Source organism: Rhinolophus sinicus, chromosome 17 (assembly GCF_057876585.1).
Source record: "Rhinolophus sinicus isolate RSI-liver-muscle chromosome 17, RSI-T2T, whole genome shotgun sequence".
Lineage (NCBI taxonomy): Eukaryota > Metazoa > Chordata > Mammalia > Chiroptera > Rhinolophidae > Rhinolophus > Rhinolophus sinicus.
The window spans coordinates 180,966,797-181,255,154 of record NC_142517.1 but is presented as its reverse complement, the minus strand read 5'-3'; positions in this window follow the sequence as shown (position 1 = coordinate 181,255,154).

The window sequence follows — 288,358 nt, the reverse complement described above, 5'->3', positions numbered from 1 at the left end:
ATAAAGATTTGGTTATTACATTTTGTAGGGCAGAATGACATATCTTCCCGTTTCTAGCAGTGATGTTGACATACGTTTTCAAAAAGCTGCAGCTGCAGTCTTCCCTGGCCTTCCCTCCCCGCCCCCTCCGCCCCCTTTATTAACAATGCGTGTTGTTCTGAAATTTTCAATTCAGCTATAAACAATCTACTTTAGCAACAACATGCTTTTGCACTTTTTGAAATGGTGCTTTGAGGCAGATAAATGAAAATAAGTATGGCAGCGTGCCAATAAAAATTCTGCAAACTATCTTTGATAGAGTACAGACCAAGGCAGCACATTTTTATTTATTTACTCTTAATTCTGAAATTCATTTATATCCTCACAATAGCTTATTTATTTATTTATCTATTTATTTATTTATTTATTCATTTATTTATCTATTTGGCTGCTTGTTCTAATCTCAGCTGACACTTTTAGATAGTAATGGCTTGCACACTCTGAATCATACTTTAATCAATACTTAAAGAGATTTGGGGAGTAATTTGGCATCTTTTCAATTGCTATGTGTCCATAGGGTAAATAGAGATTGGATTGTGAAGTTTAGGACGTATGAAAAGTGCTGCTTATTGCCCAAAACTCAACCCATTAGAATGTATAAAGCCCCAGATTCGAAACTGAGGTCTTCAGCAATAAAATACCTTAATGTAAAGATTGGTATATATAAAACTAGTTACATATAATTAGTTCTGTGTGTGTGTGTGTGTGTGCGTGTGTGTACACTTAAATATTATATATATATATATATTTATTTATTTTCTTATTTTGTATTTTTAACTTCGTAGTTCTTTCAATAGCTTCGCTTTTTTACTTTTCTTCATGCTTTTAGGATTCTTCAGAAACTTTATTTTAAAAAGGTCTGCTAAATGGAATAACAGTAAAAAAATAAAAGCCATTTCGTGTTGTGAAAGAAAAGAGACTGTGAAATTGAATTTCTCAGCTTCAAGTTGGTTTGGATTATGAGAACTTCAAATTCCAGTTTAATTCTCTGTAAGTAAATTTTAATTTTATGCACACTAATTAAAGATTTGCTATTTGATATTAGTTTGGAAATACCCAATTACAAAGTACATTTGAACATCATGGACTTTCAATTCTAAAAGGAAGTCCTTGGAGATCCCTTCTAGGTAATTAATAATTTTATTGAGTTTGGGGTCAAATCAAATATGTCCATGATTCAGAGTTCTCCACAAACCTAGCAAAATTTTATTCATTCTTTTCAATGATAGTTAAAGTGACTTGTTTAAGAAGCTAAGAAGAAAAACTGAAATTGAGGCAGGTCATAAAGTTTTAACATTAAAATATAGATTTTAAATGGGGTCTGTATAAACACCTGCATATGATAAGAAATAAATAGCAGTGAATTATGTTTTATTCGTATTTGTCTTTAGGTTATATTGCATAAAATATGAAGAATGTTCATTCCAAAAGTCTTTATAAATTTAGCAGTCTGGTCATTTATTATTTTTCTACAAATCCAACTCCAAAATCATTTGATGTTTTATAGCATAGCCAAAGTTACTTGAAATCAAATACCATGAAAAGAAAGTCTTTAACATATTTTCCTTGTCTCTATCCATAATAAATAAGTGCTTTTCTTACCATGGAGAACTTCTGGAAATTAAAATATTCTTGAGTATTGATTTAATGGATGTGATAGTTTTATGTGGACTCCTTTAATATATGTTTTAAATTACAAATGTAGAAAATATTATAGATTGAAGTATATAGATTCTGGGAATTATATATTAATAAAGTTGATATATTAGCACATTTTACTTTAGGACCCACAAATTAGGCAATGGAAGCATACAATACTCCTTGTGGAAAAATGAATACCAGTAATGAATCATTCTAAGCAATATATTCACGACATTTCAAAAATAAAGTAAATTTGGACACATTGCTGTGACATCCACACTCCCATCATGCTTGGCTTCCAAATCAAAATTGGATTAGAGCCATTCTATTTTGTACTTGACTATAAGGAGGAAATAAGAGAATTCTAGGAAAGCACAAAGAAGGGCCTGAACTTTTCAACCACACTAGGAGTAGAATTAAGGTTCATTTCCACCCCCATAAACACACAACAAAATGATTAACTAAAGGAAATTTTTTTAAAACATTTTTTATGGATAACAAATGACAAGATTATCTACAGACTATTCTATAGCCCATCTCTGTTATCCCTTATTCTTTAGATTCACTCCATTCCTTGTCCTCACTACCTGGTACCCACCTCTGAAGCATTCACCAAGTACTTTTGTACCTGGTTTGTGTTTTTTTTCTTCTTCCCTGTCTGCTGGAACCACCACAGTTGACAATGTAACAAACATTACCAGTGTCAAAAGATTCTGTAGATTTTTAGAATGTAGATTATAGGCATGGGCTGATAGGACAAGAGTGTGTGACGTTCGCCATAAAACTTTGGGTACAAAAAATCCAACCACACAGCACTTCTCACCATTTCCTGAACATACTCTGACTGTCTCATGATTCTACCCCTTTGCATACATACTCTGCTCTGGTTATCTTGAATGACCTTCCCTTAAACTCAGTTTGGGTAAAATCTCTGCTTATTCAAGACTCAGATGCCTTCTCAGTAAAGCCTTTCCCAGCTCCAGGAGGCAGAACAACCGCACTCCACTCAGTTCTGTAATTATCTGTCTACATAGATAATTCCTCACTCAACTTTAAATGCTTTGAGGACAGGAACTATGCTTTATTCATCTTTCAGCAGTATGGTCTACTGAATATTGTTGAATAAGGAAAAGAACAAAAATGAGGATTTAATTACAATTTAGCAATGATCTATTGAACACACACACAACACAAAAAAGCCCTGTATTAGAGCTATGAGAGACATAAATTAAACAAGACATGGAACTAGTCCTCTATGAGTTCACAGGAAGAGTCAGGACAGATCATGATAAATTTTGGGACAGGTAATTGGATCCGCTGTGCTCTATGTGCAGAGTGATATAAATGATTTTATATCAGGCACAGAGAAAAGTACAAGTCGTCACCATCATCATCATCATCATCACTGATTTTTATTGAGAACTTACACTGTGCTAAGTAAATTAAAATTATTTCCTTTAATCATCGAAAAAACATTAGGATATAGGAAATATTTTTATCCCCATTGTCCAGATGAGGAAAATGGGATTTACAGGAGTTAAACTACTTGCCTATCCACATACTTTATAAATCACACACTCCAAGAATTAAACACAGACTCTGAATCTCATACACCCTTAATCTTTTTGAGGTCAAAGCACTTCACACAAAATACACTTTGCCTCAAAGATACTTCCAAATGTGTTTAGTAGGAAACTTTTCTGTATAATCTTTTATCTGAATAACATTCAATCCTTAAGATCCACTCTGAGCAGAGCAGGTTAATTAACAAATTCAATATGGCGACACCTCAGCACACATAGAGTTCATAGAGTGAATGTATTCCCTCTTCTAGGGTTGGACCACACTCTGTTTAACAACTTAACTAGCAATTTGAACATCTGGTGTGTTTATTTAATTTCTCAGCACTTTAGCATCAGATTCTAAAATAGGAAATTATCAGTTCCTACTTCCTCAATCTTATGCTTTTTAACTCTGAAAAACTGATGTGATATGCTGAAAAATATATTTTATAAGTACCCCAAAGTGGCTGCTTTGCTAGAAGTAGCAAGAGTAGTGGCACTATTATACAGATGTGCACATTTGTTAAACTTTTAGAAAAGATACTGCACAAATGGTTTAAACACAGGAACCTTTCAGGAAGGAAACACGAAGATGTACAATTGCATATGAAACTGGATTTTCTATTGTGTACACATGAGAAATATTATTTGAGGGATAAAAGATGGGCTAACAGAGCTATAAGCTGACAGGTAAATATAATTGATGGATGAACTATGCAATAAAAACAGTTCAAATATGTGAAATGTGACTTTGATAAAGTTGCCAAGATCAGAGATACCGAAAGAAGTATTGTCAGTAAGGGCTGGCTAGTGCTACAGGCAAGAATCACCCAGAGACGCTCAACAGGACCACACCCTTGCCCTGGGTTTGTTCTACATTCCAGTTTGGGTCTTTTCCCTCTTGCCCTATATGTCGACCTTTCTCTCTTCTATTATGCCCCATCTCTCTCCTAGACACAGAAAACACATAGGAGAAAGAGAAAAGAAAATCTGAACTTTGCAGCTTATAAATGAGTTCACTTCTGGGGGAGTTATTTAATGCAAATGACATATAACAAGCAAGGCCCAGGAAAGCTGAGCAGAGGTGAGCCTGAGAAGCCCCCTCTCTCTAGCTGCACGTGGCACACCCATAGGCACTAATAGGGCTTAAGCATTCATACTGAGGGGCTGCAAACCCCTGGGCAGAGACATGCTGTATACACATTAGATATGGAAAATGTATGAGGAAAAAAAGATTAACTGACAAAAAGTTAATTAAAACTGTTCTGATTATGAGGTAGAATTTAACAATTACTTTAAAAAATGCAGTGTGACACAGTGCAGCGCTGCAGCTGAATTAATCATGAATGAGGAGAGCGCTGTTTAATTTTTGTGTGCATGAGGAAAACACTCAACAGACTTGACAATTAGAGCAGGGTAACAGCATTGCATGGCACTATCTGAGGTGGGTTTTCCCAGTGGTTTTTGGGGAGGGAGCTAAGCAGATGTGCTCAAATATTTACAAATGCACAATATTCTCATGCTTTTCAGCTGCCTGCCCTGCTGATTTTGCAAGAAGTCGCCTTCAATCTGGAGGCTGCTGTGGGATCCATGCACGCTGTTTCTCCCAGCTCATAGAGCAGCTCAGCGAAGGTCCCCGATGCCTCCCAATCCGTGCACTCATTCAAAGAGAGCCAGTGGGTCACCTGGGCAGAGCTCTTTCAAACACTCAGGGGCCAGTATTTACTTTGCTCCATAAAGGGGACAATGCATGCAATCCTCATGGGTGAGGCTTAGTATCTGCTGTCAGTGAGCATTTCCAGCACCCAACACCAGCTCTGTTTCAGGAACTTCATGCCTCCAGCTGTGAGGTAGCCTTGAAGGACCACAAAACACGTGCCAGCAAGGTGCTGTCTGAATGCTTTACTTTCTGAATTCTGGGTTGTCAGCCTGGACAGTTATAAACAAGACGTCCTTCAATTACTTCTACTATTATTACTACTAGTATGGGTTTTTTGTTGTTGTTGTTTTTTTTTTTTGCAATTCTACTGAGATATGCTTCATATACCACGCAAATCGCCCCTGTGAAGTGTATAATTTAAGGGTTTTTAGTATGTTCACAGCACGGTGCAACCATCACCACAATTGATTTTAGAACATTATTTATCACCACAAAAATTTTAGAACAATTTGTACCACCTCGTGCCCTTTAGCTATCATCATTCAATTCTCCTGTGCCCCCCAGCCCAAGGCAACCACTAATCTACTTTCTGTTTCTATAGATTCACCTGTTATGCACATTTCATATAAATGGAATCATACAACATGTGGTCTTTTGTGTCTGGCTTCTTCCATTTGGCTCAAATGTTTTCAAGGTTTATCCATTTTCTTAGTCCGTTTGGGCTGCTTTAACAAAATACTACAGCCTGGGTAGCTTTAAACAACAGAAATTTATTCTCCCTGTTCTGGAGGCTGGAACTCTAAGAGCATGGTACCTGCAAGGTCGGGTGAGGGCCCTCTTCTGGGATGCAGACTTCTCCTTGTATCCTTACATGGTGGAAGAGGCCAAAGAGCGTGGTAGGATATCTTTTATAAGAACACAAATCCCATTCTTGAAGGCTCTACCCTCATGACCTAATCACTTCCCAAAGGGCCGCATATTAATACTGTCAGCTTTGGCATTTAGGATTTCAACATATGGATTTTGGGGAGATACAAACATTCATTCAGACCATAGCATCCACGTTGCATCATACATCAGTACTTTATCTCTTTTTATGGCTGAGTAATATTCCATTATATTGCTATACCACAATTTGTTGATCCATTCATCCATGTTGGATGTTGGGTTGTTTTCACCTTTTGGCTGTTATGAATAACGCTGCTATGAACATTCATGTACAAGTTTTCATGCGGACATGTTTTCACTTCTCTTAGGAGTATATCTAGGAGTAGAATTTCTGAATTAAATGGTAACTCTATGTTTAGCTTTTGAGGAAAGAAATAGAAGACAATTTGCCACAGCAGCTATACCATTTTACATTCCCACCAGCAGTGTTTGAGGTTCTTATTTCTCCACATCCTCACTAATACATACTATTAAAGCCATCTTAGCAGGAATAAAACGCTATTTCATTGTGGTATGTATTTGCATTCCCCTAATGAGTAACGCTGTTGAGCATTTTTCATGTGCTTATTGAGAATTTTTGTATCTTCTCTGGAGAAATATTCATTCATATCATTTTTCCACTTTGTAATTGTTATTTGTAATTTGTTATATGCCTTTTCATTATTGACTCATAAGAATTCTTTGTATAGTCCAGATACAAGTCGCTTATCAGATATATGATTTGCAAATATTTTCTCCCATTCTTTGGGTTGTCTTTTCATTTTTTAATAGAGTCCTTTGAAGCACAAAAGTTTTTAATATTGATAAAGTCTAATTTATCAATTTTCAGTTTTCAGTTGCTTGTATTTTTGATGTTCTATCTGAGAAACCATTGCCAAATTCAAGGTCACAAAGATTTTCTCCTATGTTTTCTTCTAAGAGCTTTGTAATTTTAGCACTTATATTTAGTATTTGGACCATTTTAAGTTAATTTTTTTATAGATGGTGTGAGGTAGGGGATTCAACTTTATTCTTTTACATGTGAATATTCAGTTGTCGCAGCAACATTTGTTAAAAAGGATAGATATTTAAAATTACCTCTAGTGCTTCCTTTAATTCAAGTCTTCATTACTTCATATCAGTCTTTTGTTTGGGGGGTTGGGGACACAGAAGGACCCTCAATGGTCTTCCAGTCATCAGTATGTGCCCACTCAATTTTAACCTGCTTATCTACGCCACATTCCACCTACCACATTCTTCCCATATATTCCATAATTCCCCAAAGCACAGGCTTTGGTTGATAGACTTGGGACTATTTTGAGTTGTTCCATTTATTAATCATGTCATCTAGAGAAAGTTATTTCACTTTCTAGCTTTTACTTACTTATCTGTTAAGTGAAGGTAGTGAACTAAGTGAACACCATTGGTGCTCTGCCAAATTCCCTCAGATTACTTTTATGGGGTACCATCCCTCAGCTCCTGAGTCTTTTGCTTGAAACAACCTGCGTCTGAAACTGTCTTTGGAAGGTTGCCCTTGAGCTAGTAGTACCATTCTGCTTATCTGGACAGAGAATTGGAAGTACCTGGGAGTTTACATAAGTCTGAGGGTAACCCTCACACTAGGAGTATGAAAGCATTTGCCTTAAAGGGGACAAGCGCCAAGCTGTAATCTGCCCTCCAAATTTCTCCTGAAGGATCAGTCTGGGGCTGGAACTTCACTTTAGGACCCTGCTTGGCTTCTTCCCTTCCCTTGCCCTGCTTCCACCACTCACTTACTGGCTTCCCATTAAACGGACAGTCTTAATGAAGTGCTTGCCCACAAATCCTCACCTCAGGGTTTGCTCTGGGGAACCCAGCATGAGACAGATATCTACCTCATACAACTACTCTTTGGATAAATGAGGTTATATATTCTACATAAACAAGAATGAAGTAAGGCCCTCACCTTATAAACAAAAATTAAATCAAAAGGGATCAAAGACCAAAATGTAGAGCTAAAACTATGCAGAACTAAAACTATAAAACTCTTAAAAGAAAACACGATAACATCATGTAGCATAACGTCTGGAAAATAGGAAGCACTCAATAAATGTCATTGTTGTTTTAATGGCTGCCTACCATCCAAAATTTCTAAGGTTGGCTACCAGGCACAGGCACTCAACAGCCAATCCACGAATGTTTTTGTATTGAATTTTAAAATTTTTGTTATTATCTCAATGTATGTTTCCCTGTCTTAAGGGGCCTTTTGTGAAGACTTTGAGGTTGAGGGCTCATTCTGTCTCTATATCATGCAATATGCTAAAATAAACCCAGTTTGAGTCAGCGGTTCTGATGATCTCCTACATAAACAAATATAAGCTGATTTTAATCAATTCATGTGTCTTACTAATGCCTGCTATTATCAAAATGTATCATAGAGGAGATGGTATATAATATATCTGAATGAATAACTGTATTTTCCCTTAGTTGAGAAAAGAACATTTTCATTGACTGGAATATATTTGGGTTTTATTTGTTGTTTTATTTCCAACAAGGTAATAAAAAATAAATTTTAATTCTATTATCTTTACAAAAACACAATTATTTGTGTGTTAAGCACAGGCTATGGGTTTCTCAAGGTCAAAAAAATGCATCGATTTCCTTGTTGAAATCCTTTTCATTAAATTGTATATAGTAAGGCTTTGTCTTTGTTTTACATTCACTCTGTTGACATTAGACTCTTTAAGACTTTCTGTTCATCTCATTAATTTTTTTCGCAGCTATATTGAAGTATAATTGACAAATAGAAATTGTACATATTTAGGGTATACAGCATGATGATTTAATATACATATACATTGTGAAATGATCACCACAATCAAGTTAACTAATAATTCATCACCTCGCATGATTATTTGTGTGTGTATGTATGTATGTGTGTGCTGAGAACACTTAAAATCCACTCTCCTAGCAAATTTCAGCTATACTCTAGAGTATTATTAACTATAGTAACCAAGTTGTACATTACATCTCCAGAATTCATTCATCTTATACTTGAAAGTTGTACCCTTTAAGACTTTCTGTTCATCTTCTTTCCAAAAACAAGTACAGTTGCAAAAGAATCTATGCACTTCATACTGTGCTTTGGCAAAATATTCATGGAAAGGGTACTTGTGTTATAATTCCCAAGAAGTGGGTTTACGTTCTATATATCACTCTCCCTGTCCAGCATCTGAAAGCAGAGGACTCTGAGATACCTGGGGATGCAGGGATCATAAGAGGAGAGAAACCTGAATCCTTGTATCCCTACAGAAAGTAAAACCACACACCATGTAGGACCATTCATACTGAAATGACCTCAGAACTCATGCTGTTAGGCAAATCTGCAGTGGTTCTCAAATGTCCTTGTGTGTGTAAGCACCAGGGGAGGATGTTACAAATGCAGATTCTGACTCTAATCCAGGGAGCACATTTCCACAGGTCAGTGTGAATTAGTATCGTGGGTTCTTCTATAGTGGGTATTATAGAAGTGGACACAGCTTCTCCAACTGCCTTCCCCACCCCACCCCACCGACAGAGTTAAGAAATGACTTGCCTCTCTTCTAGATCAATGTCTCACAAATTTCTCAATATTTAAAAAATTGTATTTCTTTATAAGTATATGTATTATGTAGAAAATGGAAACTAGGAGAAAAAAATCCCCAGCATCAGCTTTACAGACTCTGCAAGATTCAAACAAGGAGGGAGTATCTGACGGCTTTAACTGGGGTCATATGCCCAGGTTACACAGGACAGCATTTTGAGGAGGAGCGGTAATTAAAATTGAAGTCTGGAGACCATTCAAAAAGGGACATGGAAGTAAGAACACCAAAACATGCCAGAAATCCACTTTGCCATTCAATTACCAGAAATAATATAAGGCAAAGAAACTTTGTTTTTCAGAACTTAAATTAGCTAATCTTATTATTAAAATACTAGTCCAAAAGTTGAAACACATTTAACATTACGATGCAATTTATTAATACCTAATAATCCATATTTACTATTGCTGGCTCAAGGAAACACCAGGAATACTGACGTAATTCTGATTAGAACTTCGGAGAAATATCCAGAATCGGGAAATGATTGGTGATGTCAGTGATGTGAGTACACTGACAAACGGTTGCGTAGGACTCCAAAACATCATTGGTTTAAAGGGGAAATCTTCAACCTGCTTCTTTTTCTGCCAATGAACACATGGAAATCTGGAAGAATATACTGGAGACGTTGTTAATCGTCAGTACAGCCAGATCAATTTGTCTGCGGTACTGATTGGAAAAGAAGTCCAATTGCAGGTTGTTGTCAATATGCCCCAACCTAACAACTGTCAAAATCAATGGAATACACAAGACGTCTTCTGAAAATTTTCACCATTGCAGCATAGTGGATGCATCCGTAAGTTTCTTCCAGACTGTACTTTCATTTTAATACTGGTGAATCTTTATTGAGAATTATTGTGTTCTTATTTACTGCATGACTATATATATATAATTTTTAATTTATATTTTCAAATCTTAAACTCTGAATCTAGCTGTATCCTAATGAGCTGTTCCCGTTTCCTCCAAATATGTTGACTCTCTTTTAGACGTAAGATTAAGTAGCATATCACCATTATCAAGTTTATATATATTCTCAGCAGTCTGTCCTTTGATTTCATTTTGATTGGTCCATAAGTACTGTATGTGTTTATGAGTATGTGCAAATACGTGCATGTGTAAGTGTGCTGTTTGAGAATGTGTGTGAGGTTGTGTGTGTCAGTATGTATGAGTGATTGTGTGTAAATATATGTGTTTGCGTTTGTGCTCTTAAGAAATCAAAGAAAATTAAAATAGTTAAGGGTATAAAACAAATAAATATCAAGATAAATATTTTAATATTGAATGATGAATTTATAAACACGAAAGCGACTATTAGTTTTATGTGTACAACCTATTTCTTTAAAAGCATGTGTGTTACGTGCCATTGAGTCATCTCTGATTCCTGGCGACACTATGAATAAGTGATGTCCATAATGACCTGCCCTCAACAGCCCTGCTCAGCTCCTGGAGACGCATGCCTGAGGCTTCTCTCATGGAGTCAATGCATCTCATAGTTGATCTTCCCCCTTTCCTGCTGCCTTGTATTTTCCCAGCATTATTGTCTCTTCCAAAGAACCCTACCTTGTCATAATACACCTGAAATATGACGGCTTCAGTTTTGTCATTTTTGCCTCCAGCGATGTTTCAGGCTTAGTTTGCTTTAGGACCCATTTGTTCATCTTCCTGGCGGTCCAGGGTGTCCACAGAGCTCTTCTCCAACACCATATTTCAAATGAATCATTTTGTTTTTTTTCCTATCAGCCTTCTTCACCATCCAACTTTCACATCTATATGTAGTAACTGGGAATACAAGGGTGTGGGTGATCTTAGCCTTGGTCTCTAATGACACATCTTTGCTCTTGATCTTTCCTAATTCTTCAATTTCTGTCCTTTTGAGTCTCAGCCCTCTGGTCATTTCTTGGTTGCAACCTCTATTTGAATTGATGACTGAACCAGGGGAAGTAAAATCTTTAACAATTTCAATGTCTTCATTGTCTATGTTAAAGTTGTGTATTTCTTCTGCAGTCATGATGTTTGTCTCCTTAATATTCAAATGCAGTCCTGTTTTGGCACTGTCTTTGGTCATTTTCATTAAAAGTCATTTCAGATCATTGCTACTTTCTGCCCGTAAGATAGTATCATCTGCCTATCTTAAGTTATTGATATTACTTCCACCAGTTTTCACTCCTCCTTCCCTTGAGACTAGCCCAGTTATTCGTATGATATGTTCTGCGTACAGATTAAACAAAGATAGAGACAAAATGCACCCTTGTCTGACACCTTTGCCTATCTCTCCGTATTCTGTCCTGACAGTGGGTTCCTGCACAAGTTATGCATCAGAACAATCAAGTTCTGAGTCTGGCCCATTTCTTTCAGAGCAACCAATAAACTACTTGGAAAGAAGTTTAAAGTAATTTTTTTTGGTTTGAAATTAATTATAAATTAAGAACGTATTTACATTAGTAATGTGTTTTACCTTTATGACTGCAGCAAATATTCTTACATGAAAAATTGTGCCTTAAAGTGGATATGTAGAGCCAGAGAAAACACCTCTTTCTTTTGTCAGAATTTACAAATCTTTTCCTGTTTTCATGGTCACCATCATTGCAATGAGTGTTATATTACAGCAAAAGACTGAAATGTTCTAAGAAACTTAGCCGTTCTCACCTTTGATTTATTCTTTTTTGTTATGATATTTAAATTGTACAAATGCAACAGGTTGTCTTTAGTAGTGTTAGATAACAAAGTTCTTGAATTATACTTTTCCAAAATTTTGGCTAAAGATTAAATTAGTAGAAAAAATACTGTAATTTTCTTTTAAATCAGATACTTCCCTGACATATTGAGACCACTTTTCTCTTTAAACATATTTACATAATAGTAAGATTTTGTCCTTTTTCTTAAGCATATGCTCTCTTTTCAAAATGAAATATTGTGTACATCAAAATAAAAAAGGAAAATAAAACAAAAGTTCAGCAGTTATTGAGGAAAATAATAACTTTGCAAAAACTAGTAGGCTTTTTTAAAAATTAACTTTAGAATTTTGAAAGGACGAAAGGAGAGGAGGGTTTGAGCTACATCAAGCATCGCGTCATGATTCTACCATTAAATATGTAAGAAATAGCTGATAGTGACAACATTTCAAAATGAAAACAACAGTTTATGATAATTAATGTATTTTTAAAATAAAGAAAATGGTACATTTTAAAATATTAGAAATTAGAAATTAAAACACTAGGTTTGATACTTTACAAATGCATATTTATTTATAATTTTACTTGTTATTAAAGCATAATATAGGCATCTATTGGTGGCTTCAGTTAAATAGGTGATAATTTTACTTACTAGAAAAAATTATGTTTTAAATTGAGGCAGTGAAATATGGTTATTATTTTTGTTTTATGTTATAGGACAAATACATTATTACTTGTGTCCTTTAATATGCCCTAATCATCAATAATGAAATCATATCTATTCAAAAATTACAATTCAACGTTCCTTCTTGAATATATCTTGAATGCTTCTAAAGACACATGAAGAAAGTAAAATAATATGATTATTTGCCATTTTTAGAATTTTAATTCAACCCCTGGACAGATAATTTTCAATTCACCATCTTTTGTTTGTGTTGCAACATTCTGCATCTCTTGACACTTCTGCAGAATACCTGTTATAATGTTTGTCTCTTCACCTCTTCCATACCCTAGTGTTCACACCTCGAGGAATTATCATGTTACAAGTAAACAAATATGTTCTATCTACCAGTTTGCAAAAGTGGGCAAAACAAGTTTTTTTACCACTATTCAACATACACTGTAAATACATCTCATGCATGCTTATTAAGTTTTAATTGAAACATTAAATCTGAGGCTAAATTACTATTGAGTGATACGGACTCTGTTAATTCTTTCATATTTTGTTTGGTAAGCAAATCTACAATTGCTTTTTTTATATGACAGGCATTGATGGCTCAATAAAATGATCTAGACATTTTACCTGTCTAGAAAAAAAAAAAAAATAGGAGAAAAGTAAAATGTTTTTCATTTAAGACCAGATACAGGATAGTAAAAATATTTTTCCCAAAGGAATGCCTTCTTCTGAAGCATGATATTGTATTTCTTTTAAAAAAAGGCTACAGAATCTGCACTGGAATCAAATTCCACGTGTGGAATAATAACCAGATGTGATTCTCTCTCTTTGCTGGTATCTAATTCCAGAGAGCTGAGGAGAAGCCCAGCTAACCAAGGCTGTTCATCACTAACTTCCAATTTATTTTATGGGTTCTACATTTTCAAGGAAGGCCAAATGATTCATAAGAACCTGATTCAGGTAGTGAGTGCAATGAGATCAACTACTGCCAAAAAATCCACTGGGTGAGGGATTGCTGGGTCATATGGCAATTCTATTCGTAATTCTTTGAGAAACCTCCACACTGCCTTCCATAACGGCTGCACCAGTCTGCATTCCCACCAACAGTGTATGAGGGTTCCTTTTTCTCCACAGCCTCTCCAACATTTGTTATTGTTTGTCTTGTTGATGATAGCCATTCTGACTGGGGTGAGGTGATATCTCATTGTGGTTTTGATTTGCATTTCTCTGATGATTAGTGATGTTGAGCATTTTTTCATATGTCTATTTGCCATTTGTATGTCCTCTTTGGAGAAATGTCTCTTCAAGTCCTCTGCCCATTTTTCAATTGGGTTGTTTGTTTTTTTGTTGTTGAGTTGCATGAGTTCCTTGTATATTCTGGATACTAGTCCCTCTTCTGGGTATCTACCCAAAAAATCTGAAAACATTTAGAGATAAAGACACGTGTGCTCCAATGTTCATTGCAGCTTTGTTTACGGTGGCCAAGACATGGAAACAACCAAAATGTCCTTCGATAGATGAATGGATAAAGAAGTTGTGGTATATATACACAATGGAATACTATTCGGCAGTAAGAAAAGATGATATAGGAACATTTGTGACAACATGGATGGATCTTGAGAGAGTAATGCTGAGCGAAACAAGTCAGACAGAAAAAGCAGAGAACCATGTGATTTCACTGATATGTGGTATATAAACCAAGAACAACAAAAGAACAAGACAAACAAATGAGAAACAGAAACTCATAGACACAGACAATAGTTTAGTGGTTGCCAGAGGGTAACGGGGGCGGGGGGTGGGGGGTGGGAGATGAGGGTAAGGGGGATCGAATATATGGTGATGGAAAGAGAACTGACTCTGGGTGGTGAACACACAGTGGGATTTATAGATGATGTAATACAGAATTGTACACCTGAAATCTATGTAATTTTACTGACAATTGTCACCCCAATAAATTTAATTAAAAAAAAAAAAAAAAAAAAGGAAATACTTCAGCTACCTCTAGGAATAAAGTCACAAGCATTAGCTTCTGTTGTAACTTACCTGAACGGCTTTTATGCCAGATCTCCAAGAGTTTCTCCCAGAAATTTCTGGGGCTTGTGTCTGCGTTTGAAAGGCAGACTGTTTGTTACACTGAAGGTCCTTTCACAGTGCTTATTAAAATTCAACTATGAAATTAAAAAAAAAAAAAAAAAAAAAAAAAAAAAATCCACTGGGTGAAACAGAGCAATGAGATAAGCTAGAGCATATTTACCAAACAAAAATACATCCCTAAAATATGTTTCCAGGTTATTTAGAGATATTCATTTCCATAGAGCTATAATCATGAAGTGTTGTGGTATTTGTAACAAGTAATTCAATATTATGTTTCGACACCTCAAGGCAGTGAGAAGGATGTAGAAAATTGTGAATGGAAAACTTTACCATATAATGTCAGTGCATATCAAAAGTTACACCCCTGCTACCTCGGCTGTCTAAATTTCTTAATAATTATGTTAATCAAAGAAAAAGTACATGTGGATACTTTCTTTTCAAACTAATGTGCTATATAGGAATACCCATCATTGAATGTCATATGGGAGGTATTGTGTTAGGTTGTAACTTACTACATTTAAGATATAAATTTATATTTACATATAATAGGCTATACCTGCTAAATATAAATCTATTTGTGTGTGCATATATACCAGGGATGCCAAAAAAATGTATACAAGTGGACACTTTGATTACAGCGAACTACTGCTTGAACAACGTTGACCAAAGTGTCTGGATGCTGATGGTAACCACTTTGAACACCTCTAATAATTGCAGAAGTCAAATGGGACTTGTATGCATCTTCTGTTATTGATATATATTATTACAACTTTTATAGATTTTTCCCTTTTAAAACTGTCTATACATTTTTTTGGCACTGGGTGTGTGTGTGTGTGTGTGTGTGTGTGTGTGTGTGTGTGTGATATATAACAGGGGTGCCAAAAAATGTGTATACAGGACTTGTATTCATCTTTCATTATCTGTGTACATTTAATTTTACAATTTTAATAGATTTTTCTTTCTTAAAATGTGTTTACATGCACCTTCTGTATATACATATATATGAAAGAAAATGGGGGGGGGAAGTCTTCAGAATAGTGTTAAGTTTAAAGAGGAGCTATTCATGAACATTTTGACATGTAAAAATCTCCATTTGGGGATGTATCTTTTCTTAAAAGTAAATGGAATGTCAGAATTCAGTTACCTTAATTTTTCTCTCAGGGATATGAAACTTCAAAAAAAATGTTCAAAAAAGTTAAAGTAATGATGTTCATTTTTTTTTTCTGATGCTAGTATGTACATATCCTTATAAATTAATGGGAAATTGTGGTTGTGCATCTATTATTAATATTTGGTAGGATTTGAAATGTCCTAGGAGTATTTGGCACATTGGATATAGTGGGCAAAAAGTATCCAACTTCTTAAAGACTTAAATGCCAGTCCTGCAAGCATTTACTTTCAAGAAGAGCTGTTAAGTGGTCTTGTGAACTGCGTCTTATTTCCCAGAACACTGTATTTAGAAAGTCTTCAAGTTCCACTCAAGGACTGTTCTCTAGACTATCTAGTAAGAAGATGTTGGTGTGAAGGTCTTCCTAGGCAGCTAACATCTTGTGTCTGTCAGCCAAAGAAAGAATTCACAGAAAACAGGGTTTCCATGTCAGTTGGTGCTCTGCTAACTTAAAATTATAATCCCCATAATAGAGAATAACTTATAAAATAACTTATAAACAATAACTTATGAAAAATACATAATTTCCCATAGATGATTACGTCCTTGAGAAAGATGTTATATTATTGAAAAAGATCTTAATAACATTCCTTAAAAATGCTGATCACTCACTAGGTCCTTGTGAGAATAAAATTTCCATGAGTACTACCAATGCGCTGCACACAGACTACCCACCATGGAAAACACCAATTCCCTTTAAACTGCCAGCACCCTCTTCCTCCTCCCCGGAAGCCACAGTAGGCTCCCAGCCAATTAAAACATTCTTCAAGTGTGTGGTGAAGTATAACCAGACCCACCCAACCATGACAGAGGGGCCCATAAAACTAAGTGAAGTAGGAGGAAAGATAATTACCATCAATATGCCTCCCACATGGGAAACTGTTAAACTTATCATTCCTCTCAGTGGTGTGTTTGATGTAATATGTTCATTTTTGTACTTATTGTTATGTTTCAGGATGTTGTCTAGGAAAAGTTGTCTAGACAGAATGGAAAAGAGCCTTTTCAGTAAGCCTTGTAATGGTTGTAAAGTGAGTGACAAAATAACAAACAGATCTGGTCATTCAATGGTGGAAACTTCTAGAAGGATTGTTTTGTATAGTAGGGTATTTTGAACTTTTCTAAAATAGTTCTTGATACAGGGGACATTCCTGTGAAATCTGAGTCTCCCAAAATCTTTCAGCAAATCTACCCTTGCTGTACAAGACATAACTCTGACAGCTATCCTGGAAAAAAACAAAAAAACAAAAAAACAAACAAACAACACTCAAAAAATCAACCTTGATTTTAAGGAAACTGCATAATCACTAGCCCTCCAAAACATAAGAATATAGTCACTGAGCTCAGTGAGGGTTAATCATAACTGTGACACCACTGACCAGCGCTGCAGTATTGTGCTTTATATTAAACAATTCACTGCACACCTCTGGGTAACATGGAGCTGTTGTTACAAATAACAATAATAATGATAAGTGCCATTAATTGAAGATTTAGCATTTTATTCAACATGTCATATAAATTCTGTAAATTAATCATCCTTACAAACTTTGTAAGGATGAGAAAGTAATGCATATAAAGGTACAATCTGTAATTTATATGTCTACCATTTATTGGGTATCTAATATATGTCAGGTATTAAAATGTATTACCTAGTCTAACCTTTATATACTCATTAGAAAGGCATCATCATCACCATAGTTACAATTCAAGAGAATAAGGCTAAGAGATCTTAATGTAATTTGCCAAGTCACACAGAAGATACAGAATTCAAACTCATATTCCACTACCCAAATCAACATTCTTTCCAAGATACAAAAGATATTGTTTTCTGACTCACAGGGAATCTTTGATAGAGGCCCAACCTGTCTGAAGTGTTTTAGGCTTAGGTAATAGGCCCAGGCATTCAACTAATCTTTCTGGAATATCTGAAAGATTATTTTATTGTACGGTTTACATTACATAGTTTATAATTCAAAGCTTTAACTAGCACCTAGAATTGTCTATAGCTTATAATAAGAACTCAGCTCAAATGAACATAATATTGGATATCCTAGGTGGCTTTCGTATGTCACACTGGCAAATATAGATTCTTTTAAAGCAATTTCACAAATTAGTAGGCCACAGTCTGAGCCAGATTTGACCTATGGTTATGTTTCATTCAGCTAGCAACTATTTACAAATATTGAGCCAATATTTAAAAATCAGAAGATTTTATATAAGAATCTGGATTTCAAACTTCTTTTAAATATTCACAGGCTTTAACAACACTGAGCTCACATTCTCACAGGATCAACACTTGGTTGGACCTAATGTAGCAGCTGCCCCCATTAGATGGGGCCGATGTTCTATTTGCCATAATCTCCAACACTTCCTGATGCCTCCTCTATCCTAAAGCTGTAGGTTGCCTGCAAAAATCACCTGTATATTGTTGTCTCTGCTACTATGTCACCATTAACAATTATATAGTAAGAAATGACATTGGAGGACTATGTCTTCTATGAGCCAGGAAGAGAGTGTATTTCTTTGTGAAAATAAAGAACATGCCCACATATTTAATATAAAAGACATAGTTAGACTTACCAGAAAAGAAAAAGAGAGAGAACACTCAAATAAGTAAGTTAGGGAAGGGGACTAAGGGTTTGTCAATTTTGCCGATCCTTTTTTTTTTTTTTTAATAAAAACAGCTCTTAGTTTTAATTTTTTTCCTATTGCCTTTCTGTTCTCTATTTCTGCTTCAATATTTATTATTTCTTCCAGTCTGTTAACTTTCAGTTTACTTTGTTCTTCCTTTCTAGTTCCTTGAGGTGTGAAGGTGGAAGGTTGCTTGCTTGAGATTTTTCTTCTTTTGTAATCTAGTTGTCTATCACTATAAACTTCCCTCTTAGTACTGCTTTGGCAGTGTCCTGTAAGTTTCGATAGGCTGTGTGTTTGTTTTTATTTATCTTAAGATATTTTTTAATTCCTTTTTTATTTCCTCTTTGATCCAGTCGTTGTTTTAGTGTGTTATTTGGTTTCCACATAGTTGTAAATTTTCCTATTTTCTTGCTATTATTGATTTCTACTTTCATTCCATTGTGGTTGGAAAAGACACTTGGTATGATTTCAACCTTAAATTTTTCAGATATGTTTTGTGATTTAACAAGTGATCTAATCTGAAGGATGTTTCAGGATCTTGAGAAAAGTGCATATTCTTCTGTTAGGTAAGAAATTCTGCTTATGTCCATTAGTTCCATTTGTCTATAGTGTATTCAAATCCAGTTAGTTTATTGATTTTTTTTGTCTGAATGACTATTGAAAATGAGGTATTGAAGTCTATTATTGTTTGTAATGTCTGTTATTATATTCATGTCAATTTCTCCTTTCAAGTTTGTCAACATTTGTTTTATATACTTAGGTGTTCTGATGTTGGGTGTATATACATATTTACAATTGCTATATCTTCCTGATAAAGGGGCTCTTTTATCATTATGTAATGACCGTTTTTGTCTCTAGAGACCATTTTTAACTTAAAAATCTACTTTGATGCCACTCATGCTTTCCTTTCATTTGCTTTTTACATAAAATATCTTTTTCATCCCTTCCCTTTCAGTCTATTGTGTCCATGAATCTAAAGTGAGTTTCTTGTAGACAGCATACCATTAGATCTTGTTTTTATTCATTCAGCTACTTTGTCTTTTATTGGGGAATTTAGTCCCTTTACATTTAAAGCAAATACTGATAGAGACTTACTCTCCCAATTTTTTAACTGTTTTCTGTTTTTCTAGTAGTTATTTTGTCCTTTTTCTCTCAAGAGAGAAAAATTTATTTGGTTTTTTATTGATTGGTTTTTTATTGATTGCTTTCTTTTTGTGTGTATGCAGTACTTCTATAGGTATTTCCTTTGTGGTTACAAGGGGCTTACATAAAATATTTCAAATTGTAACAATTTACATTGATAACAACTAAACTTCACTTGCACACAAGAACCCTCTTTTATCTCACTCCCCCACATTATACACTATTGATATTGCAATTTGCATCTATTTATATTATGCGTCCATTCATATAATTTAGTTACAGTTTTTTTTAATACTTTGTCTTTTAACTTTTATAGTAAAATTAAAAGCAATTTACCCCCTACCACCATAGTAACACATCATTCTGTTTTCCCTTTTCTAACTTGGATGTCCCCTATAAGTGTTTCAGCTCGGCACCCTTGTTCACAAGCTATTTCAAATCATACTTTCCAACCATACTTCTATGCATATTTTCCAATCATACTTACATACATATTTTCCAGCCATACTTCTGAAATAGTACGAAGGGCTTCTGCAGCTAACAGTAGGTGACTGGGACACCACAGTAGCGAGACTTTGTCAGCCCTCCATTCTCATCATCTCTCACCTTTCCTGGAGAAGCTTCCTATTTTCATTCCCTAATTTGATTTGTTTATGTTTGCAGTCAATTTTTGTTTAAATACATGGGCTATGGTTAAAATCAGGTTTGGAAATTACCTTTACAATAATGAATATTAGAACATCTATATGTACTTTTACCCTGTTGTAAAAAATATGACTAGGCTGTGTAATACCAGCACCCCAAATTCCAGAGTACTTACACCCTTGAAGCTCCACAGATGAAGATTATTATGGTTAAATAATAGAAGGATAATTTGTAACACAGTTGGAAGTAACACCTAGAGAGCTCTGCTTTCACCCTTTCCCTGGGAGGTCTCATCCCGTGCACTTCACGTAATGTCTATGTGCTGATGCCTCTCAAATTGAATCACAGCTTCTTGTCATTAGAATTGGTCACAGGGGGTTAGGATTATGGGTTCTTGGGCCAGACCACACAAGTGTGACCCCAAGCTCTTCCATTTACTAGCTATGATTTTTTTTGTTCTTTATTTGTTTTTGTTTGTTTGTTTTTTGTAACCTCTCTGAGCCTCAATATCCTCATGGGACAAGGAAAATAGCAGAAGTCCCTACCTCTTACGGAAGTTTGAGGACTAATGAGTTATTACATATAAGATACTTAGAAGGGTTGATTAGCACAGTGACTTCTCCATAAATATTAGCTATTGCTGATTTTATTTCCTCTGGGATGGAATGGAGGCACTGGGATTCTCAGTTTTGAACTGATCCCTTGATTTTGCTGCAAATCTAGTCCTTCCCAGTCTTTCCCATCTCAGTGAATTGTACCATTATCTAGAATCGTGTTAGCCAGAAATCTGAATGCCAACGCGCCACTTTTTCATCCTTCATAAAAAGATAATCATTATTAATGTTTGCATTACTTCCCAAATCTTTCCTGATACAGCTTTTTCTTTCCTTTCACACTTTCATCTCTCCTCATACAAGACACCATTTATATCTTATTTGGTTTCCTGCAATAGCCTTCTTTCTGGTCCCCCAGATTTTACTCTTATCTCTTTCCAATCTGTTTTCCAGGCAGTACCAGAGTGCACATGGTAAAACAAAAACAAATACTTGGATGCTGTCATATCCCGTTTAACCCCTTCAATGACTTCTCACTGCACTTGGAATAAAGTCTAGGTTTCTTAACAAATTGAGCTGGTTCCCAACTCTAGCTTCATTTCTTATCACTTTCCCACTCTCATTAGTGGCTCCAGGCAACCTGGCCTCCCTTTAGTTACATAAACACAAGAAAGTCTTTCCTGCCTGTGACTTTCACACATACAATCCCTCAGCTTGGGCTGCCCATTCCTTTTCACATGGCTGGCTCCTCCTTCCCATGTTCTAGGTATTAACATAATATCAAGTATTCTAAGACTTGATTTTATTATTACTTGATCTGAGGAGATCTCCTTGCCTATAATTCCCTGTTACTATACCCTGATTGCCTCCTTCATGATTTGTAATTTGTGATTACACACAGAAATTACAAGAATAGATAAATGAATAAGAATGAAAAAAATGAAGATATGTATATGAACGCCACATAGTGTGTTTGTTTTCTCACTTCTGTGTTTTTCTTACTAGAGGATAAGCTCCACAAATGAAGGGAACATGTTTGTTTTATGTTCACCAAAATGTCCACAGAGCCAAAAGAACACTCCAATGAATATTTGTGGAGTAATGCATAAATAAGAAGTTTCTCAGACTTAAACTGTGAAAACATTCAAAAAGAATAAAGTGTTCAAGAAGAGTAGAAAATTGTAGATGATCAAAAGTCATTCCAAAACAACGTTTTGACTGCCTATGAGTCTAGCACTGTGTCACAGAGATGAAATGTGTTACCAAGGAAGCTGCATCACTACTCAGTGTTGATGACATTAAGGGAACCTCTGCTCTCCCACAAAATGTCTCATGACACCATGAGAGAATCATTGTACTGAATGTCACATTGGTCAGATCAACGTAACAATGATTAAATTATCACAAGAAAAATTATTAAATTGAGCAAAATCTCAACTCTTTCATAGTGTACAATATAAATCATAAAGTAACTCTAGGATTATTCTGGCTGTTTACCCCAAAGGATCAGTTAATCTGAGGGGAAATACAGCTTTCACTCTCAGCTCTCAGGTAAAGATATGATTACTTTGCTTCATTTTTACTGACTGCTAAAAAGTATAATATCATCTCCTACTCTGTAATACCCTCTAATGCTAATAATACTCTTACTCTCTACTAGAGCAGGGCATCATTAGAAACATAAGGAAAGAGAAATGAGTCATTTCTATGATTTGTCGACATAATTTGACAATGTACCATAATCTGAGAGGTAGCTATAAATATTACCTTTTTTGGATACTTTTTACCTCATGAAATAATAATATTCACTATCTAGAGGAACAGACTGTTCTACCGTTTCAAATAAGAGTTTATTAGTAAGGCACTAACTCCCACCATGTGTTCACATGGGTTGTCACACTGCTTATAAAAGTGCATACTTCTAAGCAGGATATGAGAAGAATTATATTAGGTTGGTGCAAAAGTAATTGCGTTTTTTGCAATTATTTTTAACCTTTTAAACCACAATCACATTTGCACAAACTTAATACCTGAGCACTGCCTTGAATAAAAACAGAGCATGCCTCTCATGAATCCACCTTCTGAGTTGAATATAATTACTTCAGTGAAAACCAATAAATTTAGTTCTTCTGAGGAAAGCTACCACACACTTCCCCCAGGGGCCCCTTCTGGCCACTCCATCTATGTGCTTCTTTAGGCAACTTACAAGTTTCCCCGGACACTGAGGCAATGCTCAGAAGTGGGCTTCACCAAGAACACAGAATCCAATGCGTCTCCAACATATATTTCCTAAGAAGACGCAATTTAATGTTTTAGGGCATAATATGAAGCAGATTTTCTCCTGAACAATCAAGGCCTGACAAGTGCCTCCTCTTAGCCCTGGCACCTAGTCCCTATATATGTTTGCTAGTTTTGCTGCACAAAGAAACACATTTTGGGGAGAAAAAAAAAAAAAGATAAATAGATTTTGCCAGGTTGGCTTTGAACCTATCTTTCACACCACTGTGAAGTGCACTGCCAGGATGTGCGATATGTAGTTAGAAGCAGCAGATGGAAGAGAATTTTTGAGGGGCTTTTTGATGGTTCTGAATCTATGCAGCATTTACACACCAAAGCATGCTTGTTCATCTGTTATATTTAGGGATATTTAAACTGTGAACATTTGTCTTCCTTAAAGACGACAAAAGTATCTGGAGACTGACTGACTTACTAAATAGACATAGTAAATTGATCAATAATTAGTTTGACATCCATTTTGTCCTAGCCCCCTCACTACCAAACAGCTGCCTCCCTGCCCCCCATTCTGTATTGCCTGGCAGTAGCTTTATGTGGAGCCTTGAGCATCCTCAGTGGTGGAAAATGTCACAGCACCCAAAGAAAAATACCCTCTGTGTGTGTGTGTGTGTGTGTGTGTGTGTGTGTGTGTGTGTGTGTGTCATAGGTTATTCATTTCTTTCTCAGTCGCATGTGTCTTACCCAGTAGAGACCAATGAGAATAAAACCAAATCCTTGAAATTTAACCCTGGTGCTATGGACTGAAAGTTTGTATCTCCCCAAAATTTATATGTTAAAGCCCTAATCCTGAAGGTGATGATAGTTGGAGGTGAAGGTCTTAAGAGGTTAAGTAGGTTTAGATGAAGACAGGAGGGTGGGAAGACAGGAGAGTCTCACAATGGGATTAGTGCCCTTATAAGAGGAGACTGGAGAGTTTGCTGCCCCTCCCCGTTAAACAGGACACAACAAGAAGTCCCTCTGCAAACCAAGATGAGGGCCGTTACCAGACAACAAATCTGTTGGCACCTTGATCTTGGACTTCTCATCACTCAGAACTAGCAGAAATAAATATCTATCGTTTAAGCCACCCAGACTATGATATTTGTTATAGCAGGCCGAGCTGACTAAGATACCTGGGATAAATTATAGTCACTTTACAGAGCTAGCACCTACATATGTGGGCCCTGAACCCATAGTATTCAAATGAAATGACCAGCATTTTCAAACAGCCTAGATTAGCCATACCTGCTTATTATGTGCCGTCCCATTTATCCCCTACCTTGGGTGCCCCAAACTGGCAATTTCAGAGGAAGACATCATGGAAAGAACAGATGAACAACTGTTTACGGTCAAGAAAGTCACTGTTATATTATCCAGTAGGAAGATAGAATTACTGACTCTGGATTGTCCTGTCAATTCTTAAACCCAAAGATTATTTAAGAACTTCCCAAAGCTATTTTCAGCTCTTCATCAGACACCAGACTCTGCTCACTATTATGTAAGTGCTATGGGGGGAGTGAAATAAAATAAGGAAGGACAGCAGAACTCCGAACACAAGCAAACCCAATTTCCATGAAAGTTGGCAAAGCATACCACAAGTTCTTTCTTTAAAAAAGTATCAATTTTTGACCTTCAAGGCAAAGTTTATTTTTTCACTATTTCAGTTATTGCTTGGGTTCACCATAATTAATATTCAGAGAGAAAGAATCAATAAACTACAGAATCAATTGAAATCCAAAGAGCTCCGATATTGTACCCTTTCAGTCTTAGAGGATTGGGAACACTGACCATCTACCTCACAGCCTAAATTCCAAAACTCCCTAAATTCATTAACATATGCAAAGTTCTGAGCTCCGCACAAGCCCCAGAAGAGGCAATCAATCCGCATCCTTTTGAATTCCTTTTACAGGGCTTGTTCTGAGCATTCATAAGTGAAGCAATATTTCCTAGCACATATTAGGGGCTCAATAAATGTTAATTTCCTTCCTTTTGTCCTTTTCCTTGTAGTTAAACAAAAACAAAAACCATGGAATTTTTAAAATGTGAAACTCTGATAAATTTGAAAGAACATTCTGTGGACCCAAGAATAAAAAAATATCTTCTAACTAAAAATAATGTTCGTGAAGCTGATTTGCATTTCAAATTTTGGCAGTACACCTATGAAGGGTGTCTCTGGCTCAGAATTCTGGCAAGAGGTGATGGGGACTTGAACTAAGGTGGTGGCAGGAGATTGGAGACAAACAGTTATACAAGGCAGGATAGCAGAATTGTGAGGACTTGAGTGCTGTCAGCAGAGAACCTGGGTTCCATCTCAGCATCAATCCTTACTATTTCAAGCACTTCTCTAACTTTCCAATCTATAAAATAAAGAGGAAAATAATCCTAACTTCACCGATGGGTGCAAGGATTAAATGAGACAGTGCGTGGAAAGCACTGAGCATGGTTCCTGACGGGTTTTAGCAATAAATTCTGGCCATTATTAATAGATGTCATTTATTACTATGTGCTTACTCACAATTAAAAATATGTGTTCTACTATTTAGTCCTCATTTGGCCCCTGTTCATATTAAGAGATCTTCACTGTAAAAGAAGGAGCCCTCCATGTGGAGATGGGACTATTTTTTTCTGTGGGAAAATAACACAAGTCAAAATCTTTAATTGTCACAATAGAATGTTAACTTATGACCTGAAAATCTGGCATTTGGTTTTTGAGTCCTACTTCAACCAACAACACAGAATTCCAGTGTTCTAGCTATTGGCCAAAAGGCTCAGACTTAAACTGAGTGCTGTTCAATTCCTGCCCACATTTAGTTGAAAAAAAAAAGAATTATTTCAGAAATAGAATCTAAAATAGAGTGTGCCCATTTATTCCCCAAAGTGCTCTAAGTGCTAATGTCTGATGCACCATAAAAGTAGTGGCCTAAGCTCAGATTAGTTAGCTTTCTATTGCAATATTTGGATAAATTTATCTTTTAATTCAGAGTCAATAAAAGACAGACACACACACACACACACACTCACACACACACACAGAAGATGCCACAAAAAATGTATACACATTTTAAGAAAGGAAAAAACTATTAAAATTGTAATAGTCAATATATACTGATAACAAAAGATGAATACAAGTCATGTGCATTATTGCCAGGAAAACTATATATATTACCCAGTAAGTTATTTAATTATCCATATATAAAACTCCACATAAAATATGTGTTAGATATTCATGTTGTGAAAAATTATTCCTGAAGAAATAATATATTTGTGTGTTTATTTTTGACTTTTAATCAATAATTATGGTTATATGATTAAATTTTGTGTTCAATATAATGCATTTTGTAATTAAAGTTAATAAAACTGGTGGAATTGCTTCCCAGTTTTTTCTACCATTATTTTTCCATCATTACGGAATGATGTAGCTAAAGGGCCTAGTGAGGAATTGGTAGATAATGGCCAACAAATACTAATTTCAGACCACCACCACATACTTTAATCTACCAATCAATTTTCGCTCTCTCTCAGATATATTTAACTGTTATACATGAGACTTTAGTAAAAGCTGTTTCAAATTTTTTTTCAAGTGCAATACAAACGCTTTATCAATAAATAATAGACCTCACCATATATATTTCTGGTTAAAGCATTAAATAAATAGTTATTGGATGCTTATTGTGTGCCAGCACAAAGCCATATGGTAATGGTGATGATAAATTAAATAAATTTAGTTCAGTAAATAAATCAAAACATTGGGAGCAGATCATACACTCCTTTGGCCTTCTAAAGGAAGTTTTACATTACACAAGCATGTAAAATCACTTTTAAAAATTTAAAAATAGAAATAATCAAAATAAAGAAATTAATATGAAACTCACTTGAAAGTCTATCAACCAAAGACATCTTTTATTAATATTTTGCTACATATCCACTCATACTATTTCCATGCAAATTCATTCATATTAATACATGTTTGTATTTCATTATAGAATCAACTCACTTATAGTTCAATTTATTATAAATGATATTTCATATCAGTTAGTATAAAGGGACCCTTCTTTGATGGTTGCATATTTCATTGCATACCTAATTAAGTAAACCAATCTCATAACGTTGGTCATATAATTGCTGGTAGTTTGAAAATAAATTGGTTCATCTCACTAAATTGTTTTAAGATCATATTTAAAGAATCATCAGATAGCAACCAATCTAAAAAGAGAAAACTTAAGCTGAACTACCTTAGACTAGTGATGCAAGTGTGAGCCTCTAGAAGGATAGGCAATGGGCACTCCCTTACCTACTGATGTATATGTGAACTGTTATAGCCATTTAGAAAAACAATTTACAAGATTTTTCAAAACGCTTAACAAGGTGCAGCTCCATTAAACTAGCAATTCTACTTCCAAAAGTTATCCTAAGAAAGTAACTGAATCGATGGCATATATATTTATACAAGTTAGTGCTTCTCAGCAGTGTCAGGCAAAACAACACTTAGAGAGTGTTTCCTTGTCTCTATATTTTCTTCCCAATACTTAAAATTTTTAATGTTCACATTTATAAAATGAATTCCTCTGAAATACATTTTGCTGTAATATGTAATGATCTAACTCGATTGTGTCTCCTGATTATTAGTCATGTGTCCCACACTCTTTACTGAATAATCTGTCTTATTCATAATGTCAGTAAAATCATAAACATTAAAAATTTTTCAAAAGCATATACGAGTACTTAGCTGAGTTTGAGTATTCTTTGTTTTGGCCCTTAGCTCTGCCTTCTATCCTGATGACAACATGAAACAGACTTTTTTTTTTATATTATAACTCAATAATTTAAAAAGTATTTATTTACCTACTCAACAAACACTTATTGCAGATCTATTATTTATAAGGTGTTATTAGTTGACACAATGAGCAAAAGAGACACAACTGTTGCCATTATGAGACTCATAGTTAATGGAGAAAATGGAAAATAATAAAATCATCTCACATGTACATTTCTGCTTACAAAACATGACTGAGTACTGAGAAGGGAAGGAACAGGGTACAATGAAGGTATACATTAACTCTGTAGCATAAAAAAGGCCTCATTCCTTCCAATTAATATATTCTTCCAGAATTTCCTTCTAGATTTATTCCACAAATGTCAGATATATTTTCAAATTTTTTATAAATTCCATTTGGTTTTCAATCAAAGTTGAACTAAATTTGTAGCTGACTTTAAGAAGATTTTATATGTTTACAATATTGAAATTTGATAGCAAAGAACAAGACAAGTTTTTATTTAACTATTTCTTGAAAAGCCCTTTAGTAAATTAAATTACAAGTCTTTAGAAAGACTTGGATACTTTAACAAATTTGTTACCAGATATTTTGTTCTTTTTGCTAAAACTTTTAATGGCATTTCTGTAATATTTTGTATAATTATAAGTTGTCTATTACCACTAATTTTATTCATTCTCTTGGTATGTCAAGTGGATCGTCAAATAACTTCCTTTTTCATTCCAATATTCATACCAATTGTTTAAATTTTGATTAATTTAATTGGCTCCTTATTTTTTAGCATTATTATATAAAAATGATGATAGCATTGTCTTTTCCTTGACTTTAAATGCAGTTCTTCTAGTGTTACACCAACACGCACAATTCTGATTGCTGGCTAGCTATAAAGTTTATTTATTTATCTTGTTGGAAAATATCTTCATGTTTCTAGTATATTAAAGGTGGTTTTTACTAACTATAAATATTCTTCAATATTATCAAATATACTGACAGCAATTAAGGAAATTATCATGTTCTTTTATCTTTTTCCTTTTCGTCATAGAGGTATGTTAACTTATATTAATACATTTCCTAATCTTGAGATATCCTTGAATGAACAGTTGAATTCTATCTCTGATAATTTACTAAAGAGTTTTGTACTGTATTTAAAGTGAGTTTAATACACACTTTTCTTAATTTTTCTTTTTTCTTATATATTTTATTGATCTTTATTACTAATAATAGGATTTCTGATATCAGAATTTCTAGACTTTCTTATAACTGAAAATCTTTCCATTTCTTTTATGCTATAAAAGATGTCAAATGGTTTAAGATTTTTTGTGTTTCTTGAGATTTTTTTGGAAAGAAGTTCTATAAGAAACTTTGTGAACCTAGCAACTTTTACAAAGACAATTTACTTTGATAATTTTCTTAGCATATTTATGGTTACTGATCTATTCGAGTTTTGGTTTTAGGGTGTTTTTTTTAATTAAAGTTTATTGGGGGTGACAATTGTTAGTAAAGTTACACAGGTTTCAGGTGTACAATTCTGTAATACATCATCTCTATATCACATTGTGTATTCACCACCCAGAGTTTTTAATGGTATTTGGTCATTTATACTTTTAATGTTGGTAAAAGTCATTAACATTTATCAAATTTTGTTAACTGTGCTCTTGAAATCAATTTTATCTTTTTCTAAATTTGTTATTAAATATTCTTCTCAAAATGAATTTGGAATATTTCTGTTTTCTTCCTATTTTTTTTTATTATCTACTATTTTATTCTAAGAACCAGTTCTCGAAATATTATCAGTTACTATTTGCTATTATCTAATTTGTTACTATGTTTTTATTTTACAGTAATTCCTTTTCCACTTTTCCAGCTCTTTTGTTTGCTTTTTTTTTTTTTTTTTTCAATTTCTCCAGGTAGTTTCAATTAATTTCATTTTTCTCCTTTGGTTTCTTGATTAACAAAGTTTCCTTTTGATTTCTGTTTAACAATGAAAACGCTTGAGGTAAAGAATCTTTCTTTAAGAATAGTTTTTGGTTATATCTCATGTGCTTTGATACACAAAGTTTAAATTATTTTTTATTTTCTACATAATCTATAATTGCACCTTTGATTTATTTTTGAATCAACACTTATGTGTATATATGTATATATAATTATATTTAATATATGTATGGAAATATATTTACATATATTTAATATCCAACTTAGGGTATTTATTAATATCAGTTATTAATTTCTAGTTTTATTTTATTGTGGTTAAACAGTGTGGCCTAATATTGGAACATGTTGAAGTTTTCAATTTTTTCAAATATTCAGTGAATGCTTGAAAAGAAGGTATATTTCCAATTTATTGAAAATCCCAAATTAGTGACCACTTACTAGCTGGTCAGTTTATTAGACTAAAACAATGAAACAAATAAATTGTTTCCTCCAACAACTGATTCTTTCATCTTTTGCTAAATTTATCAGTTCTCAATTCTCTTTAAGGCTTCTTCTCTCTAGACCAATCTATTCTAACCCGGCTTCCTTTATACATCTTACTTTTCCTACCTGGTTTGGCTTATATTATCCCTTGACTCTGTTTTATCTTTGATGTATCTCTACTGATCCATACTCAACATTTCATTTAAAACATTCTTCTTTCCACCCTTTGCCTCCTAGCAGCTTCACCTAACTCACCCATCATTTCTCTCTGCTGTGTTCCCTGAGGCCATGGATGGCAAATACCATTGGTTGCCTACGCAGTAGTGATTTTCCCATAATTTCTAACAGAATTCGGGTTTTGTTTATGATGAAAAGACGTCCAGTCCCAAAGCAATGGATCTTGAATAGGAAAGGCCAAACAAGGAGAGCCTAAAACCTACTTTTCCAGATTACCTTGCAGATAAGGGTGCCAATGCGACTCAGATAAAAATATTAGGTGGATTTTTAAAGCATTTGGAAAAGACTGCCAGAGAGAGTGCCTTCTGGAAAAGCTTTGTCATTTCTAAAGAGATCCACTGCCTTTCCTAATTTCTTCCTGACTTGAAGGGGAATGTGATGGCTTGCAACGAACAGTAAAATGGTGAGAGAGCTACAGAAACACTGGCACTAGTCAATATTCTAACACTAGCAACCTCATAGCCCAAATCTTTCTATAGGAGAAATGTAAATCCATGTTTTAAAAAAATAGCTGTAGTTGGGCTTCTTTGTTATTTGCAGCCAAATGCATTCCTAACTGATTTGCTATATCTATATATCCCCTTCTGTGTTGCTTTTTAGTTATCCTTCAATTGCTTTGCATAAATTTAATTGCCTTAATTTGCTTAAAACTAGTAATATTCAAGAAATTCCCTTATATAAGCTGAAGTCAGAACATAGCACATGGGTGGTATTTAATTATGCAATTAACTAGTACAGCTGAAAATTATTAACTACTTTCTATATACCATATGCGTACAATATTCTAGGTGCTTTACATGTGTTTATCATTTACGCCCAAAGCCACTGTACGAGTATTAGGCAACTACTATTATTGTATTCCCATTCTCAGAGATGAGAAAACTAAGACATAATGTCACACATCTTTAAGTAGCAAAGCCAAGATTTAAACTAAAAATCTAACCCCAAAGCCAGTATTCTTAATAACCATGCTATACACTATCTTTCATTTAATGAAGGATTTCAATTTTCCAGTTTAGCATAGATTTTTCACATACACATATACCTGGCAAAGATACATGCATGCCCTTCCCCACATTTTCAATACAAAGATATATAAAGATATATCTTTACTACACATGACAATCAATTTAACAAACTGTCGTTATTTTCCCAGCAAGTCCCTGTTTGGTAGCTATTGTAAATCATTGAGTCCCCCTCTCATTGAAAAGATTAATTTCAGCATTTCCTCTCAAAACCTAGCTAAAAGCAGAATCTACCGCAATGCTAACTTCGTATTTCAAAACGAAGGCAGTCATTTTATTTAAAATAAGATTTGACCTGAATCTTGACCCTTTATTGGACTGAGATCAAAACCACAAGTTTTCTGAAGCTCTGAGAATGAACTTTGGGTGGCTTCCTCTCCTTTGTTTTTATACACTTCTTCACTCTTTGGGTTTGTCCAGGATAAAAACCTGAATGACCAAAATACCAGAGGGAAGATGCTTTGGTCTCAGGAGAGTCAAGCGTAGTGGAAATCTAGGAAGGAAACCTGTTGTTGTTGTTGTTGTTGTTGTTTTTCTTTTTTAAAAATCATCTCATTTAGTGTCCTTTCTAAATCACTATTGTTTAAATAGAAAAATCAGATATTTATGTACCTAATAATACATAATGTTATTTTTTTAGAACAAAATAAAATTCTGAACTATTTCACTAATGGAGTTAGAATGATTAAAGCAGAATCCTTTCAAATACTACAAGCTTTGTGACCTTGGGCAAGGCATGTCCCCTCCTAGCCATCTATAATGAAATCAATAATGGGGCCTACAACGAGGGTTGACATGAGTGTCTAAGAGCTGATGCTTGTAAAAAGGAACAAATTGAAGCACAGTGACTACATAACTTGCCCAAATTCACTATTTATAAGTGATAGAGAGGTTTCAAACCCGGCAATCTGATCCCCACGCTCATGCTTTTAACCATTACACTGTATCATGCTTTCAGAAACAACTATTCTTGTTAAGCTTTGGAAAATAATAACATAAATAATTCTTCAAATTAATTAAAATATCAAGTTATATATATATGTATGTGTGTGTGTGTGTGTATATATATATATATATATATATATATATATATATATATATATATATATATATTCAATGTAATCTCTACACTGACAAGTGTTTGTATATTTAACTCAAAATTAATAATCCTAAAAGAATTAGGCATCTATATATATGAATGTAGATGTGCATATATTTCCAGGGGTTTTTACAAAAACAAAGTAACAAATCAATTTTCTGTTTTTATTAAACTTTCTATTTTGAGATAATTCTAGACTCCCATGCAGTTGTAAGAAATAACAGAGAGATCTCCTATACCCTTTGTTCTGTTTCACCCAAAGGTAACATCTTACAAAACTGAACTGCAGTATCACAACCAGGATATTTATTTATATTTAAGATACAGAACAGTTCCATCACCTCAGGGAGCCCTCATGTTGCCTTGTCATAGCTACACTCATTCCCCTTCTATGCCCCCTGCCCCTCCTAACTTCTAACTACTGATCTGTTCTCCACTTCTCAATGCTGTCATATGCAAATATCCATATTTCCTGAAATTTCCACAAATATAAAATAGCTGATTGATTTTATGGTGTTCTGAACATTTCTTGTGTTTGTGAAGTCCTTTGAGTTGCCTACTGGATTTCCTTGGGTCTAGAGAGAAGAGTGAGCACAAGTGTGAATAATGAGAAAAGTGATAGTATAAGGAACACATATACAGAAGGAGATCTTTCTTGTTCCTCTACACCAATATCCTTCCTCCTTGTCATTCCAGGTTTCAACAACAGTTTTGTGATTTATAAGTGAAACACAATTTTAGAAGATGTAATTTTCCAAGTTCTTACATTAATAAACTTTCATGGTGGTAACATCATGTATCTGCCTGTTGCCACTGTCTTTCACGAAACAAGGAAGCATAAAGCATTATCTGGAAATGTCAAAAAGAATGTATCTATCGAAAATGAAAGAAACCTAGATTAAGGAATTCTGCAGAGAAGGATCAAGATTTCATATAGTGCAAGCCACACATCCATCCACTCACAATGCACAGAAAATAGAAGTTAACAGAGATTATGCATAGGAATTGGAGCCATGGCTGGTTTATCCTTTTACCCTTTACTACCATTTCTGATACTTTTATAATTTGCATAAGAAGGCATTACCCTTACAATAGAAAACAATACTTTTAAACAGAATTATGATGAAGTTCTTTTCCCTTACTCTATGCCACAGGGACTGTTCTGGAGAAGAAAAAACCCAAGTGTACAGTGTCTCTGCACTTAGGTGTATGTATGTTTATCCTGATCTCTTTGTATACTATATTCTCCAAAATCACTCTGCAAATAATTACTAAGACCAAGTGATTATTTTATTTATTTTTCTAAATCAATAACATTCCTGATTTTATTCATAAGCCAGTAAAAATTAATGATCTTGCATATAGTGCTGCTTGAAAGTTGACTTTCACACATTGTAAAATGTTAATTCTCAAAGACTTTAATGGGTTAAAATATTATTGCCATTGCATGTTATACCATACAGGGAATTAGCAGAAAATACTTGACAAGAAAATGTAATCACTACATATTCAATGATAAACTATCCTTACTTTTTCTAGTCTCCATGCAAATTTGAACAACTCAAGTTTGCACTTTATTTTTCCTTAATCTTTTTTTCCCTAGATTTAGCTTTATGCTCTGAACTAGGTTGGTGAATAGTAAAAATAAGTGAATAATAGCATTTTTTATTTTCTACTCCCGCCCTCTATTTTGATCCTTCTTAACATCTTCATCCTTTGGTGTTTAGAAAGAGAGCTGTAATATCTATCTAGCTGCAAAGCATTCCTAAAATGATCTAATCAACCAAGCCTTCAAATCCTGAAAAATTCTAATCAACCAATTCCCACTTAGGGGCAAATATTGCAGTAGATAATGGGATATAATAATAAAAATTGAGAGTCCTTAACAAATATCTGATTTCTCTAACTGACCCATGCCCAAAGAGCTTTGGGAATACCAAACAAACTTACGTAACAGGCCCTCATAATGGCATGCAATTCCATCTTTTTTAATATCCTTCTGATGGCCAACATCCCACAGCCAGCCCTTTACACGCATAGCTCAGCCCACCTTCATGACAGCATTTGGCACATCTGTATAGCATTAGAGAGTATAGTAAATGCTTCCTCTTCTTTTCAAAGGCAGTTTGTTTTTCGTTTTTTAGGGCTAGATAATAAGAAAGCAGTCATTTGAAATGTATACAGCCGATTCTTGCTTAAATCTGGAAGTTGGCACATTGCAAGTTTGCTGATTTGTTAGCTCCCTTTTTTGCCTTGATATTTTGATAAGGATTTTTCTGGGCTCACAGAAAAAAGGAAAAGTCACTTTTCTTTTATCTAAGCTTTAGTTGCTACTAAGTAGATGATCAGAAACTCAAGTGTCAGTGATTTACTAGGCACTTTTGATTCAAGTTTCATTTAAGCCTTTGCCAATAAGTGCTCTGTGAAATGAAGCAAAAAGGAGAGCATCCATTTGCTGTGGGTCGACTCACTGGCCTCAGCAAAGAGAGGTGAAATCAGGTCTTATTAGGGATTATCGAACATAATTTTAACGCTCGCTTCAAATTACATAGTCATTCAGAACACAAGAAACATTAGGATTTATATAGTTTACAATCCTGGCAAATTGCATATACGTTTAACCTTGCTAACCTCCAAAATAATTTTTCCCAAAGGTGCTAAAGGTCAGACAGCAAATGGGTATAGTGTAAAAAATCAAATCTGTTTGCTTCAGAATCAAGTGCAAACAATGTTAATACAAACTGCTCAAGGTGATCTAATGGCCACTTTTGTCCCTCCTCTGAGGCCCCCTCCCGATCTCTGGCATCCCTGAGTTATTACCCTGCGTCTCTGCTTGTGGCAACATATCAGCCGCCCTGGCTCCTGTTCAGAGGCAACTTGAAGTTCTGTTAAAGTTAACTTAGGAAACAGAATATAAAGGAAGAGAAGCATGTGGGAGAGGGTGTGTGTGTGTGTGTGTGTGTGTGTGTATCTATTAAAACATATCTACTCATTCAAAAGTGTCCCACTGTAAGGAGGATGAATATGCAGGCAAATTCCCATATTTCTGTTCACTTGTTTAACTATTAAGCCACATAATACTTGCCTGTAGTGTAGCTCTGTGTATTATGAATGACATAATTACCATAATTCTCAGTTTTTAAAGCCCTCTGTCTGAGAGCTTTTTTTTATTTTCCTTTGTGAAAATTAAAACAGTTACTTCGCTACATGCTCTATTGGGATGACTGACAATTGATGAAAACATACAAAGCTCCCACAAATAATTTTAATTTTCATCCAAAATAAAAATGTGTTAACTCCTCATGCCTATAACAAAAATATTTTCATAATGAGACTGTTTACACAGATTTAATCAGTTGTGTCACTGGGGTACAGCAAACACAGCAGTGTGACCTGCTGAGACACAGCACCAGATTGCAATTTACAAGCAAGGCAGCAAGAGTCACCGAAGTGCATAGCTCTCGCCCCAATTACTAATCAGACCCAAAGAGGTCTCCATAAAAGACACAACATTCAGCTGTGCATCCCATAAATTTAAAGGGCTCTTCTATTTTTTAAGGGGGAAAGGTGACCTGAGGAGGCAGATCATTACATGGTATCTGTCTTGTACACAAGCTCATTGAATCCATTCCATTGGGGGCTTACGTGTCTATTCGCCACTCCCTTTTTAAATGTTCTGAATACAAAATTTCACACTATGGCAGTATCCCAACATCATTAAAATGTCAGTATGCTGATTTCTGTATAAAAACAAGTGACTGGTTTGCTTTTTTAGAGTTTCTGTATCTGTACAAGTCTTTTTTTTTTTCTTGTGCATCTAGTGTCTACAAAAATTAGGGGACCTCATAGGTATTTTAAGAATTTGTTAGGAATTACGGGGAATAGCAATCAGCGTAATTCAGTTTAGTCCAGCTTGTATGCAACTTCATCAAATGAAAAATATATTTGATCCCCTTCATATGAGTATCAGAGAATAGAAGTCTTACATACTACCCAGCTTTGACAAAAAATGTCCAACTGAGTAATTTCAAAGAAAACATGCATTGCCGACTTGTTTATTTTAACCATCTTTAAAATAACGAATTTGATTCTTGGTTTTCTTCCTTTCCTGGATACCTACACTTTGGAGAGCATTTCCTTTGAAGTAAACGGCCACCCTGCACCTAGAGGAGATCAGTAAGAGGAAGGAGCAAAATGAGAATCAGGCTGTGATTTTAGATTCTTGATGTAAAGCCTCGACGAATGAAAGCTAAAGTGATTCAAGTCATGTTGCATTAACCATGCACGGATCTCTCTGGGCCACCCTAACACACAGCATTAGACCTAAAGGAAGGCAGATGAATGTCCCTCTATGTGTGCAAGAACTATCAACGGCAGAAATGGAAACTATTTTTTCGGAGGCTTTGGTTATGCAGTTGTCCCTTTTCCTTGGAAGAGATTTCTGGAAACTGTCGTGAAACATGGTGTCATAAAGTAGATCGTGTTTTGCATAAAAAAGGTGCAATGACTAGAGTTTTGCATTATTCTGAACCAAGGGTCACATCACATAAATCGTTGCTGTGGCAAAAACAGGCTATCGAGTCAAACTAGCTATCAGCCACCATAAGAATTTAAAACCGTTTACTGAGCCTTCAGGTCCCAAATGCACGGCGCACACCAAGTAGACAGACCAGGGATCACAAGGTTCACGACCTGTTGTTTAAGTTTAGTCCTCCTCTGCCATGAAGGGGCTGTGTGATGTGGCTTAAGTCCCCTCCCCCCTCTCCTTCTCTATAGATGAAACACACTGAACTAGATTGATCTCTGAGACTCCTGATATTTCCAATACATTTCGGATCCACTAGGAGATTTTATAGGTATATAAAATGACCATCTACAGTATGTATCAATTTGCTATTTAATTACTAGTAATTGTGTTTATTTTCTTCGCACGTAGAAGAGACATGCATAAACCAGATCGCTTACAAAGTGGCCAAAGAAGTCTGAGCTGATGCTTTTTTTACTTTTGCTGACTTTCTCTTGAGTAAATGGATATGGAGGTTAAGGATGGTGGTGGTATTTCCACAATAATTACTTTTGCATTAAAAATGTGCCACATGTTGAGTACTCTGTTACCTGTCTTCTATACATTCGCATTATACACTCATGATTCCATAACGCTTCTATTATCACCCCCATTGTCGAGTGAGAAAATTGAGGCATAAGAGGTTGAATGACTCTCTCAGCTAGCATCTCCCTCTGTCCACCCAGGCTAGTGTGAGGATGAAAAAGGGCTGACTTGTTTTTAACCACGCTCTAAAGCAGAGCATATACTGCCGGGCAAAGAGGGTGTTTTAGGCATTTGACATACTTGTTGTTGTTGTTATTGTTGATTCTTATAAAAAACAAACAAAAAGACCCTCCTACCCTTTTCCACTCTCAAATGTCTTTGGTATATTCAAAGTTAGAAGAACCACTATTCAATTCAGACCAAGGCCCGGAGATATTTACAGAAAATAGGAAGAGTAGGTGAGCAATGCCCGCGTGACCTTTGTGATCACAGGATCTCTTAAATGTGTAAAGACATTACACACTTATGGCCATTTGTAAATGAGTTGCCCACTGAGTGTATAATAGCCCTGTCAGCATAACTGTTTTTGAGATGTTTAGGCCTTATCTCAGAAACTGCTACATTGCAGGGCTATGTACCTAACTTGCCAGGACCTTGTGCAAGTGGAAAATGCAGCACAGACACATGGGAAGTCAACTTCCCCTTCTACTAGCTGCTGCCCCAAACCACAACAGAAGGGAGACCCCCAAGGAACTGCCCTCTCTTTTAGAATGTGCTGGGCATCCAGGTATGAATAGCCAAGAGGCCCCCCATTAGGTCTCCTGCTGAAAGGGTCATGGTGCTGCCAGCTTGAAGCCTGAAAGCCAGGATACTGTGAGGCGTGTGCCGGACCCCACCCTGACCTGTGCACAGGAACCTCCAAAAGGTGGAGGCAGAGTGTGGATTCCTCCATCCCACCCCCACCTGTTGGGACCCATAGCCTTCTCTGGCTATTGTGGAGGGGAGATGGTGAGGGAGACATGGCAGGGCCTAAAACACCAGGGGTAGAGAGGGGGCAACTGAGAACAAGTTGGGGATGGGGCAGGGAGCGTGCACGTTGGTGGGTAGGGACAGCAGCTGAGCAGAGGCTCCAAGCTCCCAGCAGGGCTCCATCGTCCTGTTAGGGTCTTATAGAACATGAATTCCAAGACAGAATTATTAAGAGTTTCAAGTTGGCACCCACAGAGCATTCAACCTCAAGTGTAGGACCCCTGTGAGCATGGGTTTTGTGCTACTACATTGATCCCAAGTCCATGACCCGAACGTGCTAAATAGTTGCTCAAAACTATCCATTACGCTGCATGTGAATGAGTGAAGTTGGAAGTGCCAAAGGAAGAAATTGTCTTAATTTGCATTTAACATACTATTAAATGACTTCTATGGGACAACATGAGTCTGAATTGTGCTTTCCCACCTCTCACTCCTCCCTCTCCTCTCCAGCCTTCTTCTGAATCTTCTTTATAGTCTCCCCACTGAGATGAGTTCACTGGCCAGGCCACTTCCTCCCCAGAAATGCCTGTGTCCTAAGTAAAATTTATCCTAAGGAGGTCTTTCTCCTAAGGCATCCATCTTTAGTTTGGGGATGCCCGATGCAACGAACAATGAAATTTTATATGACTGATACTAAAGAATACCCATAGTCATCAAATGTGACAATTTTGTTTTCCTATATTTAGGAAGCTCACCTTTCTCTGAAAAAGTACATGCAGATATTAGAACATTTACAATATGTAAAGCATATTTTAATCGTAGGTTCTTAAAACCATATGCACTACCATAAACCATAATAAATCAGTTTACCATATTTTAGTTTCCTTTCTTTCTCAGAATTGAAGTGGGTATTTTGTTCTGTTTCTTACTACTTCTTGTGTGCAGTGTGGCAAACCATCTAATGTTTCTCTCCACTCCAGTGATTCATGACGATCATACTTCATACATACCAAGTGTGTTACAGTAAATAAAGCATATTTATATATAATTCAGTTATCTGATTGCAATAAATGCTATTATTTCCTTCTTACAGATGAGGATAAAGTTTCCAGAGCTCAGATGATATTTTTCAAAGTTAGAGAGTGAATGGCTGAGCTAAATGTAGCGCCCCGACTTCTGAGTGCTAGGCTGCTGCAGCTTAACCACTGGCCTCCCCTGGAATCGGAGGACACATAGCACCAAGGGGTGAGGGTGGGGTGGGGTGAAGCACATTCCTGGCACCAGTCATGGGGTCGGCACTTATCATGTGATCACACTGACTCCTCACACAACCCCTACAACACGCGAGGTTTTAGCTTCCATTCCTTAACACAATCTTCCTATGTCTCAAAGGGGTTACAATCAATGAAGACTGTGTAGATCAGGATGGAATATAAACTAAGCCACATGAAATAGAATGTAAGTCATGTATCTGACACAATGGACACATCAGCCATTTCTTGAAATATGAGAAAATGAGAATAACACCTGAGTTCCCTCATGTGGAAGTATCCCTAGATAGGAAAGGATGGACTCAAGGTGGGCAATCGCATCCTCTTCCTCTCTACTGGGTGACTAGCAGACCTCTGACCCACATGGGTTGTAGCTCTAGCAGAGACATGCCCGCTGTTCCACAGGAAGGGAGCCCAGCTTCTGCAGACACACTCAAGTCAGGTGCTGAACACAGCTTTGGTATAGACGGATTGAAGGTGAAAACAGAAACACGGTTTTCTCCACACCATCTATATTAAAATGTGTTTGGCGATCAACCAACACTTTTAATGAGGAAAACAGAGTTGCATGTCATTGTGAAGGCATCAAACCATTCTGAAGCACATTTCAGAAAACCAATTACTGACATGCTTCGTTTCCCTTTGCCCTCAACAACAGAAAGAGTTGGAAATGTTTTGAAACCTCACTTACCACAGTAAGATGACCATTTTAAAATAACACTTGATAAAGTACAATGCTTCAGCAATTTACATTTACAGCTTATTTTTCTGTTAGAAAATCTTTAAGGAATACAAAAATAAACTTCTACAGGATGAGGCAGTTGGGTTTTAGAAGTAGGAGGGAGGAGGAGAAGGCCCTATTCTGCACTCTTCTGGGACAGTATTTGATTACCTCACCACACACACACACACACACACACACACACACACACACACACACACACACACACAGATTTAAAGAAAGCCAAGCACATAATGTCGTGAAGCACAACAGGTATCCATCATGGTCTTTCCCCTTTGCACACATATTTCTGTGCTCCTTGCCTTTGGTTTCTTTAGAACTTTATTAAGGTAATCTAACAGACGCCCTTCTCATGTCCATCTTGCTTTCACTCACGAATTTCCCTAAACAATTTAAATTTCTCAAGATGCAGGTATGTATTCTGTGGCTCTGAACATGGAATCTACATCAGTTTCTCCATCTCCTGCCTTTGCATCAGTTTGACAATTGATGTTGCTCAGGTTGTTTTGTGCTGTGCCTAAGGTTTAAACTGTAAGTCTATGATTTTTAATAGAAAAATAATGCATGCTACAGTAGGAAACCACAGTGGCGTTGCAGCATTAGGAAGGAAAAAAAAAAAAAGAACAAAAATAATCTTTTGCTATTTTGAAAGATTAACCACGCACTTAAAGAGAATTTGATACTAATTCATATTTGTCAATCATATATAAAATCAAATATGAAGCTATTTCTATTTCTTATTTTATGAAATGCATGGCTATTCCCATAATATTGGCGGGGGTAGGGAGGAGAAGTCTTTAAACTCTTCCTACCCCTCAACAACATCACAGGGAACTGAAATGCACATCTGTAAATAAATGCATCATTAGATTCTCATCAATTTGTAAGCTTCGCTTGATGTATGGCTAAAATAATCCCACAAGGAAAACTAAAAAAAGTGTTTGGTTCTAAGCACATGCCAAATAGATGAAGGGAGATGGTTGGTGAGTGGGGACCAAATTATTTAAATGAATAATTTTGCAGATGCTAGAAATATCTTTCACACGAGTCCAGAATGACGAACTATTTTAAGTACACAGCTACCAATGTATTCATTAACAGAGGAGAGCTCTGGACATATTAAAGGAGCACAGTAAAACAACTAATGATGCACTTGAGCGGTAACAGGTTGTCATTAGACCAGCATCTGCTCTCATCAGAGTTAATTATTCAGTTGCTTTGTTTTCCAAGTAGGTGTCTGGTAAAATTTAGCAGAATCTTAATTAAAACACATTTTCAAACTCCTTGGATGCTCATCTCATCTAAAGAAATCAAGACAATTTCCACCATAAACATCAAGCTTCAGTTGAGCTATCAAATGCAAGAAGGAACTCGGCCAATATAAGTTGTTAGGTATTAACTATTGGGATGCCCAGAGCATGCAGATAATGAAAACTTACCTTGAGAAACAACCTATTTTTCCCACACCGCTGACTAGTCATAGCACACGATCAAATAACAATGATACCTAAAACAATTAATTGACTTTCACTATTAAATATAGAAACTAAAATGTAGTTTTAGAGCTTGGGACATCCAAAGACAATGTGCATTTCTGTATTTATCCTTGAATTTATTACTTAAGAATTTATTACTTAAATATATACATATAGATAATATATATCTACATATAGATATAATATTTTAACATATATTTTTAAATATTTGGAATGAATTTTCAAGAAAATGGAAATACTTCTCCAAATGACAACTGCTTACCATCAGCTACTTATATGGGGACACCAATAATGATCTTAATTAAAATTGCTGTAAAAAATATGAACACAACAAAATATGAAAATTTGAATAATGAGTCAAGAATGATCAACGCCTTTGACATACTTATTACTTAGTGTTACTTGGAAAACACTGCTGAAGTGAATGGAATCAAAAGTAAAGAAAACAAAAATAACCAGGAGACAAAAGTCTGGAAATATTATTACAGCAAAATTAAATAATTCCACCAGCTCCTGCCCTAGAATGTAAGGACTATGACTTTAGTCTGAATCCCCAATATTCATAACACTCTCTGGAGCATAAATGCTATGCATTCAATGAAAAGATTTTTATATGAAAAAAATAATGAATATTGAATGCATTCTGCAATCAAAATGAGAGTGGGGTTACCATATCACCCCAAATTCAAAGCGAGTCCTACCAGAAAAAAAATAAGCCAAATGCTGACCTCTTAGTGTCACCCATTCTGAATGCTAAAATATCAACTCCCCAAATCAGATGGGGTCTGCTTGAACAGGTATCTATATATTGCAATTCCCATGTAAGTTCTTTAACACATTTGCTGCGCCGTTTGACTACAGTTGAATGATATTTCCAAGCCACTGACTGTGTATTCGACTTTATCCCACGAGCTCAGTGTTCCAAAAGGAAGTTTAGGAAAGCAAATGTACATTTTCCTATATTTTTGCGTTTTTCAAAAATGAATAATAATGGGAAATGTTTATACTTTAAAGTAATAATTTATTTTAATAAAATGTGGTACCTTAACTGTATTTACTTAAAATATTAATTATTTTCTGTGGATTTTTTGACACATTTTGGAGAACAAACTTGAAATAAATTAATGCAATGAAAGGGTTAATGAATGAAGTCATGGAATCATGGAGATAACAATCAAGTTATTAAGAATGAGTAAATGCAAATGAGTGATAAAAATACATATAGTTATTTTATCCAATAAACTGTAAGGGAAATATAGGGATTTTAATTTGGCTTCCCCAGTTCCTCCTCACCAAGGAACACATGGTAACCCTCAACCAGTATGACTAAGGGACATTTTTTGCTCCATTTATATCTTTGTGTAATTCTTATTGCTTTAATTCTACATAATCTGGCTGCACTATCATGTCTGTTTTTAAGTTGAGGGTCTCGCTTATGTTTTGATCTGGCTCTTGCTTAATGCATAGTCTTTAGGAACTGTGTGCTTCACGAGGAACTGTTGCTTTGTACACACTAGCTATGGGAGGGCAGTTGGGTCACTGCCTCTCTCAAACATTATAAAAGTCTATAGCTGTGGTGACTGCACTCTCCTTCTGCTGGGAGACATACACCATTAATCAAGTTATAGGCTAAGCCTCTATAACAAATGGACCCCAAATGGTGAGTTGGGAAAGATGGGATTTTATTTCTCTCCCAAGTACCAGTCTAGAAGTACATGGGAAGTTCTGGTTAGTGATAGAGCTCTGCTCCAGGAAGCCATTCAGGTTTACTTGCATCTTACTACGTCTGAATCTCAAAGGGCAGTGTTGTCATCTGCTTGATTAAGCTGGATCATGGTCACATCTTTGTTGGGATGGAAGTAAAAAAAAAAAAAAAAAGGAAATGGAGTACAAGCGATTTCCTTTGAAATAAGTGATGCAGTAAAACACATCACAGTGTACTAGAACACATCACTTCACTGGACATTCCATTGACAAGAACTCAGTCTGATGTGCCCACCTAGTTACAACAGAACCAGGAAATACAGTATATAATACAGCCATCAATGCCCAGCCATGATATGTTAAAGAGAGACAGAGAGAGAGACAGAGAGAGACAGAGACAGAGAGATACAGAGAGAGACAGAGAGACAGAGAGACAGAGAGAGACAGAGAGAATGGATTTTGGTGGGCCACTTCCATACCCAGAGAGAAATAAACTGAAACAAATGAAGAAAATCAGGTAACGTTTACTAGCCTTTAGTTGAAATAGTTTCTGTTAATGGAACTCAAATAATGAATGGGAGTCTTCCACTTTAGCAACATCTGTATGTTACCATTAAGCAGTCCCATGTAACAATTTCTCCAGGCATTATTTAATCACATTACAATCAATATCAAGTGGAAATCCTTATGTTTCTATTGAAATTATCAATCAATTTTATCTATTATTCTAGTGCTTGGAAGTATGAAGTGACCCTGAGTGCAATTTGATCCTACACTTCCATTTCACAGATGAAAACCATAAGCTAAAAGAGGACAGTGACAAGAAATGGTGTCCTGTGATCCTTATGTCCAAGATTACTCACCTGGGTGTCTGGAGGTCTGAGTGCAGGCTTTGCTACTACTTCCTATTTCGTAGAATGAGTTACTAAGTCCTTGCATATGAACTGAAAAACTCCCTTTGGACTTGCAAAGGGAAAATCAAGTCCAACAAAAATTTAATGACTTACTAAAGCTAACACAGGTAAGATTTTTATTCCAGGACTTTTATTTTCTACTACAGCAACCTGGAATCATGGTCACAATAATAGGTCCTGGTTCATGCCTATTGTAATCCTGTCTGTTTGGTCATTGCTAATAGTGTCCCCCTTTACTCTCAAAATTGTCCCAGTTTGGACAAAAAGTTTTATGTTTTCTCCTTGCTGTTAAAAAAATAAACATACAAAAAAAAAAAAAAAAAAAAAAAAACTACTTCAACTAGTACTTAACACGAGTACTTGATTAGAGTTGAAACTTATGTAGGCTTAAATAAAGATCTATAGAACTGTCCAATCTAATTTAAAAGCTATGTCCAATGTAGCAAACACACATAAGTGTTAAAGTTAGTTCATTGTGTCACTAATTGCTACTAATCTCTGAACAGCTACCATTGCTTTTGAAGAAAATTGGAAGGCTCCATACTCCTATGTTGAGGGAGGGGGCAAAGGAGAACATTAAGTGTGAGGTGCCAAAGCCCATGAAATGTGCTTCTTGCCCTAAAAGAGTTTACGGTGTATTGAATAATGTAGCAAATATATTTGGGTCACATGACATCCAACTTCCAACAGATCAACAAAATAATATCTGTATAAGTCAAAATAAGGGTAAGGTAGATTTTGGGGGAGGAGTGAAAAGTCAAGTCTACCACAGAAGCCCACCTACAAGAAATGTTTTGATCTGGGCTACAGATGAGAGGGCAGACATGCCAACAAGGAGCCAGTGGAGGAAGGCATTGGGTAGGGTGGAAATAGTGTCATTCAAGTTCGGCCCAGATGAAGCAACTTGCAAATCGATGTTCAGGACCATGGATGAGTCCAGTGTGGAGTACAGCATGAAAATCCACCTCAGCTTCAACCAGAGCAAATAGGAATGTATCGGTTTTTCATTTCAGGTTTCTAAGAAGTATTTCATTAGAAAAAAATGACTTAACTAGTCAAAAATACTCTATCCTTTAATGGATGATCTCAAAAGTCTCTTTCTCCCATTCTTTCAGGATTTACATTGCATTATTTTAGTCCAGTAAAATGAGTAACACCAGGTTGTGGGGAAGGATGGGACTTGGATGCTAATCTGACTGTACATCAGATGAAAATAAGATTGAATGTAGAGGACGAAGCGGCCACACAATGGAACACCAGCGTGTTGGCCTTAATCTGTCTTTCCATGGTTACCATTATTCCCTTTCATATATTCTATATTCTCTACAGGACCTGTGATTTCTAGGTCTCGTGCCCATCTTGTGAGACAAAATGCAAATTAAGGCACTTGTCCCAGGGGAAATATTGTATTTATGTAGTTAATACTATACTTTTGCCTAAAGCATTATTCATCCCCAGTCTTACTGTGGACATGACATAGAATAGCTGTAGTTATAAGTTATTCAAAGACCATTTCAATGCTAAACTCAATGAAAGAACATCAAATCTGGAGGCCAATTCCATACTGTATCTAATATAATTTATAATAGTGTTGATATTTTGTTTTAAGAACATTTTCACTAATTTGTAGTTTTCTTTTTTTTTTTTTAATTAGGTAACAGTGTGTTTTTTCCAGGACCCATCAGCTCCAAGTCAAGTCATCCTTCACTCTGGTTGTGGAGGGCGCAGCTCAGCTCCAAGTCCACTTACCATTTTTCAACCTAGTTACAGGGGGCGCAGCCCACCATCCCATGTAGGAATTAAACCAACAACCTTGTTCTTAAGAGCATGCGCTCTAACCAAATGTAGAACCCGTGTTGTATACAGTTTTCCTTTATTCAGTACAATCTTTTCATTTTTTAATTCAAACTGTTTTGTTCAGAATGGGTTAAAGTGTTGAATTGCATTCTTGTGCAATATCCCCTTGCTCCTAACATCTGCATTCCCCTCATGTCTGATAAATTGTATTTTAAGTGATGTCATAGACAGGATTGTTTAAATTTAGTTAACTCTCCATGCTCTTCAGACTGTGATATTGTGTAAATGTCTGTTCTGCTCTGGTTTGTGTGAATTGGGATATTGGGGGTGTTTGTGGTTCTTACCTGGGGAAGTTCTTATGTTTATCTTGCTTTTCATGTGTCTTTCTTTAGACATATCTGAAGAGATGGATTAAGAAAAAAAACTACCGCCTCTGTAGTTTAGAGTTGGTATCTTAGAGCTTTTCACTTTCCAATGTAGATTTTCTTTTTTCCTTCTTCCTGTCCTCCTTTCCCTCTCCTTATTTCTTTCTCTTTCTTCCTTTGCCTCCCTTCCTTCTTTCTTTCCTCCCATCAACCCTTCTTTCTTTCCTTCCTTCCTTCCTTCCTTCTTTTCTTCCCTCCTTCTTTCCTTCCTTCCTTCCTTCCTTCCACAAATATATGAGCCTTTCTTTCTTCCACAAATATGGCATGAGTACTTGATATGTGCCAGGTATGCTGCTAGGCTAAAGTATGAATGAGACAGTATCTGTTTGCATTAAACAATGTATTAGAGAAAGCCGATTCTAACATAATTATTTCTCTTTTTGTATGGAGTACTCTCAGGATATGAGGATTTAAAATTTTTCTTTCATCTCTGAATTTTGGGGAAATATCTACGTTCTACCCAAAGAAATATTCTTCTTTCTAAATCAATTCTAGCTCAGCCAAAAGCCTTCTGAGATAAGGATTTAGAAATGTGCACAAAAAAGAAGTCCCTTCAAAAGTCACCCATCTGGTGGTCCACCCACAGCTTCCCTGTCTCCTAAAGTGCCCCATGGCCAGAGCAATAATGAGTTTCTTCAATAGACACTGAATTGACTGTTGGGCTCAATATGCAAATATGATTTTCCAGGTCTGGGCATACAGTGTGCCTCTCTACAAAGATTTGTGGACCTGTTACATTTTTATGAGTTAGTCAAGTTGAAATTCAAGAATGGAGTATAAAGCTGTCAATTTATACAACCAAAAAATAGACAGAGAGAGAGAGAGGAGCGATAGAGAGAAAGAGAGAGAAAAAGGTGCTACACAAGGGAACTGAAAAATCCCTCCATGACAGATGGCTTGTGCCATTTTGAATTTAGTCTCCCTAAGGAACAAACCCTTGTAAAAGCTATTAAAGCTTCTGTTTGCATGAAAAATGCTATTTCAATATTGATGGCTATATCTATGTGACCTCCATGGAAAAGAAAGTCAGAGATTTACCCGTAATTCAGGAAGAGTAAATCAATGAGGTTGGAAGACTAAAGTCACACAGTGTCACAAGCATCTTTGAGAACTGATTAAAGGGACAGCAGAGTTACAAAATTGCACCACTCGATACAAGAATTTGCCTTTAGGAATAAAAATAAAATAGGAACATTACTCCTCAAAGACACATTTTATTTAGTTGTTAAGAGTAGAGTGTTGGAATTTTTGAAGAACTGTTGCTATTTAATAGAGGTGAAAGTTTTAATGTGAATACTGCTTGTGTGAGCGCGTGTGTGTGCAAAGTTGGCGTGACACATTCTGCTCAAATTAGACTTCTAAATAACTAGTAACAGCTGTGGTGCTTAGAATTCAGTTTGATTTAAATGATGATGTCATGTGCTTATATAAGAAAAATAGGTGTAGTCATTGGAATGGGAGTATATAACTTGCTTTTTATCTAAAAGAGATAGTGTGCAGGTATCTTCATTTAGAGGCTATAAATATGTGCACTTAAAGCTAAATTATATTTTTCAACACCCTCAAAATTTTTATCATCATGTACCATTTAAAAACATGTATGTCCATATAGACAACAGAGATAAGAAAAGACATAAAATTACTTTGTGGCAGCTGTAAAAATTACCAATTAAAAAACTGTGAGATTTTCTTCACTTGTATTCCTTTATCTTGATTAAGATCCTTCATATTTAGATGACTTGGATCCTTTACTTATGGTAAGAAAAACAAGACCTCAGAAAACAGCCAAGTTCATAGAATTACATTTTTATTTTCTAAAGACACATGAACAACAGAAGCTAGTAAATAAAAATTACTTTGAGGAATGATGATAATTAATTTGCTAATTATCTTTTCTATCTGCAAACATTGGGCAGAGATTAATGTAAGGGGACATGTTTGCCTAAAATTTAGAAAAATGTAATACAATAAGTGCAGTGAATTATTTTCCAGACAATCTGTAATAACTTGAGAAAGTGATGTTATTTCGGTGGAGAAAAGGTAGCAAATTTAAAAAATTAAGGCTAGAGTGTAGGAAGAGTCTTCTCTATTACCAGAGGGCTGAAACCATAAGTCTGGATCTAGTCTCTTCACACTCACAAAACAGAGAGAAGGCAGTAAGAAGTACAATCTGTTTACCTTGATATTGTCTTATAAAAGACCAGATGTAATTATAAAACCATTATTCATTTGTGTGAAAAGATTTCACTCATGTTCTTTATTAAAGAAAATCTCAAAACAAATGAAGTATTTTTGTTTTGAAACTCAACATACAGCTCTTTTAAATATCTTTCCTTCCAAAGCCTTACAAAATAAAAGAACAGTTTCTCATTCAGAAATATAGAAGTGTTCTTCCAAGGAAACTCACAGTGTTCACTCCTTGTACCCCTCATTTCTGAATTTGGGGGAGTGATTCTGGTACTGTCGTACTTTATTTTATTTATTTTTTATTTTTTGAAAAATCACCAGCACCTCTCATTCCAGCAATTAAGTATTTAAGGGCAAGTAGTTGGAGAGTGTCTCTCTTCTGCTAAATGTGTGGGCTAAATTAAGCCCAAATTCTCAAAATGGTTTGTCACCTTAGAGAAAGAAGAAGTGTTTTAAGAGGACACTTAGAGGAAGAAGTGTTTCTAAAAGAAGTTATGGTGATACAATATGGTAAGAAAAAAAAAAATGTTTGCTATCTCCTCCCCTCGGCTGGAATATCTCCTGTATGGAGATATTTCACAAAGTGATTTCACAGGCAAATGGTTTAATGCATGGCCAGCCAAGTTAGCCTTTATTTTAAATATATTCTTTATGCATATAGATATTTTGAGATTGTGCCTTCTGGAATGATTACTAAAACCACATTGAAAAGTCATTATGCAGAAACATGGGTGTACAAATAGTTCATAGCTTAGGGGAACTATAAATAGAACTGACTGAATTTTGTTAAAGAGTTCATGTCCTGGTTATTTAAAAGAACTATTTTGGTGGCATCAATCAGTTATAACACTTCTAATATGTATTTCACTAAAAAAAAAAAAGTAAGAAAGACAATCACATTCGATTTTTGGAAAGGTATATGATGAAAAATACACTAAATTAGAAAATGAATTGTAGTCTAATTCCACCAAAAGAGCAAGTTTTCCTTTTCCATTATGTCATAATTCTTTAATTCTGAGGCAATATAGAATAAATACCTATAATTTTTAGGTCAACATATTCTAGAGACGAATGACAGTTTGGAAATTTAGAAATATCTCACTAGATTCCCAAGAATTTCACTGATAATTGTCTGAAATAAAGTAATTATTATCTTATAAATTATTCTAATATTATGTGACAATGTCAATTGCATGTGGTTATACTATACTAGTCACTATCAGCAGGGTAACAGAAAATATAATTTTAAAAGGTTTTTTAGGTATAGTCATAAATTGGATAAAATAAAACAGCATGCTAGATTTAATAAAATTCCAACATTCTCTTCTTAAGAAATAGAGCCTTTGAGAAGTGATATGCTCACTTTATTATCCCTTCTTTCAGAGAATCCTTAAGTGACTAACAAAGTCTTCATTTCAACATGCCCACCTGGTTTTTCACATTTAATGTCTAATTCATCATATTTCACTTTTAGGAGAAACAGACAATGTATTAATGCCTTTGGTGGACTATTAAACAGCACTGAGACATAGTTTACATTGAATACAGACATAGGTAGTTACGTGTGTGTGTGTGCATATATACATATATATGAAATATATATGAAATATATATGTCGTATATGTATGTGTGTGTACAAACTTATATCCTACTTCAGCATCTTACACAATCCTAACATCTATCCTATGTAAAAACTACCTTGTTTGGGATGAAGGTACACAATCTTATCCCTGAATGAGAAGTTTAATTAGAAATACTTCCATTCAGTAGCCATAAACAATTTAAGCTTGCATGTAGTATCTGGGCCTGGGAGACCTTTTTTTTTTTTTTTTTACAGCTTTCAATGTGGAAATATTTCTTTTATTTATTTATCTTGTAATTTTTTAAAAAATTTATTGGGGTGACAATTGTTAGTAAAATTACATAGATTTCAGGTGTACAATTCTGTATTACATCATCTATAAATCCCATTGTGTGTTCACCACCCAGAGTCAGTTCTCCCTCCATCACCATGTATTTGATCCCTCTTACCCTAATCTCCTACCCCCCGCCCCCCACCCCCCTTACCCTCTGGTAACCACTAAACTATTGTCTGTGTCTATGAGTTTTTGTTTCTCATCTGTTTGTCTTGTTCTTTTGTTCTTTTTGGTTTATATACCACATGTCAGTGAAATCATATGGTTCTCTGCTTTTTCTGTCTGACTTATTTCGCTTAGCATCACTCTCAAGATCCATCCATGTTGTCACAAATGTTCCTATATCATCTTTCCTTACCGCCGAATAGTATTCCATTGTGTATATATACCACAACTTCTTTATCTATTCATTTATCAAAGGACATTTTGGTTGTTTCCATGTCTTGATTTGCATATAGTCCTTTCCCTGAACATGTGGCTACTCCCTTCTCGAGATCGCTGTCTCTCTAACTGTGAACAAAAGTAATGACAACCTATTGAATAAAGCAACAATCCTTAAAATACTTTAAATGTACACACCTCATAAAAAGTGATGCAGCATGATGCTTTAAGAGTTCAAAGGAGGTTGTGTTATAGCATTTAAATCGGACTAGCTACTGAACTCTGCGTCCAGTGAAGCATGATGCACATACAGTGCTGAGGTATACGGTGGGAAAATTAGGCTCTTGAACAGCAGGAAAGATGTTTTTACAACATACATCAATGAAAGTTATTCGCCATCACTTAAGTGAACCCAAAAGATAGTATTTTGGATGTTTATCCAACAGGGAGAATTTGGTAGGGAATTGCCAAAAGTTCAAAATTAGGGAAAGTCACTCTGAATGCATTCTAAATTAAGCAGTTATGGTTTAATTTAGATCTGCCTCATTAATCCATATTAATGGATATTAATCACTTCAGCGATTGTTTCCATAAATTAAGAGGAGAATAGTTTTTCATAAAGTACACAATGAAATTGGATCCATGTGAGGAAACAGTAATTCAAAGAAAATGCTACTTCAAATGATACTTCATATGGACTTGGACAAGTCTCTCACTTCTTAAATCAATCAACAAATTATTCAATTAATTAGCAAATAATTATGAATGCCTACTATGCATTCATTATTCTCTAAACACCCAAGGGATACAACACAGTGATTATGTGTTCATTCCAGGTGACCTCATTTAAGAGAGAATCAGCAACCTTTGGGGCTCTAGTAGGGCCAGTAATAATAATCTACTGTCAGTGTTAATCGGTCCCAAGGCAAACACCTGACCCAAGATAGGTCAAGTGTACTTTTATGCTAAGGCACTAAAAAGGAGTTAAGGAATGAAAAGCAGTTCCTTTCTAGTGGTCAAGGTGTAATACTTGAGGCTTGGAAATTCAGTAGTCATGTTTCTTACTAAATGACCTGAAAGACTGAAGTTGGAGGTTAGAGATGAGAAGAGAGTGTCCCGGAGGAATTTAGTGCTGTGGTATCTATTAATCTTGAGGGCCTGTTGGACCCCTGTTCTTCTCAGAGTTGTATTAAATACTCCAGTGCCTTCAAATAACTCTTTTTCTGTCTGATAGAGTTCAAGTCATCTTTTAATCCTTGTATTCAAAAGAATTATGATTAATACATCAATGAAATAGTAAACATGTATGCTCACTCGATGGTCACCACTTTTGAAGACAGTTGGAAGAATCAATAGGTTTACAGTACACAAAGGTGCAACGTGAAACTCATCCAAACTACTGCAATCCAGAACGCATTAACTGAGTAGCTACTGTGTTCTGTAGTACTTGGCATAGAGGTGCCAAAGACACATTCTTTGGATAAAGGCCCCAAATTAGAATAAACAAATGGGACAAATATAAACACTGAAGACAAGAAAAACCCAGGTGTGTTAAAAATGATATACTGATCTTAAACTGTTTCCATTCCTTTCAGCTTTAACCTACTCTTACAAAAAAGTTAGCTTCCTATACACCCTGCCCTCAGGAGGAAAGTAGTTAAAAGCTGCCAACAAAGGAGTCCATTGAGATGAAGGAAATTTTAGTTTTTCTTTTTCCCCTCACAACACAGTACTGTAGTTTAAAAGCACACTTCTTTAAGGCTTTTGAACTTTCAGATCTAAGAAGCAAGAGCTCAAATGAGATAAAAGCCAGGGCATAGCCCAGGAAGGTCCAAGTGGCTTAGAGAAGCTCGACACCTCAGATGGTGGTGGAGGGTAGTATCTCTACCCAGGGACCTGAGAGCAGCCTGCCAGAGGCTCCACTGAGGCTGGGAGAGCGGAAAAGAATTCCTAAACTGCCCCAAGCCCTCCCCACTGCAATTCTCCCTCCCTCACACTCCTGCAGACAATTTTTAATAAGGCTGAAGAGACCGGAAGGCAGCTGAGGTGGGAATAAGGTGGACTAGAGTGGTTTATATTGTGACCAGGATCACTGCAAGGATCACGGACTTTGAACGCAGATGGACACATGGCATCCCCATGGACCAGACAGAAGAAGTAGAGGTCAACAAGGACCCAAGGTCCCCCCTCAAACCAGAAGCTCTCCTACTTCCCTCCAGGCTCCTGGTAAAGAATGATCTGTAAACTCAATCTCCACTCCCCCAACCTCTTCACACACCCCCCCCCCGCCCCCGCCACCATTACGGATTGTTCCAGGGGGAGAAAGAGCGGCGACAGGAGAATGTTCACTGGACTGGGTTTAAATTCTGAATTGATTACATTTAAAACAGATTGTGACTGAGACCTCTTGGGTGGGTAAGTATAAGTTTTTTATCCCAGGAGCAAATATAGGTACTCATGAGCTAGTTGAATTCAGTAGAAATAAATAAAAATATTTTAAATCTGTTACAATATGCAGACACGGAAAAAATCTGAAAAGGGATAATGTACTCATATGTATCATATAGCAAAACGCACCATTCATTAATTATGTACTTCTCAGGGAATGCGAAGTTTCTGAATATAGATATCACGTTCCAAAGGAAACATAATGGAAAGCTAACTTTCTTTAGAAAATAGGAGTTTTATTGTAAAGCTGACTTTTGATGGTGAGAAATGTGAATGTTCATTGAAGAAAAAATAATTAGAATATGGGACTTGCTATAAATTTAGAATATGTGAACTCTAGACTTGAACTTGGAATGTCTAGGACCCAGCTCTCTCATATGAGTGGGCTCTTGATTATGTCACTTAACAGATTTGAGCTACATTTCCTTAATTTGTAAAACAGAGAAAATAGACTCCTCTACCTAATTCATATGATTTTTTTGTGTGTGTGTGAAACCAAATGATAATATATGTGAAGGCACTTAAACTTCAAAGTTCTAAAAAGATATGAGTTTCATAACACTCAAATGGCAACTCTCATAAAAACTACTTACTATGTGGCCATGATTATTCATAAAATTACTTATGGGAGACTAGAATATGACATAGAAACGAAGCATCCCAAACTATTGGTAGCTAATAAAGTTACATTTCTTGCTCATGTTATATGTTCAATGAAGTTGGCAGGAGACACTGCTCCACATACTAACTTAGAATCCCAGGCCAACAAAATCTTCATCATTTTGTGATGCTGCTATATCAAGAAGCAGCATAAGAATTTGCTGTATCACTGGAAGAGAAAGTACTTGGGAAATATATACCCACTCTTAACTGCCTGAGATCAAAATGACACAGTTCACATGTGTTCACAGGCCACTGGCCAAAATTTTCTACATAATCCCAATCTAACTACAAGGGGAAAAGACTAGTTCTTGGGCATTTAGACACAGACTGGGACTTACCTTTGCAGATACCTAGTCCACAGTCACTTGGGTTTAAACAGGAAATATACCACCAGCTTTCAGGGGTCTACAGCTCACAGATGGCAGATCATGGGACTTTTTAGCCTCCATAGTCCCATGAACCAATCCCTCATAATAATTCTCTTCCTATATATCTGTATGTGGGTGTATATTCTTACTCTCCCCTTACCTCCAGTGCTTCAGTGACTCCAACTTACTGTTTGAAGTTGTTCAACAGCTCATTGATGTTATCTTCATTTTTAAATTATCTTTTTCCTATATTTATAATGTATAATTTTTAATACTGTTTATTCAAATTGACTAATGTTTATGCTGCTGTTTATCCCATCTAGTACAATTTTCACCTCAGACTCTGTACATTTCATCTCTAAAAGTTTTATTTAGAACTATTTTAAAATCTTCTATGGCTCTACTTAGCTTTTTGACCATGTGAAATATAATTATAATGATTTAATTTTCTTTTCTGCCAATTTTAACATCTGTATCAATTCTGGGTCCGTTTTTTGTTGTTGTTTTTTTACCACCCAGAGTCAGTTCTCCTTACATTATCATGTATTGGTGGGTCAGTTTCAACTCTTTTTTCTCCCCATTGTGGGTATCGTTTTCCTACATATTTGTTTGACTTTTAATTTTTGATTGGATGCCAGACATGAATTGTACCTTATTGAGTGGATATTTTCATATTTTTATAAATATTCTTGAGCTTTATTATGCAATTATTATTATTTATTGTACTGGCCATTTATGGATCCCATGTCCTCCAGTTCTGAGACACCTTACTCTTATTTCTTTGATAATATTTTTTCTGTTTTCTAATAACAGTGCCTACAACTCTAATTAGTCTGATGTTGGGCTTCCTAGACTAATTATCTATATAAAATATTTTTCTTACTCTCTGAATGTTATTTTTTATTGCATCCTGTTCTCTTTGAATGCAATATCTGCTGATTAGTTCTCTGGGTATATTAAATACAAATTAAAATTTTAGTTTGGTCTATTTCCTTTAGCCTTCTATACTCTTAAATTCTGTTTTCTCTGTGTTACTATTTTCCCTTTATATATTTTGATTTTTGCCATTTATGTTATGGGTTTTCCTCATATGTCAGTCAATCTTAACTCACCATTCATATTTTAAGGGTAAGTTGTCTAAAGTGCTGATTGAAAGCTTTAAGTGCATAAACGAGATTTTCAATTTTTAATGAGTGATTCCCAAATGCCAATATATGTAAATCTTTTGTCTTGCACTGGTCAGTCTTCCTAGAAAATATGTCAAACCCCTGCCTTGTGTTGCAAGCTTGGCCATCAGCTTTCTAGGGCTAAGCTGAAAAAGGAGGTTGAATCTCAAGATTCAGTGGGAAGAATTAATCTTCATATTTTCAGTCCAGTACCTCATCTTACCATCTACGGTGTTTGGGACTCCCACGGTCAGAGTTCATCTCTCTATAGACTACACATCCTATCTGTCTTTTGTAGAGACAAGAGAAGAAACATGAGTGGTCTAAGAAATCCTAATATAGACCAGAGGTTCTGGATAAAATAGCAGAGTAAACACAGCACTTGCCACCCCCCATGACTACATTAAAATTACAACTCAATTATAGAACAATCAACCTCGAGAATCATCTGAAGACTAGCTAAACAGAACTCCTATAACTAAGGACATAAAGAAGAGGCCTCGTCAAGACTGACAGGAAGGACGGAGACACAAAAGGGGCTGGCCCAATACCGACGTGCACTGGTTGAGCCTCAGAAAGGATATCATGGCTGTGGAGGTCCGCCCTGAGGCATGAGTGGTCCCAGCTCCACACGGGGCTCCCCAGGCTAGGGTTTCAGTGCTGGGAAGAAGAGAACCCACAACATCCATCTGTGAAAACCAATGAGGATTCTGCCTGTCCGGGTGAGATGGAAGTCTATTGGAAAGCCAGATGTTCTCTTAAAGGGCCCTTGCACAGACTCACTCATTCATAGGCACTCACCCTGGCTCCAGTGAAGGGGTAGCAAATCAAGAGGCACCAGTGACAAATGGAAAGACTGAGTTGTGTGGCTTCACTGCAAGGGCTAGAGGGATGGCCACAACAGAAAACTGTCCAATTAGCCCCACAAGCAGCACAACCAAGGGTGGTCTCAACAGGTACAGGAACTCACTGGAGCGACTCGCCCTCTGTGGGGTCAGACACCACACAGCAGCTCATATACTATCGGCATGGCCAATCCTGATAGCCATGCAGCCTGAGAGTCAATCTCAACCACTGACATGCCAAAGCAATCAAGGCTCAACTATAACAGGAGGGCACACACAACCCATACGAGGGAAACTCCTGGAGCATGCAGAGCAGGTAATCAGGGAGACTGTGCCACTGGATTGTACAGGACACCTACTACATAAGGTTACCTGGTAAAGACTAAGAGACATAGGGGATGTACTTAATACACAGAAATGAACAAAGACAGTCAGACAAAATGAGGAAACAAAGAAATATGTTCCAAATGAAAGAACAGGAGAAAATTCCAGAAAAATAACTAAATGAAATGGAGGCAAGCAACCTACTAGAGAAAGAGTTCAAAGCACTAGTTATAAGGATGCTCAAGGAATTTAGTAAGAACTTCAACAAAGAGATAGTAAGCATTGAAAAGGACATAGAAATCATTTAAAAAGAACCAGTCAAAAATAAAAAATACAATAATTGAAATGAAGAATACCCCAGAAGGAATCAGCAATGGATTAGATGAAGCAGAAGACTGAATCAGTGATTTGGAAGACAAAGTAGCAGAAAATACCCTATCTGAACAACAAAAAGAAAAGAATTTTTGTTTTAAAAAAATGAAGATAGGTTAAGGGACCTCTGCGACAACATCAAGCATAAAAACTTTTGCATCATAGGAGTACCAGAAGGAGAACAGAAAGAGCAGGGGATTGAGAATCTATTTGAAGAAATAATGACTGAAAACTTCCCTAACCTGGAAAAGGAAATAGACATATAAGTCCAGGAAGTGCAAGAGACCCACACCAAGACACATCATAATTAAAATGCCTAAGAGCAACAAGTGAAAGAAAACTAGTTATTTACAAGGGAGCTCCCATAAGACTGACAGTTGATTTCTCAACAGAAATTTCGCACACCAGAGGGGAGTGGCATGAAATATTTAAAATGATAAAAAGAAAGGAACTACACTCCAAAGTACTCCACCCAGCAAGGCTACCATTTAAAACTGAAAGAGAGATAAAGAGCTTCCCAGACAAGCAAAAGTTAAAGGAATTCACCACCAAGCCAGTATTAAAAGAAATGTTAAAAGGACTTATTTAAGAAGAAAGACAAAAAAAAGAACATAAATATGAATAATAAAATGGCAATAACTATGTACCTGTCAATAATCACTTTAAATGTAAATGGATTAGATGTTCCAATCAACAGATACAGAGTAGCTCAATGGATAAGAAAACAAGACCCATACATATTCTATCTACAAGAGACCCACCTCAAATTGAAAAACACATATAGGCTGAAAGTAAAGAAAAGGAAAAAGATATTTCACATAAATAGAAATGAAAACAAAACAAAACAAAAAGCTGGGGAAACGATAATTTTACCAGACAAAATAAACTTTAAAATTAAGACCATAATAAGAGACAAAGGAGGACATTGCCTAATAATAAAGGGATCAATGCAACAAGAGGACATAACACTAGTAAAAATCTATGCACCCAACATAGGAGCACCTAAATATATAAAACAAATCTTGACTGACATAAAAGGAGAGATTGACAGTAACACAATCATAGTAAGGAACTTTAACACCTCATTGATACCATAGAACAGATCTTCCAGACAGAAAAATCAATAAGGAAACAGTGGTTTTACATGATACACTAAAACAGATGGATTTAATTGATATTTTTAGAGCATTTCACCTCAAAGCAGCAGAATATATATTCTTTTCAAGTGCACATAGAACGTTTTCCAATATATACTACATATTAGTCCAAAAAATAAGAATCAACAAATTTAATAAGACTGAAATCATATCAAGCATCATCTCTGACCACAATGGTATGAAACTAGAATTACCAAAAAAAAAAAAAAATCCTGAAAAACACACAAATACATGGAGGCTAAATAGCATGCTACCAAACAATAAACAGGTTAACAATGAGATCAAGGAAGAAATCAAAAGATACCTTGAGACAAACGAAAATTTAAATACAACAACCCCAAATCTATGGGACAGAGTGAAAGCAGTCTTAAGAGGAAATTCATAGCAATTCAGGTCTACCCCAAAAAACAAGAAAGATCTCAAATAAACAATCTAAATTTACACTCAAGATAAAAAAAAAAAAAAAAAAAAAAAAAAGGAAAAAAGAAAAAAACTGCAAACAAAGCCCAAAGGGAGTAGACGGAAGGAAATAATAAAGATCAGAGCAGAAATAAATGAAACGGAGTCTAAAACAACAACACAAAAGTCAATGAAACCAAGAGCTGGTTCTTTGAAAAGATAAACTAAATTGATAAACCTTTAACCAGACTCATCAAGAAAAAAAGAGAGAGTTTCCAAATAAATAAAATCAGAAATGAAACAGGAGAATTGACAACTTACACCACAGAAATACAAAGGATTATAAGAAAATGTTATGAACAATTATAAGCAAACAAATTAGACAATCTGGAAGAAATGGATAAATTCCTAGAAACAATCTTTCAAGACTGAATCAAGAAGAAACAGAATATGTGAACAGACTAATTACTACTAACAAAATCAATTCAGCATTCAAAAAACTCCCAACAGTGTGGAGGTTCCTCAAAAAATTACGAATAGAATTGCCATATGACCCAGCAATCCCTCTCCTGGGTATCTACCCAAAAAATCTGAAAACATTTAGAGATAAAGACATGTGTGCTCCAATGTTCATTGCAGCTTTGTTTACGGTGGCCAAGACACGGAAACAACCAAAATGTCCTTCGATACATGAATGGATGAAGAAGTTGTGGTATATATACACAATGGAATACTATTCGGCGGTAAGAAAAGATGATATAGGAACATTTGTGACAACATGGATGGATCTTGAGAGTGTAATGCTGAGCGAAATAAGTCAGACAGAAAAAGCAGAGAATCATGTGATTTCACTGATATGTGGTATATAAACCAAAAGCAACAAAAGAACAAGACAAACAAATGAGAAACAGAAACTCATAGACACAGAAAATGGTTTGGTGGTTGCCAGAGGGTAAGGGGGGTGGGGGGTGGGGGGTGGGAGATGAGGGTAAGGGGGATCGAATATATGGTGATGGAAGGAGAACTGACTCTGGGTGATGAACACACAATGGGATTTATAGATGATGTAATACAGAATTGTACACCTGAAATCTATGTAATTTTACTAACAATTGTCACCCCAATAAATTTAATAAAATAAAAAAAACTCCCAACAAACAAGTGTCATGGACTGGATGGCTTCATAGGTGACTTTTACCAACTTATACTTCAACATAATAAAGGCCACATATGACAAACCCACAGCTAACATCATATTCAATGGTGAAAAGCTAAAAGTGTTTTTGTTTTTGTTTTTGTTTGGGGGGGGGTATTTTTTGTTTTTTTAGTTTTTTTGTTTTTGTTTAGATCAGGAACAAGATAAGATGTCCACTTTCACCACTTTTAATCAACCTAGTATTGAAAGTCCTAGCCACAGCAATCAGACATTTTATTTCTCTTGAAAGAAATAAAAGGCATTCAAATTGGAAAGGAAGTAATAAAACTGTCATATATGTAGATAACATGATACTATATATAGCAAACCTCAGAGATTCCACCAAAAAACTATTAAAACTGATAAATGAATTCAGTGAAATAGCAGGATACAAAATTAATAGTCAGAAATTGGTTGCATTTTTATACACCAATAACAAACCATCAGAAAGAGAAATTAAGAAAACAAGCTCATTTATAATTGCATCGCAAAAAAAAAAAAATAAATTTAACTAAGGAGGTAAAAGACCTGTACTCAAACAGTTATAAGACATTGAAGAAAGAAACTGAAAAAGATACAAACAAATGGAAGCATATACCATGCTCATGGATAGGAAAAATTATCATTAAAATGTCCATACTACCCAAAGCAATCTATCGATGTAATGCAATTCCTATCAAAATACAATAGCATTTTTTCATAAAACTAGGACAAATAATTCTAAAATGTCTATGGAACCATAATAGACTTCAAATAGCCAAAGCAATCTTGACAAAGAAGAAAGTTGGAGGTATCACGCTACCAGATATCAAACTATACTACAAGTCTATAGTAATCAAAACAGCATGGTACTCACTTAAAAACTGATGCACAGATCAATGGAACAGAATAGAGAGCCCCGAAATCAACCCATATCTATATGGTCAATTTATAACAAATGAGGCAAAAATATACAATGGGGTAAAGATTATATCTTCAATAAATGGTGTTGGGAAAACTGGACAGGTACATGCACACAAAAAAAGAAACTAGACCACCTTCTTACACTATATACAAGAATAAACTCATAATGGATTAAAGACTTAAATGTAAGACCCCAAACAATAAAATTCCTAGAAGAAAACATAGCAGTAAACTCTATGGCATTGCTCTCAGCAATATTTTTTTCTGGTATATCTCCTTGGGCAAGGGAAACAAAAGAAAAAATAAACAAACAGGATTATATCAAACTAAAAAGTTTTGCACAGCAAAGGAAACCATCAACAAAATGAAAAGACAGCCTACCTATTAGGAGAAGATATTGGCCAATGATACAACTGATAAGGATTAACATTCAAAATTTATAAAGAACTCATACAACTTAACATATATACACATGAAAAAAATCCAAAACAATCCAATTAAAAAGTGGGCAGAGGATCTGGACAATAAACATATGAAAAGATGCTCAACGTCACTAATCATCAGAGAAATGCAAATTAAAATCACGGTGAAATATCACCTCACACCTGTCAGAATGGCTGTCATCAATAAATCAACAAACAAGTGTTGGTGACGATGTGGAGAAAAAGGAAAAAGGAACACTCATTCACTGTTGGGATTGTAAATTGGTGCAGCCAATATAGAAAACAATCTGGAGGTTCTTCAAAAAATTAAAAATAGAACTACTTTATAACCCAGCAATTCCACTTCTGGGTATCTATCCAAAGAAATCCAAAACACTAATTTAAAAGATATATGTGCCTCTATATTCATTGCAGCATTATTTACAATAGCCAAGGTATGGAATTAACTTAAGTGCCCATCAAGAGACGATTGAATAAAGATGATTTGGTACATATATACTATGGACTATGACTCTGCCATAAAAATGAATGAATCTTACATTTTCCAACAACAGGGATGGAACTATAGGGTATTATACTAAGTGAAATAAGTTAGACAGAGAGAGACAAATACCATAGGATCTCACTTCTATGTGGAATCTAAAGAACAAAATAAACAACAGTAAGAACAGAAACACTCATTGGAAATACAGAAAACAAATTGATGGTTACCAGGGGTGTAGTGGGGTTGGATAAAAACAGTGAAGGGATTAAGAAGTACAAACTGGTAGTTACAAAACAGTCATGGGGATAAAAGGACAGCCAGAATATAGTCAGTAATATTGTAATAACTATATATAGTGCCAGGTGGGTAGTAGACTTATCTGGGTGGATATTCATAAATTACATAAATGTCTAACCACTATGCTGTAAACCTGAAACTAATATAAAATATTGAATGTCAACTGTAATTGAAAAATAAACAATAAAATAATTGATTAAATTAAAAATTTTTGAAAAGCAATCCTAATACAGACTTTCAATCAACTATCTTATTTGTAGCCCCACTTCACATTGAAGCTTTCCCATGTGGGAATCCTCATTTCCCAATTATTTCTGGATTTCTTCAACGCAAATTACCTTGTTTCCTATTGACTTCCCTCACTACAGAGTGTAAATTATTGGCTGTCTCCATTCTGCATGTCTATAAAATTTTCATCTTCCCAAATTTTGTTTGCATGTCTAGTCTTCAGTTGTTTCCACTCCTTATCTTTTTGTCCTTCTGCATTTATTACATTACTGTAATTTTAGTGCAGTTTGGGGAGAGAGCAGAGGTGTATTAAATTTAAGCTTTTATACTTAACTGCTAACTATCACTCTGAAGTTAAGAACGAGAACATTTCTTTGTTTACAAAAGTCCAATTATTAGCATAAAGGGTCAATGAATACACAGAGAATTCAGAAAAGGGAAAGAAACTAATGGGTATTTGGTATACTCGCATGTGTATGAGTATGTGTGCACACTTGCGTGTGAGAGAAAGAGATTATAATCAAGGAAAAAAATAAAGCTTTTTTCTGATTACAATTATATGTTGCCTCCTCTGGTTTACCACATCAATTCAGGGAGATAGGATTGTAATGGAGCTTGGCCCTCTTTCATGGTCTACATGCCTTTATTCGAGTCAGACCCTTTGTTATCTCAGGGAGTAGTAGACACTTGAGCATGGTGAAGAGCACCTTAAATTTCCCCAGTTACAGGGATTAGTTCAGGGAGGAGCATGTGACCTCTGCAGAACCAAAGAGATAGCAGGCAATTTTTGCTAAGGTTGTCAGAAGGCCAGGTATCCCTTCCCACTGGACTTGCGAGGACCTACATACTAGAGCTGCCACAGACTTTAATACACAGGAGGGCAAATATCTGCAAGGGGAGTAAATTTTAAAAGGTAACATCTATACAGGGAAATATGAACTAGGTCCTGCAAACAAGATCCCTATTGCTAATAATATCTGAGCCGTATTGTTGCTAGACTGTTCAGTTGTTTCCCTATATACTCCCTTGGACTGGATTTTCTGTTAATGGCATCCAAAAGAACTCTAATTCATAATGCTTTAACAATGAAGCTTCTAGTTTCTCAAAACAAAATTATTCTGAATGGAAAGGAAAGAAAGTAAATATTAAAGTATCACCAGACTGCACAGGGTATTAAAAAAACATAGGTAAGAGAATTTTGAAACCCAAGTCAGTGAGTTTATGGCAAGACCTACTTAAATATTCTCCAAGGCAGGTCTTCTGACCATGCCCAAGGGAGTGGAAATGCTGTAGGAAGAAATCATTAAACCACCAGCAATAGTTTTTTAGGACTGATGTTGACAGTGACTAGAAATGGGGAATGAAGAGAATGTTGTAGAGGAGTGTTAGTAAACTTGACTTAGGTTTGGACAAGAATCTAGAACAAATTATTAAAAGATTGTGAAAACTTAGAATGGAAAATGATGATCACTTGAAGCCAGAATAACATCAGGAGGACTAAATTAGGTCAGAATAAACCTAATTATTTTACATTTTTTTTATGGGCTAGATGGAGCTATGAGATCTGGGAAATAATATTATATGAGCATTTACATGATTGAATAATGTGGCCCAAGGAGTGCTTAATAAAAATTACTAAAACAAACAAACAAAACACCTCACTGCTTGACTAGAGATTGCCAGTAGTGTGTTTTAGGAGTAACACATTTTATGAATCCCTAAAAGAATATGAAGGTGGTTTACTTATAAAACTCTTCAATGAGATAGAAAATGCTATGAAAAATGGAGTTAGGGCAGTAAAAAGGACTACTCTTCACTGACCACTCACTATGTTCCAGAGGCTGTACCAAGTGCTTCACACACATCAACTCAGTAGGTGCTCACACAAAATATTAGGTGGATATTCCCATTTTACAGATGAGAGAATCCAATCTTTAACTAGAATTTAATAATGTTCCAAAGCCATTAAGTGTCAGAGTTGGAATTTAAACACAGGTCTGACAACAAAAATATTTGCTCTTAAACAAAAATTTGTGCTCCCCTTAAAATGGACATGGAGCATATAAACAAAATACCCACAGTTAAGTCTAAAAAGATAAAAGATAAGCAATATAAATATAAAAGGGGGGGCTTGATGTAGACAGTGATGAAAGGTAACATTGTGTTAAAAATATTTTGTGATTTTGGTTGATTTCAAGCTCATCCAAAATCAAGAGAATGATATAACTGGCAAAAAAATTAATATTACAACAAAACACACACACAATCCAATTAAAAAATGGGCAGAGGACATGAATAGACATTTCTCCAAAGAGGACATACAAATGGCCAACAGACATATGAAAAAATGTTTAACACCACTAATCATTAGAGAAATGCAAATAAAAATCACAATGAGATATCACCTCACACCAGTTTGTAGGGAGCGAGCTGTAAGCTGACAAGGGCCTTGCAGACGGCAAGGTCATTCCCATGGGAAGCCTCGCCTCAGCAATCTTCGATGTATGGAGCGGGCTGAGAGTGTAAGGGCCTTGTGCTCCCTACATCTCCTCCTTCTCTTTTCGCTTTAAGCCGCAGCCTATGAGTCTCATATATAAAACCAGAAAAATAGAATTAAACCAAATCACCCTAGTCTGACAAAAGAGTCATGAATGTAATAGTAATTGTTGTATGCACCTCTCCAGGGGACAAAACCTTATGTTGAAACTTATAATAGATGGAGAACTAATGTTAAACTCAAATCATTGAATATAGCCAAGTAGATGACCCCTATGCGACTGTGTCTGTCTTAGGTTGTTCCTTCCTTGAGGAATCTTACCCGTCATTGACTAGCCAGTCATCTTTTTGGGGTTGAGTCTTTTGGATGGCCCCTATGAGGCTGTGCCTGGCTTAGGTTATTTTTACCCGTCATTGACTAACCAGCCATCTTTTTGGGGTTGAGTTCTCTAGATGGCCCCTACGTGGCTGTGTCTGGCTTAGGTCATTCCTCCCTTGAGGAATCTTACCCGTCATTGACTAACCAGCCATCTTTTGGGGCCAAACAGGGAGCCACAAGGTGTAAGCACAAAGGTGAGGTAAAGTCCCAAAAAGGATCAGTCTCACAGACTCTTTTGTGTTATCTAAATTTTTGGGGGGTGAGATGTTGGGGCGAGGCCTCTTATGAATGACCTTGCAAACTGCAAGGCTCCTATCAGCCTACAACCCGCTCTCTACATCAGTTAGAATGGCTGTCATCAACAAGACAAATAACAAGTGTTGGAGAGGCTGTGGAGAAAAAGGAACCCTCATACACTGTTGGTGGGAATGCAGACTGGTGCAGCCGTTATGGAAGGCAGTGTGGAGGTTCCTCAAAAAATCACGAATAGAATTACCATATGACCCAGCAATCCCTCTCCTGGGTATCTACCCAAAAAATCTGCAAGCATTTATCTGTAAATATATATGTGCTCCAATGTTCATTGCAGCTTTATTTATAGTGGCCAAGACATAGAAACAACCAAAGTGTCCTTCAACAGATGAATGGATAAAGAAGTTGGGGTATATGTACACAATGGAATGCTATTCTGCCATAAGAAAAGATAAAATAGTACCATTTGTGATAGCATGGATGGATCTTGAGATTATTAAGCTGAGTGACGTAAGTCTGACAGAAAAGTAGAGAACCATATGATTTCACTGATATGTGGTATATAAAACGGAAAACAACAAAAAAACAAGACAAACAAAGAAACAAAAACTCATAGACACAGACAATAGTTTAGTGGTTACTAGAGGGTAAGGGGGAGGGGGTGGTAGATGAGGGTAAAGGGGATCAAATATATGGTGATGGGAAAAGAACTGACTCTGGATGATGAACACACAATGGGATATATAGATGATATATTACAGAACTGTAACCTGAAACCTATGTAACTTTACTAACAATTGTCACCCAATAAACTTTAATTAAAAAAAAATATATTGCTTTGCTAAATTGACCAGAACATACTTGCAACATCATGTGTGAAAAAAAAAATGAAAGAAGAGCAAATACAAGCTTAGAGGAGGAAGTATACAGGGTGGACACAAGTGCGTTCTCCAAATATGAGAAAGGCTATTAAGCAAAAGAGGGATTAAAGTCATTCTACGTTGATCCAGAATTATGATTACAATCTACTGATTTCAGTTCAAGGGACTGCAGATAGAATTTACTTTAACCTAATTATATAGGGGAAAATGTGGCTGCAGGAAATAAAGTGATTTGTTCACAGCAACATTAGGTGTTGACGAAGCTGAGACTAGGACCCATGTCTCAAGACTTTCCATAGTGGAAGGGTTTTTCCATTCCATTAGACTATGAAAAAGAAAAACAGACAGTTAACAACAGAATGCTTATCTGAAGCCACAACCTTTGAACTTTCTAGTCAATGGGCTCAGGGTTAAGAAAAGACAACATTTAAAATAATGAAAACGATGCTAATTAAGAGAGTTTATCTTTACGGTACATCACCAAATACCATATTTCTTTCATTGTTCCATTTTAAAAAAATAGAATTCTTAGCAGTGTATCTGAAATAGGGTTTCTCTGCAGATGCTAGCACTTGTTATTTTCTACTCCTGCCCCTGGACCTCTACATGCCCAAATCATTTTTCCCCCAGTACCTAAAGCTGCAGGACTGTCCTTCCTTTGAGGCAACTTCTAAGAAGTCAGCCTTCCGACCTGCTCCATAGCGTGGGCACAGGAGCAGCTGAAGGGGAAGCAGTGGTGCTGTGGTTCAGAACACACCCACTCAGAACACACCCCCTCAATTGCCTCCCTCCTTCTGAACATCAGCTGTTCAGCGGGGGAATGAAGCCAGGATTATCACCAGCTGTTTCCCAAGCTGTTTTGGCAGAGAGTCATCGAAGAAGAGACTTCCCCAGGCATATTCTTGAGTAATGTTAGTGGAACTGAAGATCTGTCTCCATCTCCACACACGTACAGTACAGAGAAGAAATAAATGGGCTTGATCTCTTTATCTTCCAATCTCAATATCATAAAGGCTTTGCAAGCCTTCCCTACAAGCTTATAATCTCTAGTATTTGCCATCGTCACCAACACTTTAATGACCCTTTAATCAAAATCTCCATGGATTTTGGTACTTTTTTTTTTTTTTTTTAACTAAAACCAACTAGAATTGGTTTTGACATGAGAAACTGTAAGAGAGAGAAAGAATCAAAGAATTGGAATCAAACCTGCTAGGTTTGTTTTTCCTTTGTATTTTTTTTTTTTCCTTCGGTGTACTATACATAAAATTACTTTGAATTTAACCAGAGAGAAGTTATCTCAAGCAGTAAGTAGTATGTCAGATTGTAAAATCATTTGCCAAAGTGGGCTCCATGTATGCACTCCTAACTTGAAGAAGATTGGAGGCCAAAATGCAGTATAGTTGCTGGCCTAAGTTTCTAATTGTAGTCAACCAAAACAAAAAATTGTTTCTTATGATGTTCTGACCAAATGTGTGCCTCAAACTACGTTGCTAGGCCTCCTGTGCCTCAGACTGCTTTTCCATCATTGGGCAAAAAGTTCCCCAACACCATGACAATCTCCCAAAGAAATACATCAAGTGATAAATTCATATGAAAATACAAATCACATGGTCTCTTACAACAAAGAACACTTAGAAAAAAAGAGCGTGTTTGTTGAAAGTTTATATAGAAAGGAAACTAATCAAGAAAAATGCAAATGAACCAAAAATTTATTGAGAAGTCAGAGCTAAGAGAAATGTTAGTCCTAAATTATTTTCTTTTGAGGGTTTTTTCCAAAAAGGATTTAAGATATCTCACATGTTTTAGTGCATGATTATTTTCTTGCCAAATCTAACTTGAAATATTATATTCTAAATATACATGTCACATAATCGTGAATATCCTTTCCCTTACTTGAATGAGGCCTGGCCAAACATTTTCCTGGCAGTTATTTTGTCTATAAGAATATACTAGAATATTATAGAGCTAGCCAAAAAAATTAGTAGCCTAACTGCCATATGAGAATATGAAAATACTTATTTGGTCAATATTAACAGGTTTTACAAACAGGCTTCATGACATAGACATTATTTGACATAGCCTTTCAAAATCATTTACTGTTAGAAGAAAAAAAAAGGTTTAATTTGGAAAAGTACCACTACGTAGTTCATTTACCTCTTTATCTCGTGAGGAAGAGGATATTTAAACATGCAAAACTGAAGAGGAAAACTACATTCATCTGCACTAAAAACACATTAACGTTTCATTAAACAAGAACACTTGCTATTCCTATGCTCATTTATTTAAGAATGTTGGTATTCTGCATCTGCGTACTTTTTATTTATTTTGACTTATAGCACTCACTAGGATCTTCAGTATCATGTTGAAAAGAAGTGGTAAGAGCATACATCTTTACTTTGTTCCAAATGGTAGGGGAAATATATTTAATCTGATTATGTGTGGTGTTTGCTGTAGGCCTTTTATAGATAGCATTTATCAGGTTGAAGAAATTCCCTCCTATTCAGAGTTTACTGAGTTTTTATTTTTATTTTTTTTATTATGAATGGATGTTGATATTTTTCAAATAATTTTCCTGCATCAATTGAAATGATCATATGGTTTTTTGCCTTTTAATCTATTAAACTAGTGAATCGCATTGATTGATTTTCAAATGTTAATCCAGACTTGTATTTCTTGGATAAACCCTACTTGATCAGGATGTATTGTTCTTTACATATGTTGTTGGATTTGATTTGCTAATATTTTGCATCTATATTCATGAGGAATGCCACCCTAGAATATTTTGTTTTTGTTTATTTTGCTGGTTGGTTGGTTGGTTTAAAGACTTTATTTTTAGAGTAGTTTTAGGTTTATAATAAAATTGAGGAAAAGACAGATTTCCATTCTGACTTCTGCTCCAACACATGTATAACCTTTCCTACTATTAACATCACTCACCACAATGATACATTTGATACCAAGGATGAACCTACATTGACATATCATACCGTGTTTTCCCGAAAATAAGACCTAGCCAGACAATCAGCTCTAATGTGTCTTTTGGAGCAAAAACTAATATAAGACCCGGTATTATATTATATTATTATATTATATTATATTATATTATATTATATTATATTATATTATATTATATATTATATCATATTATATCATATTATATTATATAAGACTGGGTCTTATATTATAGTAAAATAAGACCAGGTCTTATATAAATTTTTGCTCCAAAAGACACATTAGAGCTGATTGTCTGGCTAGGTCTTATTTTTGAGGAAACACGGTAATCACCCAAAGTCCATAACTTATCTAAGGGTTCACTGTTGGTGCTCACATTATAGATTTGCCCGATGGGTTGAGACAAAATATATAAAGATATATATCCATTTCTCTACACACACTCACACACACACACCTGACCAACATTGATCTCTAGTGTCTCCATAGTTTTCCCTTTTCCAGAATGTTATGTGGTTGGAATTATACAGTATGTAGCCTTCTCAGATTGACTTCTTTCACTCAGTAATATACATTTAAGGTTCCTCTTTGTCTTTTCATGACTTGATAGCTCATTTCATTTTAGTGCTGAACAGTATTAAATTGTATGGATGTTTATCCATTCACTTACTGAAGGACATCTTGATTGTTTCCAAGTTTTGGCAATTAAGAATAAAGCTGCTATAAACATTATGTGCAGGTTTTTATGGGGACATGTTTTCAACTCCTTTGAATAAATATCAAGGAGTGTGATTTCTAGATCATATAGTAAGAATATGTTTAGTTTTGTAAGAAACTACCAAACTGTCTTCCAAAGTGACTACTTTTTGTATTCTCACCAGCAATGTATGAAAGTTTCTGTTGCTCCATATTCTTGTCAGCATTTGGTGTTGTCAGTGTTCAAGATTTTGGCCACTCAGTAGTTATGTAGCAGTGTCTCATTCCTGTTTTAAATTGTATTTCCCTGATGACACTCGATGTAAAACACCTTTTCTATCTGTGTGTGTATGTGTGTGTATACATATATATCACATTTGCTATCTGTATATCTTCTTTGATGTGGTATCTCTTAAACCCTTTGGCCCATTTAACTGGGTTTCTTTATTCTTGATTTTTAACAGTTCTTTGTTTATGTTGGATAACAGTCTTTATCAGATGTGTCTTTTGCAAATATTTTCTCCCACTCTGTGATTGTTCTCTAATTCTATTGATACTGTCTTTCACAGAGCAGAATTTTAATCAAGTCCAGATTATCAATTATTTCTTTCATGTATCAAGACTTTGGTGTTGCATCTACAAGGGCATCACCATACCCAAGGTCATAACATTTCCTGTTATATTCTAGGAGTTTTGTAGTTTTGAGTTTTATATATAGTTTATGATCCATTTGAGTTAATTTTTTAAGGTTTTAAGTCTGTGTCTAGATTAATTTATTTTTGCATGTGGATGTCCAGCAACATTTGTTGAAGACTATTTTTGTTCCGTTGTATTGTCTTTGCTCCTTTGTCAAAGATCAGTTGACTATATTTATGTGGGTTTGTCTTGTGACTCTATTCTGTTCCACTAATCTATTTGTGTGTTCTTTTGTCAATGCCACACTGTCCTGATTACTATAGCTTTGTAGTCAGTCTTGAAGACAGGTAGTGCCCGTCCTCCAATTCAGTTCTCTTTCAATATTGTATTGACTATTCTGAGTCTTTTGCCTCTTAATATGAACTTTAGAATGTGTTAATATCTACAAAATAATTGGGATTTTGATTGGGATTGCAATGACTCTTTAGAGTAAATTGGGAAGAACTGACATCTTAACAATATTGAGTCTTCCTATCCATGAACATAGAATATCTCTCCATTTCTCTAGTTCTTTTATTTTGTTTATCAGAGTTTTATAGTTTTGTGTGTACATATTTTGTTAGATTTATACTATTTAAGCATTTAATTTTGGGAGAGTACTAATGTAAATGGTATTGTGTTTTTAATTTCAAATTCCACTTGTTTGTTGCTGGTATATAGGAAAGCAATTGACTTTTATATATTAAACTTATATCTTGTCAGCAGAATATACTTATTAGTTTCCAGAGGTTTTTGTTGCTTTTTATTTGATTATTTTTTATTGTTGTTGATTCCTTCAGATTTTCTACATAGGCAATTATATCATCTGTTAACAAAGACAATTTTATGTCTTCCTTCCCCAACTGAATGCCTTTTATTTCCTTTTCTTGCTTTACTGATTAGCAGGCACTTTCAGCATAGTGAAAAGGAGTGGTAAGAAGGGACATCCTTGTCTTGTACCTGGTCTTAGTTGAAAAGCTTTGTTTCTCACCATTAAATCTGATGTTAGACATAAGCTTTTTGTAAATAGTCTTTATCAAATTTAGAGTTCACCTCTATTCTTAGTTTACTGAGTTTTATGATGAATGGGGTATGGATTTTGTGAAATGCTTTTCTGCATCTGATATAATTACATGATTTTTATTTTTTAATATTGATGGGATAGATTACATTAATTGATTTTAGAATGTTAAACCAGCTTGACTACCTGGGATAAATCATTTAATCATGATGTAGAATTCTTTTCAGATGGGTACTAGTCTTATACTTTTTTTGATTCAATTTCCTAATATTCTGTTGAGGATTTTTGTATCTAGTTCATGAGAGACAGTGGTCTGTAATTTCCTTTTCTTGTAATGTTTTGTCTGGTTTTGGTATTAGGGTAATGCCGACACCATAGAATGTGTCGAAACTATAGAATAGTTAGAAATTATTCCCTCTGTTTAAAACTGCTGAACGAGACTGAAGAGAATCGATATAATTTCTTCTTAAGTGTTTGGTAGAATTTACCAGTGAACACTTCGAGGCCTGGTGCTTCCTGTTTTGGAAAATTATTAATTATTGACTTAATTTCTTTAGTAAATATAGGCCTATTCTGATGTTTGTTCTTTACTCGTAATGTTTTTCTCTAGTTTTGGTATCAGGATAATGCTGACCCCATAGAATAAGCTGGGAGGCCTTTGCCCTTTTTATTAGTTATCTATTGCTGCATAACAAGTTTCATAAACTTAGCAAATGAAACAAGCATAATTTATCTGGGTCCTCTGCTTAGGGTCTCTCTAGGCTGCAAACAAGTTGTGAGACAGTCTTTTTCTTCTTCGCTATCTTCTCCTTCTTCACCAACTCCTTCTCCTCTGCCTCCTCTTCCTCCTCCTCTTTTTCTCCTTCTTTTACAATCCTTCAATAATGTAAAAATTGTTCTTAGCTACAGTGCTATATGAAAACAGACCACAGGCTGGATTTGACGTGAGGACTATAGTTTGTCAACCCCTAGTCTAGGACTAATTATGATCTACAAGTAAGGCAATACTCTGCTCAGGACCCTACTCCTGTGTTAGGAGTTCTTTTCATTTTGGCTATGGCAACACAAACTATTCCCAGCCACATACGAACTCCAAGGATGGCTGATCCATCCTTTCTGGGCCTTTTCCTAGTCTCATATAGTTTCTTCACATACATGTTGATCAACACTCAGCTGAAAACTGCACCTCTTTTCTCTCTCTCTCTTTCTCTTTCATATATATACACGCGCGCGCGCGCGCGCGCGCGCACACACACACACACACACACACACACACACACACACACACACACTGTGCAGCTCTCCTTTCTACCATTATGCTGAAAGTCTAGCCACTTCACCATTCCAAATGCTATCTCTTCACCTTGTAAAGACCACTGGGATAATTTGAGGCTCTCCCTCCGTACTCATATAGTGAGCTAGGACACTTTCTCTCAGGAGCCACTTTCCTGAGTTGCCTGCTGTCCAATATCTAAATCCATTATTTTCTTATATTTTGTCTGTTTTTCTTCTTTTTAATTGTTTAAGGTAGGAATTGTTCTAGTTACTCCCTGCCTCCAAGATTCTTAACAGTTTTTGAAATATTTAGCAGAGTCCCCTAATAAGAAAGCCAAAGTTATAGCGTCAAAAAGGAATATAAAAAATTTGGTAGCTTTATTTATTTAAAATTTTACTCTATAAAAGTATGTTCTTAAAAATTATTCTTTAGACCATTAATTCACAAAATAAACTTTACCTAATTTATCTTTATATTTTTTTAAGTCATGGCTCAGGAGCACTTTTAAATATATTTCCCCCTTCAAAGAAAACACAAAAGAATATCTTGAAAATCCAGCAGCCCAGTAGTATAGGACTTATAAAAAATAAATTATCCTTAAAATTTCTAAAAATCTTTGAAACTTTGCTCAATCACATAACTGTTGATATGAAACTGATATTATACCAGTCTATGCCAAGCTTGATTCAAAGCTAATTGTGGTATTTGCAATACAGTATTATGAGAAATTGTACATAGCTGTGAATGTGTAGAAGCCAATTATCAGAGAGTAATAACTATACTCTTTTTCCTAAGAAAAATATTAGTTTTAATAATCATCTTTCCTATAAATTTAAATGAGAAGTGGACATAACAAAGGTCTTTGAGTATATTAACATTTACAAGAAGCTTAAATGTCCAGTTTTTAATGTTGAACAGGTTTTATAAATAATGAGATGCAAGAATCTTTTAGTTACCAATTAAAAATTATTTACACTATTTTAGACAATAAATTAAGTAATTAAATGATTAATTTAGTTTTAATTCTGTGCTTTTCCAAATATAAATTCTAAAATAGCTAAGCTACAGGTGGTCGCAGTTTAAAATGCACTGTCTTTTTATATGATAGATAGATACAGAGATACACAGACAGGTCGATATGAATCTGTAACCCACCTTCAATGAAACAGGTATTAAGAACAGTGTTTCCAAAAGCACTGAAAAATTACAAGTATTTTTCCAAGCTTTCTAAACCCTACACTGATGTGTGAATCAGGACAAACATATTTCTGATTAATGTTGCAAGGTATAGTAGTAGAAGAGAAAGAAATTATAACACTGAAAATTCGTACTCATTTGCTCTAATATCTCAAGCAGCTTAGAAAAGAAATCCAGCCCTTCCTGGTACTGGGAGGAAAAGTCTGTCTGAAAATGGGCTAAAATTTATCTTTGGAAGATACAGTTAGAAAGAGCTCAACAAGTCCTTTTTGTGGTATGGAAGAAATGGTATTTATGACATAGGAAATATTTAATTATATTCTAAATTGCCATCATTTCATAAGAGTTAAGCATTAAATATATTAACATAACAATAACTGAATGTTTTTCGGTTCAATCAAATTTGTTACATCTGCCTTTCAGGAAAAGAATTGTTTAGGCTTTTATCCTCTAATAAAAAGTCCTTTACATCTTTTATTATAATTGGGCTGTTTTAAGAGTACTATCACTTGGCTAATTCCCTGTCACTTACTGAGTTTAAAAGTGTCTCCCATAATATGAAGCTAATTTAACCTAAAACTCATTCATTAACCTGTAAATACCCCAGGCACACTTTCCATCTGGAAAAGATATGATTAGAATTTTTTTGGCGAGCGTATATGATAAAAGTACTCTGATTCATACTTCAGTCCATGGCTTCAACGGGAAGCAAGTTGAATTTTCTAGGGAAACATATGCTCAAGCACCCCATTTACAGCATGCACCCTGGGGCCTAAATATGTTTTCTGCTTGATTGTAAGCAAAAGAAACATTAAATATTATTGATGGTAATGGAGTAGTCAAGAATAACTTTTACCACAATGTTTTGCATTTTTCTTACATAATTCACTCTCTAATAATTACTGAATAAAATCCCACCTTTGACTTTTTTTTAATTCACCTGCTACATGGAACACCTGTGCATTCCTTCAAATCCTCTGGAGCTCAATATTCTTTTCCCAGCCACTCCTGTGATGATCACTTCTCTATTGACTTTGACTCCTTTTACTTAGATTCGACCTGACAGCACCTGATCAGCTTCCTCTTGCTGCTTTTCCGAGGGTTTTACTGTTGCCCTTATGAAGAAGCAGAGTATTCCTATAACCCCAAGAAGTTTCCTCACATCCTTTCCAGCCATACCCTATGCTCATGTTCAAAGCCACCATCATTCTAATCTTTTTTTCACTTAAGATTAGTTTTGCCTATTTTAGGATTTCATATAAATAATACAATATATACTATTTTCTGAGAAGACTGAGAGTAAAGTTATTGAGATTCATCTACATTGTTACATATATCAGTAGCTTTTTTTTTCCTTTTTAATGCTAAATAATATTCCCTTATATAAATATACTATAGTTTGTTAATATATGATCTCATTGATAGACAACTGGGTAGTTTATAGTTTGGGAATATTATGAGTAAAACAGTATGAACAGTTTACGCAGGTGTTTTTGTGAAAATAATTTTCATTTCTCTTTGGTAAACACATAAGAGTGAAACTACTAGCTCAAAGGATTAGTGTAGGCTTGGTTTTATAACTGCCAGATATATTTCTCAAAGTGTCTCTACCATTTTACATTCCTACCGTGTTTCCCCAAAAATAAGACCTAGCCAGACAATCAGCTCTAATGCGTCTTTTGGAGCAAAAATTAATAGAAGACCTGGTCTTATTTTACTATAAGACCGGGTATAATATAATGTAATATAATATAATATAATATAATATAATATAATATAATATAATATAATATATAATATAATAATATAGTACCAGGTCTTACATTAATTTTTACCCCAAAAGACACATTAGAGCTGATTGTCCGGCTAGGTCTTATTTTGGGGGAAACAGGACTACTAACAATATATGAGAATTCCAGTTGTTCTCAATCCTTGCCAATGTTTGTTGTTATCAGTCTTTTTAATTTTAGCTATGTAGATGGGTCCATAGTAGCATCTCAGTTTGTTTTAAGGAGCATTTCCCTACATTTATTTTCAAGGTAATTTTTCTTTATTAATTCTTCCCAGAGCATTGCAGAGTATAGCTCTCTCTCTCTCTCTCTTTCTACTTATATTTGTTAGCATTTAAGGAATGTACTTCATCTGGTCACTTCTCATCTACTACCTCATATTGATATTTAATTCTTGCATGATAACAGTTCTTGTTTCTGCATTGAGATTATATTCTTCCTGTGTGCCTCATAATACTTACGACAACAATGGGCTCAGAGTAGCCATTTCATAAATGTCGGTGGATGGGACACAACTGAAAATCAAGCCTTGTGAATAAAACAAACTGTAGTATATCCATACAATAGAATTCTACTCAGAAATAAAAAATGAATGAGCCAGCAAGCCACGCAAAGACATGAATGAATCTTAAATTTATACTGCTAAGTGAAATATGCCACACACTCTATTATTCCATTTATATGACATTGTGGGAAAAGCAAAATTATAGATACAATGCACAGATAACTAACTAGTTTCCAGGGATTCAACGAGGAGGGGAGTAGATGAGAATAGATGAAGTACAACGTATCTTTTAGGGAGGTGGAACTATTATGTATGATACTAAAACAGGATATATGACACTATGCACTTGTCAAAACCATAATATTTTACAACAGATACATTGAACCTTAATGCTTGCAATTTTTTTTTCCAAATCATTTAGGAAGTTAGGGTAAAATACAGACTATGACAAAAGAACATAACTGCGTTGGAAACCTCACATAAGTGGGTAGAGGAAAATAACTTCAGAAATGGATGGGTTCTATAAGACTAGGGCAAAAGGGAGTGCACATAGCATTGTGTCCAACCTGATAGAATTGTTTCTCATTGGGGGTACAGGTTAATAATTCTCAAGCTACTGTATATATAGTGGACTCGGACTCGAACAATTAGTGAATTGGATGATGAATGGTGGAAGTGAGGTTTCTCAGTGTTGGAGAAGGTTACAGACAAGCAAGAAATGTGGGGAGGCTATAATAAACCATATCATAATGGATTAGAGTTAGAGTCATATGTATGAACTCATGTTTAGCTTCATATAAATACAGCTAGTTACATACAGAAATATTTGTAGATATGCATATAGCACATTCATATACACACATGTATTTCCTTGCTGTATTAACTAAAAGGGCCTAGAAGCAAGAAAAATCTAATAACAATGAGCATACTTGGAACCTAGATCTCGGTTTCTAAAATGAACCAGAGATCCCTGGGAAAATGACTGATTCTAGGAAATACACAAGATGAGCCTGAAGCCCAAAGTAAAAAAGTGCTTACAGAGAGAGAGAGAGAGAGAGAGAGAGAGAGAGAGAGAGAGAGAGAGAGAGAGAGAGAGAGAGAGAGAGAGAGAGGAGGATATGTGCAAAGTGTATAGAAGTCAACTAAAAAAACTCTCAACGGGTCAAAGCTAGAACAATCTCAACAATAAAAACAAAGTAGCACTGAATTATAATCCAAAATATAAAATAATTATTCTTGGGTCCATATTCATGAAAGGAAATAATTGGATAAATCAGTAAATGGGGAGAATAGACAATCTCTGATGCAGAAGAATTTAAAAGATCTATGAAGATATTTTGCCTTCAAGGAGGTAGACATAACTCTCTCCTCCTAAAGTATTGCCTGCCCATAGTGATTTCCCTCCAAAGAGTACAGTGTTGGAAAGGGTGGGGGAGGAATTTACAGTAGAGACACCTGACAGACAGCACCTCAGCCAGGTGATCAAGATTAACACCAGCAGTGTAAGTCTCATTGATGGCATGTACCCCTTGGTATGACATGAGGAGAATGACACTTAGATTCTGTGGTCTTTCTCCCCAAAACCATACCTGCCATATAACCAGGAGAAAAACATCAGGTAACTCCCAACAGAGGGTTATTCTACAAAATATCTGACAATTATTTTTCAAAAATGTCAAGGTTATCAAATCCAAGGAAAGTCTGAGAAACTGTCACAGATTAAATAAACCTAAGGAAACATGATGACTAAATGTCATGTGGTGTCCTGGATAGAATCCTGGAACAGAAAAGTGATATAAGTAAAAACTAAGGAAATATGAGTAAAATATAGGCTTTAGTTAATAATAATATACCAATATTTGTTCATTGATTGTGACAAATGTACCATACTAATGTAAGATGTTAATAGAAGCGACTGAGTATGACATATATGAAAGCTCTGTACTATCTCTGCAACACGTTTGTAAATATAAAACTATTATAAAATAAAAAATTTGTTTAAAAATGAGTGGACTAAAGTTACATGCACCCATAAGGATGAATCCCACAAATGCAATATTGAAAGAAAAGAAGTTAAAGATAAAAGCAGGAATAATGTACAATACTAATTATCTAAATTATGAAAATTAATTTATACACGGCATTAGAAATCAAGCGAGTGGCTGCCTCTGGGAACACAAATAGTCTTAGAGGACATGATTGCTAATTCTAAAGTACTAGTGATACTGCGTGTCTTGATCTGGGTGTTAGTTACACTAGTATCACTTCGTGTTAATTATTGAGCAGCATACTCAAGAAATGTTCACTTTTTTGTATGTATATATATTTAACATGTGAATAAAATTTTAATTAAAATTTTATGCATGTTCTGGTATATTCAGGATTCCCACATCGAGTTATACTGTAAATTTTTTTTAAAAGTGTGATTGCTGACTTTAGGAAAAATGTTTTTTATGCCTATTAATATCTCCTTAGCTATCTCTGGAACATTCCATTTTAAAAAGATGAAAGTTGTCTTTAAATTAGAAAATAAGAATTGTCTCATTTTCACAGGAAATAACCACAACTTGTAGGTCAGAATAGACCACTAAAAGGTTACTTACTTATAAGGTTATGAAATTATAAATCTTCAATGTGATAAAATTTCTGAAAAATTACATCTAGTGCAATCAAAGTATTAGATAATATGCAAATATGATTTCCAATGACCAAATTGAAATGCAGGTAACGTTTGGCTAATGAGGAGCTGTGAGAACATAATAATTTCTTACATATTTCCAATGATTTCCTATTATTTAAAGCTTTAGCCATTGTTTCTCTACCATGTTTCCCCGAAAATAAGACCTAACTAGAAAATAAACCCTAGCATGATTTTTTTCAAGAGGACATCCCTGAACATAAGCCCTAACGTGTCTTTTAGAGCAAACATTAATATAAGACCCGGTCTTACTTTCGGGGAAAAATGGTAGTATAGTTTCATAATGACTGACAGAATGTTGATGTTTAGTCAAGAAAGTTATGTATAAATAACAAGAATGATAGATATGTAAAGTGAATTCTATATCAACACTTGTGAGAAACATATAAGTAAAACCACTAATGGAAAACACTGGGTTATTGGCAGGAAAACCATGCATGCTACTTGTATGTACATATTTGCCTTGTTAATCAGCAGTTTGCTCTTCTGATAGTGGTGAAGAAAGGAAGTTTCAGTGGCCAATACAGTTAAAAATACTCCTATCACATAGATATTTAACCTTTGCCTAGACTTTTTGACGTCAATAAACATGTCATTTGACAATGCCTCAGTTTTCCTGGCATGTCATCAATTGATGTCTGAGAAACATATTCAATTATACTATTTCACTGTTTATCCTCTATCCTCCTTCTGCCCAACCATTAACAAAGGAGTGGTTTGCATTGTTTAGTTTCGCATTGAGATGCGATGCAAAACCTGAAGCCTCAGGGCAAGTTTTCTCCAATGCACTCGTTTAGCCTTCTGGTGAAATTACAGTATGTGGTTCAAAAACATCTTTGAATGTTCATCTTTATGCGAAGATATATATATATATATATATATATATCTTCAGCCAGAGAGGATTTGGGGAAGTGTATTAAAAAGAAAGTTCTCAACTTTTTCATGAAGAAAAAAGTAATCAAATGTTTAGAATTCAGTACATTTTTTTTCAAATTGAATTGTTTTTGACTGGTTGCCTAATATGAATAACTGTTTACTGACCAAAGAACAAGAAAATTGATTTAAGGTAATTTCATACATAAGGAAAGTGGACAGCAAATTAATAATTTAAATGATTCTACCCTAACTGCAGACACACAGCCAACAGGATTGGGATTTAAAATTACACTGTAGGTCAGAAAACATTTTAATGTCATTTCCCATAATTTTGGTTACAAGTAGCATATCATTTGAAATCCTTCACCAAAAACTTTCTCCTTAGATTCCAAAGAATACCAACATTTTGTTCGCTTCCCAACCAGTCATTAGAGTTCCTTCTTTAGACCCTTCTTCAAGTACATTGGACTCGCCCTTCAAAGTAAAAATAAAGTGCGCATCTTTTTATCTCCCCAAAATATGCAGACAAAACCAAGTTATTAAATATAAGAAGAGTCAGAGTTTCTTAGTTCTTTGAAGTATTAAGTAACTGTTTCTCATGGAATACACACACACACACACACACACCCCTTTAGTTTTCTTGTAATAAAGTTGAATTAGTAGATCATGATAACATGTCTCTCAACTATACTGTCCATTGGGAATAAAGCATGCTTAAAGTTAAGTAATTTCTTCTGAGCAGAAGAAAAGTAATTGATATCCCATTGAAGGTGGTTTTCCTTTTACAAAAGACTCTGTGTCCCAATTATCGCCTACACAGGACTATCAGTCACAACAGCTACAGTGATATAAGCACCACTCCTGTAGATTTAAAGGGTGTTTTCCAAATTGTGTGTTGCTGCAGACTAAACTCTTGAAATTGGAAAAAAAAAAGTTTCCAGGGTCAAAAAAATTTGGGAAATACTACATATTATTTTTAATTATTGGGGAATTAAAATGCACATTAATATGAGCTTTAAGAAATATTTTAAAAGTGAAATCTGTTTAATTTTGTTTAAATCAATGTTTCCCCAATGTAGCGTGTGTGCGAGTATGCCTGTGGGTGTGTGTCTATGTTTTGGTGCATCTGTGTGAAAGACTTAATTAACATTCCATGGAAATGGGTGCTTCTGGGGACACAGAAGGAGAAACAGCTTAAGTCATTAACCTCCAGAAAGACATCTTTATATCCTTAACAGGTGGAGCCAGCATGGAAGCCCAGACAAAGGTCCTCAGATAGCCACGAGGAAGCACTAAAACAATGGGCGTCTCATGTGGGCAGGAGTTTCATAAGTTGTGCACCCCTTAGAAAGAAGTCCAACAGGGGGTTTTCAAAGGAAATGGTCAGCAAGTTTACTATCTTTCCCAGAAATAACCTGATTGCTTATACATAATGAACATTCATTCGCCTTTGAAAGAAAACCTTTCATCAGAAGTGGAGAATATATATTTTAGATTAGAAAGCTTTCATTAAATTATTTTTAAAGATTGGATTCTGAAGGTGTTTCATTTGAAGCTCCTGGTACCCTATAAAGATACTACCATGTGAAAGCAAACTCTTATGAAAGAATTATTCAATACCAGAAATTTAAGCAGTTTACAAATCCAGGCAGAATGACTATAGTGTAGACTACCTAGTTTTTCATTTTCCCTTCCCTCCTAGGCATATAATTAGACAACATTTTCCAGCCTCCCTTGTAAGTAGGTGACGATGTGAGTTTGTGTTCTGACCAATGGAATGTAGCTAGAAGTGATAGACACCATTTGTAGGCTTGGTCTATAAATTTTTTCCCCTAAGATTGACCACTCCCGCTCTTCACCCTTTTCATGGTTGGAGGTAAAGGATTCAGTAGAGTCCTGTGAGATCCTAGAGGATAGTAGCACAAGAAAACAGAAGGAAATTGAGTCTTTGAATCAAGTGCCCCCACAGTATTTGTATTGAACTGCTATATAAGTAAGAAATAAACTTACACGATCCTAAACAACTGAGATTTGGCATTTGTTGTAACATTTAGACTGCCCCAGTTTCAAAGAATGCCCAAAGAAGAGATTAACCAATTACATATAGTACTTTTTGGTCTTTTGCAAGAATTAGGCCTTTGAAGTATTTATTACAATAAATATATAAAGCCCTTTACTTTGAAAAGTGCCTTTTAAATATAAAAGAATATTTATCAATCATTAAAAGGAAACATCTCCTTAAATCTAAAATACCAATATCGCAAAAGACTGTGTTTATTAGCACCTGTCAGCAATAAGCTTAAAGTTGTTGAATAATGTAAAAAGGGCCTCGTTATGTGGCTTGTTGTATTATAGAGCATGAATGAAGAACAGAAGGAGAAATCTTTTGAAGTTATATATTCCATAGTTATAATAAAAATATGAACAATAGAGGGAAGGCTTTATGGAAGACAAAATGGCAACAGTAACAGGCAAAAAGAAAGAGCAGCTGGAGAGACCACTAAACTTCTCTTAACTAGCACAGCAGTGTTTCTGTCACCTAGAAACAGGCTGTTAGAGTGACCTGATGTAGGTGTTATTTTCCAGAAACCTAAGCTAGCCACATGGTTTCTGTAACTTGTTTCCTAGGTTTTACTCCGGTTAAGATTGGGGAAAGTATACTTGGCTGCTATAGGCCAACTCTGGCTAAAAACAGATTTCCCACATCTATAATACCCAATAGCTTCACATCATCAGGCAAGAGACAATTGTGCCAAGTTGGTTGGAATTAGTCTCTTTCTGTGCTGTGCTCTAATAGAACTAAGTTAACACTTCCATGTTAGCTAGCCAGCATTCATCACTTTGAGCAGTCATAGCTCCGCAAATAGACTGCAGGTTCCTGGTGGTCAATTCATCCCTGCAACTCCTAAATTCACATATCCTGACAGCACTTACAACTTCTTGCTGAAGGAAAATTGCTTTACAGGATTTCTGTAACGTGCTTGTTTCATTTAAAACTATGAATCTATAACCCATTTTAAAATTTCTCTTGGAAGAATTGCACTATTCAGTTTTCACAGAAGCTGACCTTCCAAGGAAGATTATGGCAGTTGCAAAAAACTAAACATTCAATTCTTGAAATGATACTTGGCAAGGCTGACTGTTTGCAAAGAGAAAAATATATCTGGATATGTATTGTTCAAACAGCCCCTTTGTACAAAAGGTTCTTCGACTTCTAAAGGGCTCCAGGACCCCACAGAAAACTAGGGTGAGGCTATCTTGCTCAAGAGATCAAATCCTGATGATAGCTATATTATGAGCATTAAAGAAAATGGTAAAAGATGGCTTCAAATAATTTCAGTGGTTGAAATGAGGACTCCTGCTCTTTCCAAGTATAGTAATATCTAACACCTCTTTTGCACTTCGTGGCTACAAAAGTTGCCAAGGGAGATTTTTTACAGTGCCATTATATCATGCTGTCTGCTTTGCAAAGAACTGGAATCATCTGTCTGATTCATCTCATGCCAGTTGCTGATGTTACAATCCCACAGAAAATGACTAAAATTTAACACATTTTTACACAAAGATTTACCACTGAGCAACATTCATCATCTCTTAAATGCATATTTTTTAGTCCTTTACAGAAAACAGTCCTCAGCATCTCATAATAAAGGCCAGGAAGAGCATATTCTTCACAATGTCCAAGTCTGTGAGATTTTGGCTAGGATAGAAGGAGAAGGCATTGCACTGAGAGAGAAAATGAGGTGTAGCATTTTCATTTCGTCGCAAGTTAAATAGAAGAGGCTGTTTCCATTGGAAACTGTGACAAATGTTAACCTGAATTTCCTGTGTTACTTTTAAGTTGCTTGGAATTGGCTTTATATGCATACATATCTGAGGTGTAGACTATATTAGGCACAAATTATGAATTAGATCCAAATAGCGTAGTTTGGGCATCTTTTTGTAAAACCAAATCACTACAAGATAGAGGATCTGAAACTCAAATATTCTTTTTTTTTTTTATCTTTGATCTTTCCTTAACCAAATAACTATAAAATAGAGACTATGAAACTAAAACCACTTTTCTCTGAATGGAATTCAAAAACTAGAAAGATGGGCGATAGGAGGGAGTTGTTTAAAAGTGCATAGATGCATTGTAATTTAGACTCAACTTTCCTTTCCAAATATATTTTCCATCTGCTTTTATACATATGCAACTCTTTCAATCAGGCTGGTCTATTCATGGCCCTCAATAGTCCTTCCATAGCTTGATCTCTAATGTTTTTCTACTGCTCTGACTTTTTTATTTCATTCTTCGTTACTCAATACGAGACTTAAATATTTGACAATCCCTGTCTGGAGTGAACACTTTTTCCTTTGAAACTTAATAGACAGGCAACTTTGCCTTCCTTAGGCTAAGTTACTTGACTTCCTTCTATAGAGATGAAGGCATTAATACCAGCTTTTCAAGATTGCTAGAAGAATTAAATAACACCATTCAAGGCAAGGTGCCTCATATAGTAACAGGCAGATAGCAGCACCTCAATAAATGCTAGAGAATTTAGTTCTTATTTTTCTAATCACTTTCTGATTACCTCAGTGAATGCACCCATGCATTGGAAAATGTAATAAAAAAAGAAGCTACTTATTTTATATATTTTTGTTTCCCATAGCTTTTTTTCCCACACCCAGATACCCAGCAAATATCTACAAATTGACAAATGGAATAATTTTGCTTTTTTCATATGTAGGTTAGAGCCATCATTTTATCTTCATTTACACTGCAAAAAATTCAGACTTTGAGTTTCTCACGGTATCAATTTTCTGGGGTTTTTCTGCCCTTCAAAATCACTGAAGATTCAATTATCCAGTATTATTGCCAAGTGCAGCAGGCACAACTGCCCCAGGCCTACAGCTTAGCCTTCTAGCCAGGCAGCTCCAATTGTACATATTCCAAATACATCACTGATATATCTTAGAAGCTACAGTGTTTACTCTGACAGATTTCCTTCATGGTTCACATGCCCTAGCCACTCTTGATATCTTCAGCAGTTGAAAGTCCTAAACTCCTTAACTCCAAGATGATCTACAGTTTCAGGAGATTTTCCATTCCCTCATAGTACACTTAGGAAAGAAACTATACCACTATCCTATACCATTCCCTTGAAGATCTCTTATCTTTAGAGTTTCCTCACCTTAATAAAATCAATAGTATATTTTCCAATAGCATTATTCCATCATGATTTGATGAGTCAACATCAGACCTTGTGATTTTTCACTTTTCAATAGACATTTTCATAGCTATATTAAACCTACAAGAATGAATCACTCAAGCTTCACATCTTTTTTCGTCTCTAAATAATTATAAAAGCCTTATAATCTTAGTTGGTCCCAAATATCAAAATATTTACTTCTCATTTTATATATATCATCTTCCTCAAAAAAATAAAACCATGTTACCATTTACTCTCTTTCTAATTTATTTAATAATTGGATCCATATATGACAGGGAAGTGTGGACAGGGAGAAACAGATCAGATTTACACGAAGAACATTAAAATTGATGAGCAAGAGTAAGAGGGGAAAATTCTGTAGCAATGTCTTTGAGTAGGAAAGAAATGATGGAATTTCCTGTTCTATTGGAGGACTGGTTTTGGAAAGGAACAGGAAGAAAAGGCGAAAGGTAGAGCATGGGGGGAAGATGAGGATAGGTGGTTAGAGCTTATAGAGGACCATCTAACCCTTGCATGAACTGTTGGTGGCATATATTAACTATGAAACAAAATAGTTGTGCATGACCAGATCGGCTTACATCAGCTGGCAACCCTATCTAGTTTATAGATTCAATTGTTATGGCCAAAGCATATCACCACACAACTCAGGGCAATATTATGACATTTCACCAGGACCCTTCAGGTAATCTTACCTTGTTGACTTCGCCCTGAAGATGCTGTTTCACTCTTTCAGGAGGTATACCTTCCTTCAGCCTACCTTAAACCCTGCTTGTATAGCTGTCTTCGTTTCTCCCATGAACTTCTAGATGAAAGCTCCTGAAAGATAAAAATACCTTATATTTGCTTTTTTTTTTTTTTTTGGTGTGAACTTGAAAGAATATCCACAGTATGCAACTTGCTAATTATTAAATGACTCAAACTCATGTAATTCACATAGCCCTTTTTGCCACATCTGGAAATGCAAAAGTCAGTTACTACAGATTATGTTGAATATGGAATATAAATTGCCAACATTACAAATAAGGCTAACTCAGCCTCGTCCTTCACAGAAATGAATTTGAATCAAGTTGATATTTTCAAATAATGAGAGGTCAATTAAATATAGGATGAATTCAGCTTAATGTAATAAGGAGTATGTAGCTTCACGTTAAGACAATCTGGATTTGATGTCCAATGCCATCATTCACTAATTCACATGATTACACCTCAGGTATACCTCCTGTATAAAATGCAAATTATACCAATCTTATAGGGTTATTAACAAAAGTCAAATGAGATAACATATATATTTATCAGGTATTTGACATGATCAAAGTCATACAACTCATCAGCCCCTATGGTATACTTCTTTAATGTAATCTAATATGGATGAATCTACTTTGTCAGCAAAATATCTGTATACCCAGCAGAAATTTTAAATAATTTCTAAGAGAAACATTGGAAAATTATGTGAAAATATTTTCACTTTTGACAATGGGAAATCTCACTTATTGCAATACTAACTTAAAACCGTGGACTCCATAATTTAGGATCCAACACAAGAGGTAAAAGATTTCAGGTTAATTTGGTCCATAATTTTGTGTGTTTCCTACATGGGCAGCGGCTTTGGAGTAACTGTATGACACTGTCTGCAAGATGAGTTTGGCTCCCACTCTATCAAGCCCTGAGGGATTCTGGACTCTACTTCTTACCAGAATAATCTCTCAAAGGTGACTCTCCTATGTCAACCAGGACCATGAAGATGTATCAGGGCTCTTGAGCAGAAGTGGACTGGCTAAAATTCCATGTGAATCACTTGGAAATCACTTGTAACAAATTTTGTATTGTAAAAATAATAGTATTGCTTCTTACAATTCAAAGCATACAAAATATGATTAAGTCAGCAGCATACAGCTCAACAATAAATAGAACATGGTGCTAATCACAGAATTCTTACTTCATCAAGGTTAACAGAGAAAATGTCCAAGCAAAAGAAGAGACATAGTTATTGACTCAGACGTCCATAGTGTTGTCTTAAAATTTTGCCAACTGAAGAGTGAAATAAAGTTCTAATGCACCTCTGAAGTCTGGATCTATTTCTTTTTTCTATAATAGGAAGTGTTTGAATTTAAAGTACTTTACAGTTCTAGAGTTTAACGACTTTTACGAGATTCACATAATTACTTAGAAATATGTCAAATTAAGTACTAAGTTTATTATATAATTGATGTCTTTTAAGTGACCATTATATACAGAGGGTGCCAAAAAAATGTATACACAATTTAAGCTAGCATCTCTTAAAATGTATATACATTTTTGGCACCCCCAGTATATATAAAAGAAATATATATATATATATACACACACACACACACACACACACACACACACACATATAATTAAGTTGGTGCAAAAGTAATTGTGGGTTTTGCAATTATTTTTAAATTTTTAAGCCACATTATTTTTCCACCAACTATATATATATATATATATATATATATATATATATATATATATGTGTGTGTGTGTGTGTGTGTGTGTATGTGTGTGTGTGTATATATATATATATATGTGTGTGTTTGTGTGTGTGTGTATATGTTATCAATATCAAAATGTAACTCTCCCAACATCAGTATGTTACCAGAAGTTGCAGGAGGAAACACTGGACTATTTCAGCTTCATTTCACCTACTCTTATTCCTGGTCTAGGTTGGAGAACTTTTACCAAGACAGGTATCTTCATATAAGAGTAGCAGGAATGGAAAGAAGAGTAGAAGTTCACATGATAGAAATGAAGTAAGACAAACCCACAAATAATTATAATATAAGGCAGAACATGTCACATCGTACGGAGGTTTGAGGGCATATCCAACAGAGATAATAGTACAGCTCCTTAGAAAAGATGCAGTTTGAGATAAGCCTTCAAACATGTACCTAAGATGCTTTATATTTTAACATGAATATGGTGGTACAGAAACAGGCTTTGAGTCGCAATTTGAATGTATGCTCATATTATTACATGGAGTTCATGGCATACTAAGAATTTATCAATTGAAGATATGATTTAGCCACATTCACTGAACTTTATACAAGTTCAGTTTAGAAGGGAGGCATAAAAACTGTGTTTCCCCAAAAATAAGACCGGGTCTCATATTAAGTTGTGCTCCAAAAGACACATTAGGGCTTATGTTCCGGGGATGTCCTCTGAAAAATGTGCTAGGGCTTATTTTCCTGTTAGGTCTTATTTTTGTGGAAACCCGGCAGCATTACTTGTGGCATCCATGTCTTAAGAAATGATAACAAAAGGAGACTAGACTTTGGGTGATGAGCACACTATACACTACATAGATGTATTATGGAACTGTACACTTGAAACTTATATAATCTTATTAACCAATGTCACCCCAATAAGTTTAATTAAAAAATAAATGATAAGGCGTTTTCTTGCAAAACAGTTTTCTCTGCATGTTTGTTCACCATAATAAGACCTCTGACAGATAAATGACCAGTAAACCTTGTTTTTCTTTATTCTACAACTGTAAATTAGATGCAAGGATTTCTATTATGGTGGGGGAGGCAGAGAGGGAAGTTTTCAAACAGCTGAATTCTGCCTATTCTGCATATGCAAGAAATGTCGCTGTTTCACTTTTTAAATTTCAACTCTAATACCGCCCTAAAAAAAAAAAAAAAAAAAAAAAAAAAAAGAACAAGTAAAAGAAAAATTGGATGGTTGGATGTTTCTTCAAATAAAAGTCCAGAGCTCAAAAGCAAAATACTTGAAGACAATGTACAATAAGCCTTTTTTTCAAGTCATATAAAAGCTATTTTATGAAATTAAGCTGGAAATATTATAAGTGGGAAATGACCACAGAATAAATAGGAACCTTTTAGAAAGAGAACAAACATGTGTTATTTATTTTCCTAGTAAACAGAAGTGGCAGATTCAATCAGCAAGAAACATTGGATAGTTATGACCATTTTAATCATGTAAAAAATTCATAAGATTTGTTTATGATGCATTAAACAACATCTTCAGGTTAGTATTAAAGAAAGTGAATAAATTCTATTTACCAATAGACTAGAGATAAGAAGGGCCAGTTCTCTTATGTGGCTAGTAATGCAAAGGGACATAGAATGTTTCAGCATCTCTGCTGCTACCGCCTTTTACTCTTTATAAACATATGGAAATAGTTATACCCAATTGCATAAAAAATATTTAAAACTATAAAACAGTTCCAAAGCATGTACTGTGCCATATTTCATGTGGAGAGATACTGCCTCTAGTTCCGTTTTGAAAGGCCTAAAAAGTGCAAAGCAATAGTACTTTAAGTATTTATATCTACTTAGATTCTCTAATGTTTAAAGTCATGTTGAAAAATGTTAATTTTAGATGTTAATTATAGAGCTGGAATAAAGCATTGGTTATAAAATAGCTAGCTGAGGTTAAATCCCTCCATAATGATCAGTTTTTTGGTACTCCCTGTTATTTAAAATACTACCAAAGATATACGTTACAAAAAAGTACACTAGCATGTGGCATATCTCTTTGCTTGGAATTTGTATGAATGATAAAACTAACTAAACACAAGGAAACCAAATATTTATCTGGTCCCAACTCTACTTTATTCCCTAACATATGACATGCGTGAATCTTAAATTTTATTTAGAATCGAAGATTAAAGATAACATCCTAATATAAAGCTACCAAGTAGTTCTTAAAGGATGCAGCCTGAGTTTTACACAACTCTTAATTTTATCCCATTTTTGCCTTTAAAAATACTATAGGGTTTTTGAGATAGGGATATAATTTTTTTTTTTTTTGTAATTTTAAGAACTATAAAGATTTGGTAAAATATTAAAGAACTTTTTGTAAGTATTTTCTTTAACCATGAGCCAGTTTACATAAGGAAGTCAACATACAGAATTGCATAATATTCTGATGTCTTCTTGACAAAGTAGATTGAACAAGAGTTCCATCTTGCTTATTAAGACTCTCCTACCCAAGTATATGCGATATGGATATCCAAGGAGGAGTTAGACTTCCTCTGGATATGGAGTCAAGAGATAATTCTCATAAATGTGCACTCACTTTATTATAACAATATGTGAGAAGAGATTGACCCAAGTAATATTGCGAATCTAGTGCAAGAAAGTTGTTGACATGCTGCTGTTTCTATTCACTAGCCCTTTATTGTTTTAAGTTTTGTTTCTCTATCAGTTCTTTTCTTTCTACCCAAGTCACCTCTGTCCCATTATGCACTTCTTAGATGGCAATAATACTTGCTTTCAATGGACTTCTAACCTGTTTTCCCTCCTTTGAAAATATACCTGTTCTACATTCCAACCCATCAGAAATCTTTTGCCCATTTTTCAGTGCAACAGCTAATAAACTCATAAATTTATTTTAATAAAATTACAAACAAGAAAAGTATAATGTGGCAGATTTACATATATATATATGTATGTATGTATGTATGTGTGTGTGTGTGTGTGTGTGTGTGTGTATATATATATATATATATATATATATATATATATATATATATAGGTTCTTAAGTCTCAATGCCTAATCTGAAAGTCACAAGTCACTTGTCATTCTACCTACATGAAGCCCGACCTCACTGCTAACAGTTCAGAAAATACCATCAATTACGAGCCACAAGTTTTTTCATAAATCATTAAGGAATAAAAAATGCTGCTATTTAAACCATGACATGATATCTTAATGATAATCTTGTACAGCATGTGAATTGATAACATCATCTCCTCATTGCTTTGAAATGATTGTATCTATTCCAAAGACTTTGGCAATCTATCCTACCTTCAGTTGCAGTGTGTGGAGTGTGAGAATAATCTCTTTGCAACTATTTCAGGAACAAAACATCACACATCTTCATCTACTTGTGCATATCTTTTTTTTAGGACCATAAAACACTTGGTTGTTAATTTGTGAAAAAATATGAAACTCTGATCATATCTACAAAGACGTTTCATTAATATCCAACTATTTTCCACCCAGCAAAGTTGAGAACTAGAAAGTGTCATTTACATCCATATAATGTAAGAAAGCAAAAGAAAAAAAAAAATCATGAGTTTTTTTGAAACTGTTGAGCCTGAGATAGCAGAGCAACCAACTAGTCCAAAATCTAAGGAAAAACAGGTATCTACAGGGAGCAACAATGCATAAGGAATGTCTTAACCTACAGTAGATGCAACTGAGCACCAGTAAAGGGAATTCAATTAGATTGATTGGAAAGTTGGTGGAGGCCAAATGTACCCTGGAGAGAGTGTGAAGTCCCTGGGAGATAAGAAAATTAAGAGATTCCAGAAATTATCCATTTTTATACTCGTATGAAAAAAATAATAAAACAAGTCAAGATTGGAGGAGGATCTGTATTCTAGTGCCCATAAACACAACAAATCTGAACTTTATCTCTTATCCATCAGCAAGACTCTCCTTTTATGAAGAACAAGATATAACAGGTAAAAGGAAAAAAAAAAAAAACAGGTAGGAATTGTTTCTCTCTCTGCAGCTCCTGTGTCTCTGTCTGTGTTGTTCTTTCCGTAGTCTTACTTGCCTTCCCACTACACAATAGGGATTATATGGAAATGTGCTGCTATCTGTTAGTCCCCATCGACCACAGTATCTGGCACAATGTAGATCCTCAGGAAACATTACCAATACATATTCTATTCTTTGTGTGGGCATAAAACAGTGAACTTTTACTTAAAATGTCATCACTTCTTTTTTACCATTTAAAACTATGAATGCATTAAGAAAAGAATCAATCCATAGTTATGACGAGATCAGTTGTTTCTTTGTAGTGCTATGCTACTGTAGATTTAGATGTAATGAATTTTCAAAGTGTACAGTTCCTTCAAGATCATCTTGTCTGACGAAGTCCTCATTCACTGATAAGTTGAATTCCAGGAAGGCTCCATAACTTGCCTAGCATTACATAATTTGAATTCCGGTTTTACCATTCTTTACAATCTAATACTCCTCTATTGTTTAAGGATCACACCAATATCAGCCTTTAAAAACATCCAGAAAAGAAACTATCAATTGATAATAACTAAAAACCCCTCTTTTTTGACGTCCTACATTGCATTCTGAAACTTAACCTGTAGTAATGATTTGGTGTCACTCTATTTTAGCCTCCCCTGTTACATGATAATAGCTAACACCGACCGCCTATTATGTGTCAAAACTGTTCTAAGTACGTTTATCTCCTCAAATAATTTAATAACCATCGACTATCAGTAGGTATTCCAGATTTACCAAGGAGGAAAAGGAAGCCTGGAGAGATTAATTTGACCAAGGTCACACAGCTATTGGAGTGTTGGAGCCAAAATTGTAGCCCACAACACACATTTGCCTTCAGAGCCTTTATTTTATTTACTACGAGAATATAATGACTGAAAATTATCTAATTTCAGATTTTTTAATTCCTCCTGAAAAAGGTTACTTTTAATTTCAACTATTTATCTGTATGTCTGCTCTTTACTTGAAATACCTGAAAAGTTTAAAATCTAAATTCCTCAGGTACTTGCAAATGAATTATAGATTTCACATCATCTTATAGGAAAAATCAGTCACTGCATCAATGATCTCTTGCCATAATACTATGCAATAAACCACACTAAAGGTTAGTGGCCTAAAACAACTGTCAATTATTTCTCTCAAAACTGTGGCTCTGCTGAACAGCTGAGCTGATTAGGAGTGAGTTCAGCTGATCTGGGCTGGGCTCACTCAGGTATCCATTCAGTCGGTGGATGGACTAGGACTGACTAATCTGTGATGACCTCAGCTAGGACAACTCTGATCTTTCCCACCCTTACCCATCCCTCCAGCCAGCTCGTCTGAAATGTGTTCTCTGGGTAGTGGCAAGGGTCCAATTGAATAAATGGAAATATGCAGGCACTTTTAGAGCCTCTTGTCATATCAAATTTTCTCTGTCTCACTGGCTGAAGAAAGTTGTGTAGCCAAGTCTAAGACCACTGTGGGAGGGTGATACCACAGGGAGTGGCTACAGGGAGATATAAAAATTTGGGGCGATCAATTCAATCTACCACATATATATTTCTAGTTTTTCCTGGGCTCCGTCCTCAAATATCTATTATAACAAATCCTTTACTTGGGTAACATGCAAGATGCTTATATCGCAAACATTCATCTTTTCCCTTGAGGTATCTTGTAACTCAAGTGGTATCTGCTTAAGGGAATTATCAAATGTCTCCTCAGTAATGAAGATAAATGCCTTATAAGGTTTGCTGTACTACATAACCATTTTAAATTTCTTCCACAGATAGCAGTATTTAACTCAGCTTTATTTTATGATAAAGTAAATAAGCTAGAAGAAATGAAAGGTAATGTCTGCAAATATTAATGTTAATTTGAATCATTGTGAATTAACACCTTGTACAAAACAGTCTGCATGTTTTCATGAGTTCATTTGGTTAGTGAGTAGAGCTAATACAGATAGAATCATGTAGTACTTAACTTCTTTTTTTTCTTTTTCTGTCCCATGACCAGAGAGATAGTCCCTCATTCAGACCACTCATTTTATTAATTACTAGGAAGAGTGGACAAATAAGTCTCAATTCACTGATTAGTGGATTATCTCATTTATGGAGGAAATATTTAGTGAGCACTTAGTCTGGGCATACAAAGAAGAATAAGTCTTGGTCCCTTGAGGGAGAGAACAAGGTGTATAGTGGGTACTACAGAGACCTTCTGTGGTCAGGTATGAGAGGTTAGATCAGTGAGCTCAAGCTGCGTTTCATGTAGCAAAATTTGGGCAGAGCCAATTGAGAGAGTCCATGCAATTGCCAGGATTAGGTCAGGGTTAAGGGGCTTTGTTTTATATTAACCGCTGGCTCATTGGAGAAGTGGACCCATGGAGAGGCACAAAATTAAGTCAGACAGACCTCCCTTCAGGAAGCCCTTTAAAAACAATGATCTGAACAAAGTTCTATGAGAACTCTGAGGACATGGGAGGAAAACAAACAAACAAAAAACAAATATAATAGTAATACATTCCATTCCAACTGACAGGCTCAAGGGTCTAAAGGTATTAAATACATACCTTGGCGCCCTGAAATATGTCACTAGAAATTTAAACTTGGGGAAACTTATCCAGACCCTGTTTTCAAAAGCAAGAATAAGTAGGAAATACCTGTTAAAAACAAGCAACAAAAAGAATGTCAATAATAGAAAGGACCTTCCAGTTTTAGGGAGATGACCTATTCACTTGACAATTAAAGGGAGAAAAGAAAAGATTCTTAGAATGAATGGTTTTTGAAATAGAGAAATAGGAAGATAATCTAGAAAGTCTAGATCAAAGCAGGAAGTTAGCTACAAAGGAAATGTGCTATTTTAGAGGCCAACAAGTCAAGAGTCTCATTGGATAAGTTATTTCCCCCGTATGACAGCCCATGACAGAGGCCCAAGGACACAGGTATCACTTTGTTGTGTATCCCTCTATTTTTACCTGCAAGCTTGTTTCAATAGTAATAGGACATTTGAAGTGATGACGCAAGGGAGAAAGCAGTCTTCCTTTTATATTTATCTAACACTAAGGAATGCCAAATCTGTCCTGGAAAAATCACTTTGGAAAAAAAAAAAAACTCTGGTTGAGAGCTCAAAAACCACATTAAATCAGTATATAATCCTTTGCTAAAGTTATAATTTTTGATATAGGAACTCATTATGAAAATGCTGACATACTTTAACCATAAAATACTGATTATTCACAGTACCCATACTATTATCTATTTTTGCAACTATTAATATATTTGTAATATTCATATAATGTTGAGATTGTTTATATATTTTAGCAAAGTGACACATATATTTTGTTAGTGTGAATTTTACATGACTCTGGATCACAATAAGAACTATACAAAAACAAGCTGATGTCAGTGTAAATTTATCAGAGGAAAAGAAGCCTAGAGATTTGAAACAGTCTTAAACCTTATTTTTTTGGATCAGAAACATGAGCATAACAATGGGAAGAATTTCTAAGACCAAAGAAGAGGGCAAAGCTTCACTTTAAATAATTCGATTATATTACAATTGTATACTTTTCTTGATATTTTCAAACATGCATGTTGGTTTACAGCATTAATTATACTGCATTTGTGTGTTGGGTTAATTATACGACTACAATTTACAAATGAAGAAAATTATTTTCAATACAATTTAACTTTCCATTTGTTTTTTTGTTTTGCATGTTGTCCTTTGTATCAAATGTACTTTTCAAATCAAAAAAGAAATTTTGTTCTACATTGCACTATAGCTTCTTTTTGTACTCATAATCAGATATGATCATAAAACATAAGTATGAGATTTAAATCATTCAAAGGCAGAGGGCTTAAAATTATTTGGGCTTTTCATTCTCTATCTCAAAGCTTGTTCACACCCTGTGTTCTCTGTCAAATAAGCATGCCACCTTTGAGCCTTGGGAAATGTTCTTTACATTCTGACATGACTCTGGACTTCAGGAAATGGCACCATCACCCCTCCTGAGCCTTGAAATTTTCCGTACCTTATGCGCCAGACTATGTTCCAAGGAAATTTGAGAGGTGGTACCCTTTGTGGACAGCCACACCACATATGCACACTCCTGCTTGGTGTCCTTGTGGGTGCAGAAAATCTGACGTCCTGTTGCCTGCCCAGGCATTACCTGGGCAGATGGAAACAGACTCCACCTGATGCCATATTCAGTTTTTAGTCTGGCCCAATAGTGCCTAAGCTTTTGAGACTAAAGTCAAGAACGACTCCATCTTCTCTCTCTACATTCTGAGGCAAGAAAGATAAAATGTCTTGCTGAGAAGGGTTAGGGAATAGAAAGAAATACAAAGAACAAAAACACATCAGCTTGTATCTCAAAAATATTTTCTTGGGGTCATGAATATTCACATCATGAATAAAAGAATATGGATATCCTCCTTTATAAAGTCACAATGAGTGCTATGAGGGAACAATTACTCTGTTAATGTTTGTTCAGTTCTTGCTTCAGAACTCTGTGGTTCAACAGTCTTGATTCTGTTACTGAGCTTGTGCCAAAATACATCCACACCCCTACCACTAGGAAGCAGGGTCTCACCTGTGAGTAAGGTCCCTCCTGGTGTCAGTTGGTGGGGAAAACACTGTCTCTCATGCCAGAGGAAAAGCCTCGGAGTTAGAGCTTGAATCCTAAGGGTAGCGTGGGGTAGTGATGGGCGATGAACTGAATGGGGTTCCCTGGTGGGCTTTGTTCTATTCCTCAAGTCTCATGTGGAATTAAATGGGAGCCAGTGGCTATGAAAAGGATAAAAATACTATATCCTGTAAGCAAGATAATTTTATTTTCTATAGACTGCTCCTATATACGTTTTTTATATCTCTAAGAATTTCATAAAAACCATCTGGGAGTCATGAGGTGCCTCAGCTCTAAGGCAAAGGATTTTGACTATGCTTGGGCCATAACCTACTTAGAGCAGCACACCCATTGAGACTAGCCTCTGGGCCAGAAACCCAAAGAACTCAGGAAGCTCAAATTTGCCCTTCTGTCAACTGGAGATTCTTCCTCTAAATGCATATCAAAGAGCAGTCTTTTCCAAAGCCAAGACTCCTTTCCCCAAATGTAATCATTGTGCGCGCGTTAGTGTGCGCGCGCACACACACACACACACACACACACACACACACACACAACATTCCCCCAGCCCCCAATTCTGTAACCTAACCTTTCCAGGGTGGCCTACCCCTGGAAAGACTGAAGATACATCAGTCTATCACTGCCACCCAAGATGACTTGTTAAACTTTACCTTTTGTAATTGGCATCTTTTCTATTTTCCAAATATAAAATTATATTTCAACATATAATATGCCTTTTAAATACCACAAGCACTATTCTGTCTATCTCTGATTGAAAGTCACTGCTATAGGGACTCTGGGTTTTACCTTATTAAGGGTGATTTTAATACTCAACAGGTCTGCTGTATGTCTGACTTTGGGGACATAAAGTTAAACAAAACTTGTTTCCTACATTCAAGGAGCTCAGAGTCTAGTGGTGGAGACAGAAATATAAACAAGTCATTAGAACACAATTCCCTAATAGAAGCTATGGGAGAACTAAGGAGGGAGCAATTAGCTTTGACTAAGGAGCTAGGGAAGGCACCTGAAGAGAGGACATTTAAATTGTGGATGTGCTTTTAATTTAAGTGATTTTTCTGATTATAAAAGCTTTTACGAAAAATACAGAGAAAGAAAAAAATTCCACCTAGAAATATCCATTTAAATATTGTGCTGTGTTTTAGCACATAATCTATTTTTGAAAAATAAATTAGACATATATATCTTATGATTTACTTTTCTCTCTTGAGGCTGTATTTTGCAAAAAAATTATGTCATTAAATATTATTCTCCAGGATGATAGACACATAAGTAGCTTTCTGTAATAATAAGTAACTATATGGAGCACTTACTATGTACCCGGCAGTTTTCTAAGTACTATACATGTACTAAATAATTTATTTCTAAAATAAACAAACAAACAAAACTAACAAAACAGAATCCTATGATAATTATTAATCCTTATTTTAATACTCTTATTTTACAGATGAATGAAATAAATCACACAGCAATAATGTAAGTTGGCCAATGCTAGCAAGTTCATTGCTAGTAATAATAGTTATTAATACTTAGTGAGAAACAAAGGCAGGACTCAATCCAGGAGTCTGTTTCCAAAGACTATTGTTTTTACTATTATACCACATTGTTTCTCCAGCCTACTTTAAACACATACATCATAACACACACTTTCAAAGTAGGTTTCCTGATGTGCTCTTTGTATCCGGCACTCTTTCCTACACTGAAAAGAACATAGAAATATCAAGACCCCCCAAAAAAATCTTTACATGATCTACCCAGCAGTCCTATATCATGAAATTTATCCAAAAGACACTACTACAGATGCATTATTATTTAATGAGCGTGCTCATTTTTGCATTTTATTTGCACTATTATTAGTGGTGATATACAAAATAAAAATAGAATCAAACATAATTATCCCTTGTTCAGAATATACACAGTGTATGCATTACCTATCTCTTAGTCACTTAGACAGTCTCAATGATCAGATTGACTGTCATGATATTACACTGCTTGTGTTCACACCCTTATTCTACTTAAAAATGGCTCCAAAGCAGTAAGGAGTAATGGCTGGCAATTCAGATGTAACAAAGAGAAGCTGTAAAGTGCTTCCTTTAAGTGAAAAAGTGGAAGTTCTCCACCTAATACAGACAGAAGTATTAATTAAAGATGTTAGCAGAGTTTGCTAACATGTCTGGCAAGAACCAATCTTGTATCCATGAAATTTTGAAGGAGACAAAAATTCAATGAGTTTGTTGCTACACATCAAACTTCAAAAGTTGCAGCTATAGGGTAATGCTAGCCTTGAAGAGTAAGTCTGGAAGTAATCCTTCCTCTTCAGTTTTTTAGCATAGTTTGAGAAGGATAAGAATTATTTTAAAATTTTTGGTAGAATTCACCTGCGAAGCTGTCTGGTCCCGGACTTTTGATTGTTGGAAGTTTTTTGATTACCACTTCAAGTTCATTGCTAGTAATTGGTCTGTTCAGATTCTCTGTTTCTCCCTGGTTTAGTCTTGGAAAGTTGAATGTTTGTAAAAATTTATTTATTTCTTCTAGATTGTCGAATTTGTTGACGTATAATTGTTTATAGTATTCTTTAATGATCCTTTGTATTTCTGTGTTGTCTGTTGTAATCTTCTTTCATTTCTGAATTTGTTTGTGTTTGCTCTCTTTCCTGCTTGATGAGTCTTCCTAGGGCTTGTCAATTTTATTTATCCCCTCAAAGAACTAGCTCTTAGTTCCATCAATCTTTTCTATTGTTTTTCTATTTTGTATTTCATTTATTTCTGCTCTGATCTTTATTATTCCCTTCCTTCCGCTTACTCTGGGTTTTGTTTTTCCTCTTTTTCTAGTTTCTTTAGCTGTAAATTTAGGTTGTTTATTTGGGAATTTTCCTGCTTTTTGAGGTAGGCCTGGATAACTATAAACTTTCCTGTTATAACTGCTTTTGCTTCATCCCATAGATTTTTCAGGGTCATGGTTTCATTTTCATTGGCTCAAGATAGTTTTTGATTCCCTATTTTATTTTCTTCTTGTTGGGAAAACTGGACAGACACACGCAAAAAAAAAAAAAAAAATAAATAAACTGGACCCTCTCTTACACCATATACAAAAATAAACTCAAGATGGGTTAAAGACTTAAATGTAAGTCCAGAAACCATAAAACTACTAGAAGAAAACATAGAAAGTAAACTGGCATCAATCTAAGTAACAAGTTTTTGGACACGTCTCCATAAGCAAGGGAAACAAAAGCAAAAATGAACACATGGGACTATATCAAACTGAAAAACCTTGTTCACAGTGGAGGAAACCATCAAAAAAAAGGAATACTAATGAATGGAGGAATATATTCACAAATAATATATCAGGTGAGAGGTTGATATCCAAGATATGTAAGAAACTCATACACCTCAGTAACAACAACAACAACAAAAGACCAAACAAACAAAAAAAGACTCATTCGAAAAATGGGCAGAGGACGTGAAAAAGTATTTCTACAAAGAACACATACAGATGGCCAACAGACATGAAAACATGCTCAATCAACATCACTAATCATCAGGGGAATGCAAATCAAAACAACAATGAGTCATCTCCTCACACTAATCAGAATGGCTATTATCAAAAAGTTAACAAACAATATGTGTTGCTGAAGATGTGGAGCAAAAAGAACCCTTGTGCATTGTTGGTGGGACTGCAAACTGGAGCAGCTCCTATGGAAAAGAGTATGAAGATGCCTCAAAAAAACTGAAAATATATAATACCATATGACCTAGCAATTCCACTTCTGGGTATTTATCCAAAGAAAAACAAAACACTAATTTAAAAAGATACATGCATCTCTATGTTCATTCCAGCATTATTTACAATAGCCAAGATATGGAAGCAACCTAGGTGTCCATCGATAGATAAATGGATAAAGAAGATGTGATATATACGTACATACATATACCACTCACAATGGAATATTATGCAGCAATAAAAAAGAATGAAATCTTGCCATTTGCAACAACATGGATGGATCTAGAGGATATTATGCTAAGTAAAATAAGTCAGGCAGAGAAAGACAAATAACAAATGAGTTCACTTTTATGCAGAATCTGAAAAACAATCAAACAAACTAAATGAAAACAGAGTCATAGAAACAGAGATCAAAGGGATGGTTACCAGAAGGGAGGGTGTCTGTCAGGGGATAGGTGAAAAGGAGAAGGGGAATACGGTCGATAATATTGGGATAAGTTCACACATTGACAGATTATTGCTAGAATTAGTGAGGTTATCACATTGTGAGGTATAAAACTGTAGAAGTGCTATACTATACACCTGAAACTAATATAACCAATATAAGATTGAGTACCAACTACACTTACATACTTAAATTAAAAATGCAAATAAAGAAATAAAATAAATAAATAAAAGGAAAAAATAGCTACAGTGTGTAATAAATAGTTATGATGGAAAAGGTATTAAATTTGCAGGTAGAAATTTTTCAAAAATTAAATTTTGAGGGAGATAACATTCACGTAATTTTTATTACAGTATATTGTTATAATTGTTCTATTTTTTTATTAGTAGATGTTAATATCTCACTGTGCCTAGTTTATAAATTAAACTTTATCATATGTATAGGGAAACATAGTATATACAGGGTTTGGTACTACTCATGGTTTCAGGCAACCACAGAGAGTCTTGGAACATATTCCCATGGATAAGGGGAATGACTGTACTATATAAATACTTAACAAAAGGTTGGAATATCTAACTTAATCAGAAAAATATAATCTCTGAGTAAAGAATATTACCAGGGATAAAGAAAATCATTTCATAAAGAATTCATTTAATCAAAGTAACATAACAATCCTAAACATTTATATATCAAATATCAGAGCATCAGAATATCTGAAGTAAAACTGACAGAAATAAAAACAGTATAAATAGGCAAAGCCACTATTATACCATAGATTTTAACACTCTTTTCTTAGTAGTTGAAAGAACAGGTACATAGAAAATCATTATCTGGATACAAAAGATGGAAACAACACAATTACCAATTTGGCCTAAATGACTCATTATAGCTCTCCGTCTAATAGCAGCAGAATATACTTCACAAGTGCACATGGAACATTTATCAGTGTAGACCATATTATGAGCAGCAAAAAAAGCCTCAATAAGTCATTCAAGTGATACAACATATGTTCTCTAAACACAATGGAATTAAATTAAAAATCAATAACAGAAAGATATTCTAGAAAATTCTCAACTATTTGGAAACTAAACACACTTCTATATAGCCCATGGGTCAAGGAAAAAAACAAAACGGGAAAATTAAAAAATATTTTGAACTGAATGAATGAAAACACAACATATCAAGATTAGTGGGGAGCAAGGAAAGCAAGTACCTCAGGAGAAATTTGTAGCATTCAATGTGAACATTCCTTCCTAGAGAAAGTTGGAGGCCCACAGGTCTTTTTACGTCTTTAACAGGCAGTCTTTTATTGTTCCAAGCTGGTGGTGATTTTGCTGGTACATCTCTCTAAAAACCTTTGTGGGTTTCTTATGTTTTTGATTCCTGCCAACTCCATGTACCAAAAGCCACACTCACTATTCTTTCTAAGTTACACTTTCTATTTATGGGTATATGAGATGGGTCAGACATTTGTGAGATCATTCCCTTGATCTTTCTAGAACCCTGTTTATCCTATGAGAGATTTACAAGAAATCACCCTAATCCTTTTGAATATCTCCACAAAGAGTGTTTCATGATGCTTGTTTTGGTCATGTCTTACTGGCCATGTCTGAGAGCAGTCCAGATCTAATCTTTAACCTGAGAGCGTTATATTGCCCTATTGAATTATAATTGATTTGGAAAGAAACAGTTTTATATTTTAAACTTGCGTTTTCTAGGTTCTTTATATCCCATCTAAATTCTGCATGTTAATTGACCAGTCCTTTCTTGAGCTCATTCTTTTTGTGTAGTATTTTATCAAAGTCAGCTAGCAGCAGCCAGTTCATACTTTCAACATTTCCTCTGAAATCTCCTAACCAACTTTGCACGTTCATTTGATACATTTTCTTCATACCACAATTGATAGTTTTACCACTGTAAAACATGGATTATTTTTTGAGCCTTGTATAAAAGCTACCCCCGTCATCCCACCACCCGACCAAAAGCCAGTACCACATATTTCAAGATTTCATGGCAGTACCCCACCTCTTAGTATCAGTTTCTGTATTAGACACCTTTTCCTGCATGAAAGATACCACAAGAACTTAGTGACATTTAGCAATAGAAGTCATTTCTTGACCATGCATCTGCATGGGGCCAGGCAACTCTGCTTCAAGAAGCAGGTCCATGGATGGGCTTGGATGGCTCTGCCCCACAGGTCTCATTCTGGTATCTAAAGTGGAGAGGCAATGAGCTTTCAGAGAATGTGATTCTCATGGCTCTATCTATAGATGTATAAGAAAGCAAATCCAACTGCAAAAGCATCGTTCAAGCTGCTGCTTGTATCCCTAAGATGCCAGTGGCCAAAGCAAGTCACAAGACAAATTCAAGGGATAAGGAAGTATATCCCACCTACCAGGAGGCCTAGACCAAAGTGATAATGATATTATCACAGTGGAATAAAGATTTAGGACCAATAATTCAATCAGTTGCAAGGAGAGTGGGGAAAGAGGGGTATAAGAAAGAGGAAGAGAATGGGGTTGGTTGGAGGAAGAAAGTGGGGATTGAAAAAGGGGAAGGAGAGAAGGAAAATGAAGGGAAGTGTAAAGACCAACCTTTGCAGGTGCGTGGGTAAACAGGCTTTCAATTGAAAACTCTGTTTCTTGCCAGCTCTTTCTCTCGCCTTCCCCCATTATATCTGTTGTACCCGATCTTGGAGCCTCTTTGTGGGTCTAGTGAGCATCTTAGGCCTTTTTTTCTCTGCTGAAAATTCTCCTGTATGTACATGTTCTGCTTTGCTTCTTTCTTACACTATTTGATATGTCGAGAGGTTTTCAAAGTCTTTCCTTTTTCCACAATGTGTATTGAAAGTTTATTCACCATGGATCCCTTACTTCTCTGAAATATTCAACCAGGAATGATTAGGAGGCAGAGTTGAACTGACTCTTATGAACAGAGCAGAATTGGAGGAGGTAAAGGACTTTCCTAGAAGATAGGCAGATAAGGGTCAAAGCATGAAACACTTTGGAAAACATCCAATAGGATTTCAGATTTTACTCTGTACGTAGGCAAGACTGTTGAAAGGATGAAGGAGTAACTTAATAGGATATTTGTATTTTGGAAATATAGTTCTGAAGCTCTCCAATTAAACATGGCAGCCTACAACCAGACATTTATCTTAAACCCTACTAAAAGGAATAAAACTGCTATAATCTCAGAAGATCAAAAGAATGGGAGAAGCAATGACAGTGGATAACATCAACTAATACTATGAAAGGAGCAAAGAAGTTCAATAGCAGTTCTTGACTTAGCAAATCTGAAAGAAATGTTGTGTCAAATGAGAGGAAGCTAATGAGGAGAAAATAGACCTGCAATAATTAGAACCTGAAAAGGCCATGAAGCAGAGTAACCACATACCTCTGGCAATAGAAAAGGAGGCTGCAAACAAAAACAGGAGAATTAGTTGAAATGTGGAAGAAGGAGAACTTAATCTCAGATCCCCAATCACCATCCCATTCAGGCAGAACAAAAGCCCTCTTGCACCCAGGAAGTAGAGAGAAGGTTGAATCCCTGAAAAGAGGGAAATAGAACAATTTGTCTTGGGGACACCAGGAAAGCAAAAGGCTTCAATGAGACAACATAGTAAAATGAGTGGAATTAAATAAAAGTCCATTTTCTAAGCCCTGGCTTATATCTCTTAAGCACAAATTTGAAGGATTAGATAACTCAAGACTATTTAGAGAACACAAAAACTAAAAAAAAATAAAAAAATAAAAGATGTACTGAGAGACGCAAATTTGGCAAAGTCAAGTAAGATGACAATTTAAGACTGTTCTTGGAATGGGACAGTTAGAAAGCCACTTGCATATTAAAAGTAAGAAGAAAAGAAAGATAAAGAAATGAGTTTGGGGAACAATATTTTAACCCTGAGGAATTTTTAATATATGGTATATCTCTCACTGTGACTCATGGGCTGCAAAAATATTTTGAGCAAAAAGGCATTCCTGTAATTTTCACATCACATAACACAGATGACCATCTATTTTACATATGTTAAAGATAAATGTCATGAGCAGGAGCTCTAATGAGCCCAACTTTTTCAATTTAATCTTTACATAATCCTAAACTTGATAGCCTTAAATTTAGGCCCCAAATCATCTAAAGATGCAGAAATATATAGATAAAAGACCACCATGCCTGAATGGACTTAATGGTCTCTGTTTTGAAAGAGAAATGGCAGGAAATATCCAGTTTGGTCATTTAAACCATCTTATAATAACATTATCAAGACTATGACCTCTTAAATCATGATATTAATGTAAATAAAATAGAGAAAACCTGTGTAGGATGAAGTTTTTATATTTTATAGCTTTCCCAGTTACAAATGAAACATGCTATGGCCTCATCATTTTTTATCGAAACATCAGTGTGTTATGATACAGATCCAATTCCTTGTCACTCTCCTCCCTGTACCCTATGTTCCACACTTGAGGATCATTCTTGTAACATACTATATAAGCTTTCCCATAGTCATGCATCTCTCCTCTTCTGAGACTGCCCTCCTCTTTCTTCTCATCTTCTCTTCCTGCCAACCCCTACTCATTCTTAAATAGCAATCCCAGAGTCTCGTCTGCAGAGCCTTTCCTGGCCCTCTTGAGGCAGAATTAGTAGCTTCCTTCTTTATGCACCAAAGCATAAAGTACCCCCCATGGACCTTACCACAACTGTATACCTGTTGATATACAGAGGGTGTCAAAAAAATGGATCCACATTTTAAGAATGGAAAAACTGTACTAAAATTACACTGATAGTAACCACTTTGAGCACCTCTTGTAATTGCAGAAGTCAAACGTAACTTGTATTCATCTTTTGTTATCAGTATATATTGAGTATTACAATGTTAATACAGTTTTTTTCCTTTCTGAAAATGTGTATACATCTTTTTGGCACCCTCTGTATTTTTCTCTGCACTACAATGAAATCAAAGACAATGTCACATTCAGCTTTATGGTCTCAGAGTCCAAAAAACTTTCTGGAATACAGTGGGCACTCAGTAAGTATAAGAGGAGTATAGTTATTTGATTATTACTCTTGTCATTCTCTCCAAGCTTTTTTCCCCCATAATTAGGATATTATTTTTTATTTCATATCTATCAATAAACGTATCTTATGAATCTTCAATTATGAAATTTTATTTATTTTTTCAGTTTGTTTGCCCATCACTTACTACATGAGGATCACTTAAGTCAAAGCAGTCATCTAGAGGTCTTAAATCAGAAACTTGGTGTGTTAGATCAGGCGTCTTCATAAAGCAAGCTCAGGTCTATATGTAAAATTATTTTAATGACTCAGTGTCACCACATCTGTTTGTTCATTAATTATAATTTCTAAATAGTTTTGAGACCCTAAAATAGAAGATACCTCATGATTATACAGTATTATTATATAAGCATGTATAATTAGGGATTACCATTATCCAAATAAAAATGTATGGAATCTCTTCCATATATATATATATAGATGTATTTTTAAGAAAAAAAATTTACTGAATATAGCATAATATAATACAGAAAAAAAACGTAAGAAAAAAATCTTTCCATTTGTTTCAAGATGAATTTGATGCAGACTTCATTTAGCAACTACTCTATCCTGGGGACCGTGCTGCATACTAGAGGCTGAGCAGTGAGCAATAGAGATGTGGTTGTCTGATCTCATGATACTTATGATTTATGTTGGGGGGGGTATGGCAAGTGAGATACATAATTGAAAAGCAAAAGTAATAAGTATATAAAATATTATACTTCCCCTAAAGGAAATAAAAACCAAGATGATGTGTGAAAGATTAACAAGGATGGATTTGTTATGTAGTGTAGTCAGGGAAGGATTCTGAGGGGGTGACATTTAAACCGAGACCTAGACAATGAAGGGCCAGTTCTAAGGGATGAGGACGCAGTTCTGAAAAGGCAGGAAAAGATCAGGCAGTCCAGATCTAAAGGTGAGCATATATACAGTCCCTGAGATGAGAAAGAGGGGGATGTGTTCAAGGAATTTCAAATTTAAAAAGTCAAGTTGAGTAAAAAGTAGTGATCAAGGAGAATAGCAGACTGAGGCGAATTTCTGGATACAGCAGAAGTCAGATCACGCAGGATCTTACTGGCCATAAGGACTCTAGGTTTTATTGCACAGGAATAAGAAAATATTAAAGTGTTTTAAACAATAAAGCCACATAATCTGAGTGGCATTTTTGAAAGATCACTCTGCGTGATATGTGCAAAATGGAATAGAAGAAGCAAAAGGAAATGTGCCTGTTTTTGTTGTCCGGGTGAAAGGTGATCACATTTGGACTAACAGGGTAGTGATAGAGTTGTAGATAGAAGCAGATGGATTCAAAAATATAGTTTGAAAGCAAAATCAACATGGTTTGTTGGTGGTTTAGAGGTGGAAGTGAGGAAAAGCAAAAATCAAGCATGATTTCCTGGTCTCAAATGAGAATGGACATGTTAGAGAGGGTGACTTGGTTAACATAAAGAGTTCTGTTTGGAGCATAGTTCATTTCAGATGTCTATGAAGTATCCAAGTAGATGTGGGGGAGATGTGAGTCTGAAGTTAAGGAGAACCTCGGCTGGATATAGGAACTTAGGAGGTATAGGTCTGTGCATCCACAGACCTGTATTTAAACTCATGAAAGGGATGAACTTCCCAAGAGTATTTAAAGAGAGAAGACAGCAAACCCGGAGGAGCTCCAGTACTTACTAGTCAGTTGGCAGAGGAAACTGAAAAGGAGAAACCAGGGAAATGAGAGAAACAGTCATAGGCTGCAGTGTCAGTGAAATTAAGAAAGGTGCGTGTTGCCACAGAGAAAGAGCAGTCAACTCTGTTGAATGTTTCTAAAAGGTTGAGTAGGATGAAGATAGAAAATCAACTTGTTGGACAGATTTGCCAACATAAAAGTTACTGTGACTTGACAAGATCAATTTTCAGTTTGATTGGTAGGGACAACAGCTATATTCAATTGAAAAAGTAATGGGGTAAGTGGAGGGAAAGAGTTGAGTTTATATCCACATTCAAGAAATGAAGTAGTAGCTACATGGAGTGTGCGAACCAAAGAAAGTATTTGTTGGTTCATTATAGTGGAATTGGAGGTTGGGGGGAGCTTTCAGGAAGAGAAGTTCTAGAACATGTTAGACTATTAGGAGGAGTGATTTATATAGAGGGTAAAATGGTTGATGTGGGAGGGAGAAAGGGGAATAATTGAAGAAGGGAAGTATTTGAAAAGGTGACAGGGGGTGTGTTCTATAGGACAAGTGGAATGATTTACCTTCGATAGGTAAAGGGATATTTCCTTCATTTTGACAGAGAAAAAAGAAGAGAAACTAGCTGTAGATGTAAGTAGATTTGTGAATTTACTGTAAATTTAGGAGGATGGGGCATTCCAATAAGATAGCTATTCCAATAAGATAGCTTTTTTTTTTTTTTTTCTTTTCACAAAGAGGAATGAGAGAGATACCTCTTAAGAGAATGGGACTAGGTAAACATCTGAAAGTCTGGAGGTGGGAGTATGGAAAGTTTAAGGAAGAGGATAAAAATGAGTCGTCTTGAGATGTGGGAAAGAGACCAGGGTTGGGGAAATGTTAAATGTCTATTTGATGATTGAGATGATGAATTTAGAGTAAAAACTAGTTCCAGTTGCATGACTTTTTTTTCCTTCATTATTCTGCTGCTCAGATTTAGGCACAGAGAAGTCAACTGTGGCGATTTACAGAAGCCTAGAGATTTTTCCAGATGAGTAGAGTGGGGAAGAAGATGGGCAAGAGATTGAGGACTTGTCAAGATAGTGATCAAAATGCTAGACCATAAAAAAAAGGGAGAAGTGTGTCTAATAAACACAGCTAAAGTGATAGGAATAATGCATTAGAAGTCTCACAGCAGACGAAGAATTGCCTCAGAGTGAGTAGCTGAGCAAAGGAAGACAAGGAGAGGAGTTGGTATGAGAGTAAAGTGTTTAAAACCAATAAGTAGGAGGTATACTGCAGATTTGGTGATGAAGTCCATGATACAAAGGTAGGATACTGGCTGAGGGGGAAAATTCACAGGAGATGAGGCTGTCAAGGTACTGAGACACAAGGAACTGGCCTCCCAATGAAGCCACGAGGAAGCATCAGTAGTAAGTTGTCATAATCACCGCAGGAATGTTTACATAGCCCAGAACAAGATGGTCAAATCTTAGAGGTTAACATGCAACTTCAGTAACCAGGGAAAAAGTCAAGCAAGTTGGTCGATTTTTGAGAGGAGATGTTGGGGATGTGGTGTAGGATGAAGACATGAAGTTCAGAGTGGCCATGGGTTGTACAGGAATGGGATGAATGCAGGCTCCCAAGACAGAAGAGGACACCTACTTCCCCTAGTGACCCTGAGGACATGGATACAAGAGCTGCAGAGAAAATGGTTTTCTTAGGGGACATCCAGTTGTCAGTTAAGGCGAGGAGGTGGAGTACTTGTCAGGATAAATGTTGAGGAATGTAGGAGGTCCATGGACATAGAAAGGGGCATTCAGTGGACAAAGTGCAAGAGTTTGGGTTTGGGGGATGGACGAAGTCAGATGGGGAAATGGACACAGCAGTATAAAGTTGAGACCTAGAGTGTTAATAGAGTTTGGACTGGATACTGGTGACTAAGATCAGAGGGAAGTGAGGCACGGTGAAATCTCTTAGAGGAGAAAGACGTTCTTGATTCTATTTAACAAGAACCAAGAGCAATTCGAGTACATACTTGGCCATGTCAGTTGCCAGAGCTGCCACTGCTTTTCGCTGCAGGCAGAATGTCAGCGAGGGGCACCATCACTGAGGGCCATTGTACAGCAGCATGTTACTCTATACTTTGCTACACAAAATATACTGACTTTTCCATTTTAACCTATTTAGCTCTGTCTGAGAGAGTTTTAAAAAAACAGAATCCTATCTATAATGTATATCTAAGATGGCTTCTGCTGGTTCCTATGCTTCCCATAGGCTCACTGTAATAGTCACTGATGGGCTTGGTAATGCTTTCATACTACATGCACCACAGTGACTGTCCTCTAAGGAAAAATCCTAGTGCACGACCTATGTCTCTAAAACAGTTCCATTTCCAGCATCGCATGATGGAGAAGGAAGAAGATCTCAGAATGTGTCAGCCTAATCCCACGTGGTGAAATTTTCAATGGGAATGCATGTCTCTTTCATTTGTCACACTTATTTCTCGACCATGTTCAGACCCCAGAATTAGAAAGAAACTATAGCACTTGGACAGGCCCAGCCAGAGCAACCCTTCCCCGTGTCACTTTTATCCCTAATCCCCAAGGAGCCAGAAGGAGCCAGAGGGATCCAACACAGCCGCAGTGAGGAGCTGTCTATGATAGGTGCTGACGGAAAGATGGCGAAAGAGGTTTTTAAAGCATTATACAGAATGACAAACACATTAGGACGGCCATGGCATTATTTTTTTTGAGTAATAAACTAGTAGTTTTTCTATTGAACAAAAGAAAGAGGTGGTTTCGGTCTGACAAAGAATACTAAAATCAGGCTCAGAATTAGACTCAATGAATGACAATAAGGAATTTAATACTTATGAGCAAAATTTTTTTGACCACTTTAATTTTCCTGACTTTGTATATCTCTCGGAGGAGTATGAAGTTATTTTTCAATAGCTATCTGCTCTAATTATATTCTCTATTTTTTTAATCAAAGGAATAAATGAATTTTGTTCTTTAAGGGGAAAAAAGAGGTGTCAAGAGGAATTTAAATGTTTAAGAACTGCTTTTAAAAGGACATATACATACTTATGTATAGTTTTTTTTAAAAAATGAAGGAATAGAGAATGTGTTGTTATTGCCCTAACATTAAGATCTCTCCTCCCTCTTTCTCCCCTTCCTTTTTCCCTTCTCCTCATCCTTCCCTCTTCTTCCCATAATCCTCTCTTTCTCTGTCTCTTCCTCTGTGACCACCTTTTGTTTTCAGCTAAAATGTCAGAATCTACATAACTAAAACATAATATAGCATGGAGTGATAAAACCCAATAGCACTGGTGTGAGGAATTCCGGGCAGGGCAATTGGTTGGCACCTTTGCTATGCCATAGACAGGGACAAATATTCAGCCCCATTAAGAGATTCCCTTGACATTTCCCTGTTCACTGTAGCAGAAGACACTGCAGCTGGGGTTGGGGTAGGTCAGGGGTGTCCAAACTTTTTTCAACATTTTTCATCAAGGGCCATATGCAGTAAAATACACAAACAGCCGGGCCACTCACTCGAGGTGAAGTACGTATTGCCTCACCTGGTTTAAGTAAACTAAATATATTTTTGGAATTTGCTGCAGGCCAATTAAAAATGGATTGTGGGCCGCAGTTGGCCCGCAGGCCGCAGTTTGGACACCCCTGGGGTAGGTCATGGTAAATCTGAGCGAGAGAGGGATAACTGAATACACTATGTGGCTTTCCTGATTTATGACAGAACTACAGGGGACCTTTCTCACTGAGCACTTCCCCAGGACAGGATGAGCTATGCCACCGTGCCTCTCCCTGGACTCCGATTCCTCACTCCTACTGTCTGAAGCATGGTGTGCACCCCCAAAGACATCTTCTCTGTAGCACCCACTACTGGTGCCTCTGCCTATGGCAGCAACTGGTCTGGCCCCAGGCTTTCTTGACTCAAGAGGCAGTGTCTCAGAACCAAGCACACAGGAGAGAGCTAGTGTGAGGAAGTGGTCAGTATAATTATTTATCCATTTGAATAGGTTTATTTGCTTTTTCTGACATTCTTCTGAAATTCTCTAGCTGTGGGTTCTGTCAAGTATGCAGCCCACCAATGGCAGGTGGTTCATCCTTTCCTTAAGGCAGTAGTCTTAAGTCACTCACAATGGAGCAGTAATGCAGTATGGATCAGGCAGTCAATGGGAAGACAGAAGCGGAGAGAGTCACAGAAAATGCAAAGAAAATCAACATGGGCAGAATGGGATGAGGGCGATATAAAAAGAGAGACAAATAAAATCAAAACAAGTGGGATGAAGACTTGTTTCTGAATTTCTGAACAAACACAGAAGGTCCTGAAAATGCTGTGTGGGTTCCTAGCTGCAGATTTTATATGTTGGATTTGATTGTCACCCCTGGTGGCCTTGCCACCTTGCTGTCCCACCTGGTGGCCTGGCAACCTTGAAGATGTGCTCAGCCTGCTTCTGGGCTGGAGAAAGGCCTACAGTTTGACAGGGTTGCTTAAATGGCGCCATGGAGGAATGATTACATGGCTCAAGTCCTCCAACTTATGTTATTATTACTGTTGAAGGATAAATATAGAAAGGAGAAAAAAGCCACTGCAGACTTTGAAAAGTCTAGAAATTTCTTTGTGGTATGTTTAGTCCCCTGCATGTACTCCAACTTTCAATGCAATTAAACATCTGTAAATCTGATATAAAAAATGGAGTTAATGCTGAAATAAGATTTTTTATATTAAAATCTTACTGAAACTAAATGATTCTGCTGCCAACTTCTATTTAAATCTTTCCTTTAAAATGTCCATCCATTCATTAAAAACCATTTGAATTCATATTTATAATTTAAAGATTAGTGTTTCCCTCAACCCTGATGAATTATCTATTTGTATTAATAGATCTTGATTTTGATCTAGTTAAATAGAATGGCCAAAACATAAATCTCTGAGGATGGCATTCTGATCATCACAGTCTTCTTAACAATTGGCACCAAAACTGTGACTAAATAAATCAAGTAATAGCCTTCATTTATTCTTAAAGGTGGTTATAATCAAATTGGCCATACTGAAATCCATTTCAGCAACAGAGAACAAATGTGGTCAGAGCTAGTATTTTATCTCCCTATATACCTTTAAGATGAGGATGTCTCATTTTCATTTCCATTCCTTTGTTGTATTTACTGATTGCCTACTATGCACCAGCATCCTGGCAGATGCAGGTTTACCATGGAAGCTAAGAACATGCAGCAGTGCGTTCTCACTCAGGGGCTTCTAGTCGAGAGGTGGGTTTAGAGAGGCAGCTACCGTAGAATATGGCACAGGCATGGTAGCCACTATAGTAGGAAAGCACGGGGTTCTTTGGGAACACACAGACAGCACTCCTAAACTGGTCGGAGGCTCAAGGAAAATTGGGGGAGGAAATAACCACTCAGCTGACACTGAAGAAGAGTAGGATCTAATCAGCAAAGGTGGGCAGCGTAGGAGGTGGGAAAGGAGCAAATCTGACCAGAGGGACCACCGATTGCAAAGCACAGAAAAGGGAAAGCACCATCGCTTAGGTCAAGCACTGGAGCGCATGATGATGGGGTCCAGTGTGAGGGGAAGTCAGAGAAAGCCAGAAGAAGCTGACCTTCACGCAGAGCTGGGCACGCCATATTGAAATTTCCCTGGATCCTGAGAGCAATGTTCCAAAGTCTTGTTTTCTGATCACCTTCTAATGAAAATGGTTCATAGCAAAATCTTTAAAAAGCACTAGAATTTTGAAGTTTTATAATGTTTTAAAGGAAAATAATTTTATATGCCCTATTCATCTATATTTTATCAAAGCTTACAGCATATTTAGAACAAAAATCAAACCAAGGTTTCAGAAAGTATACTTACTTATCGTAATTATTTACGGTATACATTCAATTGTTGATCAAGTGAATAAAACTTGAGTTTACAAGTTTACTTCTGAAATTCCAGCTGACTCTGAATTTAGGTTATGAATTATTTCCCAAACACCACTCTTTCACTCCTCAACATGCAAAGTATAAAATGTTTGGTATCAGATTTTTAATAAAAATCTAAAATATTTATAACAGCTCCTAATGATTAATGGAGATCTCTTCTGAAACCCATGTGTTAATTATTCACACCATCCTTGATTTTTCTAATCTGTACCAGACTCTAGTCTACTTTGCATTTTTATAAAAATTAATTAATTTCAAATATTATATATATGATGAAAATAATAAATTTAGGATTATTTTCTCTGTTGACAGAATTATGAATTTAAAATCTTAAGAAAAAGGTGTGGTTCTGAACACTTTGGGAAATAAATCTAATAAGACAATGTTTATGTTTGAATTAGAATTACAAAATAGGACTATTGTAAGATAAAAATTAAAATTTCACAGGAACATAATCTATATTACTTAAAGCCTTATGCCAAGAAAACAACTGTACTATTTACAATTCCATATGGAGTCAGATGAAGAAGCTAGCTAAGAAAACAGCTTAGTAATCAGTATTAATGATGGTACATTAGAAAGCATCTTATAGTGCTGACATACAATAATTCTGAATTTTAAGCAAACAAAAGGAAAATGAATAGTATCTATATGCCACATGACTAATGCATGTCTATTCAGTATTAATTTTCAAAACCAACTTTTTCTGTAATACAGCAAGTACGTATATTGGCAAGTAACGCAACTCAGATATTTTGAGGGTTCCAAAATTTGACTTTTGACAATAAGCACAACACGAGTAGCAAGAAAGATGTTAATAGCAATGCTTAAGAAAAGTGCCTCTTTTACTTATCTGAATCAGCCTGGCTTATTACATAATTTTCCAATTTCTTACTCCTAGAAAAAGGAATGGGGAATATAAGAACTAACATCTGTTACCTCTTATGCTACCTCATTTAATCATTTAATATTCACCACCAGCCAGATAGTAGAAACAACCCCCCCATCCATAGATGAGATGACTTGTCCATAGTCACAACGCAGGAAAAGAATTCAAACTGAGGTTCATTCTCTACTGCATGTGGAGCCCTCCCTCACAAGATATTTCTTAAGAGTTAAGAAATTACATTGCATTTTGAGTTATTGTTCTGTAGTCGGACTCGATAATCTTGGGGTGATAACACCCTCATTGAGCTTGTTTTAACCTGTCAAGAAATTAAAGCATGCCTTAAAATGATCCATTATGTCTGTAATATTATTTTCTGTTTCAGAGAAGATTAATACAAATTTTTTTAAGTATTCTGTTTTATCAATGAGGGTTAGATTTGGGCACATTCACAGAAAATTCTAAAATGAGTGATGCTCACACAAGATTGAAGTTTCTTTATCTCTTACGTAAGGAAGCCCAGAGATTAGCAGCCTAAGACTGGTCAGGCAGCTCCATCAGAGACCCAGGCTCCTATCTTTCTGTTCCATCATTTTAGTGTGTGGATTCTATGATCAAGATCATCTCATGGTCCAAGGCGGCTACCGAAGCTCCAGCCATTACACCGGTGATACAAGCCAGAAAAAAGGGAAGGACAGAAGGCCAAATCCTGGGCCCTCTCAGCTAAGATAGGGTCCCTTTCATCAGCCTTTCCAGAAATCTATAAAGTACCTCCACTTGTATCTTATTAGTCAGAGCCTTGTCACATAAACATAAGGGCAGGTGGATAGGAAATAGACTTTCATTTCAGATGGCCATGTGTCCAGCTAAAAGTCAGGGTCTGCTGCTAAGAAGCAAAGAAAGAATGGGTATCAGGGCTAGCATATATCCCTGTCTCTACTACAGTCTTTATGTGCAGAGGCATAATAATAGAAATTAATACACATGCAATGTTAAATTAAGCATTTATACATATAGGATTAGTTCTAAACTTAGGCTGGCTTTCAAGATCCCTCACATCTTGATATTTTATAACTGTACCTACATGTTATAACATGCCCCATAAACCTTTAGTTTCCTTTACACCCAATCATCTCCTCAAGAAAACGTGTGGGCCTCTCTCCTTGTACCGACCCAGCAGTGATTACATCTTTTCATTTTGTGCATCCCAATGCCTAGCACAGTGGCTCACATGTACCAGTCACACATTGTTTCATGAACGATTGCACCTACTATGGGCAAGGTAATGTATTAGATGCAGGAAAAACAGATAGAAAGACAACTCAGAAACATTTTTTTCCTCAAGGATCTAATACATCTCAAACAGACACATAAAATAGAGTAACTCTGTCCTGTTAGGATGTACTTTGGATTAATTCTTCTAACAACTCTTTATTGAGTGTTTTCTTAGAGCAAAAAACAAGGTTGACTGCTATAGAGACTAAGGAGAAAGTGAAATACTGACCTAGCCTTCCAGGGAGTTTATGATGAAGAAGGGAGAATGATATGCCCAGATATAAATATAATTATGTATATAAAATGAAAATAATAAGACAGGATGTGCAAAAGTCTCTAGAACCCAAGAGTACAAATAGCAAAACACACACAAACGCACACACAAGCACCAGGAAAGAGTGAGCTGTTCTAAATGGTTGAGTAAAATAAAAATTCAAGCTTATTTGGGCTTTTCTTTTATGATTCATAAGCCCATATATGGAAGGTCTGAATAAGAAGAAGCAACCAAGTTAGCCTTAATTGTGTTTTTATTAACTTGTCCAGTTCGATGACTAATCCATCTCTAAATTGGATGTTTTTATAGGTACACATTTAGGTTTTACCATGCCACATTAAAAAACAGCTCTTAAGTTGATTAAGGCTAAACTCATTTTCAAGATCCATTGCAAACAATTTTTCATACTTGACATGCACTTAGAAAGAGAACCTGTGAAAGGTACTATAATGTGAGCAAAGGTCAAAAGAAAGTTAGTTGAACACCAAATGTGAACCTGCCTTACAACACTGCAGGTTTTAAAGCAAATGTCATACTAGAATTTTATAACTAACTGCAGGTCGAGGAAAAATGGTCTCATGATCTTTGGCTAATCATGCCCTCTTTTATGTATAATAGGCTCACATGTAAAATGAAGTATGGAAGGTTTGAGGCAATACTTTAAAGAGCCACAAAAAATAAAATAAAATAAAACTTGTTAAGTTTTCAGGGTGTAGCTTCAAGAGTTTAAACAAAAGGAAGTTGTCTCATTTTTGCCTGAAGAATGAAACAGCTGAAGGAGAATACTTAACAATTTTTCAAATATGTTAAGACAAATTGATTGCTTATTCATGAGTCATGCATAGGCAAGAGCAAGGCATACATTCCTGCTGAACCACAGCCACTCACCCTGCAACCTGGCTCCCAGCCACACCTAGCAGAGGCAACCATTCGCTCACAATTTCCTGCATGCCCTCATTATTGCAAAATCAAGTGCTTTTCTAAGTCCCCATACTATTTGAACTTCCTTCGCTGCTCTCCTTGATTAAATTTCCTGTGCTACAGGTGGGTTCCTTACACATTTCCTCAGGAAAATGCACTGGCCCACCCCTTACACGCGTCCTGTGTGTTTCTTTTCAGGATCTATTCATCCATCTTCCCTTACCTGTTTTTATAGAATTTTTGTTTCATCTTTTTCCTATTGCTATAAATCCCTGTGACTGCTTTTATCCTTTCCGGGGGCTTCAATGTTTACATCTATGCTATGACTTTTAAATCTGCATGTATAGCCCCTTTTGTCCTGAATTCCCCATCTGAATTTGCAGTTCTCTACAGAGTAATGTCCGTAATATTTCAGATTCAATGGGTCAGAAACTGAATTCATTTCCAAAGCTTCCCACTCTCCCATTCTCCTGTGTTTCCCCTATCAGCTATCCCCATTCTTCCTATCAGCCATGCTAGAAACATCAGAAAGACACTGCAACACTTGGAGGCTCAAACACCCTGTAAGTCTTCCTCTGTCACAACTCTAAAACCTAGGCCTCCTCACTGTCCAAGTTGAACTTTTATTTTGTTTTTTTCATCTCCAGTTTTTCATATGTCCAGTCTGCCCATTACACTCCCACCATGTGTATACCTGAAAATGGAGGGTTTGTTAAATCATTTCCCAGCTAGTAAATCTCTCAGACACCTAAAAGTCTAAGCTTTTTAATGTGATTTTTCTCAATGTCCTGGTTTTGAAATCCTATATTTTTGCCATCTTATCTGTGGCAAGCAAACAGAACTTTAAATTCCATGTGACCAAAACGTTTTTCACCTTTTCTACCTTTGCTTAAACCATTGTCAGCCTGAAATGCCATTGCCTCACCTCTATCTCTTGAAATTATGTTTAGAATACAACTTTCATAAACAGTTTTACAGCCAAAATGTTTTATGACCCACTTTGGCAAGAAAGGACTTTTAGACAAAATTCACAATGAAATATCCAAAATAGAAAATCTAAACTAAGGTAAATCTAACAAAAAATATAAGTGATCAGTGTTTTAAATGTAGTAAATCTGGCAACAAAAAACACAAAAATCATCACAATTTTTAACACAGTATTAGCAGGACCTTTGATATTATGAGATGAGCAAGGCAAGATATTAAATTGTTCCAGGTGATTTCTGACACTCTGTACTATTTAGTAAACACCTTTCCTATTGATTGACTATATTGCTATGGCCTTGGAAAATAATTATGAAAATTTAAACAAAATAATTTCTTTTGTGTGTGTCTCTGTAAAATGATGATCTCACAAGAAAATACATTCATGGAAACATCATCCTGTTGTTTATTTATCTGACATGTGCTAAGTAGCATTACTACTCTTTGAGACACAAAGCTCAACAGGTTTTCAGTTGAGATGATGTAGATAAAAATGATTGGATAGTAAAAACCAGAATCTGATAAATGTCAAAAAATGTGTCATGGACATTTAAAAGAGATGGAAAGATCTCTTTCTTAAGCTAAAGGAATCAGATGAACACCAGGGAAGAGGGGACATTTGGAATGGATCCTGAAGAATGGATAGCATTTCAAACAAATAGTAAGATGACCACAAAAAAACAACAAAACAAAACAAACAAACAAAAAAAATAGCAAGGCTGAAAAATTCCCCAAATGAAGTGGAGAATGTTCAGACTGTTTGGAGAATGATGAGCATTCCAGCTGAACAGATGAAAGAAGCATGCAAGAGTAGTAGGTCAAGTTTTGATCAAGCTATCATGTGGGCCTTGAATGTCAGGCTAACTATAGCTCAGACCACTTTATTCTTTATTCTGTCATCAAGGGAGGGCCATCGATGGAATCTGTGGTCTAAAAGATTAATCTGGCAGTATTTTATAGGCTAGATTTTTAGAAAAGGAGGAAGTACTGGAAGGAAAGACTGGATGAAGGATGGCTAAATAAAGTAAATGATGAATGTATCCTATTAAATCTTTAGATTTTGGCAAATAGTTGGCTATGCTAATAGGGTAGAAAGTGTGAGACCAAAAAGATTGTGAAGTTTCTAGCCTTGGTAAAAAGGAGATTGGGTGTGCCATTGGCAGAAATCAGAAAAGGAGACAGAGGGTCAAGTTTAGGGGAAAATAATAAGATCGTTTCCTTGAAATGTTTTTCTATGGTGGTGTAAAATGAGTTACTTGACCTAAATGGTACTGCTAGCAGCCACAGAGATCATGTTAAACCTGGTTTCTTCCTACCACTCCCTTAAATCAGATTAAATATTTCTAAAGGAGAGGGCAAAACCACTTCATCGACATAGGAAATGGATTCTTTGGGGTCCTAAAAAGAAATTTGACCCAACTCTACCCCATCCCCAGAGTTCCTGAGTCAGGACATGGGAGGGACAAGGTCTAACACCTTGACCTGGATCACCCAACACTTGCTGTAGTTGAAAGTGAGATCTTTTAAAACATGTATCAAAACCTTTCAAATGTTTCTAATTGTTGTGACTTTCCTACTGATAAACTTCGCTCAATAATTCTGCATTATCAGTACAACGTCATTTCTTAAACTAGTTTATACATTTCTGCTAAAAAAAATTGTTCTTACAATTAAATTTTGTCAATTACTTAATTCTGTCAAAAGATAATAAATTACTATTAATGGTGATGACAATAGGTATACCTTGAAGTGACAGAAATACTTAATTTTGGGTATTATTTGTTCTGCTAAGTATCTTATTTTAAATCTTCTTGATTCTTCAAAACCAAAGACATGCTGAAATTCCTGGAGGTTTTGAATAGTTCACAACTACGTAATATTAACATTTTATATAAACCAATAAACACAGTTTGGGAAATGGTTCTAAAATCTTAACTTGGAAAGCACCGGCTTGTTATGTAATTATTAGGTCAAAAGTTTATTAGCCATTAAGTCTACAAGACTGATTGAAAGATTAACTCTTTTATCAGGAGAAACAGAGTGATATACAGACTTCTGGACCAGCTTTCCTATTTTAATTAGCCGTTTTCAATTTAAGTACAGTTGGTATACAGTCTTATATTGGTTATGTTAGTTTCAGGTGTACCATACAATGATTCAACATTTTTATACCTTATAATGTAATCACTCCACTAATTCTACCAATCATCTGTCACTGTGCACATTTGTAATATTATCGACTATATTCCCCTTCCCATTTCACGCATCTCCCCACCCCTTCCCTTCCAGTAAGCATCCCTTTGGTCTCTGTTTCTTTATTATTATTATTAAAATTTATTGGAGTGACAATGGTTAACAAAACTACATGGGCTTCAAGTGTACAATTCTGTATTACATCATCCATAAATCCCATTGTGAGGTCACCACTCAGAGTCAGTTCTCCTTCCATCACCATGTATTTGACCCCCTTTACCCTCTTCTACCATCCCACATTCCCCCTTACACTCTGGTAACCACTAAACTGCTGTCTGTTTCTATGAGTCTGTTTTGTATGGGTTCCTTTGTTTTCAGATTCCGCATATAAGCAAAACCATATGGTATTTGTTTTTCTCTGCCTGACTCATTTCACTTAGCATAATACCCTCTAGGTCTATCCATGTTGTTGCAAATTGCAAGATTTAATTCTTTTTTATTGCTACATAATATTCCAGTGTGTGTGTGTGTGTGTGTGTGTGTGTGTGTGTGTGTGTGTGTGTGTTCAGCTATCGGTGGACACCTACGTGGCTTCAATATCTTAGCTATTGCAAATAATGCTGCAATGAACATGGGGTGCATATATCTTTTTGAATTAGTGTTTTTGTTTTCTTTGGATAAATACCTAGAAGTGGAATTGCTGCATTGTATGGTATTATCTATTTTTAATTTTGGAGGAATCTCCATATTGTTTTCCATAGAGACTGCACCAGTTTGCAATCCCAACAGTAGACAAGTTTGCCCTTTTCTATACTTTCTTGACAACACATGTTTTTAACTTTTTGATAATAGCCATTCTGACTGGTGTGAGGTGGTATCTTTTTGTAGCTTTGATTTGCATTTCCCTGATGATTAGTGGTGTTGAGCATCTTCTAATATGTCTGTTAGCCATCTGTTTGTCTTCTTTGGAGAAATGTCTTTTCATGACCTATGCTCATTTTTTTATCAGATTGTTTATTTATTTAATTTTTTTTGTTACTAAGTTGTATAAAATTCTTATATATTTTGGATATCAACCCCTTATCTGACATGTCATTTGTGAATATATTCTCTCATTCAGTATGTTGCATTTTTGTTTTGTTTACTGTGCAGAAGCTTTTTAACTTGATGTAGGCCCATTTTCAACTAGCATTTTAATTAATTTATTTGTGTATGTATGCAGTAAAAAAATAGCTGAAGTACTAAAACCAGAGCAAAACATGATTGACATGGTAAAGATGTTGTATCTTTAGTTCTGTCATCATCCATAATAAAAAAGAATTTTTTTATTAATTAAGAACTCAGGTGTATTGCAAAAAGAAAACCTACGCTTAGATATTTGGTGACATCTCACAATTGAACCCTCCAAAATTGCCTATATTTTTAACTTCAGTTACTCACTCCCTCACTCATTAACTATTTGTTCAGCATCTATTGCCAAAAATAAAGCGCTGAGAAGTAATACAGAAATAAAAGAAAATCATCAGCCTAAAGATGCATATCACCTTACTTCCTAGCAGTCTGCAATACCAAATTATCAGCCCAACTAGAATAATTTTTTTTAAAACTAATATCAAAGAAACCTTCAGGAAACTGAAGATAGGCCTGTACCAAAAACAAACAAATCTCCAGAGGGAATGGACACAAGAGCCCGAAATGTGATTAGAAAGACACTAAACACAAAATTGCAAAACTACCAAGCAATATCCTTGACCTTCAAGAAAGCAACAAACAATAAATAAATGCAAAGACAGATAAGTAGAGGAAATAATATTTATATTTCTACTTTATAGTTTACAATGTGTTTTCATATATATGGTTTCTTTTAATTTTATCTTCTTCAGGCATATTATGGCAATGGATGTGGGGGGAGGAGCTTTTATTTTATTTTTTTAAAGCAAATGACCTTTTTTTTTTCCTGTGGGATTGTCTCTCCATCTCTAAAAACACCAAAGATTCACCCAACTATGTTTAAGTTAAAATGACAAGGAATGTTTTCTTTGATTTATTAGTAAAAAACTAAATAGCAACATTAAGCTTAGGAAAAGATTAACAGTGCTGCACTGTAGTACCTGTCATGTCAATTTAAGGAAAAGCTGTTAAAAATGTTCATTCTTTGTAATGGAACATTCAATAGTCTTTGTCGAATGGATGGGGAAATGACGTGAAAAACCTTTACAACTAGGGCAGCATAATCAAAATGTAGCTAAAAAATCTAGTCTAAAAACTGGCTTGTTTTAAAACTGGTTAGATACTAAATGTATGATATTTGTGTTTCCTTAATTTCACATAAATATTTTGTTCAAAATCTAAAATCTATATTGTATCTGAAAGTGAATTTACTTTACAAAAATAAGAATCACTCACCTAATTTTGTAACTTTACATGTTTTTTTTTTGTTTGAAGACAGCTGCCTATATGTAAACAGATGCTACTTCTAAGTACCAAAACAACAGTCAAATATGAAAATATGGGATATTTTTTCTCTGGTAATTACGAGAATTATCATTCCTATCTTAAAAGTGAAAAAATGAAAAATTGATTAATAAAATCTCTTTGTTGTTGTTGTAACATAAAAAATGACAGCATTAAGAAGAGAACTCTAAAACTTGTAATTATTTTTCATCAAAAGTCACACTACATCATTCAGAGACTAAATGTTCAATACACCCACCCACTTAGATTTTAATTATTTTTTTAATCTTGATGGTATGGTCAAGCAAATGAACTTCTTCATTCTGGATAAATTAATATGAAAGTTTATCTACCTCAGTAATTAAATATCTGAACACTTATTTAGAGACCAGGATCATGTCCTTATGAAAACCTAGGTCAATATAATATTTCTATTCCAAGTTTTTTTCTCTCTTCTGATTACAAAGTGGAACATATGAAATCTGAATCTACAAATGTTTCCATTACACCCACTTATGTTACGTAAATATTGATCAAAGACAATTGTACATATTTTACCAAATTGAGTTTATTTTCATAGATACAAACCAAAATTATTTCATTTGGAAAGAAATGAAAATATGCTAACTCATAACAGCCACATTAACCTACACTAAAGACATATTAAAAACATATCATAATATAAAAATATATATTATAATAAATAATAAAATATATATCAGTGGTCTTGATACTCAAAAGAGATATTCAGGAAATCAACATGAAAAATGCAGGTTTAGAAAAGTAGAAGTTGAATACTATCTATTATAGACTGCTGTTTGGAACACCAGTAAAGAGAAGGGGGTGTGTGTGTGTGTGTGTGTGTGTGTGTGTGTGTGTGTGTGTGAAGTTTTGAAAACTAATCTGATTATATTATAAAATGGAATCGAATCCTGGGAAAACGGAAGTCATCTAGGGAATGTCTACCAGTGTATGGAACACACGTAGAACCAACGAATTAACATGTGCATGTAACAGAACTACGTGCAATTGAATAATGTGTGTTGAAGAGGGTTTTGCTTGTTTTCCAACCAAGTCTTGAAAGCAAAGATGCATAAAGCTTAGGAGATGAGCAAGACAAACCATGTGGCATAGAAAATTGTTGTTAGAGCTTTTAATTATGTTTGATGTTCATATAAAAATGAAAAAGCTTTATTAATATACACATTTAGGTCAATAGTACTGCCCTGGTTTGGTCTCTTTCGGCGGGTGGTGTGTGCTATGCACTACTCCATTGGAAAAACTGAAGTGAGCGACAGAGGCACCAACACCCATTTATTAGCTCTCAGCATACTCCAGTGGACTGCAGTGTGTGTGTGTGCTCAGGGAAATGATTTACAGATTTTATTATCAAATTTTAACTAAACTAATTCTCACAAAAATAACACCTTAAAAGATTATTGCAAAGAAACTGTGGCCCGAAGGAGACACCACAAAGTCAGCAGAAGCAAACAGCCAGAGAAAGACAGGGCTGCCATTTCTCTTCTCCCTACAATGAGCTTGCCAGCCACATTTTGGGGTAAAGGCAAGGATAAACAACATCTGAGATGATGTAGGGTCAACTGTTTGCAGAATTCAAAAAGACTATTTGAAATATGGGTTTATATCTACTATTGCTCATGATAAACCTCACTTTAAGGGTATAGTTTGCCTTGAGATGTTAGCTAAGGTAAGTAGTACAGTTATTTTATGATACAGTAATATATTTTTATTTTAAATTTAAGTATTTTATTATATTATTATAATATTTACTAGGCATATATTATGTAAAAATATATGATTTAAAGTAATATAATAACATACGTAATAAATAAAAGCACATGCATTTATTGAGTACACTTGCTCTAAATATTTTTCCTGAAATGGGTCCACGATCAGAAAATGTTTGGGATCCACTATAAGAGTAAACAAAACAGTGTATGTGTTCCCTATTGACACATGTAACTGCGATCTCTATGAATCCAAACTCTCAAGAAAAGCAAACCGAAAGAAGCCAGAGAGAGGAACAATTAGTATAGCTGCATTGGTTGCTGCTACCTGAGCTTCATTAAACTTGTCTGTTGTTCTATTTGGGTCAGAGCATTTATTTTTATGTCTAAGATGGTTACTCCCCAGTTGTGTGCTAAAGGAAGGAAGGAAGAGAGGAAGTGGGGAGAGAGAGAGGGCAGGAGGGAGGATGGGGCATGGGAAAGAAGGAGGGGTGGAGAAGGAAAGGGAAGGAAAGAGGAAAGATGGAAGGAAAGAGGAAAGATGGAAAGACAGACAGACACAGAAAGGCAAACAGACAGAAAGAAAGAAAGCACAGCAAGAATTGCTCCTCCAAGAAACAGACAGATGAATGTTTCTGCACCCACTATCTCGGTATGAAATCCGGGTACTGTCCCCAGGGCTCTGGAAGCCTGGCACTCCTGCACCCTCTTCCTACTCCTCCATTCCACCCGCTTGCTCACCTCTCTGCATCCATAGGAAAAATTTTATACACACTCATAAGAGCTTATTTTCGCTCATGCCACAGGAATGAGCTAACAGCCACAGTTTCCATTGCAAAGATAGGAAAAAAGTAGAAAACAGTAATTTATAATAAGGGTTAATTAAGTGTTTAAATGGTAGAAACCTTAATGTATAATCTTTTTCCAAAACATAGAGCAAACCTGCTGCACAAACTCTGCAAAGAAGAATAACGTACTTATACACCAGGATACTCTATGAGTAACAACCATGATAGACAGTAGGAGACAGAAGCGCTACAGATACAGTATCTGCAGAGTCAAAATGGGTTATAAAAATTTTAGAATATTGATTTAATATACAATGTGCAATAGTATTACAAATATGGGCATCAAGCAGTAATTCAAAGACTTTTCAAGGTTTCACATCACTAAACACATTCCGTGGATTCTAGCTTTTTATTTTTATTTCTGTTCATTCTGCCTTCATAAGATTACACTTGATGACCTCTCATCCCCAATATTGTAATAATCCTTTATGTGGCCACCCTGCCATCAGTTTCCTCACCTCAACCCATCTTGATAACTATTGCTATGACAACCTTCCTAAAGTGTTCTTATTTTGTGACTTTAAATTTCTTCAATTGCCTAATAAATTCTTCAGTCTGGAATTCAACAACATGGTTCCAACCTACTTTCTAGAACTACTGTACATTATTTCCTGCATTTTGACCATTAGGCTCCCCAATTCCCTTGGCTTCACTCAACTGATTGTCCATTCACCAAACAGTCCCTGCTCCTCGCACCCAGTCCAAGCTGTTGTTGACTCATCTCAGCCCTTGGTCTTTGTCAAGGTCCATGCTCATTGGCTCCACAAAGTGTGAGCTCCAAACAAGAATATGGTCTTGTTAAATCATTGAATTTCCAGTTACCAGACTGCTACCAGGCATATCATAGGGCTCAGGAAATAGCTGAAGAAAGAAGTGAAGAATGAAGAGAGGGAGGGCGGGAGGGAGAGAAGTGTTGCCTAGAGTTACAGGTGACATACCTTATTTTCCTTCCTGACATAAGCATACTGAAGGCAAGATCAGGGTCTTATCCTCATTTGAGTCCCTGCAGATCATGCATAGTGCCTTATGTATGAAAAAGAAACTCTAAAGTCTTATTTGAGTCAAATATTAGAAACTTTCAGTGCTTTAATAAAGAGAAAAAGGGAATGTGCTTCAAAGAGCATTTTTCATTTAACGGCTTATTCTTCCAGATGATGTGCACACAAGCGCTGCCTTCAGAAGGCCCTGCTGGGAGGTGGGCTGCACAGTGATTCCGACACGGTAATTTCATTAATGAGTTTATGGAGCCTCTGTTGTGTCCTTAGTCAGAAGTGACGCAAAGACCCGCAATTATATCGCCCTGCAGTGCCTGCTCTCAGAGAATTGCATCTTGCTGGCCACTGTGTCATCTGTCTTAGACTTGTTTAAGCACAAGACAATCTGCCTGTTACTCCTTTGTAATGAAATCTCTCCCCTTTGCAAAAATGAGGTGCTGAATCACCAATAATCCTGCTCTTATTAGAACCACTGGGTCTTCCTATGATAATTATACATCTGAAAAGCCTAAATATCATACCATATTTAATCATTTTAAATCCACTTAAAGTGGATTATTTAACCTTTGTTAAACAACTACTTAATCTGTATTTTGATACTTGCGAACACTAGTTATAGCAGAAAATTACATTCTCAAGCCTTTCCACCTACTGCTTCTCTAAACTATAATTACTGTTATTAGGGATTAACAACCAAGTAAATGCATAACCTTTTAATTAACAGAAGCTAAAAAAACAGTGAAATAGAAGAAACTACTGTTTAACAATAATATAATACCGTATTTCATATCAATTCACCTTTGTTTGTTTAAATTTAATAATAAGTGTTATCTATTGGTTATATTTTACTATTTTTTATCATACTTTAAAATAAAGTATAAGCCCAAATGTAATTTGACCACAAGTGATTTCAGATATTATGCCATTTATTTACAGCTGTATTGTTACAGTATGGCTGTGTATAGGCTATTAACATTACAAAGAAAGATACATTTCTTCTCCAAAATTTGACCACCTCACTGATGTGTGCTCTCATCAATAGAGTCTCACAAGGAAACAATAAACCAAAGTTCTTCAGCAGAAAGAAACAGGGCTGAGAGAGTGAGGTTTCTCCCTAAATGGACAATTCAGATAATTCTAGCAAAAGCAGATACGGAGAGTTATGTGGCTGTCAAAATAGCCCTTAATTGTTCACATTTGTGAGCAAAATACTGCTTTTCTCTGGCTGAGTGGACAGGCATCAAGTTCGCTTCCTAAAAACATTTTCAACTCTTTTGTAATTGGATATTATTTTGCATACAGCATGGATAAAAACAGTTATGTTCACAAATTCTTTTAAATTCTTATTTGTAAATGATCACAGTGCTAAGGTAATATATAAGCTGTCTTCAACATTTGTGGTTTCAGCATCCATCCTTCTTTGCAGGAAAGTTCCCTACCCCCAAGAAATAGCCTTCTGTTGCCATTCCATGTTAATTTTATGGAACATAAAAAATATATTTCATGTGTCTCATGAGAACGTCTAGGTAAACAATGAAAATCAAAACAAAACCTTGGTAAAATTACCAAATAAAAACTTACAACAGCTTAAAAGTGGCATACTTATTTCATGTGCATTTTTTATTAGAATGTAATAAAGAGCTTTTAATAGGTGAATTTTATGACAACTACCTACTAATTAATGTCTGGCCTTTGGGGGCAAATATTATATATTACCTGAGCTCCTCAAATACAGAGTTGTGAGTTTGAGACTACATAAGGACTCACTAATTCCTGTGCATGTACAAATCAAAATTGTCCGATACTAACATTATTCTATCTTTAAGCTTTAAATGTAAAAGGATTAAAAATCTTAAAGAGACCGAGTGGACATAAAGACTAAAAGTCCACATGGTCGTAGTGATGGAAAGCATGCATTCTGAAGTCAGACTTTCTAAGCTGGAATGCTGGCTCTGGTTTTCTTCTTTGTTTTTTGTTTTATTCTGTTTTTTGTTTTTTTCTTTTTACCAAACTGACTTCTCTGTGCCTCAGTTTTCCACTTGAAAATGGGCACAATAGCAGACATGTTGGTCTATTATGAGGATTAAGTGAATTAGCATTTGTAAAGCACTAAGAACAATACCTAGCACATAATAAACACTAGATAAACCTTAAAAAGTAACATTTTTGCTATATGATTCCAACTCTGATATTTTAGAAAAGGCACAACTTTAGAAAAGGAGACAATTAAAGATCAGTAGTTGCAGGGTTGGAGGATAAATAGTGCACAGGGGATTTTAAAGGCAGTGAAAATACTCTGTATGAATTTTTAATGATGAGTATATGTCATTATCCATTTGTCCAAACCCACAGAATGTACAACGCCAAGAGTGAAGCCTTTGGTAAACTATGGAATTTGGGTGATTATGATGTGTCAATGTAGATTCATCATTGGTAAAAAAAAAAAAAAAAAAAAAAAAAAAGATATAGCATTCTCATGACTGAAGTTGATAATAGGGAGGGATTATGCAGGTATTGAGGCAGAAGGTAATGGGAAATCTCTGTCTTCCTGTCAGTTTCATTGTAAACCTAAAATAGTCCTACAAAATATTTAAAAAAATTTAAATAACCACAAGTGGCAAGTGAAGAATCTGTGAACACCCATGAAAAAAAATAAAAATAAAGCAATATCTGACAAAATAATACTTCAAGAAATGGTATATGATTGAAAAACTATAAGTGTAGAAGCAAAATACATTTCTCATACTACTTCACAGATTTCTTTTTTTCTGTTACAGATTTATCTTCCACATAAGCCTCTACCTTGTTAGATGGAGATAAGAATGAGGAAGTGATGGAAATGTTACAAAACTTGCCCATTAATTATATCTCCATCTTCTCCAATTTAATTACCTTCTTCAAAAGATATTTTTGGATGAAGAGTTTGACCTTTATATTTTTCTTTTCCATCTTTTGTTGCTCCCATATCAAGAGCAAGGATGTCATATGATCTCATGAAAGTGGCCAAAGAAGTTGCCAAGGATGCTGCCCGGTGTTCTCAAGGCTGAAGTGTTTCCTCTCCTCTTATGTCTATGCTGGAGCCCCATCATTCCTTACTCCTTGGTGATGCACCAATTCCCTGGGACCTTTCAGTGTATGGTGGCATCAATTGCTGCTAACTGCTGATCCTGTCATTGCTTCTTCCTGACCACTGCCCCTGCCCAACCCTCACTAGGGCACCACATAATAGCATCTCAGTCCCTACAGATCATGTGCAGGCTAAGAAGCTCCAATAGCCTCATCCCAGCTCCTCCCTCTGCAGGAGCTACTCTATTTGTCAGAGCCACATTGCTTACGGCACTGAGAAAAATGCTTGGGAAATCGAGCCATTAGTTCTAGTGTTCTCCAGTTTTCTCATGTCTTTCTAAATGGTTCCATAGCTCTCTGTCTCGCTTAAGATAAGCTTCAAGACAGACGGACATTAAGGACTTTATCATGTAATTTTCTTATTCTACCTGACCTTCCTTTTTTCCCCTCACATTTCTCTAAGGACAGAAGGGATAGAATTTTTCCCTTTCCACATAGTAAGAGACCCTTGTGCCATATCCTTAGGTCTATCTATATCTGGTTTATAAACTTCTGATGCTCAAATTGGCCAGGCTCAATTCTTGTTATGCAAACAGTGGAACACAACTAAAGCACAGAGGTTATCAATTTCAAAAACAATATTGGTTTACTACTCTAAAAGGTAACATCCCTTTAACCTATTAATTTATTTTTCTAAAAGGAGAGGTGAAAATGCCTGGAGAATTTGACACAAATTTATTATTTCTTTATAATAATTCTTTGCATCTACATAGTATTTCATAAGTTTTCAGAGAACTTTCACATACTGTACCTCATTTTTAACCAGATAGCAATGTTGGGACATAGACAACGTGGGGTTAATATTCCCATTTGTAGGAAAGAAGAAACTAAAGCTCAGAGAAGATCAAAGGGCAAATAAATGGGAGAGACGGCTCTAAAACTCATGCCTTCTGAATCCTAATTTAGTTCCCTTCAGTATTCTGTGCTTCCAAGAGATACATCTGAAAGTCCTTCCCTTCTGCCCAATACCCCACATTTGCACAGGATACAAATACCACAAGGATAAGAGGAATATATTAAATGAGCCCCTCAATATTTTGTCACCAACAATCTAAGAATATTCTACTTTGCATTGGTAAGATTTCTAAAAGAAAATAACCAACAAAGCAACAATTCATAATGTGCAGTTTATTTCTTTCATGTTTATTTTTATATCGTTTAAACATATGTAATAATTTCTAGGTATTCAAAAGTCCACTCATTTTTGAAGTCATTCCTTTGATGTTATGTTGTATATCACAACTTATATCTTAAAAATGGCTACTAAAATCCTATTTGCTAAATAAAATGATTATGAAATAATAAAGTATCCAGAATTCACTGTCAAATCTATGTTCCAATCCAGAATCTTAAAATTGGCTCTTTAAATGATCAAATCCTCTGTATTTAGCTTTTCTCCTTTCAGCCCTTTTACTAATGCAATTATTTTATTCTGCATACATCCATCTAGATTACAAACTCCTTGGGGCCGGGACGGGGCAGGGCTAGGTCTTATTTATTTTTACCATATCCCACGCCTTCCACCATCCATACCCTAGGTCCTCGCACGTCACTCCCCACAGAATAGAGTTCAATAAATATGTGATTTCCAAAGACTCTACTTGTGATATACCTGGGAAAAGTTTGTCAACCTTGTTACAAATTCAGTTAAACATATCCTCTTAAACTCTGAACCTGCTATTCTCCATTGAAAGTACTATTTTTAAAAGGTTGTATCCCTTCAAAGACCAGGAACACATAACTGTTACAGAGAAATGACATTGAACCTCGGCTATTTGTCTTCTTGAAGAAATGAATTCAATCAAGAGACAGAACTTTGTGCAGAATAAAACAGCCAGAAATTTATTACTAAAAGACTGTAAACTCCAAGACATGGAGCCGGCTGACCGAAAAGAGGGAAACAGCCTCGCCTTATCTGGCATAAAGGCTTGTATTTCTAGGGGTAGAATTGCTACCTCCTCTCCTTTCACTTATTTTTCCTCCCCTTAGGTCTAGTCCTCTGGCATTTAGCAATGCATTTCTTTGATTTAGGGGCATGTGTAAATACATTCCCTTGGAGTGTGTGAAAACCTGTAATCTTGCTTGGTGTGTAAGGTGTTGATGGTCCTGACAAACAGGATGTGTTCTCTGATAAGCAGGATGTCTTCCTCTCTTCTAATGCATTTGTTTGATTTAGGGGCATGTGTAAACACTTCCCTTAGGGGTATGTGTAAGGCTGGAATCCTGCTGGGCAGCTGCAAGAGTTCTTGACTCAAATAGGAGCTGCAGCAAGGGACTTTCTAACTGGTGCTAAGTTTCTCCTTCTCCTGCTTATTTCTGTCTGCCAACCTATCCTAGCATAACTTTTTTCACTTCTGCAAAGACTCTCATAAACTCCCAACTCATCGAAAATATATAAATAATTTTTTAAATACCCTAATTCACACCTTGCTATAGAGCCATTCATCCCTTCCTCACAATCAAAAATATTCCTTTTTATATTTGTACATTTTAAATTTATACATTCCAACCTTGTTACAAGAATAATTTAGAGCATATATATTTTAAATCATATATTTGCTCCTGGGAATACAAGCAGACAAACATTGAAGAAATGCACAAAAGATCAAGTACTCACAACATAAACAAGCAAATGAGGTAAGAGCATCCGAAGAGAAAGCTACAACCAAGTGCACATCGGGACAGATGTCTAAGTGAAATCAGCACCTGTCCATGATTAATCAAGGAAGAAAAGTTTCACAATGCTCTTTGGTTGGTTGTTCCAGGAGTTAGTAGAAAGGTCCAATGTCAAGAAATGACTGAAGACTAATTTAATGGAAAAGAAGTTTATCAAGTTTTAGAAGTGAAAGAGACCTCAGAGATTTACAAGTTCAAGCCCTTACTTTAAGTATGACAAGACAAACACCAAGCTTTGTATGTCATGACAGTGCTTCCCAAGCAGAAGCCTCCATGCCGACTGGGTAGAACAAGGACTTTGGTTTTCTGTCAACTCCATGCTCTTCTACATGTGGGATGCACAGCTGCCTCCTGCTCTGATTTGTCTGGAGAGACCACCTGCCACCTTTCAGAGCAACAACATAACCTGCAATGCTCTGAGTGTTGCTCTTGTGATCCTCCCTGCCTATCCCCATGTCCAAGGGCATATCCTGAGCTATTCCAGAGCCAGAGGAAGATTATTTTTTATTCCAAATCCTTGAACCTTTTCATCTTCTATACCACCAGCTCAGGAATAGTTTGGACACACACATCTATTAATTGTTATATCCATGAAGTGGCTCTTTTCATGTAGAGCATTTTACTATCATTTGAGGAAATGGAGAGATCTTTATAATTATTTGTAAAAAATTAATAATTACAATAGCCACCATTCACCTATGCCTTTTATAACACAGGCACTTAAACTTTCCCTGGAGAATACTATTATCAATATGCAGTAGTTGAAGTGTCTGTTATATAGAACCCACGTACGTATATCAAAATTAAAATGGATTTACTGCTAGGCGCCATAACCTCTCTGTAGGCTATAGATAGTCTAGGACTTTCCTACTGCTCAGTAATGAGAAATGATTATTTGAATGCCAATGAGGATCTTGGATTAAAGGATGGAGTTAATAAAAACTATCATGAAAAGTTTATTCCTACAATATCACTATGTTAAATAATTATATTCATTGACTATTTTCCTATTCGTAATGTTGATTTCAAACTAGTCTCAGATGTGTTTCATTTGCATATATAAAATATTTAATGCTAACTGATAGTTTAACTTGACATGTTTAAGTGGTCTCTATTGAAACACTCCTATTAAATTTAATGGAATTTTCATGCACTGAGAGATTACATTTTTTGTAGTCTGCTAGTTTTTGCTCAGTATCACTTTTTTGCTTTGAAAATCTGGATGCAAACTTTTGGGATTTTAACATTTGAAAAAAATCACAGTAGTAGTTGACTTATACATATTCTATTTAGCAAGAGCCGTTAATTTTGACCTTTGTTTTTCTATTTCAGCTACAAACAATGCTATTGTTTTCTAAGTAAAATAATATATTGCAGATCAATAAATTACAAAATTTGGTAACTTCAATAAAAGTAGAATGGAGCATTCATAACTACCAGAGTCTATTCAAGATGTCAAATATTCTGCCCCTTCCAGCAGATGCTAACATAAGCCCTGGAGTTGGGCAAAAGCTGCCAGGAGTGAGCTCTGTAGTTCAAAGACAAAATTTGTAATACACAGCAGCTCAGTTGAGCACCTGAGTAGCAGTCAAAAAATCTGGAATCTGTCTGTTTTAAGATTTAACCCTTTTTTCCATAAATGAAACTGCATTCTCTCCCTGATAATTACTATACTTTTGGTAGTGTACTTCATTGTATACACTATATTTTTGCAGAGCAAAATAGCACTGTTTGGTATCATATATTGTTTTTATAAACTAAAATAGCTAGTAAAAGTTTTAAAGAAAATGACACAATTTTGTGTGATTTACAAAAAAGAAAATGGACTGCTGGAGATTGAAAGCACGTCCATACAAAAATTGAAATATATTTCAATTGTTCAGGTAGCAGATGACAGGAAACTGTGTCCAGGGAAATAGAATTTGGAAAATTATCATGCAAGATATAGGAAAGCTAGCTAGAATATCGATCTGAAGTACGTCACTTAGATGAAAGTATGTGAACTCATTAGTGAGTAAAATCTTATAAATGAATATAAAATCACTAGAAGGAAAAGATAAATAAGCAAATCAATCATACTACTAAAGTTATCCTACTAATCCTCACTTTTACACGATGTAGGCATTCATTCAAACTAACCATAACTGATCAGTACATACATTAGTTATAATTAGAGAAAATGCAGTACCAAAGTCATTATTTACTTTTTAGATATCAAAATACCTGCATTACTACTGCAGACACTGTATTGATATCAAGATATAAATTAGTTTCAACAAAAAACATTTTAAGTTTAACTTTATAGTCATTTTGTTTACGAGTATTATATTAGGTAGAGAGGCTGATGTAGAATTATTTGTATAATTTTAATGTGGTCACATATGCCACTTGTTTAGAAAGTCTTTGATACAGAGTATGACTGTATACATTTGTGTTGCAGAAGAAATTTTTGTATTGTTGATTATTATATTTCTTCCTCCTTATGATGGTTATGGAAGTACAGAAAAATACTTTGTAAATTTTATTTCATTAAAAAATATTTCATTCTAGGTATGCCCTGAAATGTAAATGATTAAAGTTTCAGAATTTTTATGCCAAAATAATATTACTCTAACAAAAACACTGGTATTTCAGCGCATAAAAATATATACCAGAATTCCAAAAACCAGTATTATGGATTCTGAGTATTAAAAATCTAAGGAGGATTTGGTCAAATTCTCCTCTTTTATGGACATAAAAACCATCCACATGTGTTTCTAAGCACAAGGGCTGCTTTAGTGAATATGTCTATGTGTGATTCCACTTATCCCTCCAGGCAGGGCACAAATAGCTTGTCCGGAAGATCACATTGATTACTATCACTGTTAGCATTAGCAGCAGCCAAACTGCCTAGATCTGAGGTTCTGAACTCACTGCTCCATTCTGACTGGTAGCTGGGTTCTTTTTTTCTTTTTTTCTAAGTTTCACTCAGTTGCCAATATTTAAAAATTGTTACATTTCACACTAAAAAAAAAAATTTCATCTTTTCCATAAAAATCGAAATTTGTGGTTCCTCTTGAAAGTGGCATCCCCACTTAGCTACAAAAAGCAATTACCAAGACCCAGTTGAGAAAGGGCTTGTGGTCCCCACGTGACCACAGTCTGCATCCCACACAATTTACTCTTTTAGATTAACTGCCTGGGCCCATGCGGGCATTAGAGCTTCCTAACCCTGAACTATAGGTGTACTGGATGCATCACTGCTGGGAGCATGAGAGAGGCTGGGGTCAAAGTGTGTGGAGACTCTTGAAGCTGAGTGGACCTGTTTGCAGCGTTCTGAGCAGAGGTCTAGGAACATTCATTGTTGAGGGGTAGGTGTCAGGACTTGTTCCTATTATAACCCTGTCATTTTTGTACCCCGCTCGTCTTCCCTGTGATTAATATAATGGAGAAAATTAAGCCTGTCTTTCCTGCTTTGCAGCAACAAAAACAGGCATCTAGCAACGCACCTGTCATTCCAAGCAGGAAGGAATTTTGTTTATTGTCATTACTTTTGTAACGTCCTATTCCTAGTCCACTATTCTTTCCAGAAAATAATTTCCACAGATGTTGCTCTCAAAGGTTTCAAAAACAGCACCATTTGCAAAATATAAATGCATAAGAAAAGAGGATTAGAGCCAAAATAGCTTACCATATAAATGACCATCTGTCTTAGTCCATTAAGGCTGCTATAACAAACATATCACACACTTGGTAACTTATAAACAACAAACATTTCTCACAGTTCTAGAGATTGGGAAGTCCAAGATCACAGCACAGGCACATGTCTGGTAAGGTCTCACTTCCTGGTTCATGGACCTCACCTTTTGTCTGGACCTCACCTGGTGGAAGGGATGAGCTAGCTCTCAGGGGTCTCTTATTAGCACACTGATCTCAACCATGAGGGCTCCCGCCTCATGTCCAAGTCACCTCCCAAAAATCCCACTTCCTAATACTATCACTTTTGTGGTTACAATGTTGACATATGGATTTGGGAGCACACAAATATTCAGACCATAGCACCATATTTTCTTCATTCTTACTATCCTGGTCTCTTTACAATAAACTTAATGTCATTTTATACGCTATATCTCTTGGAAATAGTATTAAAAATCAGAAAGATAATAAGCTTACTACATCTGATCTTATGAAAAGAAGTAAGTCTCACCAGTAACCTACCCAACTCTCACCCCATAACCACCATTTACTCAGTATATTCCCTTGAATAGGTAGCATCCCCCGAGTTCAGGAAATACGATCCTTGGGATAAGGGAGTCATTCATTGTGAGAATGAGTCAAAAATAATTCCTCAGGCTCCTATGTGCACAGGATGGGCCAGCACAAGAAGTGTAAGAGTTGGTCTGGAAATACAGTAAGAAACAATGGCCTGCTTCTACCAGGTCCTCTCCCTGAGACCCAAAACAACTACTTAGCATCTCTGGCTATTGACCCTAAAAATCATGTGAGGTGAAGACCGGCTGAGGTATGGAAATCCACACATGAACCTGGTATTTCATCACCAAGGTTGAAAAGCAGAACCATCAGTGGCGAGCTAATAATGTTTTCTGCTCTCTTAGATTCTAGTGTGACTATCTGCTCGATAGTAACTCTGCCACACTTAGGGTTTACATCAAATTCCACATTTTGATTTTTAGATGCTTTCCTAGTTGATAAAATATAGCCATTGGTAAGAAAAATACAGCTATTAAAGTAATATTTAAAAGCAATAGATTTAAGGAATACATAATTTGTTGTGAGAAAAAAACAGAAATACATCAATTATCCCAAGTAAAGCATGAATACATTAGTGTCCAAGTTTTATTGAAAACAAATGTTTTAGAAATTTGATACATCAGATTTAATCCTCTCAATATTGGATAAAGAGACTATTGGGAATATGCTTTGTCCTAGTTTCAAATGAGTGAATTTTCTACTTTGATGTAATTGACCCAAAAGTTTTTAAATATAATTGATCAGTAACGTGCTTTATGATTTATACCTGATTCCTATGTCCGATCAAAGAGTTGACAATCAATTAAAATTAAAAAACAATCACAAATAAAAAGTCACATTGTATTTGAATAGATACCATGTTCCAAGCAGCAACTAATGACAGTAATGATTTCATTTTATATAAGATTCAGTGAAGAAATAAAAGAATCATATAGGTTTAAAGGTAAACCTATATTCTACATTTTATCACCTTATTTAAAAAGATAATATCTTAAAAATAAGAAATGGAAATTATTTTAAATATCAAACTTAAATGGATACTTTCCAAAGTGTATAAATGTTAAAGGCTTATTTAACTTAAAAGACATAATTTTAATAACCTTAAAAAGAACTTTCTCATTTTGCTTTTGCTTCTCTCAAAGGAAGCAAACACCAAACTTTTTAACTTCCTTATAAAGTTTTACACTGAAACCAGAAATAATGCTAACGCAAAGAGAAACTCAAATAAAAGCATTCTAATATAAGCCACAGTGAATTTATATAATTGGCTTTATTTTTAACCAAATTCTCTGCTAAACACATGCAGAGAAAATTTTCAAATTAACAAATTTTTTGCAGGTGTGATTGTATGGTCTGCAATTTCTTGATTTAAAAAAATCTATATTTGAAAAATCTATTTTTCTAGTCAGCAAATTGTACACAGCACAGGTGTACCTCATTCCATAAAATAAATACCCATGTAGCTACTTAGTAAGAATGAATCTGTGATTGAACTCTCCCCACTGAAACTTTAAAAATTCTGAGTAATTCTAGGCATGGTATACAAAACAAAGGTCATTAGTCCATGAACAGGAATCTAAGCTTCTAAGAATCGCGGAGTTTTATTGCAGCAGATGAGGAAACTGAAACACACTGTCTTGTCCAAAATGGCAATCTACCTGACTCAGAGATACAGAAATTACATTATTCCAACTAAAGCATAAATGGAAATAAAAATGAGGGGATGGCAGAAAAAAAATTCAAGTGTCCTGATTTCAAATAAAATGCTTTTTTTTTTTTTCTAAAGAAGTTTGTCTTACAATTCTTTTTCAAGAGAAGAAGGATATTGGGGTGGGGTGGAGGATTCAGAGACAACTAGGCCAAATGGCATTCTACATGACCTCCTTTTAATGTGAGCTCCTGGCTGATTTAAATCCCAGCTTAATTTCCCTATATATTGATGTTATTATGCCAAAGTTTTTTTAACCTAAACACAATATTTTTAAAAAATTATACTTTAAAGAAAAAAAACAAGATATTATAAATAAAAAATGTAGTAATAACTCCCACCATGCAAATTTTTGTCTTATGCACTATAAACCTGTGTATAACTAATGTACCCCCCCCAAGTAGTTGCTTTCATATGTAAGCATGAACATCTCAATCCAAAAACCTGTGCAGCTACAAAATAAAATCGGGTTTGTGTATGTTGTTTGCTTGCATGTTTTTCAGTTTCCTTGCTTTGTACACCATGCCACATGCACACAGCATATTTAAAGACAGAAGCAGATCAGTGGCCAGGTGAACTGTACCAATCAGAAGGGTCACATGCTATTTTAGGTATAGTTGGGGGAAACCATTGCAGTTATTCTCCAGATGTAACCTCGCTGTTTAAAGGTCCTGAATTAGTGTGTTTTTCTAAATTAGAGCAGGTTTTTGCGTGTGTGTGTGTGTGTGTGTGTGTGTGTGTGTGTGTTCTTATCCCTTTAAAATATTTTCAAAGGTTATAGGCACAGAATTTCAGAGCTATAGACAGGAACACCTAGGATTAGTACAGCTGCTTATAGATCTAATAGGACTTCAACATTTACCAACTGAAGGCAATTTTGTTAAGCTATTGTTGCAAAACCCTAAGGTGTGGCAGCAAATAATCCATTCTAAGAGATCACTGACATTATCAATAAGGAGAGTCTGTGTAATAAGAAGAAAATATATTTTTAAGGTTTTTAGAAATGAGCTCAAGCTATACCTTAAAGAGTTTAACCTTAAAAAATGAAAGGAAATTATTTAAATTGATGTGTTACAAGCAAGAACAAAAATACCTACCACCCAATAAAGTAAGATAAAGTAACCCTGAATGATTCACTGTGCCCAACAAGTAGTTTTCTCTGTTTATCTTTGCACTATCTCTGTCTTCCTCCTCTTCCACTCCCATTTTTCTCTCATTTTCCCCACACCAAGTCAGTATTACATTTAAAAAGTGACTGATTAGGTAGGAGAAAAATTCAGAATGCTTCTCTGAAACATGAAAAAGAAACTTATTGGCTGGTTGTATTCAGTCAATGTGTCAATGCGGGATTACAAAAGCCAAAATGGCTTGAGGAAATTAAGCACATTTGTAACTAACTTGCATAGTTAATCCAACTAGAAAGAGCCAAATGTTTCAGTCTAAGTATATTGCATTGCTTCTCCTGGAATTTTACTTTACTATAAATGTATTATGCTACAAAGATTTTTTGTTTACATTATATAAAATGTGCCATGGAAGAATATTAAGAGTTATTCCCAGATGCATGGGGGTAATAAATTAATATAGCATAGATTTTCTTTTTATGTCTATAATCTATTGTTCAGGTGTTAGTCAATAAATCAATTCCATTTTGTATTCTTACCTTTGGCAAGCACTTCTAGTTTCGTACCTAGTGGCACTTTTCCCCTCTTTCCTGTTAAATGTACCTCAGTTTTGTTTAGATATTACACAGCCTCATCCTTCATGGTGGGGAGTGGAATGTTGAATAGTTTAACTCCATCAGGGTAATTCCAGTCTCCTGCCCATGGAACATGTAGGCATGGCTACAAGACCCAAGGCTGAACAATGAGTAAAAGAGGAATATCTGATTTAAGATTCCAGGGAAAGTTTTCTTCTCTCTTACAAAGGGACACATGACAGAAAGTCACCCTGTCAAGTGCTTGGACAACACTGAGTGAGACTCAAAAAGAAAGCCACTGAATTACCCGTCATGGAAGTACCATCCACTTTACTTCTTATTTTGTAAGATACAAAATGCCCTTTATGTTTCAGCCTTGTTTTAAGATGAGTTTGTTACTTGCATCCAAAATCATCTCAGCTAATATGCTGCCCTTTAGAACAAGAAAAATATAAGAATTTTTGGATTCTTTCTCGCCTTACGTAGGAATTGGCAGCATATAAATAATTTAGTAGGGGTACTGGGTGTATGTGAGCATATATGTTAATGCTTTCACAAACAAAGAATATAGCCACTTAAAAAATTAGCCATGTGTTGTTTGACCTAATTGAAACATACCTTCATAAGTCCTAAAGTCCACAGTCTTTGTCAAATATCGAGGTTATTTCAATATGTAAAGTTCAGGACACCTGTTCCATCAAACATTGTCTGCTAAATAAGACAACGGGGAAACAGGAATCTTCATATTTTTCTAATCAAACAGTTGATTTTGTAGTGAGACTGTTTTCATCAATTTAAACTAAATTATGTCTCCGATTTAAAAGGCATGAAAGATTGAACCTCTTTAAGTAGTCTCACCATTTTCTCATTCGTTTGGAATATAACGTACAGGTGTGCTTTGAAATTTATAAACCATACCTCAATTGCTGGAAATAACTGCTGGAAAATTTTAAAAAGGGGAGAGTGTGAATCAACCCCTACTCAGGAAGGCGGGCCATGTTCATCATATTTACTATTATGACATATTAGATTATTTTCTTTCAGTGCTCGAAAGGCACACACTTTCCAAAAGGGAAATACAGTCTTTATATTTGGTTCACATAATCCAGACCTGCAGTGTCAGTGCCTGAAACAAATTACTGTTTATATTAGAAACTTAGTTTAATAAATTAGGTCTGGTCTATGAACTGTCAAAGTCCTTATAGTCTGCAATTCATATATAACAGATGCCTTTTCCATGACTCTTAACTAGAAGTGGCCAACGTGATTGCTTCCTCCTTGCCATTACTACATTCTGTAGGTTTAGTTATCTACTGCCCACAGAGAATTAAAAACAATTTAAAAGGGCATCTGGAATAAAGCACTGCAAGGGGAAAAAAAATCTTTCCATATACAATAACTTTCTGTTTAGGTCAGAGAATTATTCAATAATTGGCACTTGTTTAAATAGACCATTCAGGATCAGTTTAGTTTTCCAATCTCATATTGAGTTACAGGACTATTTTTTTTTTTCCAAACTCACTTTTTCAGTCCTAATTTCCAGCATATTTGTGGCACCACTGTGATTAACAGAGTAGCTAATTTTTGTATAAGATACAAATACATTTTTCAAAAGTGTTGTAAATAATTCACTAATTTTTCCACAGATTGTTTATAAATTATGAATTTTAGCTTACTTGCCCTAGTTTAGAAAATCTACCATAAAATAGGGGAGCTAAAAGCAGTAATTTTAGTTTAGGAATTCATACAATTTAAATTTTATGAGAAACCTGGGCTCTTCCATCTTGTATGCTACTTTTCTCACAAGCATCCCTTTAAGAGTTGGATCAAGAAATCTGTGCCTGCCACTAATGGTATCTTCACCTATTGCATTGTTCCCATTCAGTAGGGAAACAGTTGTTGCATAAAAAGTTAATAATGATGCACACATCTGCAAGATTAAATAATAAGGCCATGGAAACTTACATCAATTCATATCAACATTTATAAATTCAGACATACGGATACATTAACTGCTAGTGTGTTTTTTAAATTCCACTTTGAAACATTATGTTATAATGTATTTCCTTTGAGTTGACAATTCTAGAATGTCTACGCAAAAGGCTAATCAAGAATATTATACTTCCTCAGATCCTGAGAACTAGAAAGAGAGGGTGCTCAGTGACATTTTAACATTTATGTCCAGTAATACATTAACTTTTCAATAAAGGAAAAGTTATTTTTGGTTTAAAATGAGATGATTTCGTTATAACACCACCAAAAATGTTTGTCAAGCAAAGTTTTTCTTTTAATCTTACAGGTATAAAGCATTCTTAGTAGCTACTTCAAATTCTTTCTATATAAAGATGGTAGCCCATTAGTATAATGAAATTCAGGTAAACCATCATCAATGGCTTTTTTACCAGCAACATAGTGATTTGTGAATATGTAATTTTATTTTAAATTTCACTCTTTTTCTTAGATCTTTCAAATGATTATAGTTTTCATGGAGAGAAAATAACTTAAACTTACTAGACTTTTTAATATCTTTACAGCCAAACTGCTACAATTCTCACTTTGCTAATCTGTAATTCTCACAGAAGAACTGGCAGCGTTACCCGGCCTTTAGCAAGGACCCTGAAGTGAAATCACTTAAAACTTCCTCTATTTTAATTTCAAATGATATACTCTGTATATAAACCACACAAATATGCTCTATCAAATACATTGACACATACCTGCGATGTTAACATTTCTTCCAGATACCATCAGACTGTGGACAGAACCGGATCGTGAAAGCCTTTACTTATCGTAGAACAGGTAGAGAGCTTAGATTCCAGAGACTTTTTATCTCTTCTCAGCTCTCTGAAGACTCAAGTGTTTGAGGTGATTTGACTAAGATACAACAGCTGTGTAGGAGCAGAGTTTGGATTTGAACCTGTGTCCATTCCCTTAGTTGTTTTTCAATTCTGGTTGCCCATAGATCACCTGAGGAGCTTTGAAAAAAACAACATCTCAGCTGTACTCTACATTCTTAGTTGATGTGGGGTGGGACCATGGCTTCAGTATTTTTTCACTTTTCCTTGGTGATTCTGACATGGTACCGTGTTTCCCCAAAAATAAGACCTAGCTGGACAATCAGCTCTAATGCATTTTTTGGAGCAAAAATTAATATAAGACCCAGTCTTATTTTACTATAATATAAGTCCAGGTCTTATGTAATATAATATAGTATAAGACTGGGTCTTACATTAATTTTTGCTCCAAAAGACGCATTAGAGCTGATGGTCCCGCAAGGTCTTATTTTCAGGGAAACACGGTCTTTAGGTAGATTGAGGTAAAACCACTGGACCACTGCTCTTTGTATCACAATTTTATATTTCTAAAGATCAGAATTACATTTCCAGATTTATAACCATCCATTCCTAGTCTCTCCTCTAAAAGCAGTTGACAAATGTATTTGAATATTCAGAGAATGAATCTGAAATTTGATAAGTAAAAATTTCATTTCATAAGAACCCAACTGTATAAAGACCCTTGAGGAACTAGATTATGGCTATGCACTTGAGTTTGAATCGACATAAACTAATCACAAAAATTAGCATTTGTTTTTAAATAGTAAAGGGAGAGAAAACATCTAAGTAGAGGATAAAGAAATATTTAGTAAAATTCAATACCTATTTTCCCCTAGAAATCTAGGGATATAATATAACTTAAAATATCTAAATATAGTAACAAAATCAAACATCTTTTCCAAACTAAGTCAATTCACAAAATGGATAAGAACCAGTATCTTTTATATATACCAGCCATAGTAACAAGATACTACTTTTTCCTCTAAAAAAATTGCACCCCCCCCATCACCAGCATATCTTTTTTTTAATTGAAAAGTTCCTGTGTCCGTGAGCATTTAGGGAGCCAGACACTCTCCTACTGTGCTGATGATAATGTAAGTTGATGCAACCTTTGCCCCTTGGAGGTTGTGATGTTTAATTTTATGTGCCAACTTGACTGGGCCATAGGATGCCCAGATAGCTGATTAAACATGAAGTCTGGGTGTATGTGTGAAGGTGTTTCAACAAGAGAAGATTTGAATTGGTGAACTGAGCAAAGCTAATGTTGTCCTCCCCAGGGTGGGTGGGCATCGCCGAATCCATCCAAGCCCTGAATAGAGCAAATAGGCAAAGGAAATTTCAATTATCTCTCTTTCTCTGCCTGACTGAGCTGGAACATCCATCTTTCCCTACCTGTGGAGTCCTGGTTATCAGGACTTTAGACTGACAGAAATCTACATCACTGGTTCTCTGGCTGTCGGGCCTTCAAACTACATGACCAGCTTTTCTGGATGTCTGGCTTGCAGATGGCAGATCATGAGACTTCTCAGCCTCCATACTTACATAAGCCAGTACCTTATAAAAAATTGATAGATAGAGATAGATAGGAAGATAGATAGATAGATAGATAGATAGATAGATAGATAGATAGATAGATAGCCCAGATTTTGTCTTGGGATTAGTATTAGTTTATCCCAATTTAGTAAACATTTAGAAACTATCTACACTGTTCTCCAGGAAGAAAGGCATAAAGGCTCATGAAAACAGGTTATCCAACTAAGGGCCCAAAATGAGTTAAACTGGCTCTCAGGTCACAATAGAGAGAAAGGACAGTAAATAAGTATTGAGTGCCTACAATAAACTAAGCTCTGGACTAGACATTTTTCATCCATCGCCTAGTTTACTCCCCTCTGCAGCCCTATGAGATACATATCATTATCCCAAATTTCCATTTACAGATAAAAAAACTGAGACTAAGAGCAGTTAACCAATTTACAGGGAGTGATCCAAACCTATGGCTCCAAATTCCACGGTCTTTCCCAATATATAACTATACTCCCCACAGTGGTGGACGATCCTGCGATGCCCAATTTCAACCAGTAACCTTGGAAATTCTCATATCTTAGAGGCCAAATCAAAATTTAAATCAAAACATAATCAGAAGGGAGGTTATTACCTTTTGTAATGGCATCTGGGAGCCAGAAAAGATGAAAAGGAACAGCTGTGTGCAGCCACAGCCGTTCAAACGAGCAGCTTCACGTGCGCACCTTCCCAGCCTCCAAGTGTAGAGAAAGCAGCCCATCATCAACCCCATCTGGCCTTGTTGGGCACAACATCTTAAATGAGTGCAAATCATGCCTTCTCAAATCATTTGATGTCTATCCGATATTTAAAATATCTGACACATGAAATTTCTCAAACCCAAAGAACATTAAAGGACATTTTGCCATTCTACAATATTAACTGAAACGAGGGCTCAGAAAAAATAAATAAATAAATAAATAAAACAAAAACAAAAACTGATGTTTCTACACCATCTTGGTTCTAGATTTTAACCACAAAACTAAATATAAGCAAGAAAAATACCAGTGCACAGAATTTAATGTCAACTGGTGGGAAATACCCTATTATTTTGACAGTCAATTTGCAACTCATGATATCTTTTCTGTTTTTTAACCTTTTTACTATAGGGCTGGGAACTTGGGTGATAACAACTTCTCTTCAAAAATATGATCCTTTCTGAATGTGTATTTTTCGCACAATGCAAATGTTGATTTATTGTATTCAAAAATTAAATTCAAGCTAGAAGCAATACAGAATGAAGCAAGTTAAGAGTTCATCTTATATTTTTCAATGCAATTTTGATTATACTTAATGTATTATTTCACTCAGAATAGTCCACTAAATAACACTGGAGTATCTAATAATGACTCTACTAAATGATATAGAGTCAATGACTACAAATAAAGACGAACAGTGTTTTATTCATCTGTCCAATCGTACTTCACAAATCAATAGAAACCTGCTTAGAATTATCTTTTAAGGATGCAAAAATATTTCATTTTTTTTAAAACCCAGTGTTTCTCAATAGTGCTATGGGACAGGGAAGTCTTCGGTAGTTCAAGCTCAATTGCCAGAAAGATGAGGAAAGCCTTCCTCAATCCTGACTGTCACAGGGTTAGATACTTCCAGCATAAACATCATTCCTAAAACATCTCTTTAAAGGACCAATATTTTAATTTCTCTAAAGTGCTAATATTGTGGAGCAAATTGATCCATTTTCATAATTTCTCACCTAATGTTATAATGGTCACTGAGGGAATAGGACATAACATGAGTACACAATAAAACCTTAGAGAGGCAAAGTGAAGCAGCAGCCTTTTTTCAATTGATGAGAAAAAGATTATAAACAAAATTTTCTCATTTGATATTATAACTTAGGACCAGACAGCAGATTCTTCATTTAAATATTTTTCTCTTTTTCTGTCTCTTAATTGTCTATGTTGGTAATTACTTTGCTGTAAGCTTTATTTAGCACTAATCTCTTATTCCCATGTTTCTCTATAATGCTTTAAGCATCATTCTTTCTTCAGTGTCTTTGGAATTCAAAGTCATATCAATAGACTCAGGAATATCCGAACAATCTTGAATGATACTGACCTGGAATAGTCTTGGAATGACTCTGATGGAAGAACACTAGAATGTTCTTTTATAAGTTAGAACAATTAAGGATGTGATTTTCCTACTGTTAAAAAGTAGGTGTCATTGTACCATTATTTTCCACCTTCACATATCACCAGCATTTTTCAAAATTGTAATTGTAAGTCTGCACATGTTCACACTGATAAAAAGTAAAGTGTGTTCCTAACACAAACCACAAATGAAAGTCTATAATCTTTGAAATAACTTATAGAAAGTGAATCATGCTACTTTATTCATTTTAGCATTCTTTATGCTGTAATCATAAATACTTAAAAGACAGCCAGTAAAAATCAACTCCAAATGAGAAATTTGTACTTTGCATTTTAGTAAAATAAGTTATTTTAGCATTTGTCTCATGTTTTCTAGGCATAGTTCTTATTTAAATTTTCATTGGAATCCCCTTCTGAAACAATACTAACCAAATCATGAAATATTTTAATGAATTCAACTCCAAACAATTTCTAAATGCAGCATCTAAGCAGGTTTTTAGCGTGTATACTTATCATAAAATGAATAGCTTAGTTTTCATTTGGCTGCTGTCTTCTCTTTTTACTTTAAAACGTTCAATATAAATAAGTGGATGCTTTGTTTTTCTCCTGATTTTGTCTTTGAATTCCCTAAATTTTTATCTTATTATATGCATAATCAAGCTTAACATCATGTACCAGCCCCCTGAGGCTCTCATTCTTCAAGTGTAGATTTGACAAAATTTTTGCATGAAAAAAAAATGTGGATTCAGGAAAGTTTGTTGAGGAAAACATAAATATACCGTATAGTCTCACCCTTGTTTGTATCTGTTTGGAACAGCATTTCCATAGCTTATTACCATGTTCACCAATATTCAACCACTATCATCGATCCTTAAAAAAACAGCATAATTATTAATGTTTGCTAATAAAATAAGTTTAAGTGACATCAGAAACATGGTGGCATAAGGGGTGCTCCTGGATATCTCCCTTTGAAGTTACAACAAATTAAACAGCTATAATTCAACAAAGGATTCCCTATGCAACACACAAACACATCTGAAAGATCCATGCATTTAAACATCTGAACGTGGGAGAATCAGGTGAACAGAGGAGGAGGGAAGGGAGAAGGACAGAGATGGGGGCCTTGGTACACAGCCCAGAGCTCACTGCAGTCCCAGGAGAGGAAAAAATTAAGACTGCAGATGAACTGTCCGTGGTCCCAGAAATTCTGCCTGAGGGATCAGCATATATTATAATATGACTGAACCCGCAATCAAGGCAGAGACCTCGGGGCAAAGACCAAATACAGAAGTGTGACAACTGCAGTCTCACAGCCCTCACTGCCAGGCAGAAAGCAAAGTCATGGAGCCTGGCTGCCTCCCCAAGTCCCCCAGATCTTGCCTCCCCCACACCATCCCATTGTTAGCAGCAGGCCCCAGGAAAAGATGATACCAGTTCACATTAAAGAGCAGAATATCTACAGCCCTGAGAACTGGAGAGACAATTCCTGAGCAGCAGACACACAGTGTGGCTAATTCCAGTGACAAAGGAGGAACTATAGGGCTGAGACAGCTGTGGTCTGGCAGTCGCCATTACTCAGAAGTGAACAGAGCCACAAACACCAGCGGTCTCTCCCAGCCCACTCCACCCACAATTTTCATGGCTGATCACAGTGGGGCTGCTGAGGTGCACAGCTATGCATTTGGCTACAGAGGCAGCACTGGGATTTCAGGGGCTCAAAACCCCATTGCCCACCACATTCTCCCACAATGGTGGTACCCTGATACTGAGGCAACCTAGTCACAGAGGAGAAGCCCACCTCCCCAGGACTCTCCCACCATGCAAGAAGCTGGAACAGGCAGGGCAAGAGAAAATAAAATGCTCCAGTGCTACATACTGGAAAGCAAAAGACCTCTTTATATTAATGTACTGCAGAATTCACTTTCATAGATGCCCAGGAAGAGAAATAATCCATTAATTACCATGAATAACCAAAGTAACAAGGTAACTCAGAAAGAAAATAAAAAATCTCCAGAAAATTTAAAGACATGGAAATATGTGACTTAAATGACAGAGAATTAAAGATTGCAGTTCTGAAAAAACAATAAGATTCAAGACCACTCAGCTAGGCATTTTAACAAACTAACAGAAATAAAATCAATGAACAGAATGAATATCTTACCAAAGAGACTGAAATTTTTTAAAAAAAGAACCAAATAGAAATTCTGGAGTTAAAAAACTCAATAGAAGATATGAAGAATGAAATAGCAAACTTAGGAAATATAGCTGACCAGATGGAGGAAAGAATTAGTAATATCAAAGATAGAAATCTGGAAATGACACAAACAGAAGAAGAGGAGACTCAAGAATTAAAAGAAATAAAAGAACTCTACAAGAATTATGTGACTCCATTAGAAAGAGCAGTATAAAAATAACGGGTATACCAGAAGGAGAAAAGAAGGAAAAAGGAACAAGAGAATCTATTCAAACAAATAGTCAATGAAAACTTCCCAAACCTATGGAAAGAACTGGTTTTTCGAATCCAAGAAGCAAACAGAATACCTAATTACTTCAATCCTAACAGCCTTCTCCAAGATATATTATACTAAAGCTGTCAAATATTAATGACAAAGAAAGAATTCTCAAGGCATCCAGGGGAAAGAAGTGGTAACCTACAAAAGAAAACCTATTAGATTATCATCAGATTTTTCAGCAGAAACTCTGCAAGCCAAGAAGGAGTGAAATTAAGTATTCAAACTACTGAAAAAGAGAAAATACCAGCCAAGAATAATATGTCCAACAAAGTTAACCATTAGAAATGAAGAAGGAATAAAGACATTTCCATATATACAAAAGCTGAGGGGATTTCTCACCACAAGGCCTGCATTACAGGAAATATTGAAGGAGGCTATTTGATCTGAACAAAAAATCAAAAGAATAAAAATCATGAGCAAGATTACTAACTAATAGACAGAAGTAGGAAATGGCAACCCCTACACAGAATAGGGCACTATACATTTGAACATAATATAAAGGATAAAGGAGATAAAAACATTAAAAAAAGAGAATAAGACAATTTACTACTACAACTCAGAAATCAACTCACAACATAAATGGATCATTTGTAACAACAAAAACATAAAAGAGGATGAAGTAAAAGTCTGAATTTGCAAAGGGAAATGAAGATAAGATATATGCTGAAGAAAAAGGACTATTACATATGAAACTTCCTTTTACATAAACTTAATGACAACCACTCAAAAAAATCCATAGTGAGACACACAATATAAAAAAGAGGAAAAATTCATAGAATACCACTAAACTAAAATAACAGATAGAAATACAATGGCAAAGAAATAATGGAGACACTGAGCTACCAGGAAACAAAAGATAAAATGGCTATAGGAAATCCTCAATAATCACCTTAAATGTAAGTGGGCTGGCCTCACCAATAAAAAGGCACAGAGAAGGAGATTGGATCAAAAACCAAACCCACCATACGCTGCCTTCCAAGAGACACATCTCAGCTACAAGGACAAATATAGACTCAAAGTGAAAGGGTAGAAAATGATACTCCAAGCAAATGGCATCCAGAGAAAAGTGGTTGTAGCCATAATTATATTAGATGAAACACACTTTAGGGTAAAAAATATAAAAAGATACAAAAATGGACATTTCATAATGATAAAGGGGACAATAAAACAACAAGACATAACACTTATAAATATATATGCTCCTAATTAAGGAGCAACAAAATACACAAAGCAACTACTTACAGAACTAAAGGGAGAAACTGACAAAAGCACAATTATAGTAGGGGACCTAAATATGACATGACAGCTATGGATAGATCATCCAAACAGAAAATCAATAAGGAAATATCAGCCTTTAATGAAACATTAAACCAAAAAGACAAAATTGACATTTACAGAACATTTCATCCTAGAACACCAAACTATACATTCTTTTCTAGTGCATATGGAACATTCTCACAGATAGACTATATGTTGAGACACAAAACTCGCCTCAACAAATTTAAGAAGATTGAAATCGTACGAAGCATATTTTTTAACAACAATGCTTGGAAATTAGAGATCAACTACAAAACGAAAGGGGGATAAAACCATAAATACATGGAGATTAAATGACATGCTATTAAAGAAAGACTGGGTCAAAGAAGAAATAAATAAAAGGAAATATCAAAAGATATATAGAAACAAATGGGAATAAAAATACATTGTATCAAAATTATTGGGATGTGGCAAAAGCAGTATTAAAGGAATTTATCTCATTACAGGCCTATCTCAAGAAACAAGAAAAAGCCCAATTATACAACCTAACATTACAGCTTAAAGAACTTGAAAAAGAAGAACCATTGAAACCCAAAGTGAGAAGAAGGAAGGAAATAATAAATATTAGAACCAAATTAAATGAAATAGAGAACAAAAAGACAATAGAAAATACTAATGCAACAAAGAGCTGGTTCTTTGAAAAGATTAATAAAATTGACAAACCCTTGGCTAGACTCATTAAGAAAAAAAGAGAAAAGACACAAATAAACAAAATCAGAAATAAAAGAGACATTATGACAGATACCACAGAAATACTAAGGATCATGCGAGAATACTACGTATGAAGGACTATATGCCACGAAATTAAACAAACAAGAAGAAATGGACAAGTTCTTAGACATATATAACCTTCCTAGACTGAATCACAAATAACTGGAAAATTTAAATAGATCCATCAACAGTAAGGAAATTGAAACAATCATCAAAAACCTCCCCAAAAGCAAAAGTCTGGGACCAGATGGCATCATTAGAGAATTCTACAAAATATTCAAAGATGACTGAATACCTGTCCTCCTCAAACTTTCCCCAAAGATTGAAGAAGCAATACTTCCAAACTCATTTTATAAGGTCAACATTACCCTGATACCAAAACCTGGTAAGGATGACACACACACAAAAGGAAACTATAGACCAATATTTCTGATGAATACAGATGCAAAAATCTTAAACAAAATACTAGCAGACTGAACACAACAATACATCATGATCAAATTCATTCCAGGGGCACAAGGATGTTCAACATATACAAATTGATAGTGTGATACATCACATAAACAAAATAAAGGATAAAAAATCATATGATCAGATCAACAGATGCAGAAAAAGCATTTGACAAGATACAACATCCATTTATGATTAAAACACTTAATAAAATGCGTATAAAAGGAAAGTACCTCAACATAATAAAGGCTATACATTACAAACCCTCAGCTAATATCATAGTTAATGGTGAAAAACAGAAAACTGTTCCTCTAAAATTGGAACAAGACAGGATGCTGCCTGTCACCACTGTTATTTAAAATAGAATCAGAAGTCCTCGCCAGAGCAATCAGGAAAGAGAAAGAAATAAAAAGCATCCAAATTGGGAACGAAATAGTTAAATTGTCACTTTTTGCAGATTACATGACTCTTTATATTAAAAATCCTAAAGAGTTCACCAAACAACTATTATTATATATATTGCATTCCTATATAATAGCAACGCACTTTCAGAAAAAAGAAATACAAAAAACAATTCCTTTTGCAATTGCAACAAAAAGAATAAAATACTTAGGAATAAACTTAACAAAGGATGTAAAGGACCTATACACTGAAAACTATAAGACTTTATTAAAATAAGTCGAAGAAGACACAAAGAAATGGAAAGATATTCCATGTTTGTGTATTTAAAGAATCAACATAGTTAAAATGGCCATATTACCCAAAGCAATATACAAATTTAATGCAATCCCTATCAAAATCCCAATTGCATTTTTTCAAGAAATAGTACAAAAAAGGCATCAGATTTTATGGACTCACAAAAGATTTCAAATAGCCAAAGCAATCTTAAGAGAAAAGAAGAAGGCGGGAGGTATCACACTCCCTGATTTCAATCTATACTACAAAGCAACAATAATTAAAGCATCATGGTATAGCTGAAAAACAGACACACAGACGAATGGAACAGAATTGAGAATCCAAAAATAAACCCACATGCATACGGGCATATAATTTTCAACAAAAAAGCCAAAAAACATAAAATGGAGAAAAGAATTCTTCTTCAATAAATGGTGCTGGGAAAATTGGAAAGCCACATGCAAAAGAATGAAACTAGACTGCTATCTGTCACCGTATACCAAAATTAACTCAAAATGGATCAAAGACGTAAATATAAGACCTGAAACAATAAATTGCATAGAAGAAAGCATAGGTACTATTCTTATGGACCTTGGGTTCAGAGAGGATTTTCTGAATTTGACCTCAAAGGCAAGGGAAGTAAAAGCAAAAATAAATGAATGGGACTATATCAACTAAAAAGCTTCTGCACGGCAAATGAAATCATCAACAAAACAAAGAGGGAACCAACTGAATGAGAGAAGATATTTGCAAATAACACCTAAGATATGGGGGTAATATCCAAAAAATATAAGGAACTCATATAACTAAACAACAAAAATCCAATTTAAAAAATGGACAGAGGACCTGAACAGACAGTTCTCCCATGAAGATATACAAACAACCAACAGATATTATGAAAAAATGCTCAACTTCACTAGCTATTAGGGAAATGCAATTCAAAACTAAAAGGAGATACCACCTCACACCTGTTAGAATGGCTGTCATCAACAAGACAAATAATAACAAGTGTTGGAGAGGCTGTGGAGAAAAAGGAACCCTCATACACTGTTGGTGGGAACGTAGATTGGTGAAGCCGCTATGAAAGGCAGTGTGGAGGTTCCTCAAAAAGTTAAGAATAGAATTACCATATGACCCAGGAATCCCTCTCCTGGGTATCTCCCCAAAAAATCTGAAATCATTTATCCGTAAAGATATATGTACCCCTATGTTCACTGCAGCATTATTCATGGTGGCCAAGACATGGAAATAACTGAAGGGTCCTTCAATAAATGATTGGATAAAAATGATGTGGTATATATACTCAATGGCAATGAAATACTATTCTGCCATAAGAAAAGATGAAATAGTGCCATTTGCGACAACATGGATAGATCTTGAGATTATTATGCTAAGGGAAATAAACCAGACAGAAAAAGTCAAGAACCCTATGACTTCACTCACATGTAAGATATAAAACTGAAAGCAACAAACATGACATAGAAAAAAAAATTTACAGACACAGACAACAGTTTAGTGGTTACCAGAGAGTAAGGAGGGTGGGGGATGGTAGAAGAAGTTAAAGGGGATAAAGTGTATGGTGAGGAAAGAAGAACTGTATCTGGGTAGTGAACAAACAATGCTATATTTAGATGATGTATTATAGAAATGTACACTTGAAACCTATATAATTTTACTAACCAACGTCATCCCAATACATTTCATTTTAAAAATAATTTAATAAATAAATAAAGTTTAAAAATAATCATCATGATGTGTACCTGATATTATAGAGAAATAGGTAATGTCCCAACGCAAATAAGGAATTGAAACCAATGATATACGTGATAAGTCAGTTTAATTTATTTAGGCATGCCCCACCTTAGTCTAAAAAATATTATATGGTAGAAGGTCTGGATTTACTTTGTTAAACCACTTTGACCACAGTGAAAAAAAAAAAAATTTAGGGTTAGGCAGAAGTAAAGGGACCAGTTATTCACTTAATTCAAACCAATTCAAAAAAATGTTCAGCTTCTTTATAAAAGGCATTGTAATACTGGTGTTAAGGTTCTCTCTCTCTCTCTCTCTCTCTCTCTCTCTCTCTCTCTCTCTCTCACACACACACACACACACACATACAAACACACACACACACAGAAGTAACCATTCCTGCTTATTCTTGTTCCGAGGAATGCATGTCAAAAAAATAGTTGTATGTCAGTTCTACCCCAAAGACACCAAGACAATTCAGACAAGGTCTCAACTTTAAGATATCATAGTGTAGAAAAAGGAGATGGATGAGCGATCCCATTGTAGTTGTTCTGACATATTCTATTTTTTGGAATAAAAATAAATATGTAAACAATGATACATGACTTCATATGAGAAGTATAATAAGAATAATCAAGAATGAGAAATACTTGAGTAATGAGAAATATTCAACTAAATTATCAGTGTCAGCTATATGAAAATACTCTTCTATACTTTACATGGGTTATCTCAGTTTAACTCTAAAAGCAACCCTACCACCATTTACAAATAAAGAAACTGAGGCACAGAGAATTTCGGTAGCTTCCCCAAGGACAGTAAGGATATTACTAAATTAGGATAGAAATGTAGGAATTCTGTTTCCAGAGACTGTGTGTTTATCCATTCTTCTTCTGAAAATGCAAGGAGATTGATGGGAAGGGGAGCTCAGGACTGGAAGAAGTCATTGGTAATGGCTCTTAAAGGCATTGGCATACTTCATTCATTTTGCAAATATTTATTATCAGTTGGGCACAAGACGCTATGCTAGACAGTAGGGATACACTGGCAAATAAGTAACAGCTGACAGTTTGACTACAACCTCATGAGAGAATTGAGTCAAAAGCTCCCAGCTAAACTGAACCCAGATTTTTAACCCACAGAAACTATGAGGTAATAAATATTTGTTGTTTTAAGCCACTGTTTTGGAGTAATTTGTTACTTAGCCATACCATAGATAACAAATAAAGAATATTTCTACAGCACTTCAGTCTCTCTCTTTATTTCATTTTGAATCATCCATATGATTTTCATCATAGAATCCTATTTTATAAACAACACTTACCAAGACAAAAGGAAGGCACTAAGGAAGGAAGGAAAAAAGGACAAGAGGGAAATAGGTGAGAGAGGAGAGAGGGACGAAGGGAGGGGGAAAAAAGAGATGGCAAAGGCATTTCTGAGTGTATCCTCAGACCCAGAGAGCAACTCTGAACTTAAATATTTGAGACTGCGTATGCAGAGTCTGCCTGTTTATGAGTTGTATCCACATTTTGTAGATATATATAGTGTTCCTGAGGTTTACATAGCAACTATTTATTATTTTCTGTTTTGTCATGCTTGCACTTTAAATTGAAGACACTGTTGGAAGAATCGATTGGAACGTGTAGCCATTTTCTTAGTCAACATTTATTCATTTAAAATTGCTTCTTCTTAATTAATCATTTGATTAATATTATCTGTGGCCCAGAAGTTCAATTACAGATATACCTCTGTTATAGACAATAAACCACATGTAACAACTGATGTAACCCAGCCTGTACAGGTAGTTAAAGTGGGCATTATTTTTTATTTGCTTTCAAACTGCAGAGTAGGCTGAACAATAGATAATAAACAAGTCATTTTGTATGGCGATTGTGGGACTTGAAAAGAATTTTGACTTAATGGAAACTGATGCTTTGTTGGAAGCCCTGTCAGAGAAGCAATAGAAGATCCACATGGTAAGTGCCCCAAACATATCTTCACAAATGATAGTCACATTTAGCTCGAAAATTAGGTGGTAAAGGTCATCTTGTAGTGTAGAATTAATAGGTGGTATCTCACTAAGACTCTTCACCTCCTGCCTTGAGAAAACTTTCAAGGTTTCTACAGATAAAGAAAAGGACTCAAGGACCGGAGACACCTCAAATATGTAGATGACACTGTCATGTTTTGCTTAAGCTAAAGACCTTGAAGCATTGGTGAAAGAATATAACAGAAAAGCAAAGAATCGGGATCATTATATAAAAGAAGAAAATGCAAAATCACGTCGAGTACATACATTCAAGAGGTAAGCTCGCTGCAAAAAAATTAGGCATTGCAAAGAAGTGTTTGTTGAGGCCATATGGCGTACATTGTTACAACCCAGAAAGGTTCAGAAAGCAGAATAGACCCTTGTTAGAGTCTCTGATAAGCTGAAAACCAATAGTTTTCTATATTTAAAGAATTATCTGCTAGAAAGAGAGATATGACACTAGCACATTCCTGATTTTGGCAATTATAGCAAAAGCACATGTATTTAACACAGAGAGAATAAAATTGGTGTAATAGAATAGGAAACACTTTGTGGTACAGTGTGAAGAAATGGAAAACCAGTAGTGGCAGAACAAGCTAGACAATTACTGGGAAGAAAAACCTCTGGCGTCCCTTGGAGATGTAACAGATTAGAGGTATAGGAGGAGCCTGGTTACACACCAGGATAAATAGCCTTTCCCAGTAGGTTCCAAGAGACCAGTTAGGTCCCTTCATGAACTCAGATCTAAGTTTTTTATAAGTTAATGTAGATGAGAGTCATCAAAGCACAAAGAACAAAGATGCAAAATCCATTATTCTTTTATATTCTAGCCTAAGCCTGGACCATGGTTAGATTTATTTTAAGTAGTCCTGCCTTAGACTTGTCCCAGTATAGTTTTCCCCTTGGACTCAGAGGTATCATGACAAGAGTAATCTCAGAAAAATCAGGTTCCTTGTTAATACACATAGAAAAAGTTACTCAGTGTCTTAAAAGATACAGGATTTTTCTAGTATTTTTTTAAAATATATACTTTTTTTTAAAGTCAAGTGAGTAAGAAGATATTGAGATAAATATCACCAAAATGAGGGTCATCTTTACACTACCATCAGCCAGTAACTATTCACAGAGTAAATTATTTCATATGTCAAGCATTGTGTTAGGGTTCATGATGATTGAAACAGACATGTTTCCTCAATAAGATTTCAGGCCAGTGGGGAAGTGAAGGAAGATGGGCAAATAAGTGATGACAAATTAAATAATTACAATTATGCAAAGAGATGTTAAGGAAGTGCATCCGTTGCAGTGACAGTGTATAACAAGTATACCAAATTAATTGGAGGCTCAAGAAAGGTTTGTATAAGTGAGTACGTTCTAAGTGAGACCTCAAGATTGAAGAAGAAATGCTTAGGTGATGAGTATGTGTTTGTGTGTGTGTGTGTGTGTGTGTGTGTGTGTGTGTGTGTGTACTGACATGCACTGACACATGTAAGTCTACAGAGGGGAGCAGGGGACTTAAACAGAGTAGATGAAATAAATGAAAAGATCTTGAAACCATCTGAGGAGATAAAAGAAGTCCAGTATTGGACGTAAAAGCGAGAGAGTAGTGCAAGAAGAGACCAGATGTGTAAGGTCAGATCATATAGGACCTTATTCATCAATAGGAAGACTTTGGGCTTTATTCTGAGGGCAATGAAAAGCCATGAAAAAGGCCAACTAAAAACTGAGCTTCTCTTTACCCTGGAGACATTAAAGGAAATAAATATTTGGTAAATCTCTAGCAATTATTTGCCTCAGATAAAAGACTCTGGAGGATGGGATCCATACCAAGGCAAAGTGACAGGAGAAGCAGGGAATAAAGGCAGTGCCATAATGCAGTGCCATGAGCCAAGGAATGCCAGTGGTATATAGAAAGTAAAAAAAAACAACAAGAAAACAGATTCCTCCGTAAAGCCTCCAGAAGGAATCAGCCTTTCTCATAACTTGATTTTAGCCCTGTGTGGCTCATTACAAATGTCTTTTTTTTTTTTAAGTTTTCTTTTCTTTCTTTCTTTTTTCAGTTAAAGTTTATTGGGGTGACAAATGTCAGTAAAGTATATAGATGGTGTATTACAGAATTGTACACTTGAAACCTATGTAACTTTACTAACAATTGTCATTTCAGATGTCTTCACCTCTGAACTGTAAGAGAATAAAGCTGTGTTGTTTTAAGCCACAAAATTTGTAGTGATTTGTTATAGCAGTAATAGGAAACTAATACAATAGTATGATTTCAATATGACAGATGGAAAAGGTACACTATTACTAGGGTGACTATATTTCCTAGTTTGCCCAGATCAGTCTTGGTTTACACCTATTATCCCAGTGTCCCCATTCTCTCTAAAGCACCCTTGTTTGGGATATAAGTCTGTATAAACATAGATATTGAGTCAGGCATTGGGAATAGCAAGCAGAAATCTGAGGACCAAAGGGACATCATGGAGGAAGTCTCTGCTTCCATTCTAGTTCATATAAAACCCATTTCATGAATAACTATAGAAACACCTATGAAAGGCTGAAAATTACACATTGATATACAGCTTCAAAATTTATTCTTCTGGGACGTCATCAAAATGGCGGCATGAGGTGAGCCTCTGTAAAGCTCCCCTGGAATTTACAACTAATCGAACAACAATAAATCCACAAAGGACTCCCTAAACAGCAGACAGGCAAGACGAAGAGGCCCACTACTGAATTCACCTAAAGGTGGGTGAATCGCACAGACCTAGCTCAGTGCTCCGAGCTCGCTGCATCCCGGAACTACCACAGCTGCGGGAGAGGGAAGAACTTGGACTGCTAGGGCTCCGCTTATGGCCCACAGGGCTGAGGGGGCAGCATATAACACTGCTGAACCCAATGCTCATGGCAGGGACCTCGGAGAAAAGACTGAGGGAAAAAGGCTGAAAACGGTGGTTTAAGCCCTCACTGCCACAGAGAACAGAAGCCTTAGGCACTGAGACTAGCAGCCCCCTCCCTACCCTCCCAGAGCTCACCCCGCCCCCACCTGCCAGTGCTAAAAGTGGAACAGTAGTAGTGTCAGATCAAAAGAACAGAATATTTGCTGTTCTGAGAACTGTGGACTGCAGACACAGATTCGCAGCCCAACTGGTTCTGGCACAGGGGAGGGAGCTGTGGAAGCAGGACCGGCTGTGGTGGTGGTCGCAGCCATTGCTCTGGGCCACCTCTCACAACTCACCACGCCCCTGGCCCCACCTATCTGGGCGAATCCCTGCAGGAGTAAACAGAACTGCTGAAACATACGGGCTCTGAATCTGGTGCAGGAAGAGCTTTGGAACTTCAAAAGCTCTCTGCATACCCACACGGACACTGCGCCCTGTGACCCAGGCGAACTATTAACAGAGGAGAAGCCCATCTCCCAGGGAATCCCCCAATTGTGTGAGAAACCGGAATAGTGCAGAGAAAACATAGCATTACCGCATGAGAGAGAAAAAAAAAAGGCTGCAGTCAGAGAGAAAATAAAACACTCTACCAACAAGTACTGGAAAACAAAAGAAGACCTCTTCCTATCAACCTGTTGCAGAAGCCACTCCTGTAGATGTCTAGGAAGAGAAATAATAAATCAGTAATTTCCATGAATAACCAAGGAAACAAGACAGCTCAGAAAGAAAGTGAAAAGTCTCCAGAAAAGGAACTTAAATATATGGAAATATGTGACTTAAATGACAGAGAATTCAAGATTGCAGTTCTGAAAAAACTCAACGAGATGCAAGAAAACACAGAAAGGCAGCTTAATGAACTCAGAAACACAATCAAAGAACAACATGAGCATTTTACAAAAGAGATTGAAATTTAAAAAAAAAAAACAAATAGAATTTTGGAGATTAAGAACTCAATAGAAGAAATTAAGAATGAAATAACCAGTTTAGGTAGTAGAGTTGACCAGATGGAGGAAAGAATCAGTGACATCGAAGATAGAAACCTGGAAATTACACAGATGGAACAAGAAAGAGACTTGAGACTTAAAAGAAATGAGAGAACTCTACAAGAACTTTCTGACTCCATCAGAAAGAGCAATATAAGAATAATGGGCATACCAGAAGGAGAAGAAAGAGAAAAGGGAACAGAGAATATATTCAAACAAATTGTCGATGAGAACTTCCCAAACTTGTGGACAGAACTGGACCCTCGAATCCAAGAAGCAAATAGAACACCTAATTACCTCAATCTCAACAGGCCTTCGCCAAGGCACATTGTATTGAAGCTGTCTAAAATCAACGACAAAGAAAGAATCCTCAAGGCAGCCAAGGAAAAGAAGACGGTCACCTACAAAGGAAAGCCCATTAGATTACCATCAGATTTTTCAGCAGAAACTCTACAAACCAGGAGGGAGTGGAACCAAATATTCAAACTATTGAAAGAGAGCAAGAATAATATATCCAGCCAAGAATAATATATCCAGCAAAGATATCCTTGAGATATGAAGGAGGAATAAAGGCCTTTCCAGACATACAGAAGCTGAGGGAATTTTCTAATACATGACCTGCACTACAAGAAGTACTAAAGGAGGCTATTCGACCACCATCAACAGGGACAATTTGTGGCAACCAAAACATAAAAAGGGGGAGAGTAAAGGCCTGAACCAGAATATGGGAATAGAGAAAGTAAGCGTGCTGAAGAAAATGGAATACTCTAACTATCAAACTTTCTTTCACATAAACTTAAGGGTAACTACTCAAAAAAATCCAGAATGAAATACATTCTGTAATAAAAGAAGAAACAGAGGGAAACATCATAGAATACCACCACACAGAAATAATAGACAACAACAAAAAGGCAAAGAAACAATGGAGACACAGCCTTACCAGAAAACTAAAGATAGAATGACAGGAAATCCTCACATATCAATAATCACCCTAAATGTAAATAGACTGAACTCACCAATAAAAAGGCACAGAGTAGCAGATTGGATCAAAAAGCTAAACAATCAACGAATACAGTAAAGTTGCTGGTTACAAAATCAACGTAAAAAAGTCCATTGCATTCCTATATACTAACAATGAAATCTCAGAAAAAGAAATACAAAAAACAATTCCTTTTGCAAGTGCAGCAAAAAGAATAAAATACCTAGGAATAAACTTAACCAAGGATGTGAAAGACCTATATGCTGAAAACTATAAGACATTTTTGAAAGAAATTGAAGAAGACACAAAGAAATGGAAAGACATTCCGTGCTCATGGATTGGAAGAATCAACATAGTTAAAATGGCCATATTACCCAAAGCAACACACAAATTTAATGCAATCTCCATCAAAATCCCAATGGCATTTTTTAAAGAAATAGAACAAAAAAATCATCAGATTTGTTTGGAACCACAAAAGACCCCGAATAGCCAAAGCAATCTTAGGAAAAAAAGAACAATACTGGAGGTATCACACTCCCTGACTTTAGCTTGTACTACAGGGCTACAATAATCAAAACAGGATGGTATTGGCAGAAAAACAGACACATAGACCAATGGAATAGAATTGAGAATACAGAAATAAAACCACATAAATATGGACAGATAATTTTTGACAAAGAAGCTAAAAACATACAATGGAGCAAAGACAGCCTCTTCAATAAATGGTGCTGGGAGAATTGGATAGCCACATGCAAAAGAATGAAACTGGACTGCTATTTGTCACCATGTACCAAAGTTAATTCAAAATGGATCAAAGACTTAAGCGTAAGACCCAACACAATAAACTGCATAGAAGAAAACATAGGTACTAAACTTATGGACCTTAGGTTCAAAGAGCATTTTATGAATTTGATTCCAAAGGCAATGGAAGTAAAAGCTAAAATAAACGAATGGGACTATATGAAACTTAAAAGCTTCTGCACAGCAAAAGAAACCATCGACAAAATAAAGAGGCCACCAACTGAATGGGAGAAGATTTTTGCAAACAGTGCCTCCGATAAGGGCCTAATATCCAGAATATACAAGGAACTCATGCAACTCAACAACAAAAAAACAAACAACCCAATTGAAAAATGGGCAGAGGACTTGAAGAGACATTTCTCCAAAGATGACATACAAATGGCAAATAGACATATGAAAAAATGCTCAACATCACTAATCATCAGAGAAATGCAAATCAAAACCACAATGAGATATCACCTCACCCCAGTCAGAATGGCTATCATCAACAAGACAAATAGTAACAAGTGTTGGAGAGGCTATGGAGAAAAAGGAACCGTCATATACTGCTGGTGGGAATGAAGACTGGTGCAGCCATTATGGAAGGCAGTGTGGAGGTTCCTCAAAAAATTACGAATTGAATTGCCATATGACCCAGCAATCCCTCTCCTGGGTATCTACCAAAAAAATCTGAAAACATTTAGAGATAAAGACACGTGTGCTCCAATGTTCATTGCAGCTTTGTTTACGGTGGCCAAGACATAGAAACAACCAAAATGTCCTTCGATAGATGAATGGATAAAGAAGTTGTGGTATATATACACAATGGAATACTATTCGGTGGTAAGAAAAGATGATATAGGAACATTTGTGACAACATGGATGGATCTTGAGAGTGTAATGCTGAGCGAAATAAGTCAGACAGAAAAAACAGAGAACCATGTGATTTCACTGATATGTGGTATATAAACCAAAAACAACAAAAGAACAAGACAAACAAATGAGAAACAGAAACTTATAGACACAGACAATAGTTTAGTGATTACCAGAGGGTAAGGGGGGGTGGGGGGGAGATGAAGGTAAAGGGGATCAAATATATGGTGATGGAAGGAGAACTGACTCTGGGTGATGAACACACAATGGGATTTATAGATGATGTAATACAGTATTGTACACCTGAAATCTATGTAATTTTACTAACAATTGTCACCCCAATAAATTTAATTTAAAAAAAAAGAGAAATGAAATATATATACTGGGGGTGAAAAAAAAAAAGAAGTTGTGGTATATACACACAATGGAATACTATTCGGCGGTAAGAAAAAATGATATAGGAACATTTGTGACAACATGGATGGATCTTGAGAGTATAATGCTAAGCGAAGTAAGTCAGACAGAAAAAAGCAGAGAACCATATGATTTCACTGATATGTGGTATATAAACTGAAAATTTATTCTTAAATAAGTAAGAAGAGGCAAGGAATAAGAGACTCCTAGATAAAAGCAAGGCTAGAAGGACTCGAACTCCTATAGTCAGGACAGCCCTACTGAGAGCTGATGACCGCAGTCCACAACGTGGTCAAGAATTACCATAAAGTGCACACAGTCTGAAAAGTTTGATACCAGTCAGAAAATCCATTAGCACAGATAACCTATCCAGGGCTTTAAGATGACTTAAAAGTGAAGATGCCATGTTATTTGGAATTCTAAGAGGCAGATTTGAGATTTCTGAAAGAGAAAAAATAATTCTGGATTACATTTATGTTCCAGGGACCCCCAGCATAACCCACTTAGTTTCATCCCTTCCCTATCATCCGTGTACAAGAACTGGTATTTTGTCACAGGCAGGCTGTTTGACTTGCCCTCTTGAGTCATGCCACTTTCATCCTATGAGTCATGCTACTTTCATCTCTTAACAACCAACAATGGTACCCAATTTTCTCTCATTTGAGGTCCCAACTCTTTCTTTTTCAATTTTCCACCCTAATCAATCTTATTGCCTACTATTCTGTCAAAACCTCAAAGCCTGATCTATCAGGTCTCGTTGTCCGTGAACCACATGTCCATTCTGCCTTTTATCACAGCCAGTGTTCTCCTCTACACACTCCAGCCATAGGGGAAGATGCAGGTCTTTAGCTGGATCTAGGACTCCCTGAAGGAGCCTGGAGACTTAGTAGTAAGGAAGAGGAAGAGAATGGACGTTGGGTAGATCAACTGGCCTTTAGAATAATATTCTTTACTCGTTTTTTCTACTGAGGTTTCTTATGAATTTGTAAGAGTTTTCTGTATGTACATATTAATCTTTTACTTGCCATCTATTTTGCATATATTTACCGATATTTCCTTTGTCTACTGACTCGCAAAAACTCATTCAATAATTATTTAGTGAGTCTCTACTATATGCCTGGAACTGCTCTATTCTTAGCACTAGGAATGCAGTGGAAAACAAAACCAAAAAAAGACCCTGGTGCTTACACTCTAATGGGGGAATAGAGACTGAAAAAAAAAAAATGTTGCACTTTACATGGATTGTCTCACCTACTCTTGAAAGAACCTTAAAGATAATTATTATTATTTCTTCTGTGTTATAGAGGAGAACATAAGTATTAGACTTCACTTTGCCAAAGATCACACAATATAGTCATTCTAGACACAATGCTGATAACTTCTACCTCAGTCTCCCACCTCAGTCTCTGAAAACTGAATCAATATATCTTAAACAGTACAATTGCAAGATGTATGACTTCTAAGTCTCTTCCTTTCCCATGCATCCACCATCCTCACAGCCCTTCCAGCAATTACACCTCTTAGGAGATTCTGCATGGTCTCTTGTGCTGCTCTGTTTCACTTTTGGTGGTGCCTGTTCTAATTTTCTTTGTATATTGACTAGTGTCCTTTGTTTTCTTATATTCTCTTTTACCTTGTGAGAATCCTGAATTCTTATCTTTCTTCATAACCTTTCTATTAAGTGCCTACTGCAAATCGGATAATCAATATTCCTGGTTCAAATTCCTGAGGGAAGTTATCTGAGTGACTCAGTTCATTATCTCATACCCAGCAAAGGCAATCATTTGTGTTTATTCTTGCAGTCAAGCCTATGTGTTCCTACCCTATATTCACAACACTGGCACTTACTGTATATATAATTCCCCACCTATCTTTCTCTCTCTCTTATAAGATTATAAGCTCCTTTTGAGCAACAAATGTGTCTTGCTCACCATTGGACCACCAAATCTTGGTATATAGGGAGACACATAATAGTGAATAAATTAAAAGGAGTGAACTTGCCAATCAAGTAACAATGAATAAGAAGAATACAAAATCACAGAACAAGAAATCAGAAAGAAAGAAAGGAAGGAAGGAAGGAAGGAAGGAAGGAAGGAAGGAAGGAAGGAAGGAAGGAAGGAAGGAAGGAAGGAAGGAAGGAAGGAAGGAAGGAAGGAAGGAAAAGAAAGAAAGAAAGAAAGAAAGAAAGAAAGAAAGAAAGAAAGAAAGAAAGAAAGAAAGAAAGAAAGAAAGAAAAGGGAAGGAAGGAAGGAACAAATGAAGGGAGGAAGGGAGGGAGGGAAAAAGAAAGAGTAATAAAGAAGCTGTGTAGATAGTGTTCAGCCCTTCATAACAAGAAAGGATCCAAGAGAAGACAATAAAAGTATGTGATTTCACTGATATGTGGTATATAAACCAAAAGCAACAAAAGAACAAGACAAACAAATGAGAAACAGAAACTCATAGACACAGACAATGGATTGGTGGTTGCCAGAGGGTAAGGGGGGTGGGGTGGGGGGTGGGAGATGAGGGTAAGGGGGATCGAATATATGGTGATGGAAGGAGAACTGACTCTGGGTGATGAACACACAATGGGATTTATAGATGATGTAATACAGAATTGTACACCTGAAATCTATGTAATTTTACTAACAATTGTCACCTCAATAAATTTAATAAATAAATAAAAGAAAAAAAAAGAAAAAGTAAAGATCACGTAAGTAGCCCTAACCAAAGAGACCATATGCATGACCTCAACCTTCCTTCAGAAGAAGAAATGAAAAAGAAGATGCCAAAGAGGTCTTGCCTAAGCAATAGGATGGCAGTGAAGAATGGAGGACTGTATTTGCCCCAACCTCAAACTGCTGCAAACATGTATAAGATGAATTCAATATGTTGAAAACACTCAGAAAAAAAACAGCATTGGTCAATTTGACTGGTACTTTTGTGTTAATTAAGCAATTTTCAGAGTCAAATGTTCATACCCAAGTTGTCTGGTTTGAATCACAAAAGTCTAGGAAGCCAAAGCATGTTAGGCTCTAGGGGAGACAAAGGGTCAGAAGGTAAATCATGTCCCAGACTACTAACAAGCCAGAATTGGCTCTCATAGACCAACTTCAGGTCTTAAATCAACCAACAACTTCCAGTGCATAAGGAAAGCAGGGCACAAAGCAAGGCCCTGGCTGCTATGTATCTTGCTGTGCATCCTTTCAAAGCCAAGGAAATGTGAACCTGCTACATATAAAATATAAAAGGAAGCACGCATTGCTATTGCTATGTATTCTGACCAGCATGAAAAAATCAAATTAATTTTATGAAACTGAGTTTCAGATGATACTCAGTGTAGCATAATGTAATTCACTATATATGTTTTCAAATGACATTGCCAGATAATATAATGTTCCATTGCAATAATATTAGGTTAAATCTGTTTTTCCTTAGATGAATCACCTAGATAGGAATAAAGTAAATATGAAAGTGGAAATTTAGGAAACATTTTAACTACTCTTTTATTGCTAAAAATAAACTTTCATTTTCCTTCCTTCCTACCTACTAATTTTTGCCTCCGAATTTCTCATGGGTTTGCTTAGAGAATAATTCAGGTATCTGCACATTTCAAAAAGCTGTACCCAATAAGTCCCTTAATCAGCTGTCACTTCCGTGCTTAGTTTGCCTGTTGTCACATTTGCTTAAAAGGCAAATCCTGCCTTTTGATGGCTGTGCAGTGAGTTTCCAAGGACAGACTGGCCTTGTATTTGCTTCATCACTCTATTCATAGTCACTGTGACTCGGCTTCTGTTGACCAACTCCATGGATTTACATAAGCTTCTCTTATTTTTCCTCCCTCATTTTTCTTTTATGAGCCTCTAAGTATTGGGAAACCCACATTTCTCCTGTTGAAGCCCATAAATTTTTCAGTAGTTTCCGTCATATCACATGTTTAAAACACAGCAAAACTTCAGTGCTCATGTTTGATTGTTGGGTTCTCCTTTAATTCCTTTGGAGATCATATAGAAAATAATGGCTTATAAATAGTTTCTCCAGATGCTTACTGAATACAACAGTGTGGTTTACATGAGGATTCTTTTTCTTACTTGATAAACTATTCTGACCATGTACTTTAACATACATAATGGAAAGGCACATTTACTAATAAATAATTACAAGTAATAAGTCAAAATGTCATAATGTGTATGTAGCTTTTATTTTCTTTAATTATGACTTTCTTCTAAACCTTTTGGTTGGCTACTAACAAAGTATATCTCATGATATATACACATGGCCCGAGAGCTAGAGGCTCGAGAGACTGACACTTTCTTTATAAGTAGTCCATTCTATGCCATCACTTTGAATTAAAATTTATCATTAAGCATTTCAGATTAAAAAAAATTAACTTCTCATATCTGTCCATTTATTGTCCCACAACCATCAACAGGACCAAGGTCTGCTCAGAAATCTCTGCTGGAAGCAAAATTCGAGCCATAAGCTTCAGGACAAGACGGTGGATAACACTGAGGCAAAGTGTGCCGATGAACATAGGTGGACGCTCCAGTGATAAATTGAAGACACAGAAACTACTCCAAATTAAGACTATGAACAAGCACCCCATTCTCTACCATGATGAAAATAAAGATCAGCGGTAGAAGAAGATAAATGGATGGCCCGTCGTTATTTTCAAATATCTATTGCTTTGAGAGCAGCTATTAGGGCTTGGGAGTCCAAAGGAAATCTACTCTACATCACTGCACACAGTGTAATGTGGAAAACTTTTCAAATGACCAAAAACATATTAGACGTGCATTGCTAACTAGAGTTGCACACAACTATGTACAAAGTTCTAGGAAGTTGTCAAAATGATTACAGTGACTGAATTAGGTGGAATTAGTCTAAAAAGACCCCATGGAACAAGAAGCTTAGGAAAGATTTTCAACAAGAAGTTAGAAGAAGTCAGAGAAGAGTGAAGAGTACGTTGGAAGTGGATCAGTCATCATATGCAAAGAATTAAGGGGCAGGAGTTTGCGATCATGTGTGGAATGCTGAACACACTTGTTTGCCTGAAAAATTCTTTACACTAAGAATTAGGAGACCTGAGTGGAAAATGTATTCCCATAGACTCATGTTTGGAACCTCAGGGCCAAGAACAAGACCTGATAAAAATGATCCCACAATAAATATAGGTTGGATTGGAAAGATGCATAAATTAATGGAGGCAAGAAAACTAACATTGGTGGACATACCAGCTACTGTGTCAGGTGTGTTCACCTACATGACCTGATTTTATCCCTCAATTGTAAAATGTAGGTATTACCCCATTTTTGCAAGATGAGGAAATTGAGGCATAAAGAGGATAGTCTCAAAGCCAAAGAGAATTGGGGAAATTAGGAAAACAGGGATTTGAGTGCAGAGCTGTCTAACTCCTTGTTCTTTTTTTTTGCATTACTATTTTTAACATATCTTTAAAGCTTAAATAAAGACAATAGTTTGGGGTGGTAAATAAGGCAGGCTCAAAGTGGAGCACCCTCCCCTCTCCCTTCTGAAGCACTTATTCTAGAGGTGAGTGGGCCTCCCGACTCACCATTCTTCTCTACTTTCTCTCTTGTGTAGATTACTTGCCTGTTCCCTACTGACTGTGTCCACCACTGGAATTCTGCTTGTTTATTTGCTTTGGAGTGGCCATTGTCTTGTGGTCACTGACCCAGCGCTATGCAAGTATTACAGTGAATCTTTTAGGTATCTTCTTTGGAGGTGGTCAACCAGCAAGGCCAACTGTATCATGTGTTGTTTATCAAAGCTACTAAATTATATGGCTGGCAGAAAACACACAAATTATAGAGAGATGCTCATATCTTTAGGCCAATACCCACAGTATACTGTTTTCCTTCTGAAGAACAGGTATTTATTCATATTATATTAGGCTGTAAAATAAAAAAGAATCTGGAATTTATAAGTTAATTGACTGGAAATAATCATAGCTAGTGAAGCAATGAAGTCTACTTGTTTATGCTTTTCCATATGTAACCAGACCTACGTATTTAAAAATGTACACTTATTTTAGCATTTATTTGTAATTATGGCATTATTTATGTTTCTGTCAACTGATTTTTAGTGTATTGTATTTTCATTTTTGTTAAGGTGATTGACAAACCATTCTTAAGTGAGATAAAAGGCACAGAGTACACATACATTCAGTTTGCTTGAGTCTGACATTAACATAATACTTTTTGAAAGTACCTTTACTCTACATTCACGACCAGAACACATTAATATCTCATGATCAAATTTACATCAAACATAGATCGGTTAGATTTGGAGATTTGGTAAACCCAGTCATGGCCATTTTCTTATAACATGGCCCAAAGCAATGAAGACTGATAGAAGATTCCTAGGCAAACACAATTTCCAAGGGTGTCAATGCGTATTGCCACTGAACAGGTCCAGTACAAAGAGTCGGAGCAAAAGTACCACACTTTTAAGCACACTGTAACCACTAAGAATGGGTCTGTACAACAGAAATTATTTCCTTTTGTTCCAAAAAAATGAAGTAGCAAACAAATCCCTTGAAGAATCATTTCCAAAGGCACATGAACTCTACCTCAAATCATCCCCTTTGACCTTTAATATAGTGATGCAGCTCAATGCCACTAGTAAGTACAGTCAGTGCTATGCTACGGACTTGCTAAACTCCAGGCACACAAAGTAATCGGAGACAATTCCTGCCCTCAAAGAGTTTACACCTTTGTGGGGGAGAAAGACAATACACGATTTTCTTGTTTATTTTTTATTTTATTGTAGTAAGGACACTTAACATGCGATCTACCCTCCTACCAAAATTTTAAGTGTTTAATATAGTACTGCTCACTATTGCACAATGTACAGAAGAGCTCTAGAACTTCTTCATCTTGTACAACTGAAACTTTGTACACTTTGATTAGTATCTCATTTTCTCCTCAGCCAGCTGCTAGCAACCACCATACTACTCTCTGAGTCTACGATTTTGACCATTTTAGTTATCTCATATACGTGGAATCACACAGTGTTGGTCTTTCTGTGATGGGCTTACTTGATTTAACATAATGTCTTCAAGGTTCATACATGTTGTCACTTACTGCACGATTTCCTTCTTTTTTAAGGCTGAATGGCATTTCATTGTCTGTAAATACCACTTTTTCAATATCCATTCATCTCTCAATGGATTTTTAGGCTATTTACACATCTTGGCTATGATGAATAGTGATGCAATGAACATGAAAGTGCTAATATCTCTTCAAAATCCTGATTTCAATACTTTTGGATAAATACCCATAAGTAGAATTGCTGGATCGAACGGTAGTTTTTTTTTCTTTCTTTCTTTTTTTTCACTTTTTTGAGAAACCTCCATACTGTTTCCACAAGAGCTACACCATTTTGCATTTCCACCACCAATGTACAAAAGTTCAATTTCTCCACATCTTTGCCAATACTTAAAGTCTTTTCTTTAAAATAAGAGCTGTCCTAAGAGGTGTGAAGTGACATCTCAGCATAGTTCTGATTTGCATTTCTTTGATGATTAATGACATTAAGCATCTTTTCTTATACCTATTGGCCATTTCTACATCTTTTTTGGAGAAATGTCTATTATTCACGCCCATTTTTGCTTAGAGTCATTAGTCTTTTGCTATTAAATTATAGGGGTTCCTTATATGTTTTGGAAATTAACCTATCAGACATATGATTTACAAATATTTTCACCCATCCTGTAGGTTGCCTTTTTCTCTCCTGATTGTTTCCTTTGTTATGAGGCTTTGTAGTTTGATGTAGTCCCACTTGTCTATTTTTGCTTTAGTTGCCTGTGCTTTTGATGTAGCTGAAGACATCACACTTCCCGATTTCAAAACATATTACAAATTTCCAGCAATTAAAACAGTATGGAACTGGCATAAAGAAAAACATATAGACTAATAGGACAGAATAGATAGCCCAGAAATAAATCCACACATATGTAGTCAACTGATCTTCGACAAAGATGCAAAGAATTTACAATGACACATACATGCAGAAGAATGGAATTAGACCCTTATCTGACAACATACAAAAAAAAAAAAATCAACTCAAAATGGGTTAAATTTAAATGTAAAACCTAATAGTGTAAAATTCCTAGAAGAAAACATAGGGAAAAAGCTTCATGATGATGGTCTTGGCAATGATTTTATGGACAATAGGTGATTTTAATGTAACGTGTTGTGGTGTGGTATAAAGGAGTTATGCATGTGGTGCCAGATACACTCCTTTCTCCAAGTACCCTCTTTTGCATCCATTAATTTACATAGTGGCTGAGGAGCTTCTGAATATGTAAAGCAAGTTGAACCACATTTACAGTTAGGGGTTTATATTTATCTGACCGCCTGAGAAGTCGCCAAAATCCTAAGCAGGAGTAACAGTGTCCTTGAGAAGATATCATATGAACACGTGTCTGAAAGGGTAACCAGATCCCACCAGAGAATGTGAGTGTCAGAGGGGAGGAATGGCTGCAGATCTACTGGGACTGGGGCTAGAACCCATCTAAAACTCAGCAAATTTGATGGTATATGTGAATTTGGGAAAGGGTGAATCCTGTCATCAAATGAAAAAATTCCATAAATCCAGTAGCATGCCAGGAGCTAATCAAACCTCTTGTGGGCACCTCTCAAGGAGAAGAGTTCCCTCCTGCCCATGGTGAGGATTGCTAAGCCAGCCCAAGTGCCTGCGCATGGGGTAGGGGAAGGGGGCAGCTTAGTGACAGTGTGTCTCAGCATGGTCAGACCACTAGAGATAAACGAAGACCAACAAGCTCAATTCTGAAGTTTTTATACCTTGTGGGAAGGCTATCCTAAAGACTTTTGAAGGATTTTAATAAGGGCAATAGCTTAGTCACATTTATGACAATCACTCTGGTGGTTTTGGAAATGGGCTAGAATGAATTAAGGCATGAACAACCCAGCCTGGCCTGAACCAGATGGGTAGCATAACACTGCCCCTTAACTGCCTTGACCACAGATAAGCCAAGAAGACACAAGCAAATATCAGAGGGCGAAACATGTTTTCCATTCACCTGGGGTGACCCAGCCAGGAAACGCATGGAGCATTCAGGGGTCACAGAGAACAATCAAACCACCACAGCTGAAAATTGTAAATGCTGTATTTGTGGGTAGGGTTGAAGAAGACAGACTGATTCAGAAATTGTTACAAACGAGAGAGAGAGATTTCAATAAGTGCATAGTTGGAAGTTCTTTCAGAAGAAAAAAATTCACGCTACATTTTAACCTTCAAGTATCTCTACTAGAAGGTAACCATTATACATTATTCAAGAAATAAATTAAACACTTAAGCAATAGCTTCTAAAGAAACAGCCAGGTCAATAACTCATTGCTTGGGCCATAAGATACACAAGTGTTATCCCAACACTCCACAAAACACCTTCTAGTCACCCACAGGCTTCAGCTTCCATGAATTTTCTCATAAAGTAGTCCCTTCAAATGTATGCCATGGGTAGGAAATCAAAGGAACATTCACTTGGAAATAATTTTTGTGACTCATCCCTTTCCACAGGCTACAACAACTTTACCTTGGTGATTATGATGATGAAATGTACACATATTACCAAACATTCAGAAGGTCTTACCCAGAAATAGTTAACATGAGTTAAGGAGCTACTTCTATGAAGTTAAAATGCTATCCACAAATTCTTTCAGAGTAGCCTTGAGGAAAAAAGTTTAAAGAGGAAAAAAGAGATTTATAGATTTTAACATCATGCTAACTTCATTGAAATAAACAACCTCCGTTTACATCTGGGAAAAGAGTTATTCAGTTTTCAATTATCCTTCAGGTCAAATATTCCAATAGTCTGATATTTCCCCATAACCTGTGTATCAGGGGAAGCATTCACAATATTAATTCTGGGGATATCCAAATAAAAATTATATGCTCGATCCTTCATAGGGTCTGGTTCCATTTCCTTGCCCAACAGTCACTGAAACATTCCATGACCTGCCTTGCATCTGTTGTTTTAAAATAACTTCACAATAATGTATGATTTCTATTCTTATTTTTTGAAACCACTGGCATTTACCCAACCCGTAAACAAAAACAGCATTCTAGAAACCACCAGACATCAAGTATGCAATTTTCTTCCCTAATACTTGGTCTAAAAGAAAGCCTACACTTGCACATTCACTGTAACCATTGTGCATGCATTCATATTCTGCCACCATCTAGTTAAATTCATTTTTAATGAGTCACATCATGAAGTCCTGTATATTTTTGTTGCTAAATTTATTAACATATACTTATGGGTATATAGTTATACAGTTTTTCTTGTGGTGTTTGTGTTTGGACTAATTTTGCTAATTTTCTTTTGTTTTTTCAAGGAATATTTTTATCTTTCAAAACCTCAAGAATTACCTTTGATGTGGTTATCAAAAAAGAATTCAGACGTTTTGGTATTCTTAGGTATATATCCCTGATATGTATTATCCATACACATGGAACATTTCTTCAGAAGATAAACTTGGCACGCAAATTTTACCTTCAAAATTTCCCCCCTGAACTCAGTCACACGCATTAGAAATGGAGGGCAGCAATTATAATGAATACATTGTGGCAATAAATTTCACACTTATATTTAAGATCTAGGGGCGATGTTAGCAAAACAAACTGATAGATGTTGTCAGTGAGAATAAGAACACAGGAAGAAAAGCAACAACATGAAGGAATGGAAATGAACATGGGCTTTGGAGTGAACAAACTGCATTTGTAACAGTTTTACAGAAAGTATTTCAGCTTCTCATAATCCGATTCTTCTACTGGAAAACGGAAAGACTATTACCTCAAAGAGCTGTTAAAGGGATTAGATAAAATAAGCTTGAAAATTCTCTGGGAATCATAGTGTCAATTAATATTAAATAAAATACCAAGCTGATAATTCTATGTCATTTTATTCTATGTAGCCATGGGTATTTTATATGTAAATCTACATGTGTTCGTATCATGTCATACGTATATACATACATACAAGGCCAGCTACACTAACATACACAGAAGTCCACGATGAAGCAGAATTATGTGAAGACTTGAGTTAGATAAAGTGTAGAAAGACCTTATTTTCCTATTAAGGTCAGTTATATACATGCATCATTGCTAAATAGGAAGTTGGAAATTTATTCAATGTCAAGAAAAGCTATTTAGCCACTGATGATTCACATTTTCCCTTGAGTTGTCTGGCAGGAAACTGGCATATCACTTGTTGGCAAATTTGAACGGTATTAAATTGAACAGGTAAAAAATAGACTTATGAATTAACCAAATTAAATTTGCAATACATGTTTCCGAATGACATGAACTGAGGAATGCTGATGTAATTTACAGAAAGTGCAAGGATTCACAGCACAGGCATCCTTTCCAAAATCAAACTTCCAGGACATTCCAGAACCGTTGCTCCCACCCCTTGGATAACAGAGTGTATATTTGTCAGATACATGGCCTTCAGCTCTCAGTCTTCTCACACCACCGCCAGAAGGCAATAGTCCTTACTATTTCAGAAAGATGAAAAGGTAAGGCAAGTTTCCATGGTTATCTGTCTGTCAAACCATATATATGTATGTTTATTTGCTTTTATAAACACTCTATCTGCACTTCTAGCTCATGTAAAATACCTTTGGGTTCTGACTCACTTCCTAATTTGACTTCCAGTTTCTGACTATTTCCTGGTTCCAGGTAATTTCTTGACTCTCTGACTCACTATTTTCATCCTTCACGGATTTGGGTTGTAGCTTGAATCTCTAATTCTGTTCTGTCCTCCCTCACTCTCATTCCCTTTCATTCGTCTGCGGAAGTAAAAGCATCTATAGCATATTCATTCCAGGTGTGCACACTTTAGGAAGCCAGTGGAGGCAAGGATTGATTCCAACATTATCATAACAGAAAAGAAGAAGGGAATCCCTCTTATGCTTCTAGGAATGAATTTATATCGTTCATCCAAGGGAATACGAGTTCTCAAAGAGGAACTGCTCGTGCTGCGTGAACATTTTCAGAGGGATATTTTTTACTTTTGTGTGTTCAACATAACAACCAAAATACAATTTCATGGGAGGTAGGAAGAACCTGGAATTGCCTCTCTTAGATGTTGACTTTTTTAGTTTTTCCACAAATCCAAGCAAAATCAAAATATAACCAATTTAGAAAACTAAACTAACTCCAAAGCCTTGACTGGATCCTTCAGCAAAATTAGACCTCCTGGGCACAGTCCCAAGAGACAAGCTGATGTCCTGATGTTTCAAAAACAGTAACAAAGAAAAATGAGGTTTCCAACCACCAGTCTTTTTTTCCATTTTAAACACACAAGTCTTGGAATACTGATTTTAACCATGGCAAACCCATCCTCAGCCCACAGTCTGGATTTCACCAGAAGATACAGGCTCTGTCAGACTAGCACCTCTCCATGTCTGGGATGAATGGTGAATTTATTTCTAGAACATTTCTATGTTGTACTTCTCCAACCCCCCCAAAATGTTCCTAACTATGAGCCTTTGAGTCTCATTCACTGCAGTGCTCCTAAATGGAGACCAGATAAGTTACTCTTTGCGAAGCTAGCCACCAGCTTTGACAATCACAGCCATTCTGCCTTCTCCCTTCCCCCTCAGAAAAGGGCCAAAGTCCAGGTTGGACCCATGGTATACAGCAAACACTTAATTGTCTCCAACTGAGGACTTTTCTTTTTCTGTCTTTTCTAACCTATGTGACTCTAGGCACTCTTTTTCATCTGCCTTCTTCTCCCATGTAAATCTCAACGTTATGGTCATATTAGATAAGAATATCTATTTCCTGAGCTTTTCTTCTCATCCCTTATGGGCCTGCCATTCAACCAAACCCAACCTAGATTAGCTCCATATTAGTCACTTTTTTTTTCACACAATGAGCTTCAGAAAAGAACAGGGGAAAAGAATGGACATTCTTTCAAAAACAACAACAGCAACAACTATTATGTTGGAGTCAGAATATATGCCATGAGTGATACATAGCATACCTCTATAATTGTTCCCTGATACCTAGAAAACCAAAAGTGATCTGCACCTAGGTGACTGAAGACAGAAAAGTATTTCCCTTTCACCAAAAAGTTAATGGAAATAAAATGAAGACCAGCATCACAGAAGCCCTGGGCTAAAGGTGTGCCCCTTCAAACACAACGGATGCTTACTTGCTTACAGTACAGGAAGCCACAGACTTTTTGAACATTCCCAAGTATCTGCTAAGTCATGTGTTCTGGAAAAACTGAAGTCATGCAAGAAGAAACAACTATCTAAGGATAAATTCAAGATCAACCTAAGAAATGTGTCATGAAGAAGGAGGAGCCGAAAAACACATCTGTCATGTACCAGGCAAAAATGGTACATATGAGCAAAAGGAAATGGTATAATAAGACAGAGCGGCAGAGCTGAGAATAGCAACATAAAGACTTCCGGATATTTTCCTGAATGAATCTGAAAAGCACAGAACGTAGGAATGCTTATTCTTACATGGGAAAGATCGCTTCATTTTCTCAATCAAACTTTAAACAAACTCTCACTTAATACCACATTCTGGGTCTCTATACAAAGCTCTGTTGACAGAGTTGCTCTTAGCGCCAAGGAGAGGTCACTTTTATTTCAGCATCCCTGTTACGTGCCTTTCACAGTGTGTTAATTTCACAGTTGTCTTTACATGTTCCTAAATGATTCTGCTCAACTAGGGAGGGCTCATGGAGAGAGAAATCTACCTCTTTATGCACACGTTTCCAACACAGTTTACACCATGTTTACAACTTAGAAATGCAAGGAGCAGAGATCGTATTATCATCAGTCATAAGTATCTATTATGGCTGGGCCACCATTCTCCCCCTAAAAATGACACTTACCTATGCATGTCAGTTTCCACAGTCAATTTGGAACATGAATAATAGAAAGGGCCACATATTTGATATTAGCCTACAAGACCAGACAAAGAAAATATATTTGAGATAGCATCCATTTACTTTTAATTATAACAATATTGAAATTTTTATTTCCAATAAAGTGTCTTTTTCATTTTGTTAAAGTAAATGATTCATAGGATACCTGCAATGCCATGCCTGATCAACTTACTGTTTCCATTTCTTTCACCATTAGATCCCAAATGTGTAGAATGTGATTGGATGGATGCATGAAAGGATGGCTGGGTGGCTAATTAGGAGCAATTAATTATATATTTTCCTCTTAACTTTTATTCCTCTAAAATGCCACACTGTCCACTGTTGTCTGAAATATATTTCTTGACCCCTTTTAAGAACTTTCATTTCTTAATTATTTTCTTCTCTTTCATTAATTTTCAAATACTATATTTCTTCCACTCCTCCCTAGTGTAGCCAGTATATTCAGGATTGCTCATTTCCTAAAAATGGCACATGGACCCCCTATCACGGAGGACCTGGCTCTTAATACTTCCCATGCTACATATATCTCCCTTCTATCAGCTCTTTTTAAGTCTTATTAATAACAATTAAAACTCCCCTTCCTCCAGAAGCTGCCCCTGCCAAGGTCTCTGATTTTCCACTGTCAAATGGCCAAGTCATAATGATCACTTACTCATTTAAAGAATTCTTGATGATTGTCATGCCTGGAGAGCTAAAGCAGAAAAGTTCTTTCATGATGCATGTTACCCAGTTGCTTAACAGGAGCTGAGCAATGTCAGTGGCAAGCCACAGGAGGGTAAGAAAATAGAAAATTGGTGCACTTAACAGTATGTCAAAGATGTTAAAAGCTCAATGTCAATAGAATGTTGTCCAAAAAACCAGGTAGCCAGTGGTCAAAGTGTGGGTCCTTGGCGACCATCTGCCAGGGTTCCTTATCCTGGCTCTGCCACTCAGAAGCCATGTGACCCTAAAAAAGTTACTGTCTCTGTGCCCCAATGTCTTCTGAGTCTTTTTTTTTTTTGCATTTTCTTCTCTTCTGAGTATGAAATATGAGTATTACAGCTATCTTCAACTCTTTAGTAGCTTACTTATCTTCAGATTAACTACGACCCAAAATTTTTTCCTATAAATATCCCCAAAGCCTTCTTTTTCTCTTTAATCCAGAGTCAAAGCTTTATCTCACATTCTAAATACCACTTTACTTTGAAACCTTATTTTTTTTAAACAACAGATGCTGAGAATTTTAATAGTCTTCTCTGACACCAGATATCTATTACCTTCTTCTAGAAACCCCATCACCTTATGAAAAGGGCAATTTTCCTTTCTATGTTCATAGATCTGTTTTCAGAAGAATCTTAATCGTCACATTTCTTCAGTGGTTTCATCTGACCATTCATTCTATTCGGTTCCAGTCCTCTCCCGTCTACTCTCTTTTCTGCAATGACTCCTTTACCCCCTTTAACCAATTCACCCAGATTAATCCAATTTCACCTAAACTTTTAGCTCCACACATTTTACAATGATTTGATGGATACTTATTGTGTATCTACTCTGCAAAAGTTTTAAAATGCAGTGGATACAGCAGAGAACAAACAACATTGCTAAGCTTATACAACTTATATTTTAGCTGGGAAAGGCAGACAACAAATAAATATATAACGTATAGGTTCTAATAAGTTTTAAACAAAAATTAAACATAGAAGAGGACACTATCTAAAGGTAGAACTATCTAGATAACTGAGTTAGAGAGGGCCTTTCTGATAAGATGACATTTGAGCAGACACCTGAATAAGGTGAGGAGGGTAAAAGACATAAAAATCTGATTTATTCTTCTAGGCAGCAATCTAGGCATCAGCATCTTTAAAATCAGGTAAATTGCTTCTATGAGCTTCAACTTCCTCCTCTGTAAAATGATGATGATGAAATTATTTAGGGTTGCTGTAAAGAGTAGAGATAATGTCTCACAAAAGATTAGAAAAGGACCTGGTGCAATAAATGACAGTTATTATTATCTCACATAACTACGTAAATTTGTTGACTGTCAAAATTTAGTATATACACACTACTTTCTGAAAAACTTCCCAAAAAGCATTTCAGAGCTTACAACAAACCATGTCAAGCTTATACTACAGAAGGCAGCATAATGCATTGAAAGGAATACATGTTTGAGAAACAGACAACTCTCTGAACCCAAGCACCCTACTGATCTTGGGTAAGTTATACAATCTCTCCAAATTTCAGTTTCTTTGTCTGTGTAATGGGTTGTCTTAAGGATTAAATAAGTTGATATATGAAAAAAGTTTAGCATAATCCTTGACCTAAACAAATGCTGGTTTCTTTCTCCGTAGCTTCCTTTACACTTAGGTAAAGTAGCACGAGGTCGTCATATAATTTGATATACAGAATTTAACACATCACCTCTTGCAGGTGAAATATGCTCCTATGCACTCACAATTACCATGAGGTAATTGGAGGGCGGAAGAGAAAGCCAGGAGAGCAGGTAAGATAAGGGCCTGTCACCAATTACTTCTATTCCCAAAATTCTATAGAAAGAGGAGCCTTTCATAGAATATTTCTGCTCAAGAAAGTTTGTCCATGTCAGGAGTGCTTCATCATTTTACCAAAAGTGGGGAAGTCCTTCCTCATGGGATTTGACTCTCCTAAGCCCCAATAACTCCGAACCCCATGAAAAAAAAAAAGGCCCCCTCTAAAAAAAAGTCCTGAAGTCTCTAAAAAATTATTGCATCAGATTTATTAAAGGTAAAAATGCAAAGGTATTCAAAGTCAATTAAAGAGACTAACCAAAGATACCAACACAAGACAAAGTAGCAACGGTTAGAGGAATTCATTTAAATCAGAAAGCAAGTTTTAAAACAGAAAAGACAGAATATAATTCAAATCCTGGCTGAGTCCTAAATTTGGACATAGGGCCTTTCACAGACAACATACTAAAATGGGTTCATTCATTCAGCAAATATTACCAAGAGCCTACCACATGTCAGATACCTTTCTGGGCAGAGGGAATACCATGGTGGACACAACACTTTGAAAAGTCCTGGCCCTGGAACACCCATACTGATGGAGGAACAATAACTGATACGTGAAATGTCTGGTAGTCAGATGGTGGTTAAGTGCCATGGAAAAGAATAGTAAAGGCAGAAAGTAGAGCTATGACATGCAGGGTCAAGTAGGGGAGGGTTGTTATTTTAAATGGGGTGGTCAGGGAAGTGCTCCCCGTTGTGAACGTGACTTTAGGGAAAGCATCTGGAGGAGTGAGAGAAACTGACCCAGGTGGAGGGGCTGGGCCCGGATAGGAGTAAGGAGAGTGCAATAGGAAGACAGGGAGCTGGCCCAGAGGCCAGTAAGAGGTTGAAGGTGGAGAGAAAGTAAGTCCCCAACCTGTTAAATTGGTTAACGCTACCGGTTTCTCTGAGAGGTAAGTGTGTAAAGCTATAAAAAGCCCAAAGCAGCTACACCAGCAGTTGATGTGAACCTAGAAGGTGTGGACATGTGAGAGGCCCCTGTCATAATGTATGGAAAGGGTTCTTAGAATTGCCACACAAGTAGAGTCTGTTTGGAATGGGGCGAGTGAAGGGAAGAGAAAGTGGAGGGAAGGGAGTGGAGAAAAGGCCACACACAATCTTAAATTCAATATTTCACTCCCATTAAAGATAAGCTGTTTATAAGCTTCAGTGTAGGGCATATAATTCTATGTAAAAACTCTGTGGTTCCTCTTCCCAAACATAAATCATGATCACTCTACACTCTGCTCTCTGGGAGTCCTCAAGGCAAAGAGACAAGTCTTGAGGTATAATAATAAAAATCTGGGTATTATAAAATCTACCCTGAGCTCCAAGAAGAAAAGAATAACAAGAAGAGTGCTCTGAAAAGTACGTATTTGCCCAGGCACAATGCAGTATTATAAATTTTTAGTAACATTCTCAGGAATTCATATGCCCACCTGTATACCTATGTGAGATTTTTTTTTTCACTCAATTATGACTATATGTGCTTTAAAGATGCACTATGAAGTCTTTTCAGACTAAATGTCTTGACAAAATAATGAATATTAAATCCGCCTCAGAGCCACGAAAAGGACTGATTGCAAGATTGTCTTTGTGGTAGCTCAGGAGTGCCCCCTACAGTCTGACGTGCACAACGCAAGAAGATGACAAGGGAAAAACAGAACTGCAATGTTTGAGGATTCCCAAAAAGGTGTCAGTGAAGGAAGGTAAGAAACCTCAGCTGAGAAAATGTGACTTTAAAGTATAAGAAATATGCGGACACTATGAATTCCTATTTTTATATATTTGTCAACAGCACAAAATGAAAAAAACTTTTGTGTGGATTTTTCTTCTATTTGACTATTATCACCTATTACTTACAAGCAATGAAAATACAACGTTTTATTAGTAAAGTCTGATTCTGTTCTTTAGTTATTTTACTTAATATTTGAATATATTACATGAAAACATTAGTGACAATAAATACATTACATCCTGCTATGCAAAAAGAAAACTATCTAGGATCAGAAATGATGCATCTGATGTTAGTAACAAAAAAGAAAATGCAACATATTTATTAAAATGAAGTTCTAGTTAAAGATTTTATCCCTTTTTGCAAAAACATCACAGAGAAGTATTTACTTCTATGAACATTATCTCTTAAAATGTTAATGGTTTTCAAAATGAAAATCACAACAAGATGTGAGACATGTATCCCGTGGTTATCAATATGTTTTAAAATACTGATATGCGGTTTCATTCTGTTACACTAATAGTCAATAATACACACTATATAAAATATATTAAATATTATTTAAGAGGCATAAAATTTTATGGTATATCAGCAAACCAAAGTTAATAAATTTCATATATAATATATTACAGTTTAATTTTCCATTTGTAAGAAAAAGGAGAGGCAAGATATATACCGAAAACCTCTAAATTTTTTTACTGGAAATATTTTCAATGCTAATATTTAATTGCAATAAAATATGCAATTTACATGTAGCAATGTATTCAGTGTTTGTAATTATTAAATCAAAACCCAGGATTATATAAATGCTTAGCAATGGACACAGCAGTATTTACAAAGTTAACAGCCTTTTACATGATCTTTGAATAAATATAGATCTTTGGAAAACTGCATTTAATATCATAAAGTGTTCATTTAGACTCAATTTCACATACATTCATAAGATATATATAAATTTATGTGATTAAATTGATAAATCATACTTTAAGCATTTTCATAAAGAATGTTTTCCACACTCAGAAAGAGGCAATTAGGGTCATATGGTTTAAGTACTTGTGTTTTTATGGAATTTAATAAGATATAATCTTATATTTGTACATCGTTGTGTCCTCTAAAATTATTACTAAAATTGTGTAATAATGAAATTACAAAATATATCCTTTTCTGTAGGTAAGAATAGCTAGAATATTAAGAAAAACTGCTTGATATGTTAATCTTCCTAAGTATTCTGGTTATTGACCTAATAATCACAATTATCTCTTCTTTCTACCTTATAATAATGTTTATGTGATGCAGTGATGCATTCAGAGGTTAAAAGAGCCATCGTGGAAATGCCTGTTAAAAAAATATTAGTGTACAGACCCCACAAATACACATTCAAATTACTAAATCTGTCTGTTTTCATATTTAGTTAACCTTTTGAATTCACTCACCCACATTACAGAATCCTTGCCAAAATGAAATTTAAAGTTAAAATTATATTTTTAGTTATATGACATAATTAAAATATTGCAATACTACAATAATTCAATTTTTAATTCAAAAAAAAAAGGAAGAAAAGAAAGGACAGAAGGGAGGGAGGGAGGAAGTGAAGATGGAAGGAAGGAAGGAAAGGAGGGAGGCAGAGTCCCCCCGATTTGATTACATGAATTAACATTTACAAATTAACATTTATAAAATTAGCAATTTCCCCCCCAAAAAAACGGAATTAACAATTTCCAAAAATAGCATTGATCCAGAAAGAAATTTTAATAGCCCTAGATAACAATTATAATAAAAAAACTAAAGTGCACCAAAGCCTTAAATATTATAAAATGTTGATTATACAGACATGTCTTGTAGAATATACCAAAGAGCAAGTAAGACAATTTTAAATAAACTTTTATTCAAATTGAAAACACAACTGTAGGTTGCACCTACTCCTTTGTTGTTTAGGAGATATAAATTCAGTCACCTCCTCACGCCCCAGAAAATTCGGACATTTTTTAGAAAGGCTATTGCTTTCATACTATTCCTGCCATATAAAATGCTACCTTTTTTGGCTAATACAAAGAAACCACAATTAACAGTGAAACCATAATACTTTCTGTGTTAACCACAAATGGCCTTTCCCATAGAGAAATGGCTTACATGTGTTCTAAATGTGTTTGGTTTCATTTTGTGTGGAAGGAACTGTGGGTATGTTTTTATCTAAGAAAAGAACATGGCATGCACATGCACAGCTTTCTAAAATGAGAAACACTCATTGAATTTAATCGGAGTTTTGTCTGGGCCGGAAATTCAGAATTAAGCTCCATGGGTGATGATTTTGGACTCTGTGGACAGAACTTTAGGGTCTACTTGCCAAACTTTCTTAGACTCTCAGTACAACACAAGGCAGGAGAGACCTTTGCCTGTGTCATATTACCGTATCTTGAGTAAGTAGGGCTGATCTCAGGAGCGCATAGCCTTCACACATTTCTACTCCTTCAGGTCAGTTTGGGTTAGTCCCCTACACGACTGGCCACTGCTCTGGTTCAGTCCTCTGTGTGTGCCTGTCTGTGTGTAGTTGTACCTAATTGCTTGAACATTTTCTCATTATGTGAACATCAGAAAGTTTGTGGAAACTACATATGTTGATGTTAAAAATCATTTCTGTATTTGAACATAACATGCGCTGCGGTCTTTTTTTAAAAAAATGTTGCCCATACTCTGAGAATACACAGGAAAGAGGACGGTCCTCTCAAGTGACCTTTTGCTCACTTCCATGATTCCTTAGAAAGGGTCTAAATAGAATTGAATCAAATTTTATTCTGTAGATTTTCAGTGGTCATATAAAATAAGAAAATCTAACTGAGAATCAAGAATTGCTCAGAATATTCTGTACCCAATTAGATTTATATCCACAAAATAACTCATCTGAAGGAAAGAGTTTCCCCATACAAATTATCTTTGGAAAACTTTTTGTAAAATGGGTCCCAATAAAGATGCATCTAATACTCTATTTTAAGTTTATCTTAATAACTTATAGGTCCATTCCAAAGAATAAAAAGGCAGCCTTTTATCATATACCAGCTTAAAACAATAAACTGCATAGTTGTTTTTTTCAATCATTCTGTTTATTTTAAGTGTGCTAAGAGAATTGCTAATTTTAAAAGAAGGAAAACTAGTTATCAAGGCCCTATAAATTCCCTTATTTAAAAAAAATGGTTGTATATTCATAGTACTAAACCAGTTTAAAGAGAAAAAAAATCAGTTCAGAAAATTAGCAAAACCAATTGTTTAATATCCCACAGACAAAGCTATTGATTGAGCTACCAATTGTTTTTTATAATTTGTGAAGTTGTGATTAATTTGAATATGGTTATTTTAAAAAGACGGATGATCAGTGATTCAAAATTAGGATTCTTTGGTTGATTGATTCATTTTCATGAGGATGAGGTTTGGAGAGGGTGGGGCAGTGAGCTTTTGTTGGCATGGGGTCCCCCAGCATGAAGAAAGAGGTAATGAAATTATTCACAACTCTAGTCTTTATTTACCAGCATAACTGTTTCCCCTTTATTTTAGCTATAATAAAACTTGGAAAGCTTTTTATTCTGCTACCACCCAACTATCTTTTTAAGAAGTGCATTTACAATATAAAGTCAGAAAATCTGTATAGGTATTTGATAACTGAGAACTAAGATGATCTGTTTGTAACCAGGGCAGCTACTCTATATTAAAATCGTGTCAGACGCATAATATTAAAAAGGGTATATGTCATGAGAGACTGTATGATTTTAATTATGGTAGAAAATTTCAGATGAGGCACGTGAAAATACAATATTAACCTAATGAGAAAAACTGTAAATATTTGATTAATCCTAAAGTGTCTCTTAAAAAAACACAACAAAAATTTCTAGAAATAATTTTAGTATAAAATGGTGCTAATAAGAGAACTTTTAAAATTTCTAGTAAGAGATATAACTAATTTGTTTTGTTACATTATATCTGACATCACTGTGTAAGTCAAAACATCTTTTATAAAGATAGCAGAGCAGGAAACAAACCAAACAAACTAACAAGACAAAACTTGATTTTAAATACTTAAAGATCTCAGCCCCCAAAATATTATCTTGCAAAACCAAACAACTTTTTTCCTCCTCAATATCTTTCCATCCTCAATACATTTCCATTTACAATACTAGCAAAACAAAATAAACACAATTGCACCTCTCAAAATCAAGACTGTTTTTACTGTCACAAGAATATTAAAACAGTATTTTACACACAGCATCAGTCTCATAAATGATATCTTAAAAATATACCTTCTCATCTTTTGCATTCACCTTATTTATGAAATGACTATAGGAAGTTCTCTTTCAAGATGATTCTCAAAAGTTACCCAAGGGTTGCCATTCATTTTCCAAATACTGAAAATTTTCAGGAGGAATACATTAGGTTCTTTGTCCACCCCTATCTATTGTTTCTTAAAGTGAGAGTCATGAACTACATCAAAATGTATCTCTAACACTTGCTCAAAATGCAGATGGAATAACCCAGGTCGGGCCTGGGAATATGCATATAACCAGTACACCCAGGCTTCTGATACTCATGGGAGTTGGATACATGCAGAACAGCAGCTCCAGGAGCACATGAGTGTCCTCTGCGCCAGGCCCAGGGCCCAGTACATAGCTGGCTGAGCACAGTGTGGTTGAAATGCATAAGTGAACTGCTGCCCTAATGTCCAACACCCACAACAGCCCTTCTCAGGTCCCCGGCTGTGCAGGACAAGTCCCCTCTTCCTTAAATACCTGCAGCACACACGGTGCACTCAGTCCTTGGGGAGAATGTGGAGGAGAGCCAGTGACCTGCTTTGCATGTATTATTAAATAGGGCATCGGGTCTAATACAGTTGAAAATCACTGACCTGGTGAATAGTTTAGCATCAACTTGAAGAGTTCCTTAGCATAAGCAGAGTGATATTTACACAGTATTTACTTAATAGAAAACATATAACTTAGTGGAATAAATAGTATAATTACACCAACAACCTCCTGATTTTACTGTAAACTTCCCTTTAGTTGATAAAAGTGTTCACACACTTTTCAGACATATACATAGTGGTTAAATACTTTGTCTACATACTATGTCTACATGATAAGAGGTGAGCAAAAGATTAAAAGGCATGTCACCTATATTAAGTTGGCTATTGTTAGCACCTATTATCACCCTGAGGACATTATGACCAACTAGTCGGTGATCATTTTTTAAATGACTTTAAAAAAAATCAAATTGTCCATATTAATGTAGCGAAATTATCTAGACTCAGCCCCATTAAACAGGAAAGCAAGAAAAAATTAAAATAAAAAAGTAGGTGAGGTTTGTCCTAGAAGTAGATATATTCTTGATTGTTACTTACACTTGAAGAAAAAAAAAGAGAAATGAAAATGACTCAGATGGTATTAAAAAGCAACAGCAATTCTAGACATTAGGGACTCTTTTCTTCATTGAGATGTTAAATTACAGGGACACTAACCAAGTTCTACCGTCTCTATATGAATTCTCATCACTGTGCGAATAATCTGTAGACAATTTTCCTGTTCTGACTAACACTGGTCATGAAATGTACCTGAAAGAATTGTTGTGTTTGCAAATTTTAGTACAGCTGGAGAAATCAATCTTTAGTATCAGGAGATAGACTATCAGCCAATGAAGAGGCAAAAATGACACCAAATGATAATGATGACCAATATAGTTCCAATAAGCTTTTTATCACCATGCTGTGTAAAGACTATATAAGTAATGGTCCTTTTCACCCAAGCCATCCCCCTCTAATCAAACCTGTCTCCCCCTTTTAATGAGCAGTAACCACCAGGATGCCTATAATTTGGCTTGCCAGAATGACTACAGATTTATAGGAAAGAAGTTAACATAAACACAAATAATTTAAAATGCATTAAGTAGGAAATGCCTCCTTGAACTAAACTACATTGTAAATTTTACCCCCAAAAAAAGACAGAAAATACTTGTAAATCTTTTTTTTTCCTTTCTGCAAGAAAAGAGACATCCACATCACTTACCTCAGCAGTATGAACAGTTGTACAAAACTGAAAACTTTTAAAAAATATTAAAGAGCTTTTACTAAACTAAGGTGTCTTAAATGTAAAAGAAATTGTATAACATACTTTTTTCTTAAAACTATTGTTTCAAGCGTCTTGATTTCCTGAGCCACAACTAATTTAATATATGTATGTTTTAATATAACCATCCCTTTCTATGTAACCAGTAAAAAGCGGAAACAATGGATGTAACAGTAAAACAAAGGCCTAGAACAGTGTGAATTTTTTGGTCATAAACAGGTCCATGGGTGAAATACAGAATTAGTCCCTTTAAAAGAATGATGTGGAACATAAGACAAACTCCGATACTGTGTATAGTGGTAGGTAAGCCACGTTGCCCATAAAGTGATCAGGATTCTGCTGTATTGGATTGATTTTCAACTATTCCAGTACCTCCTCCTATCGCCATTGTTTTGGTCTGAGCCCTTATATGATATAGAGCTGCAACCAAGGGAGGATGGAGGCTGTGGAACACTTGAGAGCAACTTATCCCCTGCCAGAATGGTATAGAGAACTGGAAAATTTGGGAAGTATATAAACCACAGTAAGTCCCATTTGAGCTTAGTCCACCATTATGTCTGCTTCAGCCCAGGATTTCCAATCCCTTTCTTTCCTTGTTTCCCTGAGAGGAGGATGAGTGAATGGGAGTTTATGAATTTCCATATTAGTTTCCCAAAAAGAGAAAACATAACAAAGGAGAAAATGAGAGGTCGTCATAATCCCCAGAAGCAGGATCTCACTGCTTTAACTGGAAGCCAAGGACAAAAGATGAGCCATGAAGAAAGGGTATTCCTGGGTCTTTGTATCCATACCTACCACAGTACCCCGGTGAAGGGCAAGAGGGGCTCTCGCACAACAGTGGGCATGGGGGCCCTGGCCCAAGCTAAAGTGTGATAGGATGAGCTACTTCACACTTCACAAAGAAGTCCTCATTCCTCAAAATATGCTATTCCTGCAGGTTTAGAGGAAAAATGTCAAAAGGCAATCACCTTATCCAGAGTTGAGCACAAATAAAGTTTTTGCTGTCCGCTAGAAACAGTCACTGAAGCTTCAAGCCCTGCATTCTCTTTGTCTTTAACTTCACCTCCTGCCACTTTCTTCCTCACTACCCATAGTGGATATCGTATGGTTCTTAATTCTGTCTTTCCTTTACACGTCAGTTTAAATCGCTTCTTCAGGGAAGCATCCCCAACACAGCCCACTGAAATGGCTCCCCTTTCATAAACACTGCATATCCTCTTTTAGACCACTTGGTACACCTGCATTTATTCAAAGTTTATCTTTTCTGATAGACTGCATGTTTCGTGAGAGCAGGGACCATGTCCATGTGTGTCACCAGTGTATTTCCAGTGCTATTCCTGGCATGGAATAGATGGTCAATAAAATATCAGTTGAAGGAGTGAATAATATGTTAGTACCAGTTGATGACAAATATTTTTTACCACGGGACTCTGTAATAAGTTCTCCAGACAATGAGCAATAGGGCCATGGATGACATGGATTAACTATAATGTTACTCTAAAGACCAAAGTTCTTAACATCAAACCCTACCAGCTTCTCCAGGTACATCTCACACCATTTCTCGTGCTATCTACTACTAACCACACTATTCTTTCAGTCCTTTGTATGCACATGAATTCCTTTACCTTGCCAGTGTTCTAAGGGGCTACTTCCTTTGTTTGCAGTGCTCTCTCTTCCCCCAATCTCATGTCCATCCCTCATAGTCCTCATGGTTGAATTTTGCATTCATTTCTATAAACTGTGAATTCTCCACCAGATTGTGCACTCCATGAATCTAGGATAATTTTTCCTTGTGCCCACTGTTGTATCCCAATGCCTACCATAACATAGGCACCTGATAAATATTGTTGCATGACTGAATGAATGAACAAATGAATATATTTTCCTGAGGCTAAAATCATCCATCTGAAACTACCATCTCCTTATTGGAATTGACTGCCATATTGTCTTTGCAACTGTACATTCTTCCATTCCTTGTAAAAAAAATAAAGCCAAAATGTACCACCTGTTTCATAATTGTGCCCCCTTTTCAAGAATATATCACAGATATATGTTAGATTTACCAATTCCTGGGTTTCTCCACGACTATGGCTAGCCTATGGGAAAGGTGTGCCTTTGCATCCACGGCTTTGGCATTATAACCTTGAATTGTGGTCTGTAACACTCAGTGACCCTTGCTATTGGCGCTTAGCAAATGTAAGTTAAATGACTTCTTTAAAAATGGGTGTTAAGAACTAGATCAAGGTGGATTTGTCTAAGAACTGTGTCAGGCCAATGCGTTCAAAAACATCCAAATGATGCATGTTTTATGGGAGGCCCACATCCCTCTCTCCCATGCTCAGACTCTCTGTCACCCATTGCAGCGTGGATGATTAGAATTGGTATTTTGATTTCTTGCCTCAAAATGGTAAGGCCTGACATGAGCTCTCATCAGAAATATCTGAAATTGATTTCTTAAAATGGAATGAAAGTGACTTTATGGATTACACAAGGGGTGTCTAGACACTGAAGTAGACTCAAAACAAATAGATAAAAATTTACTTTGCTTAATCTCAGGAGCCCTCTGTGTGCGAGCTACTTGACCATCTGACGCTTACTTGCTAGCACTGCCATTTTTTGCTATTTTAAAAACATAGATCATCTTAAAGTAAATGTAATCAGTTAGTCCAACAGCCTTTTTGCTGATTGGGGCCCGGTTGTGACAGAATATGTGGGAAGTTGACTTTGGTCACCAAACCCTAACTATTCAAAACCACTGACGTCCCGGACGCAGGTTTACTTATAGATGTATGTCAGAGGCACACTGCATCCTCTGGCTCCCAAACAGAGGGGTTTCAGAATTGTTGGCTCCCTAGCTTGCAATTTAAACCCTGAAACAAAAGCATTCTTCTGGGTCATGTGGGTGCAGTGTTTGCAAGCTTTAAGTTGTTTAAGCTGAGTTGCCCCACAAGGCAATTACTGGCACCATTTCACTATCTTTCTGCTCTTTTGATGTGGTATTCATTTTGCTTGAGGCATTTGTCTAATTTAGGAGGTACAAGCATTCTGTTAGGATTCCCCCCAGGCCTTCCTAGGTTTGAGGAATGGGTAGTCTCTGTAAACCACAGAGCCCACTGTATAAATTGAAACACTGAAAAAAATTAAAAATTTAAAAACAAAATGTACATCTAGAATAATGGAACCAGCATCTAGGAAAGAAAGTTGATATCTGCAGATTATTGTCTCTTACTCCTTCTTGAGTTATCACTCTTTGCCTCCATTCTCTGGAGAGAATTATAAATAAATGTTTTGAACAACAGCAAAGCAAAACAAACAAAAAAAAACACTCTGCTTTCAGATTGACATTTGAAAGGTATATCGGCAGCTCTGTGCCCTTATTGTCTGAACTTTACAAATATCTTGTGGCCCTGGGGAAAAGGCTTCAAAGCGTGAACACACAAGTCTTCTCCTGGAAAAGAGTAAGCCAGACGGATCTCAAAGCTGCACGAGTAGAAGTAGAAGCGAGGCCTGGAGAAGTAGCCAACAGTGCCCTTCGCAACAGGTCAGGGCCTGCTATTTTCCTCCCCTCTAAATTACCACAGGGCCGGGCCTTGATAAAAATCTGAAGTCCTGTGGGCACTTTTGAAGCTGCATGACAAGGAGACTTCAAGTTAGAGGTGGAGCATATTGAAGCTCAAAAGCAGAGTTGCATGCAAAGGTCAATGAGAGCCATTCCTTAGATATGAATAAAGACAATTTTGTCTCGGACTCTTCTTTATATTTGGAAAGCAAAGTGGGGGTAGACAGACTTTTAAAACAAGTCATAAGAGATCAACCAATTTTTCTTGATCTATTTCAAAACCATCCAGTTTGCTTCACTGAATTTCTACTAGCTAAAAAATTCAGGTTATTAATCTAAATCTTTAAAACTATCCTAATGATGAGGGTCAATATGAATATGTTAATCAACTGTGTACCTTTAAATTGGGTATATGCATATTATTATTAATATACAATAAAATAAAAATGGTTCAAAAACCCAAAACATGGCTTTTCTTTGCAAAATAATCTAATCATCTCACATTATCAGTACTAATGATATCACTCAGAATAACCTCTTTAAAATTTTTATGAAAGAAATATGTGACTTTTTTAAGAAAGCCTTTGCCTCAAAATATCTAGTTGCTACTAATATGAATTCAGGAAGCATGGAGTTAAAGAAGTTGGCTTTTTTTTTTCTTAAATCTGAACAATTGGAATCAGCAGTTTGCATTATTTTAAAAATGAATGCTTAGAATCAGCAATTTTCTTTTTTTTTTTAAAGATCTTGAGGGTTTTTTTTATTTAAAGTGGAAAACTACATTAAGTGCAAAGCAGTCAACAAAGAAGCAGCCATAAAGCCTAAGTATTCCTAGAGTTATAAAATATGTCCATTGTGCCAATTCCACTGCCAACAATGAAGTTTTAAGCATTAATATGCCTTCATTGCAGTTTTAATGTCTTAATATTGACTCTATAGCTCTTTTGGGTAATTTTGCTTTCTCTGGTACTTGAAAGGTGATGATGTCAGCGTTCTCTGCACTGATTCATATGCAGGTTGATGAAGCTGAGTTATTTATTGAGTTCCATTATATTTTCTATAAACATTAGTTCTCAATAAACAGAGACATTTAGCCGAGGGTTTATTTATTAAATAGGTACTGTACAGATGGTTTTGCCACACATGATGTGCTGCAGAGGATATTACTCAGGAATAATCAGCTGTGTTATAGCTTGGCTAAATTAATAAGATGATAATGATGAAATTGATGCTTTTGAGCTAGGCTTGGTAAATGGTTTTTGCATAAACAAACTGATAAATTTGAGAAGCAATTACTTGCTTGTCAAAGATAAAAACACAACAGGGCCCATTTATAGTTAGGTCCTATTTATTTTTAAAGATTGTACCAGATTTTATGTTTAATACTCTGCAATTAAAAAATAATACTTAAATGAAGAAGAATAAAAAAGCTAACTTTCTGAGTTCTCCTTCAATTCTGAAGAAGCAGCGTTGCTTGATTAGACATCAAGCAAACTTCTTTACTGCATCTGAAGAAAAAAATGTATCTAACAAACAACAGGGTAACATTCCATATAAATGTTTTAATCATATGGGCATATTGCAGAAACAGTTGATTGACAACTCCTTCTACTTCATTTCACTCCCTTCCCCACAAACACCAATAACACACAGACAAAGGGAAGTACACACACACACACTTAATAAGGGTCCCTACAAAACTTTTATATCTGGTTCCCAAAGCAAAGGAGATGTTTAACCTAGCTTAAGTTTCAATTAAAGGTACAGAATTCATCCATTCTCTTCAACCTAGCTTAAGTTTCAATTAAAGGTACAGAATTCATCCATTCTCTTGTTCCATTTTTACTTGGAGCCTGAACATGAAAACTACATACCTATTGATAAAATTTACTGATGCAATTTCATTACACAAAGCTGGCCTTTGCACTGTAAAAGTCAGAACTGACTTCCAAGATCAGGGAAACATTAGCTTTCCTCCCCAACTTAGCAGAATTTTTTTTTTAATTCTGATTAAATCACACCCTGAGGTTTTAGATTTTAGATCTGACCATGTATGTTCCATTAGTATCAATGTGAGCTACACATCGAATATATTGTTTACGTCTGCTTGTGTGTGTGTGTTTTTAACTCTACAAGAAAAATAATAACCTACAGATGATGATATCTATATATGCTGCAGTATCTTATCAAAAGCTATTTTATACTAAATGACAGTTTTCATATTTCTTCTCCTCAAAGAGTTTATGATTACCAAAGATAAGTTGTAGCACATTTTTACTACTTTCGTATATTTATTGGGATCTACAATGAACTATTTGTCATGCAGAAAGAGAATGATATGCAAAAAAAATATAAGTATTTTAATTCTAAATGTTGGGAATCAAAACTTTTGTAATTGTAACACATTTCTTTTTTCTAAATTAAAAAATACAACAACAACAAAAAAAACAGGAACCAAGATCACTACTGTTCAAAAGTATTGCATGAAGTCATCAACTGTGAGATGAAATCAGATACCTGTTTCATTAAAATAGTCACCTTCTTTGTTTTTTTTAAAGAGGACTTTGAGGTTCTTTATTTAAAAGTATGTTAGCTTAAAATAAATTAATATTGTGACTATTAAAAGCAAGCTACTTTGTTAGAATGGGTATTTTGCATTTTATTGTTTGTGTGGAATAAATAAATGAGTTACTGCAAAATGCTGTATACATGCACAACAGTAGAAATTCTGTCCCTCTGGGCAGCTCAAGAAACAAGATATTTGTCTTCTCAATAATTGCCAATAAGAACAAAAGTGTAATGATCACAAAGAAATAAGAATAAGCAGAATTTATATCACAGAAATTCATAATACATTGGTCTGATATCAGAATGCCTAATGATTTGTTATAAAACTTCAGTTGTGATTTTCTCCTCCGGGCTAATTGGAAACAACTGCTCCCCAGGACTAATTACAACTCCATCAAAAAGAAAGGCAAGCACAAATATGTCTTAAGGGAACATGAAAACTTTGAAGGTGAGGCCCCATAAACTGAATTAAGAGATGAAATTTGAAACTATTCTATGAGCTTTGCTTTCTAGAGACTGTTGCAAAGAGCATCAAGGAAATAAATCCAATGAGGTTTTTAGTGATGATATCAAGAGCATGAAAGCATAACATATTGAGATGCCTTAGATAATGAATCCTACATTGGTCAGCTTACAAATTGATTATTGTTAATAGATATTCTATGTTGGGTCGGCAATATCATGTGCTTTATTTAAAATAATTTTTGGTAAGTGCTTAGGAGAAACTTCTGCTGCTTGAAACCAATCTGAATTATCTAACACAGCACTAATATGCATCTGAATTCTGCACTAAGCTATAATCTTGGTAGGAAACTTGCCTTGCACTTACCATTTAGCACATAATTCAAGATATTTTAAATTACCTATAAAGTTAAAGAATGAATAAGAGACATGCTGCATCTCTGATTCTTGTTCTGTTATTAAAGATTGCAATATGTGAATTGATTTGCCTTAGTTTAGAATGTATATGGTCCAATGTCACAAACCTTAGCATCTGGATTTCACCTTGTCTTTGATAAATACCCTGATTCCTAATCGTACACAGCACACTCCTGACAACTCATACTAGAGTTATTTCATTCTAATACTAAAAGGATTTTTAAAGATTACCTATTTATTTACTTGAGAGTCTAATGTTAGTAGATAGTCTAAGACAAACATGTGTAATGCTGAACCGAGGTAAATTACAACATGAAAATAGTCATATTTGTGAAGTTGAATCTAATCAATATTCAGGTGATTTTTTTTCTCATAAAAATATCTAGGGAACTACGCAAATCAAAATTCATATGCAGGGAAAAAGAATTCCACTAGTCAAAAACATTAAATACTTCTAGAATTTTAAAAATTGTATTCATTATATGTACTTTATCACATATTTTTGTCACCATATACTAATTTATACTCATCATTTGCTACATTAACAGCCCTATTTTAAACAGTAATTTATTCAAATAAATAATCAAAATGAGATCAAACTAAGCTCTCTTTTTTAGACATATTTGACAGTTATTTTTAGATTTATAATTTAAACTTAGTACTTTTTTGAATTTTCATGATAAATTATGTTTTGAAAAAAAGCAAAGCAATTGGGAACATTTACCCTGTTCTAACATATATGATTAAAACAGTTCTAATATATTTATTTGCAGTACCAAAATATAGTCATAGTTTTTCATTATCATTAAATTGCCCCTTTTGTCTTAAATAATTTCATTGGTTAAGATAATCAAAATCACATTCCTTAAATTATCAATTCACATGAAATGAAGAACACTGGATTTAGCAGTGGTAAAACCATGAACTCTAATGAAGAACACAAAAATTCGCTTAATAAACACACACTGGAACAGGCTCGTGGGTTAGAAAGCTAAATTACGCCGATTACAGAGCAATTGTGAAAGATAACTTACATGGATTGGAACACTAAGCAGCCATTCAAACTGCAAGTGGGAGAATGTTAAAGGCACCAAGTAGAATAGAATTACAAATTCCTGCCATTTTATCTCTTAAAACCTGTCTCTTTGATATTTACTTCTCACTTCACTCCTATGTGTCAATATGTGTCTCCAACATGCTAAGAGTGCATCAATTCATTCATTCATTGTTTCATTTTTCTATTTACTGACTGAGCACCTAATATGTGCCCTGCAGGGCACAAAGTGCTAGGAGTGTTAAAATGAAATAAGTATGGGCCCCATCCTCATGGAGCTCAGAAGAGTGATGAAGGTAAACATCAGAGTGTAAGAGACATGTATCCCAGTACAATCGAGTTAAATATGCCATGGAAGAAAAATCCATTAATGGGTAGCCATTGAACTAATCTGCTCAGCTCTTTTATGTACATGAAAACAGAGGTATCATAAATCCAGGGAGACAACCAAAAGCATGAAGAAGTCTGAGGCTGAACTGATGGAAGAATATGGTTGATACCCAAACAGATGTTCTTTCATCTCAAAACATGTTCCCTGGATAAGGAAGGAGAACATGGGAGTAAAATTCCAGTTCTAAAACACAAGGGCATGTGGGAGTGGAAAGGGAAACAAGAGACCATTGGACAAATAAGTAAAATTCATTTCACTCTCGGAAATGTCTAGATCTTCTGAAAATATTCTTTTTGTAGCACTAGGTATACTTTTCTGCTTAAACCCCAAAGGCTTCTTTATGTCAGGCAAGGGGATTTTCCATCATCTGTTGTTGGAAAGGAAACTCTTGAAAGGCCAGACAACAATAATTTCTCCCCTCCCCTGACTTATTCCTCTGCTTCTCTGCTGAGACTCCCAACCAGGGTGCCAATTAGTGACAATTGTCATGATGTTTTAAGATGTAGACACCTGTCTCCTAATAACTGGACTGAGACCACCAACTCATTTCACACAGACAATGAAACAGACATCAACGAGTAATGGCCTATGTTTACTACCAGCCTGGGCTCATGCCAAGGCCGGTTCCCACAGAACTGCTTTAGTATTCTTGATGACAAACATCAAGTTCAATGTGGTTCACTCCCCTCCAATAAATGGACCAGTGGTGGTAGCAATAAGTGTTACTAAACAATCAGGGCTCTCTCTTATTAGCTATGTTACCACTGCGGGAAGGAAGAAACTTCCCTGTACCCTTTTAGGTTCTTTCAGCTGGTTTAATAATGAAATCTGTATGACATGGATTAATGAGAGAAAATAACCAAATTGAATGACATATGTATGTACTCCACATACCTGAGAAAGTCAGAGACATAAAGGGAAAATGAGGTAATAATGACATTCTGAGCTCAGGATGAGGTAAGGCACCTTGAGGTTTCAGAGGGGAAGAAAGTCATTCGCAAGATGATAGCAAGAGCAGATGTTCCATAATTAGAAGTTTGTCCTCCCCTATAGATAGGTCATAAAAAGTTATTTCTTTTGAAGGTGATAACTCTTATTATGGGAAGCCCCCCAATTTAAATTCTTTAAAGAAGAAGTGAAAGTTTTTGTGAGCCTACAGCATCCTGATTGGCCTTTAGCTCCAAATAATTCACGTGCCAAAGTAGAACATCTTGGGAGGCCTGTTCTGAACCCCTTCACCTCCATGTTTGAACTTTGTAATCAGACTGTCCTAGGCAGGTATTTTTAATACCCACTGAAGTGGAATGCAGCTTAAGATTCATATAATTTTTTTTTAAATATGGAAACTAAATTTACATATTCATGTCCCACCATAAGATGAGGAGGTAAAGAAGGCCTGCTATATGTTAAATTCCAAGAAGCAAAATAAATAGTATCAACATCAGGGATGCATGAATTCCATTTAAGTATATTATAACCATCTACATTTTGTAGTTCTCTAAAATAATCTTTAAAGTAACTTTAGAGTACTTAAGTAGAAGTAGATTCTTCAATTCATATATATATGGAACCAAAAAATGTATACACATTTTAAGAAAGGAAAAAACTATTAAAATTATGATACTCAATATATACCAATAACAAAAGATGACTACAAGTCACGTTTGACTTCTGCGATTACAAGAGGTGCTCAAAGTGGTTACCATCAGCATCCAGACACTTCTGATTACGGTGAACTACTCCTTGAGCAATATTGACCAAAGTGTTCACTTGTATACAGTTTTTTACACCATATATATATATATATATATATATATATATATATATATATATATCAGATTTTAAGGGAGGGTGGGGTGTTTTTTTCCCAAGTGTTAATCCTAATTGTCAGAGGCACCAAAGAAAAACATTAATTAGAGCAAATGATAGTATTCAAAGAAATTAAGAGATAAAAGCCTAAAGACTTATAGGTTAGAGAGAAGTTATTTTTGGCTTCAGTGATAAGAAATAGGGTTGAGGAAGTAAGTTAGAGTTAGTCCTTAGAGAGCTAAAGGATTTGATGGGGTGGGAATGTTTCAGAGATATCTATCTAACAGTATAAGAAACACTGGAGGCAGGAATGGCAGTTAGAAGATAATGACAGTTGTCCAAGCTAGTGTGTGTCTTCAAGAGGTTGTTGGCTGAAAATGAGAATTAGGAGATCAATTGCTGATTTAGAAATAATAGGATTTGTTAATTGACTGGCAGAGAAGGCAAAGAAGGAAAAAAGATAAAGTTGATCCTACAATGTGCCTGGATGCCTAGAAGATGATATGGTAGCAAGAAAACAAAACAAAACAAAACATTCTTTTAAAGACACAGAAGGTGCAGATACAAGGGAAAGATGAGCTCGATGAAAATAATAATCATTTCAAATGCTGGAGGGACATGCAAGCACAGCTTAATTTCTGTCTGAGAGTCATCTGAGAAAATGTAATGAAACACAGGAGGTAGATGAAAATGTGAAAGACTACAGAGCTAGAAGGGAAAAAGACAGAAATCCTTAGAAATTTACCTTGGCTGACTCCATTGTTAACTTTCCTCTTTAATACCATATAACATCTCCAGTACTTAAATTCTGGTACACCCTGACTACTTGTTTTGTTAATGTATGCCTATGGGTCTCTGAGAACACTTATCCTCCTTTTATACAGATTTTATGTTGGTGTTGGTGCTGCTATTGTGTAAGAGTGCTTTCAACCAAGCCCTCTCACAATGAAGCCAGTTGCAGAACTACTTCACATCTGTGATTGACAGCTTACAAAGTGCTCTCTTGACATCATGTCAATTTTGGGGAAGCCTTATGATATACATGGTACCTCATAGCACGTGTCAGAAATTATCACCATGTGGGAGGAGGAACCTGCATCTTGGCAATGTCATTGAGGGCTTGGGCCAGACCGGGAACCCCAGTTGCCTATTCTTGGTCCACTCAAACACATCGCCTACCTGTCAGAATGATTCACTGAATATACCTGGTCCCTCTTACTCCTTTATCTCCAAACTCCACATTCACACAGTTCATCATTGTGTCTTCATCTCGTATTGCACCACCTTTGCAGGCAAAATAAAATGTCTCTTTTCTGAATGCTATTAAGGCTGAAATAACAATCTGTTCTATTGGACAAGATTTTGATTACCATGCTTCTTCTGGACGGACTTAACCTAACCATTCAGATGGAGCTAAAAGACCCTGTTTTAGGTCATCCTTCATTTCTCACTAGTACAAAACCCCCAATTATTTATTTATTTTTTTTAGTTTGTGCTGGCTTAAAAATATTAAATGTGACCAGATTCCATATACATGGATTTCTTTGTTGGATGATCACAGAACACTATGTGTGACAGAATTCTGCCAACAATATGTTTATATTTGCTTCTACCACTAATAAGGGGTTCGTTTATTCATCCTGTTTCCTGGTCTCTTCTCCTCTGTTCCACCAACAAACCCCTCTTGACATGACCCCCGTGACATGTTGGCAAACTGATAGGTAATAGAGTCAGTGATCAGTTTACAACTCTGAGATATGACAGGTGACCAAACGGTCGTTGAGATCCCCTCTGAGTGATACAAAGAGAAGTGGAAAGTGTTATTTGTAGCTCATTAGAGCTATAAAGAAAACATAGATTAGAACCAGACAAAGAAACTTAGCGTTCATTTGGTCCAATAAGCTCTTTTTCAACTAAGAAAACTGAGGTCCACAGAAGAGAAACTTTGACAAATATAAATCATGGCCATTGTAAATACGTAAAAAATGGTGAATATCTCTCCTGTCCTCCTGTCCATACACCTTCTGCAGATGACCTTTCATTCTAAAGCACCAAGTACTGTTTTCTCTGTTGTTGTTTTTTCTGTTATTGGCTCTTTTTTCTCATTACTCTAGGCTTCTTGTGACCCATCATTGAAATAATTCTTTTCTGTTTGGTTAACATTTAACCTGCAACTTTCTCCCGAGTGTTGAATCTGTGGGCTCTGGGACTACCTGGATTTGACTCCAACTGCATCACTTACTAAGAGAGAGATGCAGGACAAGAGACTTAAGCTCCATGGCCTTCATTTCTCATTTTTAACATGGTGATATATTTGTACCTAATACAGATGTTTGGAGAGAATAAAATGAGATTCTTCTTACGTGTGTGCAGGCATGCTGGCACACCGCATACGTCAAGGTATGCATGCTTAGCGCCATGCCAGGCACATAATAAATGCTCCATAAATGTCAGCTATTACTTCCGAGAATAGTTTATTTAATTATCAAAATCCTGGCTATTTAATATTCAATAAAAAATATATGTCACAAATCAAACCACCAAATGGATGACTACGTCTTTTCTGGGAGTAGGACCAACACAAACATGATGTGTAGAATGCTCATTGATTAGCAGTGGGTGGCAAGCACTGTGGTAAGAACTTTTGCTGCTTCGTCCCATTTGTACCTTAAAGCAATCCAATATTGTTGTCCTGTTTCAGATGAGAAAACTTAAGCAAATCTGAGACAAAGTGACTTGCCCAAGATCACTTGGAGATGAGACAAGAGGTGTCCGACCCTAAAGCACTTTGTATCTAAACCACTTAGTTTTCTTCCTTCTCTGGAATGTGCCCAGATCTGGAGGGTTTACATCAGGTTGCCACCTCATGCACACAAAGAACAAGGAATGTGATACACCACAGCAGGACTTCATTCCTCTGAGACTCCTCACTCCAATTGCCTGAGAATTGGGATTTTGACACCTACCACTTATTTGTAGTAGCACATGAATCCCACAAAGGTTGGATTTTAATTTCAGACTTTCATTATATGTCTTCTCTGGCCATTGTTATATCTTAATGTCTGTGCCATTTTTCTAAATATGATTCAAGGCAAAGACAGTTAAAACTCATTATAGTAAACCAAAAAATATTTTTAAGTTCATCAACTTCATGCTGTCCACACAAGAGAAAATTAAAGCATTTTCTTGGTGGTTCACTGTTTTCCAGAAACCTTGCATATCACATGTACTGCTTTTGAGTCTACAATGACACAGAATCACACACTGCAGGCATCTCATTCTATGGAAAATGTCTAGGTTTTTTTCAAAGCATGAGAAGTTCAGTAGATGCTGAAAAACAATATTGATTGAAATAACAATGCTCTAATAAATACTTTTCATTACTTTTATTCTGGTTAGGAATATTACTCACACACATGTGTGTGTGTGCGTGTGTGTCTGTCTGTCTGTTACATGTTTGCTTTTTATACAGTCTCTAAATAAAACTGGAGAATATCCAATTCAGGAAGCTCTAATGTCAATTTTTATTTTACAAGCGCCAAAATGTATATCACAAGAAATTGTCATTCATCATGACACTTCACATGTACTGCATTGTTTTAATAGAAAAATCTAAAGTTTCATTATGTTAATGTTGAGCAATGAAAATAAAACATCATAAAAAAATAAGCACTTTTTGGTGATTGGCTATAGCAATTTTCCGGCAGCTTCAAGCACAATAAAAGCACACTGAATGGAAATAGAACAAATGCTAGGAATCCAACAGCCAAAATGTTTTACTGGATCCCTTGAAATCTAGTGTTCATAAGTGTCAGCCAAATAAAATACAACTTGCCCAATAAGCTATATAATAATTTAATTGTTCCAGAGAAGAATTTATAGTGAGTCTTCCTATATACCAATGCTTAAAGCAATCTATCTAAATAACATTTCTCACTTAAAGTGATAGAGTGACTTGCTTAAAATTTAGTAACTGATTTAGGTCAAATTCAAAATAGAGGAATATTATAGATCAAATGCAACACAGAAGTTCATCAATAACTGTTGATTTTTTTCTTTTGTAGGCAACACAAATATAGAATTGATATACTAACAAGGGAAGCATCATGATCATTGTGCAAAGAAATAAATAGCCACATATACAATACTGTTGTGAATAAACTTAATTATTGTCTGTATCTAGTCACATATTGACTACAAAATTGACTGAAAATGTAGATTGGTATAAGAGGGAAGTGTAACTTTAGCTTGGTATAAGAGGGAAATGCAAAATATCTTAATCTTATTAAGTAAACGATTTTTTTCTTAGCTATAAAAACTTCCATATTTAGAAGACTTTATTCATATTTTTTTGCTCTCCGCTTTTTGCTTAAAACCCCTTTATACAGCAATTCTCTATGGAATGAAACAAATATTTGTCATGGAGCATGGTGTGCTGCCTAAGATATAATATTTATCATATGATAAACCTATAGTAAGTCATCAGTAAATATTTGTTGAACTGGATTACATTTTAAACTTTTACATAGAAATCTCCCATAGTAGACCACTCTATTTGAAGATAAACAGCATCCCCCTGTAATGTGCTAAAATTCAAAATATTCATCCATTAATTTACAAACTGCTCCAAAGAAGGAAAGCACATGTGGACTAGGTAAGTATCAAGTCAACAATTTTCTTTATTTTTTCAACAGATTATTCAGGTATTAAAATTTTTTTAGGGGATGATTAAAGGTGTTCTAATCTGCCTTTTCTGAGACAAGTGAGTATACTATTCTTGAATAACATTCCACCCTCAAATGAAAAGATATCTGGAAATACTGGTCAATTTTACTAAATTATATCTATTTAGTGTAAAAGACTTTAGAAACAACTTTGAGTAACTGATTTTCCTCTAGTATTACAATTTCCTTATATCCCAGAACTGTCCAATGAGAGCAAAATCAGAAATGATTGCACAAACTGGCTCTATAATGCCTCTTTTCGTATGTCTGGTTTTTGTTTTGTTTTGCCTTTTGTAAACAGCTGACGAGCATTTTGCTGAAGACTTGAATGAATAAACCTCCACTTCTAGTTCAGGTTTATAGGCAATAGGGGTCTATACTATGTTCCGTATGTTTTACAATACACTGGACTGCAAGGTATCTATTTGTATGTTCCCAGTCTTCTCAGAGAATCTGTGTTGTTACAAACTTCAATGCATGAGTTTTCCTGACTGGTTCTCTTAAATTCATTTTACAGGAATGAATACTTTCCACTCTCCAAGAGGGCAAGCATTATCTAACATAAGACATGTGACCTCTTTTCAAGAGTTCGAATCATCTGCCAAAATAAATAAATGTGTGTCCACTCTGCAAGAGTCTTAGAATTTCTCTTCATTTCGGGGACTCCTGGATCTTTTTAGACCCGATGCCCCTGCATCTCTGATGGCAGAGGCAGTATTGTGGGCACTCACTGGCTCTGCCCACACCCTTGGCCACATACCCTGCTTGAGTTCATGCAGGTCCCTCTTTGTTCTGTTGTCTGTGCAGACAGCAGTCACCCGACTGCAGAAAAAGTGCTAGACTAGAGCTGTGTGCTCATAAGTAAAATATTGTTAAATAGTGCCTAAGGAAATAGGAGAACATTATTTTAAATTATCTCGATCATAAAATCCAAGTGAAGATTTGGTAATATAGCAGCAAAAAAAAAAAAATCTCAAAACCGTTATTCTTTTTAAATAAAAACAAAAATGAGAAACAGTAACTATTAGAAATCCCACCTGGTGCTTTTCCTGTGTTAATGATGCTTCTTAAATTGCATGTGGGTAAATGGTAATTTTGTCTCACACCATTAAAAACTAATGGAACCCTTGATGATAAGAAATGCCATAGCTAGCTTGTTGGAAAACGTTTAATTAATAAAGTAATAAAATTATTGTAAACTAGTGCAGTTTCAGGGAGAATTCAATGGGATATAAAACAGATAAAATATCCTGGAGAGTTTGTATAGAAAATAAACATTACTATATAAAATACCATATAAAGTTAAAGGGGTTTGTGTCACACAGAATTAAAATTAGCTATTTTACTAATAAAAAGAGATTATTCCTGCAGGGAAAAAAAATGCTAGAGAACACAGCTTATAAAAACTGTTTTTAACCATCCAAGAGAGTATCTAAATTACAAAAAAAAAAAAAAAAGAAAAGAAAAAGAAAGAAAGAAAGTAAGAAAGAAAAAAGAAGGGGAAGGTTATTGTCTTTTTCCATTACTTATAAAACAGATTTTAGGCATAATTATATGCATATTAACTTTACCTGAAAATGATCAAACAATTTGTTAAAATAAAATTAAATCATTTTCTTGCCTTTTTTAATGGAGGTTAATTCTTTATATTGCATGAGGGTAGTGACTTCTGCCTTTTTCACTGCTATGTCCCCCTACAGAAGCACTGGGAACACAGAAATTGCTCAATAATATTTTTGGTATTAATGAAGGAATGTGCATCCAAGCTTGCATGAATGAATGCATGAAAACATGAATTAGGAAAGATCTAAAATTCAGGATTATTTCTAAGAGTACTGAGAAGCTAGAAAACACCACCATTACAATGGCAACTTTCACTTGCACTGTAAAACTGGTCACTATACTTTTTCCAGTACACTTCACATTTTTGTCAGACCTTGGGACTTGCTCAGGAATCCCAAATGAGGAGGATTCCAAAATGTCTTTTGTCATTCATTTGGGGTTGTCACTAAATAATGAATGTTCTACTGGTCATTCCAGTTTTTCCTTGACTCTGCAGGGTAGCATTGATTATTTTTTTAATTCTCTAATCCTCCTTAACTTTCTATCATTCTAAACTAACACGACAGTTTATAAGGGACACAAATTTAATCTCCTCACAAACATGAGTAAAATTTTGGGATCTTAAGTCAAGAAAATAAGTCTCAATAAACTAAGGTATTTTGAAGTTTAAATGACCAGTTTTATAGTGAGAGTGAAAGTTGCCATTGTAATGATGATGTTTTTCTATTTTCTCAGTACTTGTAGAAATAATACTGACTTTCAGTATTATTAAAATACTAAAATTATGATTTTTAGATCTTTCCTAATTCATGTTTTAATATATTCATTCTTACAAGATTGAATGCATGCATTTCTTCATTAATACCAAAAATATTATTGAGCAATTTCTGTGTTCCCAGTGTTTCTGTAGGGGGACATAACAGTGAAAAATACAGAAGTTACAACCCTCATGCAATTTATGCTCAATTTATCCTCCTTATTTCCATTTTATTGTGACAAACAAGTTTCTCCTTTCTTAGAGATTATCCCACAATCTTTTCCAATTGCCTACATTTTTTGTCACTAAACTCTCTAATTATTTTTACATTTTTCACTTACCTTTTTATCCCTAGGTTTTTTGTTTGTTTGTTTTTTTTAATTAAAACTTACCCTACTTATAGCTAAAAGAAGTGGAGGGCTCTCTCAGCAAATCTCTAAACCAGAAACTCTAAGGATAGGTTTGACTTAAATATATGAAGAGCTAATCATAATCAATAAACAAATGACAACATGATAGTTAAATTAGCAAAGAGCTTTAACAAGTAATTTGTAAGAATATGTAAAAGGACGATAAACAGAAGATGTACAACACAATGTGAAATAAAACATATCCATATTAAAGTATTTACAAGACTTTTTTCCCTATCTCCTCAAGGAAAAACAAAAGTTGAACATATCAAGGTGGGTGACAGCATCTGGAGAGATGTACTCTCGGACTTAGTCAGTAGTACAACTTGAGGTGTGAATTTGAAACTACTTACTAAAATTTAACATCTATGTAACCATCAACTCATAATGCCACTTTGGGAATTTATCAAAATGAAAGAATGGAAAAAATACATAAAGATATATGTACAAGAACACTCACAGCAACATCGTTAGTTGAAAATTTAAGGGAAACAAAGCATTAATAAGAGACTGGGTAAATAAATTATACGTATCTAAAAACACAATTAAAAAATAGTTCTCTCCATATTTACGTGGAAAGACATCCATGACATTGATAATTGAGAAAGGAAATATATGGAAAACTATGTATAATCTGATACCATTAAAAATATATATGTTTGCGTATATCTGGAAGATACTCCCTACACTTTAAGTATTGTTTCAAGTGTTGCCATTATGATAAATCGTAAGGCAGTTTTGACTTTTCATTTTATACATTCCTCTTTTTTTGTATATTGTTTACAGAAGAATTTATTAAGTTTGTAAACAAAAAAATCAGTATTTTCTCTTTAAAATTTTTAAAAGTCATTCTACTCTCTACTCTAAAATGTAAAGATTAAATATAATAGTCTGGTTCAGTTTTCAGGATGCTAAGGTCAATTGGCTAGAGTCCAAAAGTGAGGTTCTTTGGACTTTTTGGTAAATTTAAAGTATTCATATTATCATAACTTATGAAAACTTTCAAATTTCTAGGATCAAATATCATATCTGAAAAAAGAAATGAAATGCCTAACATTTATATCGACATAACTTCACACAGCTTTCGGTTTCCTTAAGAATTCAAAACATTGTTTCCTCAGACAAAACAGCAAGAAAGTTCATTTTAGAATAACGTTAGCATTTGCATATGGTTAATCATTCGTCATAAAATATAGCTAGGGGACTAGGATGCTTTAACTGTAGATACCCAGCAGTGCTAAAGATATCATTGAATAACACTTATAGTTTTGGGAATTTTACATATATTATATTCAAGAAACTTCAGCTACCTAGACACTGTCATTCAGAAATTCTTGAAAGCTTCCATGTGTATAAACCAGCACTTCAGATTACCGCAAAGCACCTTTCGGCACCATTAGTTCTAAGAAGTCACAGTAAGAATTAGTGAGAAGCCAGTGGTTACTCACAAGGCCCCTCTCTCCTCCCTCTTACATCAAATTGGTCATTGGGCTCAGGTAATTCTATCTTCTTAACGTTCCTTTCATCTTCTGTCCTATTCATTCACACTTATAACCTTAGCAAAGGCCAGAATCTTTCACCCTGCTGTCTGGTCTCATGGCCCCAGCCATACTTCCTTCTAATCTATTACCCTGACAGGTGTTTCTAAAAGACTGATTGGATTATGTGACTATCTTGCTCAAAACCCTTCTGTGAATACACAAAACTCCTTGCCTAAAATCTAACTTCCTTAAAACCAAGGCATTTGGAGATCTGAATCCTGCTTACCTGCCCGGCGTTAAAACTTGCCACCTTTTCCACAGGCACACTTCTCTGCAGACATATTACATGCTTGCACCAGGCTCTCTCTTGCTTGCTCGTGCCCCCATGCCTTGCATATATTGTCCCTTCTGCCTGGCAGCCTTCCTTCCCTTCTCTGCCAGTCTCACTCATCTTATTCATCCTCTAAGTCCAGGTGTTACTTTCTCCAGAAAGCGTTCTTTGAACTGCTATCCCCGCAAGATGGAGGCTTCGTGTAGGAAGCCTCTGGAATCCCACAGCCCTTTATTCATGGTGAGGGTGTCTGCCCTTATCATATGATATTCTAGTAGTATGTTGACTCATCTGTTTCTCTTACAAGACTGAGAACCCCTTGAAAGTAGGGATATGTCTAACATAATTCTTCAAACATCGCAGACCCTCAAGAAATTTTTTGTGGACTGAACGAATGAATGAGTGACTGATTGAAAAATGTGTTACCCTGCACCCAGAAAACCTACAGATAGCCAAATACTATACTTAATGAGATTTGCAGGTAGAGTTTGGCACCAAAACACCATCAGTATCCAGGTTAAAATCCAATTACATAAAATGGTTTGTTATCTATCCTGATATATGGCTCTAAGTTCACATGTTGTTTAAGATAATGGTGTTTCTAGCGACAATCATACAAAAATGTGTTCTCAAAATAGGGGACTAGACTGGAGGAAATCCTTTCCATTTTGAAATCTTTGGATCTATGTACAGTTTGAATAGTAACAGCAGCTTTATGGTGTGATGAAGTTAGTCAATACATGATATAAGCTGTGGATTTGAAGGAAATGATAGAAATGGGTAGATGGACAGATAAGCCCAGCCAAAGAAAGTAAGAATAGAGGAGATTCTTAACAGCAAAGACCAACCAAGAAGCAGAGGAAAGTTCAAGGGGCAGCTTCAGGACAGGAACAAGGGTTCTGTACTAGGAGTAGGGGCATGTTTGAGTTATTGGCTCCAATCTATAAAGTGGACATTTCCTCCTATAAACTGCCAGCCTACATATGTGTGTATGTAGACAACATAAAATAACTCTTTTAACAGCCACTTAAACATTGTAAGGTACACTGTAAATCTACGTAGGTAAATATTATTATTCACCAATAATGTAATTGTCAAAGAGATGTCATTGGAAAAGATTACTGGTCACCTACAGGTTTTTCAATTGACACCTTAACCTACAAACATGATAAAGTCTTGTCCTTCTCAAAAAAGAAAAAAAAAAAAACTTTGAACTTAATCCATGTGTAGCTGTTTTTAAACTGCCTTCTCTCCCCTTTACTTCAGAACCAATTTCCACAAATGCGTAATATAAAGTTAATTATTATTTCCCACTGCATTGAGGCTTTGGACTCCATTGCTCTGTCAGCCACTACTGCATGCCTTTTAGAACTTCCTCTAATTTTATTCCTTTGTGGCTTTTGATATTTGTTTACCACCTCCTTCTTAATACTCTCCCCTTAGACTTCCATTTTCTCCCAGTTTCCTCCTACATCGTTGACCATTCATTCCTTTTCAGTCTCCTTTGCTCGCTCTCTTCCTCTGTTCACCCCTTAAGATTAGTTTCCTATCTCAACCACACACACACTGCCACCTGTGAAAAGAGACTTCTTGTCTACCTTCCCCTACTATTCTTGGGCAGATTATCTGAGGTGTTTGAACACACTAAGAAGAGATTTATACTTGTTAAAATTTGGGTATGGATTAATAAGGAGAGAAGTATAAACACTGGGACTTTCTAAGAAGGTTTCAGCAAGGGAATTGTCGCGTAGGGGGAAATGTAAAGGTGCTCAGTTCCTACTTCCCATACAAAGAAATTAGTAGACAATATTTAAAACTGAAAAATGAGAAGTCTGCAGTACAAATAAGTCATTTTAAATATGAAGGTAAATACCGGGATGGAGGTGGGGGGTGGGAAGTCAGCTACAGAAGAGTTGTGTTTCTCTGAGGAGCGAGAACTACAGAATGTCAGATGTGTGTTAGGCAAAGGACTGCTGTTTTTCACAATACCCCTTATAATATCATTTGGCTTTTTAAACTTCATGCACATTCATATAAAAGGTGATAGGATAACATTCCAAAGCCACCAGTTTCTTCATATATAAAATCAGTAATTTGATGTAAAATTTGCCTAAATGAAAGAAGATAACTGGCACCGTTCCAAAGCAGACCTCCAAGAGTGGATACATAAAACAGAAAAAAAAAAAAAAAATGCTGGCATGACAGTTGAAGGAGGAGATGAAGCGATAACTGCCGTCTGGAATGAGAAAGAATTAACCACATACCCCTTTTCTATTAAGGAGTTATAATAACTAACTCCTAGTCTTCATGATATCTCTGTTATAAGCAACTCCTGTGCTTACCAGTAGGCATCTCCTAGGTAAAATTCCATCTGCCCACCTTGTTTCTGATGTTAACTTTGTTCTAAATCTATTTGATTCTTAATTTAGATGTTAGGACAGGTATTATAGCCTTATCTTTTAGGTCAATTATTCTGGCAAACAGATCCATGCCTATCTCTTAACTCTACAAACTTTAAGTATAAAAAAAAAAAAATCCAAACATAAAATTCTTGATAATATACCAAGGGCTTCATATTTATATAACTCATCTCTTTTGTATAAAATATAATATTATAAAAGAAGTAAATACAGATTTCACTGATATGTAGTATAGAAACCAAAAACAACAAAAGAACAAGACAAACAAATGAGAAACAAAAACTCATAGACACAGACAATAGTTTAGTGGTTACCAGAGGGTAAGGGGGGTGGGGGGTGGGAGATGAGGGTAAGGGGGATCAAATCTATGGTGATGGAAGGAGAACTGACTCTGGGTGATGAACACACAATGGGATTTATAGATGATGTAATACAGAATTGTACACCTGAAATCTATGTAATTTTACTAATAATTGTCACCCCAATAAATTTTTAAAAAATAGGAAAAAAAAGAAGTAAATACGGAACTTTCCATGGAGTCACATATGCATATATGTTCTATGTTGTAGGATATAGTATATTGTGAAGGCCCAGTGTGGCATCTTATAAAAGCCTTTGGGGATTGACAAGTGTTATTGGATTCCAGTCCCAATAATTGGTCTAATGTATCTTGTTTACAGGCATTTCTGATTAAAAAACATGGAAGAACAAGGCGGGTGTAGGAGGAGGGGCAATGAAGAAGCATTCATTAGCATTCTCAAACTAAAAGGTAGTCATAATCTATAAACTATTGACCCAATAGACAGAAATTTCCCTCTGTTTTAAATCAATTAACATTTATACTTGAACCATCAAAAAGCCATCATGCTTATAAGCCATTACAGTGTGTTCCTATTATATTGATTAGTAGGCAGTCAGTTATTAATTAATGACATCATCACTCAAGCCTCTTCAAGGCTTTTGTGCCTTAAAGAAACATACCACCCACAAGAGCCAAGTACTATATACCTGATATTCTTTATAGCCTTAAGCAGGATAATATGTTTTCACAGATCCCGTGTTCTTGTAATGCCTCAGTCAGTCCATACTGTACAGAGAGTCCTCCATAATATCCCATCTCATTTCTGTAAGTAAGCCATATAAACCTCCAACACAATAGTTTTAACATTATTTGCATGAGTGACAGCAGCACATTAACTTCTCAATGCATGTCCAAGATGACAAGTACAGTAATTTGCAATGTATGTACAACGACTGCCATCTAAAGCTAAATGCCTCTTTCATCCTCAATACGCTCTTACTCTATTCCTAAAGTACCAAACAAAGCAGAGCCTAAAATTGTATAAAAACACAAACCCTACAAACTCTGTAATATCAAATATCCTTTCTTGAATACAGTACAAACGAAAAAATATTTTTAAAATATATTTTCTTCTCTTTATTATTGTTTACAAGAAGGCTGTCTCCTTCCCAATAGCGTTTCATTAAATAAGCAGAACAAAGATGTCTTTAAAACTTTGAGAATGAAATGTTTCGTTCAAGTTTCTGCATAGATTCAAGAGAACTAGTATAAGATTTGAAATTATACTCTGAAACAGTCACCACAGTTTACTTCAGTACTGCAGTCTGTTAAGGGATAACACACAGCCACGATGATAAAAGTCATCTTAAGTGCACAATAGGGTTATGAAGTAAAAACTACCCAAGGGAATCTGAAATCTATTAAAGAATGTTAATGTTATCTTTCTATCTAAATCAAATTAACCTCTGAAGAAGACAGATATACCACAAAATAACTAATTATTCACCACCACCACCACTATTCTTAACCATGGATAAGCTAGTTATCTGGTGTTCTCCATAAAACTGTTTAAATAATACAGAAATTTAATTAACATTTCTCCATTTTTCAATTGTATTTTGTGGTTTAAAAAGGCTTCCCAATAGCGTTTCATTAAGTAAGCACAAAAATGAGAACAAACCACCTGAATTAAAATTCTTCATTTTCCCACTGTCTTCTCCCTCTGGAGTCTTAGCAAATTATTCATTGTCCTCATTCAGAGTCATTGCAAAAAGAAGTTTGGACAAGTTTGTGTTAATTGAGCCTGTTGAGAATGAACTAATACATGGACACATTAAGTATGCAGTATTATCTCCTTTTCTAACATTGTTATGAGCTCATTTCTCAGCCTGGAAGATGGAACAGAAAGCACCCATGCAAAATGATGGTGGGGTTATTATAATTATTATTACTAATATTGTCAGAAAAAAGCTCTGTCTCATTAGGCTAGAGACCATCCTGAAATAATGATTACAACTTGAGAGGGTAGGGCAAGAAGTAGGTTAACAAGGTCGTGTCTGGGGTTCACAATACAAATCAGGTGTATTTGCTTTTATTACAGATTTTGATTCACAGAACTTTTTTTTTTTTTTTAACCACAACCAAGATATGCTTATTTCTTCCATAAAGGAAGACATCATTTTTTTTAATAAAATTGGCAGTGAGGTTATGTGTAAGGCAAATTGTGACTGAGCCAATAATCTGTCATTTTTACCATCCAGAATGTTCACATGAAGTTATAAACAGAAAAAGAAGCCACTTCATATGTAAAAAAAAAAAAAGGGGGGGGGAAGGAGACGCTTCCTCAAGATTTCAAAATCTCAAATTCACACTCATCAGCCTCAGAGGGAAGAGTGAGGTGAGCAATAGAACAGGTATGAAGGGGACACAGAGGCAATAGTAACAGCGGGACAGACAGCAGAAGTGATTTCACAGGAGAGACCTTACTGTGAAGTTGAAACAAGCACTTTTGGTAGGCGTGGTAAAACTGCTCTCATTTTATGCCTGACAGAGAATCATAGCATGCTATTGGGTCCAGATGCAGGTACGAATAGGCTTGTCTCCAGGAAGAATAGCTCAACCTCTGACCTCAGGGCCAGGAGATTATTAATAGATCAGAATGGGCATGGGCGTGTGGCAAATTCTCCCCTCAGCTCCTCCTCCTCATGTCTCTGGAATTCCCTGGGTTTAAATGGGTGTCCCTCGACTCAAGGAGAAATCCATGATAGTTTTAAGCTACCATTCAGTGCTTGGCGTACATCTCACTGTCTCAAATAATTATAGAAAGGTTGAGTAATTCAAAAAGAATACTTTTGCTGACCAGAAAACAAAGAAAAAAAATATATATATATATATATACACACACACACACACACACACTATTTGGAGCTGATCATCTTACTGGCGCTTTTCTTAGATGTCATAGCCAGACGGTCAGCTTCTGTGGGTCCAGGAACCTATCCACTTAGGATCTTAGTTTACCTAAAAAAAATATAGCTAGATTGCAGCTTACCTAGAAAGAATTAAGGGGTCTCTCACTATTCTGGGATCACAAGGCAAAGAGAGCTCAAAGAAACAAAACGTGTTAAGTGTCCATTGTGTGTCAAGTGATATAGTCAGTGATTTGCACACTGGTCTCTCACACGGCACCCCTGTTTAGAGATGAGGCCCAGGGAAAACCACAGCCCATAAGTGCTATGGTTTGAAGCCTGGATTTGAACCCAGATCGTGCCGACGCGGAAGCCCACTTCCTCTCCCCTCCACCAGTCCCCCTTAATTGCATTTGGTTGGGAATACACCCATAACAGTTATCACAGGATTTCTTATAACACAGAGCTTAGTACCTTGTGCGAATGAAGAAAGAGCAAAGCAAGGGCTCCTATGTTTACTGTGGTTGATGCTGTTAACATTGCTTCAAGGCATGGGTCAAAATTCACACAGGTTACTATCAACGATGACTGGCTGTGTATCATCTAGCATAGGGCTTCCTGGCATACAGTAGGTGTTTAATATTAATCGAGCTTTTTTGACTCGTACAGAAAACAACAGCCCAAGGGAAATGCGTCACCTGTACATCAGTTTCTCTCAGTGGTCAAGAATTTTACTTTTCCACTAAGACTTCGATAGAGTGAAAAATAAAAAAAAATCAGTTTCAGTTAAGATGACATGGAAAGCAATTATTGATGCCTCCTTCAAAAACCTCAAACCTGAAAGTTAAAAACAACAAAAATGGCAAAATTAAAATTGATAGCAGCATGAATTTTCATGTACACAAACACACCATATAGCCATGTGTGCTTTAAGGGAAATGTTCCCTGTCTTATGAAAGGGAGGCAACGCGTTAGGATTTGTGCACACTTTCATGAAATACCAAAGAAGGGGGGAAAAAGCCTCCTGTCACTTGTCAGCTAGTTCAGTCACTGCTGCTGTAGAGGTAACATAACATATGCACGTCCCCTTCTGAAAATGTATCAAGTGGGGTTTTGGTAAACTCCTGTACAAGCATATCATATGTGCTAAAGCCAAAATGACTTAAATTCTATTCCCTGATGGATCTGCACATCAGATGCATAACTGATTAGTGACAACTGACACAGAAACAGAGAAAATGTTCACTGTTAAGAGGAACACATGATTCACGCAGGCGTGCCATCAGGATGGCACCCTATACTTATTGTACATACAGAAACCGTGTTCTTCTCCTGGGAGAAAATTGTAGTCAAAGAACTCTGCCTTGTAAGTACTAAGCCCTCACACTGACTTGGAAATATTTCTTCAAGGACACTTCTCAATTTGATGCGTTTGTCATTAAAACACAAGTAGAAAAAATGTTCCCCTCTTTGGTTAAAAATAATTCATTCATAAATACAGAGGGCGCCAAAAAAATGTATACACATTTTAAGAAAGGAAAAAACTGTATTAAAATTGTAATACAGTGACTGACGCTAGCACTCATTTGATTAATGCCATCTTTTGAGCGAACGTCATACTATACATGGCTACCGTAATTCATTTCAACTTTGAAAAGTAATGCATAGATAACATCTCTTAAAATGTGTACTTTTTTCTTTTTTTTTTTTTTGGCATCCCCGGTATTTCTCAAATGCCTACTCTGTGCAGTGTGTGCTTCACTAAAGCATACGTGACAGAAAAATCATGCTGGGAGCATAAAGAAGTTAAAATGTAAATTGATCAGGTTAAGTACATCACTCAAATCCTGAACAATTCTTAAGATGTCAAAGGACAGGAACGGTCCTGCAAGGGTAAGTAACTTAGCTGAAGAAAGAATTCATGCATCAGTGCAAAAGATAATATTCATCTTATAGAGAAAAGACAAATCTAGAAAGTACTGAATTCTTCTATTTGTTGATATTTTTGTCCTTCGGAAATTTACCATCAGTATTTCACTACCATATGGAAAATTATGCCATATCATTAAAAAATAATAAAGAATTTAATCCAAGCATTAGACAGACTTAACAGAAACTATTTTCTTCTTTCACAAAAAGTAAAACTATATTAGATGAATAATTTCTGCAAGTTCTCGCATTGGGAAAAATTGCATGTGCCCTTGGCCTTAAATCTCATTTGATTTTTTTAAAGTATTTTTTACTTTTTTAGGAATGTTGCTCTCCCTGAATGCAGACATGATCTTTTTGGGATTATGCTTCTACCCATAACTCTCAATGAGGTTTCGGTGCACAATGAAGAAAGTTGTATCTAAGGTTTCTGGTAGTCAAAGAAAAGACAATTCTAGATTATGCTGCCCATAGTTCTTATTCTGAATAGTTTGCTTTGTTTAGTTTCTGTTTCCCTAAAAGCTTACCTCTTGACCCCCACCTTACCACCCCTCAAAAATGTCATGGTTTGAACCTCCTTGGAAGGAAGGCCTTATTTTCTCTGCTCCTTCAAATAACTTTTAAAGAGGTTAAATCTAGAACACGTTAAATCAGTCCAACTTAAACAAGTGCCTTTTTTTGCCCCATCCTAAGCGCTGCAACAGCTGCCAGCCTCTAGGGGACATGAAATATTGGTGAAGAGGGTGCAAGGCCGTTCCTGCTGCACCTTATTTGAGTAGTAGGTAAGAAAAGAATGGCAGAGCACTGACAACATAAAGAACTTCTTTGAACTACAGGACTAGGTGGTAGAGAAGGATTCCTTCTCATGTCCACATGTATTTTGAAAACCCCTTCTTGTTCCTTTCCCTTTTTGTCCCTCCTACTTCAGGTCATATTTGCACAAAAAGTTGCTGCGGATGCATCGTCTCTGTGAGCTACCTGTCCTACCTGTGGTCTGCTGCCTGGGCGTCTCTGCCCTTTGAGAGCTCTGAGTACCTGTGGCTCCAGCCCCCATGCTAATACCATATTTTGACTTCTGTGCGGAAGCCAGCCGCTCCAAAAGGCTAGGTATTTCACGTCTTCTATACCAGAAGAACGGCACGTAGATGAAGATGCATTTCATCAACGTTGGGAGAAACAAACACCAAAATAAAACCCTGAAGCAATTGAATCACTTTCTTGAAAGTGAGAACCCAAAAAAGTCAAAATTCTAGGCCTCTGTATTCTCTTCCTTTGGTTCTCTTTTACAAGAAGTTGCTTTTGCATGCTTCTTTTTATAAAAGGAGAAATAAAACCATTTAGATTTTATACAAATAAAAAATAAATAAATAAATAAACCTCTGTTAAGGCTATTTTTTATCACTCTAGCCATTGGCACTAATGTCCTTGGTATTTTTCTCCTGGCTCTCTTGCCTGATGTGCTTTTAGCATATTTCTATACCCTCTTCTCAATACTGTAACACATAATAAAAGTTTCCAATCTCTGCCTACATGATTTGCCATGGATGGTTTACAGAAAACATAGCCAACCTATGTGGAGGATAACATCTGAGGAGTATTTCAAACTTACGAGAAAGACGTTGACAGGAGATATTATTGCTATTTTTAAAAAACTAAATCAGCCCCCATGTCAGTTAACGGTTTACCAGAATGTCACCTCCTTATATGAGTTGGCTGCCTTTTGCACCAGTTCTTGATGTAGAGGGTGTAATATAGAAACTTCAAAATATAAAGGAACAATATTACAAGCCAACCTGTTGATATTTTGAACAAGAAAGCTCCTTATATTGCACTAAGTTAAACACTAACTATAATATAATATTTAGGGCAATATTCTAATGCACTGAGGAAGGTCCTTAATGCTTAAATTCTGATCCATTCACTTCTGATCATTTTTATGATCTGAAGTAGTTCTCTCTCTAATATAAAACATATCTCCAACTACCTACTAGTTATGAAAGCCATTAAATTCTTACAGATTGAAGGTGGGAAAATAAATTGTGTGTATTTTAGACCCTGAATGATCTTCCTATAGCAATTTTAGAGCAAACTATGAAGAATTCTGCAATTTTAATCTCCTCAGTAGCTTCCCATTACTAAACAAGCACAGCGCCACGGTACAAATGCAGACGTTACATGTCATCTTGATCTGCTGCTTTTTTCTTTCATTAAAGCTTTAATGCAGCAATTATGGCTACGTTGCCCTATAAAAAAAGGAAAAGGCAGTTTACTTTAAAAAGTGAAATTGCATAGCCTACTATTTAATTATACACAAATGTAAATGGCCTATTTTTCCATAACTGGTTATTACAGCACTGTTTTACTTTCTGAGTTTTCACAATCTCTAAAACCTACAAAGCTTCCTGCTATATAATTGTTTTGTTACATTATTGTTTTCATCTTATTTTTTCTTTTAATGTGAGTGCAGCGGGATAAATCTTGGTTTTAAGCCAGCCACTACTTCATCTACTTAAGCTTTTATAGATGAAGATTGCTGTAATTATCAGAATACCCGCTTATTTCTGAAGTATTATCCTGGCAACCTGCTGGCATTTACAACCAATTAACAAGCTTTGCCATTAGTTGCATAAGGGGTATCGCAGAGTAAACCCATTGTGTGCTAATTTTCTATTTTAGATAATCAGTTTGGCCGTCCAGAATGGAAAGAAGAAGAAAAGAAAAGGTTTGACACTCGGTGGTAGACATGTAAAAATTACTGCGTGCCCCCTAGAGACAAAGGTATCCTGCAACTCAATGATTGCTTCTGTTGCCTTCACTATTGGTTCTTAAGTATTTCCCTTTGTCTCTTTCAGAAGAAAAAAAAAAAAAAGTAGGGATTCAGCAAAGTAATCATGTCCTGTCTCACATGCTCTTTGTCTTTTAAAGCTGACTAGCTTCTCTTGCTGTCTTGCCCATAATTTGACCAAATTGTGCAAGTGTTAAACACCTAAAAAAAAGAGATAGAAAGAAATTGATCATGAGTCCTTTGGGTTTTTTGTTTCTTGGTTTTTTTGTTTTTTGTCATTTTTAAACCTCTTTTCTCCCACACCCCTTGGCCCCCTCCCTTGCTATTAGAGTAAATTAATGCATGGGCTTCCTCCAACTGGGCTTCCTTAAAATTAGCCTGCAAGATGGGTTTAGTTAAAGAAGTTATTGTTGTTTTATTGCTCTGTTTAAACAGTCTCTGATATTAATATGTTCCGAAGTTTGGTCTAAAACAAGACAAGAAGCTGCAGTTACATTTTGGTCTCAAAGCTCAGGTGTCACCCCAACAGGGTAAATGACATTTACTGAGAACCTCAGCGTGAGCCACAGGAGCGGTCGGGGGTGGGGTTCAGAATTAATCTGTCCCCTTGAGTCTTGGGCAATGCTAATAGTTATTTCATCCCAATTCTGTCTAATTCTATCTGAAAAATTCTCCTACTCAAAAAGCTACTCCCCCCATCTCCCACCCCCAGATGATTTTTAATCAAATGCAACTCTTTTCTAGGACAGAAAGCACAGATTGTCATTTTTAAAGTATCAGTAGTAACCAGCACCCATATTTAGTATTTGTGAAGTTCTTTGGCCACAGATCTTCCCAAATTCCCATGCCAAGCTGTGTTTGGCACTTCCAATATTAGTGGGGCATCTCTATTTGGAGGCAAACTGGTCTTGAGATCAGACTAGTATCATCATTCTCCAGGGACATGTCTAGGGCAGCAGAGCTGTGAAGTACCCATCTCTCAGGACCTAAAATGAAGCTGCTTTCCCCTAGATTAGTGAATTGCCTTACACTCATAGTAGTAACACCCCCTGTCCCACACATCAAATTAAAAGTCTAATAATTTCCGTTTGTCCAATAGTTTGGTCACAGAGGCACGTAATGAATGTGTGTAGAGGCAGAGACATATTATCTGGGGATGACACCACTATAATAGACTTATCTACCTTCATGACCAAATTCACAACTCATTAGGGCATTATATTTGAACACATCTTTCTAGCAAATGAAGACCTTATTGTGCCTCTCACAAATAGGGCTTATTGAAATCAGGAGGACACATTGTTTTCAAGGTTTGTTATATTCTCATATTATCATAAAATTCTTGTGAAGAAAATCCTAGTTAACTTTCCACTTTTGCACAAGGATCTAAATGCTTGTGTTTTGCACACAGAACTACCAAAATAAAATAAAATAAAATAAAACAAAATAAATGAAAATGAAAAGTCAGCGAAAAGCTTGGAGCAGGATAGAGGAGTCAAGAAAAAATTACAGAAGTTCATTTGTTGCTGTTCCTATCTCGTAACTTTTCAAGGTGGCTATGTTTTCAGTTAGCCCAATAATTTAAATTTATACTTCTACTCCTGTAGTCATATAGATAGACTTTTATTTTCATTTTTATTTTAGCTATTATTACTTATTTGTTTTCTACTAAAAGATTTGATTGCAAAGTTTAATGAGTTGAATTTTAACCTAGCTTGACTTGTTGGAGGTGTAGTGAAGCAGGAGAAAAAGAAAACAACCCTAAAATACCTTTTTAGAGAATGCTGAAAGAGGTTCAACAGGTGAGTAATAGGAGCCTTCCCTACGTTTCACTCCCCCAACAAGAAGGAGAGCCACAGCTATACCATTTGTGCATCTGAAAGACATTTATTTACTCCTCTTTTATATGCCTTATCTATATTCCCGCATCCCACAAGGGCTAGAGCTGTAAAAATGGGGTGTTCCCTCAACAAATATTTAATTTCCGTAATTAGGAGCATCATCTCTGGCCTGCAAGTCTTTCTCCCCTTTTTCTAGCTTTGTGATTTTGGTCAGATTACCTCTCTGTGCTCTGGTTACTCATCTCTAAAATGTGAGAGTACTTCATAGAGTTTTGATAAGAATTACATGTAATAAGGCATGTAAAATGCTAAGCACAATACAAAGCGATAGTAAATGCAAATGTAATTTATTGTTTTCAGTTTTATCCATGTACTCATGACTATGCTAACCAATATGGGGCTATTAAGATTAATCAAGGCAAGGAGTCCTTCCCATGTACAGTCTATTGACCAAGTAAAAGACACTGGGAGAAGCCAGAGAGGAAGAATTTAAGAATAGTTTACCATTTCCTCCAAAGGATAAAACCTATTGCTTGCTTTTGTTGAGCCTTACAGGTAAGCCTTAGATTGCAGCAAAGGAAAGCTAATCTCAGATAAGCACATTCATGGTGCTTTATAATCATCTATTAATTTTCCAAAAAAAAAAAAAAAACCACTAAAGTAAATGAAATAAATAGCAGTGTATGGCTATTACCAATCAGTATTTGGCATTTTAAAAATATGGCACAGCTTGAAATCAGCCAAAAGAGTTTCTGGTAACTAGAGATTTTATTTTCAAAATTAGTACCATTAGACTCAGTGGAAAGTGTTTTCCACAAAGAGGAGGGTTAGTCTCTTTGCTTGTAAACTGCACGACAACAAAAAACTGTTTTTGCTCATTACTGCACCTCGAGGCCTCAGTCAGTCATTTACACAATAATTATTTTTTGGATGGATGAATGAATGAATTTGTTTTCTGTTGATGGTACTTCTATCCATCGTTGGTCTTTAATGAATTATTAAGTCAGTAAGTGTTAAGCATCTGGTGCTATATTAAATTATGGAGCTAAAAATATAAAGAAATTGTGATGAAAGCATTTTGTCCCAAAATAGTTTACTAAATAGTTTCAGATTCTCTTTCAACGCCCTGTGGATAGGTTGCTAATTGTAAAAAGAATATTGAGCTTTGCTGAAAACTATAGCAGTATTCTCAGGCTGCAGTTGTTTTATAAACAAGCAAATTGAAAGCTCCCATTTCATGAAGAAAGCAGCAAGATTGAACAAAAGCTCATCAAAACCTGCAAGCCTATTAATTATTCCAAATGTGCTTCTTTCAAGGAATGGTTTAAGATTTTGTGTAATTCTTAATCCAGCCCTTGTTGATCTAATAATCCATCATAAAAGTTAGAAAAGAAAAAGTAGCATCTGCGTCACCATTGAAAATTATTAGACAAAGGAGAATTTAAAATTGAACAGGAGTCAGTTTTTAAAATAAGTTGACACATTTTAATTTTAGAATAGAACCAGAACATACCCCCCAACCTGAAAACCTCTGCATCGCATTTCCATTGCTGTCAAAAGGTGAAATTCACTTCACCTCTCTACAGACTCATCAAAGTTTCCCAAATAGCAGCCTTCAGCTGTTGAGTGTTATGTTTCGATTATATTTCAGATGACTTTTCTAGTGTTTTTTAATTGGCAGGAGCTCAAGAAACATTTTTATATCTCAAAGAGTTTCCTTTTACATTAATGAAAATGAACAAAACCTTGCAAGATTATCTTCTATCACTTTGAAGTTCATATTTTTCTGCATGGTGTTAAATTAAATAATATTGTATCTAGCCATGGGAAACTTTCACAATAAAAGTACTGCAGTTCAGATTAAAGGCAGTAAAAGCTAGTCCTTTAAAACATATCCTGCAAGATATCTGTAGCTCTTAAAGAAAAAGCAAGGAAAGACAATCATAACATATTTAATTGTCATTGTTTTTCAATGTTAAGCGGAAACATTTTTTCAAGGTAATGTTAGTCCACATAAGGATGTAAAGTCATTGCATCTCTTCTGAGTTCTTCATGTATTCCTATACAAAATCACAAGAAACTCTTAATTCAGCTCACATATCACCATTACAGAGTTCATCTACGGTACAAAAAAAATGCAAATCAGTTCTGTCATGATGACCAAACTTGTCATTGCCCTCATAACTTATATCTTTCTAAATTGTCGAATGTCAAATTCAATAGATATTGAAAAATGTATAGAAGATATGTAGGTTTTTATAAAATATGTACACCTTTTTCTCTAGAGTATAATAATTTCAAAAATACATAGTTAATTTCCTTTTTGGTTCTCTTAATTTATGGCTGAAAGCTTTTCGTGTTGCAAAGCCCCCCCACACACACACACACACACGCCCCTTTTTATCACTTTTTAACCACTTTCCTCAAAAGCATTTTAAAACAGTCACGCATGTAAGACTATGATTTCAAGATATTTGTGAAAAGATCCTAAATCAGAACCAAAAAAATAAATAAGTAAATAAAAATATACACCGCTCTTAGGAATCTGCTTTACCATGTCACCATTTTTGAAAGGGAAAGGAATAAAGGTCAGGAAACACAGCTGCTCAGCATAGCAATCTGGAAAGGAAGAGAAGTGTTGCTTATAATGACAGAAAAACCATCCGCACAGATGAAGTGTTCTGGGGTTGGAGAAGGGTAACTCTGAAATGGTTGCAAAATGCGATGTCAGAGTCTTATCAAGGAAAGTCCTCTGTGCTTGATTCTATGACATGTTAATAGCATCGCAAACTGACCCATTCACAGGGTCCATCTAACCACCCTGCTGGGGAGAGGAACTGGCAGGCTAACTGCCATCCTCTAACCCAAAGGCAAGGCGACCACATCTGCTCTGCCTTATCATTTCACTGACCCCAGCCAACAGCAACCCCCCCCCCCCAGGCCTGACGACAGACTCTCTTATTACCAATTTTACTGGAGGACAGAGAGGAGGAAAAGGAATGACAAATAGCTATAGCACAACCTAAAGCACAAGAATCGAGAGACTGCATGTGTCTTAAGCAATATTAAAGTACTAGGGAGCTCTAGGGCTTGAGTTCAAATTCTAGCTTTGCTACTTTCTAGCTGTGTGACCTTAAGTAAGACACATAAGCTCTCTGTACTTCAGTTTCATGCTCTATAAAATGAAGATGATGACAGCACCTACCTCATAAGCTTGTTTTGAGAATTAAATGAGGGCTCCAACCTCATTTGGAGGCTCCATGTGAAGTGCTGGGCACAACGCACAACATATAATTGGTTCTCTATAAATATCAGCTGTTATTATCATGATTGTAATAGAAACAATGCCTACCCACTGACCATTGGCACCGCCCCGCCTCTCTTCCTGCCTTTGACCCAAAGCACCAGAGACTCACAAAATAAGTTTGTGACTCTGGACACATAAAAACACTTAGATGTCTCTAGAGAGTAGAGTATAATCACATTTACTGAACCACTGCCAGTTTGGGAACCCTTGGTCTTGCCTAAAGGACTAAGCAGGGATATTGACAGGGTCCCCAGTGGCCATGACGGATGCTCAGTGAGGCAGAAGTGCCAAGGGAGGCAGTCAGACTGATCTGGTTTGAAATCCCTTCTCCACCACTTACTTATCAGCTACGTACATCTTTAATGTGAGCGAGCTTAAAAATCTTCCTAAGCTTCAGGTCCTTATCTTTAAAATGAAATAATAATAATAGTAATAATAATTTGCTTGCAAGATTGTGGGAAATTAGATAGACAGTTACAGACATAGAGAGAGAAAATAGAGATAGAGAAAGATGCGGTTTATTACCCGGCTCACAGAAAGCACTCAATATGTAGTATGTGATTATTAAGATCAGGAAAGGGGTGGATTGTGGATTCAGGAATTTGGGTCTGCCCCAAATAATGGTCCATCCCAAAGATGTCCATGCTCTAATCCCTGGAACCTGAGAAGATGTTACATTGCAGAGCAAAAGGGACTTTCTGGATGTTAAAAATTTTAAAATAGGTAAATTTTCCTGAATATCTAAGTAAACCCAGTTCAATCACACGAGCTCTTAAAAGCAGAGCACTTTCCCCAGATGAAGGTAGAAGAGTAGTGAGATGGAAAGGGAAGTCAAAGAGACTCCAAACACGAAAAAGGTTTGCCTCACTGTTGCTGGCTCTGGCAAGCAGAAGCCCACATGCATGGGTCAGAGTGAGACCTGCAGGAGCTGAGGGCAGTCTCCAGCTGAGAGCCAGCAAGGAAACAGGAACTTGAGTCTTACAACCGCAAGAAACTGGATTCAGCCAACACCCGAATGAGCTTAAAAGCAGATTCTTCCCAGAGCCTCCAATAATAGTCAGCTGGTTAACATCCTGATTTCAGCCTTGTAAAACTTGGAAGCAGAGAAACCAGCCAAGTCAACCCAGACTTCTGACCTGTAGAAGTGGGAGATAACAAATTAGTGTTATTTTAAGTGTTAAGTTTTTGGTAATTTGTTCTGTCAGTAATAAAAATATAGGAATTATTAATATAAATGGGTTTTACTATCAGATTGTGAAATTCTCAGGTGGAATACAAGCTGATAGAAGACAGGGATGTTATCAAATAATTACAGCTAATGTTTTTGATCATTTAGTTAGTAGGGCACAATGCCAAGTGCTTTACATATATTATCTCTTTTTATCTTCACAAACTCATTTGCTATAGGTACTATAACAATTGCTATTCTACAAGTGAAGAAATAAAGAAACAAAATTACAAGAAGGTTATGGACTTGGCAACTACCACACAGCTCATGCATGGCAGAAAGGATTCAAACTCAGGCAGCGATTCCAGAACACATGCTAATAACCATAATACTATGCTTCCCTCAGCATAGCACAGGGGGTTGACATACAATCTGCACTAGATATTTTGCTGAGTAGTTGAACAAACTGATGAATGGATACAAAGAAACAGTTTATCTCTTCTGACTTAACCAAACTTTTCCTAATTTGACTTATTTCTAGAACCTAAAGATTGAGCTACTCAAGGCAGGTTATTAAATCATTTCACTAGTCAGTTCAGCTAGGTTATGCTGTGATAACAAACAGCACCACAATCTCAGTCATTCAGCACTGCCAAGGGTTATTTCTCATTTATGCAAAGTCTGTTCTGAGTTCAGGCAGCATTCCAGAGCAACTGTCTTCTATGCAGTGACTTGGAGAATCTAGGCTACTTTGAGTGTGTGGCTCTGACCTCTCACTAGGAGGTCCTATAAGTTACTGAGGAAGAAGAGCAGCTGGAGATCACACCCACTCTTTCAGGTTTCAGCCTGGAGGTAACATCGTTTACACTCATAGCCCATTGGCCAGAACTAGTCACATGTCACCCCCCATTGTAAGTAGCCTAAGACTTGAAGTCTTCTATGTGCCAAGGAGGAAAAAACAATCAGATATTAAGGAGTCCTGGTAATATCAATCAAAATTATTAAATCTCTCTCTCCACAGAAGAAATAGTTTGAGTAATTAAAAAATAATAATAGTTCTGACTTCCCATTTCATCTCAAGAAACCTTGCTTCAGTTCTATCCATTTGACATCCTGCCTTTTAATTTGCACTTCATATCTTTCATGACAGAAGACAAGTTACCTGTTTTCATGTCGGAAAGGCTGTATCTCCATTCTTAGACCGCCATCAATGGGATATCAATTTAGGTAGTCTACCTGCCATTCAAAGCTTGGAGGAGCTTTACCTGGAGCTCTCAGATTACGGATACTGTCCTCATGCCATCCCAAAACTGAAGGACCATCACCATTCATGTCAACCAATATTAATCAAATATCTATCCATCCTCAGAAGCTAAAACAGTTCAGCTATCAGGGAGGACAAATTGGGATTTTGTATTATTTTTATTTTCTATTAAAAACTTAGCCCTAATTATTATTTCAAAGTTATAGACACTTCCTCATCCTGCTCAAATACAACTTTTATAACAACCTCATTTGGACTCTTATCACTTCTTCCTCTAGGTTAACTGGTAAGGGCCTTGCTTTGAATTAATGAAGGTGTGAGAGAAAGCAAGAAAATTTTTCTAAAATGCAGAAAGCTCTGTAAGTTAATGTACATGTCCACATAGTTTTGCTCTCATCATTCAGCACGTGTATCATCGCAAACTTGAGAGTGTAGCCTAAACCATTGGGATACTAGTGTGCACATTGGAGAGACTGACTACATCTCTTATTTTCATGGAAATGTGCAAAATAATATAATTCACATTTTTGGAATATTAAAAATAGAATTTGCCCCATGTCTTGAAAATGCTCTGAGGAAGACTTTGCTATTTATTTAGAACAGTGTTTTTCAAACTTTAAATATGAGGACAACTCTCAGAGATTATTAAAATTGAAAATTCCTAGTGATTCTTCTCCTCAAATGCCTATTTCAACAGGTATTCTATAAGGTCCTAAAACCACCATTTTAATAAGTAATTTAGATGTTACTGTATCAATCAGGGCTGCCCAAAGGGATTAGGCTACAAAGTGTTTATTCTCAGCCTACAATGAATAAGGAACTCATGTCTGATTATAAATCTGCACAGTTTCCATCATCAATAGTCTTGCTACAAAAAAAAATAAATGCTAGTTGAACTTAACAGCATATTTGATGAAGATGATTTACATTCTAGAGAAAGCTGCTTGTCTTAGGAAGACAACAGTTGACAGCCCTGAACACTCATGCACTTCCCACACTCTGAGGAGTGATCATTGGAAAACCCCAGCTCTAAGAATAGTGAGATGTGGGGTTATCAGTTTCTATAAAATAAATTCCTCTTTCTCTTGTGAAATGACCATAAATTCACACACTTGAGAATAGAGACCCTGAGGATGGTGTCTACCCTTGTCTTAATCGCTGCTTCCTATAATATATTACAATAAAAAAATGCAGCTACAATCCTTTCTGGGTGTTCTGCTAAGGGCTCTGTATGTGTAGGCTTAAATAATTTTTCCTGGCACTCAGTCCAATGTCCAGTTCAATTCAATTTATCAATATTTTATGATTGATCACACTTGTGTATGGTCATTTCTTGAATAAAATAAGCTTATAGCATACAATAAAACATACTGTTTCTACTTTCAATGGTATCAATTAAAATCAGAAAGTCAATTAAGTATAGTATAATCTCAATTATCCCTGGTTATGGAAGTAGTAGGTGAACTCTGATCCAAACCACCAGGTAACATCACAGAACATATACATTTTGACTTTGTAATCAACTTTAATATATATAATATTAAATTATACCCATGGTTGAGAAAAGCCAGTCTTAAAGGCAGGGTTCAAATTTATTGTATAATACTATAGCATCAAAAGCCAAGAGAAAAAAAGTACATATAGAGGAATGAACTTAAATATTAGCTTCTTATTTCATTCTTTCTTCATTATGAAATTACAAACCTATTAAAGGTAAAAGAGCAAAGGGCATGACTTGTTCATCTTTATATTCTTCATAGTAACTTGGACAGAGAAGGGCTCAATGAATCAAGTGAACATAGCAGTGAATTTAATCAGATGCAATAATTGATTGCCTATCGTGTGCTTAACAATACTAAATTTTACTTATTTTTTAGTACAACCAATAAGTGGGACTAAAGTACTTATTGAATACCAGCTATGTTCCAAGTTCTGATCTAGACGCAAAATTAAATAGGACAAAGTTCTTCTAAAGTGCTTGTGTTCTAGTCTTTGAGACAGAAAAACTAAACAATTAATTATAATATCATATGATAGTGCTAAAAGTAGAGCGATAACAATAGTAGCCAATATTTCAGTAGTTACATGGATTCAAGTAGCGTTCCAGTACCTTTCCTATATTAATGTGCTATTCCTCAGAAGCACAGGTATACTGTGTCAACCTGGATTCCTGGATGCAAGCAACAGAAACCAACTCTATCTACTTAAGGGAAAAGAGAATCTATTGGAAGACTTTGTGGAGATCACGAAATGAACAGGAAACTGGAAGATTTGGCTATAGGAATGGACGGGATCCAAGAACACTCCAAAGAACCAAGAAAAAGAAAGCAGAAAGCATAGCACCCAGCTTATGGTTGGAAGGTCTAGTCAGGATGTCATCACCATTACAGCTGCCATGTCTGCCGCTGCAGCTATTACAAAAGGCTTTAATCACTCCCCAGACCTTGTCATTTCCTCAAGACTTGATGTTCCCAAAGAGGGTGTCTAGTTGGATAAAACTGACACTCAATCACCCCCTGAAAGAACTAGGGAGGAGGAAAGACAGAATCTAGTCCCTTGGATGAAAATTCAACATCACCCCCATGGCTATTTATAGTAGTGGAAATGCAATTACCTATAAGTGGGGGGAAAGTACTTTAAGAAATAATAGAGATTCTAGACAGCCAAAACTCAACAAAGTTAGAGTCAATGTGGATAAGACAAGGCCTAGATTTATTGTAAGGAAGAATGGAAAAATAAAGATGTTTCAAAATACATTAAGGTTAAAGATTTTTCAAACTTGAGTTTTAGTCAGCACATACAAATTAGAATTTAACTGCTATTTAAGGATATACCTAAATTATTTCTCTCTAGAGCCTGAACCACCCAAACTTTTAATAACTGTCTACTGATCTAGAAAGAATAAAACCAGGTCAGAATCCTTTAATGAAATTTACTCACTCATTTAATAAAAATTTATCCAAAGTCACTTTTGAGGTTGACAACTATCGTCCACAAAATTATATACAAGTATAGATGTCTTAAGACTTAAGGTTCAAGAGTTTAAAAAGAAATTTAATCATAACATATATCCTCTATTCCCTTTCATAGTAATAATGCCTTGCATTTAAATAACATCTTTTAACTAAGAATACTTCACTGCCCCTAATCCTCACAATATACCTCTATGCCCTAAACTGAAAGTATTATTCTTTTCACTTTAGAAAATTAAATCACTTTTTTAAAGTCACACTAGATATTTCGAGCAGTATTATCAGATCATCTTGGTTTATTTTTAAAAGTTTGCTATCTTCTTTGCTATCTTCAAAGTCTAACTTACTTTCCAATACTCCTAGTGCTTTAACAGAGAGTTATAGATGAGTCTAATGGGTAACCTATGTTCCAGGATTTCCTCATTCAAATTTTATAGTATCTGAAAATATTGGATGACAAAGTACAAAGTGACAGTGAGTCAAGACTTGAGGTGTTTATAGAACTAATTTTTTCAGTGGTAATAGCAAAGCCTCGGCGGAAGGAAAGACTAAACCACACCTATAAATGGCAGATGAATCAGGCTGTGGCTCCAGTATTTTCTTCTTTGCTATCTTCCTGCAATGAACTATTGCAGCAATGGACTATCGCAACAAAAATAATTAGTGGCAAACAACACCTACCACTCATACAGCCTACAAGAACAAACAGGATTATGTTACAGTCATTTTCTTCATACAGAAAAGCCTGCCTTGAATGGGGGGGGGGGACACTTCGTGAGCCAAAGGTCATCTGTCACAATAAAGGACTACTAGATTATTGTAAAGATTAAATGAGATAATCTGTGTGAAAATGCTTTGTAAATTCTAAGAGTATATTCAGATGTGCAGCGGACCAATGATAAGTGTGATAAAATATCTGAAGGAGAAGTTCACACACTTTTTAATAAGTAACCAGGAAACCTGATAGTTAAATAAAGATTCATAATAGGCACTCTCATGGAAAACTTTCAGTTCGGCTAACATTTTTCATTGGTAAAGTGAATGTCCCCCATTTTTGTAATGCTGCTGCTGACATTAGAATATTATGCTGACATTAGAATATTTATGCAAATATATATATATATATATATATATATATATATATATATATATATATTGGAGACATCAGCAAGAAGAGGGCTAGCCCATGAATTAGTTGAAGACCATGAGCTCTAACTTTGTACCACTTCGCTCTGACCTGGTTCTGTGCCCATTGTCTTACACTCTCATTTCCCCTGCAAAATCTCAATAGGATAGGAGATCACCACCTGGTCACTAACGTTTCTTCCCAGTGAAGTGTGGGACATTGAAACCAGTAAGAACTTTAACTCTCCCATGAGAACTTACGTGCACATCAGTGGGATCATTGCCATTGATTGCTAAGTGAAAAAGATGAAGTAACAATGGTAGAATTTCAGGCATCAGACGAGTGAGGAAGAAAAAGATTGTGTGAGCATCATCATAGCCCTCCTGAGAAGCCTGAAACTAAATTCCTCAGGTCATTGCCTAGCTGACGTAAATTGAGGCTGAATGAAAATAAATGAATTCTAGGGACAAGCTAACATGGTCAAGATCCAACTAGCGACAAGCATCTGATTTGTGATGATCAGAAGCCAGCACGGTACATAAGGGTCCTCAGAAAGGTAAGACTTCTTTGCCCTCTGAGGCCACTCACCCTGCAGCTGGTTTGCTAGTCACCCACCAGAATTCATGTCCCTGCCATGGGGACAAGGGATACAATGGCGGCTGACTCCTGATTTCCTTTTATTTATCTTATGCTGTCTCACAAGACACATCATGAAAATATCAAAAGACAAGTATGTACCAAAGCCCTGAAGGCTGCCTCTATTTCTTTCAGAATCTTTCTGACATTCCTGAGATTTGAGAACAAAAGAACATACTCATTTGCCCTACTGGGTTATCTGTTAAATGTTCAGTAGAAGATACAAGAAAAATGGTATCCATCCAACAAATACGAATGGACTGCCTACTAGGTGTCGGGCACTGATTTAAAAGGCAAATGTGAATCAGGAAACAAAATTGATTAATTTGAGTGGAAAATGTTGAATCCACTTTTAATTGAATCTATAGATAAAAATTGGGAAAGACTTTGAAATAAATCAAGATCATTACATGTCCTGTCTAACAGACCTTTCCAGGTTATTTCTGCCTTTCATTGTTTTTGAGCTACTTTACATTTCTGTGAATTATAGAAATTTAATAATAATGCAAATTATTCTGGTCCATGGAATAAATGTTATAACCTGAAGAATGCAATTGATTATTTCTCTGTAAATATTGACCAGTTTTGCATCTATTTGCCAATTCATTTCAGCATTATTTATTTGCCTATCTGTATGTTTGTGAATGCAAATTTGAATTCTCCTTTGAGCAGGTTATAACATCTTATTGCTTCTCTTATTAATTAATGAATAAATAAAATATTTAAGCTCATGTTCCTTTTGTGTTTATATGAGAATCATAATTACACATTTTTAAAAATATTAACCGTTTTAAATAAATGTTCATTACGGGACCACCTACCTCAAAAGAATACATTTAGAAAGAAATAGTGCATTAATTCTAAAGCTCTTCAAATGCAAAGCTTTAAATGCCCAAAAAGGCTATCTTCTTAATACAATTGTGGAATATTAAGGCACATTTCGTAAGGCCTCAAAGTGCCCTCACATTACCGATCTTATAAAAGAATACAGCTGAGCTGTTAAGGGGTAGTGGGGGGGGAGAATATAAGATCCCTTTTTAGTTTTTTCCTTAAAGAAATAATAAACTGCATTGTTGTAACTCAGTGTAAGTAGATTCTAGTAAGGCAATAGAGATGGATGCCAGAAGCTACTCATATCGTTCTTTAAAATGGAAATTTACCGTCTGCTGCATCACATGGACAAAATACAGAACTATTTTTCACAGCTTGTTCACTGAACAGATTATTGTAGAAAAAAAAAAAACTTTTACATTTTCTGCAGATTCCCAAATCTCAGTCAAAAAACTCTTGGCAATTTTTAGCAGTAAAACAGATTTCACTTTCAGATTGAGATACTCCATTTAGCAGTAGTCAGATGATCTTCCAAATAAATATAGACTCGTTTCACTCTTGATTTTACTTAAAAAAAAAAAATGTTTTCATGAGGTGTCTTGGAGGAAACTTGCACTTATTTGGTTTTCCCAAGCTAAAGCAAAGAAAAACTCAAAGGTCTAAAAATCAGCGTTAAATAAAAAAGGAATGTTAAACTGAAAATGTTATTATAAATGATGCACGTTCATCACAGTATCAATAAATAAATAACCCTATGAATTTTAGAATTAGTTGCAAAGATGCTTCAGTCTTTTCTACCCTAAATCTCGGCTCCCCAAAATATTACTAAACAGAAGTGCATGTGTTCAGTACAATATAACAGACAGCAATATGTTGAGATACTTTCACAAAGAGGTCTCTGGGCCACTTTTCTCTTTCTAGATTAGATACCTTATCACTTAAGGTATCAAGCAACTGCACTTAGGAGTTAATTTCCAGGACAATGTTCTCCTTACCTACCAGTGTTCAATGCCACAGAAAATAATGGGATGTATCAATTTAATAAAAATTTAAACACATGAGGAAATACTAAAATGAGAATAACAATCTTCATATAGTCCAAGAACCCCATTCTATGGACTCTATGCTTCCTCCCCAAATCCCTGTACTAAATTTTCCCCATGCTTTTTATATCCATGAAAGGAATTTATGTAAAGTAAATCATGAATAAATATTGATTATGTCTCACTTTTTTATTTATAAAAACATATGTTATATATGTGACTAGTACAGGATGCCCACTCACTTTCACGAATTTTGTTGCTCTTCTTAACATTTTTATAGATTTGTTAAAAGTTCATCCCAGTGACATCAAAGATGATCCCAATCATAGCAAATCAACCTGAATTTAAAGTAGAAGCTTTACCAAGTAGAGAAAACCAGAAATAGCTTATGCTATTAAAACTATTTTATTCTTCTTCTAATGACAATTTTACTGTCTGGAAAGCTATTCACTGTGTCCAATCCCAAAAGTCAAATTCCTATGGTTAATTTGACATATGAGAATAGGTTTGTTTTTTAAGCCAGTATGAATTATTATAAAGCTTAAAATTTTTTTTTCACATCCTAATTATACAAGTATTTGGATAATGTGAAAGGACAAAATTTTTCTTTCCATAAGCATATCTTCATAAAACAATTAAACTAATGTAAAATGTGTGAAAATCTGAATAAAGCTACTGTGTCGTGATGATAAAGTAAAAAAATTCATATGATAAAAACTAAACTGTTTGGTTCTAAGGGACAGCTCTATGAGACAAAGTTGCTGTGCTTTTGGATTTAAGTGTTGGTGTAGTCAATAATTAAGAAACAGGGATGGTAGAGCAGAGAGAAATATGTAAAAGCTTTATGTTCAGAAATTTTCAACGTGAAAAAATATTTGAAATGAATCTAAAGATTTTTCAAAGCTGCAATTCAAACAAATGGTAAAATGAGACCTAATTTACAAAAATGTTATTGCCATCAAAGAATATCTTTGTGTTTTTTTTCCCTTTCATAAAGTTAATCGAACTGTTGTGCTTGTTTTTTAAGGACTTGCTAGAATAAAGTGTATCCTGGCCCTGAAGCTAACGAAAGTTTAGACAGCTAATGGGAATAACTTGGAAAGATGAGGAAAGTTAAACACTGATATCCCCAGCTGCACACAGACAATTAGCAACCCCATCGTACATGGACAGTAACAAGCAAGTGACTTTGGGACTGAGAAAAGGACGAGAGCAGCTGCAGAGAAGAGGGACGGAGTGTTCCTAACTGTTTTAAGCATGATGAAGTTTAAATAAAATAAAATTTTAAAAACCATAACGATCATAAATTGAAATTTCTAAAATTTAACCCCACAGTCTGATTTTTTCCTTATGTTAAAGACAAGACAACAGGCCCCAAATGGAGTCACTTGTGCTAAGCCCCAGGTCACCAAACTGAGATTTAATTACTATTTCCGCTTTCCCAGAAATGGAGACTGAAACCAGGCACTTGGGAATTGTATGATCAGCAGTAGTTAGATAATCTGTCTGATAAAACACTGCCATGTCCTAGGAAAGTAACCTTGCAATAACCAATTCGCTTTTTTGTCCCTTGTTCCTGCTCTCTTCTGCCTATAAAATCTCTTGCCTTCTATAGCTTTTCATATAAGTCCTTTCTACCTACCAGAATGGATGCTGCCTGATTCACAATTGCCAAATAACACCAATAAGATCTTTAAAATGTATTCAGTTGAATTTTGCTTTTTAACTCTTATAGAAACTATCTGTGAGTCAAAAATTCAAGCGTAACGCTAACCTAAATACTAGTAAGACGAATAACAATAATAATTTTTTCTTAAAATAAAAGGTTCTTCTTAGATCGTATATTTAATTTTTGAGTTAGCATTCTGTGAGAATACATTGTGATGCTGGCTATTAGCCAATACTGCGGAAGCCACTGCACAGCCTAGAGAACCCAGACCTCTGCATAGATCAAGGACATCTTTCTTATTGGTCAAGAACCCTGCTTCCTGATTGTTAAGATTTTAAGTATCACCCTGCATGGCACCTATATCAGATGGTTGAGTCAAGCCCTTTATAGGAGCAACTTTCATTGGAGAGGCAGTGAAAGATGAAGAATTTTAGTCCAAAGGAAGATAATATGAGGTGTGGATCTACTGATGTCTAGCTGCTTGCCAGACACCATTAGTCAATGATGTAACACCACAGGTCTTAACAGTTTAAACTACCAGGTACAGAAGTCATTTGGGATTTTCCTAAACAACTATGGCCTTCACAGCAGAATCACAACTGTGAGACTGAAAAAAATAAGAAATAAAAACCCTTTTTTTTTTTTCACCCCGATGGCTGTGGCTGATATTTTTCATTTTAAAGAGGACTAAAGGTGAAGAGGGTTAAGGTTACTGCTAAGAAGAGTAAAGGTGGTGAATTATTCATTGAGTAATTTCTATTACATGGCCCTCTTGCTCTGTTCACCTTTTTCTTTTCTCACCACTTCTTCACTACATTCTCACCTAACCACTCAGTCCCTCTGGCAGTTCCCTGACCTAACGACTTGTGTGTACACTTTCTAAAACTAATTTTGAGCCATTTTAATTTTTTTAAGTAAAAACTGAGCCCCCTGCAACTAAAGATTGAAAACGGCAACTGGACTTGGAGCTGATCTGTGCCCTCCACAACTAGATTGAAGGACAACAACTTGGAGCTGATGGGCCCTGGAACCTGTTCCCCAATATTCTCCAATAAAATTTTTTTTTAATTTTACTAATTTTCTTGACATTATAATAATGTGCATACTGATTTTTAATTAATACAAAATGCAACATTCAAGAGATAAAAATCCCCTTGATCCTAAACAGGAAATCTGTGATTAATTTTCCATATAGAGATAGATAGCCCACATTTCTTACTCTTTAAATATCTCTCTCCCTTCTCTCTCTCCTCCCGTTTTGAATCTTTGGCCCTTTTTTCATAGTGAAGAAGGAAGAAATATTTCACTTATTTTGATATCACTGCTGTTCAGTGAGTGATACTCTCTCAGCATTTATGTTTTTGTAGTGATACCTATAAATTTCATTCCAGCAATTCCATTGCTTTCAACAGTCATTTTACTCTTCATTCTCTAAATAACATTTAATTGATTCTTTTGTATATGCCAAAATGCTTTTTCTAAATCATTTTACAAAGCTGGACGTATAACACAGTAAGGTAATATAATATCAATCCACTGAAAAATATAAGCAGCACTTTTTAAATAAAAAGGAAAATCAAATGGCATTTTATTTGCCATTTCAAAAGTCAGAATTATAGAGCTTATCAGTACCCACAAGATTATCTACCCCTAAATTCTCATTTTATGTGTAAGGAAGACGAGAGAATTTGGTCAGACCTAGGCCTCCTAAAATATGTTTCAATACTGCATAGTAGACCTATGACTTATTTTCACCTGAAACTTTCATTTACAATATCTCACCAAAGTAAGAAATAAACATTATCACATTGAATTTGTACTTACTTCTTTTTGTGAGGACTTCCTTATGAAATTCCTGACACCATAAAAAAAAGAAACACTTCCAAAATTATTATGCATTTGTTTTATGGCCCAACTGTTCAAGAGAACAATACAGTATATTGTCATCCACTGGTAAGAATATTTATAGTCACTGACTATGACCGGTAGATCAGCCTCTTATGGGTTGATAATTTACAAGAATTTGGGTGTTAATGTGCATTTATTTTGCTATTTAGATTTTCATAGTCTCTTCTACCCCAAATAATTTTTTTACATGAGTTTTTATCCCCTGGATAGATGTTGTGATTACAGTTCAAAGGCAGACTCACCACTGACCCATCTGACTAAATCTCAATTCTTCCCTAGTGTTAAGCAGCCTCTTTTTTTTTTTTTTTTGAGCCACAGTTTTGTTTTTAATTTGTAGCTGTTAAGCACTTGAGCACCACCCTTATTGCACCTTGCTCACAAGCAATGTTAGATTGTAAAAGAAATATTTTAGTAAGTAAATTTAAAAAAATCTAACACATCCATCTGAAACTCTAGAGGGAAAAAATTAAGCTAAACGTCAGTGGTGTTGCCACATACAGTTTACAGTAACTTAAGTCTCTGGCTTACCAAGCAACCTGGGTTTTTGCCAGATACGCATTTGGAAGGGGGTCTTGGGTCATTCATTGATATCAACTCTATCAACATTAGCAGAGATAAAAGCCCTGATTGTCTTCATACCCCTGATTTTTATTAAAAGCTTCCCTTGATTCCCTGGCTGGATGTCCTGTTCTCAACAGATCCTGGTGCCTGGTTCAGATTCTACAACCTGACCCTTTTAATTAACCTGAGTGTTAAAACCATGTTTTTTCCTGTGAAGACAGATATGATTTATGTTGGCACCACAAATAGTAAAAAAAAAAAAAAAAAATTATTGATAACTAAGCTGTAGAAAGACTTAACTCATTTGTATGCAATTTATTCTTAATTCCACTTAAAGAGTGAGAGGAAATCTCACTACATGTAAAAACACTTATGAACATGATAAAAGTAAGAAAATTGAACAGTGAATAATTATCCATTGATTATTAAACTTTTCTTTCTGTAATCAGTCAATGACTCAGAGCCTTAACTCACTGGCCACAAAAGGAGCTTCAATACTGATAAAAACATATAATATCAAATCTCTGAATGAAATATATAAAAAAATCTCATCCCCTCTCGTCTGTGGTTGAGAAGTCTACTTTATTAAATCAGGAAGATTATTTAGTTTCTCATTCAGAAAAAACCTGAGTTTTTACACTCTATACCACAATTTAACAATTAAGGTAAAAAATATATGTTTTTCTCCTGCATTTGTCAGTAAATTCTGAGCTTCAATTTTATTACCTTTTCAAAGTCCAATGCTCTGCTCTTTATTCACTTGCTACTCTATTCGACAACTCTTCTTAAGCTACACTTTCCTCTTTTAAAGTGACCTTCTGTTCATCTACCACCCAAGCTGCAGATGAACTGTCCATGAATTCACAATTGTAAAGGATTCCATTTACCAAAAAGCAAGAAACAAATCATGGTTAATGCATTGGGCTTTTTACAATTATACAGTACATTATTTTACTTTTACATTATTTTACTTTTACAAAAAAAGGAAATAATATCTTAACATTCACATTATGCCATGCAATAAAAGAAACTCATAACTTTTCCTTATATTCAACCAACTTTTCTATTAGAACTTCTTCCTGGCTATTCAAATATGTTTAAACTAATGGTTTTCTGTAATTTGTCTTTTTTCTTTGGAAACATACCGTGCTATTGTCTGTTTTTAAAAAGAAGCAATTTTCTGACTTTTGAGATTGAGTAGGTCAAGGAAAAATTACTACTGTTGAAAACCCATAATTAAATAGAAAATGCAGCTGCACTTATGAGAAACTAAAATTAAATTTACTCTATTAATACTTGATTCTGAAATGTTATTTGAATTTTTGGTTAAGGTTCATGTAGAGCCATGCTTTGTCTATACTCTATCCTTGCTGATTACCTTTGATAAGTGACATGTAGGAATACAATAGTTGTATTCTTATGTACTGACATTTCTGATCACTTTCCTTCCCACCTTAAAATATCATTTTCAGAAGTATTTTTTAAATTAACTAATGTAATATTTTTGTCAATTTGCATTTATTTTTATCATGATTATTCTGAATAAATATATATTCTCCCAAATGTTGAACTATAGGTTCAAGAATTACATTTTAAGGGTTGCTTAACAAGAATTTGCCTGCCTGTGTGTTCAACTCTTCAACTACCTGTAAGTTGTCCATTCTCACTTCTAAAATCTCAAACCACATTCCTCCCTTTTTCTCTTTTGTTCAAAATGTCACATACACCCAGTGTTGCCTTACTATCTTCGGAATTTTCATACATATATAAATTTCCTATGTACATGTATTAACATTTTTATTTCCTCCTGTAAAAAAAAAAAAGAAATGCATTTCAAGCACTAACCTTTATGATTACATAAAGCCTAGCATTTTAGAAAACAAATTAATCTACGCTTTCTTCTTTGATTCATTTTTATTAATTTTTCTAAATGTGGTATGTACCAGTTTATTTCATTAAACAATACTCATAAAAGAGGGTTTACTACGAATACAAGATGATTGTGCAGTTTATGAGATCACCAAATCTATTTGCTGATTACAGCTCCTGTATGAACGATTCATCAAATCAGATTACATATAAAGAGTTAAAGTATTTGTATAAACAGAGTCTAATAAATAAATACAACCATTTAGAACAATTTAAAAAGTCATAATATTTGTCACTGCTTAATTTCAATGGTGCATTTTAACAAATCAAGATAAACACCCTTTAACCTCCCTTACAAAACTCTTGGATTGAAATCTGAATAACATTTACATAAAATTAGGTATAATGTGAAAACCTTATTAAAGCAAATGTATGTGTACTATAAAATTATTTATGCATTGAAATAGCAGTAATCATTTAAAAGCTGAAGCTGAATGTCAGAATATACCTAAATGTTTACTGTATCATGAAGTTTATATTTTTTCATGAGTATATTGTTAAGTGGCACGGCAATGTAAAAAAAGAGTAGTAATGATTTAACTGCAAATATATGTAAAACTTAAAGCTTTGAAATATTTCTATTTTGGAAAAAAAGAACTTTTTTTCTGGAAAAGAATGTTCTGGTTTTGTTTTTGTTTAAAATTGTTTTAAACACATCTTCAGCCTATGTGTGGATTTCTTCACTGTGACTACAGACCTATGATTCTCTAAAACTACGGTAGAGCGACTGGGAGACAGATAAATACAAAATATATACTTTTCAGTTACTACAGATTTAAGAAAGAAAAGTGCTAGGAAGTGATTAAAGTACATGGTTTGCCGCAAGAAAGTTACAATAGAACTAGGGCTTTAACGAACATATTCTTTTTTGACATTCCAGTTCAGTCCTGGTACCTGTTTAGTTTGGTCATTTCTGTTCATTTGTTAATGTGCAAAGGTTCTTGGAATTCTATTTTCCAGATGCCTATATTCCACAGAGAGCAGGAAAACTGATCCATGAAGTTGCTATTTGCATAAAATGCTAAAGCATCTGTCACAAGCTCCTTCCTGGTTGTGTTGGCATCTAGGGATCGTGCAGCTGGTCGGCCTCAGCATTAGGTTCCCATGAAGGCAAAAAAGTCCCCAGTAAAGACGGCATCTAGGGGCAGGGCGAGAACTCACCTCACAATCGGCACATCGACAATTATATTTTTGATAGGATGGTGACATAACCGGCCCTGTCGCTCGCACGCACACCCACACACTAGCACAGGTTTAGCCCTAGAACCATTGTAATTGATGACACTTCTCCGTCAATATGTTTCTTATTAAGGTCCTGATGAAGTAATCATAATCTTGTTGTATATTAAGTAGCACAGAGGGTGGAAATTTTAAGGAAAGGTTAGGTTTTTCCAGGCTTTTAGTTCAGTGAGGATTTTTTGCTTTGTTTGATTTGGTTTTCTCTTGTCCTCTTTGTGTCTAATTAAAATCCTATGAGTATGGATATCTTTGTGCCCACTTCATACACACACAAAAAGAAAAGTGCTTCTATTGCTAAAGTAAACTGTGAAATCAAGATGGATCAAATAAACTTTAAAGAGGTACTTTTCAGTTTCATTCTTTTTCCGCATTTATTCATGCCCGACACTCAAACCAGCAATTCTAAGTGTCAAGGTCAGTGACCAGAAACGTCTGTAAATTGTCTATAAATGTCCGTAACTGCATTATTGCAGAAAACTAGATACAGTTTTCCACAAGGATGAGCATAAACCAATTCAAAGACCAAAATTATTTTCAATATTTTCTAAAGTACATTTCAAATATATCTCAAAGTGTACGGTGTAGTAATGCTGCTTATGAAACACTTTTTATTACCAGTATACCATAATTTTTAAGTGCCGATACATTCACTATTCCTCGTTTCCTGTGGATAGAGTTAATACAATCCATCAGACAAAGTCTTTGTGAGTAAATGGCACAGAGAAGCAGCCATAGTAACCAGTTAACAAATTCAGACTTTGGAATAATAACAGTTCTTTATAACAAACTGGGGTAATTCAACTAAAAGTTTCTCTGATGCAAGTTCATCAGTAAGCAGTAATCAGATAGGAGGCTTCTTTGAAACTTTTCTGATTCATAAATAATATAGTAGTTTACAAAGAGGAAGTTTGTGGGAAGCAGCAGTAAACAGTCTCGCAATCCATCTGTTATTATGGAATCCAGAAGAGGCTGAATCAGGATCCATGTTGTTTATGATATAAAAGATGCTTGGGAAATGTTGCTGAAATAATTATTAACTAAAAATGTCATGTTTTTGCTTTTTAGAAGTCTGAATCATATGGGATGCCACGAAATGTACCCACCTGTGTGAATAAACGCGGGAAATTTACTTGGATTAATTACTTAATAGAATACCAAATGCAGTTTTTAAAAAGACTATCCCATGGCAGAATGTATCCTTGTTTTTAATTATTGGTTAATTTTCAAAGTTATATTCAAACATGTACTTTTTAAAGCATTGTGCAATTTTTAAGAATACAGCTTTAGAGTCCCACATAGAATGTGATTAAATTCAGTATTTAGTACATGAAATTAAAATAGCCAAAGCCAAAGTATCTTTCAGCTTTCCCATCTTCTGAGCTGAGCCTCGTGCCACTTTTCCTCCTTACCATGTTCCCAGCATGTGCACACACAAGCACACACACACACACACACACACACACACACACACAAACACACACATTATCAAAAGGAAAGATTTAGTGTGTGAGAGTTTTGCCCTTTTAGGTCCAGAAATTATTCCTCAAGCCTAAGTTGCTTGATACTCATTTAATATTTTAAAAATGTGCAAAGAACAAATCAAGAAATGTGCTCATGCAAAGGAATTTCAATACTGAGTCACATTTTATTTCCAATTTACTCTAAAGTGAATTAAACAAATTTTTCTTATATATAGCTTTTTGACCAAACCATGAGGATAATACATCGTGCCATACTCAGATAAGCAACCACAGCTGGAAAACATGGTGATATCCAACCAGACCAGAGGTTTATTACATCCTGAAACAATAGCAACACAAATATTTCTATAGATTGCCAACAGTACTAACTTAGGGATGTAATACAATTACCCTATCACTTATCCTTAATCAGCTAGAAATATATTTTTCTGTTATAGGGAAAATGAACTAAAAACCTAAACAAAATAGCATGTCAATATAAAGATGTAACTATACTGACAATAAGGTAAGTAGCAGGAATATGGATTTAAACCATCTACTCTATAACATTTTTGATTTTCAAATTGTTTTGGAATATTTTGTTGTACTTTACAAAAAACCCAGATAACAAAAAACCTACACATAATCCTCCTTTATGTACATTCTGTTCAGCTGAACCATACAGAGACCAGCTAAACACATTTTATTTTTCATCGTATCTCCAGACCTAAAGGGGTATTTTCCTTGCAAACATTGACAATAGTGCCATCTTCTGGCTCTGTAAATAAAGCAAGTCGTACATTTTACTTTTATCAAATTGCTGAAAGTTCGTTATTTGGATCATGAATAATTTTCAGCAAAGTTTTCAAAAACTTTTTATTAATAAATATGATGTTGTGCCTTTGTAACTAGTACTAGGACAATTTCCTTTGATGTATACACCTTTGTAAGTAAAAAACTCTTTGTCCCTAGCTGCTAAATTATTTTCATTCCTCTTTCCCCACTATGCCATTGTAAGCGTTAATTTCTGGTAGTTTACCTTAACCTTAGCCTATGCCCACCTACTCATATTATCCTAAGAATCGTTGTTCTATACATAGTTCTATATATATGTAGAGACATCTCTTTTGTTGTATTAGAGCTCTTCAGTTCTATAGGTAACATTTATTTGGAATTCATTTCATACTTTAATTTTTACTCTCCTTTTCCAGTATTTCTTTGTTTTCCCTACATTGCTATGGCTCCTCATTTAAACTGCCCTTATATTTTTCTAATGTTGTCCAAATTAGTAAAATTTAACAATCAATAAAATGTACATGAGTAGCTATAATTGTTTTAAATCCTTATGGCCATAAAACGTTAGTTGCTGTTGATAAACGTTGGAAGAAAAGCTACATCTTTTCATGTACATTCGGCAAGAGATAAATAATCAAAATAGTAATGTCTCTTTCAACCTTTCAATATGTTCAGCAGAGTTAAACACCAACTGGAGTAATGGTAATAAACAAGGAAAATTCCCTATCTTCATAAAGATTTAAAAACTACCACGGAAAAAGGAATGACAGTACTTTGGACAAAATGATGAACAGATACTGGTTGAAAAATAATTCGGTGACCAGCTCTGAGCAGAGGCACAGGAAATGCCACATGTGAATGAAATAAATTTTTTAGAAAGGAAGGTATAGCATTTGTAAATTTCCTAACCAAAGGAGAGCACAAAAGACCCTTGAGCTTTTGCTCTTTAAAAAAAAAAAAAGAAGAAGAAGAAAAGTTTTTTTTTTTGAGTATGGAGTTTGTCAATTTTCATAAAGGAGATAGAAGAGTGACAGATGGGGAGTAGTAAATGTTGAGAAAACTTAAGTGGGCCAGAAAGAAACAAGTGAAAATGAACAAAGGCATACACAGGGAAACGAGGTGTATGGTGAGGAGAAACGCAGGAGGGGAAGAGGAGGGAAGGTAGCTCCTCAGAAACCCAGACTATTTAACCTTGTGCTAGTAAAAAATGAACCAATGCAGCAATTGTTCCTGAGGATTTTATGAACCAAAGGAATGCTCTATACAGACCAAAATGAGGGACACACAAAAAAAGCAGATTTGAGGGTCCACTGACCTGACTTCAACTGCAAAGGAATTATAAAAATTCCTGTGGAAATTATAACTCAGCCATGCCATGTCATTCATGTGCTTATCTCCTGCTTCATACTCCAGGTATTACAGCTTTGCTCTTCAACTAGACCAGTGGCTCCCAAACTTTGATTGTACATTAGATTCAGCTGGGGAACCTTTATACTTCCTTATGCCCAGTTAGTACCCATACTAACCACCTAATATGACTCCCTGGGGGTCTGGCAGGCTGCTTACACATTACCGACCCTCAGATCCTTCCCATGTGCACCAGAGTTTAGAAACCACTGAATGAGATTAAAAACCTCCCTATGGGCAGATTTCGTACCTTTTGTTAATTTCGGGGTATTAAGAACGTGCTAACACACCTTTGTTACCTTTGTTTAGTGGAAGTAACCAACAGTTAGCTTTTTAAACTTCCACCTTTGTGAGTGTTTCGGCGTCATGGGTTTTCATTCCAAACCCATTTTCCTTCTCCTGGACTGCAGCGTCCAACATTTCTGCTTCTTAATCCTATGACCTAGGACAAGCTACTCAACTCCCTCAGCTTTAGTTTCCTGGTTTGTGAAGTGGGCTTTATCATAAAGCTGTTGAGAGGATCAAGTGAGATAATGCAGGCAAATCCCTCAGCTCAGTGCCTGCCAATAGTCAGTGCTCCAAAAATGTCAGCCGTTATTATTATCCATTTATTCATGAGTTAATTCCCTGCCAGCATAAAGGATTTTTTTTAAAAAGTCCTTTGTGAAAGAAAAGTATTAAGAACTGTATCATAGTAGCCTGAAAAAAAGAAGCCCAAGAAACAAGAGGAAGAAGCTATCTTTTTTGAAGCTTTAGGGGAATGTTAAAGGCTTGAAGGATGAGGTGCTGCTCCTTTTAAATTTGAAGGCAAGGACACACCTTAGCTTTTAGCCTACTGTCCCCAATTAAAGAACAACATGAAATTTAGAAAATTAACAGATAATCCATGAGGTGTTTGGAGAAACAGAAACATGCTTCAAGGAAAGGAATGTGACTATAAGTAGCAACCAAGTTGAGGGTCCTTCACTCCCTCCTATGCCCCCGAGCAGGCCCTTTGAGCCTGGACAAGCCCAGCCATATGCCCGCTGTCCATTGGGCCCTACAAAAAGTCTCCTGCAAAGCAGTGTGGGTGGAAGCTTCTCCATGAGCCCAGCCTTCTGACCCACTTACAGGGGACCTCACTCTGTCCATGTAGCCAGAAATTCTTTCTGAAATAGCCGAACACCTCCTGGATACAGGAGTCCCTAATCTCTGCCCCTGCTGGCCTCTCTGCTCAAGTTTTGGAGAGCCTGTGCAAGTCGTCCAATTGTAAAGCACTCCATTATTACACCTCAAATAAGAGGTGGGCACAGTAGTAGGAATGTTGGGGCACAGCTGCCAGGGCAGAAGAAACTGCTCTGTGAACAAGACCAGTGCTTAACCAATACATGAGTTAAATGTATTATCGTTAAGCAGTTGAAATCTGAAAGGCAAATTAACCTAGGAAGCCCTCGAGAACCATTACTGCGGGGTAAAAAGCAGATCGCTCTGGGTAGGAAGGGTTTCATCAAAGGCCAGGAAAGCTAGATGATTGGCCATTATGTGTAAATTGGAATCTGCTTTCACAATAATCAACTTGTTAATTTTCAATGAAATTATTTCAAAGAAATTTTAGCATTTCCTGAACCCTCTTTATTTGCCTCTATGCTTTTCTTTCACCAGATGGACATAATGTCAATGTTTAAAAGGAAGTATTTATGCCTTTCTTTCAGCAGTTAATTACTACCTGTCAGGCAGTTGAAGATTTCAGGCGAGCCTGAGCAGAGTAAAATGTGTAGCCTTTCAAGGCAGAAATTCACTTTGAACAAATGTATACTGAGCATCTGATGTGTGTGGAAGCCTAGCGGTAGTTTCACGCGAAGCCAGTCAATAAACATACACAGACAGAAAGCAGACCATCAAACCCCCCTTCCCCCCACCCCCACATTAAATTTACACAAATAAAGAACTAAGTTGCTATGGGCTGAATTGTGCCCTCCCAAATGCATATGTTAAAGCCCTAACCCCCAGTACCCCAAAGTGTGAGTGTATTTGGAGATGGGGCCTTTAAAAAGGTAGGTAAGTTAAAATAAGGCTTTTAGCATGGGCCGCAATCCAATCTGACTGACGTTTTCCAAAGAAGAGGAAATTTGGACACACAAAGAGACACCAACCAGGGCTGCCTGCGTGCGCACAGAGGAAGGGCTGTGTGAAGACACAGAGAGAAGAAAGCCACCTGCAAACCAAGGAGAGGCCTCAGGAGAGACCAACCCTGCCAACACCTTGACCTTGGACTCTAGCCTCCAGAACTGGAAAAAAATAAATCTCTGTTGTTTAAGCCACCCAGTCTGTGGTATTTTATTTGGTAGGGCAGCCCTCATAAACTTACACACAAGCCAAGTATTTACCTTGCAAAAATGCCTTAGTTTTCTTCCTGCTAACTCCAGTTGCTTCAGATACAATTTTGTGCCCTCTTTCTTCCAGAAGTCTCACCCCAAATTAGCCCCTGAACCCTGTGGACAAAGATTCCCCTCATTTTGCCTCTAACAAAGGAGTGTGTGTGTGTGTGTGTGTGTGTGTGTGTGTGTGTGTGTGTCTGTAGTAAATAGTCCACGACCAATACCTATTTCTTAGCGTGTTATAAAGAAAAAAATGCTTTAAAAAGTATGTGACAACTTGTTACATTCTCTGAATTCCCTTTATAGAGTGAATACAATAAAGTAAAACTTCATTCTATCATGGAATATAATTTGTACAAAATACTAATTGTATATGGAAAGATTAGTTCTGCCTGGATCCAGTAGTACACGTGTCATATTTCTGGAAAATCATTTGACATGAATCAGTCTAAAAAATAAAACAAGCAGGTGCATAATATATTACCCAGAATGAAATAAACATGGCTTCATTTTTAAGTGCCAGAGTTTATTTCGTCCATTAAAGCTCCCTCGGCTACTGCGTTTGACATAGAGACTTGGCGCCCTCTTGTGTCCATTTTGGGACAGGTTTGTTCAAGGAATTTTTGAGCAATTCACCCCACAGCATGTGTCTGTCATTCAATCCCTCAAAATTTCAAGAGAACATTCAATAAAAATCAAACTCCCTTACTTTACATGAATTATACCAGTTATTTAAAAAAATGCTACTCAGCTAAAATATATGTTATAAAATTTGAAGTATACATTTCTCTATCCATTTGACTCCCTGAGTATTTGAGCTGTCTTCTCTGTAGATGATTATAGACAAAAGGTTTTTCTTTGCCTTTATAGACAATAGATATTTGTGTGTATTTATGAATCCTTCGAAATTTTAGTTTTAAAATGTCTCTCCTCCAAGCACTCTTTTAAAACTATGAATTTTTACTGAGATTTCCAGTGAAAAATATTATGCAAAACATTTTTACAAATTATAGTATGTTATCTGCAATGACTGTATCTGTGCAGTTTTGTTTGAGGTACCAATTGTCAGTGCCACTGTTGCTATTCCCATCAAAAAGATGAATGAATATAAGTAAATTGCCGAAACATGACCTCATGCCGACAACTTTAAAATGTTGACGATTACAGGTCACATTGCACATTAATTTTCCCAATTCAGATCTAATAAGGCATCCACCTTGGTTATTTCCTTGTTTGGTGTGCATGTCGTAAAATACGAATTGGCTTTTATATCACAAATCATCCAAGCCTATCCCTATTTCTCATTACTAAAATTTAGTTCAAATAGAATACATCAAAATCTAACAACCCAATTTTTATTTACACTGTACTCAGATATACAACATGTGCATCTGGGGCCTGTGCATTATTCCTCCTAAAGCCATCATTAAACTCCCACGTGATGTCACTAAACTTAACTCCAAAGGGAAGAGGACTGGCAAATTGACAATAAGGGCTATTTCAGAAGCTTCCAGAAGATGCAAAGGTAAAATAAATACATTATAAGTCATAAGACAACAACCGTTGAGAACAAAGAGAAGCAATTTGGAGCTGATATCAGCAGAGGCAGCTGTGAGGCTGAATAAGAACATATGACATAAAGGCAGAGAACTAGGTTTTCAATCACAACCCTGCCATGTACTAGCCAAGGACCTTGGTCAAATCTGGTTGTCTCTGAACCTCAGTATGATCACTAGTAAAATGGGGCTCATTCTTACTTTAATAATTATTCATGAAATAGCACATAATCAATACTCAAAGTAAAGGGTATGGTTAAAAAGGTGCAGTGATTGATTAATCAATACATTTCAGATATTTAATACAGGCCTAGAAGCAATTACACTAATAATTTCATCATTCTTGGGAATATGTCTTTATTTTTTTCAGACCCTGAGAGTTAGTCTGAAATGGGAGGTAAGTTCAAAATTACCAAGACAAATCTAGAAAGTTGTGGTCTGGATTGGTAGGACAATTTACCAAGACAAAGAGTTCTAGGTCATTTCTTCACACCCACTGTGCGACACACACACACACACACACACGTGTAAACATACACACACATGCACACACACAAGGCTTCTTACTCTTTAAAAGGCAAATATTGTGATACATACATTGTCTTCACAGGATGCCACCCTTGTCATTATTTAATTGTGTTTTCACTGATTAAAACAAAAGGAACATGTAAGGATCTCATTAATAACTGTTTCTGTCCTCTTCCTTCCTTCCTACTTTCCCTACCCCCTTTCCTCCCAGATAGTTTGGCTAAGTATTTTAATCATTAAATGTTTCACCATCTGGATAAACAAATAATAATGCAAAGGAAAGATGCAGAAAATTAGAAGGCTTCCTAGGGAGCCTGAAAATAAACAGAGAGTTGTTGATTTCTCTGAACCCATGTTGGCACTCTAAGAATATCCCCTTTTCCTAGCTAGAATGGATTCCTCCTCCTCAGAGTTTCAAAAATCTTTGTTCTTGGCTTTATTAAAATTAAAGTCAGATGGTATTTGTAACATACTAGCTGAGTATGACCACAAGCTCCTTGAGGGGAGGAATTATTCATCTTATTTGAATTTCCAAGTACATAAAGCAATGCCTTAGAAAGCCTCGGAGATTTGGGGGGAAAGGCCTGGGAAGCAGATCCTCCAGTCCAGGCTAAGGGTGCTTCACCCCTGGAGCAAGTCAGTTCACTGCTCTGAGCTTTGATCTCCTCCCTTGTAGAGTGGGTTGATAGAATCTCTGTATCTCTTAAGATAATTGAGATCAAATAAGACAATGTAATGCTCAGGAAAGCAAATTTTAACCTGCACATGCACAGCACTAAAACAAACAAACAAACAAACAAAACCCATTTGGTAAGTACATAATAGGACCCAAACACAAATATCTAAAACCATCAAGTTATATGACACACCAGAATTCCCCCTTTGGTAGGGAAACACAGAAAAGAAAATAAATAAGTAAAGCAATAGTCTGTGATGGTAAATTTTATGTGTCAACTTGGCAAGGCTCTGGTGCACCACTGTTTGGTCAAACACTAGTCTACATGTTGCTGTGAAGGTATTTATTAGAGGTGATTTACATTTAAGTCAGTAGACTTTGAGTGATACACATTGTCCTCCATAATGCAGGTGGCCCTCAGAGCAGTTGAAGGCCTAGAGCAAAAACTGAGTGTCTCAAAGAAAAAGCAATTATCCTGAAGACTGCAAAACAGAACACTGCCTGCTGCCCTGCAGAATTCAGACTCAAGACTCACCATCAACCCTTGCCTGGTTTTCCAGCTTGACAGCTGCCCTGTAAATTTTAGACTTGTCACCCCAAAATCCATGAGCTGATTCCTTAAAATAAATGGCTTTCTCATATACATATACAGAGGGGTGTCAAAAAATGCATACTCATTTTAAGGAAGGAAAAAACTGTATTAAAATTGTAATACTCAATATGTACTAATAACAAGAGATGAATACAAGTCACGTTTGACTTCTGCAATTACAAGAGGTGCTCAAAGTGGTTACCATCAGCATCCAGACACTTCTGATTACGGCGAACTACTGCTTGAGCTGTGTTGACCAAAGTGTCCACTTAAAAACATTTTTTGGCACCCCTGGTGTGTGAATGCATATATATGTGTGTGTATATATATATATATATATATATATATATATATATATATATATATATATACACACACACACACACAAATGTATGCATACATGTATGCATTTTACATATATGTTATATATTACACATGTCAGATAGATAGATAGATAGAAAGATAAATATGTTTGTATGTATGTATTTCTGAGAAAGCCAGGCCCAAAGTACCCTAGACCAGGAGATAAGACCTACTGTTCTGAGAAAGCAGGAGTTAGAGGAGGATTAAGGAGTAACGAGCCATCTCCCAGTCTGAATAAAATTGTGGCCCTGGATAGTCTAACTTGACGGAAGTTGCACTCAGCGCTCCTTTCTGTAAGCTACAATGTTAAGGTGACCCCTTTGGCTCATCATGACACTGAAACCTGGCCCTCCTCTCTCCCTCACTATCACTCTTTAGTCTTGGTCCCCTTTGCTTGGCCGTTGCCTCCCTGGCGTCCTGAACCCAGTCCCCCTCTGGGCATCCTTCCCACCAGTCTCATCACCACCCTTTCTCCAAATGACTTGCACCACATCACTCTCGTTTCAAATCTTTGGGTGGCTGTCTTGGTGTCTCCTCTGTGTCACTGGCATTCTTTCAATGCATAATTAGTTGTATTTCTCCAACCACATCCTGTTGTTTCCTATTCCACATCTTTGCATGAGTGGCTACTTCTCCTTGGAATGGTCTTCCCTGTCTGCTCAGAATCTCTTCAGTGTGAACATTACATCCTCTGGGGAGCCTTCCCTCCCCCGCTTTGCAGCCTCCCCTCACTGCCTCCAACTGGGGGCTTCTTCACCTTGCACCCCATTACAGTGATCAGTTCCTTGTTATTCAGTGTGTCTACAAAGTACCCATGCCTGGCATACAGCTGTCCCTCCCTGAGTGATTACCAGAGAGAAGTGGGTTTAATGCGGGAGATGTCAAGTGCCAGTTGCTGTCCTGACTACTGACCGGGGTTGGGGGTGAGGGGCCTAGAGAAGGTGTCTGCGCGCACTTCTGACTGAAGCCAAAGGAAAGATTTCACCTGTTTCTCTAAGGGGTGATATGGAAACCTGAAGCTAGTGATCTGGGGAGTGTCTGGTGAAGACCAGGGCTGTGGGGCATGTGTAGGGTGGAAAAGAGATGGGGAGTGAGGGGATTGGTAGAGAACAGGGTAAAGAGGGCAGGATGGTATGAAGTGATGGACGGGATGATGAGGAGGAAGAGGGGGAGGATGATAATAATAATAATGACAGCAGATAATAATAAGCAAGACTGAAATAGGATGAATGGTGACAGTTCAGGAATGGTGAGAAAAGACAGGAAGTAAGCAGACTCCACTGGAGAAGCTTGTACTGACGGGAAATGAAGTGTCAATAAGTAGAGAAAGGAGGTGACTGGTGAAATATTTTTGTATTCCTAATCAATAGCTTGCCTTAAAATAGTAAAAGAATTTGCCATTGATTTTATTTTATACTCAGAAAAATTTCTTTGAGAAGGATGAGCCCTCATATGACAGGGTATGATGCTTTCTTTGAGGTTTCCATAGATTTTTCATGGCTGCCAACATTAGTTATGTTGTTTACCATAATTTTCCTTTTTGGAAACCCTCCTAGAAAATTCTTCAGAATCTGGTCATGAAAAAAAGCATTAAATTATCTTAAATTAATAAGAAGGAAGAAAGAACATTCAAGGAAATACCAAAGAAGAAATTAAACTCAATATTTTTTCATGTAACTTTAGTAAATCCTAGTAAAGGGATGACTTGTAAAATCAATAATTTCTCCCTTGCTTGCCTATAGACTCAAATTGGTTAAAAAACACACACACAAAAACAGCCAAACTTTTTATATTAAGCAGAACTGCCATACTAAAATGATTATTCATAAATACTAACATGTTTGTCTGAAACTGTAGATACCAGTATGTACTCTCAGGCCTGAAAAATGCACTTGGCCAAGTGAGGAAGCCACTGAAACACTGTGGGTTTGGCATCTCGAGTCAAGACCAATCCCTTTGCTATTTGAGTTCATTTATTCTTGGCAAAATGGAACTTCCTGTCCCTAAGAAGAAATATTTTTAAAGTCTAATAAAAATTATTCCAACATTTTCTGGGACTTCAAACGGCTCTGAGGAAACAACATTTTTAGTAGTTAAATTTATAGAATATGGTGCATAAGGATTACATTTTCTTATATCTTAAATAAGAAACAATTAGGGTGAAACCAGTTGGATGTAGAGTTTGGAGATGCTTGGCAAAGAGAAATCTACAGGGGACCGCTTTACCATGAGTTGCAAGAAAACAAAATCCCCAAGGAGAGAATGTGTTCTCTCTCTAGGATCTCTAGCACTGGGGTACAACCCTGTTTTTCTTCAGATTATCAAACCCTAAAGCCTACTACCATGGGAAGCAATCTTACGCTAGAATCCACCAGAAGTTTTGAAGGTGAAAGCAAAAATGCCTTTCTGTTAATTAAAAATTCCTTTCTGTTAATTAAAAATGCCTTTCTGAACAGTGCAACATCACCCATTTCCACTACCTCTTCTCATGGAAACCAGCCTCCCAATTCCCCTTTTATGAGGCAAATACATAAGATTTTTCTGTGTAATGACTGTCATTAGGCCTGTTCCAATATCAGGAGGCAAAAAGAACTCCAGAGGCCCTGTTGCTGGTATCTTACTCAGTGGGTCGTATCTTCAAGAGATGGAGATGTCGAGGGCTACCCTCCCAGTAAAGGGTGAACACCCCCAGGAAGAGCCAAGATCTGAACAGAGGAGCCTTCCAAGCTCACAGAGTGGGTGGTCTCCATTCCCAGAGAGAACACCAAAAAATGTGGCTCAACTCTTCCAGACGGCCAATCAGGTTGGTTACTAATTTTATACAGTAGGTCCTCACTTAAGGTCACTGATAGGTTCTGCGACTTTAAGCAAAACAACACATAAGCAAAACAATTTTACCACAGGTTAACTGATATAAACAAGAGCTCACTTCCTAACGCATGTCATCAACATTATATGAAATGATGTTGAAAGAAATGTTTTTCGAGGACCTGCTATGTTTTGAATAGTGGGCTAGGTTGGGCATCCTGAAATTTAATTCACTAGATTTTTTTAATACAACAGATCCTTGTTATCCAAGCATTAATTGTGTAATTTCCTGAAGTTGCCAAATTGCTTAGGAAAGCAAAAGTCATCGTAACATTAAATATTTACTATTAAAAATGCATCCCCACTTAGACAGCCCTCCTGGCTGGGTCCATCCAACACATAATGTCAAGTCTTTGTTCATGAGTTTTTCCCCATGGTGAACAATAATATAGTGCTAAAATGCTGCAAATTGGTTGCAAAGGGAAATGCAAGTCCTGCCAAAGATATAGGCTTTCATAGAGCCAGTGAAAGTAACTGTAGAGACCTGTGTGAGTTGCGGGCAATGCTATTTCCCATTCTGCCTTGGAAGGTGTCTGGACGACAGCCAACAGAGTGGGACTGCCTGTGGCCATCGGGGTAACCAGGGAGCACAGTAGGTGGCTAAGAGGAACAGAGAAGGGAGTCCGAGTGGAGGGACTAAAGGAATACACCCAGGCTGTGTCAGGGTCATTCTGTGGGTATCAGAAGACAAAGATAATGCCTTGAATAATACGGACAATGATAAAAGATCAAAGGATCTCATTTAAGAATTTCTCACTGAAAAGTTGTAATAATTCAAATAATAAAAATTGCTTTGGGTATTGTGGTTAATTATAATGATTTGATTTATAAAATTTCATGAGTTCAAAATCAGAATTTAAAAAGTTAGAAAGTACGAAAAGAAAGTTGTAATACAGCAAAAGGATGAATACAGGATTCATGCTTGTCATTATTTCATTAAGGAAGGGATATATGTGTGTATATATTCCTATATGTGTATCAGTGTACCTATATACACGTATGTATACAGACACATGTATATACTGCTATATTAGTTTATAAATATACATCTGTGTGTACAGTATCTATTTTCTGGATAAATAGGAAAGAAGAGTGGAAAAACTAATTGGGAGTAAACTGAGCTAATATAGAAATAGAAGGAACTCTACCCAGAACAGGAAGGGCAGATCAGCATCCTGGGGACCCATTTTGCACCACTCTGATGGTCACACAAAATAACCAGCAGAAGTAAGTTTCAACTGTGTGGTGCAAAGATGATCCAAAGAAGAGAGCTCATGAAGCAGAATGACTTCCTCACCTCTTAAGAACTAAAACTTTTAGATAATTCACAAACTATAAAATACCAATAAGGAGTCCCTGTTTCTAACGATGCTAACAGACTAGGTCGTTGATTATAATGGAAGGACAGTGGTTAGTACTCAAGCTTGTTTGTGTTTGATCTGTTTTTAGGCTTTTCGATCTTTTAAGATAACCTAATCTGTTAAACTTGTGATTTTAATTAATTATTTAGAGTGTTCTATTAAATGTACAAGTCTTATTTAAATGTTATGGAAAATTTATTTTTGAAATAAATTTTATAAGTAGTATATGAATGTATAGCACAATTGTTTACTTCTTAAAATGCTAATAGTTTGATATTTAGATAGTTAATATTAATAAAGCACTACACAAAGAGATTTTGTATACCTTTCTATGCCCAAAAAACCCTTTTATGGAGAAAAATCTGTCTTTTGTTCATTCTAAAACTAATGCAGAGTTGCAATCTCTACTTACATTATATTAAATATAACTTATTTTGATACACTTAATTCTGTTCTTCAAGATAAAGTCTTACATAAACTGGCTTGAACCTGTGGTACATCAGAGTTTATGAGCCAATTAATTTGGGATTGATCTTCCCACGGATTCTATTTCTAATATTTCCCAAAACAATACTTTTTTAGAGCAATAAATAGAGAAGGACCTAGCAAAATTGGTTTTGTTTTGTTTTGTTATTGAGGAGAAGGTAGAGGTGAGTAAACTTGTTAAAACATGGACATAAAATAGATATTGCTGGGCAGCCGGTTGGCTCAGTGGTTAGAGCACGGTGCTCATAACACCAAGGTCGCCTGTTCAAATCCTACATGGGCCAGTGAGCTGCGCCCTTCACAACTAGATTGAAAACAACGACTTCATTTGGAGCTGAGCTGCGCCCCCCCGCCTCCTGCACAACTAGATTGAAAAAAAACAATGACTTGACATCCTGGAAAAATACACTGTTCCCTAATATTCCCCAATTAAAAAAAAAAAAAAAAAAAAGGTATAGCTTGGAAAATTAACTGAGTCAAATTAACCGAGTCTTCGTGAGCCTAAGTAAAGATTATAAGGAAAGTTGTGGTCTCTAATATGTGCAGCGACAAACCATGAGGATTCCCTCAGAAACACCACTGTGGCCTCTGCTCCAGGGTCCCACACTTAGAGCAACAGTCAGGAAACCGGCTATTTGCTCTGGAGTTTTCAGTGAGTACTCTACTTGCCTTTGCCTCAGTTTCCACAAAATAAATTGGCAACAATATCTCCTTGTTTTGAGGAAAAAATAAAAGAGTATGGAATTCCTCTTTTCAAAATACAAAATGCTGTAAACTTTAAGGTGGTTAGAAGCTATAGTGGTGGAGGTGAGGTAATAAGGGGGAAAGGATAACTAAAACTCTTAAGATGAAAGGATAAACAAAAGTCTTAAATAAAAGTTAAGTATTTGGAAGGCCATATAATAATGTGTGAGGAACATTGGTTGCTTAAAAATCCTATATAGTAGCTTAAAACAACATCAATAACAGAGCTTTAATTGAGCAGAATACTGAAGAGCAGTTTATTTCCTAAAAGAAGGGGCTTCTGCTGCTCAGCCAAGGCCAGGTCACCCTGTTGGTGCCCCATTATAACACCCACGAGCAATTCCCACAGAGAAAGGAAGTGGTGCCTGGCCCATCTTCCTGCCACAGGATCCGCCTACCCACCAAGCTCCATGCATGGGGTGACAGAGGATCTGCTTACCCACCAAGCTCCATGTGTGGGGTGACAAAGATGGGAAGCCCAGACCCTGCACTGTAATGTACCTATTTGCTAAGACAATGTCAGCACACAGCCAGTGAGACAGTCTTTTCTCCAGGAATGGCCCCAGTGTTCCCTAAGCTAAAAGGAGAGCTGCATGCACCATCTCCAACTCCTGCTGTGCCAGGGTCACCACTCCCTCCTCCCTTCTTCTCAGGAAGCCCTGCTCCCTTGCCTTTGGGGAGAGTAGGTGAGCAAACAGGGTGCTTCCCCCAATTTTTGTCTGACTCTGGGTTTTTACTTAAGAACCTGCTGCCAGTCAGAACAGCCCATGCCCACCCTTGCCTGGCTCTAGACTGGCACTCCCTGCCAGATCTACATACATCTGTGACCCTGACCTTTCTAATCTGGACCTTGACTTCAACCCAACTCTGTAGGAAGTTCTTGACATTGAAGGAAGTTCTTTTTATCTTTCCAATGATGCTAAGCACTTTGCAGCACCTTGTGGCAACATAAAAATCTATAACTGCATCGGGTAAAATGTCATTGAGAGCAGGATATTCAGTCTCAGAGTATCATCACATGGAGTCCTCCTCTATTCCCACCGAGGAAAGGCACCTGTACATAGAGAAACCTGGAGGACACTACTGTAATGGTTAATTTTATGTGACAACTTGCCTGGGTGCTAAGATATGTGGTCAAACATTATTCTGGGTGGGTCTGTGCGGCTGTTTTGTAAGAGATCAGCATTTGAGTTGGTAGACTGAGTAAAGCAACTGCCCTCCCTAATAAGGGTGGAGGCTCTCATCCAATGGAGCCCTGACTAGAACAAAAAAGCTGACCCTCCCTCAAGTAGGGGGGACTCCACCTGCCTGATGGCTGAATTAGGACACTGGTCTTCTCTTGGACTCACCCTGAAAAATTGGCTCATCTTTGGCCTCAAGCCTGCTGGTCTTCAGATTAGAAAATAAGGTCATCAGCTCTCCTGGTTCTCCAGACTAGGACTGGAACTACACCACTGGCTGCCCTGGGGCTCCAGCAGGCAATGGGAATGGTGCAACATCACCCATGTAATTATCTTTCCCCAAAGGCTTAAACTGAATCTAATCAAAAGGAATTCTGTAAGACAACTGGCCTAGGCTCTTCAAAAATGGCAGTGCTGTGAAGACAAAAAGAGGCAAGGGACATGGTGAAGGAGACATGGGAGACAAGATTGCTCAATACATACAGGGCCCTTGATTGGATGCTGAATCAGAACAACAACAACAACGAAAGCTACAAAAGACAATATTGGTGCAATCAGAGAAATTTTAAATTGGACTCTATATAGGATAAGATTGCTGTGTCACTGTTAAATTTATTGCAGACAATGATAATATTACAGTCCCTTAGGGATGAAAGAGCTAAGAGATAAAGCAAAAAGGAGAAAAGTAAACAGTTGATATCATCATGCACAAAACTAGATGAATTGCATGTGTTGGACTAGTCTTTTGAAACATCTGTTTGAAATATCTTTAATACAATTTTGGGGAAATACATTTGCACACCAGATATGAAATACCCAGTCATCGTGGGTCTCCTGATGTGTTGCTGTATGACACACACAGCCCATCTATGAAGCATTCTTGCAAAAAGGGGGTGTCGACAAAAAACATCCAGCCTAAGAGAAAGCTTATAAGAGTTTATGTGAGCCAAACTGATGACATTTACCAGGTAGCAAAGTCTCAACAGATTGAGAAAAATGCTCCAGAAAATGGTCATTTTGCAATTTATTTCATACATTAGAATCAAAGGAGGAAGGTTACATGAAATCCATTGGTTGTACATTTAACGGAGTGGGAGAAAGCAAAGCGGGAAAATCTCTGGGTTTGGATAAAAAGCAAAATGGAGAGGCACACACTTCTTTTACATTGGTGGGTACAGCATAGTTAATAGCACTTTACAGAATATAGAGATGGTATTTGGGGAACAAGATAACAAGGAGGGATTTTGTAATTTCCTGCTCTGGTGTAGTGGGTTGTGCCCTCTGGGGGGGTTCTGGAAAAAGAGATTACGCTGACATTCCAAGGGCATGTTATCTTAGATGCAAAAAGACAACAGATAGGTGCACTAAGATAAAGATTGACCTTTGACAAGGAAGCTACAGGCCAAGGATGTGACTGCCTGCCATGGCCCGCCTTAGTTAGGAATTTTTATGTTCACACCATCCTATGTCGTTATTTTCAATTTCCTGAGCTTGTCAGGTTTAACCAGTGGCCCCTTTTCCATCCACAGGGGGAAAGAGGGAAAAAATAGAACCTGAATATAACCAAGTCTCCTGAGCTAAAACATTCATTCATGGTAATTGTTGTGGATAGTGGAATGAGATACATGACACCACAAGGAAGCAGACAAATCTAGAGTGGGAGACATTCTTCAGGACACCTGACCTAGTTTTTGTAAGTCAATGCTGGAGGGAGGAAGAGAGAGGATTGTCTATACCAAAAGACACTTGAGAGACATAACAATCAAATGTCATTTGAACCTTGTTTGAGTAAAGATTTGAACCCACCAATAGTGGGAAAGATACTTTTGAGTTATCTGAAAACGGACTGAATATTGGACAATACCCAAGAATTATTGTGAATTGTGTTAGGTGTGATAATGCCATTGTAGTAAGAAAATATCCATATTTTTAAGGAATTCCTAATAATGTATTTAAACACTGTTTTAAAAAAGAAACAACAGGCCCAAAATGGAGTTATTTGCCCCCAGGAAAGCAAGTCAAGACTTAATTGCAGCTTTCAACCTATCTTTAAATAGTCAGCCTGCACTAATGAGGTAATCTACGTGATAAAACTCTGGCCAGACAGATTGTTCCTTTCCCTTCCCTCCCAAAAAGAATAAGCCCTAACCTAAAATAATCCTTTGTTTTCTTTTGCTAATACCTTCTTACTCTACCCTCTTCTGCCTATAAAAACTTTCCATTTTGTACTACCTCTGGGAGCACCCTTGTAATTGCTAAATGGATGCTACCCAATTCATAAAGCCAGTTAGATCCTAGAATTTACTTGGTTGAATTTCGTTTTTAACAAAGTTCAATGTCTGTGATTTGTTTAAATTCTTCAGAAAAAAAAAAAAAAGAAAGAAAAAGAAAAAGAAAGGAAGATGAATTAAATAGCACAGAATCTCGCTAAACGAATGATGCTAATGTTAAATTGGGAGATGAATTATGTTGGGGTTTGTGCATGTTTGAAATTTTCACGATAAAAACTGAATACATTATATAATAAATATGTATGCAACTTAGTCCTTAACCAGCCTTTTTTGCTTTATCAGTGTTTATTATTTTATCTTGGACAAGAAGCATCAACATAAGGAGAGTTGCTGGTGAACATTTAGTACCCTACATCGAGAAAAATGAAGTTATTTTCAAGAGATTAGTAGACAGAGAGCTGTGTGGTGATCCCCTGAAGCCTGTCTTTTTCGCACTTGAAGTGGAGAACAGCTTAGTCAGGAAAGAAGAGAATGAGATAGTTATCAATTCTTTTTTTCTTGAGTTAGTTAAACAAATTTCCTTTACCAAACATGACTCTAGTGAAGTTTGTATCGTCCTGACTTTGGAGTATTCATGGAACATGTTTCTTAGCAGAACTAATTGATTTAAGTAACTCCAGCATTGGAGTTACTATTGGCAGACATGCAGCTGACTTCCCTAATCCATTTCTGAAATCTGTTACATTTACTCCTCCCACAAAGAATATAAGAGGAGGAGCTTTGGGATCTTAAGGACACGTTTCCTCTAAGGTGGGAAGAGAAACAGCATTCAATAGAAAGTGTACCCAACTGAATTCTAAGTCTGATTCTCCTTATAACCAGTTTGTGACTGTACACAAATCACTGACTCTCTACAACTCTCTCCAGGCTTCTTTGCTTTTTTGTTTTTAATAAAATGGGCTTGTAGATAAATTATGCAGTCCCTTCCTACTCCAACTCTTCTAGAAGAGCTGTCCTGGGGCAAATACCCTGCCATGTTTATTCACCACTCCGTACCCAGCATTCAACACACTTCCTGAACAACGAAGGAGTTCAATTTGTATTTGATAAAGGGGAAAAAACAAAACAGAATACCAAACAATGGGTTGAACTTGAGCACAACTTCAAAAACCGACTGATCCGGAGAGTTTCTGATATTGTCTGCCTCTTTGCCTTGGATCTTTTCCGGTTTAATCACATTTCCCCTAAGATTGCAGAAGTAAGGGGGCTTATTTCATATCTGACCACTAGATGGCAACACGGACCCACCGCAGAATCATTCCTAAAGCAGCCAGATCGCAGGGAGCAGCCCCTCCAACAGAGCCTGCGCAATGGATCACATCAGGCACAATCACGGCTGCCCTGGCTGGCGTCTTTCCCGACACCCCTACCCTTTGTCCCTGATTGTATGGAAGCTATAGGAGTTTCACTATGAATGGGAACATAAATATTCCGTGGTTTCAGCTCTAAGATACTGATCTTGCCTTTATTTGAATTTTTTGATATTTTGTTCATTACGGATTTTTTGCATTTTGATTTTTTTTTAACCACTACGTTAAAATATTATTTGTCTTGGTTACTTAGTTTTTTGGCATCCAAGGCAAGTGCCTCACTCTGCTCACCTCAGTCCCGGAAAAATAAGATGGCTTCTAGAGGCCTACAAAATAAATGTACAAAGACACCAGGAATGAGCAGCGTGGGAGACACACATTAGTGCACACTGAGACCTCAAACGCACAGAGCAGGAGCTGAGTAATAGAAATGGTTTTTGAAGCAACAGGAAGTACGCAGTGTCTGGGTACTCAGAAAAATGAATGGATGAGTAAAAGATGAGACATTCCTTTGTTTACCCCTCTACCTGTTCTATGTCAACTACTAAATAGTCTTTTTATTATTTCTCTCCTCCTCTTCTTCCTCCCCTCCACCTCAAGCTCCATGTGGTTCCCTGGTTCGATATACTGAGCTACCTTACACTATTTTATAAAATCTCCCTTCTATTCTCTCCCATTGTCCTATCTCACTCAGAGGAGCTTCTCTCAGTTCTCTCTGGGTCTATGTTACTTTTTCTTAGAGCCCGGAGGAAGCAAGAAGATGGGGTGGTGGGGGGGAGAGAAAAGGGGGAGAGGTTCAGAGAATGGAAAACACAAAGCGCTGTGCCTGGAGTCCGTCTCTCCGTTTAGGCTACGAGCTCCTAGGGGCATGCTGTACCTGGACTTGGCACAGCATCTTACACAAAACAGGTGCGCGATAAATATCAGTTGGTATGGATGACTACCTGTGTTAGTTAGCAGTGTGTTCTTACAAATAATGAGAAGTCATAAAATGAAGTAAAAGTAACTTTAAACAATGCTCCAGGCTTAAACATGCCCCTAAATCAAAGAAATGCATTGCTCAATGCCAGAGGACTAGGCACCTCAGGGAAAGAAAGAGATGGGGTGGGGGAGGCAATTCTACCCTTAGAAATAAAAGCCTTCAGGCGAGGCTGCTTCCCTCTCTTGGGTCAGCCTGCTCCATGCTTCCGAGTGTACTCTCTTTTACTAATAAACTTCTGCTGTTTATGTTGCACAGATTTCTGCCTCTTTACTGAAGCCTTTCTTTCAAGGAGACAAGAGCTGAGGTTTCAATGTCATTTTCCTGGTAACACTGTAAAGGACTGTTCTAAAGGCTTAACCCAGGGACAACATCCATCAATACTGTAGCTAATACCCTTGTGCCTCTCCTCACTTCCCAGGAGCTTCAGGGGCTCAATTCTTGAAAAGCATGAAGATAAAGTGTAAGCAGATCCCAGGTTCTCCTTGGGAGTTTCCCTGAGGCCCAGTCAATGTCATGCTACGGGCACTGCACCTTCTTCTTTTCTGGTGTTAGTAAAGCATGCACTGTGAGTGAGGTGAAAGATCTTGGTCTGCATTGTTTGTCCATACATCCTGTGTGTGGTACCTTTGCTCGGTCCCTCCAGAGCCACTCTGCACATTTCCATTACCCTAACTCCCAAGTCCTCTGCATTCTAGCTGGGGGAAGCTAGTAGGGAGCTCTCGCATCAGCAGGAGGATATGTCCCTTTGCCCCCTCCCTGTAAGATGGCCTGCAGATGTCTGTGTCTCTATAAAGAAGCTCACTCCTGCTCTAAGGCAGCACAATCTACAGACCTCTCACCTCCCTCCACACCTAGAGTTGGTACAGCTCTGCTGCTCCTGGCAGATTCAGGCACACGGGGCCCCCGACCAACCTTTATGGAGTTCCCCACTAGTAGAACATGCTGTGTACTCAGAACCTGAAATTCCTTGCCCAAATAGAGCCAAGCTGGCTTCCAGGGTCTGTGTAGGTCTTATCCTCAGTTCTGTCTCAGAGTGAGTGGTGAGCTGTGACTCTGGTGTATCCACCCCTAGACCCAAGTGGGGCCAAAGAGCAGCTATATATGCAACTGTGAACAGAACTTGGATGTGTGGGCTAGGGTGTCTGCAGGAACTGACGAAGGTGTTTGCTGTGTGCATGGAGCTGGACGGATGGAGGAGGGAGGGTACACTGGCTGGCTGTCCCTCACCACCATGTTCTGCCACCATGGTCTACAAGCAGACCTGGACTTCTGGGTCATTACACAAGTACCCATTTGTTGAGGTTGGGGGGTAGAACCGATTTTATTCAACAGCACTTGAGCTTGAGTTATGACTTTTAGCAAATTCTGAAAATAAGGCTTACCTTTAATGATATTCAGAAACAGACTCATTCCAAAGACAAAAACCTTGTGCATTCACTTTCTGTAAATGTCCAAGTTATTGCAAGAAGAAAATAATTAAACCCCTCCTCTTCCCTTGTAAATCAAGTGTACTTTTCAAGTTACCCTATACCACACATTCACATGGAACCTGCCTCTTTCATTAGAAATTTGGAAGTGGCTTTATTATATATTTTGGAAGACAGCCTTGGCAATTACAAATCAGCCACAAGGATGTGAAGTACAACATAGAAAATATAAACAGTAATATTGTAATAACTATGAATGGTGCCAGGTGGGTACTACACTTATTGGGGTGATCACTTTGTAAGTTATATAAATGTCTGATCACTAGGTTGTACACCTGAAACTAACATACTGAATGTCAACTGTATTTGAAAAACATTTTTTAATTTATGAAAAAAGAACACAGACTTGGGGGTCTGAAATTAGATCTGGACAAATGTGTCTCCCTTCTTGAAGCATTAGCTCTAAAGGGAGGATTATTTCCCTTAATTTCCTTAGAGAATGCATGTTCCAACTCTGGACCAACAAAAGGTAAGTTTTTATCTGATTATAAATAGTCCCCCCTTATCTACAGGGGATACGTTCCAAGACCCCTAGTGGATGCCTGAAAGGCAGATAGTACCAAACCCTGTGTATACTATGTTTTTTCCTATGATGTTTTTTCCTTCATACATGCCTATGATGAAGTTTAATTTATAAATTAGGCACAGTAAAAGAGGAACAACAACTAATAATGAAATAGAACAACTATAACAATACACTGTAATAAAAGTTATGGGCATGTGGTCTGTTATAATAGAAAGTTGAGCACTTTTACCTTTTCACTTAAAGGAAGCAATTTATGGCTTCTCTTTGGCACATCCAAATTGCCAGCATCACTGCTCTTGTGCTTTGGGGCCATTATTAAGTAATACAAGGGCTACTTGAACACAGCACTGCAATACTGTGACACTCAATCTAATAACCAAGATGGCTATTAAGTGACTGATGAGCAGGCAGCTATGCAGCTCGGATATGCTGGACAAAGGGATATTTCGGTTTGCAGGTGGGATGGAGCAAGATCTCATCATGCTACTCAGAACAGCACACAATTTGAAACTTATGAATTGTTTATTTCTGGATTTTTCCATTTAATATTTTCGATCACAGTTGACTGTAACTGAAATGGTGGAAGGTGACACCATGGAGGAGAAAGTATTGTATGCTTTAAATTACTTTCTTCTCAGCTATGCAAAATGTCCTAAAATTTATTGCGTTTGCTTTCCAACTCTGGAGAGCACTTGAAAAGCCAAGGCTTAGGCCTTTCAGTCATCGTCAAGGGCTAGTAATGCTAAGCCCCAAAGACGACTTACAGTCTCCACTCTATTGTTTCATCCACTGATTGTCCAGGATACAAACCGCAAAATTGGCTTACCTTAGTCTTCCAGAGCATAGAATGAGTGCCATGCATTTTCTGGGTAAGAATTTCCTTGGTAAGGCCTTAGATCATGAACATTACATATCCCATTAATTTTTTACTAAACCCAGGGACTTAGCCAAGCCTCACATAATAAATTCTTGGTGCTTGGCATCTAAGTAGACAAGTGAGAAATATTTTAGGAATATGAGAAGGTTTCTTTTATTCTCATGGAGCCCAGGGCAGCAGAGCTCAACACGACTGCAGGCCTTCCTACCAGAAGGAGTCCTGAGTCCCAGGGTCTGTCCTCCCACCCCAGGCAGGGAAACGGAGCCTCTGCCTGCTGAAGCGGAGAGGCCAATGCCATGTGTGTCCATATAGAGAATGGGAAAAAAAGGATGGGAAGGTGGGGAGAGGAAAGAGACATCTCCTTCAAGCAACTGAAACTGCTGCTTCTAGCTTCTATGTATGTTCTCTGAATTCTGGTCTGTTGTAGAAACACACCACTATAGACTAGGTTTGTCTATAATTCACGTGTTGAAATCTAATCTCCAATGTGATGGTATTTGGAGGTGAAGCCTTTGGGAGGTGATTAGGTCATGAGGGTGGGGTCTTAGAAAAGAGAACCCAAGAGAGATCCCTTCCATCGTGTGAGGTTAGTGAAAAGAAAGCTGTCTACAGACCAGGAAGTGTATTCTCTCCAGAAACCTGAACATGCTGGAGCCTTGCTGGATATATATATATATAGCTCTAAAGGGAGGTTTATTTCCCTTAATTTGAAGAAGAAAACCAGTATCATAAAAGAGAAGGAAAGTGCAATTATTTACTTCCCCTCCTTATAACAGGATTACATAACTCTAGTCAGTTCAAGTTGCTACAAAATACTATAGACTGCATGGCTTTTAAACAACAGAGATTTATTCTCATAGTTCTGGAGGCTGGAAATCTGCAATCAGGGTACCAACATGGTCAGGTTCTGGTGGTAGCCCTCTCCTGTGTTGCAGACTGTTAACTTCTTGGTATATCTTCCCATGACAGAGAGAGCTCTGCTCTCTTCATAGCCTTATAAAGGCTCCAGTCTCTTTCATGAGGGCTCCACCTCATGATCTAGTTATGTCTCAAAGGCCTCACCTCCTAATACCATCACTTTTTTGGAGATTGGATTTCAACATATGAATGGGGGGGGGGTACCCCATTCAGTCTATAACATGCCTCCTGTGAGAAAAGCATACCTTCTATCCTATTGCCATTGCATTTATCTTTGTGACTTGTTTTTGCAAAAACATGTGAGCAGATGCGATGGACCCCATATCCAAGCAAAACTTTTAAGAGCCCTTGTATATTTCTATCAGCCCTCTTGCTCTTTTTCTTCTGCCTCAAGAAAGGTATAGCCCATATTAAAACCACTCCTACAGCCTCCTGAGAAGTAGGAGTGGAACCAGCATTATCTAACATAACAGATAAAGAAGAAATAAACTTTTGTTCTCATAAGCCATTGAGATTTGCAAGGTCACTTATTATCATAGGACAGCTACAAATTCAAAGAACAAGATTAACAAAGTGAGTAAGTTGTGGACAAAAGAGGGGCCATATACTAAACCTGACAAGCTCAGGGGAGGCTTGCATGGTGGGCCCTACAAACTCGGAGACCAAAAATAACCACATAGGATGATCTGAACATAAAAATTCCTAAGTAAAAGCAAGACGTGGCCACTAGTCACGACCTAGGCCTGTAGTTTCCTTCACAAAGGTCAATCTTTACCTTAAGCAAGCCTGTCTATTGTCTTTTGGCATCTAATATAACATGCCTTTGAAAGGTCAGAGTAATCTTTTCCAGACCCCTCAGGGCACACCTTCTGCACCAGAGCACAGACCACACAACAAACGTCATTGTTATCTTGTTGGCCGAATAGCATCTCTATGTGCTGTAAATGTTAATTTTTCACTATCCTGTACCCACCAATGTAAAAGAAGTAGGTATGTGTTTCTCTATTTTGCCTTTTTATCCAGTCCCAGAGATTGCCCCACTTTGCTTTCTCCTGCACCCTTAATCTACCACCAGTGGAATTCATGTAACCCTCCTTATGTCTCCTTTTTTTATTCTAATATATAAAACAAACAGCAAAACTGCCATTCAATGGATTGAGATTTTGCTTCCTGGTAATTGTCGCCAGTTTGGCTCAAATAAACTCATAAAAATTCTCCACAGATTTGGACGCTTCTTATATCCACAAAGGAAACTTGAAAGGAACAGTAGGTGCCTTGGAATATTTTGAGATGCTATTACATCCATCATCAAGATTAGACTATGATAAAAATGAGTAAATCAAAGATTTTTAAAGAGTGCATAAAATTAAAAGTTTACCTGAAATAAGTCATGGCTGGGTTGTATAATAAATTGTCACTGTGAAGGCTAAGTGGTCGACAACAGGGTTTCTCAAATTTATGTGCTTGCAGGTCACTTGGGGATCTTGTTAAAATGCAGATACTGATTTAGTAGGTCTCAGAAGGGGCCTGAGAAATTGCATTTCTAACAAGTTTCCAGGTGATTCTGATGCTGTTGGTTTGGGATTTAGAATTTCAGAACCACTGTTCTAGATCCTTGCAACTCAAAGCGTGAGCCATAGACCAGTAGCTTCATCACCGGGGAGCCCGTTTTAAGTGCCATTCTGATCCTCACATATATTTTGAGGAGCAAAGACATAGAAGAATATTTCTCAAATTGTGCTCCTTTTACCAGTAGCATCAGATTCACCTGGGAATTTCTTAGAAATGTAACTTCTTGGTTTCCATGCAGAACTTCTGAATCAGAAATTCTAGGGGTGAGCCTGTCAGTTTGTTTTTCAATAAGCCTCCCAGGTGATTCTGATGTACACTAAAGTTAAAGAACCACTGATGTAGAAATAGTAAAGCTGTCTCCAGGAAAATTAGAAAAAAAAAAAAAAAAAAAAAGACAGAAATTAAAAAGAAAAGAAATTGTGAGGGAAAAGGTAAGACAACAGAAGTCATAGCAGATGAGACTGGATGTAGTGAAGGTGAGAAGGGAGGTGTTCTCAGATCAAAGGACCCATTAAATGCTGAGCAGGATGAGTCAAGAAGACTCATATCCAGACATCAGCCTGTAGACGTACAAAGAGATAGTTCTAAAATAGTCCATGTAGAAAACAGATTTTGTTCAATGAATCCCAAACAATTCAGTTACTGTTTTAATTTACAAACTCTGTGATTGATATTGGTACCCCTACCGTGTTTCCCTGAAAATAAGACAGGGTATTACGTTAATTTTTGCTCCAAAAGACGCATTAGGGCTTATGTTCAGGGGATGTCATCCTGAAAAGTCATGCTAGAGCTTATTTTCCAGTTAGGTCTTATTTTCGGGGAGACACGGTAGTCTGATATCCAAGATGAATAATATGGCATTAAAATGAATAGAGATTAAATCCCTCAATTTCCCTTCCACAGACCCTTCAAATTACTTCTAAAACCTGTTTTGGCAAATTGCTTGATGTCTTTATATTTATTGAAGGACACTGGAACACAACAGGCATGATTTCAGATCAAAGTTGTAGCTAACTTTCTTTTGCTGTTGATAAGGCAAAGTACTTAAATGAAATGCTATTTGAGTTTTGTTACCTTTTAAATGTATCAGACTTTTTAAAATAATAGACGTAATTTTTAAATAATAGAAGTAATTTTTAATTGCCAGTTGTTAGCAAGCAGCCAATCTGGCTATAATCTGTTTAGCAGCTTTGAGTCTAGTAATATAAATATTAAACTATGTAATAAAGTTAATGTTAAACACATGTATAATGAAAGAAAAATGTTACAAGATTTTAGATAACAAATGTAGCCTCTAAAGGCTTTTATTTTGACAAATCAGAGAAACTGTTTCATTAGTAGAGGGAAAAGGTTACAAATATCTGAGGAATTTCAATGACCTTTTTGCAATTTGATTATCAACTCTCTGTTGAGCATTTCTTAGTAGCCTACTGGTCTCAGAGGAAGCAACAATAAAGGTAGCCACCGGTTTGGCCCTCATGGAGCTTATCTTATACTGTGGAAAGCAGGCAGGACACAGCAAAGGGATGAAATCATTACAGATGGTGATGGATGCTACAACGGAAATGAACAAAGTGCTAGGGAGAGAATAAGGGGGGTTGCATCCTTACAAAGGGTGCTTAGGGAACTTTGTGGAGATGAAGACCCAAAGAATGACAAGCAGCTTTCTATGCAAAGTGAAAGAGGAGGGCAGTCGTGGCAGAGGGAGGAACAAATATAAAATTCTAGAGAGAGGGAGAACTTAGTGTGATCTAGGAAGGGCAAGGGGGAGGCACAAGATGAGGGTACAAAAATAAGCAGGGCCAGCTATGTTCGGGCCTTATGGCTATGGTAAAGAGTCATGAAAAGCCATGGAGAGTTTTAATCAGAAAGGTATTTTAATTTTAATTTTAAAAATATCACTTGCGTACACATTAAAATGGCTATTAAAAAAAAAAAAACAGAAAATAACACATGTTGGCAAGGATGTGGAGAAATTGGAACCCTTATGCATTGCTGGTGCAGCTCTGTGGAAAGCATTATGATGGTTGCTTGAAAAATTAAAAAAGAGAATTATCATATGACCCAGCAATTCCACTTCTGGGTATATACTCAAGAGAACTGAAAGCAGGGACTCAGACAGCTGTTTGTACACCAGTGTTCACAGCAGCATTATTCACAATAGCCAACAGGTGCAAACAACCCAATGTCCATAGATGGATGACTGGATAAACAGAAGGTGGTATATACACGCAACGGAATATTATTCAGCCTTAAAAAGGAAGCAAATTATACGTGCTATAATGTGGATGAACTTTGAAGACATTATGCTAAGTGAAATAAGCCAAATGCAAAAGGATAAATATTATATGATTCTACTTATAATAGGGACCTGGACTAGTCAAATTTATAAGGTAGAAAAATAAAATAGTGGTTACCAGGAACGAGAGGAATTGGTAGTCCATGTTTAATGTGTAGAGTTTCAGTTTGGGATGACGAAAAAGTTCTGGAGAAAAATGGTTGTGATGATTGCAAATTGTACACTTGAAAATAATTAAAATTGTAAATTTTATGTTATGCATATTTTACCACAATTTTGAGAAAATGCTACAGACCTTTAAAAATACATATCACTCTGGTTGTTGTGTCAAAAGTGGATTGGAGAGGGACAACAATGGAAGTGTAAAGACCAATTGAAAACTGTGGCAGCAATTGAGGTGAAAGAACATGGCAGCTTGAACTGGAGAGGGCAAGCCACCATCCTATAGGTAAGGTCACTTTAATGACTGATTTTGTAACAATAATATGAAACAAATATCTTCTACTTCCACCAACATAAGTAGGCTGAGCAAAGATACTTACATTCCTATTCTAATGGGCTTGACTTTGAGTCAATTTAATAATAAAAATAAAAAACGAATGCTCTTCAGTGTCGTGTTTGTAGGTGTGTACGTCAGACGAGCAGCACTGTACCACACTCTAAAAAATGGGAAAATCCTCATGTAAGTCCACGTGGACTGTTAGCTCAGATTTCCAGCTCTCTCTGTCTTTCTCTCTCTCTCTTTAATGTAAACAATACTTAAAAATCGTAAAGAAATTGGATAAAAATATAGGTATTATCAATTCTAAATTTTTATATGATAGACAGTGGACTATTCCTAAAGACTTGGTTCTTTTTATTTCAATAGATAATAATATTAACTGGTTTTTAAATTGTATCCAATAAATGTTTTATAGTATAAGTAGACAGATTTTTTTTCAACCTGCATCACATATACATACAGAAAAAAACAAACAAACAGATTACTACCATTTTAAGTATTATTTGTGCAAGTTTCTTTCTCTCTCTTGAACATTTGGAAATATGCTAATATCTTTCCAGATATTTCTTTTTCAATATCAGGTGAAGTCCCTTTGATTTGTGCAATAGAAACTGCTTCTAGACATCTTGTAAAGATGTGAAAGCAGCTTCCATACCATGCTTCAGGTCTATATTTCAAAGATATTTCAAAGTGATATGTGACATATCATAACATAAAAACATACACAAAGATTTTTTTGTTTGGCAGAGTGAGGCCAAAGTGTGAAATGACTCATTTTTTTTCTTTTTTCTTTCTTTCTTTTTTTTTTTTTTTTGTCCTGATACGTAAGTGCAGTATTTGAATATCCTTTTTCTATGTTCATGACCTATTTAGGATCTTTGTTATAAATGAAGACTTGGCTTAAGAAATACTTTTTAGTCTTTACTCTGACTTTTCTCTCTTCCCTTACAACTTGTTAAAACCTGTATGTATTACTTGGTGAAAAACTTCACAATGTACCATTGAATTCTGTTCTGTTGTGAAAGGAACATTATAAAACAATTCCCACTGGCACATGAACAAATAGCTTCCATTTGTGAAACAATGCCCTGCTGGTTTTTAACTCTCTGACTTCCTGAAAGTTTTTTCCAAGGAAACAAATCGTAAATGTGGCATTCTGTTTGTTCCGGTTCAATTGCTACTTCCCAATGAATTAATGTTCCCAAATTGTTACATCTTACTCAGCAGCCAAAGTTCTGCAAACTGTCCACATAACAGCAGCAGAAAATGAGAAGACGAAAAGGGCTCCTCAAACCCTCTGAGGACCACTGCGTAACCTTGGATCATGCATCGGGAAAATTCTGCTTCTAATTGGAAGCATACACACACTTAATGCTTTTGCCAGCTGGGAAACTGAAACTTTTCAAATGTGAGTAGAAAAATGCACTAGATGACTTTTCAGTGGAGGGGTTTAAAAACTGAGATTTTTCACAGGCTACTTACTCCAGTCCAGCAAACAGCTTAGTAGTTAAATGAGTGGTTTCCAAAAGCTCTAAAATGAAACAAAATTTAGAAGTTATGTTGTTGTGAAGCTAACTTATTTGTTTTCGAGGGAAAATCAGATCACTTCATTATAACTTTCGGTAACATGAGAACCAGGAGTGGAATTTCTTCCTTGTATTTGCCTGGATCTCCAAAGGACACCTATCACAGCTTTCAACTACACTGACCTGATTCAGTAAGTGTACCCCAGCAGTGCTATGAGTAATAGTAGTCTCTCTTCGAAAAGCTCATACTCAAGTAATTATGTTCTCAGTAAGTTAAAAGCAAGAGGTATTTTGGTATTAAACATATATATTTGTAAAGTGCTTTAAAAACTCTCTGATTTAGAATTTTATACTAAATACTTACAAAGAGGTGATTTTATATCAATATATAAACCACTAAATTGTTATTTTAATTTTCTGTAAAATGTAATGTGACAAATGTAGACTCTATCGTTCCCTTTAGCAGAGGTACAGGAGACCTGTTGAAGATGTCACGTTTTTGGAAAGCATTTGGCATTTTGGCATCAGTGTCACATTTATAAGTAAAGCACAAATTATATAGCCATATAAATGCCCAGAGATGTCTTTTATAGATTTTCCAATGAAGAAAAAATAAGAATTGCTATTTTGTTCTTATTAAAGCCATATAAATGTTGTACTCTAGTGTGTCTCAAACTTTTACGTGTATATGAATGTCCTAGAAATCAAATACAGATATGAATAGATTAGGTTCAGCACTGAGCCAGAGAATCTGCATTTCTAACAACTTTCCAGGGCATACTGTCCACCACAGCTTATTAAGTGCTCTGTTTTACTCACTGTCTACATCTGTACGTGTTTCGACATAGAAGATAGTCACCATTGACTTTTAAGCAAAGAAGGCAGATTTCTAACCAGTATATATTGTATGATACCATTTGGGGGTGGGAGGAGGCATTTCTATGTGCCAAGAAGAGGAAAAATAACCATTTTTAAATAAGTCATGGAGATGTTATGTACAGAAAGGTGACTATAGTTAATAATTGTGTATTGTATATCTGAATTGTTAAGAGAGTAGATCTTAAAAGTTCTCATCACAAGAAAACAAATATGCAACTACCAGGGGTGTCAAAAAATAGATACAAGTGGACACTTTGGTCAATGTTGCTCAACTAGTAGTTCGCCATAATCAGAAGTGTCTGGACGCTGATGGTAACCACTTTGAGCACCTCTTGTAATTGCAGAAGTCAAACGTGACTTGTATTCATCTTTTGTTATCGGTATATATCGAGTATTACAATTTTAATAGTTTTCCTTTCTTAAAATGTGTATACATATTTTTGGCACCCTCTCTGTATGTGTGGTGATGGATGTTAACTCGTCTTATTGTGGTGATCATTTCGCACTGTATACAAATATTGAATCATTATATTGTACACCTGAAATATGTTTTCTGTCAATATTTCTTAATTTTTAAAATTATTTAAAATGTGCTATTTAAAACAATAGCTGGTCGGAACTGTTTCTGCCCATGGGAGGTGTGACATGATTCCTCTACAGCCTAAAATACCTATTATTTGGGAAAGATGTTTGAGAAGTTTTCAGTGTGGAAACCGAGACCCTCCAGAAAAGAATCTGAAATGAACCATCAAAGCAAACAGAACATCAAATTGCTCCCAATGAGGAAAATCACAGGATCTTAGCAGTTGGAGGACTGAATGAGAAGGGGTACTGGTTGAGAGCGAGACTGTCCAAGCACAGCAATGCATATGCTCTCAGATAGTGAGCCATCTTCAGCATGAAGTAGCTAAAGGATTTTTGAAAGTGGAGATGTGTGTTAATGTGTGCTCTTCACTAATAGTTTCCAGCCCCACTCTCCCAGCTCCCCAGAAAGGAGAATCATGGAATCAAAGGTAAGGGGCTGTGTTCCATGTTTGGGTCTATACAAGAGACTAAACATGAGGAAGATCAAGACAGCAGAGGAAGCAGGAAATTGAAGCAAGATGTGATCAGGAGAACCGTTTCCCCAACCTGAGAATCCCTAGAGATGTAGAGAAGGATAATAGGTTTTCCAACGTAAAGGAGTGTCCTGGTGTGAATTACAAGTAAAATTTACAGGACAGAATGACTCCCACCAGTTATAGATCTAAGGGCCATCTAAGCAACTGGTATCTATGCTTTATAGACAGAGAAAAGCCCTGGGGCAAAAAAAAAAACAACACACACCAGAACATTAACTATAATTATCTTTGAGTGGTAGGATTGTGAACAACTTTTGATTTGTTTTGTTTTGTTTTTTGCTTGCCTATATTTTCTAATTTAAAAAATAAAATACATTACTTTGGAATTGAAAAAGCATCCTTTTAATTGCATACACACACAAAAATGATGCCACATTCCAGTAGAAATGATACTTAAGCTGACACCTAAAGAATAAATAGTAAGTGTTAACCAGGTTAGGAGTGCATGTGTCAAGGCTCTGGGACAGGGAACTGCCTGCTGCATCAGAAGATCTCAGAGACGATGTGGCCAGAGTGGGTGGCAAGGAGTGGAATGACCCAGGCTGAAACCAGACCAGGAGTTCTGCGAGAGTACTGAGTCATGGAGGCCATAGAAAACAGCATGACTTTATTCTGAGTGCAATGGCAAGTCATTGAAAAGTTTTAAGCAGGCAATGACATGATCTTATTCATGCTTTAAAAATATCGGGGTAGTATGGTGCCAGGTGGGTTCTAGACTTATCAGGGGGATCACTTTGTAAGTTCTATAAATGTATAACCACACTGCTGTACACCTGGAATGAATATAAAATAATATTAAATGTCAACTTTAATTGAAAACTAAAAAATAAATTTAAAAATATGTATCAGGGGAGGGGAATGGGTAAGAGTGAGAGAGGTGGACAAATGTGGAAGCCACGAGTCAGTTATGAGCCTTTGGCAGCTCCCGGGCAGGAGAGGTCGTGACTGACTACAGTGATTGAGTCAGAATTGATGGGTCTTAGAGATAGGTGGGCTGAGAAATGGGGATTACCAAAAAAAAAGAATACAAACCCCAAAACCGAAAACTTACCTAGGGTTTAGAGCTTGAGCAATTAAGTGGGTAGAGGTACCGTTTTCTGAGATGGAGACTGAGGAGAAATGAGTTTTGGAAGGAAAAGCAGAAGTCTAGTTTTACAAATGTTAAGTTTGAAGTGTCTATAAAATAGCCCTGACAAGAGGAGTATAGAGTTGATAAATAAGAAGTCTTGGATGAACTGGGACTAGTTCATGGCTAGGTTGGGAGAACATATAATTTATCATCAAACTGGGACACTTCTGACAATGAAAGGGAATGCTATTACAAATCTTGCTAAGGCAGGAAGGAGGGCCACCCACGGGAGAGTATAGAGTGAGAAGAGAAAGAAACCTAGAACTGACCTCTGAGGAATCCCAATATACATCTTTAAGTAGTAAGTGGAGGAGGAAGGACCCAAATACAGACAGAGGAAATCCAAGAGGATGTGGTGACATGAGCTAAGAGAAGGAATTGTTTAAAGAGGGAGGGAATGCTTAACTAAGTCATATGGCTAACAACATCTCTAATAAGATTGTGGGGCAAGTCCACTGGGCTTGGCAATGTGGAAATCGTTGATAATCTTAGCAAAAGTAGTTTTGGTGGAGAGGTGGGAGCAGAAGCCAGAAGAGATTGAATTGAAGAGGGAGGAGATATTGAGGAAGTAAGATGGTGCATATACAACTTTTAGAAGAGTCTTGGCTGGATAGGAGAACATAGAGATCTAACAACAGTTGCAAAGAACGTGGGATAAGGGTAGGGACAGTTGAATTTTGCACGAGAGACACTAGAACATGTTTGATGATGAAAAGGATCCAGGAGAAACTTTCTTCTAGGAGAATAAATTACTAGAATGCTTATAGCGGTATTGTTCATAGTAGCAAAAACCTGGAAATAACCGAACTATCCATCCACAGGAGAGAAGATGAATAATACATCATGGCATAGTCACACAACAGAATATTATACAGCAGTAAAAATGAATGAACTACAGCAATATACCACAATATGGATGGATCTTGGCAATATAAGTGAAAAAAGGAAATCCCAAATAATTACATGTTATGATACTCTTTATAAAGTTAAAGATACACTTTTTAAGATTCTAAATAGGTGCAATAAGACTAAGCAAAATGGGAGGGAAAGGAAAAATGATGAATGCAGAATTTTGGATGATGGTCATCTCAGGTCAAGGGTGATGGAAAGATGGAGTGGAACCTGAGGTTAAGCTAGAGATTATTGCAACTTCCCATCTTATGTTTCAAGTGGTGGGTTTACAAATGTTTGCTATGTAAGAAGTCAGCAATAGATCTATGTTGGAGTATGCTATGAATCCCACGTACGATTATTCCAGGATTGGGGTATAGGAAAGAATTCAGTTGATCAGTCCTATAATGATCTTAAGATACTAACAGAAAATTCTATTGATTACAAAGCTATCTCCAATATAACAATTGAGGCAGAAGAAAGGAGACCGCTGCAAAGACTGAAGGGAAAGCTAAAGGGAACATTTCTTCCGTCTTTACAAATAAGGGAGTTCAAGGCATTTTCTATATAGACAGCAGAGTGATGAGGTGTCACCCTCAGTTCTGATATTTCCTGTTACCCCTTTTTCTGAACATCAAAGAATATTCAGTCCACTAATGAGCTGTTTGGGGGATATTTTATTTTCCAGATCTACTATTCTTTCTTCTTGCCTCAATTAACAGCAGCCACTTAATTGTCTCATGTATGGTGAAATATTTTTTCTAAAGCAACTTTATTAGTGATATTTCTATTGATGTAAAACAATACCCCTACTGTCATTATAACACACTCATCTGATTCATAATCATTTTGCTAACAGCCAAAACCCCAAAAGGCTACTTGGCAGTATTACTGAAGCTCGATTTTGCCGAGTTGAATACTATATTTTCATCTCTCCGTACTTGAGCTACTTTATTAAATTTCCTTTTACTGATTTCAGCCCATGTCTTTCATTTTTCAAGATCAAATTGCACTTTGAGAACATCTAAACTATTTATAATCCCTCCCAAATTTTTATCATCTGCAGACTCATTCCATTTAGAGTACTTTACACTTTCATTTCCGAATGTTTTAGAAACATATGGGGAAAAAAATTGAAACAGACACTCCACAATAAGCAAATCGGAACTTCGTTAAAGACAAAAGCAAACACGGTTGGACAGCTTCAAAAGACATTTCTTACTACTTGGTTAGCAGCTGCCACGCACACTTGTAAGAAAACTCACAGTAGCTTGGCTTTTGTTCTGTCTTCATAACAATCTCAAAACATTCTTCAGCCTGCTTTGGGGTGGGGGATTTGAATCGCTGATTTCCTGGTGAGACAGGTTAGTTAGCATGTTGCTAGGTAGGCAGGGGGGTCCCTAGTAGAATAAACAAACAAAAAAAAAAACAGCCATGTCCTGAAACTCCAGGTCCTGGAATGTCTCCTTCACTCCAAAACAGGGACAGGAGACTGAGCCTTGAGGTTAGTAGATAATCTCAAATCCCTTCTGGCAGGACAAAGGAGCAGAGCTGATAGACAGGAATGGGTTGGTTCATTAATCCCTTCAGGATGGGCAAACAGGATAGATGAATTCAATTAGAAGGCGCCAGCCCGCTTCCCCAAACAGGCAAGGGAAGGTATAAAAGTAAGAGCTTTTGCCTCAGTCACGGGCACCCCCATTCGGGACCCCCTCCCGCTCGGGAGCTGCAACCTTTTCTCCTTCCTCTAATAAACTCTCTTCCTTTACAACTCTTTGCCTCTCCCTGGTGCGTGGGTCCATTCTTTGGTCTCACGAGACACGATCCACATACAGAAACTGCCGGCAGATTCAACATCATTTACATCATCTGGGGACTCAGAAAAATATTCCTGCTTCACTAGGGTTCTATTAACCAAAGGTTTTCCCTAGAAACTGACTTGGCCCCATTCTCTCCTCTAAAAACTCTTCCCAGCAGAATTCAGGGCTATGCAATACCATGCTTTAGTCAGCCTCAGGAACACGGTTCCTACTCAGACTATGTCATCAGACTGCACAGCACTCTGAGTAAGAGCAGACAGCTGTCAGCCAGGTTTTTCAACTCTTCTGAATTTTGATGAATTCATTGATTGTTAATGAATTGATCTCTTCATTTATTTAAATGATCATAGAGCCTAGTATGCATTTAGTCTATTATGGGATAAGGTCGAGAAGATCCAAGTTAGCTGGTTAAACTGTGAAATCTCGTTGTGGTTCCCTACCTCCCACATTTCATTGTTGTCTCCTTCCTTTTGAGCAGAGAGGCAGTGATCTTGCAAGTCAAGACTCGATTTGCAAGATCCAGTGTTTGGGAACTTAAAGGCGAGGACAAAGGAATTAGGCCCAGAGTTCCTACCATAATAAAAGTTTGGAAGAAGACTAGAGAAAAGCCAGGCCACCTGGCCTCCACAGATAAAGTGTGTTCACACTCTGAGCAGGGCTTTCAGATAGGGAAAAAGAAAAGCTGAAATGCTGTGTCCTGCCCCACGCTGGCTGAGTCCTCTACTGCTAACTACCTGTCTCTACCTCACTATTTCCATTTGTCAGAATGTGGTAACTATGTGGTTACTGCTAGTTGTAAAGTTCTATTACAAAGTTAATTACAAAACTAGCAGATAATGACACCCTTTAACTTTCTCTTTAGAAGCAACATGATACTCACTCATTCAATCCGTGTTTATTGAGCACTTGCTTTGTGCTAGAGCTGTGTACATATACTGTACTAGGTACTGAGACCAAAGAAAGAAAAAATGAACAAAACTGGTACTTTCTTGATGCGTAAGACCACCTTGTAACCATGAGACAACATGACTAAGGATGAAATATCTCAGGCTGGAGCCAGCAGAGGAAGAGAATGGAAGAAGCCCAGGCCACGTTGGTACCACCGAGTAGATGAAACAGTTGCTCTGAGCTTTCTACCTCCAGCTTTTTGGTTATGTGAGATTATTAAACGTTTTTTTGTTTAAGCCACTCTTGGTGTGCTTTCTGTTTTTGTAGTAGAAGGCTTCTTAAGTGATCTATACTCTCTTTCCACTGTCGGTTGCCCCAAGACATTTTCTTACTCTTAGTTTATCAGGTATGAACCATAATCCTATGGCATTCAGAGAGAGTATTATTATGCCTCTAACATTTTCTTATGGCTACAGCAGCACTAACCACTTGCCACTTACCCCTGCCAAAAATGGAACAGCTCATCTGTCCTCGGTGGGCTCTGGCAATCAGCTCAGAATGTCCCCGTGTAGGTGAGGCAATGGCCTTCCTTTTGTCCCCCCAAGCCACTCTTGTCTGATGAAAAATTCTTCTCCATCAGCTCTTTAACCATCTGATTTCCTAAATATATTGAAACTTTTTTCTCCACGATACTTTAAACCATCAAATAGAAGATGATGTAATCGATGTAAAAATATTTACTTCACACAAAATTATTTTTCAGTAAGTCAATAAAGTTATAGTCGAGTGCAGACTCCAATACTAATATATCAATATTAATCTTGATATTAATATTGGGCACAGTTGAAAATATCAGGGCACAGTTGAAAATATCATTTGGCAAGTGTACAGTCTTACCATCAATGCTGAGTTATGTGGTAATAAGACTTGAAAGTGCCAATAGACATTGACCAGCACAGGATTATTGCTTAGGATTCCCTTATCTCATCTTGTTCTCTTCTCATCCACACGGTAATCAGAATTATCTTTCTAAAATGTATATCTGGACCATTACCCACATGGATTTATAACCTTAAACTCATATGGACAGGAAATATGTTCCTGTAAATCACCTTCAATTTCATTCTGAGCCCATAGTCAGACATATTGCAAAAAAATTCAATATCACGGGCCGGCCCGGTGGCTCAGGCAGTTAGAGCTCCGTGCTCCTAACTCCGAAGGCTGCCGGTTCAATTCCCACATGGGCCAGTGGGCTCTCAACCATAAGGTTGCCAGTTCAATTCCTCGAGTCCCGCAAGGGATGGTGGGCTGCGCCCCCTGCAACTAGCAATGGCAACTGGACCTGGAGCTGAGCTGCGCCCTCCACAACTAAGACTGAAAGAACAACTTGAAGCTGAATGGCACCCTTCACAACTAAGATTGAAAGGACAACAACTTAACTTGGAAAAAAGTCCTGGAAGTACACACTGTTTCCCAATAAAGTCCTGTTCCCCTTCCCCAATAAAAATCTTAAAAAAAAAAAAAAATTAATATCACACATGAATGTGGCTCCCCCTTCCTTGCATCCATATAAAGGAGCCTGTAGGACTGAAACGTCTTTGGTCTTCAGCCAGCAATATTCACTATGGAAATGTCCAGTATCGGAGTCTCCCTGCCTCAGTCTGAGGAGCTGCTGCTCCTGTGCCCTGGGGCCAGACAGCGAGCCACTGTGCTTTGCCATCCTCACCTGGAACATCTCTCATCCACTCACCGCCAGTTCAGGTCCACACATCAACGCTCACAGGGTCAGGAATACTAGACAGTCTTGCTACTTCCAGAACTCTGATTGCAGCTCCTCCTCTGACTTGGAGAAGTTCCTCTCTCCTTGGATATCTTCACAGGCTCCTTCCCTTTTCCCTCTGTCCACTCAAAGACAGGCATTGTTTCTTCTGTGAGCTTAGCTTCTACAGAATCTAGAAATACCTCTCATAATTAAGCAGCTTCTCCTTTGCCACCTTCTATTCCCACCAAATGTCCCGAGGCAAGAAGACACAAAAGACCTGGATACCATAATTGAATGAAGAAAAGAGAAAATAAAGGGAGACAGAAAAAATATCTTAAAAGATTATCCTACCACTTGATATCACTGCCGTGTTTAAAACCCATCAAGGATTTTTCACTCTCCTGTAAAAAAAGCCCCAACTCCCTAATATGGCCGATGAGGCCCATCTTCCCTTTCACCCACCTCAACTGAACTGAAGAACTCAAAGGAGTCTGACCTCATCTTGTCTGTTGAGCCTTATGGTAAAGGATGGTGTCAAATGTCCAGTAAGATTTCTCCCTCCCCGCCCCAATTTTCATGGAATTATAGGATACCAAAGGACTAACTACTCCACAGTCTAAGATTAGGGACCCAAAGGACAATTGTGAAGGCCTTCTGGCTTCTGTCAGAGCTTCTAGAAATTGTGATTTCTGCCCATGGCCCTAAAACCACTATCACCACAACCAAATAAGGAAAGAAAAACGCGCATTTGGGAAGAATGTAATGTCTGTAAATATACTATCCTTTTCCTAAGCTAACTCTGAGGGAAATAAAGGGAGGTATCCCCAAAAGCCAAGGGAGGCCAAAGAAAATAACTAACAAAGAATGGGGGTGCCTTTACCCCATAAGTCAAGTACTAATGACAAACTCCTCTCCTGTCTGAAAGCCATGCATCACTGAACCCTGGAACCACTGATGCTGTGGAAATTGCCAGTGAGGCACATTTCCACCTTGTGGGGGGCAAGAATCCACTAGTTTCCTGTCGGTAAGTGGACCAGAAGGATGGTGGCTGGGTTTGAGCAGTCCTGCTAGTATTCAACTAAGATGTCTCACTGCTGGTTAAGCAAAACCCAACAGCAAGAGGTCATGGAATATACTACATAAGGCGGGGTTGGAAAGTAAGGAAGAGGTCAGAGGTCAAGTGAGATCTCCCATTGGTCCTGCCCAGAAACCACAGGTAGGCACATTTTTGGACACTGGTTGTGTCACAGATACATCCAATCGGCAGTCAGCATTAGACAGAAGAGCCAATTAGTCATCAAGCAAGTAAACAGCCTCTGCCAACCATCTACCCTACCGTACACCAGAGGGGAAGCGTAGGGAAGAAGAGGAAAGAGATGGTTGTGAAAGCCAATCATGCCTGCCCTCCATTCCTTATAATTAAAATCACTGCCTGTTTTGTATCTCTAGTCACATCTCCCTCTGACTCTGAATTCTCCTGCTTACCGCTTCTACTTTTAAGGACACTTGTGATTGTATTGGACCCATCCTGATCATCTAGGGTAAGCTCCTCTAATTCTGACAGCAGTTCCGATGTATGTTTTTGGGTTTTTTTTTTCCACACCACTAAGCAATTCTTCAACACCCACTGGTTGTCCTACAATTCAACTGAATCTGACACTTTCTATCTGGAGATCCTGTCAAATCCCAAGGCTTAAGGGCTTAGTCCCAGAAGACTGCCCTCACCACTTTGGATGCTAACCATAAGTCTAAGTTGTCCCCCTGTGCTTCTGACCAACAGGTTATAGATTGGAGATTCCAACCACCCTCTCCTGGATCAATTAATTTGTTAGCGTGGCTCAAAGAACTCAGAAAAACATTTTACTTACTAGATCACCCAGTTATTACAAAAGGATATAACTATAACTTAAGAACAGCCAAATAGAAGAGATGCTTAGGGCAAGGTATGTGGGAAGGGGTGAAGAGCTTCCATGCTTTCTGAACATGCCCCTCTTCCCTAATTTTCTCATGGTCACCAAGCTGGAAGTTTTCCTTTGGGGTTTTTATGGGGGCTTCATTACATAGGCATGATTGAGTAAATCATTGACCATTGACAATTGATTCACTCTCTCCTATCCAGAGATGGGAGTAAACACATGTGTTTAGATGGGATCTAAACACATGGTAGGTTCTCCTGGCAACCAGCTCCCATCTTTTGGTGGTTTCCAAAAGTCCCCTTATTAATAAACTCAGGTATGGTTGAAAGTGGTTTGTTATGAATAGCAAGACACCCTTATCACTCTCTATCATTTAGGAATTTCAGAGTCTTAAGAGCTCCGTCTTAAGAGCCATAAATAGGGATGAAGACCAAATATATACAGTATTATATTATAAATCATAGTATCACAGCTCCCTATCTTAAGGTCAACTGATTAATAATCTTAATTCCATCCACAACCTCAATTCTCCTTTGCTATATAATGTAACATGTTCTGGAGGTTGAGATGTGGTCACCTTTGAGGGGCCATGATCCTGCCAACCTAAATGTTTGTATTAGTCAATGTACTCCAGAGAAACAGAACCAACAGGGTGTACATGTGTGTACAAAGAGATTTATTTTAAGGAATTGGCTCATGCAACTGTAGAGGCTTGACAAAATCTGATAGGGGAGTCTAGCAAGTTGGAGACTCAAGAAAGAGTTGCAATTCAATTCCAAAGGCAGTCTACAATAGAACAAGGAAAAGACAGGTGCAGACAAAGTTTGAAGGCAGGCTGCTAGAGAATTCTTTCTTGCTTAGGGGAGGTCAATCTTTTGCTCTACTCAGGTCTTCAACTGATTGGATGAGGCCCACCCAGATTGCAGAGGACAATTGGTTTTACTTGAAGTCTGCTGATTTAAATGTAAATATCATCTAAAACCACTCTCACAGAACCATCTAGAATAACGTTTGATCACATATCTGGAAACCACAGCTCGTTCAACTCGATGCATACAATTAACCATCACAGCATTAATTACTTCATCAAGGGTAGAAATGTCTCAATAATCCATTTTTACTTATGTTTAGCTATTCTCATCAAACTTACACTTACTGGTATTGCTACAAAGCAGGCACTCTCTAGCTGCCAGTATTTCATGCATACTGTTTCTAACTCTAACTCACCGTTTAAAACTTCCTTAAGGAATCCTTTTCCTATGCACCCCTGTAATAATAGCTAACATTTATGGAGTGTATATTATGTGCCAGGCAGTGTTCTGTTTTACATGTATCAGCTACTAACCCAATTAACTGTGAGGCCACTGACTCCTCATTTTGGAGACGAGAAAACTGAGACATATGGAGATTAAGTAACTTGCTCAAAGTCATTCAATCAAGCAAGTGACTACAGCTACACAGGTGGCAAAGTTGGGATCCAAACACAGTGAGGTAGGTTAGCTAGTGTGAAATCAGGCAGTTAGAAATTCTTTGGTAGAATGAGCAAAAACAGAACACTGAATAACTTAGCCATGCCAGGGAAACCGTACCTGGGCAAATATATCATCAATCATGCTCTGGGGCAACTGAGTTCTTTCAAAAGTCTCCCCCAGGCTGAGTAATAGAACGAGTCTGGGAAACATTGCATCCATAGGCACCAACATCCCAACATCCCCCTCCCACGTAGAAATAAAGGTACCGTGTTTCCCCAAAAATAAGATCTAACAGGACAATCAGCTCTAATGCATCTTTCAGAGCAAAAATTAATATAAGACCCAGTCTTATGTTATATTATATTATGTAAGACTCGATATTATATTATATTACATTACATTACATTATATTATATAAGACCCGGTCCTATATTATAGTAAAATAAGACCGGGTCTTATATTAATTTTTGCTCCAAAAGACATTAGAGCTGCTTGTCCGGCTAGGTCTTATTTTCAGGGAAACACAGTATATAAATACAAGCTTTTGCCTTACCTAGTGGATAACCCCTCCCAATTGGGAGCTGTAACTCTTTGCTTGCTATAATAAACTATCTTCCTATGCAGCTCTGTGCCTCTTCTTGGTCCATGTATCCATTCTGCAGCTCCACGAGACTACGAACCCGGCATACACTAAGGAACATCCTACATCAACAGTGGTCTCCGTAACCCTGCTCTTAGCCCCTAGGGTAGAGCCCCCAAGCAGAGAACTTACCTGTGAGTATGCTGACATTACCTGTGTTCCACCATACTTAATGTGGGGCTGTAAAGGTGGCTGCTAAAACATCTGCCCCTAACAGGGGTATCATTAGGACTATCTAGTGTTTCAAACCTTTTTGAATCTAGATACCTTTTGATGAGCTGCAGCCTCTGATTCAGCGGCAGTCCTCATCTTTCCTTGATCGTGTTACTTCCCTTCTCTTCAGGCATTTATGTTTCCTTCCCATCCTATAAACCAATGGAATTTACAACCTCTGCTTTAACATTATCTTGTTCATAGTCTTCTCCCTCCCAGTGCTTAAGGCACAACTGGAACATGGTAACACTGGGCATCAAAATAGGATCTAGTTAGAATTGACAAGAAGCAAAGTGAGGCTCAGAGAAGTTATACCATTGCCCAGAATCATGAAGTTGGGAGGGGACAGTCCTCCAATTCACAGTCTATGTGTCACTCACTACAACATGATGTGTAGATGGTGTTTCATTCCACATGTGTGTGGAGTTCATCTATTCTTTCAAATAAAGACATGATATATGAATTAGAAAGACGAGATTGGCTCAGGAGAATAATTCAGAGAATAAATCAAAGACATAATACATTAAACTTTATAAAATATATCCCTGTGACATGTGGAATTTGTGGGTAGGAGAACTCTGCATAGTTTTCTGTTCCCTAGGAATTTGTTCTTACAGAAGCCCTCTTGGATAATGTGAAATCCTGAGCTGTCTCAATCATGAATGGAGTTTTATAGAATAAAGCTAAGGAGACGCATCCCCATGAGATTTCAAAGACTGGAAAGTCTACATAGACTTCCTCCTGTACATGCACTTTCCTCAGAGAATTGACCTATGGCAGAAAGATACAAAATAAATCAAGCCAACCTCAATTAAGATTTCTTAGATAAGAAAGTGTGACAGTGCTATTCAATTATTAAACAACCTCTGATTTACAAATGTCACTGTCCTGGCCTAATAGGCCATATATGCAGGCAGCATGAGAAAAGAAAAATGGTGAAGTTAACGGGGAGTCAACACATTTTTTCAGTAAATCAACAAGAGCTTGTAGCAAAATAATGGACCATGAAGTCAACAAAATGGATATAACATACACATGAAAGTATACACACTACCAAGGGCCAATGGTCTTTCCTTAAAAGCATTTAGCATAGTATATGCAACAGATTTACACTCTTTTTCAATCACACAATCTGGCATACTGTTAAAAATAACACAAAATATGTTACAAAAAATTAGGTCTCCCATACACTGTTCTACTTCAATTTGCAGAAATAAAATTATTTAACAGTAATTTTAATTTTCTTTTAACTTTTACATGTCTGTTTTCGTCATTGACAGAGATCCCCCAATACATGTGCCCATTCCTTCTTAGCATCAGAACTCCAGCTTTATTTAGTTCTCAATGCACCCAGCTAAAAGGTTGCAGTTCCAGCCTTCCTTGCATCTAGGTTTGGCCGTGTCATTCAGTGGTCTGTGCAATGTAAGTAAAACTCTTGTGTGGTACTTCTAAAGAAGGCTGCTTAAAGGGAATTGACTCAGCTGGAAGGAGGAAACTTTTGTCCATTCTCCCTCTTCCTGCCAGCTGGCTAGATCACAGAAGCATGGATCATGATACAACTAGGATGGTGGGGTGTCGGAGGAGCTCACTGAGAGGATGTGACCACCGGTTGGCCCAGAAGCTGTACCTGGGTAATTGGAGGCTTCTTATTTCCCCTTCTGTCCTTGGAATGTACATTCTGCTCACTATTCCCACTCTAGGAGCCATTTCAAGGATGCAGCCTTGAGAGAGTAATGTGTTATTAAGACCATCTGAACTATGTACATGACTGAACCACCTTAAGGCCTCTATATAACCTTTGAAGGTTCTGGAGGGTAGATGTAGAGATCTATTCATCTTGTGGCTGCCCAGGATAACCTTGTATTCAAATTCCCTCGCTTATTAAAACGTCCACCTACGAATCTGAAGGGGTCTGCCTCTTCCTTCAGTCTTTCCTTGGCCTCTGTGTATAGGGGCCATTTTCAAATTTCACCTGGGGAACTCCCAAAGTTGTGAACCAAAATGGAGCATAAAGAAGACCAGGATGTTGATGCTATTCCAGCCCTGTGTTGCCTAACTCCAGACTCTAGTTCTGAGAAAGAAATACACCTTGTTTTGTTTAATCTATCTTTATTTCTCAATCACTATAGTTGAAACATATACTAATTGACAGACCCCGTTGGACCATCCATTATTAAGTTCAAACATCAAGTTTGAATACTTATATGGTTTTTCGTTTGTTTTGTTTTGTTGCCTTTTGAAGCAGTTTATCTCAGTCCCTTTAGTTTTTACTTGCTAAAATCTCACCACAAATGTTAGGTTAGCATATTGATAGGAGATTAATCTGGCCCACCAGATTAATAATTAATCTTATGTTTTATTAATTCTGAATTACTAAGCAACTCATTCCTCAAGACACGCATCAAGTTTCTTCCTTGTCCCTACACTGATTTTTGACCAGAAACCAGGAATCTAAAATGCCAGTTTGTGAGCAGAATTTATGTGGGTTGTTCCATTAGCAGATGAATCTGCCTACAGATCTTAAAAACCCAGGCTCTGTAATTTACTATGTTCTGGTTTCTAAAATTTGGAATTTACCTTGGTGCACCACCATTAACAATTTTTAAACTATACAAACCTATAAGAGCATATTCAGCTTTTCTAAAGTCAATTTACTCAAAACGCTCCATTCTTTATTAAAAGTCTTTTTAAAACTTGAAACGGGGTCAGTTAACACAAAAAAGATCCCACACCAGGGTTTTGGCTGATGACTTTCACCAGATGTTATGTAACTGGTTCTGTCTTCAGTGTTTCCTATGAGTTGTAAGTTAGATTCCTAATCAATAATCTAATTAATGTTTGTGTCAGGTTTGATATTTTGACTCGCATACCTCCTAAGTGGTGACATGAACTTCGCATTGCATCACGTCAGGCCTGTCTTGGCTGGTTTTCTCACTTTTTGGGACGCTAAGATTGATAAGAGATCACTTTCCCATCAACGCTATTTCTAATCGTTTTACCACCTGTTGATGACCGCTATCTGCATCGGTTATTTCATTACAGCTTGCAAATGACAACTTGTTCCAATTCTATCATTCCTTCTGCATTTATTAGCTGAAATTCTGTACAGAAAACCATTTCCTCATCGACCAACGCCATTTGATTACCCTGAAAAATAGTTTATACCAGAAAGCCAAGATGAAAACGTAATACTTTTCCATGAATGATCAGTTTTCAGAGTAACGAGCTGTGTCCTGCCTTCACTTGTTCTTAGTCAACCTAAAAGACCCCAAGTACAGCAGATCCATCACTGCACTCACCATGCATATTCATGAGTGCTCAGCCACTGCATTCTCTGCTCTCTACAAGACCTGTTCCCTGACTCTATTAAACTTTTCTGTATGCTTGAAGAGCATGTGGACGGAAGACAAAAGGACCAAGTCAGGACCAGTCTTGGTTAATGTTGTGCAACAGATGCCTGCCTCCCTGCTTCTCTGTTCAACACCCTTCCTGGTTACCTCCCCCACACCAATTCTCAGCTCTCTTAAAGCACCATTTGATGTACAACACCAGGAACAAACCCAGGTGAAAACCATGGACTCTGTGGTTATGGTGTGTCAGTGCGGTTCATCAGTTGTAACAAATGTACCACTCCCTGGGGGGGAATGCTGATAATGGGACAAACTGTGTGTGTGAGCAGGCAGGGAGTATATGGGCACTCTCTGTACTTTCTGCTCAATCTTGCTATAAACCTAAAAATGCTTTTTTAAGAAGTCTATCTAAATAAATAAATACATAAATAAATAAATAAACATATAAATAAATAAATAAATAAATAAATAAATAAATAAATAACACCCCTTGACCGCCCAGAGCTGTCTGCATCATCACGCCTTCTAAACCTGTTCCACTATGTGATACCAGATGCCCCCAAATTATTCCTCTCCCCATCTGGGTACAAATTCCTATGATGTCCACCCCCTTCTTTCAGCTATCAACACGTTCAAATTAATGCACAATACGGTTTTCGAATGGAGTGTGGAAGAAACATATTATCCCCTCAAACTACTCCGATAAGAACAGTAGTTGGTGCTGACCGGTATGACACGTTTCCAGTCTTTGTTATTGTGCTTTCCACATCACATTGTAATTATGACATATCTATGTTTTACTCTCAACAGGACTGTGAGTTTTTCTAGCGTACGACTTCATATTACTCATCTTTGTGTCCTCTAGCACCTAGCATGGCTCCTGACCCCGTAGTGGGTGCTCAATAAATATTATGAATAAGAAGAATAAATGAAATATTTTCCACTTAATAAAAGCAAGTGCTGTACATTATATACATACCTATATCATAATCTATAACAGAGCTTGGGATGGAAAATAAGAAAGAGGCATCCACCTCAGCCATAGCAAAGTAAGCCTTAGGAAAGGAAAGCACAGAAATGGAATGGTGCTTCAGAGTGTCTGCACCTGTTTACGAAGCAAGCCGTTGAATTATAGCTATCAAAAGATGATGTCGTTTAGTACCATATTAGCATTTATTTAAAGAAAAATGCCATTCACCTCAGCTAGCACTCTAATCATTGAACACTGGGAAAACTCAAAGTAATGATGCACCATTTCTGTAACTTTATTATTTATTATGGGTTTCTTATCCCTCTAAATCTCTCAGACTACATAATCCTCCAAGACAACAACCAAACGATGTGCGAGAAAATCAATCATGCTAAGGCTCAGCATGTAATTTTTTTTTCACCCTCTAGTACCTTTAACGATAACTCTTCAATCTGATCCATTTGCATATTCTCCCTGAACAGGCAGATAGTTGGGGGAAATTTTTGTTTAATTTAGGAAATGCCTAATATTTTTTGCCAACTCTCTTTTCATGAATGTAGAGGTTCATTATTCATGTTCACTTTCAATGACACTTGGAAATAGCCATCACTGCTAAACCAAGTTTCTTGCAATTTCTAGATGTTGGAAACAGTATCAAGCTCAATATTTCAGTTTTAATTGAGGTTGGCTACAGAATGCATGCAAATCTTTTTTTGAGTACACTAATATATACGAATCTAGACATTGAATTCCACCAAAACAAGCATGATGGGGTAATATTATCACAGCAAAAAGATTGTTATTTTTACTTGCAACTCTGCGGGGAGGCTGCTTTTCTTTGTGTGTGTAAATGTATATCCTTAATAATCTTCAGTGTCACTTGGAGTTAAAAACAAATATTTTTATCTGGCCATGCCATGATAATAATATAAGTACACAATATTCCAAATATTATATAACCTCCTACAGCTCAGATTTATAATACAAAGCATTTTGAATCTTAACTTTTCTATGTGTGTAACTTATTTCTCCCCCTTACACTTCCAATTCACCCTTGAATCACCCCAGACAGGCATGCATTGCAGGCTGTAGGAAAAAAGGGCAAGAGTACAGGGCTCTGTCTGTATTAGCATCTGCCAAACTACAATTTGCCTGCTTTCTCCAGACCAGAACTTTCCTGATTATTTTTCCTTTATTTATTCAACGTCAAGCAAAAATTACAAGTTATCAAGAAAGAGATTGGTCAAAATACTGCACTTTCCCTTCGATCCTTATCACATCCAATGCCAAGTAATGTTTGTTTACTTTTTTAATGTGGTTATTAAAAAATTTTTAATTACCTACATGGCAGACATTTGTGGCTCACTGTGCATCTCAGTTGGACAGCTCTAATCTAGATGTCCCTCCTGGCCCTGCCTTCTCCTGAAGGTGGGACTCTTTCAACCATCCAAAGAGTCCTGAGCTTGAGAACTGGCCTTGTCACTCAGTTGTTGAAGACTTAGGCGAGGACTTGCCCACGACTTGCAATCAAGCCTACATGAACACAGCCCTACCTGGGCAGCGTTCCAGGTAAGGAGATGGGAGTTACTTTCCATGGGACAGAAACTATGGCTCCATTATGACATCCCAGTTACCTCAGCTGGGACATGGAGGGGAGAAGGGGGTTTCTTTTTCAGAAACGTAAAAAGCAAATGAGCATAATCCCTAAAGAAAGAGGGAGGTTTAGGTAGGAACTTTGCCAAAGTCGCATGCGTTCCTCCTTGACACAGATCTCACCTGTGTCTCAGAAGGGGACACAGATGTAGGTAAAGCCCAAAAGCAATAGACCAGCTCTACCGCCAGCTAATGGCATCCATTGCCATGAGAAGCAGAAAAGGTCATGTGGTGACGCTGGAAAACATAGATCCCCATCAACGGAGGTTTTTCTAAGTGTCTTTCATAAAAGGCTCATTGACTTCCCAAACTGAAGAGGCCAGCACTGCCATCTGTGCACTGGGCTCTAAATATCTTGGTGAGAAGAACACAGAACATCCTTTTTCAGAGGTTTCCAAAAATAGCTAATTATCAAGATTACGTACGAGGAGCTTTTCAAAAACCACAAATCCACTCAGTAAGGATCTCAGGGAATGGGTTTGTATGAACCAAAGACTAGAGCCTGAATGGAGCTCACCCTTCCT